This window comes from Suncus etruscus, chromosome 19 (assembly GCF_024139225.1).
Source record: "Suncus etruscus isolate mSunEtr1 chromosome 19, mSunEtr1.pri.cur, whole genome shotgun sequence".
Lineage (NCBI taxonomy): Eukaryota > Metazoa > Chordata > Mammalia > Eulipotyphla > Soricidae > Suncus > Suncus etruscus.
This window is the reverse complement of record NC_064866.1, coordinates 6,609,172-6,897,529: the sequence shown is the minus strand read 5'-3', so window position 1 is coordinate 6,897,529 and position 288,358 is coordinate 6,609,172. Positions and strand designations below refer to the sequence as shown.

Below are 288,358 nucleotides of genomic sequence, written 5' to 3'. Positions count from 1 at the left end.
CTTTTAGATTCTAAGCAGGAGAGCGTGTAAGGGGCTTGGGGGCCATAGGAGGTTACGGCTTGAAATGGCTCTTTGAGGCTTTTCCAATTAAAGGCTTTGTATTGATGCAATTGCTGGCTAAGGAGGGGGGGGTGGTGAAACAGGGACGGAGCTGAAGCTAGGGAAGTGAAGGGCTGTTTAGGATTTTGCACAGAGGGTGCAGTGGCAGAAGTAAAGATGAAGGGTCAGAAGAGGAAGGAAACTGAGAGACAGAGTAAGAGCGAGAGGGAGGCCAGGAACACTAGATTTTTGGCAAACATCATGAACAAACATTAAAAAATTACAAATATCTTTTTTGGTAACCTCTATATGTCTGGCTTTCAACTCAGACTGTATATATTTAATGAATTCAAGTTCAATACTCAACGAAACACCCATGGAAGTGAAGCCAACGGGCGAAGCCCCAAGAGCCAATCAGGGGCGGTGATCAGAACGACTGAAAAAACTGCAGTTTAAATTTTTGATTAAGGCTAACTCGTTTCAACGCCTACCCGGATGGGGTATATCCTGCGATTTACGAAACAGCTCCGGACTCGCCGACCCGTAGTCGTTCGGAGTGTGGCGGTGGTCTTCGAGCCCAGCGTTGGGCACCAAAATGCGGGGTCCTGAAGCCCCCCAGGGGGGCCCGGCCAGCAGGAATTAGCTGGGAAGACTTCTCAGACAACCGCACTCCTATTTTGCTAGGTAGAAGAACAACCACACCTGTAAAAATCTGAGAGAGGTTAATAATAAAGACCCAAGGCAATGTCTCACTGCTCAAGGGCCACTTTATTTGGCTACAGCTCCTTCTTATATAGAGAAGGAGAAGGGGGCAGTACAAGGGTGATGTCAATCACACTTTTGGCATGAAAATTACTTCATTATTCCAAATAAGGCAAGTGGGCAATACTTCTTGCAGTATCCATGGAAACATCTTGTGACCTTCTAGCTGCATTCCTAATTGCTTGACTATCAGGAGGTGGTGCAAGATGTGCTTGCCTCAATGATCTTGAACAGACAATGTAGCATATACACAATAATGAATGTCTTGTAAACTCAGGGATATGGTTAAGGGAGTAAGGCCTCTTTTCTGGGAATGGTACTGGGCTGTGTTGCTCTCCTCCGGGCTAAAAGATTAATTATACTTTGCAGCTGCATTTTCCTTTCTCTTTGGCCCAAGAACTTACAGCAAGACTGCATGTAGCCTTTAGGTGAAAGGCTGGATTATGGCAGAAAGAATAGCAAAATGGCCTCAAACAAGTCAGTCCCCAACAACTAAGACCAATGTTTGCTTTTCTGCAGCAAGAGTGTCTCTATATTCAAGAACAGACAGACATATTGAAGTACCACTACCTTATTCTAGGGAGGATAGCTCAAGAGAGTTCTTACTTTTGATCACATAAGTAGCTGGGTTGGACCCATTATTCTCTCAATGGGAAACTCAACCTGAAGTACTTATTCAATGGCATAATATAAATGCAGGAGAAGTGGGTTTTTGTCTCAGGAGAAAGTGGAGGGAAGTTGTTGCGTTGTTTTTTTTTTTCTTTTCTCTCTTTTTCTTCCTTTCTAAGAAAGCCTTTCCCTGTTCTTCCATGAGCAGATCTAAAAGTGGAGATTTATTTGCTGATTCATCAGGATTAAAGTTCAAATCTTTAGAAGTCCAATGCACTGTCCATTGTGCCACAGAGCCTTAAAGTTCAAGTCTTTAATCTCTAAGGTTCATGACCATTTCTATCACTTGACAGTGTGACACAGTGAGAAAGCAATAAAGTTTCCAGGAGGCTAGAAAGTGACAGGTATTTCTCATCCATATTAGCAAGTATTTCCTAAACAAGTATACTAAACAAGTAGATGGTTACATTGGGTGGCAAAGCCTAGCATCAGTGCTAAACCATGTTGTTATGTTATGTTATGTTATGTTATGTTATGTTATGTTATGTTATGTTATGTTATGTTATGTTATGTTATGTTATGTTATGTTGTTATGTTATGTTATGTTATGTTGTGTTGTGATATAATGTGATATAATGTGATGTGATGATATGATGTTATGTTATGTTATGTTATGTTATGTTATGTTATGTTATGCAAGTCTGTCTTCAGGGTGTGTGTAATGTTATGTTATGCTATGCTATGTTATGTTATGTTATGTTATGTTGTGTTGTGTTGTGTTGTGTTGTGTTGTGTTGCGTTGTGATGTGATGTGATGTTATGCTGTTATGTTATGTTTGTTATTTTAGGCAAGTTTGTCTCCAGGGTATGTGTATTTATGTGTACTTGTGTGTGTACTAAGAACCAAATCAACTCGTAAGAGTTGTAAGCACCAGTTTTTCTCTAAAATTAACCTATACTGGCATCCAAAAACTGATGGCTAACTTTATAAAAATTTTGCAAATCATTTATTAAATATAGCTATTATTAAATATCATATAAACTTTCTACTGAATAATAACATTAAAAACAAAGACACCCCAAACTTATTACTTAAGAATTTTTGCTCTACACAACGGACTACTTACACAGTGATTAGGAAAAATGAAGTTATGAAATCTGCTTATACATGAATGGATATGGAGAGTGTTATGCTGAGTGAAATGAATCAGAGGGAGAGAAATAGACATAGAATGATCTCACTCATTTATGAATATAAGAACAAAAAATGATATCATGGCAATAATATTCAGAGACAACTGAGATCAGGGAAAAGGGACCAGTCCATGGCTGGAAGCTTGCCACAAATAGTGGAGGAGTGCAATTAGGGTAGAAAAGAGGCCAGATATCAATAATATTTGAAACTCATCACTCTTGACAAGAACTGGGTGCTGAAAGGAGATAAAGTAATATTCTTGGTTCCCCTTCATTAACAATAGTAAAAACCACAGTATCTAAAGGGGGAAAAAGGAAGAGAGAGAGAGAGAGAGAGAGAGAGAGAGAGAGAGAAAGAGAGAGAGAGAGAGAGAGATAAAATATCTTCCCCAGAGGCAGGCAGAAGGGAGGATAGAAGGAAAACTGGGGACATTGGTGGTAGGAAATGTACACTGGTGAAAGATAGTATACATTGTTTGACCAAAATTCAATCATGAACAATTTTGTAGCCAGGGTGTTTAAATAAAGTAATTAAATTTTCTAAAATACTATTTGCCACATTCTATTACTGCCACCTATGCACCTATTATAGCTCTAATGGTTGATATTTTATAGTTAATATAAAGTTACTATATAGTCCCTACTCTGCATTCAATGGTATGATCATAGCTTAAGTTAGTCATGATGGAAAAATTTACACTACATGAACTGGTGAATTCTATTGATCAAAACTTTCCTTCTCCCCCTTTGTTTTATAGGGGAGCTGACTATGAATTAACAGGTCACTCCTGACTAGGAACCTTGAATTTTAATCTTTTAGACCTTACTGAATGTCCTTAGTGCAGTCCTACTAGGAGAATGCACTATGAAAATCTAGAGTAGACAGCTCAACTATTATTTCTAATCTCCAGACAGAGATGACTCTGGAATTGCTTAAGCTTCCTGAAATGCTTGCTTTCAATAGGAAAAGGTCAATTTTTGTGAATTTTATTAGCTATCTTTCTACCAAGTATCTAAGTTGCTTGGTGATAATGTTGCTCTTCAGTCCAATTTAAAGCTATTATGTGTTCATGAAATGCCCTGATGTCCCCTGAGGGAATAACAGAAAGAGGCCCCTATTCTTCTTAGAAGTCTTGGCTATTTGGCTAAGAGGACCCATCCCTGCGTATTGATCTGGTGAGGAAGTAAAACAAGATGCTATTCAAACCAGCACGTGCTATCCTGGAGCTAATGATGGGTGTCACACAACTTTCATACTTTGAATATGACTAATATTGGGCAACCTCTCTGTCCAGCAACCAGTCTCTCTCTCTCTCTCTCTCTCTCTCTCTCTCTCTCTCTCTCTCTCTCTCTCTCTCACACACACACACACACACACACACACTTCCTTTTTTCCCTTTCAGACACATACACACATACCCTCTCTCTCTCTTTCTCTCTGCCTGGAGAGCATATTGAGAGGATCAAGCAGGACTGGATACTTCTTTGTATACTGGGATTCTCCAAACATGAAATAATGCCTATAGATTTGAAGAAGAAAGGCTGGCTTTTTTTTTTCCCGAACTTTCTGATATGGACCATTATGTGAGATTCTAAGATCCAGATGACCAGCTGTGACTGGAGATTTGCAACTTTGATGGGGGGGGGGGGGGAAGGAGGGAAGGAGGAAGGAGGAAGGGTGAAAAAAAGAGAAAGAAAGACATTCCACTCAACAGGAAAGAACAATAAAGAAGGAAGGATAAGCTAAGAAATTGGAAAGAAGTATCAGATCTCTCCTGACCATTTCTATAGTGTTCTCCATTTAAATTACTACTGCATCTTCCATTTCTATTAGCTCAGACTTGCTCTCATCTTTGATGTTTCTCTTCTTCCTCCAACCCGATTCAGTCTATCACAACCTACGCTTCCAAAAAAAAATAAATAAATAAACTGCATCATTCACCACTTTACCACCCAATGCAAGGTACCATCACCTCTCGAAGCAGGTCCACCAAATCACCAGTTTCTGCCTTCCCGTGTTTAGCTCAGCAACCAGAATGGTTTTGGTCAATCATAGGCCAAACATCACTCCTTAGCTCAAAGCCTTGTTTGTAGTCACTCCTATCGCATCCAGAATAAAGACTGAAGTCCTTCCTCTGACCTGCCTGGCCCTCCTGACTTGCACACCCATCTTCTTAAGTCTCATTGTCTCGCTCATTCACTCTGCTCCAGCCTTTATTCTTCTTGACTCTCCCATATAAGACTGCACATCAGGGCTTTGTTGATATTGTTGGCTCCCTTGACCTGCCTGGCCCTCCTGACTTGCACACCCATCTTCTTAAGTCTCATTGTCTCGCTCATTCACTCTGCTCCAGCCTTTATTCTTCTTGACTCTCCCATATAAGACTGCACATCAGGGCTTTGTTGATATTGTTGGCTCCCTTGGCACACATTCTCCCCAGATACCTACATGTCCAATTCTCTGCTGCTCTTACTTTGGGGCTCCAAAATGATAGCGGCGGGACCTTCCTAGCCAAGTTAAATAGAACTTCTGTATTCCTCCCTATACTACAAACATCCTTTATCTACTTTATGTTCTCTCCTTGGCTTTTATTACTCTTCCTATGTGTTTTTGTTTTTTTATTGACTATCTTTCCCACCAGTATATATTAAGAAGGTGCAGATTTTGAGGGGGTTTACAGTTTTAGATTCTAGAAAAGATTCCTGGATCATATGTTTCTACGTATTCATTTCAGCTATCAGTGAATGTCATGAACCAGTCTAATATGTAGTGAATTAAAACAAGAATTCATATAATCTCACCACAATCCTATGGATTGACTAGGTTTGACTGGGCGGTTCTTTTTATTATTATTATTATTTTATTGAGACCAATATGAATTACAAATCTATCACAGTTATATTTAAGGTACATAGTGACATTGAATTAGGGCAATTCCCTCCACCAGTGTTGACCTCTCTCCGTCCCTGGTCCCAGCATGCTTCCCTCTACCATTAGACCCCTAGACTGCCAACAGAACAGTTTCCTTTTGTATATAACTTTTAGTTTGTGGGTCTCTAGATTCTATTATTGTTGACTTTGGATTGGGTATTTAGATCTGATCATTTTCATTTCCACTCAATGTTTATGGGGCTTTTTGCTCCTGGTACCTACCACCCACTTTTTTCTCTCTTAATTTATGAGGCAGAACAAGATGATTCATGTTCTATGGTTCTGTTGAAGAACAAAGAAAAAAAAGGCTGGGAGGAGCCCCTGTCCAGAGGCCATGAATATAAATTTAATGAAAGAGAAAGACAGATGAAAGAAAGAAAAAGAAAGAAAAAGAAAGAAAGAAAGAAAGAAAGAAAGAAAGAAAGGAAGGAAGGAAGGAAGGAAGGAAGGAAGGAAGGAAGGAAGGAAGGAAGGAAGGAAGGAAGGAAGGAAGGAAGGAAGGAAGGAAGGAAGGAAGGAAGGAAGAAAAGGAAGGAAGGAAAGAACGAAGGAACAAAGGAACGAAGGAACAAAGGAAAAAAGAAAAAAAAGTAAGGGGGACTAGTGTGGCAAACATTTTTTTTGCATAGGTACAGTAAGTATTGGGAAAACTGGAAAGGAAATTCCAGAAAAGTACAGAGTTTTTCTACCCTTGAAGCATACTGTCATGTTGTAAACCCCAAGGTCTATTTATGTTGCCGGAGAACGTTCTGCTCAGTTGTGGTTGGGTGGTTCTTTATTGGGAAATATTTTATGTGTTTGTAGTTGAATGTCAACTTGGCCTGGAGTCATGAAAGAAAGTGACAAAAATACCATGATGGGGGAGAGATAATACATAGGATAGGGTACATGCTTGCATGCAGCTGACTCAGGTTTGATCCCAGGTTCCACATATAGTCCCAGAGCACTTCCAGGAGTGATTCCTGTGTACAGAGACAGGAGTAAGACCTTGAATCTTGACACATATGCTCCCCCACCAAATAACAAGAAAAATAAAGAAATGGCTGCTAGCCAGGCATTCAACTGTGTCCTGATCAGCAGTGCTAGCACTTGTTCTCTAGACAAGCTATCACAGGATTTAGTATTCATGGTTGGTGGGAAATCAGGAAGGTACAGTAGGGAGGTGATGAGGAGAAAAGATTTAGAAAATTCAGAAAGGAAAAAATAATGAGGGCAAGTCAGGAGGAAGAACAAAAAGGGAGAGAAAAAGGGAGGAGGTGTATGAAAACCCTGGAATAAAACCCATTCTTTCTCTGCCTGATTTTCTTTTGTCATCTTTCTTAGATTGCACAAATGAAAGTTCAGATTCATCTAACGCCATATATCAGAACTAGAGGTTTTGGCAGAATCTTTTACAATTTATGCCCCAAGTTCAAATTTAAGCCAAGGCTTACTTCCAAGGGAAGAACAACACATTTTATCTTGATGTAGTTCTTTTCCCTGGCCAATTTCAGAGCACTTCTATAAACAAGTCCTATCATTGTAAAAGAGAGGAAAACAGAAGGGCACTACCAGTAATATTTAGGTAACCAATAGCAAAATTGTTGAATCCATGTTACGCTGAAGTGATCTAGTACGCAGTGGAGTTGAAAGTGGATTTCTACAGCGTACCAAATTTAAAAAACATAATTTGGAAGAAAGATAATATGACAATCCCCACAGAAAAACTTAAGCCATTGGAGGATACAATGAGTTAAAAAAGTAAAAATAGACTTACAGCAAACCAGATGGAACAAAATTTAAACAGTTGTTGGTATATTAGGAATGGATTTACTTTAAAAACAGTTTGGAATAGTTTAGTCATTTTCCAAAGCCACAGATCGCCTGTGCCAATTGGGCAAGTCTTCCTAAACCAACCTGGCAGACAGTTATCTAATAAGGGGGTTTATACACAAGCTCCCTGGCTAAAACCCAGAAAAGTAAATGAATTTGAGTTTCTGGAGCACCAGTGTCTTAATACGGAAGAAAAAGAAGATACTGGGACTCATTAAATTATAGTGTGACAGAGAGTGTAGTCGCTGAACCTGGAGTTCTCTGACTTGTCAGTGGACAAGGTAGCATCGAGTTGGCTTCAATTCGTGACCCTGCTGAAAGACTTGTGGTCATTAGCCCCTAAAATATGCTTATGTTAGGGAAATTTTTGTAACTAAAAATAAGCAATTTATTCTATATTAAGATCAGGTTTGGCAGCAGGAGGATTTCTACATACACACACATGCACATGCACCCACTCTAATGGTTTAAACAACATATATAAGGGACTGGAGCAAAATAGCACAGTGGTAGGGTGTTTGCCTTGCATACGACCAAACATGGATGGACCCTGGTTCAATTCTCGGCATTCCATATGGTCCCCCGATCCTGCCAGGGGTGATTTCTGAGCGCAGAGCCAGGAGAAACCCCCTGAGCAAGACCAGGTGTGACCCCCCCCAATAAATAAATAAATAAACAATATATATAATGCTGCTTCATTGATTATAAAGTGCTCTACAGTACCCGGGACTGATTCCTTTCCTTACTGTTTGGCCCTGCTTATTTTCTAGACCCCAAATTATCTTATGGCCTCAAATAATGGCCTTAACTACAGCTCTTATAGTCCCATTCTAGCCATGTGAAGTCAAAGACAGAAAAAAAGGGAAAACCACTTAAAAACACACGATCACCACATCTGATTGATTGACCTGGCTAGCTGGAAATGACTAGAAAGCGAAGTCTCTTCAGTGCTATCTATATATGCCTCATTAAGTGTTAAAGTTTCTAAAGGAAAGCAAACTGCCACAATTTATTCCTTTTGTTCTTGATCCTTCCCCTCCAAGATCAGACATCATTCCTCCCCCAAAGGAGGGAGACTTTAAAATTGTATCAAGCGATGCCTCCAACTCAAAAATCAAAATCTGGGTCATACATGGTGCCCTGGTTTGACTCCAGATGTGATGCTATATAATCTCACAAACCACAGATGTAATGTCTAGTTATCTGCCCCCTTTCACACAACAGACTTAGTCATGGGATAGCAACAGGAAAACCACAATTAAATCTACCATCTAAGAAAGGGGAAAGCCCCCAGAAGCCATTCTATAGCTATGATGCAATCTCAGGGAGCTAAAACAGAGAAGACTGATCAAAGAACCCCTTCAACTTTCTCTGGAGGTCCTTAGGGTGCACCACCCCCCTTGGACATATCAAAGTGAAGAAGGGACACAATAAGTGCCTCCTATGGGGATTATACAGCTTTCAGAGCCTGTTTACTGTGGGTGCAATTGGGAGACACAAATGTTGCCTTACATAGTAAACAGTCATAGGGTTGGGTTTTTTTTGCAGGCTGGATTTATGGTTTCTTTGATAAAAAAAATAAACGCAATTCTCAATTCTCTTAAAAACTCAGTGGGTACATTTCCATTCTCTCCATTCTATTTACAAGTAAAAAAAAAATTAAAGACCCTGTCTAAAAGTGGGGTTCTTTTTTTAATTTTATCTATCTAAACACTATAATTTCAAAGTTGTTCATAATACAGTTATTTCAAATATTTCATGTTCCAGTGCTGATTTCACCATGGCTGTGATCTTTCCTTTCAATATTCCCAGTTTCCCCTCTCCCCTCAAGCCTGCCCCCTTAGCAGGCACACAATAATTTGCTTTTTATTGCTGGTTAAAATACTTACTTCACAGTGCTTATTACTAAAGTCATTGTTGGAAGATTTGTCGATAGGGGAGCCTTCTTATTATTTTTTTTTTTTGCTCACTGAGTTGAGTGGGTTTCGTGCAAGTTTCCCATCTGATTTGCTGTGCTCCTCCAAAGACTGTCAGTACTGTAAAATTTGGAGTAGGTGGTATGCAGCCACATACCTGTATATGTGGAAAACTGTAACTATGACAATTCAGAAGCTTAGCATCTCTTTGAGATGAGGAGTGGAGCTATGAGGCTGAGTATTTTATGTGCTGGAGAATGTAGGTGTGGGTGGAGTGCTGGTGGGAGTGCTCAGTAGAGTGCTTTCAGTGGGGTCCCAACCTGCACACCCTCCTGAGAATGTTTCGGAGTATTCAAACCAGAACTGATCTATACTGGTGAGGACTCATTGGCGATAACATTTGATCACAGATGGGTATGGCCCACAATAACAACAACAACAACAAGTAGTTTTGTTGACATAAAGAATCTCCCTCTTAGAGATCTTTGTCCTCTGGCCACTTTTTCTTCCCAGCCCCCAATTTAATGGCTATTAGTTCTGGCTCTCTGAATTTAAGAAGAGAAGACATCTTTAATTTCATATTAACAGTTATACAGTCACCTTCTGTCTTGCAGACAGCTTTCAATAGCACCTGTTATTACTTGCTGGAAGTGCCTTTGAATTTATCTTCGGAAGATTTGGAACATTGTCTTTTTCACTTTTAAATTCTCCAAATACTTCACTGCTAAGCCACTTTATTATTTATTTTTTATGTATTTATTATTTATTTATTTATTTATTTATTTATTTATTTTGGTTTTGGGGCCACACTCAGCGACTCTCAGGGGTTACTCCTGGCTCTGTGCTCAGAAATCACTCCTGACAGGCATGGGGGACCTTATGGGATGCCGGGATTCGAACCACCATTGGTCCTGGGGTGGGGGGCTGTTTGCAAGGCAAACACCCTACCGCTGTGCTATCTCTTTGGCCCTTATTTATTTAGTTTTGATTTTGGGGGTTACACCTGGCAGAACTCAGGGGATACTCCTGGCTCTGCACTCAGAAATTGCTCCTGGCAGGCTCTGTGCACCATATGGGATGCTGGGAATCGAACCCAGGTCCATCCTGGGTCAGCTGCATGCAAGGCAAACGCCCTAACACTATGCTATCTCTCTGGCCCTACTAAGCCACTTAAGAAGCCAGGTCAGAAGCATGTTTCTTGCCACTTTCTAGACATCTTAAAATCTGGGTAGATCTAATTTTCATTTCCTACTCTTCTTGCTGCTCAGAGACTTTAGAAGTTTGTAATGATAATAACACCCTTTTCCCCTTCCCAAAAAATAGTATCAGTTTATATTTTAGCTAAGTTAGGCAAAGCTAAGATAGGCAAAATTGCTACCCAAACTAGATCAGAGAATGTATCATGCTATACAAATGAAATATTTTTTCTTTCATATAAAGGACAGGCAATCCAGGAATCAGCTCCATTTTAATTACCAGAGGAGGGAGGGCCTTGGACCTCAGTCTGAGAAAAGATGCTGACAGAGCTTTCTTGTAATCTCTTTAGGAAAATGATAATTCAAAGTATTCAGATTTCTATATGTCTTTAATTTGCAGTTTCATAGGGTGTCTGTCTTAAAAAATGCCCGTTTTATTATTTTTTTGGGGGGGTGGGGAGTGTCACACCTGGCAGCACTCAGGGCCTACTCCTTGCTCTGCACTCAGAAATCACTCCTGGCAGGCTCGGGGAACCATATGGGATGCCGGGATTTGAACCACCATCAGTCCTGGGGCAACTACTTGCAAGGCAAACACCCTACCGCTGTGCTATTGCTCTGGTTCAAAATGTTTGTTTTCTATTGACCCCAGAGTCTGAATTTTGCACAAACCTGGATTCCAGTATCCTTACTCCTCTTATTTACCATCTTTAATGACTTAAGGAAATTTTTGGACCAGTTTTTGAGCAGGGGCATATCCTGGTGTGTTCAGAAGCTACTCACAGTGTGTGGTGCTTAGGGGGTCCATAGGGAGGTGATTTCAAAGCAAGCTTACTACATGCAGAGCAAATGCACTAGCCTTTTGAGTTATCATCAATCTGACCCTGAGTCAGTTTATTTTTCCTTTATGTGTGGCAGATGGGCCACACTGGTGGTGCTTGGGACTCATCCCATCTTCTTGGAGTCATTCCTAGTGGTGCTCAGAAGACCTTATAGTTCAAGGGATCAAACCAATTGCCTGCATGTAAAGAAAGTGCCTCGATCTCTGTTCTACTTCTCTGACCTGGAAGCGGTTTCCTTATTTGCAAAACAAAAATTAAACAACACATCTACGCACAGCGGTAGGACGTTTACCTTGCATGTGGCCAACCCAGGACAGACCTGGGTTTGATCCCTGGCTTTCCATATGGTCCCTTGAGCCTATCAAGAGTGATTTATGAGCACAGAGCCAGGAGTAGCCCCTGAGCACCTCTGGGCATGGCCCAAAAACCAAAAAAAAGAACTACACGTTGTGTAGATATGACATTTCAAGTAACGTATCTCATAGTGTCTGTTCTTTGGTAGATCTTTAACAAAAGGTGGCTATGCTTAATTTAGGAATAGGACTAGGATATTAAAACTTATATATTATCCTGTTGGTTTTTTTAGTATGCTTTGTTTTGTTTTCAAGTCCTATCTGGTGCTTGTTAGGGATTATTTCTGGCTCTTCTTTCAGGAATTATTACTGGCTGTTGTCTGGCAGACAGGATGCCAGGAATTAAACCCGGTTGATTGCATGTAAGGCCAGTGCCTAACCCACCATACTGTCGCTCAGATCCTTTATGTCTTGTTTTAAACAGACCTTTATTGGGGTCCTTATTCTGTACCTTGCTGGTTGTGTCACCATAGGTAATCCTCTTCCTGCTATGGCTAAGTGGAGACCATGATACCTCCTTCAATATGTTTGTGAAAACTATACACAAAAAGTGCAAGTAACAGGCCTGGAGAGATAGCACAGCAGTGTTTGCCTTGCAAGCAGCCGATCCAGAACCAAAGGTGGTTGGTTTGAATCCTGGTGTCCCATATGGTCCCCCGTGCCTGCCAGGAGCTATTTCTGAGCAGACAGCCAGGAGTAACCCCTGAGCACCGTCGGGTGTGGCCCAAAAACCAAAAAAAAAAAAAAAAGTGCAAGTAACACATCATTTATTGTTCAATCTGAGACTGCTTTAATTTTTAAAAGAAGGTTTATTACTTTCTTTTATTATTATTATTATTATTATTATTATTATTATTATTATTATTATTATTATTATTATTTTGGGCCACACCCGGCAGTGCTCAGGGGTTTCTCCTGACTGTCTGCTCAGAAATAGCTCCTGGCAGGCACGGGGGACCATATGGGACACCGGGATTCGAACCAACCACCTTTGGTCCTGGATCGACTGCTTGCAAGGCAAATGCCGCTGTGCTATCTCTCCGGGCCCGGTTTATTACTTTCTAATTAGGAAGACAATGCTCAAATGCTTAGCTCGGTTTGGAAAATAGGTTGGTAAAAAAGGAAATAATGGAGCTGAATTCCAGTTAGCCAGAGCCATGATGTCAGTATTATATCTCAATAATTTCAGTCCAGTTTTCCTTGTTCTATTAGGCTTTTATTTGGGGGCTGGAGGGGTGTGTGGGAGGGTTTCCATGTGATGCTCAGGAGGCCCAGACACCTTTCCAGATCATTCTCAGCCAATCTATCATCGGGTCAGTGTGAAGACTAGAAAATGAGGTACTCTACTTTCACCAGTACCCAGGATAACCCAGGACTCCCCCAGCTGTTTCCTTAGTGGTCTCCAGGGACCTTACTTAGGTACTCTCCAGTTGTTTCAAAGAAAGGATGGCAACTCTAGCACTATACTTGTAAAGCTCTGGAAACCAACTAGGGTTAATTAATTATACCAAAGCATTGAACTTAACCACATTGTGTTCTCTCTCTCTCTGTGTCTCCCTATCTCTGTCTCTGTTTGTCTGTCTCACTCTCGGTTCTTATTTTGAAGGCTGTGTCCAGTGGGATATGCTTGATTTCATTTTGTGTTAGGAATAGAAAGGCAGAACTATGTCAGTGAGCAAAGAGCTCCCACAAAACAGAAACCAAAAGCACTCACTCTAAACATGGTTTCAAGGAAGAAGGAAGCTTCTATATGGAAAGTATCCCTGGGGGAAAAAAACAGTCCTGAGAGAGCAGGAGACAGGAGGACAGTCCAGGGCATGGGTGAGTCTGGGGCTACTGAACTTCCTAAATTAATCAATCCACAGTCCTGGCACCTGCTGTTTGGGCATAAAGACATGCAGAAATCTTTCTGGTCAATAGGAGGGACTGACTGTTCTCTGGTCAAACCAGAAGTCAAACCAGAGGGACTGACTAAGCAAGCAATAATAACAGAAAACTTTCACCATTACAACAAAGAAAATTGGGTTTGATTTTTTTAAAGTTTAGTAAGCTCTTTTTTTTTTAAAGGATGAGAGCTAAAAAAAAATATACAGTAAAATGGTATGGGTGGCAATTGTTGTTTGTATAGGCCCAGCAAAATATGGGGGAAATGGAAGGGAAAAGCCTTGGCCTAAAGAAATTGGAGATTTTTAACTGGATTTATATATACCAATAAAACTGGAACAAAAGCTCCAAAATTTCAATGGGAGGTTAGCATTCAGGGCTAATTTCTTCCTCAGTGGGCTGTGTAGCATTGGCACTATGTTTTATTTTTATAATAATCAATGGTAATCCAATAACAGAATATAACAGACCCTTTTATCATGGTTAATTTCTAAACTCCTTTTACTTGTAGCACCACCGCCTAGATATTCTGGCATTAGTGTTTCGATTGCAAATTTACCTTCAGTTATTCCTTCTGCCCCATCTAATGCCTGTGGAACAGGGATGAAAGAAAACCGTACTAAGGCGAGTCTGAGATCTTCTTCGTCTCCATCAGTAAAAAAAAAAAAAAATCTTTCGTGCAACCTCGAGCTCCTCAAGCTAGACAGAGCTGAGCCCCTGATACAGTTAGAAAATGTGACCTACTTTAAAACCCAGCAGTGTGTGTGTGTGTGATGAAATGAAAGTGAATTGTTTTGCTGAAATCTGACACTAAAAATAGGGGCACTGGATCCTTCCCCCTGCTGGAGAAGGGGGGGAGAGAAGCATTAAAATGAGCTTGTCTGTATGTCTGGGAATATGTCTCCATGGCAACCGTTGTCCCACCTCCCCAATCACCAACATTTTCCCCCCCTCTCTTTAGAAAGAGGTCATCTGAACGCCTTTCCCAGCTCCCCTCCCAATCCTCTGACTCCATGAAATCTAATTACAGAGTGAAATGAATGTTAGTGATGCTTCCAGGGGCTGGGGGAAGTCCAAGTTTGGGGGTGGGGATGCTGAAAAGGGATGGTTAGCGGAGAAGTGGGGTGGACAGATGAGAGATCTGTCCTTCCACAGTGGAGCAGCAGCTGGAAATTCTGTTCTCATTTTTTCCCCAGAGAGCTGGAGCTCCTTCACGGAGGCACTGCAAGGGAGCCATAAACCTGCCATGCACCGATGTTATTGCTTTAATGGATATAGGGCTGCTGGAGCCCTTTATTTCCACCAGGGCTTTTTTTACATGGGATTTTCCTCCTTTACACGCCATCCAATTGCTCTTAAAGACCGCCCCTCCTCCTTTTTTAAGGAGTTTTTATTTTTCTCCTATTGTTCATCCCATATGGGTGAGAGTTGGGGAACATAGCTTGAAAGGCCAGATCCATCTCTAGAAGAAAGGGGAAAGACTATTATTATACATGTGACCTGTCTCCCCAAATACCTATTTGGGGGAAAGATCATGAAGGAGAGGGAGGGGCTGAGGTTGATGAAGATTCTAGGGAAGTTTGAAGCTAATCTGGCCAAGAAACTTTGGGGTTTGTTCTTTTGACCATCTGCTGGGATTGCCCTGGTTTCTCTCTAACTTGCAAGTCAGCAGGGCCGCAGGCCTGCCCCCACCTCGGGTCATATCCCCACCTTGGGTCACCCATGCCCTTGACTATGGTCTATTCTCCATTCCTGCTTCCAAAGGTTTGTTTCTTCCAGATCCATGTCTCTCTGCTTGGTACCTCTATGGGGTCCCAGCCGGAGCCAGATCATCCCCATAAGACAGCAAAGTCAGATCTGTCCTATGAGCTTGGAAAGATAAGCAGCAGAAAAGCTTGTGAAAACTCCTAGAAAAAGAGTCAGTTACATATCATTTCCAATCAGAGCACCAACTCAGCAGAGGAAAGTGGGAAATGGGAAGAGCAGCATACTGACTGTCACTGAGGATTTTCACTGAGTGTCACTGGATTGACTACATGCAAGAAAAAAAGGATGAAAGGAATATAAGGCACCGTGGGAAAGCTTTAATGGCTGACACTTTTTGCTCTACAAGTAAAGGTCATGAGTTTGGTCCCACTTATTGTCCACATGCGTTCATAACTTTGAATGACTTAAAATGGCAATTTTTAAACTTTATTTATATTGATTGATTGATTGGTTGGTTGGTTTCTGGGGCACATCCAGCAATGTGCAGGGTCACTGCTGGCTCTGCACTCAGAAATTGGACCTGGCAGGCTGGGGGGACCATATGGGATTCTGGGAATCGAACGGGATCCCTCCCAGATCGCCACATGCAAGGCAAATGCCCTACCACTGGACTATCTCTATGGCCCCAGGATGGCACTAGTGTGTCAGACCCTTGAAGTATGCATCTCGGGCACTCAGCCCGGTGTATGTGAGAATCAAAACAAAGATCAAAATGGAAGTGTGTGATCTGGTGACTTCTGGCGAGCCCCAAAAGTCAAGAGGCCCCAACAATGGTCAGGAGTGCAGCTCCCATGGGGAAGCGCATGCAACATAGGGGAGGGGTGTCTGAAGAACATTGCAGCCAGAGCATGCCCAGGCACCACCAATAAAGTGGGCACCCCTGTTAGTGCCCCAACCCAGTTTGTGGAAAGCACTACAGTCTCAACCAGGGACCCCCTAGTCCTTACAACCACATAGCAACAAAAGGGAAGGAAAGAAGGAATAATGCAGAACTGGACTTTTCTCCAGAATAGGGAGGCAGGACACAGAGGAGATGGACATAAGGCCTTGGGACTGTGGCACTGGGCAGTCACCCCAGAATGTGCCAGCTGTGGCATCTGCTATGGTTGCCACCTTGGCTGTCAGACTGGCAGCTTCCACAACAACCTCCTGCCTTGGCAAGATCAGCAGTTGCACTTCCCTGGACAGCAAGGGCCACCCTTCTTGCCAGCCAGCTGGGGCAGTGAGGACCTGGGTCTGGCAGTGACAACCTAAGCATGCAGGAGGCGACTCAAAAGGCCAACTGTGTTTATTTGGGATCAGATAATGGCAGCTCAGGGCCACAGATCCAGGGAGAAATGTAAATATTGTTCTGAGAAAGGACAGAATCAGGACTAAATTCTTTTTTACTAGGCAAAAAAAAAAAAAATAGGTAAGTGGTAAAAGAGTTCAGGGGTATTAATAAACTTAAACTTCAAGTATTTGTGGCTATGCCTAGTTGGTAACTAATTCTATCCTCTGCAATAGAAAAATAAATAAATAAGGTCTACTGGTGATCTGCAGGACTGCCCCAAAATTATATGCTAGATGATTAATTTTGTTTTATATTATTTAATTTTGGGTTCCCACAAAACTATACTCTGGAGGGGGCATCTCAGAGATTTCCTGAGTCAGCACATTCAATACAAGTTCCTATACCCTTGTTGTTAATCCCTGTATATTTTTCTTCTCTCTCTCTCTCTCTCTCTCTCTCTCTCTCTCTCTCTCTCTCTCTCTCTCTCTCTCTCTCACACACACACACACACACACACACACACACACACCATAGGTAATTATTTTATTTTAAACAATCAATTCTAGCCCAGTTCAAAGGTGTCTGGCCCAGTTCAAATAAGACAGAGAATGCATTTTCACTGTAACATCTGTCCAACTCCATGTGAAAAATGATTCCACTTGGAACACATTTAATTTTTCCTTTTTTTTTTTCCTTTTGGTATCTAGGCCACACTCGACAGCACACAGGGGTTACTCCTGACTCTGAGCTCAACTATCACTTTTTGTTGTTGTTGTTGTTGTTGTTGTTTTGGTTTTTGGGTCACACCCGGCAGTACTCAGGGGATCCTCCTGGCTCTACGCTCAGAAATCGCTCCTGGCAGGCATAGGGGGAACTTATGGGATGTGGGATTTGAGCCACCGTCCTTCTGCATGCAAGGCAAACACCTTACCTCCATGCTATCTCTCCAGTGCCAACATGTTATTTCTTGTTTTTTATTATTTTTTATTTTTTTATTTTGGATTTTGGGTCACACCCGACAGCACTCAGCGGTTACTCCTGGCTCTACGTTCAGAAATCGCTCCTAGCAGGCACGGGGGACTATATGGGATGCCGGGATTTGAACCACCATTTTTCTGCATGCAAGGCAAACACCCTACCTCCATGCTATCTCTCTGGCCCCATAGATATCACTCTTGGCAAGCTGGAGGAACATATGGGATGATGGGGATCAAACCTTATCTGCTGTGCTATTGCTCTGGCCCCTGGGCCACATTTTATAGCAGTTGTGTGTGTGTGAAAGAGAGAGAGAGAGGCAGAGCCTTGCTTTTTGCTCCCACAGCAATGAAGCTCGGAAGGATCACACTAAGAGAAATAAGTCAAGAGAAGGAATTAGTACTGAATAACTCCACTCCTCCATGGTATGGTAAAGAATCAAAAATAAAGGAACAGACAAAGCCAGATGAAAAAGCAGCCCTTGAATTCTAAATGAGAAAGGGATTACCAAAGAGAAGGAACAAGTTAGCAGTCAGAGCCTCTGAAGACGATGGGGGACACCACACATAGGGTGAGATCTCTTATTTCACTCCTATAACAATTCCATCATAGGGACCAGTGAGATAGCACAGCAGTGGGGTGTATGCCTTGCATGCAACCAATCCAGGACCAATGGGTGGTTCGAATCTCAGCATCCCCTATGATTCTCTGTGCCTGCCAGGAGTGATTTCTGAGCACAGAGCCAGGAGTAACCCCTGAGCACCGCTGGGTATGACCCAACCCCACCCCACCCCCCAAAAAACAATCCCATCATAAACCAACATTCTCTCAGGGTAAGATAAATTTGAGAAAATATGCTGTAAGTTATGAAACTGGAAAAGTGATGGCATTGGGGCTGTTTGCCACCAAAGAGTGCCCGCAACATCTGGGAATAACATTCACACATTCATTGCCAACATGATTTTCTCTCTTCATCACATTGTCCTGGTGGATTTGAGGACTTAGGAAATAGTTCGCCATTGGAGAAGTTCCATCATTGGAAATATGTTGGTTGGGGGCCGAAGTGGTGACGCAAGTGGTAGGGCATTTGCCTTGCATGTGCTAACCTAGGACAGACCATGGTTCAATCCCCCAGCATCCCAATATGGTCCCCTAAGCCAGGAGCCATTTCTGAGTACATAGCCAGGAGTAACCCTTGAGCATCACTGGATGTGGCCCCCAAAACCAAAAAATAAAAGAAAGAAATATGTTGGTTGAAGGATGAAAAGAAGTCAATGCTGAACCTATCCCTCATGGGTCCCACTCATAGACTGGTGCCTCTTCTGTCTGTACCTCTCTATCATGCTAGGAGCAGGAGATTCTGCACCCAGGTAGTTTTCAGGGTCACATTCCCTCACCAGGAGCCTCACAAACTTGGTCTTTGTGCGGCTTACATTGTTCTCTTGTCTCCAGGTTGATGCACTAGGATTGACCTAGCCAGCACCCTATTTTGAACTTTGAGATCATTTCCACATTTTCATCATTTCTTTCAGAAACTGACCAACAAAAAGGCTTTTGCTTTCCTTCTTCCTCCCCCAACCCCTCTTGAAGAGCAGGCTTAAATGTCCCAGACAGAAGAGACTGATTTGTCTTCTGCAATGAGAGCTGTTTTGATAACCTTTGTCCTCCATTTCAGGTTGCTTCAAAGTGCAGTGTGGAATCAGGAAGGATTGTATTATTCACTCTGGCTCTGGATTCAGCACTAGGAAGAAATGACAGACAAGATGGTATTGGATTCGAGATATTGCCTGGATGGCAGTAGCCATGTCTGTGACAGACTCAGCGAAGAGACTTGGAAAGTAGAAGGCTTATAGTGATGACATTTCCAACTTGATAACGGATGGCCCCTGGTCAGAGTTCAGCAGGAGTTCAGAGTTCAGAGTTCAACCAGAAAAGGATGAAAGCATTTCATGCAAATGCTCTCAGCAACCCAAGAACAGCCACTGTCCTCTTGTTAAGCCACTGTCCTCTGGTCTGTTTTCTCAAACTCAAGAGAGCTCTACACACTGAGTCATCTGCCTTCCCAGCTCAATCCCTGAGGATTAATGGGAAAATCACAGAATCTATTGTGTACTTGGGCCAGAAGAGATTCCAAACCCTGCTGAAAATAAATGATCCATCTCCTGGATCCTGCCCTGTTTTCTCTGGCTGATGGCATAACACTCCCAGTGCAAAAAGAAAAAGAGAGAAAGAAAGAATGATGGAAGGAAGGAAGGAAGGAAGGAAGGAAGGAAGGAAGGAAGGAAGGAAGGAAGGAAGGAAGGAAGGAAGGAAGGAAGGAAAGGAAGGAAAAAGGAAGGAAGGAAGGAAGAGAAAAGAAAGAGAAAGAAAGAAAGAAAGAAAGAAAGAAAGAAAGAAAGAAAGAAAGAAAGAAAGAAAGAAAGAAAGAAAGAAAGAAAGAAAGAAAGAAAGAAGGAAGGAAGGAAGGAAGGAAGGAAGGAAAGAAAGAAAGAAAGAAAGAAAGAAAGAAAGAAAGAAAGAAAGAAAGAAAGAAAGAAAGAAAGGAAGGAAGGAAGGAAGGAAGGAAGGAAGGAAGGAAGGAGGAAGGAAGGAAGGAAGAAAAAAGAAAGGAAGGAAGGAAGGAAGAAAGAAAGAAAGAAAGAAAGAAAGAAAGAAAGAAAGAAAGAAAGAAAGAAAGAAAGAAAGAAAGAAAGAAAGAAAGAAAGAAAGAAAGAAAGAAGGAAAGAAAGAAGGAAGGAAGAAGGAAGGAAGGAAGAAGGAAGGAAGGAAGAAAGAAAGAAAGAAAGAAAGAAAGAAAGAAAGAAAGAAAGAAAGAAAGAAAGAAAGAAAGAAAGAAAGAAAGAAAGAAAGAAAGAAAGAAAGAAAGAAAGAAAGAAAGAAAGAAAGAAAGAAAAAGTTGTATATGAAAATATTTCCATACGATTATTCTGTGCCTGTTGTCCCACCTTGACCTTCCAGGTGGGGGCGCTGTGGAGAGCCGAATAAATAGTTTGGGAGCGAGGTGTTCAGGGTCTTTTGCCAGAGTTGGCTGGCTGGCTTTAGGTGTGTTTTGGAGCTAGCAGCAGGCTGACAAAGGACTCACTTTGCCCAACCTTTTACCCCTTAACCCTCCTGTCTGTGTAGATTATTTGCTGCGGATAAATATTACCAAGATCTCCCCCCAAAAGGGGACAAGGGGATGGGAATCAATTTCTCATTCTGGGAGCTCTTTGCGGATACACAAACAACCAACAAAGGAGTAAACGGGACCCCACAAATGGGGCAACAAGAAAAAAGAAGGAAGGAAGGAGGGAGGGAGGGAGGGAGGGAGGGAGGGAGGGAGGGAGGGAGGGAAGGAAGGAAGGAAGGAAGGAAGGAAGGAAGGAAGGAAGGAAGGAAGGAAGGAAGGAAGGAAGGAAGGAAGGAAGGAAGGAAGGAAGGAAGAAAGGAAGGAAGGAAGAAGGGAGGGAGGGAGGGAGAGAGGGAGAGAGAAAGAGAGAAAGGGAGAGAGAAAGAAAGAAAGAAAGAAAGAAAGAAAGAAAGAAAGAAAGAAAGAAAGAAAGGAAGGAAGGAAGGAAGGAAGGAAGGAAGGAAGAAAGAAAGAAAGAAAGAAAGAAAGAAAGAAAGAAAGAAAGAACGAAAGAATCAAGTAAGGAAGGAAGGAAGGAAGGAAGTAAGGTAGGAAGGAAGGAAGGAAGGAAGGAAGGAAGGAAGAAAGAAAGAAAGAAAGAAAGAAAGAAAGAAAGAGAAAGAAAGAAAGGAAGGAAGGAAGGAAGGAAGGAAGGAAGGAAGGAAGGAAGAAAAAAAGGAAAGGAAGGAAGGAAGGAAGAAAGAAAGAAAGAAAGAAGAAAGAAAGAAAGAAAAAATAAAGAAAGAAAGAAAGAAAGAAAGAAAGAGTAAGAAAGAAGAAGGAAGGAAAGGAAGGAGGAAGAAAGAAAGGAAGGAAGGAGTAAGAAAGAAAGAAGAAAGAAAGAAAGAAGAAAGAAAGAAAGAAAGAAAGAAAGAAAGAAAGAAAGAAAGAAAGAAAGAAAGAAAGAAAAAGTTGTATATGAAAATATTTCCATACGATTATTCTGTGCCTGTTGTCCCACCTTGACCTTCCAGGTGGGGGCGCTGTGGAGAGCCGAATAAATAGTTTGGGAGCGAGGTGTTCAGGGTCTTTTGCCAGAGTTGGCTGGCTGGCTTTAGGTGTGTTTTGGAGCTAGCAGCAGGCTGACAAAGGACTCACTTTGCCCAACCTTTTACCCCTTAACCCTCCTGTCTGTGTAGATTATTTGCTGCGGATAAATATTACCAAGATCTCCCCCCAAAAGGGGACAAGGGGATGGGAATCAATTTCTCATTCTGGGAGCTCTTTGCGGATACACAAACAACCAACAAAGGAGTAAACGGGACCCCACAAATGGGGCAACAAGAAAAAAGAAGGAAGGAAGGAGGGAGGGAGGGAGGGGAGGGAGGGAGGGGAGGGAGGGAAGGAAGGAAGGAAGGAAGGAAGGAAGGAAGGAAGGAAGGAAGGAAGGAAGGAAGGAAGGAAGGAAGGAAGGAAGGAAGGAAGGAAGGAAGGAAGGAAGAAAGGAAGGAAGGAAGAAGGGAGGGAGGGAGGGAGAGAGGGAGAGAGAAAGAGAGAAAGGGAGAGAGAAAGAAAGAAAGAAAGAAAGAAAGAAAGAAAGAAAGAAAGAAAGAAAGAAAGAAAGAAAGGAAGGAAGGAAGGAAGGAAGGAAGGAAGGAAGGAAGGAAGGAAGGAAGAAGGAAGGAAGGACGGAAAGAAAGAAAGAAAGAAAGAAAGAAAGAAAGAAAGAAAGAAAGAAAGAAAGGAAGGAAGGAAGGAAGAAAGGAAGGAAGGAAGAAAGAAAGAAAGAAAGAAAGAAAGAAAGAAAGAAAGGAAGAAGGAAAGGGAAGGAAGGAAGGAAGGAAGGAAGGGAAGGAAGGAAGGAAGAAAAAAGAAAGGAAGGAAGGAAGGAAGAAAGAAAGAAAGAAAGAAAGAAAGAAAGAAAGAAGGAAAGAAAGAAGAAGGAAAGAAAGAAAGAAGAAGGAAAGGAAGGAAGGAAGGAGAAAGAAAGAAAGGAAGGAAGAAAGAAAGGAAGGAAGAAAGAAAGAAAAGAAAGAAAGAAAGAAAGAAAGGAGAAAGAAAGAAAGAAAGAAAGAAAGAAAGAAAAGAATAGAAAGAAAGAAAGAAAGAAAGAAAGAAAGAAAGAAAGAAAGAAAAAGTTGTATATGAAAATATTTCCATACGATTATTCTGTGCCTGTTGTCCCACCTTGACCTTCCAGGTGGGGGCGCTGTGGAGAGCCGAATAAATAGTTTGGGAGCGAGGTGTTCAGGGTCTTTTGCCAGAGTTGGCTGGCTGGCTTTTGGTGTGTTTTGGAGCTAGCAGCAGGCTGACAAAGGACTCACTTTGCCCAACCTTTTACCCCTTAACCCTCCTGTCTGTGTAGATTATTTGCTGCGGATAAATATTACCAAGATCTCCCCCCAAAAGGGGACAAGGGGATGGGAATCAATTTCTCATTCTGGGAGCTCTTTGCGGATACACAAACAACCAACAAAGGAGTAAACGGGACCCCACAAATGGGGCAACAAGAAAAAAGAAGGAAGGAAGGAGGGAGGGAGGGAGGGAGGGGAGGGAGGAGGGAGGGAGGGAGGGAAGGAAGGAAGGAAGAAGGAAGGAAGGAAGGAAGGAAGGAAGGAAGGAGGAAGGAAGGAAGGAAGGAAGGAAGGAAGGAAGGAAGGAAGGAAGGAAGGGAAGAAGAAAGGAAGGAAGGAAGAAGGGAGGGAGGGAGGGAGAGAGGGAGAGAGAAAGAGAGAAAGGGAGAGAGAAAGAAAGAAAGAAAGAAAGAAAGAAAGAAAGAAAGAAAGAAAGAAAGAAAGAAAGAAAGAAAGAAAGAAAGAAAGAAAGAAAGAAAGGAAGAAAGGAAGGAAGGAAGGAAAGTAAAAGAAAGAAGAAAGGAAGGAAGGAAGAAGAAGAAAAGAAAGAAAGAAAGAAAGAAAGAAAGAAAGAAAGAAGAAAAGAAAGGAAGGAAGGAAGGAAGGAAGGAAGGAAGGAAGGAAGAAAAAGAAAGAAAGAAAGAAAGAAAGAAAGAAAGAGAGGGAAGGAAGGAAGGAAGGAAGGAAGGAAGAAGGAAGGAAGGAAGGAAGAAAAAGAAAGGAAGGAAGGAAGAAAAAGAAAGAAGAAAGAAAGAAAATGAAAGAAAGAAAGAAGAAAGAGAAGATTGAAAGATAGGAAAGAAAGAAAGAATGAAAGAAAGTAAGAAAGAAAGAAAGAAAGAAAGAAAAGAAGAAGAAAGAAAGAAGGAAAGAAAGAAGGAAGGAAGGAAGGAAGGAAGGAAGAAAGAAAGAAAGAAAGAAAAAAGAAAGAAAGAAAGAAAGAAAGAAAGGAAAGAAAGAAAGAAAGAAAGAAAGAAAGAAAAGAAAGAAAGAAAGAAAGAGAAGAAAAAGAAAAGAAAAAAGAAGAAAGAAAGAAAGAAAAAGTTGTATATGAAAATATTTCCATACGATTATTCTGTGCCTGTTGTCCCACCTTGACCTTCCAGGTGGGGGCGCTGTGGAGAGCCGAATAAATAGTTTGGGAGCGAGGTGTTCAGGGTCTTTTGCCAGAGTTGGCTGGCTGGCTTTAGGTGTGTTTTGGAGCTAGCAGCAGGCTGACAAAGGACTCACTTTGCCCAACCTTTTACCCCTTAACCCTCCTGTCTGTGTAGATTATTTGCTGCGGATAAATATTACCAAGATCTCCCCCCAAAAGGGGACAAGGGGATGGGAATCAATTTCTCATTCTGGGAGCTCTTTGCGGATACACAAACAACCAACAAAGGAGTAAACGGGACCCCACAAATGGGGCAACAAGAAAAAAGAAGGAAGGAAGGAGGGAGGGAGGGAGGGGAGGGAGGGGAAGGAAGGAAGGAAGGAAGGAAGAAGGAAGGAAGGAAGGAAGGAAGGAAGGAAGGAAGGAAGGAAGGAAGGAAGGAAGGGAAGGGAAGGGAGGGGAGGGAGAGGGAGAGAGTGGAGAGAGAAAGAGAGAAAGGGGAGAGAGAAAGAAAGAAAGAAAGAAAGAAAGAAAGAAAGAGGAAAGAAAGAAAGAAAGAAAGAGAAGAAAGAAAGGAAAGAAAGAAAGAAAGGAAAGGAAGGAAGGAAGGAAGGAAGGAAGGAAGGAAGGAAGGAAGGAAAGGAAGGAAGAAGGAAGGAAGAAGAAAGAAGAAAGAAAGAAAAGAAAGAAAGAAAGAAAGAAAGAAAGAAAGAAAGAAAGAAAGAAAGAAAGAAAGAAAGAAAGAAAGAAAGAAAGAAAGAAAGAAAGAAAGAAAGAAAGAAAGAAAGAAAAAGACAGAAAAGTACCCCTGGTGGGGGACCCACACTTGCAGTATCCTGAGACAAAAGCCCTCTTAACATTTATGCCCTGGGCACCATCTTTCTACACCTTCATTCCTGTGCCATCCTGAAGTCATAAACAAACTCTAACTTATTCATCAATGTGCTTGTCAAGCCAACCTCACTGTAAACTCCAAAGACCTCTTTAACCCTTGACTCCCAATACTGACCAATCAACAAACAAAAAAATCCCTAGCCACAAAAAAAAAAAAAAAAAAAAGTAACAGTGATGGCTGGAATGAAACTCAGAACATTTCCTGGATCACTTAGAAAGCCTAAGCCATAGGTAGCAGTCCACTAACCCCCAAATTTATTGCCAAACAAAGTCAAGCAGAGGTTTGAAAACTTTCCTTCTTAACTGACTTACCTAGTGAGTAATTTTTCTGCTTTTCTGTTTAAAGAGCAAAAGTACATGGATTTAGGCCCTTGCCTTGCATGTGGCCAACCTAGGTTCAATTCCCAATACCACTTGGTTCTTTGAGCACCAACTGGAAATGACTTTGGAACTCAGAGCCAGTAGTAGTCCCTGAGTAGCCCCTGTGATCAGTGCTCAGGGCTTACTCCTAATTGCACTGTTATTACTCCTAGGGGGCTCAGGGGACCATATGGGGTGCCAGGGATCAAACAGGGTCAACCAGATGCAAGGCAAGCACCCAACTCACTGAACTATCTCTCCAACCCCAATTTTTTCAATTTCTAATATTCCTAATAACATAGTCTACAATCATCATAATTACATCAGAAAAATATGAGTGTGAGACTCAGCAGTGTTTTTGTTTATTTGTCTTAGGACTACACTGACTGGACTGGAGCAGATACCCCCAGGACCACTACTGGGCGTCACCTCTAAAGTGTGTGGAGAACCTCATGAATCAAAGTCAAGACTTCTATTTACAAAGCATGCATCTTAGCCTTCTGAGCCATCCTCTGAGGCCTTCTGAGCATGACCTTGGGCTCTATATTCTGACATCTATATCGGTTATTCCAAAGAGCTACCAACTTTGAGAATCATTGACCAAGCCATGATTTGAGCAGGCCCTTGTTTTTCTGAAGCCTGAAAGAGATTAGCAGTCGACAGCTGTGTGTCTTCACATGGCTGAATGTGAATCACACAATATTATCAGACTGTCTCCTACACAGAGCAATGGTATTGGCCCATGGATGGAATACATGAAAAGTTCCAACACAGGCGCCAGATAAAAAGGGGGCTTTCCAGATCTGGCTGTTGATAAATTATATCACATGTAAACGGAGGAAGACAGGCTGGATGTCTTTTTCGGCTGGATCAAGAAAAATCTGTGACAGAGTTCTCTTTTATTTGAAGCTTTGCAAGCCCATAGAGCTTGGCACAATTTGGTGGAGAGAACAAAGTCAACAGAGCTGACAACACTAAAAGGGTGAGTTCACTGTGGAGTTATAGATTCTCTTGGTAACAGAACTGGAAAAAGATCTGGTTCCGCTGAGTCTGGATATAACAAATATCTTCTGAAAGTATCCAGCCACTTAGATTTGCTTGCATTTCATGTTACCCTGCCTTTCCCAATTTGAAAGATTTTGTCAAATTGTCTGGGTATCTGAGGCAATGGCTTCATTTTTGGAGGCCACACCAGGCAATGTTCAGGTGTTGTTTCTGGCTCTACATTCAGAAACCTAGTGGTGCTCAGAAACCATGTGGGATGCCTGGGATTGAACTTGGATCAGCCACATGCAAGACTAATGCCCAGCCCATTTTACTATCCCTTCAGCCCTGCTATATCACTTTGATGCATATCAGTAGCTGGCTTTCAATTTCTGTTCTGAAATAGGTTCGATGATGTACATCATATATTAGGACGGCAGTTCTGAATGTCCATTTCAATAAGAAAAAGTCAAAAATATGTTCTTGTGAGCTGCATGATCAGAAACATTTAGAAGAGACTGGAGAGATAATATAACAGGTATGGTGCTTGCTTTTTATGCAGCAGGCCTGGGACAACGTAAGTTCCTCAAGCCTGCCAGAAGTGATCCGTTAGCTCAGAGTCAGGTGTTAATCCTGACCACCAGTGAATATGGTCCCCTTCCCCCCCTCCCCCAATAAAAAAACCAACTCGTCAGGTTAAGAAAATGAAGATTCTGGGACCAGAAATAACATGGATAATATGGAGGTAGTGTGTTTGCCTTGCATGGAGAAGGATGGTGGTTCAAATCCCGGCATCCCATATGGTCCCCTGAGCCTGCCAGGAGTGATTTCTGAGTGTAGAGCCAGGAGTTATCCCTGAACGCTGCCTGGTGACCCCCTGCCCCCCCCCCAAAAAAAAAAGAAGAAGAAAATGAAGATTCTAAGGCTGGCATTCGAAGTCCTCTGCAATTCACTTGTCTGACATCCTCTTCATGCCTCACACCACCTATCATGATGAAAAACCAATCATTGCAGCTTCTAGGCTTGCTTTCTGTTTATTTTTCAATGTTCTTGTGTCTGTGCTTAGTGGTGGGAATACCAGCAAATAGATGTTTTTGGTTCAGATTGAGTGAGCTTCCTACCATATCCCTAGCAGAAATTCCAATCCTTCCAGGATACCATTTCCTACATAAGCTCTTCAGAGCACCATATTTGGTTCTCAATGAAACACAGCCTACGGTTGCCTGCTGAAGAGAGGAGGTAATCTGATATTTTCTACTCTCATGCCCAAATACACTAAGTACTGCCCCACCACCACCAACAACAACAGTGGCTGCTAGCTTGGTAAGGTTCAAGACCAGAGACAGCACTGGGATTATTCCTATGTATGTTGTACATACATATGTACATGTATGTATGTCTGTACATACACCCAACCACGGTAGTGGACAGCAGTAGGACAGGTAAGTTACCTGATTCCAAGAGCTAGAGGAAAGACTGCCTCTTTCATGAACCCAGGAGTCTCTCAAAGGCAAACTTCTGGAATCCAGAGTGCTGCTGCATTTTGTAATTTGTGTGTATGGCATAGCTGGGCATGGATCAAGCCTTTCATTACTTTCTCTTAAGTTCTGCCCCACACTCCAAGAGCAGATTTTATTTTCCAAACATGGCGGCCAGAACATCTGCCACAGTATCCCTTCAGGCAATGTGGCATTAATATTCCTCTCACCCAAGACTGATATCAAAGTCTTTTTCCACAGAAGATGGTAGAGATGAAGAGGAGAGACTTCTAAGGCTAGGTCAGGGGGAAAAAATGCTATGCTGGGTCCCAAGAGAGAACATGTATGAGACTCAGTGATCTGATTATATGCTTTGCATATTGGAGGATGGGGTTCCCTGTGCACTGCTGAAAGGAAGTCATGAGCACAGCTGGGAGTAGCCTTCTAGCATTGCAAGGTGTGGTCCCCAAACAAGGAAAAGTGAAGAGAAAATCATAAAAGCTCTCCCAAGACTCAGCATCCTCTGTGGCACCTACCATAGTAAGGACCAGATAGACCATGTGACAATTCTAGGATTTTTTATTTTCTCAGCCATAATACAAGGCTTATACATTAGGATGTACGATGTATTGTATGTATATATCTATATATATATATGTATTATATGTTAGAATGAGACAGCAATACACATAGGTGCTTAGTCAGTGTCTCGCATGTAGTAAGAAATCCTGGTTAGAAGTTTTTTATCTGATATTTGGTAAGACAAATAAACACTTGTCTATTGATAACCTGAAGTAGGCAAGATATGGAAATAAAGATAAATATATGGGGCCGGAGCGGTGGCACAAGTGGTAGGGTGTTTGCCTTGCATGTGCTGACCTAGGGTGGACCGCGATTTGATCCCCCAGCATCCCATATGGTCCCCCAAGCTAGGAACAATTTCTGAGCGCAGAGCCAGGAGTAACACCTGAGCATCACCCGGTGTGGCCCAAAACCAAATAAATAAATAAATAAAGATTCAACTCAAATCCAAAACCATAATAAGCTCTTCAAGTCCTGGCTCTGAAATTTTTTGTCTCCAGTCTTAAGACTTTGCTGTACCAGCAGCCCTTGTATACCTCATGTGCCATCTCTGCTTCCTGCCCCAATTTCTCTGCCCTTTTCCTCAAATTCCATATAGCCTCTTGGCATTTGCCTTTTCCGTGTCCTTTTCTGATAGATTTTGTTTAACTCTTTGTTCTTCTTTCAACTCGTTTTCTCTGTTATTTCCCCTGGTCTCAAGGCTACCATTCTAGAAACATCTTCTGACCTCTAAACCAGAGCAAGTGCCCTTCTCTGCTTTTTCTGCCTCAGCAGTCTCTCACTGGATGCCAACTGCATGCTAATTGCTTTGTTTTTTCCACCATCACCTGGAAGAGGTAAAGATTGCTCATCTTCTTACTCCCAGCGGTATGAAATGTCCAACCAATAAAAATTCTTTCATAAACATTTGCTAAACAAAAGGATGCAAGAAACTAGAAACCCAAAGAGCATGAAAGAAAGGCTACATCATGGGTAACAGCATCACTGAAAACAAAAATCAAACAAAACAAAACATACTCTTGTGTAATGCACTTAGAATAGATTTTTCACTCAGATTCAAGTTAACTCTTGGCACAGAACAGAGTCGGTTTCAGTTATCTGGAAAAATAGTTTTCTTGCAATGCCTTAACAGAAGTTGTTAAATAAATGAGCATATTTTTCTCTCTCTCCCCCCCCCCCCACTCTAGTTTCTCATGTAGGCTCTTGGGAGGATGGGGATAAAGAGATTTCACATCATTCACAGTGCCAGGAAGAGATTCTTGAGTTCTTTGTTGTAGGATGAATATGCAATGACTTACTCATGAGATTAAATCTGAAAGGGCTTTGACTGAAGATTGATTAAAAAAGCCATGGGAAGGGGCCGAAGTGGTGGCACAAGCGGTAGAGCATTTGCCTTGCATGTGTTAATAACCTAGGACAGATCCCCCAGTGTCCCATATGGTACCCCAAGCCAAGAGCCATTTCTGAGCGCATAACCAGGAATGTGGCTCCAAAAAAGGCCATGTGAAATATGAGGAGTGGCCTGCAAAGCCAATACCAATATCCTAGAATAGAGAAGTTGAAGGTGAAGAAGAAGAAAGAAGAAAAGAAGGAGGAGGAGGAGGAGATAGAGGAAGAGGAGGAGGAGAAGAAGAGGGGAGGAGGTGGAAGAGGAGGAGGAGGAGGAGGAGAAGAAGAAGAAGAAGAAGAAGAAGAAGAAGAAGAAGAAGATGAAGAAGAAGAAGAAGAAGATGAAGAAGAAGAAGAAGAAGAAGAAGAAGAAGAAGAAGAAGAAGAAGAAGAAGAAGAAGAAGAAGAAGAAGAAGAAGAAGAAGAAGAAGAAGAAGAAGAAATAATAATAATGTTGGACTGTGCAGAGACCTGGTTCCTGGGCTGCTGATTTTCCAGGAATTTTGTAGCACTGCCAAGCTCACATTTTTCTGGTGTGACTGTTAAATCTTTCTCTACAAATGAAGGAAATAAATGCAATACATTTCGGGCAAGTGTGACGAACGTTCTGTAGTGTTCCTTTCCCAAGGCAAAGACATCCTAGTTGAGTTGAGGAAACACCCACATTTTCCACTGTGAGGATCGACTGGATTGAAATTGCAAATAGCAATTTCAAACACAAATTGAGGTCAACAATTTCCCAGAGAAGACTTGTTACCGCCCAATCCTCTACCTCAGGCTGTGTGGCCAGAACTTGTTAGAGTACACTGCAAGTCATAACCTGTGTTATTCTCCATTGGTGCATTTTTGTAAAAGACCAAAGACTCTGACACATTGGTAATCACCTTAGAGTATTGCATGCTTCTTCTCTCAGCTTGGGAAAGTCCTCTTCCAGACAGGATGAGACCTGCAGTTCTGGAAGATCTTGGGTTAAATATTTTTGCAAAAAAAAAAAAAAAAAAAGAAATGTTTTTGCCCTTGCAGCCCAAGCAACTATATCTCTCACAGATTATGTTCATTGTTCCTAAAACATTGTTCTAAAATCTCCTCAACTGTCACCCATTCTTGGTAAGCCAGTCAACTCTAGCGCTGGTGATTCAAACATGTGTCTGAAAATTTTAGTGGTACAATAAGACAAAATATGATTTCCTTCCTTCCCTCCTTCCTTCCCTCTTTCCTTCCTCCCCCTTCCTTTCTTCCTTGCTTCAACCTTCCTTCCTCCCTCCCTCCCTTCCTTTCTTCCTTCCTTCCTTCCTTCCTTCCTTCCTTCCTTCCTTCTTTCTTTCCTTCCTTCCTCTCTCCCTTTCTTCCTTCCTCCTTTCTCCCTTACTTCCTATCTTCCTTCCCTCCATCCTTCCTCCCTCCCTCCTTCCTCTCCTGGTTTCCTTCCTGCCTTCCATCCTTCTTTCTTCCTCCATGCCTTCCTCTCTGCCTTAGTTTCTTCCTTCCTTCTTTCTTCCCTTCCTCTGTCCCTTCCTTTTCCCTTTTATCCTTCCCTCTCTCCCACACCTCCTCCCTCATTTACTTCTCTCTTTTTTTATATGGTGCCATGATCAATCTGGGGGCTTCATAAATACAAGACATGTGTTCTATTACTGGGTAAGATTACCCACTTCCTCAAATTCACATAAATTGTAGTTCCCTTGGTATGGAGGTAAATATTTTACATTGGGTTCCTAAATACCTCTCTCATTTCTCCTAGATCTTGACCTTGGAGATTTCTTGTGATTTGTAATAGAACTTTCATCTCCTTTTTAGTTAAAAAAACACTTTGAAAGAAAATCTCCTTTCTAATCTCCCCTATGTTTACTGTGCCTATACAAAAAAAAAAAAAAAACTTGCCACACCTGCCCCCCCTTTTTTTCTTTCTTTTAATTTTATTTATATCTTCTAGATAGAGGCTCCCTTCTTTTTCATAGAACCTTAGAACTTGAATCATTTTAGTTCTGCCTCATATTTCTTTATCTTTCTACAAATTGAGAAAAGAAAAAAAAAAGTAGATGGGATCCAGGGGCCAAACGGTCTCGGGAGCATTGAGTAAAAAAAATAAAAAAAGGTTAGATATAAATACCCAAGCCAAAGACAATGACAAGAGAATCAAGAGATCCAAGCTACAACAAGCTAAACACAAAATAGACCTGTTACACTGGTAGACCAGGGGGCTAAGAGTGGAGGCCTGGGATGCATGCTGGGAACTGGTGGAGGGAGGTCAACACTGGTTTTGGGAATGGCCCTAATTCACTGTCACTAAATGCTTGAAATACAACTGTCAAAGTCTTATAATTCTCAATAAACACACACACACACACACACACACACACACACTTTAAAAATCCTAAACAGTACCCTGAACTCAGCCCTCCTATCTTACCCATGGTACTCAGTCATTGTGCCATTTTCCCAGCAAGGAAAAGACCAAGTTCTTTTTCATTCCATCAGAATAAGTGAGTTGTAGGTCAACGACAGAATTACCCTAAAAGTGTTGTTTCTGGTTCAGTGTCTCAGTATCTCTCCTACTTTTAGGAGGACCCCAAGGAGACCCCTACATGCTCACAAGGCTGCCCTGTGGTCCTCACTCTTCCCTTCTCCTTCTCATCAGTCCCCTGATGCTCAGTAGCCATGACTACTTTGAAGACACTTGGGTTGAGCCAAGCTTGAGTGTCAACTTAATCTTCCCAGTGATCCAAGGGGACAAAGTGGGAAACCAGGAACATTCCAGTAACACTTTTTTTGTGTGTGTTTTAATTCAGGGAGGCACTCCTAGAGGTGTGGGGGGACACTATGACAACTTTCTGGGCCTGAAACTTCAGGATAACTTTTTTATTTGTTTGTTTGTTTGGGGGGGTCCACACCCAGCAGCACTCAGGGGTTACTCCTGTCTCTATGCTCAGAAATTGCTCCTGGCAGGCTCGGGGGACCATATAGGATGTCGGGATTCGAACCACCGACCTTCCGCATGCAAGGCAAACACCTTACCTCCATGTTATCTCTGCGGCCCCCAGAATAACTTTTATCTAAAAGCCTCATAAGTCTCAGAAGCTTTAGTCCCTTTATTTCTCCAGATAAGTTTAGATGCTGCTGTGATGTTATTGTTCCAGATAATCCAACTTATCCATGTGGTTCTTTTCATATTTGTGCATCCAAGAGGTAGGTAGACAAATTGGGGTCCGAGTAATAACACAGCAGTAGGGCATTTGCCTTGCATACGACTGATCTGGGACAGATCCAGGTTTGATTCCCAGCATTCCATAGGTCCCCCAATCCTGCTAGAGGTGAGTTTTGATTTGAGCACTGAGCCAGGAGTAACCCTTGAGCACTGCCAGATGTGGCCCTAAAACAAAACAAAACAAAAAGGCCTAACAAGGGGCATTGGCCCAGCAACTTCCCTTTGGCCCCACACATGTGCTCTGAAGGGGTCAGAGGTTCTCTTAGATCTTTCAGATGACAAAAACACTGTCAGTCTTGTCAATGACACATGGCTAGAGAATAAACAAAAAGCAAAGGATAAAGAATTAGTGAGATAAGGCCTGGGAATATATGTTCCAGGGTTATATTTACAGACTTCAGACCTGGAATCTATACACAGGATGAAGGAGAACAAACAGGATGACTAGCAAGGACAATGAAGGGGTGGGTCTAGTGACATCATACATGGTTAACAGAGAGAGTATGGACATCACTGAGGGCCCTTGATCTATCTATTTGAACTTCGTAATGAGCTATGACTTCTTTAGAAACCTCTAGAGTTTTGTCTACTAATTTCTCAAGGACCCACATAATCAGGAACTAAACTAGTTCTGTTGAATGTCAGATGGAATGTCTGTTGAATGTCCATCAGTGATGAATGAGAATGATGCAGCCAAGATGACCTGGCACCAATATTAGAAGTTGGAACAAGGGCCACTGTACACAGATTTCTCCTCTAAGTTATTTGGACTTCTCTTTCGGAAATATGCAGCAGTTGAGTAGTAAATTTAAAGATGCTTTGCCAGATTGACTTCTCAGTGGTTTAAGCACATGATTGCCGTCTACCTAGACTTGATACAGCCATACCTGAAACCAATTGAGTTGCTGTGGGCTGAATTCTGAGCCTGAAGAGAATAGCCCAGTGCTGCTTCCTGAGATCAATAATCTAATTCTTTTTAGTCACATGGTAAACTCTTTTATATTCCTATCACGACGTTGCTTGTTTAGAAAATTATAGAGGAAAACTGAAGTGAGAACAAGAACATCAGAAAAGAGGAAAATATTTTGCCAAGTCTTTCGTGTCCCCAGACTTTGTTGTAGCCAGTGAGTGTAAATTAACCAAGAGATTCTTCCTGTATGCGAGTTTTATTAATAGACTATCAGCTTATTACTGGAGTTGCTAAATAAATGTTGCACAAATTTATTAAATAAATGGCGAGCCCATCTTTGAATTGATCCATTTGAAAGGGATCCATCCGTCTGCTGTGTGCTCATTGTTGATTGGTTTGGCCTGGATCTAGGAGTCAAGTCAGTCCACATCTCCCTCTCCAACCTCACTCAATCTTTGATTTGATCTTCTGTGAAATGAAGAAATAAAAGAGGAAGTTTAACACATTTATTGCAATTATCTAGATCCTGGAAGTTCTTCTTTGAAAGAAACAGTCAGCTGGAACTCCGGGATCTTTACTCTGAGTTTTGCCAGGCCAGTTTCGCTCTGGTAATGAAATTTCAGATGAGGAAGCAGCAGTGGCTCCACTATAGACTGCAATCCTCTCTGTTATAGCTTGTTTTACTCTATTTATATAAAGCCTGTTCTGGGGCCAAAGCAGTAGCACAGAGGTAAGGTGTCTGCCTTGCATGCGGCTGACCCAGGAGGGATGTGGGTTCAATCCCCAACATCCCATATGGTCCCCCAACCAGGAGCAATTTCTGAGTGCAGAGCCAGGAGTAATTCCTGAGCATCACTGGGGTGTGCCTCCCCCCCCAAAAAAAAGCCTGCTTTGTCACAATTTGGGAGTCATAGAAAAAACTAGAACTAAATTGAGTGATCAGAGGGGGTACTTTATTTGGGGGATGGATGGGGTCTCCTTACAATAATTGTGAAACTGTATCCTCAAAGCCTTCCACCTGGATAAGTGTCTCATCTTGGAAAGTGTATGCAGTTCTCCGGCGTCCTATAAAAGACAGAGAGTGATGAAATGGATCTGGAGTCCATTTTCAATTTTTGCTTGATGGTTACTAAGTTTTTGGGTTACCCTGGTGCTGTGAGTCTTGATATTCCAACTTGAGGGGCCCTTAACCTCCATTATATCCATCTGACATACAATTATAGCCTCCATAGCCTGAGAGGCTAGGGGTAGGATGAGTTAGTGAGACCAGATTCTAGGGGAGAGAGAGAGAGAGAGAGAGAGAGAGAGAGAGAGAGAATGAGAATCAGTTAGCATATCTGTGATAAATCTGCTAATAAAGATATTTATGAATGAATAGAAGCACAGGGAGAAAGGGGAAGCATGGGGAACCAACTTAAAAAAAAAAGGCCCACCAGTTAGATAAGCCTATAATATTTATGAATTGATTAATTGAGGGGGACCAGAGTGATAGCACAGCAGTAAGGTGTTTGCCTCGCATGCTGCCAAACCGGGTTCGATCCCCAGCATCCCATATGATCCCCGAGCCTGCTAAAAGCGATTTCTGAGTGCAGAGCCAGGAGTAACTTCTGAGCACTGCCAAGTGAGGCCCAAAAATAAAAAAATAAGAAAATAAATTGAGGGGTTGGGTCATTCTCAGCAGTGCTCAGGGGGTGTTTCTGGCTTGTGCATGGACTGGACTTTGCAGTGTTCAGAGTCTATGTGTGGCGTTGGGTATGAAACAAGGGTCATGCTGCATGTAAGACAAGTGCCCTACCCAATGTACAGTCTCTCCATCCCTGGCAAGACTATTCTGAACACCTTACTTAGGGACCTTCTTGGAGGCATTCTGCCCTTTTGTATTATTCCGCCAAGTACAGCCATGCTTCAAATAAATGTTCTATAAATGTGTGTGTGTTGAGGGAGCGAATGACTCAATGACTTACTAGAGCTCATTTAATTCATTTATGGTAGCAAAATATATACAAAATCAATTTACCATTTTAGCCATGTACAAATACATGACTCCGTGGTATTAAGTGCATTCAGATGGTGGCCTTGATGCCAGAACTTTCTCGCCCTCAGGGCCCACTCACTCCTACACCCGCCATCTTTCTGTTCTGTCTGAGTTTTATGACAATGAAAGCTCATTGCAGGGGAAGCATATTTCTGTCCTACTCTCTGACTTCTTTCATTCAGACCGACATTTTTAAGTTGTAGTATGTGTCAGAATGTCCTTGTAAAAAGCAATTTTATTTATGTATTTATTTATTTATTTTGCTTTTGGGCTTTTAGGGATCATAACTAGCAGTATTGGGGGTTAGGGATAGCAGAAAGCTATATGCGGTGCTACAGATCGAACCTGGGTTTTCCACTTGCTAGGCAAAGCCCTTTCTCCTTCTCCACTATACTTACTCTCTGGCATCTGTTCCATTTATTTATTTATTTATTTATTTATTTATTTATTTATTTATTTATTTAGGGTTTGGAGCCACACCTGCTGGCGCTCAGGGGTTACTCCTGGCTCTGCACTGAGAAATCACTCCTGGCAGGCTCCGGAGACATCGAACCTGGGTCCATCCTGGGTCAGCAGTATGCAAGGCAAAACCCCCCCCACACACACACACACTGTTCCTTTTAAAGACTGAGTAATAACAGCCCCTGGTATGTGAGAAAAACCTAGTGTTTTGCTTATTCATCCAAGGGGTGGCAGACATTTTGGCCACTTTCACCTTTTGAATATTATGACCCATGCTGCTGGCAATGTGTGTGACCCACTGCCTGGAGGAGATGCCATTTTTAAGCCCTTATAGGTGCCTTCTCGAATGCAGGCTCACTCGATTCTATCTATGGCAATTCTATTTCATATTCTGAGAAACTGCCATACAATTTCACTTCATCTTTAACTTAAAAAAACTGATCTTATGCCAGGAAACTTCAGGGGTAGGGTCTCTTTGTATTTAGGCCAAGGTTATTCCTTTCCATGCCTCTCATATTTTGGTGGGCCTATGCAAACAACAATTGCCACTCTAACACCGTTTTTACTATGCTCCTTTGACTCTAATCCTTAAAAAAAAAAACACTTAAAATTTGAGGTTAACTTAAGCTAATATGCATGTACATGGAAATGTAAAAAATACTATGCCTCTAATGTTTAAGGAGTTATGTAAGTTTTATGGCTTTAGATTGTCTTGTGTGCTGCTAAGAATTATTATAATGTGTTACAATCTGGGGACTTGAGGGACAAAGTAATTGTACATGGATTCTGTTTTATTTATCTTAATGTTCTTTGGCTGAAAGTTCAAAGTTAAGATATCAGCAAGGGGACTTCTTCTGAGAATTATGTTATGGGTGATTGTCCTTCCACTGTAACTTTACCTTGTCCTCTTTCTTTGCATCTTTGTTCTCATAATTAAAAATAAAAAATAAAAATTAAAAAAAACTGAATTGGGGGGGTCAGAGCAGTGGCACAAGCGATTGGACATTTGCCTTGCACATGCGGACCTAGGACGAACCACGGTTTGATTCCCTGGTGTCCCATATGGTCCCCCAAGCCAGGAGCAATTTCTGAGCACAGAGCCAGGAGTAACTCTGGAACATCACCGGGTGTGGCCCCCAAAAAAATAAAAGAAAGAAAAACTGAATTAGATGAGATGGGCCATGAGCAGTTGAGGCATCTAATACCTAGCTGGGAGGGAAAGAGTGACCTTTGAACCTGGCCATGTAGGAATTGGGTTTTTCTGAAGAACCATCACTACCAGATCCTAGCAGGAGAAACAGCAACGTGGATTGTGAGTCCATTGTTTTCTCCTGCTGGCTTCATAGCAGACAAAAGGGGGGTGCCTTTTCTACAAACTGGCCCAGGAGGGCTTTCTGTGCACCCCAGGGGCAAGGAAGTGGCACCTTGTCCCTGCTCTGGGCTTTCTCCCACAGGAGAAGCTGCAGAAGCAATGATGCCAGCAAGGTGGGGTGGTTTCTGCAAAAGGGGATCCTAGCAGTCACATTTTCCAGGGCACAGACTGAAGTCAGATACAGCCAAGCCTGCCCTGAGTGCGGTGCCCAGAGCAGGGCTGAGGCAGTGGAGTGCCTGGGAGGAGCCACTCCAGCATCTGGAGCCCATTAAAATGTAGCCAAGGCATCCTTCTTTGTTCTGGGGATCTTTCTCTACAGCCTCCCCTAGCCTTTGGGCAGGGAGTAGAATTTTAGGAAAAGAAGATTTAGGACTCTCCCGACTGAATCCTGATTCGCAAACACAGGATGTCTTTTTGAAAATACTATTTATTGAACTAACAGACCTTTAAAAAAAAAATCCACCATTCCACCCTTCTGCCCACAGCCAGTTAACTGTTTTCATTTCTCCATGTTCTGATCCATAGCGAATGCAATTTTTTATTGCTCTTTTGGATTCCAATCAGTCATGCCTGAGCCTCCTCTTGTCTCCTCCCCTCTTCTGAAGTCAATTCTGCCTTTATTATTGTCATTTGCAGAGCTTTCCAGCGTTGTCAGGGAGTTTTTCAGTGAGTGTTCGTGTTCTTCCTTCTCTTTCTCTTAGATGACACAGACTAACACACACACACACACACACACACACACACACACACAACACACACACACACACACACATACACACATACACACACACACATTCCTCTCCAGGAATTCCTTCCACTGCTATGGACTCTCTCTAGTTTATAGTTCAACCCCAATTACAAAGTTTGTGGGTTAAAAACAAAGATCAACAATGTATTTCACAGGACATTGGGCCTGGTGGTGGCAGAAATGTGAATTTGTTCAATGACTGGTCCATATTCTTGTCCCTCAAAGGCACCAGCTTGTATTTTTGCCCCTTTTCTGGTTCCTCCTTGCCCCATCCCTACTCATCACAGCTCTCAGAAATTTCACCTAAGCGACCAACAGAGGAATTCCCTGTAGAATTTATAGTGTCTGTATGCTGTCACCACATCCCCCATTTTTCATGTTCCTGGAGCTCTGGAAACAATGACTCTGGCATTCCTAGCAGAGACACGGGAAGATTTAGGGATGTGGCTTCTCTGAATTACCATCATTCAGGTCTAGGGTGGGGGGATTTCTGTTCCCCAGCAACTTTTGTGGCCCACTTGGAAGTTAGTCTGTTTGAGGAGATCTGTCCATGCTCTGTCTGCTGGTTTATTTTTGTTTTGGGGCCACACCTGGTGATGCTCAGAGGTTATTCCTGGCCATGCACTCAGAAATCACTCCTGACTTTGGGGACCATATGGGACGCCGGGGGTCAAACCTAGATCTGTCCTGGGGTCAGTCACATGCAAGGCAAACGCTCTGCCGCTGTGCTATCACTCCAGCCTCTGTCTGCTGCTTTCTACCTGTTTTCACATGTGGTTTCTTGTTTCTGAGGATCTGACACTCCTTCCCAAGAGCTCATTTGGCTCAGGTTTTCCATGAGGGTGCTATATTTGCTTAGCTTATAGTCCAGACAGAGCAGAAAGCTTGGAAGGTTCCTTCCTCAGACATAGGTTGGCAGAAGTTCGAATGCTAACAATAATGAGAGCTTTCTGTCCCCCATGAGATGGGGGTGAACATTACATGGTGTGTCACACTTTCATCTTGAAAGGTAATTTAAAAAAAAACAAAAAAAACAACAAAAAAAAACTTCATCCCTCAAGTTGAAGAACTCAAAAAAAAAAAAAAAAAGCTCCAAATATTTAAAATTAGACAACACTGTAATTTTGAAGTCAGAGATGATCAGGACTGGATCTAGGCAAGGGCATGGTTAAAATATTTTTGCTTGAGGCAGAAGAATACAAGGATTAAGGTATTTGCTCCATGCACACAGCCAGGCCTGGCTTCATCCCTGGCACTTCATCTAGTCCTCTGAGAACCATGAAGAGTGACTTCTGAGCACAGAGCCTGGAGTAAGCCCTGAGCACTAACATGTAACACCATCCAATTAATAAGTTTGGAAAAAAGTGTGCTATTCTCTGAGTCTCAAATTCTGTCTCTTTAAGGAGATTAATATCAACAGCCTAAGTTTGCTCTGACATTGAGATCATGTATAGACTCTCCCTATACAAATTAGACAGGACACAATGGTCTAAAAATTATATTTAAAAACTTACTGATGGGCCAGACATATAGCACAGGGGATAAATTAGTTGCCTTCCTGTGGCTGCTCTGACCTAGACCTTGGTTCCAATCCTTAGCACTACAAATGGTTCCTGAATACCCCCAGACAATCACTCCCGAGCAGAGCAAGGAATACCACAGGAGTACCACCAGTGGAACCCCCCAAAACCCCAAAAAATCAACTCAATAAATAAAATCAGTAACATCTTACAGTGGCTGAGAGTTCCAGTTTTATTCATATGCTAATTTGTTTTCATTAGGATACTTATAACAAATGAGAAAAATCTTGTACCAAAATGGAGCCCTAAGGTTGATAAATTTGGTGGATCAGCAATGTCACCAGCTTCTGAATAGATACTGGCAGCTGGGTGGAGTCTTCAAATGAAGATGGGGTCACTAAGGAGATGTTTCAGAGAGTTGTGTTTTATAGTAGGTATAAACTAGTCCTAGAGAAAAGGCTATGGGTTTAGCAAAGGGAAATAAAATCCTCACACACAAAAATCAAGTTATTTCATAATGTATCATGCAATATTTAAAGTACATAAGCAGGGGCTGGAGAGATAGCACAGTGGTAGGGCATTTGCCTTGCAAGCAGCCAATCCAGGATGGATGGTGGTTCGAATCCCAGCATCCCATATAGTTCCCTATGCCTGCCAGGAGCAGTTTCTGAGCGCAGAGCCAGGAGTAACTCTGAGTGCCACTGACTGTGACCCAAACCCCCCCCAATGCAAAATAAAAAGATAAATAAAATAAGATACACAAGCAGTAAAATGAAAAAAAAAAAAAACCATGGTTGTCTGAGGTTCAAGATTAACTGGGTGTTCTATGCCTGGCGTTTATATTTATCAAGTCTGTGATAATGTATTGCAGTCTCAGCAGTTGTTACTGTCAAAAGAAGCTAGGTGAAGAATACACAGACACTCTGCCTTGACAATGCTTTGGTAAATCTAAACATAGAAATTAACAAATTAAGTTTAATAGTACATGTGTTGTGTTGTGCTGAATTCAGGACCACATGTATGCAAAGAAGATCTAGCAGTAGCCCCAGTTCTAATCTTGTGTATGCATACTATGAAAACAGGGCCCACACATGTAAGGTGTGTGTTTTACCATTCAGCCACATCCCCAATCCGCTCAACACTTAAAATAATTCAGTGTTATATGGGGAAAAGAGAGAAATGGCTCTATAGTTACTGTTTATTAGTTTTCAGGTTAAAACAATTATCCTTAAGTAGTTAAACACAATGAAAGGAAATGTTAACAGTGTTTTTTTTGTGGGTTGGAGTGATAGCATAGCGCTAGGGCATTTGCCTTGCAAATGAACTTTGAATGAACTTTGGTTTGATTCCCAGCATCTCATATGGTCCCCTGAGCCTACCAGGAACAACTTCTGAGCACAGAGCTAGGAGTAACCTCTGAGCACGGTGTGACCCCAAAACCAAAAACCAAACCAAACAAACCAAAAAAAACAAAACAAAACAAAACTGTGTTTTGTGGGGTAGTTGTATTCTAGATTCTTTCATTCTTTACAATTTCAGATATCCAACTCATTAATAAACATAAATTACTACTAATAAAAATGATGGGGCCAGAGAGATAGCATGGAGGTAGGGCATTTGCCTTACATCCAGAAGGACGGTGGTTCAAATCCAGGCATCCCAGATGGTCCCCAGAGCCTGCCAGGGGTGATTTCTGAGCACAGAGCCAGGAGTAACCCCTGAGCGCTGCCGGGTGTGACCCAAAAATCAAAAAAAAAAAAATGAAAAGAGGTTTTAATCAAAAGAATCAAGCTAATCTTCAAATCTGCCTGCCCATACAAAGCTGCTCACTCCTGAAAGGAAGACAACAAAATCCAGATATTCGACAGTATAAGATTCACAAAGCTTCCTACCCAAAGATGCCTAGAAGCAGTGAAGAGTGCCTCTCAACCACAAGGAAAATCAGCCAGTAGAAATGAACTTAAATGTTGATCAGTTTATTAGTTTAATTAGGCTATGATAGACTTTTCAGAAAGGGATTTAAAAACCAATGATAAACATGTTTTAGGGCTGGAGCAAAAGCACAGTGTGTAGGCCACTTGCCTTGCACACAGCTAATCTAGGTTTGATCCCCAGCTTCTCACCTGGTCCCCTGAGCAATGTCAAGAGTAATTCCTGAGTGCAAACCCTGGAGTATTTGAGCATCTCTGGGTGTTGCCCAGAAACAAAAACAAACAAACAAATAAAAAAGAGAATCCTGAGCAACACAAAATAGAATCAGGAGCAAGTATTCCTTGAGCACTGCAGGATGTGACTCCCCCCTCACCCCCAAAAAGAAAAAGAATTTAAGGTAAAATGTGAAGATAAAAAGATCTAATTGATATCACCTGGAAGCAATCCTCTACCAGGGAAGACCCTACTGCTGCTCTGCCATCGATTTACTCAAAAGAGTCTTCCCTTAACACTGAGAAGATTTAAACAACAACAACGACTTGCGTACTGGACAGGGCTTTCTGCATTGCCCGTTAATTGTGAGATGAAATTAGACGCCGCTCCGCATCATCCTGACTTCAATGTGGGATGAACAGATTCCAGGATCTTCAATATAGAAACGTGAGATCAACAACAGAGACTGTGAAAAATATAACTGTATGGGCACTACAGACAATGACCGGGATTGGACAAACTAGTTTGCATGGAGCCTAGAAATGGTCTTCTGTCAGGAAAATTTCAGGGGTAGGGTCTCCTTGTACTTAGGCCAAAGTTTTCCCTTTCCATGACCCCCATACTTTGGTGGGCCAATGCAAACGATAATTGCCTCACTAACATTGTTTTTACAGTGCTCCGCTGACTCCAAACCTTAAAAAAAGTTGATGGTCACTATCACTAACAGGTATAAATAGTAGTGTCTTATAAATAATGCACTGTATGCAGTACTGAGTAGTTGCATCATGCTGATATATTTAATTTTGTGTGTATGCTGTAATTATGTCATAATGTTTTCAGAGAATGTACTGTAAAGAACAAGATATACCTTTGATGTACTATACTAAGCATTGAATATGTTTGAGTTTAGAAGGGTAATACTTCCTTATTAAAAAATAAATATATATATATATATAAGATCTAATTGAAAACTAAAAATAATGAATTAGAACTTCTAGAGCTGAAATTCCACATATGAACTAAACATTAGATTGGATAGCTCATCAGTATAATCAGCACTGCAGAAGGACACAGATCAATGCCTTTGAAGACAGGAATAAAAGCTGTTCTCAAAAAATAAACAGAACCTAAGTGATTAAATGACTAAAGAAGATATAACTGGAAGACTGGAGAGATAGCACAGAGGTCGAGGGTTTTTGCCTTGCATGTGGCCCACCCAGGACAGACCCGAGTTCTATTTCCGGCATCCCATGTGGTTCCCTGAGCCTGCCAAAAGTGATTTCTGAGCACAGAGCAAGGAATTACCCCTGTGTGCCGCTGGGTGTGTCCCCCCAACAATACATACATATATATATGTATATATATGTATATGTATATGTATAACTGGAAAGCTGGAGAAATATCTCAGAGAGATGGAGCATGTGCTTTCTGTGCTGTATGTATTTCTGGGATCAGTCCCTGGCAACGAAAGTTTCCTTGAACACTATGCCAGAAGTAGTCTCAAGAACTCCCCCAAAACAAAAAATAATTTAAAAATTAAAAAAAATAATTAAAAAAATGTACTCTGTGTACAATTGGAGTTCTGGAAACAAAAAGATTAATAGGGGCAAAAAAACACAATAGTGGCCAACCTATTTTGAAAATTGTGATGACTATAGGTCACAGATTTTAAGAAATTTCAGACCAAAAAAAAATAAATAAAGTAAAATACGTCAAATAAAACTTTTAAAAATCAATAACAAAGAGGAAAATTTTGCTTTTGTTCTGGGGCTATAGCTAGTGGTACTTGAAGACTACACCTAGCTTGATACTAGATAGTAATGCTGAGGAGACCATGAGGTGCCAGGGATCCAACCAGCACTTCTATCTGACTGGCATGGGCTCCCTCCCTTTCAACTGTCTCCCTCATATGACAGAAAATGATTTTATCCTAGTAGCTAGAGAAGGAAATGCATGTGGACAGGAGAATGAAGAGATAGCTGACTTCTAGTCAAGCATACTGCAAGTTAAAAGACAATGAAGTGACATCTTCAAACTACTCAAGGAAAAGAAACGTTACAGCCCAAACCTCTATATTCCAGAGAAACACTAACCTTCAAACATAAAAAACCTTTTCAAGAAAATAAAAGCTAGGAGAATTTATCAGCAGCAGCTGTACATTACAGGCATTATTAATGAAGGTTTTCAAGTGGAAGGAAAACAACGCCAGATGAAAAATGGGAAGCACACAAAGAAATAAAGAGCTCCTTAAATGTAAGCCATGTGGACTAATATAAAACATTTTTTCTTATTTTAAAATTTCTTTAAGATGCAATTAATTCTCTGAAGCAAAAATAACAACAATTGTAGCCTGATATTTAGAACACATGGACGAGAAAATAATGAAAAGAATAGTACAATAGAAAGGAGACAGAAATGGGACTAGGGATTTGTAAGGCTATCATATGTGAGCTACGTTGTGACGATTAAAGACAAAGATGATAAAAGCACACATTTAAAAAAGAAAATAAGAAAGATAGAACTACAAATTAAAGGAAGGAATACAATTGAAAAGTTAAGGAAATGATTGGGGCCAGAGCAGTGGTGCAAGCGGTAGGGCATTTGCTTTGCACACAGCTAACCTAGGATGGAACTCGGTTCAATTCCATATGGTCTCCCAAGCCAGGAGCGATTTCTGAGCACATAGCCAGGAATAATCTCCCTGAGCATCACTGGGTGTGGCCAAAATAGCAAAAGGAAAAAAAAAGGAAGAAAAGAAAAGAAAAGATATCCAATATAAAAAGATAGCAAAAGAGCCTGGAGAGATAGCACAGCGGTGTTTGCCTTGCAAGCAGCCGATCCAGGACCAAAGGTGGTTGGTTCGAATCCCGGTGTCCCATATGGTCCCCCGTGCCTGCCAGGAGCTATTTCTGAGCAGACAGCCAGGAGTAACCCTTGAGTACTGTCGGGTGTGCCCCCGCCCAAAAAAAAGATAGAAAAAGAATTTAACAGGTTAGACAAACAGAAGACAAATATCAAAGTCAAACTCACCAAACAGCATTAGACGTAAGTATTTCAAGCATTCAATGGATTGTGAAAGTGAGTATAAAAATCCCAAATGTTATATTATTAAGTGTCCCATAAATGAGGTAAAAAAGATGAGGACATATTAATCCACACAAACAAATCTAGGAAAAATATCTACAAAACATCTATCTTATAAAAGTCTTGTTATGTAAAGATCAAACTAGAATATAATGAACTCTTCAAACTCATACTAAGAAGAGAAACAATCCAGTTTGAAGTTGGCAAAACATTTGAATAGACTTTACCAAATAAGATAGACAAATCACAAATAAACCTATGAAAAGATATTTCACATATTAATCTCTAGATAATACAAATTAAAACCACATTAGCTTCTGCTCAAAGACACTAAAATAGAAAAAAATCATGTTATTTTGTATTCTATTTGCTTTTGGAGGATGATAGCTGGAGGTACCTAGTTTTTACTTCTGGGTAAAATAGAATAACTTGGGGGTCACAGGGAGACACTCAGGGATCACCTCTGTTGGCACTTGGGACCATATTGGATTCTAGGGATTGAACCCAAGTTATACATGCAAGGCCAGTGCTTAGCCCTTTGTACTACCTCTTCAGCCCCTGGATATATTTTTAAAAATCTGACAACACCAAGTATTAATAAGGGTGTGAATGAAATAAAATTCATATTTTTAATAGAAGTGCTATATAACATTACTTTGGTGCGGGTATGGTGGCCAGGTATCAAACCCAGGTCCTCGATGATACAAGCAAAGCCTATGTTCCCTTACTCCTCATACTTTGGGAAACAGTTTTATATAAAATATGAATCACTGAAATCACTTCCAGGTATTTCCCCAATAGGGACTAAAATGTCTACTTCTCACAAACATTTGCCCATATCAATAGGACCTTTAGTTCACAATCAGCAAACACTGAAAAGAACCCAACTGTGAACCAACTGGTCAGTGCATAAACAATGTCTGTGCTATTCTGTTATTCAGAAACATAAAGGAATAGGACTCAGGTGCATAAAACATGGAATAATCACATAGGCATTAGACTATAGGGCTGGAGATAGTACTATGGGGGTACTTGCTTTGCATGCTGCTAACTGCATTTGATCTCTACCACTATAGGGTCCTTTGAACACCACCAAAAACAACCCCTAGCACAGAGCCAGGAGTAACCCTCAGAACTGGCCCTCTTGTCCAGCGTCATGTTGACCTATGCCTGTGCAAATAAGGGAAGTTCAGTTTGAGCCTGTCTGTTCAGAGACATATGAGAGCCTGGTCTCATTTGTTAGGAATGATTGTTTCCATGATGCACATGATATCTTCCCCCAAATCAAGTGCCTCGTTTATTGTTGTTGTTATTTTATACTGTCATGAAGTGAGAAGTTGTGGGGGAAACTTTTGTTTTGCTGGGATGTCTTCATAGTTCTTTACCATCGGTGGCTGTGTGCCTCCTGTGACATCTGTACCCTACATGGCAGCAGGAGGGTCTGGAGAGGGAAGGGATCACAGAAGTAGGGGAGTATAATAGTAACATATTTGCCACCTCATTTCCTGCTGAAGTCAGAAATGTCATTCTTCCTATGGCTGGCACTGTGAAAGGTGGAAGAAAGAGAATGTTAAATGAGTTCATTCTGGGGGCCGGAGAGATAGCATGGAGGTAAGGTGTTTGCCTTGCGTATAGAAGGATGGTAGTTCGAATCCCAGCACCCCATATGGTCCCCCGAGCCTGCCAGGCGCGATTTCTGAGTGTAGAGTCAGGAGGAACCCCTGAGCGCTGCCAGGTGTAACCCCCCCCCCCAAAAAAAAATAAATGAGTTCATTCTGACTCGAAATTAACTGTTATTAACTTGGTACATTACCTAAAACTGTTTACAGAGGGCACATTTCTTCTCCTGGTAGATAGCTTCTCATGCAAGCCTTATTCTTTTCTCTAAGCAGAACTTAGGAATTTTCCAGTTTAATTGACTTGAAGTGATTTCTGCTGGAAAACCAGCATAGGAGTGGCCATTGCTGCCACTTGAAGTGCTAATCATGCACCTGGTAATGATTCAGTTTTCTTGTCTGCATTTGGCACACTTGGCAGAAGCATTTTCATGTCGAATCATCACTCTAATAATCACTGTGGAAGCTTGGAAAAGTTGGGCTTTCTGTGATCCGATTGCTTCAGTCAGAAAACTAAGAGTTAAACTTGGTGAGTGATCTTTGTTTTTTGTTTGTTTGGTTGGTTGGTTGGTTGGGGTTTTTTGTTTGTTTTCTGGAGGGGCCACACCGGTGATGCTCAGGGGTTACTCTGCTCTCTGTCATCCTATCCACTGGTCTGCTTTCAAGTGGTCATGACCTGATCATATTTCCAGGCCTCATCCTCTTCCCCATCCCGCCATTGGTCCCCACCCAGAAGCAGAGTTCATTTTTATGACTATCTCATTGAATTTAACCTGTAAATGAGGAGAAGTTGGAAATGAAAATGGCTTTTAAAAAGCAAAAGAGGGGCCAGAGCAGTGGCACAAGTGGTAAGGCATTTGCCTTGCCAGCACTAGTCTAGGACGAACCGTGGTTCGATTCCCTGGCGTCCCATTTGGTCCCCCAAGCCAGGAGTGACTTCTGAGTGCATAGCCAGGAGTAACCCCTGAGTGTCACCGGGTGTGCCCCAAAACAAACAAACCACAATAAAAAGCAGAAGAAGTGCAACCTAATTTGATAGCAGACACATGGTTTATTTCTTTTTGTGACCTCCTGACTAGAATTAAAAGAATGAGAATTTAGGGTCTGAGAAATAGCACAGTGGTACGGCACTTGCCTTGCATGTGGCCAACCCAGGACAGACCTGGGTTTGATTCCCAGCATCCCATGTGGTCTCCTGAACCTGCCAGGAGTAATTTCTGAGCACAGAGCCAAGGAGTAACCTCTAAGTAGCCAGGTGTGGCCCCAAAACAAAACAAAACAAAAAGAATGAGAATTCCAAAAGGATCAAGAGGGAAAGAAAGGAACTAGCAAGATAAAGAAGAAAGCACATCAAGTGAGGTTATTTGTAATTTGTGGTTTAAATCTCATGAATTTGTGGAAGACAGGGGCCACAGATTTGATCATAAGCTTCCTAGCATGGAAAGGAAGATGCTGCCAGTGACATTCTGGAGTCTAGGAGGCAAAACCAAACACACCAAATCATAACAGTTGCTAAGGAAAAGCACAGCACAGTGTGGGCTGAACCATAGTCCAAACTCTCTGTGGGCCCAAGGAGAGATGCCACATTGCTGACTGTAATGAATAGCAGCTGGAAAGTGTCCCTCCAGCCTGCAGTGGTGTGTGTGTGTGTGTGTGTGTGTGTGTGTGTGTGTGTGTGTGTGTGTGTGTGTGTGTGTGTGTGTGTGTGTATTTGTATGCAAGCTCCTTAGTGGCATAAGTGGCAAAATGCAGTTGGGAAAAACCCACTGCATTGACATGGCCTATATCATATAATTAGAGCCTTTGGATCATATAGATCTATGATACAAGGGGCTTGTAATGAGTCTGCTTAATGTAGAATTTAAATATGAATCATAAGGTATCCTGTAAGCTCTGAATGCACTTGCTAAAGGCAATTAATATTCTATAAATATTATGTTTCTCAGCCAAGATTTTAAGAATCTTCAATGGGTTGGAGAGATTGCACAGCAGGTAGAGCATTTGCCTTACACATGGTGGACTTGAGTTCAATCCCTTACATCCCACCTAGTCTCCTGAGCCTGTCAGGAGTGATTTCTGAAATCAGAGCCAGGAGTAACCCCAGAGCATCATTGGGTATGTTCCCCTGACTGCCTTCTATGCCACATAAAAGCCTTGAGTAAAAACAATAAGATGTCTGTAAACATTCAGGTAGGGTAAGAGGAGAATGATGGGGTAGGAGGACAGAAAAAGGAAGGCACAGTCTGTACTCAACTCTGTTTCCCTCTTCCATCAACCACCTGGACCATGTCAGTGTAGCTTTGGAGCTCAGAGATGAGTCCCTTGATTTCCCTGAGCAAGAAACCCAAGATTCTCCTCAGAATGTAACTTTTATTAATTTGATTTGGTCTGGACTTGGAGGTGCTCAGGACTTACTCCTGACTCTGCACTCAGGAATTACTCCTGGTGGGGCTCAGGAGACCATAGAGGGTGCCAGGAAAAGAACTCCAGTTAGGCTATGTAAGGCAAATATCCTACCCTTTGTAATATCTCTCCAGAACCCATGCAGTGGTCCTCAAACTATGGCCCGCGGGCCACATATTGTATTTGTATTTGTTTTGTTTCTTCATTGCAAAATAAGATATATGCAGTGTGCATAAAAATTCGTTCATAAGTTTTGTTTTTACTATAGTCAGACCCTCCAATGGTCTGAGGGACAGTGAACTGGCCCCCTGTTTAAAAAGTTTGAGGACCCCTGCTAGAGGGTTAACATTTCAACTAGACTTTGACATATGAGTCACCCTAAGCCCAGAATTGTGAGGTCTTAGTCACATGGGAAGTCTCTCTCTCTCTCTCTCTCTCTCTCTCTCTCTCTCTCTCTCTCTCTCTCTCTCTCTCTGTGTGTGTGTGTGTGTGTGTGTGTGTGTGTACCACTCCCAACTGTGCTCAGGTCTTACTCCTGGCTCTATTCTCAGGGATCATTTTTAGCAGATATGGGAAACCCTACCAGATGCCAGGTACCTAAGTACCAGCAAACCTAAGTTTGCTTAGGTCCACCGTGTGCAAGGCAAGTGCTCTATCCACTGGACTATTGCTTTAGAATGTAACTTTGCATTCTCACCTACTCAGAGACCAAGGGCAGATATTATAAACCATCTTCTGCTCCATGCCATTCAGGAAAGTTCTGTGAAGGGGCTGAATGACCACTCACACCTCCCACAACAAAAGGCAAACTTCCCTTCCATTGAGTGATTGTCTGAGAACTAAAAATATATACTAGGTCACAGGGGTCCTCAAACCATGGCCCATGGGCCACTATTTTTTTTTGCCACTATTGTTTTTTAATTTTTTTTAAACTATAGTTCGACCTGCTAACAGTCTGAGGGACAGTGAATCAGCCCCTGTTTAAAAAGTCTGAAGACCCCTACTAGGATATGTCTACCTCAAGTGAAAGTTTGTTTTGGTAAAAGTCAAGACAAGTCCTTCCTGGCCAAGAATGGGTAGGTGGTAGAGGTGAAATAGCTTAGATTTAAAATTTTGGATTTGTTTTTAGGCCACACCTGGTTTACTCTTGTCTCTGTACACAAGGATTACATAAGAGTGCTCAAGAAACCGGTTATGATCCTAGGGCTTGAATCCAGGTTGGCCACAGGCAAGGTAAGGAAGGGCCTTCCCTGCTGTACTATTTCTTCCAGCTCAAGAATTCTAGTTGTTTTCCATACAACTGAGGGAACTGTGGGACTGCTCTCTTCTCTAATCCCACACAGTAGTAGCACAGTAGCAAAAGGGCGGGGGGGATGGACACAAGCATGGACAACTGTTAACTTAAGGAGATCAGCCGGAAAGAGTTGGCTGGATTCAGAAATATCACAACCATGGGACCAGAGTGATAGCACGGCGATAGGGTGTTTGTCTTGCATGTGGCTGACCCGAGACTGACCCGGGTTCGATACCCGGAATCCCATATTGTCTCCCTAGCCTGCCAGGAGTGAATTCTGAGCACAGAGCCAGAAGTAACCCCTGAGCACTGCTGGATGTGCCTCTCCCCCCCCAAAAAAAAGTAAGAAAGAAATATCACAATCCTAAGATTAGAAAGTTCTTTCAAAGTTTACTCTGCCTAATGCAATTATTTCTCTATGGCTGCCCTTTCACATAGCCTTTGGATGAATAATTTTTACCACTAAAATAAATATTGGTGGTGGGAATGTTGCACTGGTGAAGGGGGGTTCTTTTTGTACTAAAACTCTATTACAGTCATGTTTGTAATCACGGTGTTTAAATAAAGATATAAAAAAGAGAAATACAGCCAATGAAACATCATAAAAATAAATAAAATAAAATATAATCATCTATAAGGTTAAATCCAGTGGGCTCAGGGGACCATGTGGGTTTGGGAATTGAACCTGGAACTCCTGCATGCAATGGACATGCTTCCATTTTTTTAAACTGTATCCTCAGCCCCTGATTGCTCCTCAGAGAGAAAAGAATATCCACTTACCATGTCGTTTTTTTTCTTCATTGAGCTAACTAGCTCATAGTTTTGGTTACAACAAAACTAGGCCAATTCTGTCTCTTGGACATTTTTATAGAGTGACTTAACATAATACCCTGAAGCAAGTCTATTCCTCCTTTGAAATGCGAAACTTCAAACAAAATCTGAAGATAACTACTCTGAGATTCTGTTGTCTTCTTCTAGTCTCTCCCAAGGAGCTTATTTCCATATTAAGTAACTTCCTCTCCATGAAGAAGCTTCAGTTTTATCAAATTACAATATAATAGGATACCCCCGTTAAATTTGACTTTTCAGCCGAACAACCCAAACTCGGCTTATACTCGGGTCTTAAAGGTTATTTGATTTAGTGCGTGTGCACCGAATTGAATGCACATAGTCTCCAGTTGTTTTCTGCTGTCTGCTAGAGGGGGCCCCCAGTGCTCAGTCCCCAAGTCATGGCTGAGCTGAAGAGGTAGGCGGCTGAACTGAACTGGATGCCACTGAACCATTGAACCCACAATATTCTGCACTTTGTATGAGATTGACAGCAGTGATGATATCTGCAAACTCAGTGATGAGGACAGTGTCATGTTGATACCCTCAGATCAGATACAGCCAAAGCTCTGTTTGGACATACAGATGAGGAGGAGGAGGAATCCAGTTTGGAAGGATTTGAACCTTTGTGATTTAGCTGGATTACCTGTTAAGCTACAGTTTTCTGCACTTTATTTAAAGTTATTGATGATCGTTTACAGTTTTTCTTTAGCAATAAAGATTGAAAAACATTTAACCTACAGATTCCTCAATCATTGTAATGGTTTTGGCTATATATTTTTATTTTTGAAATTTACCAGCGGCTGCTACATTTTCCACCTAGGCTTATACTCAAATCACTAAGTTTTCCCACTTTTTAGGATAAAATTAGGGGGGAGGTTGACTTATACTCAGGTTAGCTTATACTTGAGTATAAATGGTAAATGTACTCTTGGTGATATTTGGAGTATACTTGTGCCAGCCCTGTCAGCCAACAAGGGTCAACTTCTTCCTCTAGTGTATTGGGGGAACCGAGGACAATCCCCCCAGTTCATGACTAGGAAAGAACAGTTCACAGGCTGATGACCAACCAGAGACAATTTATTCCCTTCCAAAATTGCTTATATAGGACCAAAAGAGGAAGTAGAATAATTGAAGGGTATTAGGACAGTCAGGTATAGATGAGGCAGTGGAAAGAAGCTAAGCAAGAACAACAGGTCTTAGAAGTACCCGTGGAGCAAGAGTATTGATAGGTATTATATTCTTTAACCAGAGCTCTCTGTGAAGGAGGGACAGTCCAAGGTCAAACCTGATTAGGAATCCCTAATCTCGGGTGGGTTGGGGATGACGCCCCCTCTTTGTGCTATCCTTCCCCAACGCTGGTGCAGATGGTGTCTCCAAAGGGAGAAGCCCCCAGAACAACTGCTCTATGGGAGAGAGCCCCCTGAAACAAAAAATTCTACAGAGGTTCTGTCTGCCAGGTTGTTGTTTGGGAATAGCATCATAGAGGGCATCCAACAATACTTACACCGGAAAAATCATTCCTGGTTTGTGTTTCAACTGTAACTGGCCATCGGAGGGTTTAACTCAGCACTTCTCAACTGAGGGCCATATGGTGCATTGGTCCCCAAGGATATTCTAAGGGAGCCATAGGTGAAAATGGAGGGCCATGCACAAGATATGGAGACAACCTGTAAGATAAGACACCATAGAAAGGAACCATGTTGGAAGGAGTCATGGAGTAAAAAAGGTAGAGAAACACCGCTTTAGCTAACCTGACTCTAGATCTACGTATTTCTTTGCAAATTTTTTAATTAATTAAATCAATTTATTCTAAGTTCGGGGCAACACCAGCAGTGCTCAGGGCTTACTCCTGGCTCTGCACTCAGGTATCATTCCTGGCATGCTCAGGGAACCATAGAAGGTGCCAGGGGATTGAACACAGGTAAGCCTGGGATGCCGGGATTTGAACAACTGTCCTTCTGCATGCAAGACAAACGTCCTACCTCCATGCTATCTCTCTGGCCCCACTGCTACTAGTTTTTAAAAGTAGTGACTAAAAGCTAAGAGAGTCTTCCTGGTGAGTCCAGAAACAGCCCAGGGTATGGTTGGTGGGGCTAAGGAAAGGGCCGCTACCACCCCGGTTAATGTGAAGGACGCATATTAAGTGTACCCCACTGAAGCCCAGGAGAGGGACTGTCTGTGTCAAACTCCCACCATAGTACTTCCAGGTTGTGATGATGCTTTTCTCTTTTATTTTGAATTAGAATTTTAAAACAGTTTTCAGTGATAGTTTAAGTAATAGGATTACAATAGTGTTCATCTTTCTAAGATTGTTGTACAAAGTTATTGCATACCTACACCCTTGAAATGTTCTTGACCCTCCCCGACTCCCTATGCCACCTCCATTTTGACTGTCCTTCCTTCTTTCCTTTATCCCCATTCTTTGTTACTTGTTTGTTATGGTTTGGTTGCACACTGTTACTTCCTATGAGCTCCCTATCCTCCTACTATGTTCCTATGTTTTTTCCTGTTAATGGGGTTTGTTCCCCTCTTCCTTCCCCCTGGACCTGACTTACTTTCAGGTCTGTATCTAGCACCTGAGGTATATTATAGATTGGTCTATCCCATATCCTTGTTCTGTCTTTCTGTATACATACTGCAGATGTGAGAGTATTCTGTATGTCTCTATGTTTTGTTTTGTTTTTTTGGTTTTGTTTTTTTTTGTTTTTTTTTTTTTTTTGGTTTTTGAGCCATACCCGGTGATGCTCAGGAGTTAGTTACTCCTGGCTCTGCGCTCAGAAATTGCTCCTGGCTTGGGGGACCATATGGGACATCAGGGAATTGAACCACAGTCAGTCCTAGGTCAGCCACGTGCAAGGCAAATGCCCTACCCCTGTGCCATTGCTTCGGCCCCTGTCTCTGTCTTTTTTAACTAGACACAGTGCCCTTTCATTTCATCCAGATTTCTGGAAGCTGCATTTCTTTTTCTTTTTGGTTTTTGGGCCATACCCGGTGATGCTGAGGGGTTAGTTACTCCTGGCTCTGTGCTCAGAAATCGCTCCTGGCAGGCTTAAGGGACCATATGGAATACTGGGGATTGAATCTGGCTCCATCTGGGGTAGGCTGCATGCAAGGTAAACTCCCAACTACTATGCTATCTCTCTGGCCCATTATTTCATTTTTTATAGTGACTGCGTGGTATTCCATTTTGTATATATACTACATCTTTATCCATTCATCTACTGTTGGAAATTTGCATTGCTTCTCTCTGGCCTATTGTACTAAGGGCTGCAATGAAAATAGGTACGCATATATCGTTTTTGAACTACATATTTATATTTTGGAGTTAAAGACTTAGCGATGAAATTGCTGGGCCAAATGGTGAGTGCCATTTTTTTTATTTTATTTTTTCTCTTTGGTTTTTGGCTCACAATTGGCAGAGCTCAGGCGTTACTTCTGACTCGGAGGTCAGAAATTACTCCCAGCAGGCTTGGAAGATCATAAGGAATGTCAGGGATAGAACTCAAATCTGCCACATGCAAGGCAAATGCCCTACTTGCTGTGATTTGGCCCTGGCCCTCTATTCCTACTATTTTTTTGGGAGGGGAAGCTCCATATGACCAGATGACCTTCCCACCAGCAGTAAATAAGATTTCTTTTTTCTACCCTCCCACCAACACTGGGGCCATCAATGTGCCATCTCCTTTCCTTTCCCTTTTCTTTGTTCTTCTGGCATATATTGGTTTCCTCTGCCTTTGCAGGCCAAGTTCTTTGGATGCCTTTGATTATAATAAACTCATCCACAGCCAGGGTTATGCATATATATGCTGAGTAATAAATAGTGCCTCCATTTTTGTCAAGGCCCTCAGTGCAGAAGTCTGGTCTCACTCCGTTTTTTAATTTTTAGGTCAGCTTTTTTCCCCCAGTCAGGGTCTCTGGAGGATTAAACACTAAGGATGGCTGCCTGGTACATACTTATGGAGTAGAATCAGGCTACTTTACTTATCTAAGAATTCTTTGGAGTCTTCCATTTTAGTTTTGAAAGCCAGAGAGCAAAGCCCAAGATAGAACCCGGTGTTTAACCCAAGATTAACTCTTTGCAAACTGATAAAATCTCTGACTGGTTTGAACTCGTCAGAGGAGAATCCTACCATCACTTCCCCTGAGGCCACATTTGTGGGAAGTGACTTTCACTTATCAGAAATAAAAGCATTTCTCCTACCCCTCCCTTTTAACATTTTTTGTTGGTTTGTTTTTTTGGTTTACACCCAGTGGTACTCAGGGGTTACTCCTGACTCTGAGCTCAGAAGTGGCTGCTGGCAGGCTCGAGGAACCATATGGGATGCCAGGATTTGAACCAGGGCCTGTCCTGAATTTGATGGGTATAAAGCAAATGCCTTACTGCTGTGCTATGGTTCCGGCCCTCCCTTTTAACTCTTCATGCTATCCCCTGCTACTCAGATTAAAATCCAATTTCTTTTTGAGCGCTATTCCTTGTTGAACTTCAATAGGGAGGAACATATACTCCTATAAATCGATTTAAGACCATTTTAATGAAAATGATTAGTGGAAAAAAATATTATTAGGGTTCTCAATCCTTCCCCCCACCACTGCTGATTTAAGGCTAGGAGAGACATTAACACACAGGCAGACATAAAGAGAGGGTACAGAGAGAGTGTGCCGATAGCTAAACATCCAAGAGTGGGTGGCTCTTGAAACAATAAGTAAATTTCTTCATTAACATCTAATTTTTTTAAACTTTTTATTTAATTTTTTATTGATTGATTGGTTTCTTTCTGGGCCACACCCAGTGGCACTCAGGGGTTACTCCTGGCTCTGCACTCAGAAATCTCCCCTGGCAGGCTGGAGGACCATATGGGATGCCAGGAATTGAACCTCCGGGGTTGGCTGCAGGCAAGGCAAATAAATGCCCTACCACTGTGCTATCTCTCTGGCCCCTCATTAACATCTTTGATCTTGCACTGGCGAAGGACGTTGTACATTGTATGACTGACTTTCAATTATGAACAACTTTGCAATTGCGGAAAAAAATGTATCATGAACTATTTTGTAACCATGGTATTTGGATAAAGTAATTACCTAAAAAAATCTTTTGATTGATTCCATTCTCCACTTTTAAATCATAAAGTCATTTTATAGAGCTCAGGAGCAAAACCTGTTTGGGGTGGGAGCGTGGGAACTTTCTGGAAGCATGTGGACATACAAGTGGAATCAAGACACAATCCAGGCGGGCTAATGTGGCCAGGTCACTTGTCACAGGGAGAGGCAGAGCCAGACATTCTGGGCGTGGGTCTTCCTGTTCCAGGCAGGTCCACATAGCAACCAAGTTAAGAAAGAAACATCAGGGGCCTGAGCGATAGCGCAGCGGTAGGGCGTTGGCCTCGTACATGGCCGACCCAGGATGGACCTGGGTTCCATCCCCGGCATCCCATATGGTCCCCTGAGCCAGGAGCGATTTCTGAGCACATAGCCAGGAGTAACCCCTGAGCATCACCGGGTGTGGCCCAAAAAAACAAAAACAAAAAATAAAATAATATAAAAGGAAAAAAAAAAAAAGAAAAAAATATATATATCAACTGGGGTCAAAGATAAACAGCTTCAAGAATCAAAGCAGGTCAGTCACTCTGGCAAAGAAACCACTTCCAGAATAAAACCACTATGGGTTCAAGAATTGGGGGTAACTGGTCTACATAAGTGTATGGCTCTTTAGTTAAAATTGCATTCACCTTGTGGGAATAGGGTGCTGAGGGAGTGGCACATGTGAGCTAACCAAGTTATTAATTTGACTTGGTTTTATTTTTGTTCTTTTGGGGGGGAGGTTGGGGGCCACATCCAGTATCACTCAGGGGTTACTCCTGGCTCTGTACTCAGAAATCACTCCTGGCAGGCTCAGGGGACCATATGGGATGCTGGGAATCGAACCCAGGTCAGCCAAGTGCAAGGCAAACGTCCTACTTGTGCTATCTCTCCGGCCCAAATTTGATTTGTTTTCTGCCTAGAAGTTACTGAATGATTTTCCTTTCTTCTTCTCTCTTTATTTTGGTTTTTGAGTCATATCCAACAGCTCTCAGGGGTTACTCTATGCTCAGAAATCGCTCCTGGCAGGCTTGGGGGACCATATAGGATGCCGGGATTTGAACCACCATCCTTCTGCATGCAAGGCGAGTGTCCTACCTTTATGCTATCTCTCCTGCCCCTGAAATGACTGACTGCTTTTCATGACACAGCTGATTGCCCAGCACCAAGAGGCAATACACTGCATTCTATTAGCCCAGCCCTGAGTCTCATTTACTTTCCATTTTAACTACTATCCACCCTTAGTTCTGGAATGGTCAGAGGTACAGTTTGAATCCCACCTCAAGTGGAGAGCAGAATTTCTTTTTTTTCTCTCATTTTTGCCTTTCATTTTTGATCCACACCCTACAATATTCAAGGCTTACTTTTGGTATTATGCCTAGGAGGCTGTCAGGGCTCGAGGAACCATATATAACGCCAAGGATCAAACTTGGGCTAGCCACCCGCAATGCAAACACCCAGGGTGCTATCTCTCCTGCTCCACTGTTAGAGATCAAAGTACAGCAGCTGTCATAAGCTTATTCCTGGGAGCTGGAAAAATAGCACAGTGGTAGGGCATTTACCTTGCATGCAGCAGATCCAGGACAGATGGTGGTTCGAGTCCCATCATCCCATATGGTCTCCCGAGCCTGCCTGGAGCAATTTCTGAGCATAGAACCAGGAATAACCCCTGAGCGACACTAGGTGTGACCATCCCCCAAAAAAGTTCATTCCTGCACCTCCCAGCTGAAGACACACTATTCAGTCAAGATTGACTTCATAATGTCCCTGCTACGAAGCTTTTTGGGGGGGCTGAAGGGATAGCACAGTGGTAGGGTATGTGGCTGACCCAGGGTGGACCTGGTTCGATCCCTGGTATCCTATATGGCCCCTGAGTCTGACAGGAGAGATTTCTGAACACAGAGCCAGGAATAACCCCTGAGTGTTGCCAGGTGTGGACCAAAAACAAAAACCAAAAAAAGAAGCCTTTTTGGATGAGCTTTCTCATACCAAGCACACTTTCATGTGTATCCTACCTACTGCATGTGGCTTTGCTTTTGTCATGTTCTGATGCATAGACCGTGGGTACTGCTTTATTTATCATGTATGCATAAGCTCTGGCTCACTGTCTGGCATAAATTCACTCTGTCCATAAATCTTTATTGAAGACGTACCATGTGCTAGGAAAGCTCTTAGACTTGAACTTGTTAATAAAGATTCTTTGGTCTTGTGTTCGGGGGTGCATTGGGCAGTGCTCAGAACTTACTTCTTTTTTTTGTTTTTTTTTGTTTGTTTGTTTTTGTGGGGGGTTTTTTTGGGGGGGGTCACACCCAGCAGTGCTCAGGGGTTATTCCTGGCTCCAGGCTCAGAAATTGCTCCTGGAAGGCACGGGGGACCATATGGGACGCCGGGATTCGAACCGATGACCTCCTGCATGAAAGGCCTTACCTCCATGCTATCTCTCCGGCCCCCAGAACTTACTTCTGACTCTTTGTTCATAGACCACTCCTGGCAGGATTCAGGGGGAACATATGCAAAGCCAGGGGTTGAAACGGAATTATTACCTTCATATTATCTCTCTAGCCATTGATTTAATTATTTTTGTTTGTTTTTGTTTGGGGGCCACACCGTTTGATGCTCGGGATTACTCCTGGCTATGAGCTCAGAAATCACTCCTGGCTTGGGGGGACCATCTGGGACACCGGGGGATCAAACTAAGGTCCGTCCTAGGCTAGCACTTGCAAGAAAGACTCCTTACTGCTTGCGCCAACGCTCTAACCCCTGGTTTAATTATGTTTTAAAAGCAAACATTGAATTTGTAACAATATGGAGGGTGCAAATTGAGAATAAGACAGGCCAGAGTGCAATGGATTGAGTAGATACTTTACACAAGGGGGTTTTCTGGATTCAAACTCTATCACCTCGTGTTCCTTGAGCACTGTTGAGAGGATCCATGAACTTGAAGCTGGGAACCCCAAAGCACTGCAGGGTGTACCTCTAAAAGAAAAAGCAAAATGAGGAGCCAGAGTTATAGCACAGTGGGTAGGGCATTTGTCTTGCATGTGGCCTACTCGAGTTGGATCCCCGGCATCCCTTATAGTCCCCTGAACCTGCCAGGAGTGATTTCTGAGCACAGAGCCAGAACTAACCCCTGAGTGTGTCACCGAGTGTGGGCTAAAACCAAAACCAAACAAACAAAAATAAGCAAAAACGGTTATGAGACCCTCATATAGGTCCTGAAATGACAGACGTTTGTGCAGGACTGCATTTGTGGGTACATTGGAAAATAAATGTGTCATAGCGTATACATGTGTGCGCATTGTCATCTTTGCTTGACTGTCAGAGCACCAAAACAAACAGGCTCAAACAGTAGTTGGATTTCCGGAAGCAGGAAGTCCAGGCTCCAGGTGCTATCCCATTCCATTGCTGGTGAGGGACCACTTGCTGGTCTGCACTGGCCATCTGTCACTGTCACTCTGCCCTCCCTCACCTGGCAGAGAGATCATCTATCTGACACCCTTCCCCTTTCTCTCTCACCCATCCCCCCCTCTTGGTTTTTGGGTCACACCCCGTAGTGCTCAGGGGTTCCTCCTGGCTCTATGCTCAGAAATCACTCCTGGCAGGCTTGGGGGAACATATGGGATTCGAACCACCGTCCTTCTGCATGTAAGGCAAATGCCTTACCTCCATGCTATCTCTCTGGCCCCTTTTTAATTTTTTTTGTCCCCTTTCTCATGACTGTTGCAATGACTGGAAGATGAACATATTTGGTTTTGGTGCTTGCCAGGGGTCATATTCACTCCCCAGCAGAGGTACTCTCACAATCCAATACAGTGCTCACCAGAGATAACTGTGGTGCTCAGATACATGTTTAAGAAAGGCTGTACTCTGTCCACTTTGTCACATATGTTCACACTTGGGGTGCTCACTAGGGGTTGTGTGCTCTTTTGTATATGTGCAGCTGGGGGACAGAACAATGGCCATTGTGTGTGTGTGTGTGTGTGTGTGTGTGTGTGTGTGTGTGTGTGTGTGTGTAAGAGCTCAACGGGCTGGAGCATGAGCAATGCAAATTAGAATTCCAAGTTCTTCCCAGGTCATCCACATGGTCTCCTCACCAACAGCAATCTCTGGCACCAAACTGGGAGTAACCTCCAAACAAAAATAAAACAGCAATAGCAAAAAGAACTCATAGCTTTATGTTTGCAAGGACACACTTGATTCTAATCACTGAACCTATCCCCTCTTACAAGGGTGCTGATCCTTCCAATTTATTTATTAACATTTTCTTTGAGATACCAGATTTAGGAACCTGAGTGGTGGCACAGCGATAGGGCGTTTGCCTTGCATGCAGATGATCCAGGATGGACCTGGGCTCAATTCCGATCATCCTATATGGTCCCCCAAGCCAGGAGCAATTTCTGAGCGCATAGCCAGGAGTAACCCCTGAGCATCACTGGGTATGACCCCAAAACAAAACAAAACAAAACAAAACAAACAAAAAAAGATAAAGATGGGGCCGGGCGGTGGCGCTAAAGGTAAGGTGCCTACCTTGCCTGCGCTAGCCTTGGACGGACCTCGGTTCGATCCCCCGGTGTCCCATATGGTCCCCCAAGCCAGGAGCAACTTCTGAGCACATAGCCAGGAGTAACCCCTGAGCATTACCGGGTGTGGCCCAAAAATCAAAAAAAAAAAAAAAAAAAGATAAAGATGAGGGGCTGGAGATTTAGCACAGCACTAAGGCATTTATTTGCCTTGCAAGCAAGCAGCTGATCCAGGAAGGACAGTGGTTTGAATCCCAGCATCCCACATAGTTCCCCGAGCCTTCTGAGCGCAGAGTCAGGAATAACCTCTGAGTGCTGCTGGCTGTGACTCAACCTTCCTTCCCCCTACCCCCCAAAAATGATGAGTGGGAATGGGCTGAAATCTAATCTAGAGGTGGTACCAACTCTTCCTCATAACTGACTTCATCATCTCCCAATACCAAATTTAGGAGGCCTGGATTCCTCCCAGGTGACCCATCTGGTCTCAAGGTCAAGATGGACTGAAAACCTTCCCAGTGGAACACAGGGAAGGGAAACAGAAGGAATTCCAAGGGGAGGGAACTGCACACACACATACACACACACACACACACACACACACACACACACACACACACACACGCACACAACACACACACACACACGGAAAGGCTCGAGGGGAGAATGAATCAAAAAATATCTTAACACATATATGACATCCTTAACCACACTCACAAAACTCTTTTGACTGAATCATCGAGAGGCACAAAGTTACTCATGATTGAGTTTCAGATGGATGTGTTCCAACAACAATCCCTTTCACAGTGTCCACTCCCCTGTTAAACCACTTTTAAGGATGGAATTCATCAGCAGAAAGTACATTGTTGTGCCAACAGGGATTTAAGTCTTTCCCAGTTGTTAGTGAAAGTTAATAACACACCCCAGGAAAAGCAGTGTTTCTCTCCCAGCTTTGTAGAAATTTTCCTGTTAACTATTTTTAAAATTATTTTTATTTTTCCCTATTAATGTTTAATGTAAATAGAGACCTTTGACTCGGTCCTCATATATATCTCAATTGGTTTCCTTTGGTTTTGTTTCCCCATAGCCTTTTCATGGAGGGAGGGAGGGAGAGAAGGAGGGAGGGAAGGAAGGAAGGAAGGAAGGAAGGAAGGAAGGAGAAGAAAAGAAAGAAAGAAAGGAAAGAAGGAAGGAAGAGGGAAGGAAGAAAAAAGAATGAAAGAAAGGGAAGGAAGGAAGAAAAAGAAAGAATGAAATAAAGAAAGAAGAAGAGGAAGAAGGAAGAAAAAAGAAAGGAAGGAAGGAAGGAAGGAAGAGGGAAGGAAGGAAGAAAGAAAAAGGGAAGAAAAAAGAAAGAATGAAAGAAAGAGGGAAGGAAGGAAGAAAATTAAAGAATGAAAGAAAGGGAAGGAAGGAAGAAGAGAAGAAGGAAGAAAAAGAGAAAGAGGAAAGAAAGAAAAAAGAAAGAAAGAAAGAGAGAGAAAGAAAGAAAGAAAGAGAAAGAAAGAAAGAAAGAAAAAGAAAGAAAGAAAGAAAGAAAGAAGAGAGAGAAAGAGAGAAAGAAAGAAAGAGAGAGAGAAAGAAAGAACGAAAGAAAGAAGAGAGAAAGAGAAAGAAAGAGAGAGAAAGAAAGAAAGAAAAAGAAAGAAAGAAAGAAAGAAAGAAGAGAGAGAAAGAGAGAAAGAAAGAAAGAGAGAAAGAAAGAAAGAAAGAAAGAAAGAAAGAAAGAAAGAAAGAAAGAAAGAAAGAAAGAAAGAAAGAAAGAAAGAAAGAAAGAAAGAAAGAAATTATATCAAAGATCCAATTTTGTACAAAAGTTATGTGGCCGGAGTGACAGCATAGCAGGAAGGGTTTGCCTTGCATGGAGATCACCTGGCATCCCATATGGTCCCCCAGCCCTGCCAGAAGTAATTTCTGAGTGCAGAGCCAGGAGTAACCCCTGAGAACTGCCAGGTATGGTCCTGACACCCCCCCCCAAAAAAAAACTCACCTTTATATCAAAGTTTAAATGTAGGAGCTGGAGAGATTGCATAGCGGTAGGGCATTTGCCTTGCATGCAGCTGACCTGGGTGGGACCCGGTTTGATTCCAGGCATCCCTTATGCTCCCCCAGCTTGCCAGGGGCTATTTCTGAGTCCAGAGCCAGGAGTAACCCTTGAACTCCACTGGATGTGGGCCCCCCAAATCCAATCAATTAATCAAGTTTAAAATAAAAAAATAATAAACACACCTAACAGAGATCCTGTTATAGATCCAGAGGGCTCAGGGAGTGAGCAAAGTGGGGTGTGCCAGTGTACTTACATAGAAAATGATCCTGGAGCGTTGGGACTTTGGAGTGTGTTGTGAAATGGGAGGTCCCCCCAAATGGATAGGAAGAGACGATGGCATTTCCAAGCAAAAAAACTTTCCAAAGCTGGGATCAAGTCAGCCCTGAGGCTGACTGATGGAGGGGTCTCCCTGTTTTCTCCTTCCCCTTCTAGCTTGGGGGGATTCTCAAGTTCTACCTACCTGGAGTGGGGCGGGGCCTGGGGCTATAGAAAAGTTGGGGCTCAGGGGTTGGCAGGGAGGTGCTGGGGTGTCTCCCTTTGACTTTGAGACTTGGGTGGGGATGAAATGGCGGGTCCCCCAAAATGCATGGAAAGAAATGACATTTCCAAGCAGAAGAAAACACTTTCCAAAGCTGGGGGTCAAGTCAGCCCTGAGGCTGACTGGTTTTGGGGGGTCCCCCTGTTGTCTCTTTTCCTTCTAGTGGGGGATCCCCAATTCTACCTACCTGGAGTGGGCAGGACCTGGAGCTGTTCAAAAATTGGGGCTCAGACCCTGGTAGGGAGGCTCTGGAGTGCCTCCCTTTGGCTTTGGAACTTGGGTGGAGATGAAATGGGGGGGGTCCCCAAAATGCATGGGAAGAGATGATGCCATTTCCAAGCAAATAAAAACTTTCAAAAGCTAGGAGTCAAGTCAGCTCTTAGACTGACTGGTTTTGGGGGGTCCCTCTGTTGTCTCCTTCCCCTTCTAGTGAGGGATCCCTAATTCTACCTACCTGGAGTGGGGCGGGGCCTAGGCTGAAGCTGTGCAAAAGTTGGGGCTGGGGGGCTGTGGGAGAGGTGCTAGGGTGCCTCCCTTTGGCTTTGGAACTTGAGTGGGGATGAAATGGGGGTCCCCCAAAATGCATGGGAAGAGATGATGCCATTTCCAAGCAAATAAAAACTTTCAAAAGCTAGGAGTCAAGTCAGCTCTTAGGCTGACTGGTTTTGGGGGGGTCCCCCTGTGGTCTCCTTCCCCTTCTAGTGAGGGATCCCTAATTCTACCTACCGGAGTGGGGCGGGGCCTAGGCTGAAGCTGTGCAAGAGTTGGGGCTGGGGGGCTGTGGGAGAGGTGCTAGGGTGCCTCCCTTTGGCTTTGGAACTTGGGTGGAGATGAAATGGCGGGGGGGGGGGGTCCCCCAAAATGCATGGAAAGAGATGATGGCATTTCCAAGCACAAAAAAAACTTTCCAAAGCTGGGAGTCAAGTCAGCCCTGAGGCTGACTGGTTTTGGGGGGTGGGTGGGTCCCCCCTGTGGTCTCCTTTCCTTCTAGAGGGGGATCCCCAAATCTACCTACGTGGAGTGGGGCGGGTCCCGGGGCTGCAGCTGTGCCAAAGTTGGGGCTCAGGGGCTGGCAGGGAGGCGCTGCGGTGCCTCCCCTTGGCTTTGGGGGAGCCTGGGGGGCGGAGGAGCCGGAGCAGGAGGAGGAGCCGGAGCCGGAGCAGGAGCCCGAGCAGGCGGCGGCCGGGCCGGGCAGCGTCTCCGGGGCCGCGGAGCCATGGGGCTCCATGGGCCCAGGCCTTTGCTGCTGCTGGCACTCTTGGGGTTCGGTGAGTGCTCTTGGGGCGCGATCGGGGGGCCGGGGGAGCCATCAGAGGGGTGCAAAGCCAGCTACTGGACACCCTGGGGGCCACCGGGCCCGGCCCGGCTGCACATGGGGCGCGTTTGGCTGGCCGGGTAGGATTCGAATCCACGCCCTTGGGAGGGGCCCGGGTCTCGAACCTGCGACCTCGACCTCTCGGCGGTGGTCCGGCTGCCCTGGGACTCCCGGCCCGGTTCGGATGGGGCCGAGTCGTGGGGTGCCCTGGCTGGCCCGGGCTTGATTGGCTTAGCCACCCGTCCTAGGGGCATAGGGGTTCGGTTCGGTTCGGTTCGGTTCGGTGCTGGCCGCCCACCTCCTCCTCCTCCTGGAAGCCGGCTCGGCGCCGTCTCGCACACAAAGAGCCCCGAGCGTGGCTGTTCGGCAACTTTGCGGACCTGTTGGGACTCCGGCACCCCTCGCCGGGGCTCCCCAGGACCGGACCTGGCCCAGGAGGAGAGAAGGGAGGGAAGGAGGAAGGAAGGAAGAAAGGAACGGGGGACACTGGGCTCCGAACCCCCGCCAGCCCCGGGAGATTGCCTGCCTTCCTGTCTGCCCTCCTGCCTTTCGCTTTCTCCTTCCTTCTGTCTTTCCCTCTTTCCTTCCTTTCTCCCCTCCTTCCTCTCTCCTTCCCTCCTTCCTTCCTTTACTCCTTCCTTCTTCCTTTCTTCCTTCCCTCCTTCCTCCCCTCATTCTTCCTTCCTTCCTTCCCTCCTTCCCTTCTTCCCTCCTTCTTCCTTCCTTCCTTCCCTCATTCTTTCTTTCTTCCTTCCCTCTTTCCTTCCTTTCTTCCCTCCTTCCTCTCTCCTTCCCTCCTTCCTTCCTTTACTCCTTCCTTCTTCTTTCCATCTCTCCTTCCTTCCCTCTTTCCTTCCTTCCCTCCCTCCTTCTTTTCTTCCCTCCTTCCCTCCCTCCTTCTTTTCTTCCCTCCTTCCCTCCTTTCCTCTGTCCTTCCCTCTTACCTTCCTTTCTTCCCTTTTTCCTCTCACCTTCCCTTCTTCCTTCCTCCCTCCCCCCTCTCTTCCTTCTTTCCTTTCTTCCTCCCTCTTCTCCTCCCTCTCTTTCTTTCTTTCTTTCTTTCTTTCTTTCTTTCTTTCTTTCTTTCTTTCTTTCTTTCTTTCTTTCTTTCTTTCTTTCTTTCTTTCTTTCTTTCTTTCTTTCTTCTTCCTTCCTTCCATCCTCCCTCCCTCCCTCCCTCCCTCCCTCCCTCCCTCCCTCCCTCCCTCCCTCCCTTCCTCCTTCCCTTCCCTTCCTTCCTTCCTTCCTTCCTTCCTTCCTTCCTTCCTTTTTTTCATGCTCAGACACCATCTGCAAGTCGTCACATAGTGCTCTCTTAACGTGCTTCCCAGCCACAGTCAGACTTCTGCTTCTGAGGGCCCCACCCCCACCCAGAACTGACCCTTACCCCTTTGAAGTTCTTGGAGCACTTTGGTCAGGGGTCATTGGGACAGAAAAGGAATCCTGCAACCCCAGCATGACACCCTGAATTCCCAGGCCTCCTTCCCTTCCCACCCAAGAGAGGACAGCTTTGAATTTGCACTCAGCACATGGTGTGTGTCTCTGGCCCAACCCACTCCCAGCTGCAGGGCGCTGAAAAGGCTGTGTACTTTTTTTTTTTTTTTTTTTGCCTAGCAGGTCCCAGGGGAGATCTCCATGGCCTTCCTGTCCTGCCTGGAGTAGGTCCCCTCCTGTCCTGGCCCACGACTTCTGCCGATGGGTCAGCTGTCATTCATTTTCCTCCTCTACCTCCCAGGAGTTTCTGGGACTCAGTCCCTCACAGCTCACCCAGTGCCATTACTGTAGTGGCGGGCTTGTGCGAAAAGCTTCCAGGATTTTGACTGGTTGGTTCTGCAGTTTCTGTTTTTCTCCTTTGGGCCCCACCTGGGGTTGTTCAAAACTTACTTCTGGCTCTGTACTCAGGGGGCAAGGTGGGGTGCCAGAAATGGAACCAAAGTCAACAAGTGTTCTACCCATTGTGCTATCTCTTGACTCCCTCTTTTGTAGTTTCAGATCCCAGTTTTTTCAGGCCTCTACTTCCTCTGGGCCCCTTGGAATAGCTCCTATATTTTATGCCCTGAATTGGTGGCCAGGCTCAGCCTAGCTTCGTGTCTGTATCTATTAATGTTCCCCCCTCCCCAGATTTGAGGGAAGGTTACAGGCAATGGAGGGGTAGAAGGGTGAGGAAAAAGTTTGAAAAGAGTTCCTTGAGTCACTATTGCAAGAAAAAGGCAAAGGACAAAGAAAAACTGGAAAAGGTGTGGGAAAGCTTTACCCACCAGGGTATACTCTCCACATTCAAAGCACGCAGAGAATTGTGGTGACACTTTCACTGCCTTACCACCCAAGAGTTCCCTGAACTTGATCCTCCACCTGCTAACTCTGTCCCCCCAGGATCATACTTTGATGTGACCTCTGGGAAGCCCTGCGTCCACCATACTGAATCTTGAAATACAATCACTCCATAAGCAAGGCGATCTTTCCTCTTGTATTGCAACCTGGGGATAGATTTGCTGTCACTGGCCTCTGTGACCTCCATGGTCACTCAGGTCCGTATGGCCTAGCCTCTTGCATCCTTCTTCTTTTTCCATCAACTCTTGAAGCTTTGGTTCTGTGTGCAAATCACTTCTCATGTTCTGGTTGACTTTCCCAGACGCATCCTTTCTTAGTTTATTATTTTCCTATAGGATCCTTTTTCTGGTCCCAACTTAGTTGTTTCTTTATGTTTTTCTTTTCTTTTTTTTGGTAAAAAAACTTTATTTATTGATTGATTCATTGATTGATTGACTTCTAGGACACACCCAGCAGAGCTTATGGGGTCATTCCTGGCTCTGAACTCAGAAATCTCTCCTGGGCGGGTAGGGAACCATATGGGATGCCATGGATCGAACTGGGACCCTCCCGGGTCAACCGCATGCAAGGCAAACACCCTACCGCTGTGCTATCTCTTCGGCCCCTTTTTATGCTTTTTTATTCCTGGATATTCTGCCCTCCCTCTAGCCTTTCTAACTCAGACACTTCATTCCTGGTAACCTGTTCACTGTCCTTTACTCCTGTCAAATAAACTCTCTGTGAACCTTCTGGGTTTTCCCCCCTCCTTCTCCTCTACTCTTTGTATCACCTTTTCTCCCCAGAGCTCACTGTCTCCCTGAGACTTTCCTATCTAAAATACCAATCACAGTCATAGCAGGATGCATTCAGCTTCTGAGAGCAGCGTTTCACTTGTCACCCGTGTCTCATTCACGTCTCACCCAGGTCTCATCCATTCAACAGTGTTTCTTGAGTGTCTAGAAATAAAACTATCAAAGAATATGGACCTCAGCGAGGAGTGGGTGAGAGTGGGTGGACAGATAATAAAATAGCAAACTACAGGACCGAAGGAAATACCTGGCGTAGAAACTAAAAGGCTGGTAGGCTGCGAGGAAGTGGATGATTCATTTACATTTGGGATGAGCTTGGTGGAAGTGGTGACATTTGAGCTGAGCCTTGAGAATCATTAGAATTTTGAAAGAAAGGAGGGAAGAGCTTTCTTCACTCTGGGGAAAAGCGCAAGAGTGGATGAAGTGCTTGGCTCATTCAGAAATGGCAGCTGAGTTGCTTGTCACTGCAAATGGGAAGAGGAGGAGAAACTAGTGAAAGAGAAGGGTGGAAAGGTGGATTTGGTGTGGACCCTGCGGACTATAGTGCTGTGCTGAGAAGTTGACCTTTGGATGTTCCCAGTTATAACTCTGACTTATTACTCTGATAATATTTTTTTTTTGTTTTTTGTTTTTGGTCACATCTGGTGATACTCAGGTGTTATTCCTGGCTTTGGCTCTGCGCTCAGAAATCACTCCTGGCAGGCTCTGAGAACCATATGGGATGCTGGGGATCGAACTCAGGTTGGCTGTGTGCAAAGCAAATGCCCTTCCTACTGTGCTATCACTCTGACCCCTCTGAGAATTATTGTTCCTGATCCAAACCCCTCTCCCCCAATGCAATTCTTTCCCTGGAAGCTGGAGACATGCAGGGGTCCTCAAACTTTTTAAACAGGGGGCCAGTTCACTGTCCCTCAGACCATTGGAAGATCTGACTATAGTAAAAACTTACGAACGAATTCTTATGCACACTGCATATATCTTATTTTGCAATGAAGAAACAAAACAGATACAAATACAATATGTGGCCTGCGGTCCATAGTTTGAGGACCTTTGGTAGACTTTCTCTGGGAGGCCTGGCATGAGTAGGTGGTTGCTAAATATTGGCAATCTCTGTTAATGTGTGCATCAACTCCTTTTATCAGGAGGCAGTAGGTGCCCATAGAAAGTGCTCTGAGAGTCAGATTGGAGCTGAGGAACTGGCTGAAAAGACTAGAACTCAAACTTTGCATGTGGGATTCCTGGGATTAATATCTGGGTTGATATCATGGTCAGGACTGGGAATAACCTCCTACTACCTTTGCTTGTTGCCTCTCCCATGATCCCCAAAGAAAAAAAACCTCAAGTAACTTTAACATGGTTGATGTTTAAAGGTCAGTTCTCACTACTGTGGGGCCTGATTCACAAGAGAGATATGAAAACCCTGGGAAGGGTCACATCAAATGTCTGTTCTAGAACTTTCTTTTTTTCCTCTCTCTTTTTTTGGGGAGGGGGATTTTGGCCACACCCGGCGGCACTCAGGTTACTCCCTGGCTCTGTGTTCAAAAATCGCTCCTGGCAGGCTCAGGGGACCATATGGGATACCAGGGATCAAACCTGGGTCCATTTCAGTTCTGCCGCATGCAAAGCAAATGCCCTACCTGCTGTGCTATCACTGCCCCTAGAACTTTCTTTTCTAGAGTATTTTTGTTTGTTTTTGAGGGGCTACACCGGATATACACCAAGGCATACAGGATCCTGGCTTTTAGATCAAGAATCGTTATTGGTAGGGCTCAGTTCTCAGTGATGCTGAGAACCCACCCCAGGTTGGGTATATGCAAGGCAAATGTTCTGTTTTCTGAATTATTGCTCCAGCTCAAAATGGGATTTTTTTTTGTAATTTGCATTTTTAAGAAATATTTGTGTTTCTGGAACCATAGTCCAGGGGCTAAGCTGATTGCCTGGCATTGACTCCCATTCAGTTCAATCACCACCACATATATTGTTCTGGCACAAGCATATTTTTCCTGAGCATTTTTAGGAGTGACTCTATGGGAAAGAACAGAGCTTGGAGTTCAGCTCCGGTGTAGCTAGGTATGTCACCCAAAGAAAGAGAGTTGATGGTTCACTGGAATAATTTGGAAATGACAACAGTCTCTATTTGTATTTTAAAATGTAGGCCTCCCCTAATGAACTATATAATGGACTTTTGAAGATTCTTACCTTCCTTTCATTGACTTAAAATGCTCTAACAAGTAGACTCTAAGCACAAAGCTTCCAAGAAGAGAAAAATCCGGGACCAGAGTGATAGTAAAGTGACAAGGGCATTTGCCTTGCTTCTACTCAACGTGAGTTCAATCTCCAGCATCCTGTATGGTTCTCCAAGTACTGTCAAGAGTGATTCCTCTGTGGCGTAACCACTGAGCATCCTCAGGTTATGGCAAAACCAAAATCTAAAGGATACAAAAAATTGAGATATTTGGAGAATAGGAAGGAGCAAGGGCTCCCCTAGTGTCCCCATTCTGGCTCCCAATTTCTCAAAGTCTCAATGGCATTTCTGTTCTTCACAGCCATGGCTTCTAAATCACCTCAGTTGTCATCTTGACCTTTTCATACAAGGACTTCGTGAGCTAGCTTGGAAGTTGCACACCTCCATTTTGCACGGGTTCCCCAAAAACCATTTTACTGTGTGAAGACTGAGAAGGTCTCCCGGAGGAGGAAAGAGAGGATATGGGGGGTGGGGGGGTACAGTTAGCCGGCTCTGTGTCAGTTCCAGAAAATCTAAAGTCAAAGGGAGTGTGTGTCCAGCCTCTCCTATAGCCTGGACGCAGCCACTCATCCATAATGCATGTGTAACTGTATACTGAATATATTGTTGGTTCTTTTCTTAGATTCCATACAGACCTCTGCACCTAACAGGCTCCCGGAGTAATAATAGCTTCTATTTAGAGTACACGCTGAGCACAAGTTCTTGTGTATGCTCTCTTGCTTACTCACAGCCATGGTCTGAGAAAGACACTGGTGTTTCTTCCATATTGGTGAAGAGGAAACTGATGGGTACCCAAGGATCTACACTTGCTGCTGCTCCCTGATAAAGTCAGTGGTCCTGTCCCAGGATGCCATTCTCATGACTTGAGGATCCTCAGAGACTTGGTCTCTACCCAGAGAAGTCAGCTGATGGACACTGCCATCTTGCGCTTGAGATAAAGTGGGAAAGGATGATGACAATTTGCAAGCCAAAGCCCACTTGAAAGTGTGTTGAGAAGGACTGGAGAAATACTACAGCCTGGTACGGTGCTTGCCTTGCATATGGCAGTCCCAGGTTCAGTCCCACCCAGCATCTCATATGGTCCCTGAGTACAGAGCCAAGAGTAACCTCTGAACACCCCAGGTGTAGCCCCAAAATAAAGCCAAAGAAAAAGTATATCAAGAGAGGTAGGGTGTAAACCCAAAACAAACGAATAAACAACAACAAAAACAACCAAAAAAGGTGAGCAAGCGATAGCCCAGTGGGTAGGGTAGGGTAGGGTAGGGTGCTAGCCTAACATGCGGCCTACCCAGGTTCAATCCCCGGCACCCTATACGGTCCCCTGAGGCAGCCAGGAGTGATTCCTGAGTGCAGAGCCAGAAGTAACCCCTGAGCACTGCTAGGTGTTGCCCAAAATCCCAAAGGAAAAAAGAAAAGAAAGGTGGGTTGGAGTTAGGGACTGGCAGTGATGTGGCAATTTGAGGGCATTGATGGAGGGAGGATTTGGGGTGCTATAAATGACAAAATAATAAGTTTGCTGAAGTGGCAGGTAGAGGGGGTTTGGAACTTTGGTGGATGGACACTGACACACTGTTATTAATAGCCTTGAAATCATGGTACCTCAGTTTAGAAAGGGGTTAGTGGGGGACCAGAGAGATAGCACAACACTTGCCTTGCACGTGACTGACCTTGTTTTAATCTCTGGCACTCCATATGGGTTGCCTGAACCCTCCTAGAGTGATCCCTGAGTGCAGAACAAGAGTAAGCCCCGAGGACTGCCTGGGGTGGCCCCCAAACAATAAAGGGGGTGCAAGATCTGATTTAAGACACAGATGCCCCTCCCAGATGTAGCAACTCTGAGGACCTGAGAGGGTTTCTATCCAGCCCCTCTCCCTGAAGCCAGGGAACAGAAATGTAGTTTTTTCTAGAAAGCCCCAAAGGAGGAGCAGGAGGGGCGCTCGCACGCACGAGGAGCCTGGTGAATCTACCCAGCTTCCCGGCCTTTGAAGTGCGTTGGCCTTGGGAGATTCCTGGGCCCTCATTTTTGCCTTGTTAACAGAATTCTTGTATCTGCCAAGCTGATTAATGCCTGCCCTGGCTATAATTATTCTTATTAGCCTCCTGCATAGGAACTGGGGCTGTCACTGATCTTGCCTTACAAGGCAGTAGGTCTGATGGGCATTTTCATGGGCCCTTTTGTGACTAGTGGCTGAGCTTTATTTTCCTCCATAGATCAAATGTCTGCTTCCTCGTAGGACTGTGTCTGTCTGTCTGCTCCACTCGGGGTGTGCTGGTCTGTCAGTATGAGCCTACCTCTCACTCTATCAAAAGAAAGTCAGGAGAGCTTGCCAGGGCAATTCCTAGCGATTCATTTAATTGCATGGGTTTGTAAGAGGCAGGGGAGCCCCGCTATTTGACTCGCTGCTTTGGGAAAATAACTTGGACTGGCAAAAAAATAAATTCTTCCCAATTTATCTTCTGGAACAGGCGAAGCACTGCAGTTGGCACCGTCAGTGGTTTTCTCAGTCCTGAGCCATTTTTTACCCCCTTGCCAGCCGGAGACTTTGCAAAGCAATGGAATTAGACCCAGTCGTTAAGGCTGTCTCGGACCGCAGCGCCCTGGGTTTCCCTCAAATGAGAGCGAAGAGCCCCGCAAACACATTTCTGTTCTTCGAAGGCTGATTTCTTTCCACAATGCCCCGAAGTGTTTGTGCTGTATGATGGAGCCGCCAGGCAGCGTGATTCAAGTGTCAGAATGATGTTCAGGGACCTTAATTGCGTCCTGTTTCCCACCTTTCTAAGCAGCTGGAATGTGCAAAGTATTTGCATCACTCCAGAATGGGAGGGGGGGCGGGAGGAGAGAGGGGGGGAGGAAGAGAGAGAGAGGGAGGAAGAGAGGGAGGAAGAGAGAGAGGGAGGAAGAGAGGGAGGAAGAGAGAGAGGGAGGAAGAGGGAGAGAGAGAAGAGGGAGAGAAAGAGTAGAGAGGGAGGAAGAGAGGGAAAGGGAGAGAAGAGAGAGGGAGAGAAAGAAGAGGGAGGGAGGGGGAGAGAGAGGAGAGAGAGGAGAGAGGAGAGAGAAAGGAGAGAGAGGAGAGAGAAGAGAGAGAGGAAAGAGAGAGGAGAGAGAGACGAGAGAGAGGAGGGAGAGAGGAGAGGGAAGAGAGGGAAAGAGAGAGAGAAGAGAGAGGAAGAGAGGGAGAGAGAAGAGGGAGAGAAAGAGGAGAGAGGGAGGAAGAGAGGGAAAGGGAGAGAAGAGAGAGGGAGAGGGAGAGAAAGAAGAGGGAGGGAGGGGGAGAGAGAGGAGAGAGGAGAGAGGAGAGAGAAAGGAGAGAGAGGAGAGAGAGAAGAGAGAGGAGAGAGGAAAGAGAGGAGAGAGGAGAGAGAAGAGAGAGAGGTGAGAGAGACAGAAAGAGAGGAGAGAGAGGAGAGAGAAGAGAGAGAGGAGAGAAGAGAGAGAGGTGAGAGAGACAGAGAGAGAGGAGAGAGAGAGGAGAGGGAAGAGAGGGAAAAGAGAGAAGAGAGGGAGGAAGAGAGGGAGAGAGAAGAGGGAGAGAAAGGAGAGAGGGAGGAAGAGAGGGAAAGGGAGAGAGGGAGAGAAAGAAGAGGGAGGGAGGGGAGAGAGAGGAGAGAGAGAAGAGAGAGAGGAAAGAGAGGAGAGAGGAGAGAGAAGAGAGAGAGGTGAGAGAGACAGGAGAGAGAGAGGAGGGAGAGAGGAGAGGGAAGAGAGGGAGGAAGAGAGGGAGAGAGAAGAGGGAAAGAGGAGAGAGGGAGGAAGAGAGGGAAAGGGAGAGAAGAGAGAGGGAGAGAAAGAAGATGAGGGAGGGAGAGAGAGTGAGAGAAGAGAGGAGAGAGTGAGAGAGAGGGATTGATCTACGGGAAGGAATTTCTTTGAGAAACAGGAAGACTATGAAGACTCAGATTGGGGTGTAGGATTCTGAACACATGACAGGGTGACAGCTTCCTTTGAATCCTGATGCAATAAGGACCTTATGTCCGCAGAGGGGCTTTCTTCTCAGACCCTAAACATGACAACTGAGCTAAGGATGCACTAATCCAGGTGTGTTTGGAGAGAATGGCTGTCTTGTGGGCCTGGCACCTGAGTTATGTAAATTATAGGCGTGCTGTGATTTGGGCCTTTTGTCATAGCCCACAGAGCAATGCTCCTGTTTTGGGGTGCTCCCTGTGTGCAGCTAAGGGACCTAAGGGTATCCAGCTGCTGTTTCTCTTTAGCCCAGCTTGGTGTTGGAAGATGAGTGGTTTAAAAGTGGAAGGCAGAGGGGCTGGAGCTATAGCACAGTGGTAGGGCATTTGCCTTGCATGTAACCAATCCAGAACAGACCTGGTTCGATTCCCAGCATCCCATATGGTCCCCCAAGACAGGAGCAATTTCTGAACACATAGCCAGGAGTTACCCCTGAGTGTCACCCGCTGTGCCTCCCCCCCCCCCAAAAAAAATAAAACAGTGGAAGACAGATGAGCAGCTTCTGTATGCACCTGAATCCAGGAAGGATGGAAACTGGCCGGAGAGGGGCTCCAGCCCAGATGTGGCACTGAGGGACGGGGAGGGGATGCCAGGTGACCAAGTTCACTTGAGTCTGCTTCTGCAAGGGCATCTTTAGAGACTGGAGTGATGGCACTGTAGACAAGGCCTTTGCCTTGCATGCATCTGACCCATGTTCAATCCTGGGCACAGCCCGGAGTAATTCCTGAGTACAGAGCCAAGAGTAAGCTCTGCGCATTGACAGGTATGGCCTAAAAACAAACAAACAAATGAAAACAAAAGCGAGTACACGCACCACCTGGTTAAAGAAAGGGAGGGTAAAGGATACATTTATTTATTTGTTTGTTTATTTATTTAATGGTTTTTGGGTCACACGTGGTGATGCTCAGGGGTTATTCCTGGCAATGCGCTCAGAAATCGCTCCTGACTTGGGGGGGGACCATATGGGACCCTTGGGCATCAAACCTTGATCTGTTCTAGGTTAGCACTTACAAGGCAAACGCCCTACCGCTTGTGCCACCGCTTCAGCCCCTCAAGGATACATTCTTTTTTTATTTTGGTTTTTGGGTCACACCCGGCGGTGCTCAGGGGTTACTCTTGGCTGTCTGCTCAGAAATAGCTCCTGGCAGGCACGGGGGACCCTATTGGACACCGGGATTCGAACCAACCACCTTTGATCCTGGATCGGCTGCTTGCAAGGCAAACGCCGCTGTGCTATCTCTATGCGCCCTCAAGGATACATTTTAGTAGAACCTGGCATGAGGCCCCAGGGGGACAGTGGGATAATAGGGTGCTTGCTGATACGGGTTTGATCCCAGCATCCCATGGGGTCCCCTGAGCACCTGCAGGAGAAATCCTTGAGTGCAGAGCCAGGAATAATCCCTGAGCACAGCCAGGTATGGCTTCCCTCCTCCCCAAAATGGGAGACTTGACCAGATAGATGCTGAGTAGATGGAGAGGGAAAGAGAAACGTTCAGTTTGGAGACTGAAGCAGAGTGTTGCCCCCCCTTTTATTTGGTCCAAGTGGAAACCTACCCTGCTCTGATGGTTTGATTTGTTTTTTTGTTTGTTTATTTTTCATCTTGGGGTCACACTTGTCATCGCTCAGGGCTTCCTCTTGGCTCTGCGCTCAGAAATCCATCCTGGCAGGCTTGTATGGCCATATGGGATGACAGGATCTGAACCACCATTTGTCCTGGATCTGCTGCGTGCAAGGCAAACGCCCTACCACTGTGATATCTCTCCAGCCCCTGGGCCACTTGAATGGGGACATGGGAGTGACTTCAGACCTACTAGGAGCTGTGTCCTTGCTCTAGAGAAGGTTGGTGCCACAAATGGCACCCTGCCTGCTTTGTCTCTGCCAGAAGCAGTGGAGGGAAGAAGAAAAGTGCTGTGAAAGATTCTAGTGTGTGTGACTGGGTGGGTCTTTTTTCTCTGCCACCTCATTGAATTTTGGGGTCTCACCTGTGGTACGTGGGGGCTTCTTTTGGCTCTATTTTTGGGATGGGAGGGGAAGGGGTGGTCATTCCAGGTACTCAGAGGCCCATGTGTTATGGAGATTGAACCTAGGCCTCCTGTGTGAAAAACCCGGTACTCAACCTCACTGAACCTCTTTGGCCCCATCTCACTTTACATTTCAAACTCCTTCTCTTCCTCCCCAAATTACTCTTGAAGGTCTCCCATTTATGAGACAGAGAAAGCCCTTTACATCCATCTGAGTATTAATTTTAATTTAATTGTTTATTTATTTTGGTTTTCGGGCCACACCTGGTGACTCTCAGGCATTACTCCTGGCTATGCGCTCAGAAATCACTCCCGGCGTGGGGAACCATAGGGGATGTCGGGGATCGAACCGAGGCCTGTCCTGGGTCAGCTGCATGCAAGGCAAATGCCCTACCGATGCGCCACCACTCTGGCTCCATGAAAACTGTTTTATGTGAATGCTTCAGGCACAGCTAACTTGGTGGCTGATTTTGTAACCTGTCTCTCTCCTATCTTCATTGGTTGATATTCCGGTGGTAGACATTAAAGCAAAAGAAAAAAAATCTGGTGTGGACCTATAGGGGTGAGCAGGGCTTGCTATCAGCATCCCTTGGTAGGTACCCCAAAACCTACCAGGGCTGAAATCTGCATGAAGATTCAGGAATAAACCTTGAGCATAGTTGGGTGTGACTGTGAGAAAAAAAAAAGATTCTATGCTTATTTGAATTATTTCTCTATTTCTACCCTCCTGAGAGTCACTGAGGTCGATTGATGTAGAAATTCGTCTGAATTAGGCCTTGGAGCTGGGGACCAGGGACAAATGTCCTCCGGTCTGAGTGTCTGCATCTGTAAGCGGGAAGCATTCCTCTCTTGCAGGCATGTCATGAAGGTTAAATAGAAATCATCTAGAAGAAGGCGAACATGAACGCTAAGGTAGACACATCCCCCAGCCTGGCTGCTGCAGTGGCCCCTGGGACTAGCAATCAGGGCAGCACTTGAGAGAGTCTCACTCTAAAGAGACAAAACCCTTCCCCAAAAATGTGTCTTGTTCCCAGGTGTCCCATGTTGCCTTGGTGGACTTGAGCAGAGTTGGAAATGGGAGATGCACAGGCTGTTGGAGAGAGGAGGGGGAAATGGGGAGAGAAGGTGGAAAGGAAGGAGAGAGGCAGAGAGGGAGAGAGAGAGAGTGAAAAGATAGAGAAGGAAATAAGACCTTGAGGGGAGCCCATTTGCTCACATTTTGGGGTCACACGTCTATCCATTTTTTTTTTGTTTTTGGGCCACACCCGGTGACTCATAGGTGTTACTACTGGCTATGTGCTAAGAAATTGCTCCTGGCTTGGGGGACCATATGGGATGCCAGGGATTGAACCGCTGTCCATACTGGGCCAGCCTTGTGCAAGGCACATGCCTTACCCCTGTACCATCGCTCCAGCCCCAACATGTCCAGAATGGGACTCTGTGTAATGAACTGTTCATGGCGGGCTGGGACCCCTGGTAGAAGCTGAGACCACATCAGAGAGGGGTCAGACCAAACCCAAGTGAGCCCGTGGGTGAGTGAGGCCAGATGACCTGAATGACAGTTGGGTTGATGAGTTTGTGGGCAGGATGTGGGTGAAGAAGGAGAGACAGCAAGTAGGAAGACCCAAAAGTGGGAGTTGCGGATCCCAAGAGGTGACTTCTGAGTCAAGAGCTTGGGGGGTCACACAAGCTGAGATCAGAGCTTTCCTCTTTGTTCTCATTGTGGCCACTTTTTCTCTAGTACCTGACTGGGCAGGGCCAGATGGATTAGGAGGAAGTGGTGTGACTTTGTGACCATTTATCCAGTCTCACATGGACAGATGGTGCATACGGAGGACAGATGGGTTCAGGCGACCATTTGGGGTGTTGGGGATCAAATCTTGATCAGTCATATGCAAGATTTAACCACTATGCTATCTCTCTAGTCCCTCTTAAAATTATTTCAGGGGTTATACCTGGGTATTAAGGGGAAAAGGTAATAACTTGTGATTGGGTTTGGGGGAACAAGTGAACACTGACCAGGAGAAACCAGTCTTTCCTTCTTGTCTTTTCTTTCTTTCTTTTCTTTTTCCTTTCCTTTCCTCCTTCCTCCCTCCCTCTCTTCCTCCCTCCCTCCCTCCCCTCTTCCCCTCCTCCTTCCCTTTCTCCTTCCCTCCCTCCCTCCCTTCCTCCCTCCCTCCCTCCCCTCTTCCCCTCCTCCCTCCCTTCCTCCCCTCCTCCCTCCCTTTCTCCTTCCCTCCCTCCCCCCCTTGCTCCCTCCCCTCTTCCGCTACGACCTCCCTTCCTCCCCTTCTCCCTCCCTTTCTCCTTCCCTCCCTCCCTTCCTCCCTCCTTCTTCCTTTCCTTCCTTCCTCCCCTCCCTCCCTTCCTCCCTCCCTTCTCCTTTCCTTCCTTCCTTCCTTCCTCCCTCCCTTCCTCCCCTCCCTTCCATCCTTCCTCCCTCCCTTCCTCCCTTCCTCCTTCATTCCTTCCTTCCTTCCTTCCTTCCTTCCTTCCTTCCTTCCTTCCTTCCTTCCTTCCTTCCTTCCTTCCTTCCTTCCTTCCTTCCTTCCTTCCTTCCTTCCTTCCTTTCATTTTGTCCCCATATCACAGTGCTCAGGGTTTATTTCTTTCTCTGTGTCCTGGATCACTTCTAGCAGTGCTTAGAGGACCCTATGGGATGCTGGGGATTGAACATTGGTCAACTCTCTCTGATTCCCCTCCCAGTCTTTTAAGTTATTGCAATAGTCCTGATTTGTGCCAGATAGTTCATAAACTTAGCCCATGATGTAACAATCACCACCATTAGACTGAGGAGGCAACTGAGTCACAGAGAGGCAAAATAACATACTCCAGGTCACAGAGAGGCAAAGTACCTTACTTTCTCAATGTCACATGACTAGCTCCTAGAGTCTAGGATTGAGCTGTAGCATCAGGCACAGTACTGCCTATCTGTAGTAGTCACTGGTCAAATATATACTTGAAAATATTTTAAAAATTTTTGTATCATTGGCCAAAATTTAATGGTACTTTTTCCCTTCTTGCTGAAAACAGGAGGCTTCCATTCTAGCTCCTGATCTAACACTCCCCTTGTTTTTGTGACCTTGGACAAGTTGCTGACTAGCTCATAGCCTCTGTAAATTGGGGACTGCACTGCTGAGCCCAGAGGCTCCTTGCTGCCTCCTGGACGTCGGTGCTGACCCCTGCTGTTGACCATATGGCTGCTTGGTCAGACCTTGGCCTCTCGCCCGTCTTCTCCTCTCCTGCTGTCTGTAGCCTGGGCCTTGGAGCTCTCCCCTGCCTGGCCCTTGCCTACAGCTTGCAGTGGTGGTCTGGAGGGCACAGGGGACTGTTGGCTGTTATGACTCCGCATCAGCAATAACTTCCTTCTTCCTGTCCATTTTCTGTGTTGCTAAACTGGACACCTGTCCCTCAGTCCTCTTTTATTTATTTATTTATTTTTGGGTTTGGGGTCACACCCGGTGGCACTCAGGGGTTATTCCTGGCTCTGTGCTCAGAAATCACTCCTGGCGGGCTTGGGGAACCATACGGGATTCTGGGAATCGAACCACGGTTTGTCCTGGGTTGGCCATGTGCAAGGCAAGCACCCTACCGCTGTGCTATTGCTCCAGCCCCATAGTCCTTTTGATTTCAGAGGTATCCCTACTAAGCTAACTGCCATTACTGGACTGTTGCAAGTCAGCCTCTGAAGAGGTTGACTGATGGAGAGATGGAGGATGAGGTCTTTCCCCTCCAGCTCGAAGCACGCATCTGCCACCCTGTTCAGCCGGTGTTTCTGAGGTGAAGCGGTGGGTAAACAGCTCGCAGACAGTCAGGCTTGTGGAAATATTAGCTTTATTCGGTGGACAAGACTGAAGTCCAATGCCTCAGCATCAGTTCCAGCCAAAAGCTCCCCCACCCCCCGCCTTCCACAGACCCTTGTTTTTATCCCCCAGAATCAGGTACCACCCAATGGTGGGATCAGATACCAACCAATGGTGGAAGCAGAATCAGGTACCACCCTAGGGTGGGGGCAGAATGCCAGGTCACACCCTAGGGAAGGGCACAATCACGGATCAGGGTAGGGTCAGTAACATAATAATCCCATAAAATGTTTACATACACAACACTGGACATTTGGGATAAGTCAAAAAATAGTAAAAGAAATAAGACAGTTGTATTCCAGACTTGCTTATTGATGTATGTGTGTGCAAGCTCTGTTGAGATCCATACCCCTTTAGGGATATCCAGTTGTTTGTGCCCCATTGGCTTTTCCACCTTCCTACACCTTCCTCCATGTTTCTACTGGACAAACTTAATTGGCTCAGAAATGTGTTTCTAGTTGTGGGTTTCCTATTTATTTTTCCTATTTATTCACTGGTGGATGCAGTACTTGCTAAAAGCATGCGGCCTGAGAAACTTCCAGATTGTGGTGCGATGTTATGCTGTGCCCTGCCACTCCTGCCACTCATTGGCCACTGCATACTGGCTGCTACCTGGCTCTTCTAGCCACAGAGCTATGCAGCTCTTGTTCCCATGATGTGTGTGCTGTCTGTCTTGGAGGCACAGATGTGATGCTAGTTGGGAAGTGTCATACAGTTCATTCTCTTTTGGGAAGACTAAGAAACGAGGGCAACACAATCTGTGATGCTCATAGCATACTCTTCATCTGGGCTCAGGGATCACTTCTGGCAGAATTTGGGGCACCTTATGGGGTGCTGGGGATTGAACCCTGGTGGTTGGCTGCATGCAAGACATTTAAATGCCTTGTATGTTGGACTATCTTGCCAGCCCTGTCATATATTTTCAGCTGTTTTAGGGGTAGCTTGCTATTTTGATTAAGTCTTTGACTCTCTAGGATGTCCTTCTTAAGAGCAGATGTGTATTCATTAATTTGTTGCCTACCCATCATACTCCTTTGCTTATGTTGTTGCAAAAAGCTGAAAATCCAAACAAACCAAGCCATATTTGGCACAGCCATTTCGTTTTCCATTTTCTGCAGGTTGGCACATTGGAAAGTTTTCTTATTTATTAGAAGGCATTATATTATAGTCCATCTTGTTTGACCAAGAAATCTAAACAGGGAGTTTCAAGGAAAAACCACAGGGCCAACCTAGCATACGTTGGGATCCACTCATATTCAATAAAGCAAATCCTGGTGTGAGTAAATAATTGTGCCGAACTATCTTCATCATGATCCAAGATATTCCTGCATTTTCCTATTTCGTTTTGATTCCTTTGGCAGCATTTAGGGAAGAGCTGCCATGTTTCCGCCATTGTAAAGGCGACGGTGATGAAGGCACAAAGAAATGGAGATATAATAAGCCAGTTAGACTCATGCCTCAGAACATATTAGGAGCTTATGCAATGGCCATGTGGGTGAACTATTAGCTTGCCTTGCAGGTGGGGTGTTAGAAAAGTTAGGTTATAAAGAGGTTGTTGGAGGTAAGACTGACCTAGGAGCTGTCATTATGAAAAGGCTCCATGGAGCAGCAAGCTTTGGCAGCCACTTTGAGGCAGGAGGAAGCAAAGCATTTCAGGTTGGAAAGGCCCCATTGAGTGCAGTTTCTTCAAGGTGGAATGGAATCATATGTGCAAATTGGCATCCTGTTTGGGCATCAACAGACTTAAACCAGAATAGCAAGAGAGACCACAAGGGAAGTGGATATTAAATGCTGGGAAGTGGGGGAAGGCTGGCAGAAAGGAAGAAAGTGAGCAAAGTCACCCTGAAAGGTGTTGACAGCCATTCTGGTGCCATGAGCAACTCAGGCTTGTGCGAGAGGCTGGTACAGACTTGGGGGTGCCTCCAGCTAGCGTGCCTGCTAAATGAAGGTGATAAGTCAGGCCATAATCCTATTTGGGATGGTTTCTTACAAGGAAAATGGCTGGCAAAACAATTACTGATATTCCCCTCAGGTAGTTTCAGAGCCTTTCTTCAAAGGACTGAGTGAAGCGTTTGTGGAAGGATGGGGAATTCGAAATGATTTTCTAGGAAAACGAGGTTTGTGTGATCATGTGGCCAATTCATCAGAGTCCCACTTTAATAACCATTTATCCCCCGCACAGTTGCGTTCTTCACATCCACAGGAAGAGACCTGAGAAATTGAGTGTTGAGCAGGTATGGAAGACGTTTTGGAAGGTCCCCGAGTTCCGGTCCTGCTTGAGGGGATGGGAATGTCTGGCCCCTTGTGTGTTCCGGAACTCATAGGCCTAACGTAGAGTGTGAGTTGGATTTTAGGGTAAGGGCAAGCTTTAGGTAGAATCCTTGTATTCAGGTCATTAAATAAAGACCAGATGAAGACTGAGCCCAAGGCAGAGTTCTATGATACCAAGGTCCCAAGACTTCAACATGATAGAGGCATCCATTGTTGCTGATTTACTGAATCTTCTTGGCGTTGTTTCTTTTGTCTGTTTGTTTGTTTTTTTAATTTATTTTTGGTTGTTTTGGGCCACACCCGGTGATACTCAGGGGTTCCTCCTGGCTATGCACTCAGAAATTGCTCCTGGCTTGGGGGACCACATGGGGACACTGGGGGACTGAACCTCGGTCCATCCTAAGTTAGTGCATGCAAGACAAATGCCCTACAGGTTGAGCCACTGCTCCAGCCCTCTTGTTTGTTATTTTTGTTTGTTTTGCCACTTCTGGTGGCAATCAGGACTTACTTCTGGCTCTGCACTCAGGGATTTAACTCCCAGAGGGTTCAGAAGACCATATGGGGTCCTGGGGACTGAAGCTTTCTCTTCCACATGCAAGGCAAGTGCTCTCTCTACCTGCTGTATTAGCTCTCTGGCCCCACATGGCCACATGACATCCGGGTGATGTTGCCTGTCACATGGCTGGCTGCCTCCGTCCTATGCCCTGTGTCTTGGTTTCTCAGAGTGCAGCCATTGATCCGTAATGATCTGTGTATTCAGAGAAGTGGCTGGCTCGCCCCACACTGGAAGCAAAGCTGGGGCTGTCTGTTTGGTTAATTCCAGTGTCTTAGAAAGTCAGAATACTTCCCTTGTGTCTCGAGCTATGGAACTGAAGGTGCCTTAGAGGTCACAGAAAGTGGAGCGGATACAGCTGGCAGTGGTGGAAAGATGGGTTCCTGGCGACAACTTTCTTTTTTAAAAGCACTGATGCACAAAACTGGGTTTGGGGGAGGGACATTGGTCCTATTGAGGAAGGAAGGTACCTACTGGTGATGGGAGTGGGGTTGAAATTATGTGAGGGAGAGCATCATGGACACTATTGTAAGTCACAGAACCTCAATAATTAAACACAAATATATAAAAATAAGAAACACTGGGGCTGGAACAATAGTACCCTGGGGAGGGAGTTTGCTTTGCTTGTGGCTGACCCAGGTCTGATTTGGCATTCCTGAGCACTACCAGAAGTAATTTTTTGTTTGTTTGTTTGTTTGTTTTTGGGTCACACCTGGCAGCGCTCAGGGGTTCCTCCTGGCTCTATGCTCAGAAATCGCTCCTGGCAGGCTCGAGGAACCATATGGGATGCTGGGATTCGAACCACTGTCCTTCTGCATGCAAGGCAAATGCCTTACCTCCATGCTATCTCTTCAGCCCCCAGAAGTAATTTTTTTTTAAACTTTATTGATTGATTGGTGTTTGGGCCACACCTGGCAGTGCTCAGGGGTTACTCCTGGTTCTGCACTTAGAAATCACCCCTGGTAGGCTGGGGGATCATATGGGATGCTGGGAATCGAACCAGGCCCCTCCCGAATCCGCCACATGCAAGGCAAATGCCCTACTGCTGTGCTATCTCTTCAGCTCCAGAAGTGATTTCTGAGTGTAGAGCCAGGGGTAACCCCTAAACATCCTGGGTGTGCTCCCCCAACATTTATATAGAAGGTCTGTCACCTGTGCCTCAGGTCATAAAAGGGACAGAGGTTATTTTGTATTATTATTATCTTTTGATGTATGCTTGCCCACTTTGTTGTTGTTACATGCTGTATTTGCAGAAGAACATGTCCTTGGACCCTGTGGGGTATATGGAAAGAGAACATGGAAGTCAAACATGTTGAAAAATGAAGGGCTGGGCCAGGAGAGATAGCACAGTGGCATTTGCCTTGCAAGCAGCCGATTTAGGACCAAAGGTGGTTGGTTCGAATCCCGGTGCCCCATAAGGTCCCCCGTGCCTGCCAGGAGCTATTTCTGAGCAGACAGCCAGGAATAACCCCTGAGCACCGCCGGGTGTGGCCCAAAAAAAACCCAAAAAACAAAAAAAAAAACAAAACAAGAAAAATGAAGGGCTAAGGAACAAAGCAATAGCACAGTGGGGACATCATTTGCCTTGCATGCGGCCTACCTGGGTTCGATCCCTGTTATCCCATATGGTACTTTGAGCCTGCCAGGAGTGATTTCTGAGTGCAGAGCCAGGAGTAACCCATGAATGCTGTTGGATGTGCCCCCCCCCAAACAAAACAAAACAACAACAAAATGAAGAAAGGCTGTGAAAGTCCATCTTTTTCTTCTTTAAAAATTTCTTTATGGTTTTTGGGCCACATTCAACTAGGCACTGGTGTTACTTCTGGTTATCTAAGTCAGGAATTACTATGGGTTGTGCTCAAGGAACATATGGGATGTTGAGGATCAAACTCAGGTCTGCTGTGTGTAAAATGAGTGCTTTATCCACTGTACTATCACTCTAAGCCCCCTGAAGTCCATTTTTTTTCTCCTTTTCTTGGGTTTTTGGGCCACACTGAGCGATGCTCATGTGCTACTCCTGGCTCTGCATTCAGGAATCACTCCTGGCAGGCTTAGGGACCAGATGGGGTGCTGGAGATTAAACCAGGTTGGCTGTATGCAAGGCAAATGCCTTACCCACTGTGCTATTGCTCTGACCCCTGTAAGTCCATTTTTTTTCTCATGGATTTTCTCAATTTCTTCCTTGGCAGCTGGCGTGGAAGAGTGAGAACCCCTTAGCCAGTTCTCATCCTTGTTGTCACCTCCATCCTTTCCTCCCCTTTGTGTACTTGATACTCCTCTCTTGTCCCTCACAGACACCTGCCCACTTTCCAGGCTTCATCTTTGTGTCTCTTGGGGTGAAGAAGCAGCAATCACAGTGTCTTCTTGTCCCCATTGTCCTGGAGGGCAGCCAGCTCCAGCCATGTCTGCAGGAGGGACAGTGGCACTGTCACAGCATGAACCTGTCTCTGGTTCTGCAGCTCTGGAACTGCCTTTTTTTTTAATTCTATGTCAGGTATTTTGCTGGAGCTCTGTGCCCATAAGAATGCAGATATGGTCCCTTGACTCTCTTGGGTGTCAGTCTAAATCGGGAGGCATGACATAGCCACAGAAAGTATATGCAAGAGAGCATCACAGAAGTGTCCCAAGGAATGTCTGAGACACCCTAAATAAATGAATAAATAAATGCTGGAAGTAAAGTGAAAAAGGAAGGTGCTCTGGGGTGGTGTAGAGAGAAGTGCTCTTAGAGAAAGACTTGCAGCTCCTTTCTACCTCTGTATCACCTGTGTGTCTGCCCTACACCAAACTTTATTTCGATTTACCTTTGTTTTGTCTTGGAGGTATACCGAGTAATGCTCAAAAAGATGACCAGCTCAGTGCTCAGGGGTGGTTCCTCTTGGTGTTCAAAGGATCAAACCCAAGACTCCTGAATGCAAAGTATGTCTCAGTTCTTTGAGCTACTTCTTTGGCTTCCTATCATTTTGTTTGTTTGTTTGTTTTTGGACCACACCCGGCAGTGCTCAGGGGTGACTCCTGACTCTGCACTCAGAAATGGTCCTTAGCAGACTCGGGGATTCTATGGGATGCTGGGAATCGGATTCGGGTCTGCCCCTGGTCAGCGTGTGCAAGGCAAATGCTGTGCTATCTCTCCAGCCATGGCTCTCTATAATTGTACTTTTAAGACTTTTTTAGTAGCGCCTACAGTATCCAAGTAGCTAGTTTTTTTAGCCCCAAAGAAGGATGGTGATGAAACTAATGTGGGAAAATGTGAGGTTCAGAATGCTGAAGTTGTGTTTCTCTCAAGGGTGTGGAGAACTGGTCTCTTGATTGAAGCTTTGAGTAGCAATTGCTTCAAACATTTGATCTTTATTTTCTGCAAAGAGCTTTTTGTTTTTTGTTGTTTTTTTTTTTTTGAAAATTCAGCCATGAGGGGCCATATCTGATGGAATGAGATGAAATTACTTTTGTTAACTCAGCGAGAGGCAGCTACAAAGTTCAGTTTTGCCTCTAAAATCCCATCTTGCAGAAAGTAACCGAGATGGTTGTGATTACAGTCATGACATCATGAGGATGTTGTTGAACAAGGATACAGAGATGGTAAGGAGATCCCCATCCATCCAGGGTTTCATGGTCCAGCACCTTAGGGCAGCACCCTAGGGTGATGGTGGGGGCTGCACTCTGAACTCTGCTTTGAAGCATCTGAGGGAAGTCCCAGAGAAAGCTTTTGCAAGATGCTCTCTGCAAAACTTTTGCAGCAAGTACATTTACCGCTGCTGACTGGTAGTTTTTCTGCTGGCAGAGAAGGGTTGGTTATTTAAAGAAAGGGGAAGCGTGTGAATAGTAGAAATATACTTGTTTATAGGAGCACGCTGGTCAGGGAAGCAGAGTTTATGTATTTATTTTTAGTCTTTTGGTAACTGGAGGAAAGGGCGAAGTTGTAGGTTCTTCTAAAATATGGGGTTGAGACCAGAGAAAATTGAAAGAGGGTGAAGAGCCTTGGTTTAAATGAAGACTGACAGCCTGGCATTATGTATGAACTTTTCTGTCTTCTGGTACTGCCTTCATTTTCTTTATTAACTAGAAGCTGTGGGGTTGGAGCTGTTGTGCAGCGGTAAGGTATTTGCCTTGCATGTGGCTGACTTAGGACGGACCGCAGTTCGATCCCCCAGTGTCCCATATGGTCCCCCAAGCCAGGAGCGATTTCTGAGTGCATAGCCAGGAGTAACCCTTGAGTGTCATCGAGTGTGACCCCCCCGCAAAACACACACACACACATACACAAAAGAAAGAAGCCATAAGGGTTTCATTGTTGAGGGGACTCGGGGTACCACAGGGATCCATCCTTCTCAACTCTGAAACATGGCAAGGTGCAGCTGGTCAGACTCACCTGTAGGAGTTATTCACACAGTAGGTGTAAAGCTAAGAGCTGCTTGATGGAGAAATGAAACTTCAAATCAGTGGGACCCAAGTTTTATTTGGACAAGTCATGTGCACCCAGTGTCTTTAGTTCAATCCATTGTAAACCTATCTTACTTGACCTCTACAGGATGCTCAACATGTGTCTGTCCATGTCAGAAGCAGGTGTAAGGCCTTACAGGATTAGAAGGATGAACATGTCAAGAGAAAAGCAATAAATGGGGACTGAAAACAATCAAAAGGAAAGGCAAAGCTGCTGAGGTAAGGAGTGGAGAATACTGTGCCACTCCATGCCCACAGCGAGTTTAAATCCAGTATGAATGCTCTATCCTCTTTAAACTAGAAGCTAACAGGAGGACCAGGTGTTCGCATAGAACTTGGCAGGCTCTGTTGGCTGACTCGAACATGGAGAGGATTGAAAATGGCTGAATAACGAAGGGGTGCTGGGCAGTGCTTGGGTCTGGGCAGCTGTTAATTTCATAGAATGCTCTAAAATAATCCTTGTGGATAGATCTTACTTCGTCTTGTTCTGTCCCTGGCTTTTGGTCAAAGAATTGTTGAAATTTTTTTCATGTTTATTGAGTTATTTCGGTTACACTCCATTATGGATGGTCTCAAAGTGGGTTTTGCTGTTGATGTTGTTATCACTCCCTTCACCTAACATCTCAGAATCTCATTTTCCATATTAATCCTCTCTGAGTGGATTATTAAATCACATGAATAGGGCTGGAGTGACAGCACAGTGGTAGGGCGTTTGTTTGCCTTGCACACTGCTGACCTGGGACATACCCAGGTTCGATCCCTGGCATCCCCATGGTCTCCGCCCGCCAGGAGTGATTTCTGAGCTCAGAACGAGGAGTAACCCTTGACTGTCCCCAGGTGTGACCCCCCCCAAAAAAAAATCACATGAATAACCTACATACCATAAAGCAGGTCTCTAAATGCATGGTGGAATGTGTCAACTCCTGAGTCCTTGGAGGGCAGACTGGGCTCCCACCTTGACTCTCTGAAACAATTAGGGTTCAGTTGTGAAACACTCGCTAGAGTAATATGAAGGAAAGCATTTGCTAGATTTTATACCATTGTGAGATATTGGGGGAAAGGCAGCTTGAGAAGAGGTTCAAGATTCCAGAAGAATACAGGCCAGGACAGGCTACTGAGGTACCAGTTAGGGTGGAGAATGGACCAGGCAGAGTGGGTCTACTCAGGAACAGGCATAGGATTTGGGGGGTGAAGATTTGCTTTGTCCCAGGTATCCAGTCTCCTCTGAATGACAGGCAAGTTTCTGGTGGCTTGGGTCCATGTTGGTTTCTAATTGTCACAGTTGTGAAGGAACCCCCAGAGCAGAATGAGACAAATGGGAGACCCTCTGTCTCCACAACACCTGTGTGTTTCTCACCTCCTTGATAACCTATGACTGTCACCAGATCAGACTAGTCTATGTGCTTCCTTCCCTTCTACCTCTCATCTGTCATGGTTGAGATGAACCCGGAAGTGCTTTTGGAAGAGAGGATTTTGGGAAATGTAGTTCTGTCTTCACTAAAATGATCATCCAAGCTCCACCCTTGAATACAGTAGAATTACAGGTCTGGCCTCCCAGGAACTAGCTGTCAAAGGCCATCCATCCAGATGCCATGTCTTGACTCTGTGCTCCATTGCTTAGCTGAGTTATGACCTAGCTTGATGAAGTGACTCTGGCTGACCATTCCTTATCAATAGTGCCACATGAATGGTTATCTTGGCAGCAAAAACTCAGTAAAATAGTGCTGTCTTCCAAGAGGCTGTCAATTCTAGTAGGGTGCAGTTTTCCTCTTCTCTAATATGCTCCTGTTTGAACCTGGGGACACAGAGATCTCCTCCTCCTCCTCCTCACCCAGCTAAGATTAACTGTGAGAGTGAGGCATAGATCGCTGGACCACCTTACTTCACCTGTGATTCTCTTAGGATCACTAGCCCTTCTCCTGTGTTTGCAGCCATCCTGAGCCAGCCAGGACACTGGGAATACTTGCTATGGTGTCTGGGGGCAATGATACTCTCTGAACACCCCTTAACTTTTCAATCACTCCTTCCTAATTGTTGACTTGATTGATCCTTTCCTCTTTGGCCACAGCCTGTATTCTTTTCCAGTACTCTCGTGGGTGTTAAGCTAAAATCTTCATTCCGACTCCGATTTCCCAAATCACGAATGTTTCTGCTTCAATGTTCAAGCCATTCACACTGTCTGGGCTCGGTTCCAGGGTCGACCCTGGTGTCAGCTTTCCAGCTGAACTTCACATTCTGTGTCCACCCCCCTCTTTCTCTCTTTGCGTGTCCTCAGACTGCATTTGAGTGACGCACACTGATGTCCCCCTGTGTCCACTCAGTCTGTTCCTATGATACAGGTGGACTTAACTTCCATATGTCCCCTAGGTCTTTGCAATGCTCTTAAGTCACAATTCTTTCCAGTGTTCTAGCTTCAGCCCCTTCCTCTGAGCAAACTGGACCCTGCATATGCCTTTCCCCTAATCCTCTGGGAGGACACAGCTGCCTCTTTGAATCCTCAGCATTTGATAGCTCTCCTCTGATACTAAAGAATACTAATATTCTTTCCTTATATTGCAGCTTTTTTGTTTTATTTTGTTTGGGTTTGGGGGCCACACTCAGCAGTGCTAACTTATGGCTTACTCCTGGCTCTATGCTCAGGGATCACTCTTGGAGGAACTCAGGGGAACTTATGGGGTCGCAAATTGAATACCGGTCTGCTGCATGCAAAATCAGTGTCTTACCTGTTGTCCTAGTTCTCCAGACCTATATTGCAGTTTTTAGGTGCAGCTTATGATTCTTTGAATGCCAAGAAACTCCCCAAAGAATGACTTAATTAGCTAGGATTGTGACTCAACTATTTAGCCCCTTGCCTAGCATATCTCTGAGCTTGTCTCAGAGCTTAGTTCCTGCACTGAATGTCCTTTCTCCTCTGGGGATGCCCCTTCTGGTCTTTTAGCATGTCTGGGAATGCTCTCCCCTCAAAAAAAAGTCAGATTTAGAGACTGATTTACCTCTCTTCTATCATCTGATATAGGGACTACTTGATCAATTTGTTGATCAGTTAGTTGTTGGGTGAATAATAATTTGTCTACTGGGTGTAATTGTCTATAAGACCTAGGAAGGTCTTAGCTGAACTTTTCTTTAAAAAAAAATGATGTTTAGAGATTATTAGCCCTGCTTTAGAGTACCTACCCATCCTCCTTTGAGCTTTGATGGGATTTTGAAGTCCTGCCATATGTGACTTCATTACCCATTCTCTGCTGGCTGTAACTTGTTTAATGTGTACATTGCTGCATTTTCATCACTTAGGGACTGCCTAGATGAAAGCTGGCACCAACCCATCCTGCCAGAGAGAGTGCTCAGTGGCAGACACTAGGAAACAAAGATCCTTCATTTGCTTTGATACTGTGGTCAAGGTTCTGAGAAGTTACAAGCTTGACCTTCTCTGTACATTGGATTTTAGCTCATATGGACTGGGAAGTTCATTGGGGGGAGCTATTGGCCCCCAATCTCTAATGGCTGTGTAAGGACTTGGTCAGGGGGCTTAGGTGCCTTGTTACAAGGCCAGCCCCACGCCTTTCATTTCAGTATTTTAGCTCTTCCCATGCCACCGAAATCAATAACTGCCAATACTTATCTTGCAAATGACTCCACTTAGAGAGCCAGATAGTTTGCTTCTGGGGAGCTCAGTGAGATAAGATTTGAGCAATAACAGAAACAATGGCAAATATTTTTTTGGGAGGTGGGGGGTGGGGGGACATTTCTGCTGCACTCTGCAGGTCTCGATTTAGAAGAATGTTGCTGATAACCCAAGAAGTAAAATAAATTGATTTCTCATGGATAGAAGAAGGGTCTAAGAGGGGAGATAAATACAGTTTAATCTTCATTAGCTTGTCTTTCTCAGTGATTCTAATAGCACTTATTGGGGTTGCCAATAGGGTATTGAGGTGCCAATGAGCACTTACTGAAATAAACATTGCAGGAACAGTTGGCTTTGAAAACATGCCCAGCTTTTTCTGCCTGCCTCATCCTTGTCCGGTCTGCATGCTAGAGGGCTTCAAGTTGAGGCCATAAAGGTAGGAAAAGGGTAATTTGGAAACAGTGGTCTTTTTCTTGTGCTGCTGGAAAGTGAGAAATGGGTTTCCCAGAGTCCTCTCCATGGGAATTTATAGTCAAGTTCTCTGTCCCTTTTTGGAATATGAAAGTATCAATTATTAGAATTAGTCTCAATTGATGAAGGGAACATACCAAAACAATTTTTAGAAGAAGCTGATGGTTATTTTTATTTATTTTTTAACTTTTATTGATTGACTGGTTATTTGGGGGCCAAACCCAGGAGCGCTCAGGGGTTAGTTACTCCTGGCTTTGCACTCAGAAATCACCCCTGGCAGGCTGGGGGACCGACTATATGGGATGCTGGAAATTGAATTGGGTCCCTCTTGGGTCAGCTACATGCAAGGCAAACTCCCTATCACTGTGCTTTCTCTGCAGCACCATGGTGATTATTTTTTTAGCAATGCCCTTTCTCTGTTTTTCTCATTTCTGTATTTATACTGAGAATGTAGTGTGTTTCTTCTCTTAGTTGTCTATTTGTGTTATTTTGCTGCTTATCTGTAGATATTTCAAAATGTTTTGTAGACTATTTGAGAGGTTTTCTTCTTGTGAGTCAGAGCAAGGATAGAATCAACCAAAGGCAGTAATATGAACAGCATAGTTAAAGGAGAAAATCTTCCAGCCCATCTGTGACTGGACAGTATTGTGTAATGGCCTGATAAAGTTGGGGTGGAATCTCTCACTTCGTAACTACACTTTCAGCACAGTTACTTAACTTTTCTGCCTTTGATATCCTCAGTATCCTGGTAGCTATGATGGGATAGAGCAACCACCTTCTGTTCTGCAGATGAACTAAAGTGAGTTGTGAAAAGCTACTTCCTAGGTTCAGATGTTTAGGAAACGCGGTATTATTTCATTCCTTTCCTTATCCAGTACCAATTTGTTGAAGAAGTGTTGAGTCAACATGACAAAATAAATGATTAAGGAAAGCTTACACGATTTCAGCTGCAATTACAGATTGTTTATTTAATCAAGATTTTTCACAACAGGAACTTGCATGCAACTGACTTGGGGTTGATCCCCAATACCCAGAGAGAGTATGAGAGATGGTCCCCTGAGCTCTGCTAGGAGTGATCTCTGAGTACAGAGTTGGAATAAACCCTAGTAAATCTATCTACTGTACTATTTTTCTGGCTCTTGAACATACATTTTTGACCAGAGTGCCCTCAGGATACTGATACTATAAGACTTTAGAACATTTAAACCCTATTTATTTTTATGCCTCCCTTCCCTTTCCCTTTTTCGACTTTTATTTGGTTTGTTTTTGTTTTTTTCTGGACTTGATATATTTGATGTTATCATCCCTAAAGGAACACCCCCATTTAACAGATTAGATAAATAATAACAAGAGCTTACAAAACTTTCTGCCATTATGTTAATGACTTTGTTGGTTATTCAATAAATTTCACAAATGAGCTTACTACTGTACTTTTTGTATTTTTCTCATTCATTCATGCATTTATGCATTCATTTATTCTTTTCTCTTTTCTTCCATTTTATTTTTCTTTCCATTTTTCCATAACTTTGCTCTCATTATCTGGAAACAAATGTACTACGATTAACTCTGTCAACTCTATGATGCATTTTCTTTAAGTAAATAAAACAAATTAAAAAAGATAATTGAGGCTGGAGCGATAGCACAGCATAGGGCATTTGCCTTACAAGCCGCTGACTCAGGATGGACCTGGGTTCGATCCCTGGTGTCCCATATGGTCCCCCAAGCCAGGAGTGATTTCTGAGCGCATAAACAGGAGTAACCTCTGAGTGTCACCAGGTGTGGCCCCAAAGAACCAAAAAACAACAGTGAAAAACAAATTAAAAACAGAACTGTTATGATGGCAAGCTGGGGTAGGGGGTATCCCGGTGGCATTGGCATAAACTCTGGGAACATTAGTGGAGAGAGGTTGACACTGGTGGTGGGATTAATCCTGAAACATTCTACGTGTGAAACCCAATTATGAAGAATTTTGCAAATCATAATGATTTAAATAAAGAATTAAAATAAAAACACTCCATGATTTTTGTCTTTTTGATTTAAATTGTGGGTGAGGCTTTCCTACCACTACTGGGATCCTGAGGTCACTCCTGGTAATTTCTGAAGACCTCAAGAGTTGAGGTACAGGCATTGAACCACAATTTTACATGTGCACAGAGCAGGCTCCATTACTAAGCCAAGTGCTGTCTTTATCTTCTTTGTTAAGAATCTTTTTCTGACATTGGTTTTCAGTTTGGTTGTTTCCTTTCATTGCTTTGAAGACAACATTTTATTTATTATCTTTTGAGTGCTTTTATGAGGAAAGTCAGCCTCTGTTATATGGCCAGCTCTTTGCCTTACAGTAGTTTATTTACTGTGATAAATACATTCTTGGCCATGGATGTCCTCATGGGCCTCTGTGTATTTATCCTATTGTGTTACATATTCTTGGAGTTGTGCCATGTTTTTGTTTAGATTAACCAATTACTTTTGGGTCAGAAAAGGATTCTGCCTAATTCTACCATAATCTTTCCATTCTTGGAACTTTCGCCCATTTAGTTAATTCTTGGAATTGTTTTCAGGTGTCTCACTGACTTGCCCTTTTTCTTTCTACTTCTGGTCTTTTGAGGCTTCATTTTGGGTCATTTATACTGACTTGTGACATTTCATTTGCCATCGAACTGTTCATTGAGTTCCCAGTTTCACGTTTCTTTTCTAGTTCTAGATTTCAGTTTGATTATTTGAATAGATTTCAGTGAAATTTGGAGATCAGGACTAAGGTAGAATCATTGCTTGTGGCCAGCTCAAATTTTTGCTTTGATCCTTGGTCCTGCTTATCCCTTCTAGCATCTCTAGAGTCCCAAAGTTCCAATGAAAGATCTGGGTAGTCTGTGGCACAGAGAACCCTTGCTTTGAACTGCTGGTTTGGTTAGCCAAGAACAAATTGGTTCTCAAGGACCCAGAGCATTGTTTGGGAGCGTACCTCTCCCTCTCCAGCAAATAAGGGTGAAATTCTTTGGTTTATTCTCTCTCTCTCTCTCTCTCTCTCTCTCTCTCTCTCTCTCTCTCTCTCTCTCTCTCTCTCTCTCTCTCTCTCTCTCTGTCTCTCTCTCTCTCTGGTTCTGGCTCTCTCTCACTCTCTCTCTCTCTCTCAGTGATGGTGATCCAACTTTAGGCTCTTGAAAATACAAGACATTTTGTTTTGGGGTCACACCTGACAATGCTCAGGGGTTACTCCTGGCTCTGCACTCAGAAATCGCCCCCGGCAGGCATGGGGGACCATATAGGATGCTGGAATTGGAACCAAGGTCTGTCCTGTGTTGGCCACCTGCAAGGCAAAAACCCTACCACTATGCTATCATCTGGCCCTAGCCATGGACTTTAGTATATTGATTTTATAACCTGCTACATTACTATACAAATCTATTATTTCTAGAAGCTTTTTTGTAGAGTCTTCAGGATTTTTTAAGTACAACATATCACCCCCAAATAGTTCTTGAGTTCTTCCTTTCTTATCTGGATGTCCTTGATTTTTTTTTCTTGCCTAATTGCTGGCCCAAGTACTTTCAGTACTATATTGAATAGAAATTGCAAGAGTGGGCCACCTTGTTTTGTGACAGATGTTAGGAGAAAGGCTTTCTGCTTCTCATCATAATGTTGGCTATGGGCTTATGGTAAGTGTCTTTGACTATACTGAGGCAAGTTACTTTTAATTCCCATCATGTAAAGAGTTTTAATCATGAATGGGCACTAGTAGATACTTTCTTTGCATCTATTGATATTATCATATGATCTTTATTGATATGGTGTATATTGATTGATTTACATGTGTTAAATAATTCTTGCATCCCTGGAAAAAAATCCTACTTGTCTGAAAGATAGCACAGCGGTGTTTGCCTTGCAAGCAGCCGATCCAGGACCTAAGGTGGTTGGTTCAAATTCCGGTGTCCCATATGGTCCCCCGTGCCTGCCAGTAGCTATTTCTGAGCAGACAGCCAGGAGTAACCCCTGAGCACTGCCGGCTGTGACCCAAAAACCAAAAAAAAAAAAAAAATCCTACTTGTTTATGTTGGTCATGGTGTATGACTTTTTTGATAAACTGTTGGATTATATTTGCTAGTGTTTTGTTGAGTATATTTGCTTGTATCTCCACAAGGGATATTGGCCTGTAATTTCCTTCCTTTTCTTCCTTCCTTCCTTCTTTCCTTCCTTCCTTCCTTCCTTTCTTCCTTCCTCCCTTCCTTCCTACCCTCCCTCCTCCTTTCCTTCCTTCCTTCCTTCCTACCCTCCCTCCTCCTTTCCTTCCTTCCTTCCTTCCTTCCTTCCTTCCTTCCTTCCTTCCTTCCTTCCTTCCTTCCTTCCTTCCTTCCTTCCTTCCTTCCTTCCTTCCTTCCTTCCTTCCTTCCTTCCTTCCTTCCTTCCTTCCTTCCTTCCTTCCTTCCTTCCCTCTCTCCCTCCTTCCCAAGGTGATGTTAGTTTCATAGAAACTGGGAATGTTTCTGTTTCTTCAATTTCCTGCATGAGGTTGAAAAGGATTGTCAATATGTTCTCTTTAAAAGTCTGAAAGAATTCACTCATGAATCCATCTGGGGCCTGGGCTTTTTTCTTTTTGGAAGCTTTTAAATTATTATTTTGATTTCCTTGATAGTGATAAGTCTGATTCCAAATCATCTTGGTTCAACCTTGGGAGGTTATGAATCCAAGAATTTGACCATTGTTTTCTAGGTTCTTTTGTTTTATGGTATAAAGATTCTCGAAGTAATCTCTTACTATCCTATGAATTTCTATAGTGTCTCTTGTGACATCCCTGAACTTTTTTTTCTGATCCAGTTTATTAGAGTTCTCTATTTCTTTGGGAGTCTTGCTAAAGGTTTATCCCACTTGTTTCTTTTTTCAAAGAACCAACTGTTGCTTTCATTGATCTTTGGATTGTTTTTTGGGTTTCCAGTTCATTAATTTCTGCCTTATTCTTTCCTTCCTCCTGCATGCTTTCAGCTTATTTTATTGGTAATTTTCTGATTTCTTAAGCTGGGCCATTAAGTTATTTATGTAGGCCTTTTCTTCTTTCCTGATGAATGCTTATAGAGCTATAAACTTTCCTCTTTATTCTGCTTTCACTGTGTCCCAAGAATTCTGATAGACCATGTCCTCATTCTCATTTGTTTCCAGATATCTTTTGATTTCTTCTTTGACTTCCTCTCTGACACATTGGTTGTTCAGTACAGAGCTATTAAGTTCTTGTTTTAAATATTTTGCTGGCCTTAAATTGAGTGCATAAGTGTTTAGAGGTGTGATTTCTTCCTGATATGTATATATCCCTTGACTATTAAGAAATGACTCTCTCTGAGCCTGAAGTTTATGTTGTCTGATATTAATAAGGCCATCCCAGCCTTTTTAAGAGAGTTCTTTGCTTAAAGGATTGTCTTCCTACTTTTGACTTTAAGTATGTCTTGCTCTATTTAAATGTGTTTCTTGCAGGCAGAAGAATGTTAGATTCAATTTTATGATATGGTTTGCCACTGTTAATTCATTGATATTCAGAGAATATTGTCATGAAATTCTGTGCCATCTTTTTGAGAAGCTTGTGTTTGTCATGCCACAAAGTACCGTACCTTCTTCAGTTCTTTTAAAGTTGGTTGTGAGTCTGCAAAGTTCCTGAACTGTTCTTTATTTGTTTATATTTCTTCAAACTTGAATGAGATTCTGGCTGGGTGAAGTAATCTTGCTGAGACATTGATTCTGTTGAGGTTTTTTTTTTTTTTTTTCTACTATATCTTACCACTGCTTTCAGGGCTGGAAGGTTGCTTAAGGCAAATCTGCTGTAAATTTTAAGGATGCTTCTTTGTATGTAATTCTCTTTTGGTTCTTGTTGCTTTAAGTATTCTATCTCTGTGGTTTTCATTATTGTAATTAGGGTATTCCTTGGGGTGCTTTTACTTGGGTTTCTTTTAGCTCATATACTTCCTGTGTCTAGGATATGACACCTGCAGTTTTCGACTCTGGGAACTTTTCAGCAATGATGACTTTCACTGAGCTTCTTCAGAGGAGTTTTCTTCCTGGCTCTCTAGGGCCCATGTGTTTCTTATGTTGTTTTTATACCAGATTTCTATTGTTTTCTGCTCTTTTATTTTGATGTTTTTTTCCCCCATCTTCTTTTTATATTTCCATCTTCTGTTGTTGTCTGGAGACTTTCTGCACTTCTCAAGCACACTGATTCTGTCCTCAGTGCCTGCAACTTTGCTGGTGCAACCTACCAGTGAGTTTTTCATTTTGCTAACCAAGTTCTCAGTCCTGACATTTCTCTTTGTATTTTTCTCATTTCTGCTCCATATCCTCCATGTTTTATCAGCAGTCCATTCCATTGTTTCTCTAAGTTTGTTGAACATCCTAAACATTTCTACTTGGAACTCTATTTCAGAGAAGTTATATAGGAAACTAGTTAGTACTGATCGAATCTACAGGATTGCAGTCTATACCCACCAGGTGTTGGGACTTTTCATTGCTTTACCATATTTCCTTGTGGTCTCACGGTGCTTCTCTCCTATGTCACTGCCAGTCTTCCCTGACAGGGAGATCTCAGGGGGAGATTATGTGGCTGAGGGATTACTTTGCAGTTGCATAAACCTTGGCCTGTTAGACCTCTGACCTGTATGGATGGGTAGGCTTCAATTCCCTTTGTTTAGGGGACTGCTCTCGCAGGTTACTGTGTAGCCCACACTGACCATGGATCTGTACCCACTGCAAGTTCCTTTGTTGTTGTTAGGCCTACTCTTGTCTGCTATGTGGCCTTTTATCATCATGGTTCTGTGTCCACTATAGACCATTTTGTTGTTGTTGGGGACAATTGAGCTGTTCCTACACAGCCCACACTCAACAGTGGGATCTATGCCCAATGCAAGTCCCTTTATTGTCCCAAGTTCATCTTAATCAGATTAAAAATGGAGTTGTTAGAGGCTGGATTTCATTAGGGATGCAAACTGGCTGATTTTCAGATTTGCTTCTTCCAGTGTTTTAGTGGTGAGTCTGCAGTGTTTATTGTAGTCCACCTTCTGTGAGCTCAGAATTCTAGTTTTGTTTCTTGGACACAGTGCAGCCATGAAGAACTTTGCTCATCCTTTCACTCAGGGTGTTTGCTTTGAATGTCCCTGCACAGCATTTCCTTCCTTCCCCTACCAGCAGTGTTTGCTCTTGTTCTCTTGAAGGGAAATGCCTGTGCAGAATCTTGTATAGCTTCTTTCTCAGTTCATCACTTCGTCCCCCTCCATCTTGAGTCTTCACACTAGGACTACTTGACAGTTTGAAACTTTAGTTCTGGTCTTCTCTGTCTTGAGACACTGAAAGCACTGACTGAGCTATTAGCTTCTACTTCATCTCTGATCTCAATCTCCCAATTATTGGTAAATGTCTCAAGAGAAAAAGCAGTGGTTACTGCCAGGACTCAAATAGCTCTTTATTGTTTAATTATCTTTTATGGTTTCTGGTGGGGGGTGGGAGTTGAGCTCATACACATTCTTTCCTGTGCAGATGGTGATAAAGTGGAAATCTTTTCTTAAAATTTTTCTTATAGGGGCCGGTGAGGTGGCGCTAGAGGTAAGCTGTCTGCCTTGCAAGCGCTAGCCCAGGAAGGATCGTGGTTCGATTCCCTGGCGTCCCATATGGTTCCCCCAAGCCAGGGGCAATTTCTGAGTGCTTAGCCAGGAGTAACCCCTGAGCATCAAATGGGTGTGGCCCCAAAAGCCCAAAAATTTTTTTCTTATAATGCCTTTATTTATGCATCATGATTACAAACATGATTGTAGTTGGGTTTTGGTCATAAAAAGAATACCCCCCTTCACCAGTGAGACATTCCCACCACCAATGCCCCCATCTCCATCTTCCCCCATGCCCTGCCTGTAATCGAGACAGGCATTTTATGAAGTGGAAATCTCAATTATTGGCATTTTGTAATCTATACCTAACTTATTTCCTACTTCTCCCTAAATGTATTTGGAGCATCTTACAATCTGATATACATACAAACAATAATAACCTCAAAACAGGATGAAACATCAAAAATGCAGATACACTTTGATATTAGAAAGGATAGATAAAAAAAAAAGGTCATTTGGGAATGAAGCAATAGTACATCTAGTAAGGTGCTTGCTTTGCATGTAACCAACCCAGGTTTCATCCCTGGCAATACTTATGACTCTGCACTTATACTTATGACTCTGCACTTCTGATGATCAGGAATGATCCATGAATGTAAAGCTAGAGTAAACCCTAAACAAGGCTGTGTGTGTCCCCCTCAAATAAAGCAAAACAAAAAGAAGGTAATTAGTAGGGACCCAGGAGCTGTGGCACAGTGGCTGAAGTCTGAAGCTTCTAGTAAAAACTCTAAGTGCCATGACCAGAGTTATGCACCCAGGAGTAGTACAAGTAATGGGGGGGCAGTCCTGAAGAGTATTTTGGCTGAGGCTGCAGAGAGCACAGTTGAGTGTCTGGGCCCCACAGCCCACAGTGTGACCCTGCTGAGTGCTGCCTGGGCATGTGTGTGATTTTTAGTTCTTAGCAACAACATCAGTGGAGAGCACATGCTAATTATTAGGAATTCCAGCTGTGAATGGTTTCCATATGATTCTCCTATTTTGTCCTAAATTTCCTTCCTTCAAGCAGACACATGAATTTTATATATGTTGGGGGAAAACGGAAGTTGGGAATAAAGAAAAGAGATGAGGTTAGCAGAAACTATTGTCTTAATTATTTTGTTTTTATCCTGGGGCAAAAAATATTTTTTTTTTTTTGCCAGGACGCAGTGGAAGATTTTGAAACTTATTTAGATTGGATTGATCTAATCCAATCAGGGTATTAGGTGTGACTGTAGGTCTCTTTGTAATTAGGGTTGCTGATGATTGGAATAGAAAGCCCTAAGACCATTGCACAGATATAATATGATACAAATAATAATCTTACTATGACCTTACTTTATCTTGAGTATCAGACCCCTTGGGCTGTCTGTGGTAATTGGCTTGAGTGATATAACATTATATGATAGAGTTCTTGTGTATGGGAGAAAAGAATAATATGAAACATCACCAGGTATAAAGAACACCCAAAAAAGTTATTTTGGGGGCCAGAGCGATGGCGCAGCAGTAGGGCATTTACCTTGCACGTGGCTGACCCAGGACAGACCGCAGTTTGATCCCCTGGAGTCCCATATGGTCCCCCAAGCCAAGAGTGATTTCTGAGCACATAGCCAGGAGTAACCCCTGGGCTTCACCGGATGTGCCCCCCCCCAAAAAGTTATTTTTAAGGGCCAGAGTGATAGTATAGAAGGTAAAACACTTGCCTTACATGTGGCCACCTGTGTTCAATTCCTGGCACCCCATATGGTCTCTCAAGGATTACCAGAGTAATCCCCAAGTACAGAGCTAGGAGTTCTAAACACTGTCCACACGGTGTTTACCTAAAAAAAATAATCCCCCATAAATAAATAAATAAATAAATAAATAAATAAATAAATAAATAAATAAATAAATAAATAAAGCAGTTCCCCCTCATGACAAAAAATTATTATGTCAGATATCAAATTATTTGGGACTCATCACTTGAAAGATAAATATAGAAAACAAGAAAATTCTTTTCTTTTCCTTTCAGTTCTCAACCATTACAAGAGGTTTGGACAAAAAAAAAAAAAAACAACATTGCGGCATGTGGCTGTGTAAATTCTTTTTGCCTTGAAAAGAGCCATATGCTCCGATTTTGACAAAGTATTTATTTTTTAATAATATTGTGATTTAACAATATTAAAGGAAATCTGTGCTAAATACCAGATTGCCGGTAGCGAGAGGAGATCCTGTTATCAAGCTCTTAAATCTTGATCTGCCAGCATAAGGGACAGCGAAATTCTGCATGCAAGACGGTGTGCAAGTTTATATCTTTCTGGATGAGAGTTTGATCTTTCCAGCATCTGTTCCTATCTGCTTTACTTTTCCCCGAGGCACTATCACATAGGCAGTAAGGAAGGTACTTTTGTAGGTTGAGTTGGAGCACAGAGGCAAAATGCCTTAAGTAATCCAAGGGAGGTGGGGAAGAATTCAGAGTGGAGGTGTTGGGGTTCCTTGGAGGAAGGTGATTCTGGGAGTCACAGGGGGTGGAAAGCACTGAGCAGAGACTCTGGGGCACAGGATGGTCTGACATCTAGAACACCAAAGACCTTTAGCTAAGCTGGAAGAAAAAGACAAATGTGGGAGGGAGGTGAACATGAGGTAACAGTCACTGTCCTGCATCCTTAGGAAGAAGATGGCAGCCTGTCTCCAGCTAGTTCCTGACAGTGTCTGGGGTTGCTTCTGGGGTTCTCTGCAAGAAGGGTCACTCACCCCGAGTTCTTCTGGGTTACCAGTGCCCAAACTTTATTTGTAAGGAGGTAATTTAGTGTGCAAAGTTTTTTCTTGGAACTAGAGCTCAGTTTGGTTTTTATCTGTTCTGGGCTGTTCTTGCCCCTCCACATCATATACTCTTTCTGTTACTGTGTCTTACATAATAGATTTTGTTTTTCCTCTCAGAGCAGATGATCATGGGAGGAAATGATAAGAGGCAGGTGGGGCCAGTGTGATAGAACAGCTGTAGGATCTGGGTTCCATCCCTGGCATCCCATATGGTCCTCCAAGCCAGGAGGGAATTCTGAGCACATAGCCAGGAGTAACATCTGAGTGTTGCTGAGTGTGACCCCAAAATAAAAAAACCAAAAAAAAAAAATAGCAGCTCTGTTGTTTGACCACTTCAGACACATCTGGCATACTTCTTGGCCCATTTTATAGCTGAGGAAGCCAAAGATGCGTCCCTTAGGATTAAGTGTGGTCTGTGACCAGTTAGTTCAAGGGTTAAGTTGTTGACCTTGCAGGTAGTGGATTAGGGTTTGATCCCTGGCATTGAATTTCATGAGGAGTGAGTGATCTTTTAGCCTGGGTGTGAACTCCCCAAAGCGGACAAATCATGATCTTAATTACAGTCAACATTTCATTCAAAGTCTCAGGAGAAGGTTGGATAAATTCATTAGGTCTTATGGTCTATGAAATTGGGGAACTCATTGCAACAAAGATGGCACACGGGCATGACCCTCAGGGGATAGACTAGCCCGCGGCCCTGCCAGTGGCACAAGAGACTGTGATCTCAGAGCAGAAAAAGTCAAGTGGCTGCATTCCTGGCAGTGCCCAGCAACCAGACTCAGTCCTGCTTTTTCCTTTGTGCTTCCCTCGCCTCCTTCTGAATTGAGAGCCGAGTGTCGAGAGAAGGAAATGAGCCAGAAAATAGAAAATTAATACTGAGTAGCGTCGTCATGTTTTAAAATTAATTGATAGGCCATGTCAGATAACTGGAGTTAAATCATTTTATCAACGGACTGCTCAAGGATTTCAAAATCGTCATCCATCATCGGGAGTTGGGTGCTGGGAGCCCCCCTGCCCCCCGGGAATGGTCTCCAGGGTTTAGAGAGGGTGGGTAGAAATGTAAATACTTGATTAGCTGTGTCTTTTGCTTTTGCACAAAACCTCAAATATTTCTTTGTCACTTTGAGACACTTTGGGTATGCTAAATTGTGATAGAGGAGAGAAAGTTAACTTTTCTGTAGTGGAGCAGGGGGAATTCCCAAACCCTTGCTGAGGGCCCAGAGGTCATTTACAGCTGCTTTTGGCCAGAAGATTCTTTTTTGTTTCTAAATTTATTTTTAAACTTGATTGATTGATTGATTGATTGATTGGTTGGTTGATTGGTTTTGGGGCCATACCCTATGTTGCTTAGGGGTTACTCCTAGCTCTGCACTCAGAAATCACCCCTGGCAGGCTGGGGCCATATGGGATGCCTGGAATTGAACTGGGTCTCTCCCAGGTTGGTCGAATGCAAGGCAACTGCCCTACCACTGTGCTATCTCTCTGGTCTCAGAAAATTCTTGACCTGGTCACTGCCCAGATCGAGAGGCAAGGGGCTCTCACATGCGACTTGCCCTTTTATCTATCTTCCATCCTCTTGGCAATACTTTTGTAACTTTACTTTTTGATTCTTCATTATTTTATTACTTTGGGCATTTGGATCCAGAGCTAGCTGTGCTTGGGAACGTCTTGATGCTGGTGATAAAACCTGGGCCACTTGCATGTACAATCTATACTCATTCTATGAAGGCTTCTCCTGTTTTTGTTTGTTTGTTTATTTTTGGGGTTTTTTTTTTTTTTTTGGTTTTTCGGAACACACCCGTTTGATGCTCAGGGGTTACTCCTGGCTCAGAGCTCAGAAATTGCCCTTGGCTTGGGGGGACCATATGGGGCACTGGGGGATCGAACCACAGTCCTTCCTTGGCTAGCGCTTGCAAGGCAGACACCTTAGCTCTAGCGCCACTTCGCCGGCCCCGAAGGCTTCTCCTGTAATGTGTGATTTAGAATAATATTTGTCCATGCCACCAGACTTCTTGATTTCAGGAAATCCCTACTTCTCTCTATAATAACTCTCTCCAACTTTCCTTGATGTAAAAGGTCCTTATTCTGTGACGTCATGATTGTAACTCCTTATATTCCCTGTCCTTGCTGTTCTGTAACCCCCAAATCATTACTGTATTTGATGCCATATTGTACTGCCTGTTGTCCCATGCTAGATCAGAAGTCAGATGTCCTCCAAATGCTCTAGAAAAGTGCTCTCAGAACCTCTGATCCCAGTCTCATAGCTTCAGGTCTTTTGCCTAGCTGTTGTGCCCAAACCAGCCAGTTAATGTAAATAAACCTTGTTTCTCCTGCCAAATCTCTGTCTTGTGTTTGATTAAGCAAACTTCTGAATCAACACTCTTGTTTCCCAGAGAAACAAGAGGAAGTTCCTGGGTGTGTGAGGGGAGTTCTCAGTTCCAGGGTTTACCCCCAGCTTGGGGTTTGCTGCCAGCTGTCAATAGCACAGTTTTTGTTTTTGCTTTTACACAAGAAAACCCTCTATGATGAATAATCTCCCTTCTACCTCTTGTCCTTGCAGCTCTTTGTCAGGGGCGTGTGGTGAGAGTGCCCAGGGGCAGCCTTGTACGGGTCGTGGGCACGGAGCTGGTCATCCCCTGTAACGTCAGTGACTATGATGGCCCCAGCGAGCAGAACTTCGACTGGAGCTTCTCCCCTTCGGACAGCAGCTACGTGGAGCTGGCCAGCACTTGGGAGGTGGGCTTCCCGGCCCTGCAGTACCAGGAGCGGCTGCAGCGGGGGGAGATCGTGCTGAGGAGAACGGCCAACGATGCTGTGGAGCTGCACATCCAGAATGTCCAGCCCACGGACCAGGGCTTCTACAAGTGCTCCACGCCTAGCACTGATGCCACGGTACAGGGCAATTATGAAGACACCGTGCAGGTGCAAGGTCAGTCGCATCTCGCTGTCTCTCTTCCCCTCTCCCCTTCAGGTAGCTTCCTCGTTCTTCCCCTTTTTCTTCTATTTCTTCTCCTCCTCATCCTCTCCTCTTCTCCTCCTTCTTCTCCTTCTCCTCTCCTTCTTTTTCCTCTTCTTCCTCTTCCTCCTCCTTCTTTCTTTCTTCTTCTCCTCCTCCTCCTCCTTTTCTTCTTACTCTTTTTCTTGTTGTTCTCCTCTTTCTCCTCTTCTCGTCCTCCCCTCCTCCTCTTCTTCCTCTCCTTCTTTTTGTTCTTTTCTCCTCCTCTTCTCCTACTCCTCGTCCTCGTCCTCGTCCTCCTCCTCTTCTTCTTCTTCTTCTTCTTCTTCTTCTTCTTCTTCTTCTTCTTCTTCTTCTTCTTCTTCTTCTTCTTTCTTCTCATTCTTTTCATCTTCTTTTTTTTTTTTTTTGCTTTTTTATTTTTTATTTTTTGGGGTCACACCTGGCAGCGCTCAGGGGTTACTCCTGGCATCCTGGCAAGCTCGGGGAACCATATGGAATGCTGGGATTTGAACCACCATCCTTCTGCATGCAAGGCAACTACCCTACCTCCATGCTACCTCTCCAGTTGCCTCCTCCTCCTCCTCGTCCTCCTTCTCCTCCTCCTCCTCCTCCTCCTCCTCCTCCTCCTTCTTCTTCTTCTTCTTCTTCTTCTTCTTCTTCTTCTTCTTCTTCTTCTTCTTCTTCTTCTTTCTTCTCATTCTTTTCATCTTCTTATTTTTTTTGCTTTTTTATTTTTTATTTTTTGGGGTCACACCTGGCAGCGCTCAGGGGTTACTCCTGGCAAGCTCGGGGAACCATATGGAATGCTGGGATTTGAACCACCATCCTTCTGCATGCAAGGCAACTACCCTACCTCCATGCTACCTCTCCAGTTGCCGCCTCCTCCTCCTCCTCCTTCTTCTTTTTCTTCTTCTTTTTCTTCTTCTTCTTCTTCTTCTTCTTCTTCTTCTTCTTCTTCTTCTTCTTCTTCATTTTTTTGGGGGGCACACCCGACAAAGTTCTGCATTGACAGATCACTCCTGGCAGTGTTCAGGGATAGGATGCAGGGATTAAACCCAAGTCAGCTATGTGCAAGGCAATCACCCTACATACTGTACTATTTTTCTGTCCTTTTTGTTTTCCTTTGGGGAAGGGTTGGGCTAAACTGCGAGATGCTCAGGGCTTACTTCTGGCTCTGTGCTTAGGTCTAATTCCTAACTCTATGCTTAGTGATTACTCCTGGCTCTGTGCTCAGGAATCACTTCTAGAGGGATTGTGGGGGATCAGATGGAGTGCCAGGAATTGAACCATGATGGGCTGCATGCTAAGACAGTTCATGACTCTCTGGTCCTCTGTTGAGAACCTGGCTGCTCTGGACCTCTGCTCCTTCCTCCATCTGTTGGAGCAACAGTGTCTCACTTGATTCCAAATAAGAGGATCAAAGATTTCGGGGCTGCATGCTTCTCACTCAGCATCTCTGGCTGGGTCAGTTGGAGCTGGAAGAGGCACAAAAGGATGATATAGAGCTGAGGTCTGCTGCCACCACTAGTCCAGCTGTTGGCTCTGCCACCTGGTGGTGGACATCTGTGTGCTTCAGTTTCTTCCCCTGTAACACAGTGCCTACCCTTGAGGTTGTGCGAACGGGGTGCATTGGTATATGTTACCGCTCAAGGCAGTGCTGTGGTAAGCCTGGAAGGAGGCTCATGATGGTGCTATTCTATCACCTGTTGCTCTTCAAGTCTCTCATCTCTGTGATCCCCACTTGTTCTGTAAGTTGAGTGAGCTGAAGAGAAGCCATAAGCTCTCATGCTAATTTATGGTTATGGCACTGGCCATGCAAAAAGCAAATACGTATGAGCTTGAATACCTGGAATGCACTGGGTTTTATCTTATTATTTTTTGGGGGGGGGGCACACCTGGCAGTGCTCAGGGGTCACTCCTGGCTGTCTGCTCAGAAATAGCTCCTGGCAGGCACAGGGGACCATATGGGACACCGGGATTTGAACCAACCACCTTAGGTCCTGGGCCGTCTGCTTGCAAGGCAAACGCCGCTGTGCTATCTCTCCGGGCCCTTATCTTATTTTTCTAACCTGGGTGGATTCATTCACTCACTCACACATTCAGTTCTCTGAACCAGATGAAGAACATAGGATTTTTGCCTAATTTACACACGAGAAAATTGAAGAGCTAGGTTAATCGCCCACCTAAAATCACCCAGCTAGTGAGAACAAACCATTTTAATTTGGGGCCAGCAAAAAAAAAAAATTGTTGGGGCCACAGAGATAGCATGGAGGTAGGATGTTTGCCTTGCATGCAGAAGGATGGTGGTTCAAATCCCGGCATCCCATATGCCCCCCCCCCCCCCCCCCGAGCCTGCCAGGAGCGATTTCTGAGTGTAGAGCCAGGAGTGACCCAAGTGCTGCCGGGTGTGACCCAATGACCAAAAAAAAAAAAATAATTGTTATTATTATGGCTTACTTGTGCATTTTGTGTGTATGTTGTTTTGTTCCACACTGCTCCCCAAAGCCATTCTGTCAGCATAGAAATTTTTCATGAGCAAGAAAGTTGACTTGTGCATGAGCGAGAAAGAGAGATGGAATCATCATTTGCCCCCCCCCCCCTTCTGGACTTGTAGCCTTCTGGCCCTTCCGGAGCTGCTCTTCTCCACTGATGAAGGAATCCATGAGCCATGTGCCTTTTGAGGGCATTAAAGCATCATATCTACCTGTTGGATGACCTCCTGTCTCCCACAAAGATCCAAAGCCCTGTAGCATATTTGTGCATTAAGCTTAAAGGATCTTCTGCTTAGTCTCTCTCTCTCTCTCTCTCTCTCTCTCTCTCTCTCTCTCTCTCTCTCTCTCTCTCTCTCTCTCACTTTCTCTCTCTGTCACACACACACCATATTTCTCTTGGGTTGGATGCTTTCTTGTCTCCCTTGTATTATCTTCTTGAGAACTTGGGATAACAGAAGAGTCCCTGACCTCACTGTACTCCTGGCTCCCTGAACACCTCTGTCCTCCTTTTTTTCTGTGTCTCCCCAAGTCTGGCTCGGGCAGGACAAAGAAGAAGCTGTGGCTTTGGGCAGAGTACTGAATGAATGACCTTGAAAGACAGACTGGCCTGGCTATCTGCCCAGAGTGTTCTGGTGTCGCCATGAGGTGGTCCAGTATTATTCTGGCCTTCAGCTTCATGGCTCATGGATCTGTGTCTTGACAGCAGGCTTTGAAAGCCGAGTCATGTTAACATGACTTGCAAACTCTCCTGTATCGGAGCAGTATATCAACCTTTCCAGCTGTGGCCCTCTTTGACCTTATTTCCATTTTGTAGACCCCACCCATCCCTAATTATGACCTCCCCATGATATTTCAGCTTGTGGCTTCACATTTATCTTTTTATTTATTTATTTATTTATTTATTTTTGGTTTTGGGGTCACACCTGGCAGTGCTCAGGGATTACTCCTGGCTCTATCTTCAGAAATCGCTCCTGGCAGGCTCAGGGGACCATATGGGATGCTGGGATTCGAACTACCATCCTACTGCATGCAATGCAAACACTCTACCTCCATTCTATCTCTCCGGCCCCAACACATTTATCATTTTTTTTTAATCTGTGGCCCCTTTGAAACATCCTAGGGACTCACAAGAGCCATTTAGATCATTGTGCTAGATCTTTCTATTCATTTTGAAGTAGAGGTGGCTCGGAGCTACATGTCCTTGTAGAGCGTAGCAGCTTCTTCAGTAATGCAGAACCCAGCCACTTTCAGTTTTCCACTTGAAACCCCTGGTTGCTCAAGAAATGCAGCAATGTGCACATTTTGGTTTTGAACATGTTTTGTTGGTTATGCATTGGGAAAACCTTTCACTGTTGCCAGTCTTTTCATAACTCCTGCTACCCACAGAGACTCTTTCCATCTTTCTATTCCTCTCTCTCCCTCCCCTTCTGCACAATTTCAGAAGCTAAGATCTAGAGTCGTCCCTTCTCAGAGACACTGGATTCATCTGAGTAAGAAATGGCACAGAAATGTGATAATAGTGGGTGTGGACGAGTTGCTAACTGGCTTGCAGACTAGCCTGGTTGCAAGCGGGTTTCTTTCCAGCCACTGTTATTTATTGTTACTCCTAAGTAGTTCACACTAACTTGTCTTTGATCTCTGGCCCATTTATTTTCTAGCCTTTATGGGAGAATCCTGGCTTTTTCTCAGTGGTTCTAACAATAAGGAACTGAGGCTTCAGATATCCATGTCTAGTTGTTCAGTAGTTTCTCTACTCATCATGGTTGTAATTACTTGCATCGCTTTTTGTCTTCCGGGTACCCACAACTCTTGCCCTGTGTTTGTTCTCTAAGCTTCATGCTGTTCTGACTCCTAGAAAGTTCCCCAGCCTCCTTACTCTAGTCCTGTATTGCTGTCATGATTTCCAAGGGTCAACCACCTCTCCTGTACTTTCCCTCATGAACTTATTGAGTTCTTCAGTTCTGCTATGAGATGGATCCAGATGAAGAATATACTTTCAGGGATCATTTCTATAGTAAGAGATGATCCGGATGTCATTTTCTTTTTCTTTTGGTTTTTGGACCACACCCGTTTGATGCTCAGAGGTTACTCCTGGCTAAGTGCTCAGAAATCGCCCCTGGCTTGGGGGGACCATATGGGACACTGGGGGATCGAACCGTGGTCCTTCCTTGGCTAGCATTTGCAAGGCAGACACTTTACCTCTAGCGCCATCTTGCCGGCCCCAATGTCATTTTTCTTTAGAGAGGGGCACTAACATACCAGGACAAAATGATTTATTTCAAAGTGACAGGAGTCAGAGAGATAGCAGATAGGTTCATACTATATTGTGGATGACCCAAGTTTGATTCCCAATGATCCAATCCTTTCTAGAAGTAATCCCTGAGTGCAGACCCAGGAATGAGACCTGATCATGACTGGGATGGCCCAAAAACCAAAAATAAAGTTCTATAAAATGTCAATGAAGCAAGCTATGGCACCATGCCTTGCATGTATGAGGCTCTAGGTTTGATTCTTAATGATAAAAATAAATAATTGGAGCCAGAGCAATAGCACAGCGGTGGGACATTTGCTTTGCATGTGGCCAACATTGGACGGACCCTGGTTCAAATCCCAGCATCCCATATGGTCCCCAGAGTCTGCCAGGAGCGACTTCTGATAGCAGAGTCAGAAGTAACCCCTGAATGTCACCGGGTGTGACCCAAAAACCAAATAATAAATAAATAAATAAATAAATAAATAAATAAATAAAATAATCATAAATTCAGTTTTTTTGTGTCATCGACTGATTATGGTGAGAGAAAGTACTTTCTGAATTGAGCACAGTGAATCTGCCAGAACACACTTAACAACAAAGGGACTTCCTGTCTGCCATTCACAAAGGTCAGAGGTCACACCCAAGCTGTGACCTCCCAAGTGGGCCATTGCTTATACAGCTGCAAGATGATCTCTAGCCCACATATTCTCCCTCAAGACTTCCTGACACTGGTTAGGAATGACAGTGACACAGGAAAGAAGCACCTTCAGGTCACAAGGAACCATGAAATGCAGAGCAAACCCCCATCATACCTGGTGAGTGAAGATTACAATCCTGCTGACCCAGTCAGTTCCAATCACCTAGATAACCTGTCTGATATGGAGCACAAAGTGGAAATGCTTAAGATGTTCAACAAATTTAAAGAAACAATGGAATGGACTGCCAAGAAAACACAGGAAGATATGGAGGATATGAAACCAGCAATGAGAAAAAATACAAACAAATGTCAGAATTGATCAACTTGGGAAGCGAAATGAAAAATTCACTGGGAGGTTTCACCAACAGAGTAACAGCTGCTGAGGACAAAAATCAGTGAGCTCATAGATGAAGATGAAGGGCAGAAAATCTCCAGACAGCAGAAGATGGGGGGACAAAGCCTCAAAATAAATAAATAAACAAACAATAAAACTTTGAAGTTATTTCAATAGAAATAACATAAGAATCATTGGAGTCCCATAGTGCCAGGAAGAAAACCCCTATGAAGAAGCAATAGTCAAAGACATAATTGCTAAGATGTTCTCAGAGCTGAAGAATACATGTATGTATATCCTGGATGCCCCCAAAATAGCAGATGTAATACCCCAGGGCACATCCTAGTCATAATGCTGCAATCTATAGAGATCAAATCCTGAAAGCAGCAAGATCAAGAAAAAAATTCATACAAAGAGAATGTACTTTGTATTCATTTTTTTAATGTTTAATTTTTTATTTTAATGATTTTTGTTTTGACCAAAGTGGATTACATATCTTTCACAGTGATATTTTAGGTACTTTTGTATTAATTTTTTAAAAGAAATTCTTAGAGAATTGGGAAGGAGAGAGAGCTCAAAGGGATGGACTCCATGCTTTATCCAAGATGTAAGGGAATTGTATAGACTCTGAGCGCCTATGATTAGAAATAACTCCTAATCACATCGGTCTGTGGCCAACGAACAAACAAATCACAAAACAAGCAGAAATCTAACAGTAAATTGAATAAGGAGACATTACACAAAGTTGAAGCAGATACTTTGTTTTTTTGGTTTTGGTTTTGGATTTTGGGTCTAACACCTGGCAGAGCTCAGGGGTTACTCCTGGCTCTGTGCTCAGAAATTGCTCCTGGCAGGCTCAGGAAACCATATGGGATGCTGGGAATCGAACCCAGGTCTGTCCTGGATCAACCACGTGCAAGGCAAAAGTTCTACCATTGTGCTATCTTTCTGGCCCTTCCTTTCCTTTTTTTGTTTGTTTTTGGTTTGGGGTCACACACCCGTTGGTGCTCAGGGTTTACTTCTGTCTCTGCACTCAGAAATCGCCCCTGGCAGGCTCGAAAGGACCAAATGGAATGTTGGAATTTGAACCACAATCTGCCCTAAATAGACTGCATGCAAGGCAGATGCCCTACCGCTGTGCAATTTCTCTGGCCCAAAGTACATGCTTTGAATACTAAACCAACCCCTTGCACCCCGTGATCCAAGGTTTCTCTCCCCAGAGGCTATGTTTACCGCTCAGTATTAGAAGTTACAGGTGCCTTTTCTAGAAGCTTCTCGGGAGAAATTCATTTGGGATCATAGACAACTCAACATGGAAAAATGTACCTCTGTAGACCGGCTTACACAGACTTGACTAAGGGAGGGCAAGGTTCAAGGTGATAGCCTTCCTTGTTGGCATATGTGGAGGGTGGGATATTTGGAGGTGAAGGTGTTGACAGAGGGAGTATATTTGCAGATTTGGGATATGGTGTGAGGGGTGTTTGTAGTAGGAGGATGTTTGGGTGGGGGGAATATGAGGATATGAGAAAACTGTTTACATTCTGGCAGGCTGGGGGCCTAGGCAAACACTTTAATCTAACTGTGTTTTCTCCCTGCAGTGCTGGCCGACGCTCTACATCTGGGTGCAGTCCCCCAGCCTCCCCCAAACCTGAGCCTTCGAGAGGGTGAACCCTTCGAACTTCACTGTATCGCCTCCACCAGCTCTCCCTTGCACACACATGTGGCATTGCTATGGGAGGTACAGCGTGGCCCAGCCCGCCGTAGCGTGTTGACACTCACACATGAAGGCCGGTTCCGCCCAGGCCCAGGCTATGAGCAGCGATATCGCACCGGGGACATACGCCTGGACACGGAGGGCCACGACGGGTACCGCCTCTCTGTGGCACGGGCATTGTCCGCTGACCAGGGCACCTACCGTTGTGTGGTTAGCGAGTGGATCAGTGAGCAGGGTGCCTGGCAAGAAATTCAAGAAAAAGCTGTGGAAGTGGCTACCGTGGCCATCCAGCCTACAGGTGAGTAGATGGACATTGGACCTTTTATTTTTTTAAACTTTATTGATTGATTGGTTGGTTGTTGGGCCATCTCCAGCGGTGCTCAGGAGTTACTCCTGGCTCTGCAGTCAGAAATCGCCCCTGGCAGGCTGGGGGACCACATGGGTGCCGGGAGTCGAACTGGGTCGGCCGCATGCAAGGCAAAATGCCCTACTGCTGTGCTATCTCCCTAGCCGCATATTGAACTTTTTTGATGGTTCAGGGGATAAGTTGTTGGCCTTGCATATGGCGGAACCTGTTTCAATCCTTCAGAGGTGATCGCTAAGCACCAAACATAGGAGTAGCCCCAAATACCAGAGTGTACCTTCTTTCCCCAACCCCATTCTTTTTTCCACCACAAAGACATTTGGGGTACAGCTTTCATCTCTTGATAAGAGTTCTGTTCCTTCTGTGAGCGCTTGCATGGAGCCAAGCAAGTGGAAATTGCATAGTGCTTGGGCTACCTGTCTAATTTGTTTGGTTTTGAGTACCACCCAGCAATGCTCAGGGTTTACTAAGGGATCAAACCTGCTCAACTGCATGCAAGACAAACTCCCTACCTGTTGTACTATCTCTTTAGCCCCTGGGCTATCCATGCAGATGGTTTTGGCCCCTGAATTTGTGCCTGTTGAAGCTTCAGGGTTCCTTCACTCCTCTCTCTTCTTAATGTTGTTCTGTTTGTCTGCACCTGCCTTCCACAGTGGTTGAGATTGCATGCCTGAGTCACCTCCAAATTCTTTGCCTTCCTATGTGTTTAGGCATGCCTCCAGGTTCCCTCTGATGTCCCATGGTGAGCCCATGCTTGGGCATCTGGTTCAGAATGGCATGCCCCCACCCAGGCTCAGCCAGCCTCAGAGGTTGGGTTTAAGAAGTTACTTTCCAGGAGCCAGAGAGATAGCATGAAGGTAGGGCATTTGCCTTGCATGCAGAAGGTCGGTGGTTCAAATCCCAGCATCCCATATGATCCCCCGAGCCTGCCAGGAGCGACTTCTGAATGTAGAGCCAGGAGGAACCCCTAAGCACTGCCGGGTGTGACCCAAAAACCAAACAAACAAACAAACAAAAAAGTTCCAACCCGGAAAGGCAGGCATCACCAACCACTATGGTCTGTCCCAAGAAACCTTTGGTTATTATTATTATTACTCCGGGCTCGGGAGAGCAGATGGGAAGTCGGAGATCGAACCCAGGTTCATCCTGGGAAGCTGCATGCAAGACAAAGGCCCTACCACTGTGCTATCTCTCCAGCCCACCTTTGGCTATTATAAACAGAGCACCAAACAATTGATTACAGCAGGTGGAAGAAATAAGAGTTTTAGACATGCAGCAAGCTAAAGACTTTCCCTTCCTGCAAGCTTTAAATCAATCACCGAGACAACTTTGTTTTGAAACAAGCTACAAAGCCCTAATTCTTCTTGTAAAACTCAAATACTTTGAACCTTTTAGGCTATATTAGCATCTGGCTCTCGCCCCAGCCTGCCGGTTTCATAATCTCTCTGTGCCCTGGTCTGCTTTTGACAGCCCACAGACCCTTCCTCACAATTAATGCATTTTAACTTATACAATATAAAAATTTTACAATTTAAATTTACGTGAGGAATGATAGAGGAAAGCAATTGTATTGAAATAGTCATCTAAATATTTTTAAAACATTTTTTATCGAGCAAGTATTGTGCTTTATTAAGGCATTAAATAATAAGATAAATCAGCAGGCCTAGCAAGGACTGTAATTTCTGAGTAGTGATAAATGTAAATAATATGTCAAGCAATCTGCAGCTATTGTAATGTAAAAGTATTTGATCTCTATTGGGGTCATAGTTCCAGGAATAGATATTGCTGTTTAGTTTTATTGCATCTTTTCACAATGACAGGAGATACTGTAATTTATGGGGAAGTTGATAAAAGGCAATTTTTCCCCATCCAAGCCACTGACTATAGCTTTTCTTTGTGAACTCTTGTTAAGAACCTCCAAACTGGAGCCAGAGAGATAGCATGGCGGTAAGGCATTTGCCTTGAAAGCAGCCGATCCAGGACGGGCGGTGGTTCGAATCCCGGCATCCCATAAGGTCCCCTGTGCCTGCCAGGGCTGATTTCTGAGTGTAGAGTCAGGAGTAACTCCTGAGTACCACCGGGTGTGACCCAAAAAAACAAACAAACAAAAAAAAAACAAAAACAAACACCAAACCAGGAGATAAAGCTAGATAATACAACAGATGTAGTGCTTACCTTGCCTGGTTTACTCCTGGGTACCACATTTGGACCCCCCAAGCTCTTCTAGGTGTAATCCCTGAGTGCATAAACAGAAATAAGCCCTGAATATCACTGGGTGTGGCCCAAAAAAAAAAAAAAGAGTCACGATGCAGTACTGTAATTAAGCACATTTCTTTTTTTTTTTTTTTTTTTTTTTTTGGTTTTTGGGCCACACCCAGTAACGCTCAGGGGTTACTCCTGGCTATGTGCTCAGAAGTTGCTCCTGGCTTGGGGGACCATATGGGACACCGGGGGATCGAACCACGGTCCGTCCAAGGTTAGCGCAGGCAAGGCAGGCACCTTACCTTTAGCGCCACCGCCCGGCCCCGAAGCACATTTCTTAACTTGGCTCAATACCTGGCACCGCCTGGTCCCTAGTCTATCATGAGGCATAACCCTTGAGTTCCCTGAACTCTATATAGCACTACTGACCTGATTGGTAGAAAATAACCTAGAGCCCTAGCCTCTGGGCATTTTTAAGAAACAAAAAAGCAGGGCCGGCGAGGTGGCGCTAGAGGTAAGGTGTCTGCCTTGCAAGCGCTAGCTAAGGAAGGACCAAGGTTCGAACCCCCGACGTCCCATATGGTCCCCCCAAGCCAGGGGCAATTTCTGAGCACTTAGCTAGGAGTAACCCCTGAGCATCAAATGGGTGTGGCCCAAAAACAAAAAAACAAAAACAAAAAACAAAAAACAAACAAACAAACAAACAAAAAAGCAAGACAAAACAAAACAAAAACCAGACTACTGCAATGCATAACCATATAAAAGAAAGAAACAAGAAAACCAGCAGACTCTAGTGATGGATTTACTCTTGCTGTCAGAATCTCTTTGCCCTGGCTGGTTTAAATCTTTTAGTTCAGGGCCAGAGTGAGAGCACAGTGGTAGGGCATTTGCCTTGCATGCTGCCAACCTAGGACCGATCCAGGTTTGATCCCCAGCATCCAATATGGTTCCCCGAGCCTGCCAGGAGCAATTTTTGAGTGCACAGCCAGCTGTAACCCCTGAGCCTGGTGTGGCTCAAACATAAACAAAAAATATCTTCCTTTTAGTTCATTTTGGGCATGTGGATTCTGAGATATTTGAAGTCTTCTTGCATCAACCTGCCCTTAAAACTTTTTTTTCCTTCAGTCCCCCACCCACAGCCCACTTCATCCTGTCTCCCAATTCAGAATGGGTAAGAATTGTGCTTAGTGACGGGACATCTTCCACTGGTTGCAGAAGGAAAACTTTCCCATCAAGGGACTTACAGAGTTGGAGAGACAATTTCCCCATTGTTTCTAAACCCCAAACCTCATCTATACACATCCATGACCTGTGCTGCCTGCATTCACCTCTGCACGCCCCCTATGACTCTCTGAGAGTTGTTTTCTGCCAGCAGGCACCACAGAGGGACCCCAAAATACACCCATGTCTCTTCACAAGGGACACCGGTGGGGTGGTATGAGAACCACCAGTATCATGGGGTCCAGCAATACTACCAAACTCAGGGTGATGGTAGCCATACCGAATCTTCTAGAAAGATTTCAGAGAGGAATGAAGGAGCAGGAGTAAATGGAGAAGGCCTGGTGATGAGGCAATATTTAGGATTCTTTTGAAATGTCGCCAGACTTTGGAAATAATCACATTGATTTCCATTGTGCAGGGCTTTGAGGTGGCTCTTTATTGAATGGGCCACGCGTGTTTTGGGGTGGCATCATACGTGTTGTGGAATGGTGGGAGTTTGTGTGTGTGTTGTGGAATGCAGGCAAACCTCAGTATTGCAGGGGGGGGAGAGAGATTTTGTCATAGGGGGAATCCGTGTATTGGAGTATTTCTGTTGTTGCAGGAGTGCAGGGAACTTTTGTGTAGGAGGGTGGGTGGGGGTGCATGTTGTGGCGGACACCCTCTGGGGAGTGGTTCCCCTCTGGATGCTCTGACTGGATTCCTGTGTGACTCTCCCCAGAGGCTAGCATCCTGGAGCATCGCCATGAGCTGACTTTTTCTCCACTGGTCACAGATGTGTAATTATTTTTTTTTTTTTTTTTTTTTTTTTTTTGGTTTTTGGGCCACACCCTGTGACGCTCAGGGGTTACTCCTGGCTATGCGCTCAGAAGTTGCTCCTGGCTTGGGGGACCATATGGGACGCCGGGGGATCGAACCGCGGTCCGTCCTAGGCTAGCACAGGCAAGGCAGGCACCTTACCTCCAGCGCCACCGCCCGGCCCCTCAGATGTGTAATTATTTTTAAAAATCCTCAGAATATGGGAAATTCTGCCATAGAAAAGACTTTGACAAGGGAACGCTGAAAGCAGATCAGTCTGGAGACTGTGACCCCAAATTCTTCATCTAAATATAGTCTCTGTCTCATTACGTGGGATGAGAGGGGGCAGTGGCGTGGATAATCCAGAAATCATCATGCTTGCTTTTAGAATCCAGGCTTGAGACTGTTTAGAAGGACACAGAAATCACATATCAAGGCCAAACCCTATGGTCATGGCTTGGTTTTTCTTTCTCTTTCTTTTACTGTGGGTGGGGTCACACCCTTCATTGCCCAGGGGACCATCTATGGTGTTGGGAATCCCAACTCCAGCCCATCTCAGCTTTTCCCAAAAACCTGGTCTCATCTTCCCCTCCACCTCCCTTCCAACCCTTGTCCTTCTTGTGTTTCAAAAACTCCCCAAAAATGCATCATGTAGAAAAGGCATACTTTTGTATTTGCATGCTCCATACACTTTTTGGGTTTTGTTTTGTTTTGTTTATTTTGTTTTGGGGTAACACCCGGTGACACTCAGGGGTTACTCCTGGCTATGTGCTCAGAAATCGTTCCTGGCGTGGGGGACCATATGGGATGCCGGGGAATAGAACTGTGGTTCATCCTAGGCTAGTGTGTGCAAGGCAGACACCTTACCAGTTGCGCCACTGCTCCGGCCCCTAAATGTATGTTTTAGTCAGGCATTCTCTGAGTTCATCAGCCCTCTGTACACAGCTTTATGTACTAATATGCTGTGAAGGAGGTGATAAAAGGAGGTGATCGAGCGGGACAGGAGGGGCCAAGAGGAAAGAACAGACACTCCCAAGCTGACCTGTGTGTGTGTTTTATCTTGAAGCTCTTCGAGTGACCGTGGCCAGGAATGTGTCTGCGGCTGAAGGCAAGGAACTGGACCTCACCTGTAACATCACCACGGATCGAAAGGATGATGTGCGCCCCGAAGTGACGTGGTACTTCAGTAGGACTCCTGACACCTCTTTGCCAGGACCCCATGTGCTTGCAAGGCTAGACCGGGAGTCTCTGGTTCACAGTTCATCTCATGTTGCCGTGAGCCATGTGGACACACGCTCCTACCACTTACTGGTTCGAGACGTTAGCAGAGAGAACTCTGGCTACTATTTCTGCCACGTGGCACTCTGGGCCCCTGGGCACAACAAGAGCTGGCACAAGGTGGCAGAGTCCATGTCCCTGCCGACCAGGGTGGAGGTGACCTGGAGAGGTGAGTGGAACAGGGATGGCTTTCATTGGGCGTAATCTGTCCTCTGGGACATCGTTGTTTAGGGGCTTTGTGTTTTCCATTATTTTACCTTTTCTTATCATCAGGACAAATACACTTGAGCCTGGAACTAGCCCAAGCCCTGAGTGAAAAGCAAAACTGGCTTGAAATGGAATTTGGCAGGTTCGGAGCATTGTTTAGATAATATGGTTTCTGTTGTCTAAGTGCCCAGATAGCATAGGATAGAGTTTCCTTTTTTTTTTTTTAATATTTATTTATTTATTTTGGTTTTGGGGCCACACCTGGTGACATTCAGGGTGTAACTCCTGGCTCTGCATTCAGAAATCGCTCCTGGCTTGGGGGACCACATGGGACGCTGGGATTTGAACTACCAGCAAGGCAAACACCTCACCGCTGTGCTATCGCTCCAGCCCCTTTTTCTCTATTTTTTTTTTTGGGGGGGGGGGCATACCTGATATTGTTCTGCTCTCAGGAATTACTCTTGGCGGTGCTCAAGAACCATATGGGATGCTGGGATCAAAGCAACATGCAAGTCAAGCACTCTACCTATGGCTCCAGCCCCTCATGTCCTTCCTTTTTTTTTTTCCATCCTTCTCATTTTCAGTGTCTCTTATTTTCCCAAATGCTTACCCTTTAAGGCTGCCTTCTCCTGATTTTATAACTGGACCCTGCCAACAAACCCTCTTTCCTGGGCTAAGTTAGATCTTGCTGTAATTGTCTGGAGCTGAGAATTATTCTGATGATGAGTGGGTAGAAAAGAACTTTATTTAAATTTTATTTCTTTCCTTATTTAATTTAAGGACCATTCAAGCAATACTCAGAGGGCTACTCTTAGTTGGAGGCTTGGGGATTGCTCTGAGAATGCTCAGGGAACCATGTAGTGCCAGGGATCAAGCCAAAGGCCCCTTCATGCTCTCATTCCCTTGAGCCTTGCCTCCAGACCCAAAGGTCTCTGTGGTTTAGTACTGTGACCCTCTTTCTCTTGTCCCTATGGCCCCCCCTACTCAGAATCACCCTCCCCTATTCTCTCCATCAACAGGGTTCTTCTGGGATGTGCGCTGCTGTCTCTTTTTAGAAAAGGAGTTGTTGTTTTTCTTTTAACTTTATTTATTTATTGGCTTTTGGACCATACCCGGCAGTGCTCTCTGATTTCTGCACTCAGAAATCGCTCCTGTTAGGCTCGAGGGACCATATGGGATGTCGGGAATCGAACTGGGTTCATCCCGGATAAAGTGACATGCAAGGCAAATGCCCTACTATTTGCTGTGCTATCTCTCCGACCCCAGAAAATGAGGTTTTATGTTGCCAAGATGGAGAGTTGGCCCATGGAGAAGAGGAGGGTGACAGGAATTACAAGAGCAGAAGTGGAAAATCATCCCAGGCATAGTGAGACAAAACAACACATTATGGTCCCTGGTAGGTAGCAAAGTGACTCTTTAGATCTCAGAATCGAAGGCAGCAGAATTGATGCTAGGAGCTTTGATTCCTGTCGCTGAGCCCCATGCTAGGGATTCACTTGGAAGCACCGAGCTGGAACCATGTGGGCTCAGCTAGACTCTCCTTAGCAACCTTCAAAATAAAACAGATGCTGTCAACAGCAAAAAGAGATTTTTATTTTTATTCTTTTAAACAGAAAACTGACTCTCCCTGCTCTGATCCTGGGTGCCTCGCTTGGTGCCACCAGGCCCGCCCCTTGCCTGCAGCTCTAAGGGACTCTCTCTCTTTTCTGAACTCCAATGCGAGGCCCCCTTTGAAGTCCTCGTGTACTGATTGCAACATAACCAGGGGTAGACGCAGGCAGTGGCAGAAAACAGGAGGGAGCCAGAGATGGGCTCAGAGAACTGGAAGGGATTTGTTGGTAGCTCTGCTCTCCAGGGAGAGAAGGAAGAAAGAACTGGCCGTGGGAAAAGCTTCTGTTCTGATACTGACGATGGGAGTAGGGGCTGGAGCTTTTCATTTAACTGCATGTGCCAGACTGGTAACTGGGCAAGTTTTGCCCTCCTTACTAACACTCCGTGTGCTTTTCCCACACACATGTGACCTGAGGATAGAACGCCCAGCCACGAATCCTGTCAAAATACAGTTCTGGGAAAATAAGACTTGCAGAGAAAGCAATTGTGTTTGATGGGTGGAGTTTTCAGAGAAATTTCACATTCGGACACCTGGGCAAGGGCCAGTGAGATCCAAAAAAAATTGTTTCTCTTAAATCAATATGTCTTTTCCTGTGCTGATAACTCTCCACAGTATAGCTCTTGGGCACTTGTCAGAGGTTAGCTAGGTAGGAGCAGAGTACCTGCTCCTCCCAATGATGTTCCTGCCCCATAGTGATGGGCTCCATATACATCCTGGATGTGGACATGTTGAATCAAATAATTAATGATGGACCTGGATGGGGAAGGATGCCATTCCAGGCCACGTGGCTCCGCAACCCCCATCCAGCCGGCGGGTCCCAGGCCCAGGTGAACGGCGGAATCAGACTCATCCAGAGACAGGCATCAGGAAGCATCAACTTTATTCATGCCCTATTCACCACATGTGTGTGGCCTCTCTCATAACCTTTCAAGCATTCAACCATTCCTAGCTACCCTGCATCTTAATTCCTTTCAGCCATCTTTCTTTGACCTCCATGCTGGTCAAAGACCAAAAGAGACCAAGACCCAAACGCCAGAGAGCCCAGCAGGGTAGAAGCCCCTAATCCCCTGGCTCAAAGGCTTATCTACCTTTTCCAAGACCCCTCCCAGAAATGGGTGGGTCTCAGGTAGCTACACCTAAATCCAGGGTGGAGTTACATGGACACACATGAGATCTCAGAACATGTGCTGCATAGGCCTGTGTGAGGTAACTGAGAGAGCCAAAAAGAGCAGGGACACAAGGTGACCTTTCATAGTTGCTCAGACTCTCTGGTGTATGACTATTGTATATTGTCACAAGAACTCAGAAGAGGGGCCAGAGAGATAGCATGGAGGTAGGGCATTTGTCTTCCATGCAGAAGGATGGTGGTTCGAATCCCGGCATCCCACACGGTCCCCTGAGCCTGCCAGGAGTGATTTCTGAAGCGTAGAGCCAGGAGGAACCCCTGAGCGTCACTGGGTGTGACCCAAAACAAAAAAAAAAAAAAGAAAGGAAAAGGAAAAGAAAAATCTGAACAATGGATCACTAAGATTTAAAACATTGCTTTTTAAATATTTGTGATAATGGTTTTATTGTTATAAATTATTTATTTTGGTGAAGCAAATATTGTATTGAGGGAAAAACACTAACAGAGCTGGAGAGACAGCATAGAGGTAGGGCATTTGCCTTGCATGCAGAAGGATGGTGGTTTGAATCCCAGCATCCCATATGGTCCCCCAAGCCTGCCAGAGGAACCTCTGAGCACTGCCAGATGTGATCCCCCTCCCCCTAAAAAGAATTAAAATTCATGAGAAAGCTGGTTCCTTTTACAGTTGCTCCAAAATACTCATCTTTGCTCCTCAAAATAATCATAATTTATCAAGCACAGGTGCTGTACTGAGTACTGGGTGAAAGGCTTGTTATGCTTTTTATTTTTTTGTTTGTTCGTTTTTGGTCACACTCGGCAGCGCTCAGGGCCTACTCCTGGCTCTATGCTCAGAAATCGCCCCTGGCAGGCTTGGGGGACCATATGGGATGCTGGGATTCGAACCACCATCCTTCTGCATGCAAGGCAAATGAACTGTGCTATCTCTCATGCCCCCACTTGTTAAGCTTTCAGTGTTTCATCTACACAACTCAGAACTGTGTCTACCTCTCTCTGCCTTTGGACACAAGTTTTGTGTTGCTTCTAATTTGGTTTTTGGGCCACACCGGATGACGCTCAGGGGTTACTCCTGGCTATGAGTTCAGAAATCGTTCCTGGCTTGGGGGACCATATGGGATGCTGGGGATCAAACCGAGGTCCATCCCAGATCAGCCGCATGCAAGGCAAACGCCCTACCGCTTCACTATTGCTTCAGTTCAGTGTTGCTTCTAATTTGGAAAGTTGGTAATTAGAGGAGGACTTGGCAGAGTTTATCTGTGAGTTTCGTGCAGCAGCCAACATAGCCAGGGCAGGAATCCCCTTCCATATGTTTTTGTCCTCCCAGCTCTCTTGTCTTTCTCCTGACTTTCTGTTTGGCTTTGGTTTCTCTCTTGGGCACTATCCTGGCAGGACACTCATGGCATGTATGACTCCTTGCTTTTAAGAGGCAGGAAGCAGAGGTTCCCAGAAGACAGAGCACTTTTGGGACCAGCACAGTGTCACAAAGAATATTTGTTGTTGGTCACAGCCATTTCAGTCAGTCTGCCCAAGTTCAAGAGGGTGGAGGGAAGAGGGTGGAGGAAAGACCCTCATCTCTTAATGGAGGAGAAATAAGATCACCTTGCAAAATAGCATGTGAGTAGGAAATGTTATTGGAATCATCTTTAGAAAAACAGATTTTGGGGGGGCTGGAGTTGTGGCGCAATGGTAGGGCATTTGCCTTGCACGCACTGACCTAGGATGGATCTTGGTTCTGTCCTCCAGCATCCCACATGGCCTCCCAAGCCAGGAGTGATGATGTCTGAACGCATAGCCAGGAGTAACCCCTGAGCGTCACCAGGTGTGGTCCCCAAAAGACCAAAAAAGTAAATAGTTAAATAACAGATTTTTTTCAAAGTGGTTACCATAATGGTTATCTTTGCCGCTTTTATTGAAAATAAATAAAAGGTTGAGAATGACTTTAAGAGAAAGGTGGTACAGGATCAAATCTGTCCAAGTAACGTCATCATGTGATGCTTGGTTTGGGGCATCAGCTTTTCCCCAGGGCAGAGACCTAAAGACTGGCACACCCTACCATGTCTTAAATGACTATTGTCACACCAAGTAGGTGAGGATTTGAAGCAGGTTAGAGTTCCATGCTGTTCATCAGACACAAGGGCCATGATGTGAATACCAAGAGCACATGTGGTACCTGGGAGGACTGTGCTGATAGTGTTAAAAATTACTTTCCTTGGGACCAGAGTAGTGCCACTAGCCTGGGATGGACCATGGTTCGATTTCCCGGGGTCCCATATCGTCCCCCAAGCCAGGAGTGATTTCTGAGCGCATAGCCAGGAGTAACCCCTGAGCATCACTGGGTTTGCCCCCCCCAAAACAAACAAACAAACAAAAAATATACTTTTTTAAAATACTGTGGTTACAAGGTTGTTTATGGCATAGTTGCTGATTTTTTCTTCACAGTTACAAAATTGTTCATGATTGCATGATTGAATCTTTTTTTGGGGGGGGGGGGTTTGGGCCACACCCGGCGACGCTCAGGGGTTCCTCCTGGCTATCTGCTCAGAAACAGCTCCTGGCAGGCATGGGGGACCATATGGGACACCGGGATTCGAACCAACCACCTTTGGTCCTGGATCGGCTGCTTGCAAGGCAAACGCCGCTGTGCTATCTCTCCAGGCCCTCATGATTGAATCTTAATCACGGTATACACCAAAACACATCTACTGCTATCAATGGTGATTTCTTTTTTATTTTTAATTATTTTAAACTTTATTGATTGATTGTTTGTTTGGTTGGTTGGTTGTTGGGCCATACCCAGTGGTGCTTAGGGGTTACTCCTGGCCCTGCACTCAGAAATTGCCCCTGGGAAGGTTGGGGGACCACATGGGATGCCAGGAATCGAACAGGGTCCTTTCCTGGGTCGGCCACATGCAAGGCAAACACCCTACACTGATGTGCTATCTCTCCAGCCCCACAATGGTGATTTCTTAAGAACGTAGAAAATAGGGGACCAGAGTGATAGTAATGCTGGTAGGGCACTTGCCTTGTGTGTGACTGACCCAGATTTGATCCTCGGTGTCCCATATGGTCTCACCCATATGGTACCACCAGGAGTAATTAGCAAGCACAGAGCCAGGAGTAACTCCTGAGCACTGTTGGATGTGGCATTCAACAACAACAACAACAACAACAAAAAGCACAGGGTAGAAAATACTTTGACTTAGAATTTATGTTCTACCTTTTTGTTTGTCTGTTTATTGCTCCAGCTGTTATGGCATACCTATGAGGGGGGAAAATAACCTAAAGTGTCTCACTAAATGAAGCATAATTCAAGACAGGAAACATAACATAACAAAAATAATTAAGGGATTGGAAGGATAATTTGGCAGATCAAACTCATGCTTTGCATGCTGAAGGCCTAGATTCAATATCCCTCAGGGTCCCCTGAGCCCTGCTGGGTGTGGCCAAATATAAAATTAAATCAAGATTCAAAGGAATAAAAAAAATTTGAAGAACAGATACTGCTAAGTAGTTGGATGAATTCGTTACTACAATTGAGCACTAAATATGACTCCCAACGTTGTAAAGAATTGAGGCCCCCAAAATTGTGATTTCACAGTTCTTCTCTAAGGAAGGAAAATAAACTCCAACTAAAAGACAAAACTTATTCTTGGCACTAAACTGATCTTATTTTTTTTTTTTTAATTTAGAGAATACTGAATAACATAATGGACAGTGCTTTGGACTGTTTTCCTACAAAAGGCCCTATGTGATTATATAAATGGCTTTTTTTTTTTTTTGGTTTTTGGGCCACACCCGTTTGATGCTCAGGGGTTACTCCTGGCTATGTGCTCAGAAATCGCCCCTGGCTTGGGGGGACCATATGGGACGCCAGGGGATCGAACCACTGTCCATCCTACGCTAGCACTTGCAAGGCAGACACCTTACCTCTAGCGCCACCTTCCCGGCCCAACTCTGTAAGTGTGTATCTCCGTTACACAATTAATTTTTTTCTAAAAAGTATTTAAAAAGAAAAAAAATTTTGGTGGTGGGCAGGCCTCCAACACACTTGTTCTTCTGCCTTCAGAGGCAAGTTCGGAGTGACAAAAATGGTTGCTGGTAAAATCTTACAGGCCTACATCTAATCTCCTAGAGATGGCACAGAACTCTGAAGTCTCTACCAAGTACTTAGCAGATTAACTGTGATTTAAGTTGTTCGTAATACTGTTGTTTCGTGCATTAGGTGTTCCAACGCCAGTCCTACCACCAGTATGACCTTCTCTGCACCAATGTCTCCTGTTTCCCATCTACCACCCCATCAACCCCTTTAGATACAAACAAATTTACTTCTTATTGTTTATTACAACACAAAGACAAATGGAATTATCAAAACTTAGATCAATAAGAGTCCATTTTTTAGAGGGCTGGGACAATCACACAGAAGATAGGGCATTTATTTGCCTTTCATGAGGAATAACCCCTGAACACAACTGGCGGTGGCCCAAAAATAAACCTCAAAAAGTGTCAATTTGTGATAATTTGTTAAATCTCTCAAATCTTACGAAAGTCACTGTCTGAGGATTTACTGAGCTTTTTGGTGCTAGCTGTGTTACTGTTTAGGCTCATTGAGCTTGGTGGCCTTCTATCTTTTTCTAACACTTTTCACATCAGATTTGCTATGATCCTATTGGGCTGAGAATACTGTAAAATTTGGTGGTACCATGCATTTGCATATTTACCCTACCAAGTTCTTAACCAAATAAGATGTCAGTATCAGGGGTCAGAGAGATAGCACAGCGGTAGGGCATTTGCCTTGCATGCAGTTGACCCGGGAGGGACCTGATTTGATTCCCGGCATCCCATGTGGTCCCCCAGCCTGCCAGGGGTGATTTCTGAGTACAAAGCCAAGAGCCTAAGTGCTGCTGGGATGTGGCCCAAAAACCAATCAATAAATCAATAAAGTTTAAAAATAAAGATGTTGGGCCAGAGAGATAGCATGGAGGTAAGGTGTTTGCCTTGCATGCAGAAGGACTGTGGTTCGAATTTCAGCATTCCATATGGTCCCCTGAGCCTGCCAGGAGTGATTTCTGAGCGTAGAGTCAGGAGTAACACCTGAGCGCTGCCGGGTGTGACCCAAAAACCAAAATAAATAAATAATAATTATAATAGTATGTCAATATCTTAGGACATAGAGGAACTAGGATTAGTTTATCCTTAAAGAATAGCTCCTTTTCTAGGGAGTTGATCTAAGCACACCCAGCCCCTTCACTGCTGCCTTTGGCCCCGAAATCTAGTCGCTCATTCCCTCTTCTTTCTCTGGGACTGATGAGTGAGGAGGAAGGAAGAAAGAAAAGCTACATGAGTTTGACTTGAGAGTTGGGCAGTTGTATCCCATTGCTCTAAAATGGCTCATGCTAAGCATCTCATTATGGTCCACCCAGGCTCCCCACAAATGGTAGCTCCTTTCTTGCTTTCTCTCTTTATTTTTAATCTGTATTTTTTGCCATGATAATATATTTATTTTAATGTTTCGATTGAGTTTTCTGTGATTTACAGTGTTAACGATGGTTTGTTTTCCTGTGTGCCTAATTCCAACACCGTACCTTCCCCAAAGTACTATATTTCTAGCCCAAAGCATATAGAAGTTCTTTTTATACATTTCCTAAATTAAAAAAAAAACAAAGCAGTGGGCCAAAGAGATAGCAGCACAGAGGTAGGGCATTTGCCTTGCATGTAGAAGGACGGTGGTTCGAATCCTGGCATCCTATATGGTCCCCCGAGCCTGCCAGGAGCAATTTCTGAGCGTAGAGCCAGGAGGAACCCCTGAGCACTGCAGGGTATGACCCCCTCAAAAGTAAAAATTTTTGAAAAATAAAGCAAAGAAACAAACAAAAGCCATCCTATCACTCCAGCTCTCAAGACATGTTTTAATTTGCATTTCCCAAATCATAAGTGAAAATGAACCCTTGCCGTCTCTCAAAATTAAAAAAAAAAAATAAGGACTGGAGCGATAGTACAGCAGGTAGGGTGCTTGCCTTGCATGCAGCTGACACAAAGTCGATCTCTGACAATATCCCATATGTTCCTCCCCACCCCCGGCCCCAGAACCCAACAGGAGTGATTTCTGAGCAACAGAGTGAGAGATAATGCTTGGGTATGGCCCCAAACAAATCAAGTAAGTATTAGAGATTGAAATGTCATGCAAGCCAAGGGTAGTGACTTTCTGGCACTTAGCTTCCTCACTCAGTAGCCTTCCTAGTGCCTGTCCAGTTTATGAAATTAGAAGCTTTCTTAGCTAAACGGGCACTCCTTCCCCCGTGGCCTCTAACTTGTGTATGCAGCCTGTTCACTTCATTAGCTCTGCTAAGTTACCTAAGCTTCAAAGAGGTCCTAGCCCAGTTGTGCACAGTTCAGGATTAGTTTCTGGGCGGTTGCCATCACTCTTGGTCTTTGGGGGTGAACCTGGCTCAAGAAGGCATTACAGCCGTGAGAGGAGGTGCTGCTGGATGGTCCCCCGGGAGACAGGTCGTGCAGACAAAGCCTCGCCTGTAATTCTGCTCTCACACACTGTGCCAGGCTGTGATCTTTGAAGACAACTCCTCTGGGATCTGTTTCTTTTATTATTTTTTTTTTAAGGAACATGCGTGAAAAGAATTTCTATATTATTTGGGTTTGCAAAGATGGTACAGTGCAGAAGGGCCTTGACTTGCATGCAGACATCCCAAAATTGAGCCTTTTAGCACCACAAATAGTCGGTTGAGCTCTTCCAAGACTAATTCTCAGAATTAGGAGTGAATCTTGAGCACGCCAGAAACACAGTCAAACAATCAAACAAAATATCTGTCGTGGTTATGAAGGTTAAGAAAATAAATGCAGGTGCCAGAGCTATGGCGCAAGTGGTAGGGCGTTGGCCCTACATGTAGCTAACCTAGGATGGACCACAATTCGATCCCCAACATCCTATATGGTCCCCCCCAAGCCAGGAGCGATTTCTGAGCACATAGCCAAGAGTAACCCCTGAGTGTCACCAGGTGTGGCCCTCAACCCAAAAATAATAAAAAAATAAATGCATTGACGGGGAGATAGCACAGTGGCAGGATGTTTTGCTTTACACGAAGCTGATCTAAGACAGACTGGTGGTTTGAGTCCTGGCATCTCATGTGGTCCTCTGAGTATGCCAGGAGCAATTTCTGAGCACAGAGCCGGGAGTAACCCTTGAACGCCACCAGGTTTGAGCCAAAAACCGAACAAACAAACAAACTAAAAAAGAAAAAGAAAACTGGGAAGTATAATATATGGCATGGAACCTCACATCTTGATTTATGGCTGTTGTTGTTTTCATCATATAATGCCATAATAATCTCTTCCTTCAGAACTATTGGGAATGCAGGAGATAATAATTTATGTGTAAACCTCTGGCCCATGTCTTTGTACTCAGAATTCATGGAATAGCTGCTTTTGCAAATAAGCCAGTGGTTCTCCTTTGTTTTGAAATTTTTAACAAAGGAGTTTAATAACCAATAATCAGGAAACAACGCTTTTCTTTGGGGGAAGGTTGTGGGAAGGCGATTGCGACTTCAGGAAATGGTGTGTCTAGAAACACACGTGCCCCCAAGAGCCAGATTAAGGCGCAGATTCATGCCTTGAAGAACCTTAGCAACGCGGAGCCAGCTTCACTGCACTGGCTTTAGTGTTGTGTGAAACGAATTCCATTATGAGTGGGCGGTTGGGTTGTTACTGTTGGAACAGATCTGTAACAGAAGTCAGAATACTGCCAGCTTCAACAACTGTCAATATTTTACTTCTCTTATTTCATCTCTCTCCCCTCCCCTAGATGTTCTCTCTTTCTCTTTCTGCCTCTCTCTTCCTCCCTTTCTTTCTGTCTCTTTCCTATATCTCTCCTCTGCTTCTGGAAGAATTTCAAGCATGTCCTATAACTCCGTGTCATTTTTACCATTAAATACTTTCAGATGCATCTAACGGATAAGCATTTCTAAACAACCACCGTGGAGCTGTTAGCTGATTCTTGATGAGATCAAGCAGAATATAGCAGTAATCAGTAGTGAAATGCTTAGGCCCTCAAATAAGCATTTTTATGCAAAATATTAAATTTAGACCAATTCAGCAAACACGTACGTGTCTTTTATACAGAAGGTGCTGCGTGCTTTGTACATACCAGTGAGCCGTAGCTGAAGCCCCTGACCCCAAGCGATTTCTACAGAAATTTTCTGGGGGATACTCAAATAATTGCACTTCAAGGCAATCAGCACTCAACTTAGTCCCTAGAGAACAGAGAACATGGTCTGGAAGGGATTCTGTGAACATGCCTTTCCTGGTTTAGAAATTGAGGTGAATCCAACTATAATTATGTTTGCAATCACAGTGTCTAAATAAAGTAATTATTTAAAAAAAAAAGAAGAATTGAGGTGAGGGCTGGAGAGATAGCACAGCAATAGGGCGTTTACCTCGCATGCAGCCCATCCATCCAAGAGGGACCCAGTTCAATTCCCGGCATCCTCTATGGTCCCCCAGTCTGCAGGGGCTATTTCTGAGTGCAGAGCCAGGAGTGACCCCTGAGCACCGCTGGGTGTAGCCCAACAACCAACCAATCAATTTATCAATAAATAAAGTTTTAAAATATTTTTTAAAATAAAATAAAATAAAAAGAAGTTGAGGTGAGTGTAACTGGCTAGATGAGTTCAAAGGGAGCTTTTTCTGATACACTGAAGGGGCTGTGCAAGTGGAGAAGACACTTGCCTTGCTCACAGCTGACCCCCCTTTAGTCCCTGGACCTGAGTAAGTCCCACCAAGGGTGATTCCTGAGCACAGAGTCATGGGTATCCCATAAGCACTGCCATGTCCTGGCCTCAAAGCCCAAAGAAAGGCAAAGTGCTGTGGGCTTACTGGGCCCCGAGGACAACACAGTCTCTGCAAACCACGTTTATAAGCATGAAACTGTGGTAAATGAAATTTTCTTGATGTGCACCAAAACAAGAAAAGGAATTAAGCCCACCCATAGCCCTCTCATTTCAGGAATTCCATACTTTAGGCCTCATGAGTAGCCATCTGACCTCTCTCTGGGTGTTCTTGAAATCTCTATATCCTTCACCTTTCAGAGACCAAGGTATTTTTCTTTGCCTACGGTCTTTCTTTGTGGGCTTCAGTTTTAGTTTTTATGTGTTTGTTTTGCTTTTGGGGCCACACCTAGTGATGCTCAGGGGTTACTCCTGGCTCTGCGCTCAGAATTCGCTCCTGGCTTAGGGGACCATATAGGATGCTGGGGGATCGAACCGAGGTTCGTCCTAGGTTAGCGAGTGCAAGGCAAATGCCCTACTGCTTGCGCCACTGCTCCAGCCCCTTCAGTTTTTGTTTTAAGAGAGTACTGGCTCCAGCTGTTTTGCGAAGATGAAATCTCTTTTGCTAAGTAGGAGTTCCTATGATTGAATAAACAAGCTGAAACTCCTACACCATCTGTTTTGTGCATTTGATTCTCTGGTACTGAGACAAATGCATGCCATGGCCTGGGACAAGCCATGGGGCCATTGACTCCACTTCTTACCAAGCAGGACCCCAGTGAGGTAGATGGAACTAGGGAAAAGGAGGCAGAAAACCAGCACAAAAAGGGCCTTAGGGAATGTGCAAACTGTGCCTGATGTGCAAACAAGTAGAGAATATCCACATAAAGGCAATGGGTTACTGGGGCTGGACAACTCCATGCGTTTAACTCAAATTGTGAGGCCCAGAGGAGATTGTGTCTCTAACACAGTTGGGAAGAGGGAAATTGAGGATTGGGGGAAGTTCAGTGATTACTGACTCAGTTGGCCTGTCAGCCTTGGGCACATTGGGAATTTATAAATACCTTGACTGGAAGTTGAAAAGTCCTGGAGAACGGTGGTCATAGATTGTCCCTCATATTCACAGATATTTTTGAGCACCTGTTGTGTCTGGAATGAGAGCAAAGTCTCTGAGAATCTTCCATTTGAGGGTTGAGACAATGCGTACTTCTAGAAAAAGGCACTCGAAAAAGAATGGTAGGAGCAGGAAGGGGAAAATTTAGAAGGAAAACCTAGTCGTGTTACTTTAGAAAGGGGTGGGGTTTATGTGTGTTTCTTTTCATCTTGTTATGAATGTCATTTATGGATGTGTGTGTGTTCATTTGGTTATGAATGTCGGTACGTGTGTTGGGGTGTGTGTGTGTGTTTGTGTGTATGTGTGTGTTTGTGTGTGTTGTGTGTGTGTCTACATATGCATTGCAAAGCCCAGTCTTTGCCACCTCCCAGACGGACACCCACGCTTTTCTGGTCATGAGCCCCAGGGTCTTCTAGAATATGTTTGGAACAGAGTTCAAGGTGAATGCCACTGTCTGCTGAGGTCACTCTTTTCTCATTGTATGGGGGTCACACTCACTGGTTTTGGGAGACCTTTTAAACCTGATGGACTTTACTGACTCCATGTGGGACCAGGGACTGAAGCCAAGATGAGGCCTCTCCTGCTTTCTGTTCTCCCCCATATTCACTGAGCTCACCATGCTGTGCACCCCCAGGGTGCTGGATCAAATTCCAATGGGAGTAAAAGAAAAGTGAGACCTCAAATGTGGGGTCACTGGGAATAGCTTGTCTTACACAGTGATAAAAAATTCATTTCAGGGGGCCAGAGATAGAACAACACATACTTTGTATGCAGCCAACCCAGGTTCAATCCCCAGCAGACTATGTGATCCCCAGCCCTCACCCAGGAGTGATCCCTGAGTTCAGAGCCAGGAATAAGCCCTGAGCATCCCTGGGTGTGGCCCCAAAGCCAAACAAGATTCATTTTTGTTCCACCTGCTCAGGAGGAAACAGCCTCTGAGGTCCTTTCGGGAGTGATGGGGCCAGTTCCACCATAGGCTGATGTCTTGGGGACTCCAGTTATCATTCCCACAGTTGCTTGGGAAGAGGGAATGCGCATGTGGAGTTTTCTCCATTTCCTAGCCCGCTGAATCACCGTTGGAGAAATCACGATGTTACACATTTCATTAGAAGTGTAAATCACAAAAGAGCAGTTTCTTGACCTCAGCAGTTTATAATCTGTGAGTCATAAATAAAAGCAACATTAAGTAATACGGAGCTATTTGATCAAGGCAGTGGGGGTGCAAATAGCGTTGGCAGAGGGAATGCTTTGTGGTGAGAAGACTCTTTCTCTTGCAAGATAAAGAGCTGGCAGGAAAAGAGCACAGGGCCTCAGGAGCTGCTGAGGGAGCAGAGAAGGAAACTTCCAGGAAGGGGTCAGAGCAAAGCGCTCTCTTTCTGGGGAGGCAACACAAAGCAGGCTGCAGTGAAGAACTATCCTACTGGGACCAGAGAGATAGCACAACAGCAGGGCGATTGCCTTGCATGTAGTCGACCAGGGAAAGACCCAGGTTTGATTCCTAGCATCCCATATGGACCCCAGTGCCTGCCAGGAGCAACTTCTGAACGCCACTGAATGTGGCCCAAAGACTTAAAAGAAAATCAACAACTATCCTACTGGTCACTACACAGTGTGAGATGGCTTACTAGATTTCAAGGGACACTTTTTTTTTTTTTTTTTGGTTTTTGGGTCACACCCAGCAGTGCTCAGGGGTTACTCCTGGCTCCACACTCAGAAATCGCTCCTGGCAGGCTCAGAGGACCATATGGGATGCCAGGATTCGAACCAATGACCTTTTGCATGAAAGGCAAACGCCTTACCTCCATGCTCTCTCTCCGGCCCCTAAAGGACGCTTTTTTCAAGGGGCAATTGGGTGTGACAATGAGATTTTTGTCCCAGTGGCTATCCTGTTTGGAGGAGGAGACTTAGGGGCAAAGCAGGTTTGGCATAGTTGGGATATTTGTTTGTTTGGGGGGGTCTCACCCAGCTGTGTTCAGGGGTTACTCCTGGCTCATTGCACTCAGAAATTACTCCTGGCAAGCTCCGGGAACCATATGGGATGCTGGGACTTGAACCGTGGCAGTCCTGTGTTGGCCCCATGCAAGGCAAATGCTCTAGCATTGTGCTATTGCTCTGGCCCCAGGTGGGTCATTTTATGTGTGAGAGAAGACAAAGTTATGGTCAGGTTGGAGATTTCAGGTTGGAGGCTCTGGATTCTCTGGCTTTTTTCCTACTACTATGAGATGGTGCTGGGTCTGGGAGTAGGGTGGATGACCAGTAAGCTGGCTTTAGGGGATCCAGATTCACAGTCTGGCTTCAGTGGATGGACTGAACTGTGGCTGGCAAAAGGATATCACCTGGGTGTCAGGGGTTGAAGGAGATCTTAATGTCCATCAAACACAGACCCAGTAGGATAAGTCAGAGGGCCAGTCCAGAAGTGAAACTCAGAGTACATGAGGTGGGCATGGGGCTCAGCTGTAGGACATTTGCTTTGTCTGTATGAGACCCTAATCTCACTTTGGTTCCACCCCTGGTGGTTCAGGAAACAACGTAGAAATGCACAGTGGAGGGGCTGGAACAATAGCACAGTGGTTAGGCGTTTGCCTTGCACGCAGCTGACCCAGGATGGATCTGGGTTCAATTCCCGGCATCCCATATGGTCCCCCGAGCCAGGAGCAATTTCTGAGCGCAGAGCCAGAAGTAACCCTTGAGCATCACCGGGTGTGGCCCAAAAATCAAAATCCAATTTAAAAAAATGCACAGTGGGAAATAAAACCTGAAGACCTGCCTTGGGGGGCCTGGCCTAGAGCGTCAAAAGCCAAGACACAGTAAAAATGAAGGGGGGGCTGTGTACTGATTGCCTGAGTGCTTGTTTGTGCCCTGGAGTTGACTTCTTGGGAAGACCTAGGGAGGTACTGCTCTGCATTCCCAAGAAAGCTATTGGCAGTGCCTGGCCCTCAAACTTCTTAGGAATTCCTTCTCAGAGGACACAAGCCTTCGAGGTGGTGACAGCCACCAACCTCCACAAGAAAGATTGAATATGAATGGGGAGACCTTGGACTGCAAGCTTGAAACACTCCTAAGGGCCTAAGGGATGTGGGGTGGGCCATGCTCAAGAATTCTGTAACATAAGGCTGGAGAGAAAGCACAGGGGAAGGGCATTTGCCTTGCATGCAGCTGACCCACAACTGAAGATAGTTCGATTCCTGGCATCCCATATGGTTCCCTGAGTCTGCCAGGAGCGATTTCTGAGTGCAGACCCAGGAGGAACCCCTGAGTGCTGCTGGGTGTGGCCCCAAAACAAACAAACAAACAAACAAAACACAAAAAAGTATTCTGTAACAGACTTTTCCAGCAAAGTCAGGTGTCCCCTTCTCTTTTGCTGGAGGATACTCTCTGCTAGACCGGGGTACCACTTTGTCTGATTTTTCTTATTTTTTTTTTTGGTTTTTGGTTTTTGGGCCACACCCGGCAGTGCTCAGGGGTCACTCCTGGCTGTCTGCTCAGAAATAGCTCCTGGCAGGCACGGGGGACTATATGGGACACCGGGATTCGAACCAACCACCTTTGGTCCTGGATCGGCTGTTGCAAGGCAAACGCCGCTGTGCTATCTCTCCGGGCCCCTGTCTGATTTTTTTAACCCCCACTTCTCTCATCCATCCAGAGCCAGACTACCAGGTTTACCTGAACGCAACCAAAGTGGCTGAGTTTTCTGATGACCTTACCGAGCTGGATTGCCGGGTGGACAGCAGGGCCACTGAGACAGATGTGCGCTTCACCGTGGCCTGGTACTACCGACTAACCCGGCGCAGTGACGATGTAGTGGCCAGCGAGCTGCTGGCTGTCATGAACGGGGACTGGACCCTCAAGTACGGCGAACGGAGCCGACAGCGGGCCCGTGATGGCGACTTCATCTTCTCCAGGGAGCAGAGTGACACGTTCACCTTCAGGATTCAAAGCACTACAGAGGAAGACCGAGGCACCTACTACTGTGTCGTGTCGGCCTGGACTAGACAACGCAACAACAGTTGGGTCAAGAGCAAAGATGTCTTCTCTCGGCCTGTCAGTGTTTTCTGGGCCTCACAGGGTAGGTAGGAGTCTTTGTTTGGTTTGGGTGCCAGTTCTCTGTGTCCTGAGGGTTTCCCTGTGTGTCATCTGATGCTCAAGTGTGTATCATCAGATGAGCAGCAGGCTGGGCACCCCTAGAGCTCTCAGCCTGCAGCCTGAATCCCTTTCAGGGGATGGTGACTTTGGAGGGAAATTGGGGAGACTAGAAGTCAAGGTCTGAGCTGAGCTGTGAGTACTGGGTGATGCCTCATGCATGCCTCTGGGCCGAGTCTGCATCCATGAGGCTGCTGGGGATGACATGGACATGGGGGAGGTGTCACAGGCTGAAGTTATCATCACAGGCCACTGTGGAGCCAGTCATCTAAGCAATCATCCAAGATGGCGCTTCGAAGTGACAAGAACTTCATATCATAAGTTGGTCCTTCCAGCCCTCATCTCTGTTGTCTCTGGGCATTATGACAAAAATGTCTTTTTTGTTTCTTAAAACTCATAGATGAGTGAGACTAATCTGTGTCATCTCTCTCTCCCCCTCTGACTTATTTCACTCAGTATACTAATGTTCACCCCAAAGAGTGGTAAGTGCAGTCAGAGAAATAACTACACTGACAACTACCATGACAATGGTAGTGAGTGAGAGAAGTAGAATGCCTGTCTCGAATGCAGGCAGGGGTTGAGAAGGAGGGAAATGGGGGACATTGTGGTGGGAAGGCTGCACTGGTGAAGGAAGGTGTTCAGTTTATGACTGGAACCTAACTACAATCATGTTTGTAATCATGGTGCTTAAGTAAAGATATTATTTTTAAAAAAGCAAAAATAAAAAAGAAATGACAAGAGCTTTTGGGAACCATTTTTTTTTTCCTTGAGATACAATAACTATTTTAGCTCTATCATGAAATACAGTGGTTTTATTGTTCAGGGAACATGCTTGAAATAGCTATAATATGCATGTTTCTTTTTATTTATTTATTTATTTTGGTTTTGGCTTTTGGGTCACACCCAGCTGTGCTCAGGGGTTACTCCTGGCCCTACGCTCAGAAATTGCTCCTGGCAGGCTCGGGGGACCGTATGGGATGCTGGGATTCGAACCACTGTCCTTCTGCATGCAAGGCAAAATGCCCTGCCTCCATACTATCTCTCCAGCCTCAATATGCATGGTTCTGAAATAGAAAGTCTCTGCACCTTTACCCCAATGTGCCTCAGACACCACCACCACCACCATTTTTTTTTTCTGGGAAGACACCAAACTATCCCTCTATCGTTTTCCCAGGGTCCTTTCCCACCAACTCTCTGCCCCTCAAAAACCACGTCTGTTGACCCCCTTCTCAGGGTTGTCCCAGTTGGTGACTGTCTAATTCCTTGCTTTGCTTCTTTCCCCTTCGCATATGAGTGAGCTCAGCTGTGTTTGCCTTTTATGTTCTCACGCATTACCAAGCATGACATGGCGCAGTTCCATCCAGATTGTAGCCAACTGCAAGATCTGCCTTGTGTCTGAGCTGAGTGGGGCTCCCGGTATACGTCAACCACAGTTCCTTCTTCTGGTGACGAGCTTCACAGGTGGGCCCCCAGTGATTTGCTATCTCAGCACACATCCTGCCTGGGAAGATCCCAGTCACCACTTTGCGTTCTCTTGTTTGGGGGTGATATACCAGGCATTTCCTTGCTTTGTTTTTCCTTTCTTTTTTAAACTTGATTGATTGATTGGTTTTTGGGTCACACCTAGTACTGCTCAGGGGTTACTCCTGGCTCTGCACTCAGAAATCACTGCTGGCAGGCTGGAGAACCAGATGGGATGCTCTGAATCAAACCGGGTCCATCCCAGGTCAGCTGCATGCAAGGCAAAAGCCCTACCGCTGTGCTATCTCTCCAGCCCTCAAGTTCTATCACTTTTTTTTTTTTCTTAATCCTAACCACCAAAAGCAATGAGAAGATTGTCACTATGCACTGGTCTCAGTAGCAGAATCTTCATCCTTGCATCCTTGCCATCTCCTCACACATGGCTTTCCTCTTTGTTTCTTCAGTGCTTTCATGTTTATGCTCCTTCAGGGGTCTTTTTCTTGGTCTCAACTGTTTAACCACTGATTTTGTGCTCACATGTCTGTTGAAATAATCTCACTTTCCATGAGCCCTCTCACAACCCAGTATTCTCTAATGCCTTGGATAGACAAAAGGACTTGCTTGACCTGCATACTTGATCCTTGACCAGAGTGGTTTGAACATCACTGTGTCCTAAGGCCTGAGCCTTGAACTGTTCAACCCATCTTATGACTTTAAAGAGAAACTGTAACATCCATGTTCAGCTGAAAAATTGGCAGGCCGACTATTTTCCCAAAGACTAACCTGAAAATTTCTCTTTAGACAGCAGAGCAATAGGACAGAATGTTGGACTCTTGGCTTGCACAGTTGACATGAGTTTGATCCCAGTCATTCAGTATGATCCCATGAGCACTGCCAGGAGTAATTTCTCAGTGTAGAGCCAGAGTAACCCCTGATCATAGATGGATATGGTCCCCAAACAAAAACAACCACGCATTTTATTTTTATGATGGATAGGTGATAGATATCACTATCTTATTAAAGTATTGAAAAAAAGTGTTTATCTATTCTACAAATGTCTCCTTAGCCTCCCAGAGTTTAACAGTGACTACTGAACTGTAAATGAGGTCTCATAAATATACTTTTCTCCTTTTTTTTATACTTGCACTTACCTATGGTTAGCCCCATATATACCACACACAATCAGTGTTCAGAGAATGAGACTAAAATCGTATTCATGTACTCATTTTTTTCTTTTTTTAGTTTTTGGGTCACACCCGGCAGCACTCAGGAGTTACTCTTGGCTCTATGCTCAGAAATCATGATTGTTATATGCTATAGTTGTTTGCATTTTTTTAATTGTGTTTTTTTTATTTTTAATATCTGCATTTAAACACCACGATTACAAACATGAGTATAGTTGAATTTTAGTCATAACAACAACACCTCCCTTCACCAGTGCAACATTCTCACCACCAATGCCCCCATTTTCCTTCTCCCCCATCCCCTGCCTATATTCAAGGCAGGCATTATACTTCTCTCACTCATTAACATGGTCATGGTAGTTGTTAGTGTAGTTATTTCTCTAGTGTAGTTATTTCTGCACTCACCACTCTTTGTGGTGAGCTTCATATAATGAGCCGGTCCTTCCATCCCTCATCTCTGGGCATTATTGCAAGAATGTCTTTTATTTTTCTTAAATCCCATAGATGAATGAGACCATTCTGCATCTATCTCTCTCCCTCTGACTTATTTCACTCAGCATGGCAGATTCCATGTACATCCATGTATAGGAAAATTTCATGACTTCATTTCTCCTGATGGCTGCATAATATTCCATTATGTACATGTACCACAGTTTCTTTAGCCATTCATCTGTTGAAGGACATCTTGGTTGTTTCCAGAGTCTGGCTATTGTAAATAGCACTGCAATGAATATAGGTGTGAGGAAGAGATTTTTGTATTGCTATATACTGTAGTTGTTAATCTCTTCCTGTGCCCCCATTTATAAACAAAACTATTTGGTTGTTTGGGGTGTTTTGCTCTTGTTTAGTGGCCACAGCCAGCAATGTGCAGGATTTACTCCTAGCTTTGAATTTAGAAATTCCTCTTGGTGGGACTCAGGGAACCATATTTGATGTGGAGAATTGAACTGCATGTTGGCTGCATGCAAGATAAGTGCCTTATATTCTGACAATCTCTCCAGCCTCTATAAACTAAATTTTATAATAGGTATGGAAGTATGGAGGGAGATCCATTAGTATGCCCGTGAATAGGTGTATATGTTTGGTATGATCTTGTACCTCATTTCTCACATTATGAGAAATGACTTTGAGGTGATTTCATTGTGCAGATGAATGTCACACAGTGTGACTACACAAACATTAGAATGGATGCACTGTAGACTGCACATAGCTAGGGCATGGGGTATGGCTGAGTGGGATCTCTGTCATGTATATGGCCTGTTACTGTCTCATGTTAAGTAACAAACAGGTGGGCTATGGCTCTGCCCGAAGTTTCACATCTCCAGTGAGGGTCTTGGAACAGAAAAGTAGACACAGGGCAGGACTCAGGGATTGTTTGGAGTTTATGATTTTGTTTGTACATTGCAACTAGAAGAAGTTCTCTTTAACTTAAAATTTATGGACTCTTGCTCAAATACCTATATCTATCAGTGGTTTACACTGGTACCTTTAGTAGTAATCTATGCCACCTTATGTCTACCATGGTCAAACACACCGCATAACCTTTAACCCATCAGATTAGTGTACTTTCCCTGCACCAAGGTCTCTGAGGATGCAAAAGGCAAAGGTCTCATCTGGACTTTGACCTGGAGACTGTGTTTAACTACCTTCCCCATGAGGTATGCACTCACTCTTACGCCTTCTAATCACATCTCAAATTCTCATTCTGGATCAGTCTTATCAGGAACTTTTTTTCCCCTCTTTTTGGGAGGGAGGGGCCACACCTGGTGGTATTCAGGGTTCTGTTCTCAGGCATCATTCCTGGCAGTGCTCAGAGGACCATATGGAATGCTGGGGATCCAACCTGGGTTGGTCGCATATAAGACAAATGCCCTTCCTACTGTGCTATTACTGCAGACTTTCAAGGATTTCTTTGGGGGGGGGGGCACACCTGGTGATGCTCAGGGGTTACTCCAGGCTATGCACTCAGAAATCGCTCCTGGCTTGGGGGACCATATGGGACACCGGAGGATCTAACCATGGTCCGTCCTAGGTTAGCACATGCAAGGCTAACACCCTACAACTTGCACCACCGCTCTGTCCCCAAACATTTATTAAGCCAAATGGTTATCATCCGGTTCTTTCTTCCCTCATATTCATCATGTGGGCTCGCTCGCATACTTCTTACAGCCTATAGGTTTTATGCCTGTATGAGACCAGGATTTTTCTGGAGCATTGTTGTGGAGCAATGACAAATAAGTCCCTATTTTTCAACAATCTGCCTCAACGTTTTGAACCAGCCCCTTTTTTCTGGTGTTTTCATTGCAGATTCGATGTTGGTGGTGAAGGCCAGGCAGCTCAAGCCTTTCTTCGCAGTGGGCAATACCTTTGAGATGACTTGTAAAGTGTCTTCCAAGAATATTAAGTCTCCGCGCTACTCTGTCCTCATCACCGCCGAGAAGCCTGTGGGAGACTTTGCCAGTCCCAATGAAACCAAGTACATCATCTCCTTGGACCTGGATTCAGTGGTGAAGCTGGAGAACTGGACCGATGAATCTCGTGTGGATGGCGTGGTATTAGAGAAAGTTCAGGAAGACGAGTTCCGTTATCGAATGTACCAGACTCAGGTCTCGGATGCAGGGCTGTATCGATGCCTGGTGACTGCCTGGTCTCCCATCAAGGGTAGCCTGTGGCGAGAAGCAGCCACCAGTCTCTCCAATCCTATAGAGATCGACTTCCCAACCTCAGGTAAGCACAGACGCAGTACTTAAAAGTAGCTGTGTTGAGTTGCGATTCATATGCCATATGTGTTTGCCTCTATGGCCTACAGACCTGTGAACATCACTATATTTAGAGCTGGGCGACCATCAGCACAACTGTAGACCTTTATTATGCACAAAGGAAATATGTCCGTCTTAAATGACACTCTTTAGGCAGCTCCCGTTCCTTCCTAACATCCTAATATCCTCTTATTAGATGATATGTCTCCATCTGTTTGCCTGTTCTCCATATCCTAAAGAAGTAGGCCATTATCTGTAGTCCTTGCTGTCCTTCTTTGCATTAACATAATAATTTCCACAGTGGTTCAGATGTTGGCCATTAACAGTACTTTTCAGGACCGAGTAATGCTCTACTGAAAGGATATACCACATTTTGTTTACTTGTTCTCTAGCTAATAGACAGTTGGATATTTCCCATGCTGGAGTATAATGAATAACTTTATGTGAGCATTTCTGTATACATTTTTTGAAGGAACATGCTATCCACTTTTTAACCAAGAAAAATGCAGAAACAGGCAAACTAAAGCCGAATGTTCACAGACCTTCTAGGCTAGAAGAATTAAATGACTTGCCAAGGGGGGAGCTCCTCATTGAGGCCTTTGCCCCATTCAGCTCATGTCTTCACTCTTAGAAGTCCCCTAGACTGAAGGGAATGAGGTCAGTTATGACTCAAGTTATTTGAGCTGTATTTCCAAACATGATGCGTATTTCTCAGTCATGTTTTGCCTTGTTTTTGATTGGAAAAGATTCCCCCATCCATTGGTTTTGTTACTACAGATTACAGTGGTATGAATGAGTGTATCTGCTGACTTGATATGTTAACAGTAATTAGTAGTTTCCATCTGTAGGAAGCTTTAAACAAGGGAGTTTTGTGTTTATTCTGAATTGATTTTCTGCTCCAAAGTGGAAAGCTTTGCTTTTTTCCATGGCAGATAGAAATACTTCTTACTTAATTGTGTAATTAAGCTCCTTTGACAATAAATCTCTTTATGTGCGTTTCAGTAGGTAGATGATTGAAATGGTTTTGGTCCCTGATCTATATTTAGATCAATATGAAGGACCATCATTTGTGAGTTCAGAACAGAATGTCTGGGCTAGGAAGATGATTTGATTACATATGTGACGTGCAGAGGCCCTAGATTCAGTTTTCAGGACTCCGTAGTTCCTTGAGCATTGCCAGGGTGATCTTGGTTGTCTCCATCTCTGCTTCAGAGACAGCACCAGACTGTGCATCACTAGAAGTGATCCATTGACCCACTGAGCAGTGCTCAGGAAACATGAACAACAACAAAAAAGAAAAACAAAATTTTTTCACTAGATTTTCCCTCTAATCAAGCAGAAATTTCTGAACGTTTGATGTATCCTCACCTATAAAAATGCAGGTATTCATCAAGTCATTGTAAAGACTGAATGATATTTGTTGGATTAAATTACAAGCACTAAGGCCTGGAGGAATAGCACAGTAGCTTTGAGTGTCTGCCTTGTCTTACAGCCTTACAAGCACATGGTTGAGAGTTCCAATATCCAGTGTCTTATATGTACTAAGTATGATCCTGGCAGTCTGCTGTCTGTGATCCCTGGCACCTCCAAAAATAAAGTTTGTAGCATTTAATTAAAAGGCAAACTAGGCTCTAATTAGGCTTGTTTTCAATGAATATTATTATCTCTCTTTAATATTTATAGTGAAATCATCTCTGACATCTTAATATCTTTGCCTCTAGATGTTAATGAGTAAGTAGTGATTTAAGTCCTTAGATTTGGAAAGATCAAAGAAAGTACAGAGCCCTTTTACTGTATATTGCTTACTAGTTTTTTCACTATTAATTAATTTACTTATTTAGGTTTGGGGGCAACATCCAGTGGCACTCAGAGGTTACTCCTGGCTCTGTGCTCAGAAATTGCTCCTGGCAGGCTCGGGAGACCATGTGGGATGCCGGGAATTGAACCCAGTTTATCCTGAATCAGCCACCTGCAAAACAAATGGCCCGACTTCTGTGCTATCGCTCCAGCCCCTGCTTATTAATTTCATAATAACATCTGTATTGAGTCAGTTGGCATGGCACAGAATTCAAGTGTTTCAAGAATACAATCCAATAATTTTTACTTTAGCCACCAAATTGCATTACCATCACTGCTGTCTGATTCTAGGACTTTTTTTTTTTTTGGTAAGGTAAATCTTTATTTCTTCATTTTTTTAAAAAAATATATATTTATTTAAACACCGTGATTACAAACATAATTATAGTTGGGTTCAGTCATAAAAAGAACACCCCCCTTCACCAGTGCAACATTCCCATCACCAATGACCCCCCCCCACCTGTATTTGAGACAAGTTTTCTACTTCCCTCACTCATTGACAGTGTTATGATAGTTCTCAGTGTAGTTATTTCTCTAATTGCACTCACCATTCTTTGTGGTGAGCTTCATTTCTTGAGCCAGTTCTTCCAGCTCTCTTCTCTGGGAATTGTTTCAATGTCTTTAATTTTTCTTAAAACCCATAGATGAGTGAGACTCTTCTGTGTTTCTCTCCCTTTGACTTATTTCACTCAGCATAATGGATTTTATGTACATTCATGTATAGGAAAATTTCATGACTCCATCTCTCCTGATGGCTGCATAATATTTCATTGTGTATATGTACCACAGTTTCTTTAGCCATTTGTCTGTTGAAGGGTATCTTGGTTGTTTCCAGTGTCTGGTTATTGTAAATAATGCTGCGATGAATATAGGTCTGAAGAAAGCATTTTGTATTATGGTTTTGTGTTCTTAGGGTATATCCCTAGGAGTAGTATTGCTGAATCATATGGGAGTTCAATTTTCAGTTTTTTTGAGGAATCTTCTTATTGTTTTCCATAAGGGCTGGACTTGATTCTAGAACTTTCTCTAAATCACTAGAGAAACTGCCCATAGCAGTCACTTTCCCCACTCTCTGGCAGCCCCGATAATCATTAATCTACTTTCTCTTGTTGACTGGTCTCAACTAGAAAACTCACATGAACTGAGTCCTCAACCAAGAGAACTTAGGTGACTGGCTTCTTTCACTTAGCTCCATGATATCAAGGCCCATCCATGTTAGAACAGACATGAGCACTAAACTTCAGAAACTCGTACTGAGAAATGTACCTGGCACTTTTATTATTAGGTTAATGTCAGACAATGTTCTTATACAGACCTAAGTCTAGGCTGCTACACACTAGCTGCATATGCACCATCAGATATGGTGCCCATATATATATATATATATATATATATATATATATGTATATATATATTTATATATATATACATATATGTGTTGTCTGTCTGTCTCAACCAAAAGGCTCACATGTGACTTAATACTGTATTTCTTTCTATGACTGAATTCCCTGTTTTGTTTTTACATTTATTATATTTTTATTGTAAGAATTTATTCAAGAGAAAAAATTAACATATTGAGGTGAACTAGCATAACACAATATAGTAACATAATATAACATATAATATAATTAATATAATATAATAATACATGTAAGTCAAAGAACATTTCTGATTAAAACACAATTTTTTTTTATCTTAATGGCTTACATATCTTTCACAGTAGTATTTTAGGTACATATTAACATTGAATCAGGGGAATACCCATCACCAAATATGTCCTCCCCCCATCCCAGTTCCCTTTCTGCAACCCATATACCCCACCATCACCCCCCGGGCTGCTAGAGTAGGTGGTCCCCTCTTTGTCTAGCTTACTATTAGTGATCATATATCTGTTTGGTCCTGTTACCCTCCCTTATTTCCCCCTCTATTTAAGAGGCAGAGCTAGATAAATAAAGTTTTGTGGTTTTGTTTGAAGGAAAGAAAAGCAATAGATTAGGGTACAAAATCAGAAGAAAAAAAAAGAAGTCAAATACGCTGAAAATGGGTGGAGTCCTTCTAGAGGCTTTCAACCTCAGTTTGAGAGAGGATGTGAAAAGGGTGATTGAAACACCACAACAATACAGAAAGAAATATCAAATTAAATATCCAGTGAGCACTACAGCAATAAAGACAACTACCACTCAATAGTCTCGGTTCTGAAATCAAATCACGCTGGGGTGCAAAAAGAAAGAGAAAGAGAAGATAAAATAGAATAATATTGGAGACTTAAACTTCAATCTCTATACCAAAATAAAGACGTCAAAAAAATCGATCAATCGATAAATAAATATGTGGAAAAATAATTGTTTTGTGCTTTTCTTTTCCCCCTTGTCTTTTTTCTCCTGCATAGGCACAGTAACTATTGGGGATATTGTAGAGGGAATTCCCTTGGCCTAGGAGAAACAGGGTTTCTCCACCGCTGAAGTATACTGTCATGGGATTAACTATAGACTCCTTGCATGATCATTTACTCTCCCCTCAATGCTTTTGTGGTGTATGGAAGACTTCTGCTTCGTCATGGATGGTAAAATCAGGCCTCTGTATCTAGAGATCTTGGTAACTGTGCAGCTCAAGGAATGGAACTTATGATGGAGTCTTTCTTTGTGGTACTAGCAGTTCTGTTTCTTCAGTGTCATTTTAATCCATGTTCTGTAGTTGGTGGTCTTGGTCATTATGTTGCTCCTAGGATGGAGCCTGGGTTAAAGCCTTTCGTTATGTTTCCAGAAGACCCATTCAGTTGCGGTTGTCTCAGTCAGACCTCTAGAGTTGGAGATCTTGTTTGTTGAACAAATCGTAGACCAAAAGCTATGCTAGAGCTTTTTGTTGCTGTTGTTGTTGTTGGTCCCTGGATGCATACTATCCAGTCCTGGTTGTAACAACCAGTCGTCTGTATATAGCGATCTCGGCTTTTGCACAGATCAGAGGGTGACATGTTTTCTGATTTTGTCTTATCATTAGCTGATGAGGAAGGACAACTTGCTCTTAGATCAATTTGTTCCCATTTCCTCATTGTCAGGTTATCAATTTAAAACTGGCGTGTGGTGGCATCAGAGCAGCGTTGTGAATGCCCTGGAGGGGGTTTGGCTCCTGGAGCTGTTGTGGAGAAATCTGTCATTTCTATGTCTGGGATCCAGGAGTCAAAGCTGGACAGTTGGTGTCTAGTTCCCTGGAGCCTAAGTTGTTTCCACATGACATACATTCAGGGTGGGAGATGTCCCTGTGTTGTAAATAAGTATGAGTTCTTATCCCTAGTAGATAAGAGCTTATTTTACACATACAAATTCCCCTTTGTTTAATATGTCTTTGCAGGAGGAAGTTGTGTTTATGCATTTATTATTATAGACATTTAATATTAAAAACTTTATTGATTGATTAATTGATTGATTGGTTGTTGGGCCACACCCAGTGGTGCTGAGGGGTTACTCCTGGCTCTATGCTTAGAAATCACCCCTGGCAGGGGCTGGAGAGATAGCATGGAGGTAATGCATTTGCCTTTCATGCAGAAGGATGGTGGTTTGAATCCTGGCATCCCATATGGTCCCATGTGCCTGCCAGGGGCGATTTCTGAACCTAGAACCAGGAGTAACTCCTGAGCACTACCGGGTGTGACCCAAAAACAAAAACAAAACAAAACAAAACAAAACAAAACAAAACAAAAAAAAGAAAATCACCCCCGGCAGGCTGGGAGACCATATGGGTACTGGGAATCGAACCAGGTCCCTCCCGGGTTGACCACATGTAAGGCAAAAGCCCTACCGTTGTGCTATCTCTCCAGCTTCTGTTGATAGCTATTTAGTTGTGTTTACTTTTGACTGTTATTAATAATGTTGGAATATTGGACAAGTTTTTGTCTGGATATCAGTTTTTATTTCTAACCTAGGGTCATAGCTGGGTTCTATAGTAACTCTTTGAAGAACTTCTGAACTATAATCCAAAATAGCAGCATGATTTTATATTTCTTCTAGCAATGTATGAAGATTATAATTTCTTCCCTGTTCTCACCATTTATTGTTCAATTTTTAAATTGTAGTATAAACTAATATTTCATTGAGTTTTCATTTGCATTTTCTTAATCATGAATGATTTGGACATCCTTTCATGTAATCATTGGTCATATTGCATATCTTCCCTGGAGAAATTTCTGTTCAAATCATTTGCCTATTGTAATGAGTTATTTGTCTTTCTTTGGTTAACTGGTACAGTTTTTCATAAACTCTGCAAGGCTCCTAACTTATACTGGATTTAAAAATATCTTCTGTGGGTTGTCTTTTGACTTTCTTAATGGTAAATCAAGATGCACCCAAATGTTGTATTTCTAATGTTGTGTGGTCTAATTCATCTCATTTTGTGCTGTTTTTGTTTTTGGTATCATATTTAAGAAACCATTGCCTAATCCAAGGTCATGAAGGTTTTCATCTGTTTCCTTTAAGAGTCTTTCAGTTTTGTCTATCACACATGGCTATTATCCATTTTGAGTTAATTTGTGTGTTACATGAAAGAGATTTAGATTGCTTTTTCTTTCTTTTTTTCTTTCTTTTTTTCTTTTTGCTTGCAAATCCCCAGCTCTCTTAACACCATTTGTTGAACAATCTATTATTTTCCCCCACTGAGTTGTCTTGGCATACTTGTAAAACACTGTTTAGTTTTAATGTAAGCGTTTATTTCTGTACTCTCAATTCTATTGACCTATATGTCTGTTCTTTCTGTTACTACATTGCTGATTACAACTCTGTATTTGTTTTGAAATCTAGAAATATTTTCGGGGGGGGGGTTGTTGTTGTTTTCTAGAAGTATTTTTTTTTCTTTTCTTTTCTTTTATTCTTGGGGTAGGAGTGGAAGGTCATAACCAATTATGTTCTGGAGTTATTCCCAGTTTGGTATTCAGGGACCTTCAGGTGTTCATAGAACCAGACAATGCTGCAGATCCAAATTGGATGCATACAAAAACAGGTACCTCAACCTCTGTGCTATCTCTCTGGAAACATCTCCCCCTTTTTTCCTTTTCAGAATAATATTGGCTATTCATATTTCCTTGATTTTAGAAAAGATCATTCATTTTTGTTTATTCAAAAATAAAAGGTAGCTTTTGTTTTCTTTTATTTTTAGGGGCAGGAAACACATATGTTGAGTCTATAGCCCCATTTCAGGGGTATGACTATTTTACAGTGTTGCCTTTCAGCCTATGAGCATGGAATATCTTTGCATATCTTTGGAATTAGAAATTTGGGGAATGATGTTTTGTAGTTTGCAGTTAGACTTGAACCTCTTGCATTAAATCTAGTTGAATATCTTGCTCCTTTTCATGCCACCATGAATACCGTTATTTTTCTTTCTCACCCTTCTCTTCCTTTTCCTGACCATTGTTGATGTTGGATGAGTGCAGCGGCCCTTTGGCTGTGGTGTCACAGGGGCCAACACTTGAGGCTGTTGTACTCGCTTGGCTGTGCTTCTCTTGAAGCTCACATTAATGTTGTGGTACTTGCAAGAGTGGCCATGGTCTACACACACATGCTCACTAGTGGTAACACTTCCTGATCACAGCTTTTTTTGTTTGTTTTTGTTTTGTTTTTGGGTCACACCCAGTGGCTCTTAGGGGTTACTCCTGGCTATGCTCTCCTGGTAGGGTGTTTGCCTTGCATGCAAAAGGATAGTGGTTCAAATCCCGGCATCCCATGTGGTCCCCCGAGCGTGCCAGGGGCAATTTCTGAGTGTAGAGCCAGGAGTTAACCCCTGAGCACTGCCGGGTGTGACCCAAAAACCAAAAATAAATAAATAAATAAATAAATAAATAAATAAATAAATAAATAAATCACTCCTGGCTTGGGGGACCATATGGGAGCTGGGATTTGAACCACCATCTGTCCTGGGTGGGCTGCATGCAAGGCAAATACCCTACCACTGTGCTATCTCTCCAGCTCTGGATCTCAGTTATTGATCAATGTTTTTGTTGGGGTGCTTCCTGGAGAGTGGCACTCCTTTCTAGCTGTGCTTGTCCCCACACCTGGTAGTGGTGCAGCTCAAACTCTGTAGCACCAGGGATTACAGACAGCAGAGCTACCAGGATTATGCCCAGAAATTGAGGGGCACCAAGGGTTTTTATTTATGTGATTACATTCTCACAGGGTTGTACAAAATTTGTGCACATTGTATATGTTTTTCAAGCCCTAGAATTGTTTTCTCAGCTTCCTCTTTTGCTTATTTATCTCATGTGTATAGAAACAACGTATGGCTATATATTGATTTATATTTTGTAAACTTCTCGTGCTTAATTTAAGAGATTTTTTTTGCTGAGTCTTTTGAGATATATATATATATATATATATATATGATCATGTCGCAGAATTGTTTTACTTTTTTCTTTCCAAACTGCATATTCTATGTCCTTTTCTTTCCTAAATCCTCTTGTAAGCGCCTCCAGGATAGTGTTGATAGTAGAAGTACAAATAGACATCTCTGTATTCCTCCAGTTCTTTTTGTCTGTTGTTGTTTTTTTTTGTGTGTGTGTGTGTGTCACACCCAGCAGCACTCAAGGGTTATTCCTGGCTCTACACTCAGAAATCACTCCTGGCAGGCTCGGGGGACCATATGGGATGCCGGGATTCGAACCACCATCCTTCTGCATGCAAGGCAAAGGCCTTACCTCCATGCTATCTCTCTGGCCCCTATCCCCCCAGTTCTTAAGAGGAAATGTTGCATCAGTATCAAAGTAGCTGTGGGTTTTTCTTTTATCAAATTGGGGAAAATTTTCTTTACTTCCAGGTTTGTTCAGTAATTTTGTCCTGACAAGGTTTTTAGTATTGTCAAAAGCTTTTTCTATATCCGTTGAGATCAGATGATTATGCAGCTTTGTCTTTGCCTGTTTTGCAGTCTGTTGGAGTTTATTCCATCCTATTCACATATTTTATTTGATATTTCTTTAAAATGTACAAAGATTGGGAGATGCACTTGTTGGTATTTCCCTGTGAGGACTAGATCTCGAATCTATTCCCAAATTCTTTAAACCTCAGCATGCCAGATAAAGTCACTGTAGCTTCCAGACTGAGCAAACTGCTTAATGGATTTATTTTATTTAGTGCAAGGAGTTGTCATGGCAGGTTCCTGGGTTAATTAAGAGAAGCTGCCATCAGGGCCAGCACATGTAGCCCAGGGCTGTCATGGTGAAGAGCTCCCAGACAGCACTGACTGACACTGAAGAGTCTAATCCATTTCACACCATAAGATAGACACAACAAGGGACCAGGGAGATAGTACTTTGCACATGACTGACCCAGATTCAATCTCCAGTACTCTCTATGGCTCCCCAGACCGAGCCAGGAGTGATCCCTGAGTGCAGAATTAGGAGTAAAGCCCTGAGCACAGCTGGGCCAGCCCAGAAAACAGAAACAAAAACAAAACAAAGCAAAACAAAACAAAACAAAACAAAACAAAAACAAAAAGATGTATAGGACAAATAGTTCCTTTCTGGCAGCCTTCTTGCTGGTTTTCAACACAAGTCTCCAGAATGAGACCCCCCCCTTTCTTTTTTATTTTTCAGGAGTCCCCAAGGAACTCCTGATTTTCACTGATTGAATGAAAGCTTTAAGATCCAAATCAGGGGCCAGAGAGATAGCATGGAGGTAAGGCGTTTGCCTTGCTTGCAGAAGGATGGTGGTTCGAATCCCGGCATCTCATATGGTCCCCCGAGCCTGCCAGGAGCTATTACTGAGTGTAGAGCCAGGAGTAGCCCCTGAGCACTGATGGGTGTGACCCTAAAACAAACAAACAAACAAACAGATCCAAATCAGATTTAAGTATGATGATGTTAAAGCCATTGACCTTTAAACAGAACTATTATTTCATATTATGGAATATTTGGAAATAGGATAAAATAGAAAAAAAAAATAAAGGAGGTTAGAAAGAAGCATCGTCCCTAATTCTACCAGAGACTTCACTTTTGTCACTGTAATTTTTCCCTTGCATGTATTTCTTGTGTGTTCTGAGATCAGGGGGATGGGCTGGGTTTTTTTTGTTTTGTTTTGTTTTGGTTTTTTTTTTTTTTTTTTTTTTTGGTAACATTCTTTGTGTTACAGGAAGGATTTTCCATGTTGAACAGGGCCAAAGTAGATACCATCTTCCATGACTCATATTCTAGAAATTGGTTAACAACTGCAGAAGGTCTACCACTTTGGTTTTTGCACAATTACTGCTCCCGACAGCTCTTGTTAGGGATTGAAGATGGACCCTGTGGTGTCCATGTTTGCATTTAGAAACAAAGCAGTCTGTGTCCTCTGTAGACTCAGGAGGTAGGACATCTGTCTAGTGAGGCAGGTTGTTCTCTTGAATTCTCTGTGCCCTAGTTCGTCTGTGAAGTTAACCAGACTGATCCCCTGATGGTAACAGCACTGCCACAGAAATGAGCCATAATAAAAGCATTTTGAAGCCAGGGACAGTGGCCCATGTGGAGAGGGAGTTGTTAACTTCATCTGATGGGAAATGGAAATGCATTGCCACGGTCACACCCCTGGAAATGCTTCTGTCCTGGGCACTCTCTGCATGGGAAACCAGAATACAGACTTTTCCTTGTTTCCACGGCCCCAGCCAGTGCAGGAAATGAGAACTGTAATGTAATGTGGAGTCTAGAAGACAACCAGGGTTTTCTTTGAGGGCGAGTAAGAGAAAGTGACATTTGTCCAAATTAGGGAAGTTTGATTTTGCTATTTTTCAAGTGAAGGGAATAGATACCTAATAAGCCCATTGTGAGGATTTTTTTATGTTTTATCTTTCTGAGTACTTAGAGGAAGTCTAGACACTCTAAGGAAAACTGTGTGTGTGTGGTGTGAAATAATATAGTGGGGAAACAGAGCAGGAGTAAAAGATGGCTGCGACTCTGGTTTGAAGCCCAGCATGATATATGGTCCCCAGAGCACTGAGCCAGGACTAACTCCTGAGCACCACTGGGTGTATGCTCGAAATTAAAAAGACTAAGGGCCAGAGAGATAGCACAGCAGTAGGGTATTTGCCTTCAGGCTGCAGTCCCAGGACAGACCTGGGTTCAATTCCTAGCATCCTATATGGTCCCCTGAGCCTGCCAAGAGCGATTTCTGAGCACAGAGCCAGGAGCGACCCTTGAGCGCCGCAGGGTGTGCCCCCCCAAACCAACAATAAATAAAGAAAATAAAAAATACTAACTAAAGCAAATAACTAAAATCAAAGAAGGAACATAAGTACAAAAGTGAAGGGTCTTGGGCACTTTGGTGGTAGTGAAGTGTGCTAACTATTCATAAAAATGATAAATGTTGGGCCAAAACATACATAACACAGCAGGAATGGTGCTTGCCTTGCATGTGGCTGACCTGAATTTGATTCTGGCACCACATGTGGTCTCCTGAGTCCCACCAAGAGCGATTCCTGAGTACAGAGACAGGAACAAGTCCTGAACACTGCTGGTTATGACCAGAGTCATAAATAAATAAAATAAATAAATAAATAAATAATAAAAATAAAGAAAGCCATAAGTGTTGTTGACATGTGACATAAACTATAGTGTTGCAGAAAAGCCCAGGCTCTATCAGTGTTGCCTTCTGACCTCTGCCAGGTGTGGTCCTGTTGCCCACAAAAACAGGGGTCTGGGGCCAGACAGATAGCATGAAGGTAGGGCATTTGCCTTTCATGCAGAAGGACGGTGCTTCGAATCCCGGCATCCCATATGGTCCCCCGAGCCTGTCAGGAGCGTTTTCTGAGCGTAGAACCAGGAGGAACCCCTTAGCGCTGCCGGGTGTGACCCAAAAACCAAAACAAACAAACAAGCAGGGTCTGACACCTGTAAGAAGAGAAAAGAAGACAAGAAAAGCTATACAAAGAGAGGACCAGTTAAACTATCAGTTCTTGGGGGGAATTTAGGGGAATATGGGATGCATGTTGGGAACAAGGGTGGAGGGAGGACAACAGTGGTGGTGGGAATGGCCCAGATTCAACGTCACCATGTACTTAAAATATTACTCTGAGGGGCCGGAGAGATAGCATGGAGGTAAAGCGTTTGCCTTTCATGCAGGAGGTCATCAGTTCGAATCCCGGCGTCCCATATGGTCCCCCGTGCCTGCCAGGAGCAATTTCTGAGCCTGGAGCCAGGAATAACCCCTGAGCACTGCCTGGTGTGACCCAAAAACCAAAAAAAAAAAGAAAAAAAATATTACTCTGAAAGATTCATAATTCATGGGGCTGGAGAGGTAGGGTGTTTGCCTTGCAAGCAGAAGGACAGTGGTTCAAATGCCAGCATCCCATATGAATGAACCCTTGAGTCTGCTGGGTGTGACCCAGAAAACAAAAAACAAACAAAAAAAAAAGATTCGTAATTTACTTTGGTCACAATAAAAATTATTAAAAAAAAAAAAAAAGAGTAATCAGGGCCCGGAGAGATAGCACAGCGGTGTTTGTCCTGCAAGCAGCCGATCCAGGACCAAAGGTGATTGGTTCGAATCCGGTGTCCCATATGGTCCCCCGTGCCTGCCAGGAGCTATTTCTGAGCAGACAGCCAGGAGGAACCCCTGAGCAATGCCGGGTGTGGCCCAAAAAAAACAAACAAACAAAAAAAATTAAAAAAAAAAAGAGTAATCAAAAGCACCAAGGGGAGAGTAAATGAATATGCAAGAGGTCTATAGTTAATCCCACGACAGTATACTTCAAGGGTGGAGAAACCCTGTATCTCTTAGGCCAAGGGAATTCCCTCTCTAATGTCCCCATTATTTACTGTGCCTATGGGGGGTGGGAAGCACAAAAGAATCTTTTTTATTTATTTATCTATTTATTTATTTACTTCTTTTTTACTTCTTTGTTTTGATGTGGATATTGAAGTTGGTGAATTGGTGTCTTTATTTTTTTTTCTTTTTCCTTTTTGCCTTCTGTCATATTTATATTTCAGGATTGTGGCTATTATGTGGCGCTTTTATTGCTGTAGTGCTCACTGGATATCTTATTTGATACTTCTTTTTGTATTGTTGTGGTGTTTCAATTTCTTTTTCCCTTTCCTCTCTCAAACTGAGGTTGAGAGCCTCTACAAGGACTCTGCCCATTTTCGGCTTTTTTGATTTTTACCCCATTTTATTGCTTTGCTTTTCTTCAAACAAAGCCACATAACTTGAACTATCTAGTTCCGCCTCTCAAACAGAGGGGGAAATAAGGGAGAGTGCCAGGACCAAACAGATGTATGATCACTAAGTAGTAAGCTAGACACAGAGGGGACCACTTATTCTAGCAGCCCGGGGGGGTGAGATTGGGGGATATGGGATGCAGGATGGGAGCGGGGGGGGGGGGGGTGTGGAGGGAGGGCAAATTTGGTGATGGGAAATTCCCTGATTCAATGTTAAGATATACCTAAAAATATTACGGGAAAGATATGTAAGCCAATTTGGTCAAAATAAAAATTTATAATTAGAAAAAAAAGGAAAAAAAAAGTGTAAAACAAAGCTCCATTTATTTTTCCCAAGAAAATGAAAATGTCAGAGAGAAGAAGAGAGCACAGCCCAGTTGCTCACCTGGTCACATCTGGTCCCCACAGTATGTGCTTAGGGGTAAAATAAAGCCCTTCCAGGCATCACCCACCAGTGAATCAGGCAGGAGCCATACCTAGAACTGGCTGAATTGCTGAAGCAAAGTGCTCAGAAATAGATGCTTCTTGTGTCTTGTTTTCTTTCATTCCATTCCTCAATGTCTGCTTCCTATTGCTTTTCACTGTATTCACTGTGATTTAGCATTAAATATACCTTTGATACTCTAGTTCAGTGGTCCTCAAACTATGGCCCAATGGCCACATATTATCTGTTTTCTTTCTTCATTGCAAAATAAGATATATGCAGTGTGCATAAGAATTCGTTCATAAGTTTTGTTTACTATAGTCAGACCCTCCAATGGTCTGAGGGACAGTGAACTGGCCCCCTGTTAGCTAATTGGAACCAACCCAGCCCCCTTCCCCTCCCATCAAACACAGGTTTCCAGGTGCTTCGGGTATCCTTCACCTGTTTGGAACTCAACTGCAGGTTGCTCACTCGCACAGCATGAGGAAAACAATCTGATTGCTTCATCTCATGACATACGTGGAAATGGAAGCGTGGCCTTTGCAATTCTCTGCTCCGTTGGTTTGCACGGCCTTTTATTAAATGCTTTGTCCTTGACAGTTCTTTCAGGTGTTTAAATAAAGAAGTTTTTTCCTCTTTGATAATCTTGTTTAAAAGATAAAAGGCACCTGTATTGGGGCCAGAGTGGTGACGCAGGCGGTAGGGTGTTTGCCTTGCATATGGCTAACCTAGGATGAATGGTGATTCAATCCCCAGCATCCCATATGGTCCCCCAAGCCAGGAGCGATTTCTGAGCACATAGCCAGGAGTAGCCCCTGAGTGTCACCGGGTGTGGCTCAAAAAGAAAAAAGAAAATAAAAGCACTTGTATTGATTGTCAGCTACTTATGAGTCTCAGAATTCGGTCCAGGATCCCTCCTATTTGCTTTCCAAGAATTCATCACAAAGAAAGTCCAGCTTGTTAGTCTTCTGGAACTTTCTTTAGTTTGCCTTTTCCTAGTAACTCAGCACTGGGAATTGGGTTCTCAGATTCAGCTTAACTTGAAACTCCATGATGCTCTTACCTAATAGGAAGGCATACAGAGACTTGATTTTATTTTTCCTCATTTATTTTTTTGGGTTTGGGGGCTATACCTGCTCTGTGCTGTAGGATGACTTCTGGCAGTTCTTGGGAGACAATATGGTGCCAGGTATGAGGTCGGGGTTGGCATGTGCCAGGCAAACTGGTTAGCCACCTACTTAGTATCTCTTCAGCACCATAAAAGGATTTAAAAAAACTAAAAAAAAAAAAAAGAAAAAAGAATGCAAGGTCAGAGAGATAGCATAGTGGTAGGGGCGTTTGCCTTGCACACAGCCAATCCAGGACAGACAGTGTTTCAAATCCTGGCATTCCCATATGGTCCCTCGTGCCTGCCATATGGTAACCCTGAGTGCCACTGGATGTGACATCCCTCCAAAAGAAAAACAGCAGCAGCACACACACACAAAAAAAATACCCTTCTCTTACCTAAAGAAGCAAAGGTCCCTTCATGTAATACAGGCTTGAAAATGAGCAAGTCCCTTGTTTCTGCACTATAGTAAAATACATTCACCTGCCTGACTCTGGTAAATATTAGCAAATTACCAAATGTGTTCAATCTTTACACGCCATATTTTGCTGCTCATTTGAATGCTTGTGGTTCTTATATCTCAGACACTTAACAGGAGCACTTAACAAGACAAGTTGCATTGCTGGGAGCTGAGACATGAAACGTGGGTATGGTTTGTGTAGAAACACCTTCTGGCCTTTGGAAGAAGAAAAAGAAGTCTTTATTTGGTTTTATTTTGTTGTTGTTGTTTTTGTTGTTGTTTGGTGTGGTTTTTTTGTTTGGTTGATTTAGGGGCACATCCAGCAATGCTCAAGACCATCCTCTGCTCTCACTCCTGTGAGGGAATCTTGTGTGTTTTGGAATCAAACTGGAGTTGGCTGTGGGCCAGGGGAAGCAGGCACTTATTCCTCCCCAGACTGTAACTCCTGCCCTATAAAAGGGTCTGTTATAATAATAAACTGGTTATTAGGTCTTGTTCTCAGAAAGTGTGCTAAGCCCAGTCCTGCATGGGGAGGTTCTTTTTGTAGGGGAGAAGGTTGTTCCCCATGGTTCTGGGAAAGTATGAGGTGCTAAGGGAGGAACTTCAAAACACACATTATCAAATGCTCCACACCATCTTAGCAACTCTCCCCAGCCAGCACCCTGCATAGTCTTTTGAGGAATGTTTGTACTACCTCCCTTTCCCAGAAGGTTGAAACCGGGTCTCCCCTGCTCTGTGCAGCTGTGGAATGCATGTCCTCTGGTCTCCAACACACACCCCCGAACCCCCAACTAAACAGAGTACATGCAGAAGCAGAAACAACCCAAACTGAGTGGGTCAACACAGGATTCTGCTTCAAATGAGTTCATGGTTGGCATGGAGGAGAGAATTAAGGATAACCTAGAAGAAAAAAGTCTTGCTTTCAATAGGGTTTGTATTTTGAAGTTGTATTTGGATTGTATTTGAAAGTGATGATGTTACCTCCCAATCCCCAAAGCCAAATGCTAATCTTACCTGGATGGTGAGACCCTCTCACAGTTGGGAAGGGTCTGTGGTTGATCATTAAGAGTGGTGTGGTGGGTGAGAGGGGCACAGGAAGGAGAGATGAGAGACAGGATGGATGCAGGAGCAGGAAAGAGGCAGCTTTGCTTAGAGGTCATGTGAGGAATATGCACATGGCGCTTAGGGCCTTGTAATAAAGCTGGATGTCTCCTGAACTTCAGCTGACTGCTGGGGATCATTTCTTCACCATCACCCTGCACCCTGTCTTAGGGGCTGCAGACGCCAGGCTTGGCCGAGAAAGGCCTCCCGACCCTCCTCCACCACCTCTAGGATTTTATTAATTAATAATAAATTCAACAATCTTGTTGGCAATAATGTTGCTATGGTGAACAAGCTACTATGATACCCTCATCACAAACAGGGCTAGCACCCTACTTCATCACCCTTGGTCCCTTCTCATCCCCTACCACCACCACCCACACACACTTGGTAACTTCAGTTCTTTTCTGTGGAGTTCATTCCCATTGAACACAGTACATTGGCCCTGGCTTTCTTCTAAAATAACATTGCATCATCCTGTGTTTGCCTTTCTCCTGTTGACTTACTTCACCTACCATGATGTCCCCTCTTTACCCGTTCCATCCATGTTGCAGCAAAGGCAAGATCCCATCTCTCTCTTTTTTTTTTAATAATATCTTTATTTAGCCTGTATTGTGAATTGGGGGACAAAAAAATAAAAATAAATAATATCTTTAATTAAGTACCATGGTTTAAACATGTTTGTAGTTGGATTTCAGTCATAAAAAAGCCACCAATTTAGGATTCTTAGCCAACACGGGCGGGCAGCTGGCAGGCCTCCGTATGTGCCAGCGGCCCCTTAGCCCGGCCTAGGGTAGGGGGGCTCGGACATGGGTCACCCGACCCCCCTCTCCCCCTTTCCTCCGGATCTCCAGGAGGGTTTCTGGAAGGAGCTGATGGGCACCCTGGGTTTTCCCCACTCCCTGGCCGGGTCCGGACCCTGGCCTAGGGTGGGGCTTAAATCCCTGTCCTTCGGGCTTGGGAGGGTCTCTCTCCCTTCCTGGAGCAGGATTCTTAGCCAACACGGGCGGGCAGCTGGCAGGCCTCCGTATGTGCCAGCGGCCCCTTAGCCCGGCCTAGTGTAGGGGGGCTCGGACATGGGTCACCCGACCCCCCTCTCCCCCTTTCCTCCGGATCTCCAGGTGGGTTTCTGGAAGGAGCTGATGGGGCACCCTGGGTTTTCCCCACTCCCTGGCCGGGTCCGGACCCTGGCCTAGGGTGGGGCTTAAATCCCTGTCCTTCGGGCTTGGGAGGGTCTCTCTCCCTTCCTGGAGCAGGATTCTTAGCCAACACGGGCGGGCAGCTGGCAGGCCTCCGTATGTGCCAGCGGCCCCTTAGCCCGGCCTAGGGTAGGGGGGCTCGGACATGGGTCACCCGACCCCCCTCTCCCCCTTTCCTCCGGATCTCCAGGTGGGTTTCTGGAAGGAGCTGATGGGGCACCCTGGGTTTTCCCCACTCCCTGGCCGGGTCCGGACCCTGGCCTAGGGTGGGGCTTAAATCCCTGTCCTTCGGGCTTGGGAGGGTCTCTCTCCCTTCCTGGAGCAGGATTCTTAGCCAACACGGGCGGGCAGCTGGCAGGCCTCCGTATGTGCCAGCGGCCCCTTAGCCCGGCCTAGGGTAGGGGGGCTCGGACATGGGTCACCCGACCCCCCTCTCCCCCTTTCCTCCGGATCTCCAGGTGGGTTTCTGGAAGGAGCTGATGGGGCACCCTGGGTTTTCCCCACTCCCTGGCCGGGTCCGGACCCTGGCCTAGGGTGGGGCTTAAATCCCTGTCCTTCGGGCTTGGGAGGGTCTCTCTCCCTTCCTGGAGCAGGATTCTTAGCCAACACGGGCGGGCAGCTGGCAGGCCTCCGCATGTGCCAGCGGCCCCTTAGCCCGGCCTAGGGTAGGGGGGCTCGGACATGGGTCACCCGACCCCCCTCTCCCCCTTTCCTCCGATCTCCAGGTGGGTTTCTGGAAGGAGCTGATGGGGCACCCTGGGTTTTCCCCATTCCTAGGCTGGCTACAGAGGTTGGCTAAGGGGGTGGAGATTGATCTGGGGGGTGGCAGATAGCTGCTCAGCTATACTTAGGCTGTCACTGGCAATTTCATACCAGTCTACATTTTGCAAACCACGCGGGGGCTAGCGCCCCCGCGTGAACATATGCTCCTCCCAACCATTAGTACCCCAGATTTACTCTTCTTAAGTTCAGTAACACCACAGTTCTATTCTCTGACCAAAGACCATAGTAGATCTAACAAATCCCAGAACTACTTAGAAGGACAGAAATTGAACACATATTTAACACATATATCTTTTGAATATTTTATGGGTATTTTGTTTTACTGATGTAACTCTCTATATATTCTTCTACTATGATGTTTCTATCCACTTTTCATCTTGTCTTTTCTTTGTAAGCTGTTCAGTAAGGATTGTTGGTGGAACTGTCTCTCAGTTTGATTCCTATGATTGAACTATGTCATGGAAACTGCTGGTTTTGTTCCCATTGCCTCCAGATGCACCAATAACGCTTCATGGCATTGATCCTTGTTTGCATAGACACATTAAAATGGGAACAAGACCATACATACAGATAAGTTCTTATCTAATAAATCTCAGTACAATGAACCTTACACCCTGAACATTGATATAATGACCTGGCACAGGCCTCAGAAGAATGGGCATCCTCCATTCACGCCGGAACCAGGCAAGCTATCTACGAAACATCCAAGGTCTTCTATAGCAACAGCTGGAAGCAGTCCTCTACCAGGAAAGACCCTACCAAGGGTCTGACATCGACCTCCTAAAAAGAGACTTCCGTTTACACTGAGAAGACTTGACAACAACAATGACCTGCTCTACAGGACATGGTTCTCTCTATTGTCCCATAAGTGTGAGGTGAAATGAGAGGATGCTCTGCACCATCCTGACTACAATATGGGATATGAAGACTCCAGGATCTTTAATACAGAAGCATGATACCAACAACAACAGAGACTAAGTGAGGAATGGAGGTGTATTGCCACTACAGAGGATGACTTGAATTGGACAAACTAGTGTGCCTGGAGCCTAGAGTCAATCCTGTGCCAGGAACTTCAGGGGTGGGTCTCCTTGTATTTAGACCATAATTTTGCCTTTCCAGATCCCTTATGTTTTGGTGGGCCTATGCAAACAAATGCCACTTTAATACCGTTTTTTACTATGTTCCCTTGACTCCATCCTTAAGAAGAACAACCCACTAAAACTTTTGAGGCTAACTTAAACTAGTAAGCATGTGCATGGAACTAGAGAAATGTACTTTGCCCTCAATGTTTAAGGAGTTACATAAGTCTAATGTCTTTAGATTATATTGTGTGCTGCTAAGAAATAGTATGTACTACAACTGGGGATTTGAGGGACAAAGTAAGTGTATTGTACATGAGTTCAGTTTTGTTTTTCTTAATGTACTTTGGCTGAAAGTTCAAGGCTGGGATATCATCGATGGGACTACCGAGAATTCTGTTTATGGGTGATTGGCTTCCACTGTAACTTTACCCTGTCCTCTTTCTTTGCATCTTTGTTGTCATAATTAAAATAATAATAAAAAATTAAAAAAAAAAAGCCACCAATTTCCCCCATCTCTCTCCTCCCCCACCCCTGCCTATATTCGAGACAGGCATTGTACTTCTCTCACTCATTAACGTTGTTAGGGTAGTTATTTCTCTAAACTGTACTACCACTCTTTGTGGTGAGCTCATTCCATCTTTCCTTATATCTGATTGGAAGTTCCTGGTGTGCAAAAAGAAAAATGTCTGCTTATCTCCAAATAAAGAGAATGCAACCAACCCAAGGATTTACAATTTACAATTGCTCAGGGCTTACTCCTGGCTCTGCATTCAGGAATCACTCCTGGTGGGGTTTAGGGGACTATATGTGGTTCCAGGGATCAAATCTAGATCATCTACTTGCTTGCAAGACAAGTGCCTAACCTCTGCGCTTCTTCTCTAGCCCCCAAACTCCCTGCCTTATTCCAAACAAAGAGGGCCCCAGCTCCATACTTTGGAGTGCACTAGCTTGGAGCTTAAAGGAAAGCAGAACAGAATGATCAGGCTGTGTTTTTTTTTTTTCTTTTCTCCAGGTCCTACTTTCAATGCCTCTGTGCATTCTGACACGCCATCGGTCGTCCGGGGAGAGTTGATCAAATTATTTTGCATCATAACCATGGAGGGAGCAGCTGTAGATCCAGGTACTTCTGCATTCCTTCTCCATTCCTCCTTGTTTTGTGTCTCATCTCATCTCATTTCCACTGGCGCTGATATCCACCCAGACTCCCTGGCGTCTTTCTTTGATTACACTCACTGTTTTAGTAAATACTTGTTGAATAGATGCAACTCTCGGATGGATGATTTGGAAGCACAACCAGCCAATTGCGTTGGCATCATCAAGGTGACTGGTGGGTCGTTTTCTGGAGCTGACTGCAAGCTGGTTTGAAACCCGTTGGCAGAGTGCGACCCCTGCCCTGTTGTTATCGTGCACTCATTCATCTTCCCAGCTCTCTTTGAAGCTCCATTTAGGGGTGGGTGCTGTTATAGAAGCTAGACGGGGTGGGAATTTAAAGCGAACAAACAAAAAAGCAAAACCAAAAATCCTTGAAGAGCTTGCAACCCAGAAGGAAATCATCGAACAAAACTGAGTGGAATCATTGAAAAGCTAGTGAGTCCCACCCAGATGCTGTTGTGGCTGAAATTCTGAGCTAATCTTTGTAAATGTTTTCTCTGCAGAAAGAACTAAGCATGGGGCCGGAGAGATAGCGTGTTTGTCTTGCATATAGCCTGCCTGGGACGGGCCCAGGTTTGATCCCCAGGCATTCCATATGGTTTCCCGAACCTTCGAGGGATGATTTCTGAGTGCAGAGTCAGGAGTAACCCCTGAACGCAGCTGGGTATGACCCCCCCCCCAAAAAAAATGTTAGCAATAAAAAAAATTTGAGCCAGAGAGATAGCACAGTGGTAGTGTGTTTGCCTTGCACACAGCTGACCCAGGACTGATGGTGGTTCGAATCCCAGCATCCCCATATGGTCCCTGAGCCTGCCAGGAGTGATTTCTAAGTGCAGAGCCAGGAGTAAACCCTGAGCACTGCCAGGTGTGGCCCAAAAACCAAAAAAAGAAAGAAAGAACTAGCCTGACTTTCTGGGATGCTTTTGAAGTAGTAGACCATGAGCCTTAGGAGAATCCTTTATAAGACCTTCACTGTAGCCCCTCTGTGTTTAAAAGGACATGAAAGACAATTGAGTGTTGCTGAGTAGAACCATACCCTCCTCTGTCTGCTCTGAAGGACTTCTAAGAACCTGACTGATTGTTGGCGTGGGTAGTGAGAGTGGAATGGAGGCTGCCTTCTTCCTCTGTCTTCTCTGACCTAAGGTTCACATTTTGACCAACTTAAGCACAGCTGTGGCCTCTTCAGCTCCCACCCCTTGGAAAAAGGCCAAACCATCTAAGTTTCTCAATCACCTCTAGCCTAGGACTGGGCGAAGCCCTTGGCAAGATACAGAGTTTGGACTGCTATTCTGGTGAGCTACCAGATCAAAGGATTAGGGCCTATATTTCAGGCCAGTAACTGGGAAGAACCCAAGTAGGAAGTGTTTGGGGCTTCCTGGGCCATGTGGTCTCTGACAGCTTATTCCAGACTTTGGTCATTGATGGAAACAAATAATTAGTGCTGGATCTTAGTGAAACTTGATTTCCAAAACAGGTGATAGGTGGGAGCAGACCAGACTAGATGGTTGTTTAGAGCCCGAGTGTGGCCATCTTTGGCTCAAGAGAAGATGAGTTTACTGGGAAATATAAGAGAGAAAACTACCCACCCACTAGTGTAGTTAGTCTGTTTCTGCATGAAGGGAACATCAACCAGAGTTTATGGGTGTCTGGGGCAAGGAAGGTCGGGGACACCCAGGGTAGTAATTCGGACCTGAAAATAGGGGCCTGAGTGATAATACAGGGGTTAAGGAACCAAACTTGCTACGAGGCAACTGGCACAAGCCCATTGATCCTGACTTGATCCCTGGCACCTCTTCTAGTCCCCTGAGCCTTAGCGGAGCAGAACCTGAACACCACCTTGTCTGACCCCAAACCCCAAAATAAAGAAGTGAAAATAAAAGTAAAAGCAGACAAGGCTGCAGGGGGGGTAAGGAGGAAGGAAATTCCTCATCCAAAGTCCAAGATAACGAAGAGGCCGGTTTTCCTCTTCAGGCTCATTTATGATACATTCCCAAATAAATTTTTAAATGCCTTCTCTCAGCAAATTAATGGATGACTGATTGTGCCCTTAATATTCCAGTCTTTTTTCTCAAGGGTAATTGCAAAAGCTCTAGGTAGCTGTTGTCTTGCAGATCACAGTTTTGGAGAACTTTGCTCTCTGGACTGTGTGGGTGGAAGAGTCTGAATAATTTAATACAAGTCATCAGAGCAGTTTTTCTCACACGTTTCAGGGGCAAGGAAGGACAGTGCTTCTGGGGGCTGAGGGTGGCACCTGTGATTGTACCAATGTGCCAGGAGGACAGACTAGGTCTTGACCTGTCAGAGGTACTGTTGTAGGGCCATTGCTCTAGAAGCCCAGCCTGAGGCAGTGCCAGTGACTGAGAGTGTTGGAGAGAGAACAAGAAGAAGGATGAGGGGCTCAAATAGAGTAGAGGGAAGCCAAATGGGGTGGTGGACTTGAGTAAAACAAGTCAGAACTCTAGGACCTGGATTGTCAATACCAAGTGTGAGTCCAGACCCTGATGGCACATCTATCAGTCACTCTCCACATATGAAGAAAGTGTCTGCAGAGGGCTGGAGAGATAGCATGGAGGTAGGGCGTTTGCCTTGCTTGCAGAAGGACAGTGGTTTCGAATCCTGGCATCCCATATGGTCCCCCGAGCCTTGCTGGGAGTGATTTCTGAGTATAGAGCCAGGAGTAACCCCTGAGCACTGCTAGGTGTGAACCCCCCTCCAAAACAAAACAAAACAAAACAAACAAACTAGGTTTAGTTTTGTAGTATTAGGGGTAAACCCAAAGCTTTCATGAACTCAGAGCTTTGTGCCACTGAGCTTCATCCGTGGCCCTGGTTGTGGATCTTGTAAAATGGGATTTTCAGTGGTATGGGGTTCAATGCCCTCCCTCACTTGATTACAAGTCAATTGTATTTCCCAAGGTTTCAGATATGTCAGACTGCGGCAATATGGAGGTTTGTTGCAATCGCTTTCTTTGGTACATACTATGTTTTGGGTGCTATTCTCGGCGCTTAGAAAAGAACAAATCTGACTACACACGCTGTTGTTATTTCATTTGACAGAAGAGGAGGCCTAAATCCGGAGGAACTGAAGCAATCATAGAGGGGTCCCACAACTATCTAGGGACTGGCATTGTGACCCCAGAAGCCTGGTCATCACCCAAGAGGATACAAATGGACTGCAGTCTGTGCTTGCCTTTAGGGATCCCCTGAACCCACAGGGGCCAGCAATACGAGGCAGCCTTCTCCACTAAGGGCTCTGAACATGTTCCCAGGAACTGATCCTCTTGGCATGAATTAATAGACATGTAGCAGATAGTCCCATTTTATTCCTACATTCCCCCCATGGGTGGTGGCTCAAGAGAAAAGTGGATCTTCTGTCTGTGGTCCTTGACATTTTTGTTGTTTTTGATTCTTGTTTGAGTATTTGTTTAGGACCTTACTTAGCAATGTTCAGGGCTTATCTCCTGGTTCTGTGTTCAAGGATGGATCTGTTGGACCTTAAGAAACCATATGGGGCTGGGCCGGAGAAATAGCCACAGCTTTAGGCATTTGCCTTGCACACAGACAACCCAGGATGGATGGTGGTTCGAACCCTGGCATCCCATATGGTCCCCCCAACCCTACCAGGAACTATTTCTGAGCACAGAGTCAGGAGTAACCCCTGAGTGTCCCTGAGCGTGGAACCCCCCCCCCAAAAAAAACAAGAGAGAGAGAGAGACCATGTGGGGTGCTGGGGATTGAATTCAGGTTGGCTGCCAGCAATACAAGTGCCCTCATTCCAGCTTCCTTGGACATTTTGAGTGTGTTGAAAATAAATCCTCTTTTGCCTAACTTGGTGGAATTCTTTTACTTTTTCACACATTGTTTTTTTAAAGGGGGAGAGTGCCCTGAATGTCATTGAATTGCCGTAGCAGGTGCTGTTCTAAGGTTAACAATATCTTTTTATGCAGAGAATATTCTTTTTTTTCATAGACAAATTCCTTAATTGTGTCACTGTGAGATACACAGGTAAAAAACTTGTTCACAATTGAGTTTCAGTCAAGACAATGTAAAACACCCTTCACCAGTGCCACCAAACAATGTCTCAGTTTCCCCTCCGGACCTTCCCCCATATTCCTCTGTGCAAGCTTTCCCCTTCTTTCTTTTATTTGTCCTATAGACCAGGGGTCTCAAACTCGCGGCCCTCCGTACAACATTTGATGGCCCTGCCCTAAAGGAATCTTTTTTTGTTTTGTTTTGTTTTTTTAGTTGTTTGGGTCACACCCCCCAATGTTCAAGGCTTACTACTGACTTTGCATCTCAAGGATCACCCCGACTTTGCCTCCTGCGGCCCCAGGTAAATTGAGTTTGAGACCCCTGTTTTAGACCACTGGTCATTTGCTGTATTGTTACTGAAAAGGCATCATACCTATCACTTTATCTCTTTTCAGCACTCAGCTCTTCAGCAGAATAATCATTTACAAACCGTCGTTGTCATAGTGGTCCCTTTTACAGAGAATATTCTATTTTTTATTTATTTTATTCTGTTTTGAATGTATTATTTTTTAATTTTATTTATTTTTATATTTTTATTCTTTTTTATTTTATATTTTATTTTATTTACTTATTCTTTTTTTTTTATTTGGGCCACACCCAGTAATGCTCTAAGCTTTACTCCTGGCTATGTGCTCAGAAATCACCCCTGGCTTGGGGGACCATATGGGACACTGGGGGTCAACCCAGGTTTGTCCCAGGCTAGCATAGGCAAAGCAAAAACGCCCTATTGCTGTGTCATTGCTCTGGCCCCGGGAATATTCTTTATAACAAAAATTGCGTTTTTTTATTTTTGTGGAAGAGGGAGTTTGTGCCACAGTCAGCAATGCCTACCCTCTGCCTATATTAGTTCCATTGTTCTGTCACTCTTAGGCAGAATATTTGGTGCTGGGATCAAATCAGATTCTCTCTGAGCCTGTTTGACATGTATATGGAGAGCCTTGTCAGGTGAATTTGAGATAAAAGAATATTAGTGGGCTAGGGAGAGAGCTTAAAAGGGATAAGAGTACATTCCTTACACGTGTGAAGTCTGTGAATTATAGTTTGGATAGCACATTGGCTCCCCTAGGCCACCAAGCCTGACATCCCCCAGCTTTCCCTTATCCCCAGGACCAACCCACCACTCACCATCAGGCTATACCTCTGGCCAGATACTGCCTGAGTGACCTTACATCCCCCAACACCGAGGGGGATTCCCCATGTACACGCTATACACAAGCAGTATTTGTGGGCCCACATATCTTTTGAAGTCCTTTCTGGTCTCTTGCGGCATCTCAGCTCCCACATCCTGTGTCAGAAGTGCCAGCAGAGAAATGAGGGTCCAGGTACCCCCACTCATTTCTCTTCTTTCCTGGACCCCTATGACTTCACTGGAGGCCAGGAAGGCTTTAGTTTTGTAGAGTTCTTTATGATGCAGCTGCAGCCACAGTGCTTGCTCCCTAGGACCATTGAACTCTCTTCAGTTTTGCTTGACTGTTTTCCCCTCTTGTGTGTGTGTTTTTTTTAATTATCTTTATTTTAATTACTTTACTTAAGCACTGTGGATACAGAAGTGTTTGTGATTAAGTTTCAATTATAGAATGCACACCACCTTTCACCAGTGCACGTTTCCTGCCACCAATGTCCCAGCCTTCTCCTCCCTGCCTCTGGAGCAGGCATTTTTCTTCTCTCTCTCTCTCTCTCTCTCTCTCTCTCTCTATCTCTCTCTCTCTCTCTCTCTCTCTCTCTCTCTCTCTCTCTCTCTCTCTCTCTCCCCCTCCCTCTCTCTCTCTGCATTTCTCTTTCCCCCCTTCCTCTTCCTCTTCCTCTCTCTCTCCTTTCCTCTCCCTCTTCCCCTCTCCCTCTTCTTCTCCCTTCCTCTCTCCCTCTCCCGCTCTTCTTCCTCTCCCCCTCTCCCTTTCTCTCTCCCTCTCTCTTCTCTCCCACTCTCCCACCCTCTCCCTCTTCCTCCCCCTCTTCTTCCATCCCCTCCCCCTTCCTCTTCCCCTCTCCCTCTCTGACACTCTGGTTTGCACTGTTGTTAATGAAGAAGTACCATACATATTCCTTTATCCCCTTTTCAGCACCCATTTTCCTCTTGTTTTGATCTTGAGCGTTTCTGCAGGAAGATTAAAAGCCAAGGCACACTTTGCCAACCATGCCATTCACACTTCCTCCCCTTCCATTCTGTTCCTGTGACTTCCATTGCCCTTCCCCAGTTGGGAGCTACTGACTGAGAGAGAAGCTTTCTTGGAGGAGGGCACCGAAGTCACAGGGAATAGAATGGAGGGGGAGAGAGTATGAGTGGCATGGCTGGCAATATGTGCAAAGACTGAGTTCTTGAGATAATACAATTTGGGGCTCTGGTGCTTCTTTCTTTCTTTCCTTTCTTTCTTTTTATTTATTTATTTTTTGTTTTGTTTTGGGGCCCCACCCAGTGGTGTTTCAGGGTTTACTCCTGACTCTGCACTCATGGATTACTCTTGGCTGTACTCGGGAACCATATGGGGTATCAGGGATTGAACCAGACTGGCAATTGCCCCATCCACTATACTGCTGCTCCAGGGTTTGGATGCTTCTTTTCTTTTAATAATATTTTTATTTATGCACCATGATTACAAGCATGTTTGTAGTTGGGTTTTAGTCATAAAAAGAACACCCCCCCCCTTCCCCTTCACCAGTGCAACATTTCCACCACCAATGCCCTCCATTTCTCTCCTCCCCCACCCCGTGCCTGTATTCGAGACAGGCATTCTATTTCTCTCACTCACTACCATTGTATTGATAGTTGTTAATGTAGTTATTTCTCTAACTGCACTCACCACTCTGTGGTAAGCTTCATATTGTGAGTCGGTCCTTCGGCCCTCATCTCTACCATCTCTGGGCATTATTACAATAATGTCTTTCATTTTTCTTAAAACCCATAGATGAATGAGACTATTCTGCATCTATCTCTCTCCTCTGTCTTATTTCACTCAGCATGGTAAGTTCCATGTCCATCCAGGTATAAGAAAATTTCATGACTTCATCTCTCCTGACGGCTGCATAATATTTCATTGTGTAGATGTACCACAGTTTCTTTATCCATTCATCTGTTGAAGGAGATCTGATGCTCCTTTGGGGTACCTCCTTCCTGGGCTGAGTGGAGGGAGAAGTGGTGTGTTGAAGAAGGTAGATACTGGGGCTGGACTCCCGGAGTTAAGGTTCACACTGCCACCTCCTAGCAAGGTGATGGCCACCAAGGTGTTCTTTGGAGTGGGGTGTGGGGTGCACCCCACTGTAAGACAGCAGTGAGACCATTCTCTGCAGGATGGGGGGTTTGTCTGTGCATCTCACCGTTTCCTTTTTCCCATGGCACTGATGCCAGGCACTCTGGCTTACTTTCTTCCTTGCAGATGACATGGCCTTCGACGTGTCCTGGTTTGCCATCCACTCCTTCGGCTTGGACAAGGCTCCCGTGCTCTTGTCTTCTCTGGATCAGAGGGGCATCGTGACCATGGCCAGGAGGGACTGGAAGAGCGACCTCAGCCTTGAGCGTCTGAGCATGTTGGAGTTTTTGCTGCGAGTCCACGGCTCCGAGGACCAGGACTTCGGCAACTATTACTGCACAGTGACGCCGTGGGTGAAGTCAGCCACCGGCTCCTGGCAGAAGAAGGCAGAGATCCAGTCCAAACCTGTGTTCATCACGGTGAAGATGGATGGTGAGCAGGTTCATCTCATGTTTGGGTTATTCTCGGCCCCGTTGCTGCCTTGTGCAAATGCTTCTTAAGACTTCAGGAAAGAGAGGCCAGAGCTGTGGTGCAGCGGTAGGGCATTTGCCTTGCACGTGGCAGACCCAGGACGGACCGTAGTTCGATCCCCAGGCGTCCCATATGGTCCCCCAAGCCAGAAGCAATTTCTGAGCACATAGCTAGGTGTAACCTCTGTGTATCACTGGGTGTGTTCCCCCCCCCAAAAAAAAAAGAAATAAAAAAGACTTAAGGAGAGAATCTGGGTTCTTCCCTCTTCTAGAAATGCTGTGCTGGGTTATTTTGTTATGTCTTAGGAGTAGTATAGATTGTGCCAGGCACAGAAATAGGCTCTAGAGAGCAGACTCAGTCTGTGTCAGGGCATGGGGTGGGAGTTGAGACATTTTCAGGCCCCCTTAATCCCTTTTCACTGCCAGAATTAGTCTAGCTATGGGGCCGGGAGATATAGCACAGGCAGTAGGATGTTTGCCTTGCATGCAGCATATCCAGGACGGAAGGTGGTTCGAATCCCGGCATCCCATATGGGATCCCCTTGTGTCTGCTAGGAGCTATTTCTGAGTGCAGAGCCAGGAGTAACCCCTGAGGAAGCTGGGTGAGACCCCAAAACAACAACAACAACAACAACAACAAGAATTAGGCTAGCTAGGTAGCCTGAGGATCTTCTTCCAGTCAACCTGTGCCCTGAGCACCCCAGTAGAAAAGGACAGGGAGTTGCTCCCTGGTTAACAAAAAATATGGCTTCTCTACCAAAGACTGAGGCATAAGCATGAATTAAAAACCAAATAAAAACAAAAACAAAAACAAAAATAATCAAAAAGAAATAGGGGCCAACCACAATCATGTTTCTAATCAAGGTGTTTAAATAAAATATATTTAAAAAATTAGGGGCCGGAGAGATAGCATGGAAGTAAGGTGTTTGCCTTGCATGCAGAAGGTCGGTGGTTTGAATCTCGGCATCCCATATGCCCTGAGCCTGCCAGGAGCGATTTCTGAGTGTAGAGCCAGGAGGAACCCCTGAGCGCCACCGGGCGTGACCAAAAAACTAAACCAAAAAATAAATAAATAAATAAAACAAAAACAAAAATAATTAAAAACCAAAACCAGAACTCCATGAAGAGCCTTCAAGTTTCGGGGTCTTTCAGGATTGGCTAGAGCGTTTGACCAGTTTCCCTAGTAATATGGCACTTTGGGAGAAACTGAAATGGAAACCCCAACTCTGCCACAGATGCCTTTGCCTTTTTGATCCTTTGTTTCCTGCTTGTAAAATGGGTTAATCACCATCCTGGTAGGAAGGGGTGTAGAAATCAAAGTGCATGAAACCTTGTTCCTTCAATGACTAGCCTACCCCCAGGCCCATCTCTGCTTGGAAATGATCTTGGGATTTGGGGACCTGAGAGTGCAACATGTTTGTGCATGCTGTGTCTCTGTCGTCATTTCTACCCCCCGCTTGCCTCTGACAAATGCTCGTCTTGAAGAAATTCCATTTGCAAAGCCAGTCCTTCTCACCCCCCACCTACACCCCCCCCCTCCAAGTTAGGGAGTGATTATTCACTTTGCGAGATAATTTACTATAGTGCTCCTTAAAATAGCTCTCCGGCACACTCCAGTTATTTGATGCATGGGATTGATTTATGCAGGTTTTTTTTTTTCCCTAAAGGATGCATCTGCTGTCGAATGTGGGTGCCCTTATACTGTCTTTTTAAAAATCAATCTCCTGCCAAAACTGTAAGAAGCAAGTTGACATTCAAAGACATCAGCTAGTGAAGTCTTTTCTTTTTTTTCCTCCCTCTCTCTTTCTTAGTCCGTCCTCCCCAGCAGATACTGTTCATTTGAGGGGCAGATGTGGCTAAACTGTTCCTGTCTTAAGTGGCTTCCATGCAAAAAAGGGCAATTCCATGGGCCGGAGCAATCGCACATCAGTAGGGTGTTTGCCTTGCATGCGGCTGACCCAGGACAGACCTGGGTTTGATCCCCAGCGTCCCATATGGTCCCCCAAGTCAGGAGCGATTTCTGAGCGCATAGCCAGGAGTAACCTCCAAGCGTCACCTGGTGTGGCCCAAAAAAAAACAAAAACAAAACTAACAAAAAAAAAAAACAAAACCTTGAAAATCACATTTAGGAGCTCTTTCGGAGTAGTTTAGTAAGTCGATTTAGCACTGGATTGCTCACAGGGCTGGAGCCCATGTTTTGCATATGAAGCCCAGGTTTGGTCCCTGATGCTGCATGGTCCTTTGTTCTATCTATTTTATCTCTGTGACCCTAATAGGACATTACTTTATTAAACATGCTACTGCTTGAAGAAAAGTCGACTTAAGGGGCTAGAGAGATAGCACAGCTGTAGTAGGGCATTTGCCTTGCACGTGGCTGAGCCAGGACGAACCTTGGCTCGATTCCCGGCATCCCATATGGTCCCCCAAGGATAGATTTCTGAACACAGAGCCAGGAGTAACCCCTGTGTGTAACTGGGTGTGGCCCCAAAACCAACCAACCAACCAACAAACAAACAAAAGAAAGGACAATGTCAAGTGTGGGGTGAGAGGAATTCACAATGGGTTAGTGGGGTTGGCTAGAATGGGGGGACAGAAAGGGACAGTGACTTTTTCCTAATGCCTAACCTCCTCCACCACTGACCCTTCTTCCCTCCCATCCTACAGTGCTCAACGCCTTCAAGTACCCACTGCTGATCGGTGTGGGCCTCTCCACTCTCATCGGACTCCTGTCTTGTCTCATCGGTTATTGCAGCTCCCACTGGTGTTGCAAAAAGGAAGTTCAGGACACCCGACGTGAGCGTCGTCGCCTCATGTCCATGGAGATGGATTAGGACGGTGCTGGGGGGGGGGGGGGGCGAGAAGGGGACCATGATGTCCAAACGAGCCAGCCCTCTCTAATCTCAGGTGGGAAGGGACGCTCCTTCTGCACACCAGGCTCGGGGCTCGAACCCAGCACCCAACCTTCCTCCCAGGACACTGCACTTTCTGCTCCAGCCAGCCAGTATGTGTGTTGTCCCCGAAGACAACGGTGACTTTCTACATGCTTAACCCTTTGTCTAATTTTTTTTTCCTACTGGTTTGGGAGCTCCTCTGACTTGTCTGTGTGTCTCCCTTGGGTTGGGAGGGGTGGCAGTGAGGAAGTGGGGATGCCCTTCAGAGTTCTGGGTCTTGGGGGGAGCAAATGGGGACCCTCAGAGGAGACATGGAGCTGGTGGGCTAGAGGACCAGCTATTATGCAGGTGAGGTCGACCCCCCCCAAATGGGAACCAGCACAGACTTTTGTGTTGGATGTTCCAGTATTCTTCGCTTTGACTCTTCTGGCTCCCCCCTTTTTGCAGGGGGTCTCAAGACCTTGGAAACCTAAATTTGGAGCATGGCTTTACTCTGTGAGCCAAGTGTGTTTTTTTTTCTTTTATTTCTTGCCTTTCCTACCCCCTTCCCACTTCTTTTATATTTGCTTTCTGCAAGAGTGTGCGGAAGTCACCCACGGGCCCTGGAATCTGGAGTTTGGCTCTCCACCGAGCACCTTATCTCTCCACCTTCGCCTTAAGAGTGAATCTGAAGATAAATATCCCCCCCCCCATACATACACCCCTTCTGTCCAGTCCAGGCTCAGAAGCCCACCTGGAGGAGGAGGAGGAGGAGGAGGAGGTGACTGGGCATTTGGAAAAGAGCAGATACTCCCTGGCTCGCACTGGGTCCCAAATTGGGGGGCACAAGAGATGGATCCGGGGAGCTGCATTGCAGGAGAGTAGGGACCCCCCCCATCCTAGTCAGGGGCTTGCCCTAGTCCCTGAGACTGGTGGGGTTCCCTCATGCGAAGGCCAAATTTCTACTTGCAAGATGGAGGGACTTCATGGACTGGGAAATGGCTTGAGAACCATGCATTTTCCAGGACCTTTGGCGTCCTTCATGTCTGTGACAAGCCCCTGCAGGGGTGAGTGAAGAAAGGTGTACTTTGCTGTGTTTACCTTCCCAGTAGGAGCTTGGAAAGCAGCTCTGCAATTTATGGCCCTGTGAAGGGCCCACTAAGGAGAAGAGGGAACCATGTGATCACCCCCACTCTTGTCTGCCTAGGAGGAGGGCAGCTGCCCCACAAGCTCCCAGTCCCCGTAGGCTCCCTTCACTGTCCATTCTGACCTTCTGGAAGCTGCCCGAAGGGTGGAAGTGGAGAGAGGGGGCTCGGAGCTTCCTGGCTGACTCCTGCCCTTTATGGCAATGCTCCCTGCTTTGATCCTGGTCTTGAAGGATCTAACACAGCTCTGTCTTCCTAAGAGGAAAAAAAAGATGCGTTTGTTTTGAGCAATAAAGTCCTACAAAACGATGGCCATTTATGTGCGGCTCTTTGTCCCAGTGGGCCGACCAGCCGCACCCCTCCCGGATCCCTGGCCTCCCCCCCTCCACTTTCCTGCCCCTTCTGCTCTGAGCACCACGTCTTTGCTCCCTCCTACCCCATCTCCACCAGGCAGATTGCTCCCAAGTCTTCCTTTCTTTTTTATTTTTATTTATTTCACCCCTAGAGGAGACCACTTCGGTCTTAGAAACCAGCCTTTATGCTCTTGGTTGTGGTTCAAGTGGATCCCAGGCACAGCTGGCCCGGGCTGCAGGTTATAACCCCCCCCCCAGAGCGTGAAGAGTTAGAGGAAGAAGGGGAGTCTTTGAGCACCCCGGATCTGGGTGTGGGTCACCCAGAAGGGACTCAAAGACACCTGTCAGAAGGCGAATGAAAGCAAGCAGGTGCTGCCTTAGTGATAGCGGCACTCTTTGAGCCCTGACTGTTGTCGAGTTTACAAAACGATTCAGGATTATTGTTATCACAGCCCTTTCTTAACTGAAGGGAAGGGGGACTGTGCTTTGCTCAAGACCAGGTGGATCCAGATGTGTATAAAAACACAGATGGTTCGCACCAGACACCCCGAGTGGCCGAGGGGACACCCACCTCCACACTCACAAGTGTGGGTGTTAACCCTCAACTTTCTTTCCTCACATCTACTGGGCTGGCCAACTGCAGGTCCCTGAGACTGAGGGAGGGCACCCCAAGGAACCAAGGACTTCATTTCTCCCAGGGACTTGGCTGTGCCTGGGATTGGAATGCGAGAACCCCTCTTTTGCTGTACCAAATAGGACTCCCCATAAGTGCTCTTTGGGAAGTTTCTGGTTCAGAGCAGGGGTGTGACTGGGGGAAGGACACAAGCCACCATGCACTCGGACAGACAAAATTGCACTTCTGAACAGAAAGGAACTTGATGCAAAGTGTGGGTTCCTCCATAGCCATGGGGGGCTAGAGTGGGGAATAAAAATTCCCTGAGTAAGAAAGAGCCTGAGCTAGGTTCGGCTTAGAAACCTCGAAATTGTTTTCAAGTGTTTACTTTCTAATGTTTACATACACTATTCACTTTTGAGAAGAAAAAGAAAAACTTGCCGACTCTGACCTTTTTTTAACAACTTTTTCGATTTTTTCCACGGACGGTGGAACGTCGAGTTACTTCCACCAACTGGATTTCAATCCTAATTTTTACGTTTCTTTGGGTGCCCCTCACCCCCACCTCTCTATCCCTGAAGATCCTGGCAGAGAGAGAAATTCCCTCCTGCTCAGATCTCTCTTCTCTGGCGGCTCTTGCTTTGCAGATTGCCTGCAGCCATGATTTTTTTGTCACTGACATCTGTGCGCCAAAGACTGAGCCTTTTTGGCAGGAACAATAATAAGCAATACTATACACGACTCGCGACTTTCAAAATTCTTATTTTCTCCCCTAGCATCACCGATGACAACAGAGGAGGAAGGGAACTGGGATTTTGGGTAAGTTCTTCTCCACTGTTTGAACCAATTCTCAGTGATAACGATTATGGGCAGATCACTAGGAGAAAAAAGTTGACTTTCTTTTTTTAGCGTGGCACATAAGGATCTGCCGGATTTTATGTAGACAGAGAAAAATAGGGTCTTGTGTATTTTTGTCCATATCCGATGTTCTATGAACTAATTGTATTGTTTTATACTGTGACCACAGATATTATGCAATGCACCATTTGTTTTTTATTTCATTAAACGAAGATTAATTTAAATCACAGTCGTGTGGAGAATTTGATATGGGCCTGTGTTTTCCCTTCAGCTCTTCTGCAGGAGGGTTGGAGGCTGAAAAGCAGTTGTGACTTTTGCACCTTCTGATATCCTTTAATCTTAGGCTAATGTTGCCACTTTTCACCAAAGACCAAGGAAGAAATAGATTGATGATTGGGAGCAATATTGAGTTTCCTAGCAAGTCTGAAGGGGAGGATGGGAATCCTTTCGGTCAAGGAAGGTCTTCCAGTGAATGATCATGACTTGCTTGGTCTTGTCAGGAAAGAGAGAAGTCAGTATTGTTCCTCTCTGCAAACCCCAAAGTTGTGTGGCCTGACCATACCATGACTAGACCTGAAGGTGTTTCTGACTCATGACCCGGAAGTGGTTTGGAACCAACTCAGTCCAGAAGATGTCTGCCTGAGAAAAACCACTGTTCTTTCCCAGGTTTCTGGTTTCAGGGATCTTGACAGGAGGGAATTTGGGGGGGAAACTCAGCTTCTTTCCAGCACCCCAACAGCCTGGGCTCTTCTTCCCCCATTATCCTTTTATGAGAGTGGTTCATTGGCATCCTCCAGTTGGGTTTAGGGCTAGGTCCTAATTACCAACTTTCTTGGCACAGGCTGGGGCTGGTACTATGTGTGTGGGAATTCACAATCGACACTCTGTTGTGGCACCAAGCCCATCACACCCAGGGGACTCTGCTCACATCAGAATACTAATGCAGACTGGAGCTGGACTTGGCCACCCTCTTCCTCTAACTGATCCCTGCTGTGCCTCCATTTACATGAAAATAAAACAGAAATGAGCTGGTTTGCTCGGTGGGTGCCTTGTCCTGGAACACAGAGAACCTGCCACAGTCTGCACTGCCCCCTGGCCATGAAACAGAAGTCTTTTGTGCTTGAATATGTCCTTCAGATTCTCTGTGCTCAGTGAGGACTTTCCCATAGGTTGTGACCAGATGATAGAAGCACATGGACAGGGGCCATTCATGGGCCTCAGTGTAACAGCAGCAAACACTGGAACTCTCTTTTATAATTAACCTTTCTTATTAGGCATTATAGTTTAAAAAAATGTAATCATGGTTGTGTTTCAGGCAGTTTTCTACACCCATCCAGTCACCAATGTCAATTTATCTACCAATCACCCCCTTTTCCCCTCCCACCTACCCACTTGCTTAAAGTTTGGTATGACAGTTTGGATCTCACATTTCTGTCTCATTAGTTCTATGGTTCAGATACATGGTTATAAAGGGGGGGGAGCAGGGGTTAGTCACATCTGGCAGTGCCTAGGTGTTACTTTGCACTGTATTGACAGGTGCCAGGAATTAAACCCACTTGCTAGGCTTACACCCTACCTGCTGTACTATTGTTCCAGCCCTCAGATATATGCTTAGACAACATCTTCACCACCAATGTGTCCAAAGACCTTACCTCTTCCCCTTTGACCTTCATTCCACCTCTTCTTCCTTTCCTCCCTCAATTTATTTCCTTCCCTACCCTCAGTTCCATAGGCCAGGTTCCAAGATAATCTAGGTATTTTCTTTTGAGGTCTTGCTTTCCCTGTCATCCTATATACCACAAATAAGTAAGCTCATCTGATATTTATCTTTCTTCTGACTTAACTTCATTTAACAATTTCCTTTAGTTCCACCCAAGTTGCAGTTAATTGCATGATTTCACCTTTCCTTACCTCTTGGAGTATTTCATTAGAACACTGGGATTCTTTTTTGGGGGGATCACACCTAGCAGCACTCAGTGGTTACTCCTGGCTCTGAGCTCAGAAATCACACCTGATGGGGCCAGAGCAGTGGCGCAAGTGGTAGGGCATTTGCCTTGCATGCGACTGACCTAAGACAGATTGCGGTTCCATCCCCCAGTGTCCCATATGGTCCCCCAAGCCAGGAGCAACTTCTGAGTGCCTAGCCAGGAGCAACCCCTAAGCGTCCCCAGTTGTGGCTCAAAAATAACAACATATGAAAACCTTCTGTAGTCTGTTCTTCAACTTCAAATCAAACCTAGATTAAAGATTGTAGAGAAGACATTTTATTACCGGCTCAGTTGCAGAAAAGTGATAAGACTCTAGGCAACAAGATTCAAAGGACAGTCCATTAGCGAGATCAAGGAATGTGCAATTGATGTGAGAATAAAGTGTACACGATACATGATACACGAGTATTTTTGATTCTCTGTCTTGGTATTTTCTCTTCTTTGATCAATTCATAAGCCGTTCTAATTGTGTCAGAAAATACAATCCCTACTCATATTGTCCCCATCCTTAATGATATAGAAATTGAGGCTTAAATGAAATAACTGGCTCAAGATTTAAACTCAGATCTAATTCCAAATCAGTTCTAAATCAGTACATCAGCTATAGTACCCAATATTTTAGGCATTTTATGTTTATTGGATAGAGAAGAACTGAATCTGGCTCTGATAAAGTCTGTGCCCCTAGAGGAAACGTGGCATCTATATAATTTTATTTTTCTGACTTTTAACAGAGGTGGCCTCCATATAAGGTGTAAGAGGTTTCACATGGAAGAGACAAACTTGGATCTTGCATTTTTTAAACTAACAAGCATTTACCAGATAGGAATAATGTTAGAATTGGGCCTCAGATTCCCACGCCAGGACACTGGAGAGATGCAGGTCTTGAAGCAAACATAGATGCAGAAAATAATCCACACACACTAAAGAGGGAGAAATGGGTTCAGGAATTCCAACAGGTAAGACTTCAGCTCTGAAGAAACAGGAAGCTCAGTGGGAAGTTCAAAAACGCAAGAGATTGGTTTCCTACAACCTAAAGTATTTATCAGGAAGGAACAGACCATGTCTGGAAGTGGGAGAATGAATACTAAGTAAAGAGGGACCCAGTAATCCAATCACCAGATCACTTCCTAGGGTGGAGAACAAATACCAAGTAGGGTAGGACCCAGTAATCCAACTGGGTTAAGGGAATAAGGCAGAATTTTAGGTAGTGAGAAGAGAGGTGATTTGCAAAGATAAAAGGTGAAATAGTAAGATATATTCACTTAGAGAAACAGTGATGATTGCTGGGTCTGAAGTTGAAGTAGTAGACTAGGAGGAGGAGGTGGTGGAGGGCAGCTTGCAAAGGTCATGTCAAGCTATTTGAGCTTGATTCTAGAAATAGTGGGGAGCCATTGAAAAACCTTCAACAGGAGATTACATAGCTATGATTGTATTTTAGCAAGATTGGTGGGGTGGAGGCCAGGTTAGAAATGTGTGGATTGCATCATGCTTTAGCCCGGAGAAACATGGAGGCTCTCGCCTATGGCCAAACAGGAAGTTGAGTTCATCAAAGATTTTAGGAAGAACTGATAGAATTTATAATGAATATGGGGTGCGGGGGCCAACCATGGTTCTGAAGCATCGTGGTGTGTTTAACCAAGATGGACAATACCAATGAAAAAGAAAATGATTTTAGCATGAAACTCAAGTTTGAGTCTCTGGTTCAACACCAGCAATGAGATGGTGGGTCCAGAGTCAAAGGGAGGAGGATAAGTATTTATGATGGCAACAAATGTTGATGGTACAGGTGAGACAAAAGTGAGAAGACTGACAAGTCCCCCCACAGAACCTGGAGAAGGCTACCATGAGCAAGCTGGACTGGAGGAAGGTTTACTCTGAGAAGGAACTTCTGAAGGGGTGAGAGACAATCCTGAGGATAGGCAACCATGGAAGAAGGAAGAATTTCCAGCAACTTTGCCAATGGCTGTCAGATCTGGTACCACCACAAAACCAACTCTGAGGGGAGGACTGAGCCACATCCACAGTTTGAAACCTGGATGTGTGGAAGTAACCATATACAGTGGCTGTGTATCAGCATTGCAAGCAGAACAGGGAGGAGGTAAGGCAGATGCTTGAAGAGGTGGGGGTAGGGTGAGTAGGAGAGAGAGAAGAGGGCTTGCAATGGAGACATAAGCATTAAGCGGTTTCCTCCTTCCCTGCCCATATCAGTTGTTGAGAAGACTAGAAGCCGAGCCATGTCCTCTCATGCATGGTTGTATGGCCGGACATGCTCTGGGGCCACACCTACAAGGTGAAAGGAGCTCGTGGGCTGAGTGTGAAGGAGAAGGTGGGAGTGAGAGACCAGGGGAAGTTTCCAGCACCCTCCCCACCCCTCTGTGGGCCTACTGTGAGTCATCTTCCTTTTTTCACTATTTTTTTTATTAAAGAGCCTTCATTTATAAAAAGTATTCATAGTTGAGTTTTAGACATACAGTGTTCCAGCATTAACCCCATACCAATGTCAACTTCTCTCCACCAATGTTCATGGGTTCTCTCTCATACCCTCCACCCAGCCTACCATCTTGACAGGCATCTTTTTAAGTTTGTTATTAGAGTTTGTGTCTCATGATCTCAGTGTTGTTGATTCTGTTGGCTTGGATATTTATCTCTATTAATTTTATTACCATCGATGTACCTGTGTCCCTTTGATCTCTGTCCCTCACCCCATTACTTCTCATCTGTCTTTGTTCCCCTCCCCATCACTCACTCTATTTCCTTCATCTCCCTATACTCTAGGGCCAAGATGATCTAGGCATCTGCCCTTTAAACCATCATCCAGTTATTCTAAATACAAATGCACTGGAAAGATAATACAGCTGGTAAGAAACTTGTCTTGCTTATGAATGGCTGTTTGATCTCCAGCCCTATATATGGTCCCACGCACCAAAGAGTGACCCCTAAGTACAGAGTCAGAAGTGATCCTGAGGGCCACCAGGTATGGCCTCAAAACAAAACAGAACTAAGACAAATTTTGTGTTAATCCCCAAAAGGAAGATTAAGATGAAACCCTTTCTTTGGAAACTGTAAGTGGCTTTCCCTCAGGACACTACCCTCCCTCCCCATCACCAACTGTCTCCATTCCATGCCCAAACTCGGCCCTCTGTCCCTATCCACATTGGTCCAGGGTTTCCCCACAGAAAGGAGTTGCCACTCAGCAAAAAAAGCATCAACTCGGGCCGCTATCAGCTTTGGAAATAGCCTGGGAAGGAGGAACAAATGAGGACCTGGATCCTAGACCTCGGCCCAGTCTAAATGGCTCTGGTGTCCCCTGGAGGCTTCACTTGCTGCCTCTGTCCTCTGAGATAGTCTCAAGTGGTCTCCCCAGGTGGTCACTGCTTGGTCCCTCGGAGTGAATAGGAGACACAGCCCCTGGGACTTTTACATCCTGAAGTCATCATCAATACACTCGTATCAGGAAAGGCCAGACAGCAAGCAGCTTCCTGCTGTCTTTCAGATCTCATGTTGCTGACATTCCTGCTTTCTGCCTTTTGAAGATCACTAATAGGCACATCCTAAAACCAGGATACAGGGTTAGCCCTGACTATTCCTTCTCTGCTGGATTCATGGGTTTATCTGCACCCCATCTTTTTGATCTTGAAAATGGAACTATCAAGTAGTGATATCAGGGTCTGCCTGATTTCATACATCAGGCTATAAGAAAATCCTGATATGTGAAAAGTGTCACTTAAACATTTCTTGGGCCTGAATGCTTAGAAGACCACTATCTCTGTCATTTCTAGAATTTCATGGATTTAACATTTGAGCATGTCAAAGCAGAAGGAAAACATTTCTTTTCCCTAATCTTCCAGGAACTGAAACAAAATCTTTCCTTTAGTGTATTTCTGTGTCGCTTTGTTCGGTCTGGGTCCTCATCATATGAACAAGAACTCTGGGTTTTTTGGTTCTTTCTTTTTTTTCTTTCTTTCTTCTTTTCTTTTCTTTTCTTTCTTTTTTTTTTTACACTCCTTTCAACTCATACAATTGCCATGCAGTGATTCCCAAGGTAAAAGAATAACAGAATCTCCTCAACTCTATTTTTTTCTTTCTCATTTTTTTCCCCTTGACAACAGAAAGCTGCCTTTTTTTTTTTTAATCCCCTTCTAGAAAAAAGAAGCGACATCAACCTGTCAGTGTTAAACTCTGGCAGAAATGGAGTCACTAAAATAGAAAGGATTGACGGGGGGGAGGAGAATTGGAGGAACTGGCAACAGTTAGGAATTCGAACGTGCATAGCAACTGCTCAGTTGTATGTGTTTCATGATTTCAGGATGCTATGTATGTATTATTGGCCATGACTGTCTCTGTGGTCAGCGCTATTTCTAAAATAATTCTCTTTTCAGTTCACATGACATATTGTATCTACACATTTTTTTTTTTGGTCAAGTGGGTCCATTTCCGCTGGTTCTCAACCCCACAGTGAACTCAGTGCTCAGGCCTATGGAACGTATGTTGTTTTGTTTTGTTTTGTTTTGTACACTGGACATCCCTAGCAATGCCACTGGGGAAATGAGGTACCAGGAGAGAGTTCAGCGTCTCACATCTGGTGAGGCATGTGCAATATCACTTGAACTCTTCCTCTCTCCCCAGATCAATGCTCTTCCTTCTTTACTGATCTCTTTGCCCCCCTGACCTTTCTTGTTTTTGTTAGTTTGGAATCCCAAACAATTTTCCTTTGATTTTCCTTTGGCTTTTTTAGCTCACACTGAGAAGTGATTAAGGCTCTGTGTTTAGGAGACTCTATATGTGCCAGAGATTGAATCCAGCTCAGCTGCATGAAAACAAGAAGTCTACCTGCTGTACTATCTTCCACCCTTTGCTCTGACTTGGCCTCTGGTACATATTTTGCAGTCTCCTTACTAAAAAGACAGAGTTATCAGATGCATCTAGGTGTGACATGTAAGGTATTGGCAGTTATGTATGATACAAACAAAAGCATGGGGCCAGAGCAAAAATAAAGGGGTTAAGACATTTAGCTTGCATGCTGCTGACTCCATATTAAGCCTAAATATGCATGGTCACCCAAGCACCATCAGGAGTAGACCCTAAGTACCACCAAGTATGACCTAAATCGCACTCCACCCACCCCCAAATATGAAGTTTTAAAAAGTCCTGGTGTGGGGCTGGTGCATTTGCCTTGCATGTTGCTGAGCTGGGTTTGATCCCCAGCATCCCATATGAGATGTACCCCTAACCACTGCCCGGAGTAATTTGGGCGGGGGTTAGGACACACACACACACAACCACACACACACACACACACACACACACACACACGGTGGTGGTGGTGCTCCAAGGTTACTCCTGACCCTGTGCTCAGAAATCATTCTGACAGGCTTCAGGGTCCATATGCAATGCTGGAGATCAAATCAATCCATTAAAGCAAACACCCTACCTACTCTGCTAACACACCCAGGAGTAATTCTTGAACACAGAGCCAGGAGTAGTAACTCCTGAGCACCACTGGATGTGGGCCCAAAACAAAACAAAACAAACAAAAAATAAAACAGTGCTGGAATAAGAGGCGAAGAAATAACTCAAAGGGTTAAGCATACACTTGTCATGGTAGAAGCCCACGTTTGATCCCTGGCACTGCATGGACCCCAGAGAACCACTAGGTGTGACCCCAAAGTAAAACAAAATATAAAGCTCTGGTGTAGTCACTTCCTCAAAGAAGTACAAATGGCCAAAAGGCACATGAAAAAATGCTCCACATCACTACTCAAAAGGGAGATGCAAATCAAAACCATGATGTGGTACCATCTCATGCAGCAGAGAATGGCACACATCACAAAGAACAAGATCGATGCTGGTGGGGATGTGGGGTGAAAGGAGCTCTCATTCGCTGCTGGTGGGAATGCTTTCTAGTCCAGCCTTTATGGAAAACCATATGGATATTCCTAAAAAAATGGAAATTGAGCTCCTATATGACTCAGCTATACCACTCCTAGGGATATATCCTAGGAACACAGAAAAAGATACAAAAATGCCTTCTGCACGCCTATATTCATTGCAGCATTATTATAATAGGCAGAATCTGGAAGCAACCCAGATGCCCGACAACAGATGAGTGGCTAAAGAAAATGTAGTGCATCTACACAATGGAATATTGTGCAGCCATCAGGAAAAATGAAGTCATGAAATTTTCCTACACATGGATGGACATGGAAACTATGATGCTGAATGAAATAAGTCAGAGGAAGAGAGACACAGCATAGTCTCACTCATCTATGGGTTTTAAGAAAAATAAAAGACATTATTATAATAATACCCAGAGATTATAGAGATGAGGGCTGGAATCACCTGCCCCGATATGAAGCTTACCACAAAGAGTGTTGAGTGCAGTTAGAGAAATAACTACACTGAAAACTATCATGACAATGTTAATGAGTGAGAGAAGTAGAATGGTTATCTCAAATACAGGCAGGGGAAGAGGGGAGGAAGGAAAAGGGGGGCATGGAAGATGGGAAGTTTGCACTGGTGAAGGGCATGTTCTTTTTTTTTTATAACTGAAACCCAACTAAAAACATGTTTTTAATCATGGTGCTTAAATAAAGATATTATTCTTTAAAAAAAGTAAAAGAGAAAATGAGCTTTCCTGGTGGTGGGAGAATGACACAGGGAGGTACAGCAGCCAGAAAGCCATCAAAGGAATGTACAAACTCACTCACATGAACAGGAAACCACCCAATGGACCAAAGTCTTATAAACAGAAATAAATATGTTTGAGTTTAGGTCTTTTTTTCTTTTTGTGATGATCCTAGGCTCAGACCCAAGGCCTCACTTGTGCATGGCAAGTACTTTTCTCAGTCCAGCCCCCACAAAGATAAGTGTTTACCTCCATAAGCCACCAGAGTTTGGGGGCTGCTTGTTACTCGGCCATAACTAATTGATTTGATGTGTTTGCCTAAACTGTTAATACCTGAGGATGACCGAAATGGTAAACGCTTGCTTGTGTTATAAGAGACAGCCCCAGAAAAGTGATCTGAAATGTTCTCTCTTGGAAGAATTAAACTGCCTTGAATTGTTTTTTAAATACCACCCTCATGGCCTTTCCTCCTACATAAAATGTTTCTGTGGACATACTTCCTAGGGGAGTCCCAGGTTTGTTTGTTTGTTTGTTTCTTTGTTTCTTTCTTTCTTTCTTTCTTTCTTTTTTCTTTCTTTCTTGCTTTCTTTCTTCTTTCTTTTCTTTCTTTCTTGCTTTCTTTCTTTCCTTCCTTCTTTCTTTCTTTTTCTTTCTTTCTTTCTTTCTTTCTTTCTTTCTTTCTTTCTTTCTTTCTTCTTTCTTTCTTTTTCTTTCTTTCTTTCTCTCTTTCTTCCTTCCTTCCTTCCTTTCTTTCTTCCTTCCTTCCTTTCTTTTTCTTCCTTCCTTTCTTTTTCTTTCTTTCTTTCTTTCTCTTTCTTTCTTTCTTTCTTTCTTTCTTTCTTTCTTTCTTTCTTTCTTTCTTTCTTTCTTTCTTTCTTTCTTTCTTTCTTTATTTTTATTTTTATTTTCTTCTTCTTTTCTTCTTTTCTTATTCTCCTCTCTCTTTCTCTTCTCTCTCTCTTTCTCTCTCTCCCTCCCTGCCCCCTCTCTATTTGAATCACATGAAATCCACGAGGACTGGTATTTAGACCAGTCCTTTCTGAATGACTTGTGGCTGCCTCCTGACTGCAGACTATTAACAATTAGGGTGTTTCTTGCTTCAATCATAATTGGATATGTAACACAAGCTCTCTCATATGGCTCTTGGCTCATAGCTGTACTTTTGATTATTATTATTATTATTATTGTTGTTATTATTATTAGACTAGTTCCATGAATCAGAAGCCACTTTTTCACTTTTTGAGAAACACTTCTTCGAGCCTCGCAGGATACCTTGAAAAGGGGAATGACAGATATTCATACTTAAAAAATGAACTTTGGGGTTAATACTCATAAATAGTCCTGGTGGTTCATGAATAAAAACAAAGGTTAAGTATAGAAGTTTCAGAGTCCCAGACCAGAGTTGGTAAAATATGACCATATTCTATGCTCATTGGTAACAAAAAATAAAGTCCTATCTTAAAAAAATGCTCATTTTTTTTTCTAAAAGAGCCCCTGTTTCTCTTTTTCCTCAAATATATATGTTCTTTCCCTCCTTCAAATAAATGTCCACTGGGTAGGAGAAATAATTTAGGAAAAAGGCACTTACTTGTCTTGAAAACACCCCTGTTCAAATCCCTAACACCCCAAATGGTCCCCAGAGCCCTGCCAGGAATGATTCCTGAGCACTGTCTGGTGGACTCCCCAAAACAGTAGACAATTGATGTCTACTTCTCTGGTAATTCTCCTAGAGAACCTTTCCTAATTTACCTTATGTGACAACCAGTCATGTCTTCATTTCTTCTCACCTCTCTCCAGTGAGGAAGTGGAAGTTCTTGAGAGCAGAAGCAACACTCCAATATCCTGATGCATCTATATAGCACCTAGAAAGTGTTTTCCACTAGCAGGTGCTCTGTGAGTATTTAATGGCTTCCTCTATTCTTTCTCGAGTAGTGTCCAAGGCTCAAATTCAGGCCTTCATCATTGCTCCCAAATGAAAATCACGAAAGCTCTTGGATCTAACTCTATGTTTCTCTCTTTTTTTTAAATTTTTTTTCTTTATTAATGTCTTTTTTTGGGGGGGGGCACACCCGGTAATGCTCAGGGGTTACTCCTGGCTATGCGCTCAGAAGTTGCTCCTGGCTTGGGGGACCATATGGGATGCCGGGGGATCAAACTGCGGTCCATCCAAGGCTAGCGCAGGCAAGGCAGGCACCTTACTTCTAGCGCCACTGCCCAGCCCCTTTATTAATCTCTTTATACAATTTTATTACAAACATAATTTTAGTTGGGTTTCAGTCAAATAAAGAACACCCCCCTTCACCAGTGTGACATGAATGGGAAAAATTATTCACCCAATACCCACAGATCAGGGACTAATATCCAAAATATACAAGATACTGACAGAACTTTCCAAGAAAAAAAAAATCATCTAATTCTATCAAAAAATGAGGAGAAGAAATAAACAGACATTTTGATAAAGAAGAAATACAAATGGCCAAAATGCTCCACATCACTAATCATCAGGGAAATGCAAATCAAAACAACAATGAGATATCATCTCACACCACAGAGACTGGCACATATCACAAAGAACAAGAACAATCAGTGCTGGAGGGGATGTGGAGAGATAGGAAATCTCATTCACTGTTGATGGGAATGCTGTCTAGTGCAGCCTTTATGGAAAACAATATGGAGATACCTAAAAAAAAAAAAACCCTGGAAATTGAACTCCCATATGTTTCTCTTTCTTTCTCATCCTTCAGTAAGTAAATATAAATATAAATAAGAAATACACAACATGGAACTCAATATTTTTTTGTTTTTGTTTTTGGGCCACACCCAGCTATGCTCAGGGGTTACTCCTGGCTATCTACTCAGAAATAGCTCTTGGCAGTTATGGGGGACCATATGGGACACCTGAATTTGAACCAACCACTTTAGGTACTGGATCAGCTGCTTGCAAGGCAAACACCACTGTGCTATCTCTCCGGCCAGGAACTCAATTTTAAAAGAGAAATTCAACCAGACTATTCTCTGCTTTAAAAACAAAACAAACAAACAAAACAACAAAGTCCACCTCTTCATAGTTCCCCTTTTCTCAGAAGTAATTGTGTAGGGTCCAGTAGACCCAGACTATTTCTATTGACCCTTCTCCTTTTGCACAATCACAAACATGCCCAGGCGTCATTTCCTCTAAATGGAGAAATGTCTGGGGGCATCATAGATTATGTTAAAACAGTCAATCTGACGGTATCTAAATATACTCTATATGTAGGTAGACGGTTTCCTATCTATATGTTTCATCTAGCCTTGCCTGACCCAGCCTGGTTTTCCCTCCCACCCACAAACCTACCCCAAGTCCTTCAGGGGCCACATTATTCAGTGTTTTTATAATAGTATATTGTGATTATATGATTCACTAGAATTTTCCTGGAAACAAGGACTCCACCATGACAGTTTCTTGTGTGCAGACCCCATCACTGTATTCAGAGTATAGAAGTACTCAGGTAAAAAATAGAAGGAGCCAAATATGCCTTTAATTGTAACCTTGAGTATTTCCACTGTACTGACCTATCTCTGCTTGCTCCAAGGAACTGAAGTCCAAAAGGAACTCACCCCTGGTTTTATCTTGTAAAAGTAGAGGAGGAAGATGCTATGTCAACATACATGAAGGAACTCCCACCATCTCCTGCACCCAGGATATTTCTGGGTCTCTCATGAAGATTCACTAGATTAGTTCATGTGGAAGGCCAGAGGGCCTGGTTTCACTGAACACGTATTTTGTACCAGATACTGTTCTCCTTCTTTAAGGGAACTTGACTGTTCAACTCTCCCCCTACTCTTTGGAGGTGCACATTCTTACTATCTCATTTTTATAGATGAGGGTTAGAAAAGGTTAATTAACTTTGCAGAGATCATGTAGATCTATTCAATTGGTAAAAATAGAATCTGCTTGGAGTTTTCTCCCAGATTCCAATTTTCCAGGAGTCCTTTTTCATGCTTAAATTTTCCTCTCTCGAGATGAGAGGAAAGGAAGGGCTTAAAAGAAAACAATTCCAAGTTTGGATCTTTTATAAAATATCTTTAGAATTGTTTAAATCTTCCCCCTGCCTCCCTAATGGGTATTTGACCTGGATAAAACTCACTGTTTACCTGTAACTGTGTATATTTACTTGTACCCTTGAAGACAACTGTTTTGCACACAGTTTTTGAGTGATTAGCAAAGAACAGTCTAATGCAACCAGTTTTGCTTTTCTCAGCTAGCTGGAAACCACACAATTGCTTCCTCTTTATCTTTGTAGTGAGAACACAGCATTTGTCACTTTGCACCTGAGGAACCTTGGGGATAACACACTGGGGAGTTTGTACTGGTCCAGATGGCACGCATCCCATGTGCGATAGCTTTCTTTCTCTTTCTGAGTAAGTGGCATCATTCTATCTGTTTCTCTTGTCAGGAGAGCTCGTGGACTACAGCCTACTGGGAGACGAAGTAGGTTAAGTGTGTGTCTCTGCTGGTACATCCTGTACCAGTTGCACTGGTGTTGGCAGTCATTTTTGACTTATTGATGATGTGTCTTGGTTTCTATCCTTGGGATCGCCTTGAGTTTCAGGGAGAGACAGGGCTTGGTTGAGTCCTTCAGGAGACTCAAACTGAACCAACTCACTGATTTTTATTATTGCTGTGTTTGCCCTTTTTTTTGCTGCCCTTGCTTTTCCCCTTCTCTCCCCAGGAGAAGTTTTTGGAGGCTGATTTAGCTCCCCAGACTGAAAGGTGGTGATCTTAGCATGAGCCTGATGTTAGAACATGGTATGGTGACATATCTAGATGGAAAAAAAAAAAAAAAAAAAAAGGTATGGGAGAACTTAGCAGGTTTTTTTTTTTTTAAACTAAGCTGAAAAAATTTTCTGGAGTTTACCTGAGAGCTGAAATGGGAGTTGAATAGCAGGAGACAGAAGATGCCGTCAAAAGAGTCACTTGCCCAGGAGCATTAAAAAATGTAGAACAGTGGAAGAGAGGAAAACTGGAGGTGGATAGAAGAGATAGAGTAGGTAGAAATAAGATGCCCTAATGAGCTCCAGGCATATAGTAGATGTTTTATACTGTAGGTGCCTTTTGTATCTGGTGAGGTTTGTTGGTCCCCCAAACAAGAATGATTTTAAGTACATAAAAATAATAGATACAAGATTATAAGTAAGGCAGTAATAGCTACCAGAAAAATTCTCAAATAGGTTGCCGTATCATGATTTCATATGCTTCTTGACTGTTGCATGGCATAAACAATAGTTAGAGCTGTCCGTTAGCCATAAAACTCGAAAATAGTGGCAAAGATGAATATTTCAAGTTACCTGTTTATCTGTAATGTGCTTAAAAATGCCTATAGTTTATTATCTACAAACATAAGTAAAGGAAAAACTAAATAACCCTTAAAATTTAAAAAATTAAGATGTATGGGGCTGGAGAGATAGCATGGAGGTAAGGCACTTGCCTTTCATGCAAGAGGTCATCGGTTCGAATCCCAGCGTCCCATATGGTCCCCCGTGCCTGCCAGGAGCAATTTCTGAGCATGGAGCCAGGAGTAACCCCTGAGCACTGCCGGGTGTGACCCAAAAAGCACAAAAAAAAAAAAAATTAAGATGTGGTATTTTTTTTTCCTTCACTCAAGTAATGGGCCCTATAAATCCCCGTAGACCCAGGTTAAAAAGGTCTTAGAGAAGCCAGATTTAGTTAGTCCAGAAACTTAAAGGGGAAATAAAGAATTCGTATCAGGGTGATCAGAGATGTGACTAACATGGAAAGAAATCAGCGTTGAGCATAAACTGTGCTTCATAATCATGAACTTGAATTGTACAGATCTTGTATCTCACTAGACACTGAAGGGTGGGAGATAAGAAGCCTGCTAGGGTAAGAGGAAGTCTGCAGAAAAAAGTGAAAGAGACCCACTTTGGGGTGGTCAGAGTGTCCCAGACTTGCTGGCAGGCACTATTGATTGACTAAACTGGCTATTTGAGAGATTATTGATTAGTGTGTTGCCGTTGGTTCTGTTCAAAGTTCATAATAAGATTCTCAAATGAATGTGCATTGTGTTTTTGAACTGTGCTTGGCTCATAAAGGGGGGAAGGCTGGACTTACATTGTACAGTATGTCAGGAAGTGGAAAATTCTTAACAGTCTGTGTCTACCTATTTGCTTGTCGGTCTTATGGTTTGTCTGCCTCTCGTACAGGCTGGGAGACTTGGGGAAGGAAAAGATTAACCAAGCCCTAACTCAAAAAGGGGAAACTGGATGCCTTTTTCTTAACCCACTTAAAAAATGTTCTAAAGTAGGTTACATACTTATTTCTTCAGTTCCTTCTACACACTGATTTTGCCTAGAAATACAATTTTCACCTGAAGGATACATAAATTGGGAACAACTTAAAAAAAAAAAAACAACAACTATGCAATCCAGCTCTTGGTTATTGCAAGCATAGTGGTGGGAATGAAGGAAATGAAATGATCAATCTATTACATTGTTTAACAAATGTTCTAATTAATTTTTTATTGCTTGGGATCCACACCCTGGCTGTGCTTGGAGGCTATTCCTATCTCAGAGCTCAGGAGAGAAGATGTGGTCTAGGAATTCCAGTGAGAGGCTGGGATGTGAGGAAATCTCTGTTAGATCTCTCTGGTCTGCACTAAAATTTTTTTACATAAATGTAAAGGCTGATGATTCTGTTAGAATGGACTAGATGATGCTAATTCTGTGAATAACTTAACTCTTGGGTTCAGCAGTTGCCTTTACAAGCTCTATCCACCCCTCCTTGTCCTGATGATCTTCCCTACCAACATATTTTGAGTTGGCATGAAGTTGCAATTCCAAAATCTACATAATTTCATGGCCTAAAGTAATCACAATTGGAAAACACATAATAAATTTGAAAAATTAGTACAGCACTTAAGACATTTGACTTGCATGTGGCTGACAAGGATACCTGAGCCCTTCCAGCAATCCTTCCAGTAGTAATCCTTGAGTGCAGAGGCAGGAGTAAGCCCTGGTTACTGCCAGGTAAACAATAATGATAATAATAACAAATATAAGAGCCTATTAATATGAGAAAATTTTGGAGAGAGACTGCTGTCTTCCTGGACTAGTCATAAAAAAAAAAAAAAAGAAAAAATTTCACTGAACTCTTAAGCTTTTTTTTTTTTTTATGTTTGGGCCACACCCAGCAGCGCTCAGGGATTACTCCTGGCTCTGTGCTCAGAAATCACTCCTGGCAGGCTCAGGGATCTGGGATGCCGGGACTCGAACCACCAACTTTCTGCATGCAAGGCAAACGCTTTACCTCCATGCTATCTCTCTGACCCCAACTCTAAGCTTTTAAGCATACTAGTATATGGTTTCTATAGGGGTAAAGAAAGAAAATTTTTCATTTGGTGGTATCCCAGAAAGGTTGTGTGCCAAGCAGAATCATTTGAAATTTCTGCTATCATTATATCAAAATAATTAAATAGTGGGGGACAGAGCAATAGCACAGTTGTAGGGTGTTTGCCTTGCACATGGCTGACCCAGGATGGACCTCAGCTTCCCTGGCATCCCATAGGGTCCCCCAAGGCAGTAGCAATTTCTGAGCACATAGCCAGGAGTAACCCCTGAGCATCACCATGTGTGGCCCAAAAAAACAAAAACAGACAAACAAAAAAAATCAAATAGGGCCAGAGAGATAATGCAGCAGGCAGGCCACTTGCTTTGCACACAGCTGAGCCAAGTACAACCTTCAACAACCCAGATGATCCCTAAGCACAACTGAGTGTGGCCTAATAGAAAACAAAATGTCAAATGCTGAATTGACAACTTTAGAAATCCTGTCAATAATTTTTTTCTTTTTTTTGCTTTTGGGTCACATCTGGCAGCACTCAGGGGTTACTCCTGGCTCTACTCTCAGAAATCACTCCTAGCATGCTCAGGGGACCATATGGGATGCCAGGATTCGAACCACTGTCCTTCTGCATGCAAGGCAAATGCCTTACCTCCATGCTATCTCTCGGGCCCGCTGGCAGTAATTTTTAAGTGCTAATGTCATCAGTACTAAGCATTTCAAAAGTGTGACCGTTTGGAATTATGTCAGCATTAAATCTTGTACCCATCTGTTAAGAAATAGAAAAGGAAGGAAGGAAGGAAGGAAGGAAGGAAGGAAGGAAGGAAGGAAGGAAGGAAGGAAGGAAGGAAGGAAGGAAGGAAGGAAGGAAGGAAGGAAGGAAGGAAGGAAGGTAGGGAGGGAGGGTGAGAAAAATAAGTAGAGCAACAAATTCGTGGAAATTATTGCATCTTCAATGAGGTTATTAAGTCATTGCCAGAAGGCTTAGTAAGCTCTTGTTGCTAGCTCACCATTCTGTTACTTTCATTTGTTTCTGAACATTAAGTAGCTTCAGAGATATATCGGTGTCTAAATTGGTGTGTTCCTATGGGGATAACAGTATTAAACAAAAATGGAGTTGCTGTGGCAGTGTGGTCCAGGAATTCGAAGCCCAATTATAAAAAATAGACATGGCAATATTAGTCCCAAATATCTGGAGTTTGGGTCAGATTGGTTTCTCTGCAGAGAGCAGTAGAGTAGTGGTGAAGTAGGACCACCCGAAAAACAGCTATTGTGGGTGATGGGTGCAGCAGGCATGGCTTCAGTAGGGCAGAGACTTGAGCTTACCTCTCCCCCCACAATTAACAGCTTTAGTTTACAGCTGTGTGGCCGGTGTCCTGATAATTTTTCATGGCTTAGCTTGCATCTCTTTCAAGAACAGAGTGAGTCTATTGAGCTGGCTGGGTACAGACATGGCAACTGCATTTGTGAGTGTGGTGGTTTCAGCTGCCAGAGCTTCCAGAAGTATGAGAAGGTAGGGGAGGGGAGGTTGGGGCTGGGGGAGGCCTTCACTCACTCCAAAAATGTCTTGGTACAATTAGCTCAAATACTAGCATTTGATCAGATTGGTGTCTCTGCAGAGAGCTGTAGATCTCTGAGTTCTTTTATTTTATCAAAAAAGAGATAAAAAAAAACACATCCTGTAGAGAATGAATTGTTAACTAGAAGCTTCAGTGTATGAACTAATAGGTAACTATGGGGATAAGTCTTTCACCTCAATGATGAGACCATCACACTGTATCTTTTACTATCCTGAGAAGTAATGTCTTCCCTGTCAGGTTCTTGACCTTTGCTCTGCCAGCACCTCTCTTCCCTGGCTCCTCTCTCTCTCCCCTCTCTTTCCATCTCACCCTTACTCTCCCACCCCCCCACTTTATCTGCCTTATCCCCCGTGCAGTTCCTGTATCATCAACCTATGTCTATCCATACCTCATGTACCTACATGTACTTTACTTGGTGTCTAGCCACCATCCAAATCTTCTCTGGCATCTTTGTAAACTTTATTGAGATGATATTTCTGTTGTAATTTCTCTCCCTCAGTATCTTCAGCTTCTGGTCTCCTGAAGTTTCTGACAAAGATCTTAGCTGACAGGTACCAAGCATATAACTCTTCTAAAGTGTGTGCGCCTGTCATGTGTAAGTTCTGGATTCTATTTCCCTGGTACATGTTCAAACACATGTGCACACAAACCCCAAAACAAAGATCTCCATGAACAAAATCATTATCATGCCAAAAGGGCTTTCCTTTCATGTCCACAGCCTCTCTGCAGTGATCATTAATCTTGCAGGGGTCTCAAACTCAATTTACCTGCGGGCCACAGGAGGCAAAGTCGGGGTGATCCTTGAGTGCAAAGTCAGTAGTAAGCCTTTAATATTGGGGTGTATGACCCAAACAACTAAAACAAGATAAAACAAAAAAAGATTCCTCTAGGGCAGGGCCACAAAATGTTGTTCGGAGGGCCATTTGCCATGATCTACAGTGATCATTCATTCTTTCTTCTTGGAATTAAATATTTCCTTTGGTCTCCAAGTCTTTGTGTCCTGGCTGTTCTTCCTTCTCCTCCTCTCTCTTCCTTCTGTGTGTTTTGTTCCTTATTTTCTTCCTCAATAAAGAGATTCTCTAGTGAGCTCTCTCTGTCCTCTTCTTTATAGTCTTACTGAGCTCATCTTGCTTGATAGCCAAGAAGTAAGCTCCCCACTCACAAACATGCAGTCACAGAAGCAGTGAGAATCACTGAAGACCATCTAGGATTTGACACCCCAAATCTTTGTTCCAATAGAGCCCAACTATTTGTTAAATTATATATGCAGTTTTCAAGTATGCAACCTTTCTGGGGATCTTAGCTTGCAATATTACACAAGAAATCAGACAGAGTCATAGGGAAAAGTGCATTTTGGCCAGGGAATGTTACATAGGTTTTTGGATCTTATTGAGACAGCCAAGCTTCTTTTCTTTCTCTGTTGCTCTACCAGTCAATTTTTTTTTTGGGTCACACCCAGCAGCACTCAGGGGTTATTACTGGGTCTACACTCAGAAATCGCTCCTGGCAGGCTCGGGGACCATATGGGATGCCAGGATTCATACAACCTGCCTTCTGCATGCAAGGCAAACGCCTTACCTCTATGCTATCTCTCGGCCCCTCCCCAGTCATTTTTATTAGCCAAAGTTTAACATAAATCACCTGAGGGTCAGGTGATTAAGGTAATTAAGGGTACTTGTGCTAATTAACTCAAGAAAGGTAAAAGGAGAAAGCAAAGGGATTTTACAGATGTATGACAATAGGCATATCATAAAACTATCACAGAGTTCTTTATTCTTTTCCCCCCCAGAATGCTTAAAAAGATTTGACTGAAAATATGCTCAGTGTTCAGTAGAATTTAAAGTACATCACTCTTGGTGGTGCTTGGGAGACCAACCATATGGGATGTCACTCCTGGAATTATTCTTGGCATTGCTTGGGAGAACCATATGAGATGTCAGAGATTAAACCTGGGTCTGTTCTGTGCAAAGTAAATGCCCTACCCACTATACTGTGGTTCCGACCCAAAGTACTTTTTTTTGTGGGGCGACATTTGGTGGTGTATATTTGGGGATCAAAATCTAGTAGGCCACATGACAAGGCAAACTCACTACCTACTATACTATATATAGCTTCAACCCCTTCCAAATATTTTCTATATGTGCTTAGTTTTCCATGAAACTCAAATGTGGTATTAGTATTTCCAAATGATAGCTACATTCTTCTCTCTCATCTTTAAGCATGCATACCCTTCCTGATAGTCTTGATTCTGCTAACCATTATTCTCCCTGTCACCAGTGCAAAAGTTGGTGTGTTCAACTGTCCAAAAACAGATGACTGGATAAAGAAACCATAATCTGGATATACACAATGTTATATGACTCAACTATTACAAAAGATAAAATCATGCAATTTGCTACCACATGCTTGGATCTGAATTAGGCTGAATGAAGTTAATTAGAAGGAAAGGAACAGATCTCATATGTGGAATATAAAGAGACAGAATAAGGAAATAATGGAGGCCCAAAGGCATCAAAATCTGAGAATTAGACTACAGAACTAAGCTTACCATAGGGGTGAGATAGCAGTGGGTAGGGGCAGAATGGAACTGGTGGATTAGAACTAATAGCGGTGAAGGGAAATGGACACTAATAGAGGAAGAGTGTTGGAATGTTACATGCATGAAATCCTAGCCAGTAGCAGTATTAAAAATCATAGTGCTGGGGGGCCAGAGTGGTAGCACAAGCGATAGGGCGTTTGCCTTGCACGCGGCTAACCTAAAATGGACCATGGTTCGATCCCCAGCATCCCATATGATCCCCCAAGCCAGGAGCGATTTCTGAGTGCATAGCCAGGAGTAACCCCTGAGCATCACCAGATGTGGCCCAAAAACAAAACAAAATAAATAAATAAAATAGTGCTTTAAAAAATAGTAAGATCTAGTAAACCTGAGAAAACCTTTGACAAATGCCTTTGAAGTGACAACAAAGTCGTGAACTTCCTATCAGCTATGTCTAAATTCTTTCTTCATTGAAAGTATTCAGAAGTAATGAAACCATTTGGTTATGGGCTCTGGGAATGAATTTTACTCTAATACTATTAAAGGAAAATGCAACCCTTGGAGGGAAAATAAGTTGGACGTCAGCCATCTTTGATTTTTGATCTTTGATTTCTGACAGCCCTGCATTCTTCCAGATATTCCCTACTACGTACACAACACTAAAAAAATCTATATATAATAATATATAATAAAAACTATATCTAATATAATTTTTCTCCATAGTGAACCTTTTTGAGGTCTAGGGGACACTTTTGAACCATATCCTGTGGTATTCTGGGGCTTTTCCTGGCTTTCTGCTCAGAAGCACTTTTCACGGTGCATGGAGGACCATATGAGATATTGAAGATTTAAACTGAGGTTGGTGGGGATGTGAGGGCAAATGCCGGAGCCCTTGTATTGTTTCTTCATTCCACCAGAATGGAGCTTACATTAAATCTTATTCCTTCCATTTTTGTCATATCTCTCATATTATCTTTGTCCTCTCTCTCGTGGGCAACTTGAATGATATGATGCCAGTTTCTAACTTCCATCATTCTAGTACACAACTGATGGGTTTGTTTTTCTAAGACCCTTTAAACATTTTCAGTGGATTCCTCGTGGAAATAAAATCAAATCCAAACTTTTTAAGCATAAAAGTCAAGTCTTTCTTCCTCTAAGTCCAACATTCCTATGCCCCTTCTGTTAATCTTCGGGCAACCATTTCCTAATTCAAACTACTCCCTATTTCCCCAAACAAGTCTTCTGATTCTGACTTACAAAATCTTCTTAGAGTTTCCTTTCCCTAAAAATCCCTTGCTTAAATTGTCATAATCTTAGCAATTCTCCAAAGTACCATTTCTAATACTATCTTTTTCACTGATCTTATCTAGTTTTCTCCCTCTCAAAAGGCAATCTCTCCTCTACAATTTTCGCAAACACTTTCATTATATCTCTCGCAGAGAGGCAGCTGCCTTATTTTATTGAATTATGACATTTAGAAAGCAGACATTATCCAGCCTCGTCTCTGTTTCCTAGTCCCTGGAGCATCAGAAATACTACAAATGGTTGGATAAAATATTTATTGTATTGGTGAATAAAGCAGTGGAAAAATTAAGTGCCATTTTTCACAATAAAATATTTCAAATGTGGTATTATCGTTCTGAAAAGGCAGAATAAAACGATGAAATATTGCTTAGGCTACCAGAAATAATCTTGTGGAAGCTTGCACTGATATAATCAAGTAATACCTCAGATACAATATTTTTCAAAATGTTTTGGGGGGAGGGTAAATAGGCACATAAGAAAGTGAGGAAAAAAATCTTGCCAGCAGAGTAAAGGCGCATTTCCACAAGTAATATCCAAAAGAACATAATGCTACCAAATCCCAGAAGACTGGCCCAGTCAGAAAACTTTTTGGAATAGGGGCAGGCATATTCATTCCCCTTTCTGCCTGAAGGCACAGCAACTGGAAGCCACACATCCCAATATCTAACATAAAAAGTATACCCAGGCTCATGGTCCAACTCTACAACTTAACCATATCATTCTGCCAGGCCACCAAATTGTTTGAGGTCTAGAGCTCCTGAACCGATGAAGCCAGTGTTTGTGTTATCATATCTGGCCACAAAAACACCTCCAAATTTTATAGTACTGTAAGCTCTATAGGACCACAGAAAATATTATAGGAAAGATTGACAAACCACTAAGCTGAATGATTCTAAACAACAGATAAGATTCGACTAGCACCAACCATCACAGTAGATCTTCAGACAATGACTTTAGTAACACTAGTTGAGAGATAAAATAATGATCACAAATGGACTCTTACTGAGCTAAGTTTTGATCATTCCATTTGCCTCTGTGTTGTACCAAATAATATGAAGGAAAGTTTTGAGTGGAAAGGAGCAGTCTCGAATGGTGGATGAGAAACTTGATGGAGGAGAGGTCCCACTGGTGATAGGAAGTGGTATTTGAATATTTAATACCTAAAACAACTGTATTATGAACAACTTGGTAATAATACATTTTTTTATTATTCCCCATGAAGCAGCATAATGTGCCATTTAACAAATATGTAAAAGGGTTTTTAAAAGTCACATAATATTGACTTGGATATTATGTCAAATATGATAGTATCAGAAGCCTAGAAACGCCCACCTTGGCCTTGTATCTCAGATCACAGCCTCTCCCACAGTTACTCATCTGACTTGCTGATAACTACTTCCTAGATTTCTTTTTGTTTTTATTGTTTGTTTTTTTTTTTGGGGGGGTCACACTGGCGGCGCTCAGGGTTACTTCTGGCTATGCACTCAGAAGTCACTCCTGGTAGGCTCAGAGACCATATGGGATGCTGGGATTTGAACTGGGGTCCATCCTGTGTGGCTGTGTGCCAGGCAAAGGCCTTACCGCATTGCTATCACTCCAGCCCCTGCGTCCTAGTTTCTTGAATGGTTTGGTCTCTGAACGTTTGTGTTACTAAACTTTGTTAACTGTGGTTTTGCTGACTGTCATACAGAAACTTTATGTAATTAAAAAAAAATAAAACTCTAAAGTAATTTTTAATATTATATGTTTATATTCAAACATTAAAATATACAACAAATGCATATTTATTACAAGTGTTAGATAGAGCATCCAAAGTATATGACATATGGTACCATCCAACATTTTTACTGATAGAGAGGTGCGACATTAGGCTATATAATTAAAGTAATTTATAAAGTGTAACCCAGTTACCCTTCATAACTGTTGTTTGCAAACTGATACATGCTATTATATGATCATTATTTGGTGATTGTTTTCCATTGTTGATTGGCATTTTCTGTTTTTTAAACAATTTCAACATGATCAAAAATTAAATCCAACCAATTCTATGAAAACTGACCAGAAAAGCTCTCTGGAAAGAACCTGTGGATTTAACTTACAAGTTGCAAGTTGGTTCTCCATGTGATATCTTTTTTTTTTTATGTTTTTTTATTTAAACAACTTTATTACATACATGATTGTGTTTGGGTTTCAGTTCACGTAAAAACAACACCCGATCACCAGTGCAACATTCCCATCACCAATGTCCCAAATCTCCCTCCTCCACACCCAACCCCGCCTGTATTCTAGACAGGCTTTCTATTTCCATCGTACATTCTCATTATTAGGATAGTTCAAACCGTATTTATTTCTCTAACTAAACTCATCCCTGTTTGTGGTGAACTTCATGAGGTGAGCTGTAACTTCCAGCTCTTTTCACTTGGGTGCCTGAAAGTTATTATTGCAAGAATGGTCCTTTCATTTTTCTTAAAACCCATAGATGAGTGAGGACCATTTTGCATATCTCTCTCTCTCTCTCTCTCTCTGAGTTATTTTACTCAGCATAATAGATTCCATGTACATCCATGTATAGGAAAATTTCATGACCTCATCTCTCCTGACAGCTGCATAATATTCCATTGTGTATATGTACCACAGTTTCTTTAGCCATTCATCTGTTGAAGGGTATCTTGGCTGTTTCCAGAGTCTTGCTATGGTAAATAGTGCTGCAATGAATATAGGAGTAAGGAAGGGATTTTTGTATTGTATTTTTGTGTTCCTAGGGTATATTCCTAAGAGTGGTATAGCTGGGTCGTATGGGAGCTTGATTTCCAGGTTGCTTTCGATCTCCATATTGCTTTCCATAAAGGTTGAACTAGACGGCATTTCCACCAGCAGTGGATAAGAGTTCCTTTCTCTCCACATCCCTGCCAACACTGCTTGTTCTCATTCTTTGTGATGTGTGCCAATCTCTGGGTGTGAGGTGGTACCTCATAGTTGTTTTGATTTGCATCTCCCTGATGATTAGTGATGTGGAGCATTTTTTTCATGTGTCTTTTGGCCATTTGTATTTCTTCTTTGTCAAAGTGTCTGTCCATTTCTTCTCCCCATTTTTTGATGGGATTAGATTTTTTTTTTCTTGTAAATTTCTGTCAGTGCCTTGAATATTTTGGAGATTAGCCCCTTATCTGATGGTTGTTGGGTGAACAGTTTCTCCCACTCAGTGGGGGGCTCTTGTACCTTGGGCGCTATTTCTTTTGAGGAGCAGAAGCTTCTCAGTTTAATATATTCCCATCTGTTAATTTCTGCTTTCACTTGCTTGGAGAGTACAGTTTCCTCTTTGAAGATGACTTTAGTCTCAATGTCCTAGAGTGTTTTACCTACGTGTTGTTCTATATATCTTATGGTTTTGGGTCTGATATCAAGGTCTTTCATCCATTTGGATTTAACCTTCATACATGATGTTAGCTAGGGGTCTAAGTTCAATTTTTTTGCAAGTGGCTAGCCAGTTGTGCAAACACCACTTGTTGAAGAGTCTTTCTTTACTACATTTAGGATTTCTTGCTCCTTTATCAAAAATTAGGTGATTGTATGTCTGGGGAACATTCTCTGACTATACAAGCCTATTCCACTGATCTGAGGTCCTGTCTTTATTCCAGTACCATGCTGTTTTGATAACTATTGCTTTGTAGTAAAGTTTAAAGATGGGGAAAGTAATGCCTCCCATATTCTTTATCCCAATGATTGCTTTAGCTATTCTAGGGTGTTTATTGTTCCAAACAAATTTCAAAAGTGCCTGATTCACTTCTTTGAAGAATGTCATGGGTATCTTTAGAGGGATCGCATTAAATCTGTACAATGCTTTGGTGAGTATTGCCATTTTAATGATGTTAATCCTGCCAATCCATGAGCAGGGTATGTGCTTCCATTTCTGCGTGTCCTCTCTTATTTCTTGGAGCAGAGTTTTATAGTTTTCTTTGTATAGGTCCTTCACATTTTTAGTCAAGTTGATTTGAGTTTGTGTGGTACTATTGTGAATGGGGTTGTTTTCTTAATGTCCATTTCTTCCTTATTACTATTGGTGTATAGAAAGGCCATTGATTTTTTGTGTGTTAATTTTGTAGCCTGCCAACTTGCTATATGAGTCTATTGTTTCTAGAAGTTTTTTCATAGAGACTTTAGAGTTTTCTAGGTAGAGTATCATGTCATCTGCAAACAGTGAGAGCTTGACTTCTTTCTTTCCTATCTGGATTCCCTTGATATCTTTTTCTTGCTTAATCGTTATAGCAAGTACTTCCAGTGCTATGTTGAATAGGAGTGGTGAGAGAGGACAGCCTTGTCTTGTGCCAGAATTTAGAGGAAAGGCTTTCAGTTTTTCTCCATTGAGGACAATATTTGCCTCTGGCTTGTGGTAGATGGCCTTAACTATATTGAGAAAGGTTCCTTCCATTCCCATCTTGCTGAGAGTTTTGATCAAGAATGGGAGTTGGGCCTTAACAAATGCTTTCTCTGCATCTATTGATATGATCATGTGGTTTTTATTTTTCTTGTTGTTGATGTTGTGTATTATGTTGATAGATTTACGGGTGTTACACCATCCTTGCATTCCTGGGATGAAACCTACTTGATCTTAGTGGATAATCTTCTTAATGAGGTACTGAATCCTATTTGCCAGGATTTTGTTGAGGATCTTTGCATCTGTATTCATCAGCGATATTGGTCTGTAATTTTCTTTTTTTGTAGCATCTCTGTCTGGTTTAGGTATCAAGGTGATGTGGCTTCATAAAAGCTATTTGGAAGTGTTACTGTTTTTTCAATTTCATGATTGAAATTGGTACCAATTTCAGGATTGGTAGAAGTTCCTCTTGAAAGGTTTGAAAGAATTCATTAGTAAATCCATCTGGGCCTGGGCTTTTGTTTTTGGGCAGACATTTGATTACTGTTTTAATTTCCTCAATAGTGATGGGTGTGTTTAGATATGCTACATCTTTATTCAACCACGGAATATTATAAGAGTCCAAAAATTTATCCATTTCTTCCAGGTTTTCATTTTTAGTGGCATAGTTTCTCAAAGTAGTTTCTGATTACCCTTTGTATCTCTACCATATTAGTAGTGATCTCTCCTTTTTCATTCCTAATACGAGTTATCAAGTTTCTCTCTCTTTCTTTGTTAGTTTTGCCAGTGGTCTATCAATCTTGTTTATTTTTTCAAAGAACCAACTTCTGCTTTCATTGATCTTTTGGATTGTTTTTCGAATTTCCACTTCATTGATTTCTGCTCTCATCTTTGTTATTTCCACTGTCTCCCTATTTTTGGGTCCTTTTGTTGAGTACTTTCTAATTCTATGAGCTGTGTCATTAAGCTATTCAGGTATGCCCCTTCTTCTTTCCTGATGTGTGCTTGCAAAGCTATAATTTTCTCTCGGTACTGCTTTTGCTGTGTCCCATAGGTTCTGATAGTTTGTGTCTCCATTGTCATTTGTTTTCAGGAAGGTTTTGATTTCCTCTTTGATTTCATTTCAGACCCACTGGTTATAGGCTGTTTAACTTTCAGGTATTAAAGTTTTACTTCTGTGTCCCTTTGTCGTTCACATATAATTTCAGGGCCTTGTGGTCAGCGAAGGTAGCCTGCAAAATTTCTATCCTCTTGATATTATGGAGTTATGTTTTATATGCTAGCATGTAGTCTATCCTGGAGAATGTCCCATGTACATTAGAGAAGAATGTGTATCCAGGCTTCTGTGGAGTGTCCTGTATATATCTACTAGGCCTCTTTCTTCCATCTCTCTTTTCAGGTCTAGTATATTCTTGTTGGGTTTCAGTCTGGTTGACCTGTCAAGTGTTGACAATGCCGTGTTGAGGTCTTCCACAATTATCGTGTTGTTATTGATATGATTTTTTAGATTTGTCAACAATTTTATTAAATATTTTTCATTTGGCGCATATATGTTTAGGAGAGTGATTTCTTCCTGCTGTATGTATCCCTTGATTAATACAAAATGTCCATTTTTGTCCCTTACAACTTTCCTAAATATAAAGTTTGCATCATCTGATATTAATATGGCCACTCCAGCATTTTTATGGGTGTTGTTTGCTTGGATGATTTTCCTCCAGCCTTTTATTTTGAGTCTATGTTTGTTCTGACAATTCAGGTGCATTTCTTGTAGGCAGCAGAAGGTTGGATTGAGTTTTTTGATCCATTTAGCCACTCTGTGTCTCTTAACTGGTGCATTTAGTCCATTGATATTGAGAGAAAAAATTGTCCTTGGAGTTAGTGCCATCTTTTTATCGAAGTTTGGTGTGTCTGTTGGTCAGTCTTGTCTTAAAGTAGGCCGTTCAGTTTTTCTTTTAAGAATGGTTTTGAGTCTGTAAAGTTTCTGAGCTGTTGTTTGTCTGTGAAATCATGTACTGTTCCTTAAAACCTGAAAGTGAGTTTTGCTGGGTGCAGTATTCTAGGCGAAGTATTTATTTCATTGAGTTTTGTCACTATGTCCCACCACTGCCTTCTGGCCTTGAGTGTTTCCGGTGACAGGTCTGCAGTAAATCTTAAGGATGTTCCCTTGAATGTAATTTCTCTTTTTGATCTTGCTGCTTTCAGAATTCTGTCTCTATCTGTGGCATTCATAATTGTGACTAGGATGTGTCTTAGGGTGTTTTTTCTGGGGTCTCTTTTAGTTGGTACTCTTTGGGCATGCAGGATTTGATCACATGTATTCATTAGCTCTGGTAGTTTCTCTTTAATGATGTTCTTGACTGTTGATTTTTCCTGGAGATTTTCTTCCTGAGTCTCTGGGACTCCAATGATTCTTAAGTTGTTTCTGTTGAGCTTATCATAGACTTCTATTTTCATCTGTTCCCATTTTTTGAATACTTTTTCCACTGTTTGATCATTTGCTTTAAGGCTTTTTTCCAATTTCTTCTGCTGTATGGAGTTGTTATTCATCTCATCTTCCAGTGTACTAATTCTATCCTCAGCTGCTGTTAACCCGTGGGAAAGCTCAACCATGTTTTTCTTCAATTCATCTACTGAGTTTTTCAGACCTGTTATTTGACCTGAAATTTTAGTTTGGAGTTTTCTGATTTCTATCTTCATATTGTCTTGATTCTTATTAGTGTTCTCGTCTATACTTTCTTTTAGTTCTTTGAACATCTTCCATATTGCAACTCTAAAATCCTTATCTGAGAGACTGACTAGTTGGTTGGTCATGTTCAAGTCATCAGAGTTGCCATCGTCATTCTCTATGTCTGGTGCTGGCCTGCGTTGTTTCCCCATTGTCACACTTGGATTGTGGGTTTTTCTACGTGTTGTATTTGTATTCATTGGCTAAATGATGTGCACAGCTGGGAAGCGAAGCAGAGCGACCATGCTCCTCTGGCTCCACCCTTTCTGGGCTTGTAAACTCACCGCCAGGGAAGGCTCCAGGGAAGGCGAGCCATCGCAGATGAGCCACACACAGGATGAAATCAGGCCGAAATGGAGCACAGCACAGAAGACAGGCAGATAGGGGTGCTGGCATCTGAGTTCCAGCAGAGTTCAGCGGCTTCTAAAGTAATTTTTGTCCATGCTATGGCAACCATCAGTGTATTTACTTTCGTTTCTGCAAGATATTCCATTTCATGAATGGACCACAGTTGATGAATTTGTGGGTACTCTCTGGTTTGGGATGTCAGAGCAATATGCTGTGGAGGATGTTCTATCACCCGTAGTCTGGTGCCTGTGCCCATATATCTAACATGCATCGCTGAAGGTGCTTAGAAAACAATATGTGATACCAGAGAATTAACCTTGGATCCATCATATGAAAATGTTTTAAATGTCCCCAATCGTGTCACATTTTATTAATTAGCTATTGGGATATTAATAATCTCAAGGGGCAGGAGGTAACTCAAGGGATTAGGTGTATGCTTTATCTATGGGAGATCCAGGTTCCACTGAGTCCACATGGGCCCAGGCATCCCATGATGGTCACCCTAAACACCACCAGGAACAACCTCTAAACACAGTGCTGAGAGTAGCTCCCAGATATTACTGGGTGTACCTCTTTCTCCAAAATAAATGAATAAGTGAAATGTTCTCAGATAACCCAGCTTCTCCTCCTAGGTTAAGATAAAGATAGCATAAGGCGAATGTCACATAAACTGAGATTTAGGAATAAATTAAGATAGTCCAAATTATTACTGGGAATGCGTCAAGTTTTTTGATGAGTTCAATGTTTGTTTTCCAATTTTGCATACACATTTTCACACGACTATATTTACTCTGCCTGGCCTTTTTTTGTTTTGTTTTGTTTTTTCTTACAGTTCTTCTTCCCCCACACCAGGAAAAATCTTTTTATTGCAAAATTTTCTATTTTCAGCTTGATCCTGGTCACTAGAATGCCATTTGTTCTTCCTCTCACTTATTTTTCCTGTGCTCTGATCTCCTTTATTCTTTGTCCAGTGAATCCCAAAAATTCAACAGCTATTCTGCTTCTTCCCTACTTTTTATTTATTTATTTTTATGAACTATATTCTGTTAGTTTCCAAGTGCATCGTGGTCAACCGCTATAAGTTTGTTCTGTTCTGTCCTTGTATTGTGCCCTGGGCTCAAAGCTCTGGCTCAAAGCCATTCTGGGAAATGGCACAAAGGGACTGAGCATGTGTCTAGAAAAAGTGAAATCCTGGGTTCCATACCTACTTTAAATGTTCCTGACCCAGGAAGAACTAATGGCTTTAGACCACTGCTGGGAAAATTTTTCTACTCACCCCCCCCCACCCCTGTGCCCCAAAGAAGAGAAATATCTCACTCTCCTTTTTGGCATATTTATTGCTTGCTTTTTGTTCTTTTTACACATCACAATAAAATAGCCTTTGTTCAGATAAGATACGGGGCCAGTGAGAGTATAGCTGGTAGGGAGTTTGCCTTTTAAACAGCCTGCCAGGGTTTGATTTCTCCAGCATCCTATATGGTCCCCAGAGCAAACTAAGAGTGATTCCAGAGTACAGAATCAGGAGGAACTGCAAAGCATTGCTGGGTGTGCTCCCCCAAAACAAATAATAAACAGACATTTTCATCTCTGAAAATAGTTTTGCCAATATGTGATCACCAGAGGAAATGCTGTTAAGTCAAGACTTAATAACATTTTCCTTTTTAAATCCAAGATTTCAGATGTGACCTAAGAGACAATATTCCATAGAAGTTTCAACTGGTAAGTTTTGGTAAGAGAGGTGTAAAATCAATTCTCCTTCCAGATCCATTTTTAGAAAGATCCTTCATAAAGATCCACCTTGATGATTTTTTTTTTTTTAAGAAATCACTAGTGGTTCTTTAAATTATTACAAAACAGAAAACCCTTCACAGGATAGAGAGGAAATGCTGGTTGCCTCTTCAGATGCTAATTTTAGCTCATCTTGGATCAGACCAGGCCAGGAGCTACAAATAGTATTTACCAACTAGAAATATTAGGGTGTGAGAGGGGAGGCACACCATTGACTTTGCCTCTTTAGCAATTACTGTGTGGTAACTCTTACAAAGGAATTGAAGACTTGACAAAGTATGCATTATTCCCCTAAAATAACAAAAAGGTAATTTCTCATAGATCATCTTTATTTCCACGAGGGCTCTTAGATATGCAGATTTGTTTAGCTGTATTCCGTGGCTGAAGCCTCACTTGTGTTGGGCCAGAGACAAGAGACGGCTGTGGAAGTGGAAGTTATAAAAGAACACTGAACTCATCTAATCATTTCACTACTCAGTCTGAAGGTGTTGAACGTTTGAGAAGCTTCTAGCTAATAACCTACGATCTCATTTACCTGAATGGTAACACAGGGAGCAACATAATGGGGTACATTGGGCACTGGAGCACTAATCTATTTTTATTCCCTTTTCTCTCTTGTCCTTGCAAGCTGATCTCAGCATCAGCCAAAGACAAGTAACAATTCAAAAAGGGCCACTGTTCCGGATTAAAGGTTACCATATCAGCATTGGCTGCAAAGTGGCTGGCTACCAGGGACCCTCTGAGCAGCATTTTCAGTGGTCTGTTTACCTGCCATCAGCCCCATCTCGGGAAATCCAGGTCATCAGTACCAAGGATACTGACTTCACTTATGCAGTTTATATGAAGCGAGTTCAAAGCAAAGATATCTACATAGAGAGACTCCAAGGTGACTCAGTGTTGCTACATATCTCAAAGCTCCAGATGAATGATTCTGCCATATATGAGTGTCACACACCCAACACTGATGGAAAATACTTTGGGAATTACAGTGCAAAAACTGAACTCATTGGTAAGTTTTTTGCCCACCCATGAGATACTGGAGTTTCCACCATTATAGTATTTTGTAATGGGAACTATTGGCTTTGACAATAGAGCCTACATGCCTTTCTGGCTATTTGGAGGATAGCAAAGAGGTATTGCCCAGTTTCTAAAATTCTCCATTCATTTTGACAGTCAAATTTGCCATGAAAATTTAAAAAGGATATAGTCTTCACAAGACCTATTTAATGTTGTCTCCAGGTTGATACCAGCAAAAACATTAAGATACAAAGCTTGGAAAGCTCTCTGTATCTCATTTCTTTCTTATATCTCATCTTGGAGACAGACCAATAACTTGATAAGAGAGTTTTCATTATATAATTGGTGGTAACTTGTTAGCTTGGAAAGTTTTATGCTTAAATTATTATTCTTTTTTATTTTGTTTTGCTTTTTGGGCCACACTTAGCAGTGCGCAGGGGTTATGCCTGGCTCTGCACTAGGAATTACTCCTGTTAATGCTTGGGGGACCATATGGGATGCAGGGGATCAAATCAAGGTTGGCCACATGCAATGTAAATGCCCTAACGTTTTACTATCACTCCAGCCTCCAAACTATCATTTTTTTTTAAAAAGTTTTATTATTTTTAACATTTTTTTATCATTTTTAACATATTTATCTATGGGTAAAGGATCATAGTCACTAAAATTATGATCTTGTCTGTTGGCCTAGAGTATCTATTAAGCCCTTTTTAGACTAACTAACTCTTATTTTTTGTGGGGGTAGAATTTGGCTATAACTGGTCATGTTCAGGGGTTATGCCTGGCTCTGTACTCAACTCCTGGCAGGCTCAAGAACTATATGGGATGCCTGAGATCGAACCAGGGTCTGTCCTGGGTTGGCCGTGTGCAAGGCAAATGCTCTACCACTGTGCTATGGCTCAGACCTATAGCTAACTCATAATCTAATTGTCACCCAGTCTAGATATTACCATGCTTGTGTTGACCAACTAGGGCAATATTTCCATCATTTTGCCTCTTGATAATGCTATATTTACACACTGTGATTAGGAATCACTAGTTTATATGGAAATGGGCTGCTTATCTGGTATTTTTCTGATCCAGAGTTCCATTAAAAAAATAACCTTTATCTCGGCCCCTAGGCTTAGTGGTAAAAACTAAAGATACTTAATAAATCTTAATTATGTGAGTCGATGTAAAGGAAGTAGAATGACATTAAAATCTTGGTAAAGGCATGTTTTGGCTCTGAATGAAAATTTACCACCGATTACTTCAGTACTTTATCTTCTTAAAGAAATAGGGGAAGGTCCCGGAAAAATCAGGTAATTGGTCCAATTCATGGAGTCAAATGAGAACAGATCTGAAGACCAAAATTAGGTCTTCTCACTCTCAGGGCTGTTCCCTTGTACAGACTGTTTGAGTAGCTAAATTGGTACAGCTTATGCTACAAAAAGTGAGGGTCAATATATCAATGAATGAGCCATTAGCTTTGGCAAATTCCACAGACTTTATGCATGCAGTTGATGCCAATGTTCTTGCAGGCAAGGGAGAAAGCATATGGATTGGAAAGCAGCCAGCAGAAAATCAGCTCCAATTCTGGACTTTACAGATGGTTAGGTCAGGGTAGCAGCCCCACCTACAGAGACTTTTCTTGTAGGCACTGGGGCAGTGAGTTATCATCTTTTGTTTTTCAGTTATTCCAGATACACTCTCTGCAGCCATGAGACCCCAGACACTCAATAAGGATGAAGGTGAGCCATTAGAGCTTACCTGTTTGGCATCAACAGACACAGCTCAGCACACTCATCTCTCGGTCACCTGGTACCTGAAGCAGACTGGAAAAGACAGTCAAGCCACCAAGATTATTTCCCTCTCCAGAGATTTCATGTTGGTCCCTGGGCCCTTATATACAGAAAGATTTGAAGCCCATGATGTAAGTCTTGGCAAGTTTGGGGCCTCAACCTTCAGACTCTCTTTAGAGAAACTCCAGCCTACTGATCAAGGCCAACTCTCATGTGAGGCCACTGAATGGATTCAGGACCCTGATGAGACCTGGACACCCATCGCAACAAAAAAACAGATGAAACAACTCTGAAGATACGCTTAGCAGGTACTTATCTTCTCCAGAAATTAGTGACTATGCTGGGAGTGAATATGTACAGATTTTGCTTTTTGGTAATTCGTCACTTTTTTGTTTTGTTTTTTGGGCCACACTGATACTCAGGGGTTACTCTTGGCTATGTGCTCAGAAATCGCTCCTGGTTTGGGGGACCATATGGGACACTGGGGATGGAACTTTTGTCAATCACATGCAAGACAAGAGCCTTACTACTGTGCTACGACTCTAGCCCCAATTTGTAATATTTTGTTGATCCTGAAAATAATTCAACATTTGAGTAGATTTTGTTTTGCTCACTTGAAAAAGTTGACTAAATATAACAATCATGACATCTGAGCTCTGTCCATGAGTATTTTCTTAGGAAATAACAGCCTGGACTAGCTTGAATCTACAAGCTATGCTTGGAATAGTCTTACCATTTTGGCCATGCTCTAGATAAGCATTTTATCCATGTTGTCTAATTTTAGTTCCAACTCTCTGAGGAAAGAAGTCAGCTCCTCATTTTTAAAACAGGAAATCTTGGCTTCAAATGTCCTACATGCTCTACTTAAGCTCATCCAACTGATGTAGGGTAGAGACGGAGGGACACTTAAAGACACTGTTTGTCTCCTAAGCCCATGCCCACAAACAATGAGGTACAGAGGATTCCAGATTTCCATGTAAGATGTTGTCTTCTTTGATGCTGGCATTTCCACCTGCCTGACCCCTTTTCTCACTCGATCTGATTTCCTACTTCATTCCCCCTCACATGTTGATCAAAGCAGGCAGAAAGCCTCAGCTGTGATTCCTGCTCTCCTTCCACAGGCACTGGTCCAAAAGAAGGGGGTTGCTAAACTCATAGCTAGCCACTGTTAAAAGCAGTGAACCCAAGGGTGGATCATGGAAGGATTTTTTTCTATTTTTAGGCAGCATGCTCATCTGTTCCACTGAACATTATTATTAAGAATACAAGACAAGAGAGTTCTATAGGATAGTCTCCTGTGCTTTATTGATTTCTCTTCAGACTATATTTTTTGGCATGGAAAACAGTCTGTGCTTATTTTTGACACAGAATTGATCTATGTCTAAGGTCTACGATATGAGGTGTTTTGATTCATGTATACATTGGGAAGAGATGACTACAATCAAGCTATGTAACATCTGTCATCTCACATATGTATTGCATGTGGTATAGTAGGAACATGGGAGCTATTCTCTTGGCAAATATTGAGTGTACAATACCACATTATTAATTTTAGTCAGCATACTAGAATTCTATTTCTGGAACATTCATTCTGCATAACCAAATCTTAGTAGCTTGTATCCATCATCTTCACTTTTCTACTTCTTTCTAAGCCCTGGAAACCATTACATTTTCTGATAATATAAATTTGGGAATTTTGTTTGTTTGTTTGTTTTTGTTATTTTGCTTTGTTTTGCCTTTTTTTTTTGTTTTTGGGCCACATTCATTGGTGCTCAGGGATTACTCCTAGTATATGCTCAGAAATCGCTCCTGACTTGGGGGACCATATGGGACACTGGGAGATAGAACCACGGTTCGTCCTAGGCTAGTTCTTGCAAGGCAAACTCCTTACTTCTAGCGCCATCACTCCAGTCTGCTTTGCTTTGTTTTATTGATTTGATTTAGGGTCCACATTAGCTTTACTCAGGGCTTACTCCTGGCTCTGTACTTGAGATCACTCCTGGAATTTCTCGGGGGATCATATGTGGTGCCATGGATTAAATCTAGGTTGACATATGCAAGAAAAGCACCTTAATTCTTCTATTGTCTCTGTGGCCCAATTCAGTATTTTAAAATTTTACCCATAAGTGAGATTCTGCAGAATTTGTCTACCATATCTGGCATTTCAGTCACCGTAATGTCCTCCCGGTTCACTATGTTGTTGAATATAACAGATTATTTTCCTTAAAAAATATTTGTTTTGCTGTTGTGGGAGCCACTTAGGGCTCCCGGGTGCAATATTGATCCCAGAACCTCACATGCAAAATATGTACCTGTATTATTTGAGCCAGATTTCCCTGGCCTAGAGTTTCTTCTTTTCATGACTGAATTCTCTCAACATATTCTTCATTGGTTTGTCATTGGACCTAGGTTTTTTCCATCTTTCATATTTTGACAATCTTGGATGGGTTAGGGTTAGTCCTGGCTCTTCACTTAGAAATTGCTTCTGGCAGGCTCAGGGGACCATATGGGATGCTGCAAGTCGAACCCAGGTCTGTCCCAGGTCAGCCTCCTGTGCTATCACTCTGGCCCCATATTTTGACAATTATAAGAAAGCTACAATGAACAGAGAGTACAGGTATCTCTTCAAGAATTTATTTATTTCCTTTGGATCTATACCCAGAGGTAGAATAGCTAAGATCAGATGATAATTCTAATTTTTTCATTTATAATTGACATGACATTGTGTAGCAGGTCAGCCCCTGAAGAGGTTGACTGATGGAGGGATGGAGAATGAGGCCCTTTTCTTCCAGCTCGGAGCACGCGTCTGCCACCCTGTCTAGCCCACGGTTCTGAGGTGAAATGGCTGGTAAACAGCTCGCAGACAATCAGGCTCGTGGAAATATTTGCTTTATTCGGATGGACAAAACTGAAGTCCAAAGACTCAGATTCAGTTCCAGCCAGCAAAAGGCTCCCGGCCTTCCACAGACTCCTGTTTTTATACTCCAGAGTCAGGTCCCATCCAATGCTGGGATCAGATACCAACCAATGGTGAAAGCAGAATCAGGTCCTACCCTAGGGTGGGGGCAGAATGCCAGGTCACACCCTAGGGTAGGGCACAATCACCAGTTTAGGGTGAGTAACATAGTAATCCCCCAAAATATTTACATACACAACAACATTGGTTTACAAGCATTTTAGGGGCACAATTCCACACATTTTAAAAATACAGTATATAACCTCTACTACCAAAAGATCAATATTCTTCTCTAATTAATTTTATTTCCTAATAATAGGAATTGTTCATGTGTTTCCCTTTGTGTCTGCACCGCCTTCTATTCCCTTCAACAGACCACAAGGATTTCCTTTTCTCCACATTCCCATCAATACTTTGATCAGAACCATTTTAAAAATGTGAGATGATATCTTATTGTGGGTTTCAGTTCCATTTCTCTAATTATTGGCATTGTTAGCATCGTTAATAATAACTTATTCTGGGGCCGGGCGGTGGTGCTGGAGGTAAGGTGCCTGCCTTGCCTGCGCTAACCTAGGACGGACCGCGGTTCGATCCCCCGGCGTCCCATATGGTCCCCCAAGAAGCCAGGAGCAACTTCTGAGCGCATAGCCAGGAGTAACCCCTGAGCGTCACAGGGTGTGGCCCAAAAACCAAAAAAAAAAAAAATAATAATAACTTATTCTATATTTGCGGGCTATTTTATGCCTTTTAAGAAATGTTTATGTCCCATTATGAAATCAAGATTTCATTATGGTTTTTTGCTATTAAGTTATATGAATTACCTATAAATTTTGGATATTGGTCTCTTATGGTTGAAAAATATTTCCTCCTGTTCTATGGATTCTTTTTATTGCTTATTTCCTTTGTGTAAAAGTTTTCAATTCCATTTGTCTATTTGTGTGTGCTGTTATTTTTTTAGATAGTTATAATAGTGTTAAACTTTATGATCCATTTGTCTATTTTTGCTTTGTTTATTTTTATGATTTCAGAATTACCTTTACCCCCCAAAAATCATAAATAAACCAATGTCCATTATATTTCTTGTTGTTTTCTTCTAATAGTTGTGTCATTTGAGTTCCTACAATTAAACCTTTAAGCCAGTTTGATTTGCTATTTTTAATACAGTATGAGATAGGGGTCCATATTTATTCTCCTCATATTGATATTCAGTTTGTGGAAACTGGATATTTCAGTTTACAACTTATTTATTTAAAAATTCAGGGACTACACCAGAGATCGAAAGCAAATCATGCTGTGAACAAGGCAAGCACCTTGCCTGTTGTACTGTTTCCCAGTCTGCTAGGAGTAATTCCTGAGTGCAGAGCCAAGAGTAACCCTTGAGCACTGCCAGGTGTGACCCAACAATGAGAGAGAGAGAGAGAGAGAGAGAGAGAGAGAAGAGAGAGAAGAGAGAGAGAGAGAGAGAGAGAACAGACTTCTCTAGCATGGGATAAAAGAAGAGGAGGGTGGGGATATAGTCAAGGGAGAACAGGACCCTGAAATAACAAGCCTGGGGTTGTTTTATTAATTTCTTTTTCTGAGCATTTGTTGTAGTATATAGAAATGCAATCCATTTTTTATTATGCTCTTGCAACTTTATAGTAATGGTTTATTAGTCCTCCCAGGTTTGAGATAGTCTTTTATAGTATATATAATTCTTATATTTTTAGAAAATTATTTTTTTTCTTGGGGGGTGTGCACACTAGCTATGCTTAAGGATCATTTCTGGCTTTGTATTCAGGGAACACACTATTTTTTATTTGTTTGTTTTTGAACCACACCCCATGACGCTCACGGGTTACTCCTAGTTATACGCTCAGAAATTGCTCCTGGCTTGGGGGACCATATGGGACACTGGGGTTCGAACCCAGGCCCATCCTGGGTCAACCTCGTGCAAGGCAAATGCCCTACTGCTGTGCTATTGCTCTGGCCCCTTAGCATCACACTTAATGAGGTTCAAGGACCCTTATAAGGTGTCAGGGATTGAACCTGAGTCATCCACTGCTAGGCAAGTGCCTTAAGTCCTGTAAAATCTGTCTGGCCCAAGGGCAGACAATCTTATTCTCTCTCTCTCTCCTCTCTATCTCACTCACTCCTCTCCCCCCTCCTCTCTCTCCTCTCCCTCTCTCTCCTCTCTCTCTCCTCTCTCTCTCTCTCTCTCTCTGTGTGTGTGTGTCTCTTCTGTCTCTCTCTGTGTGTCTCTCCCTGTCTCTCCCTGTCTCTCTGTCTCTCTGTCTCTGTCTCTCTCTCTGTCTGTCTCTGTCTCTGTCTGTCTCTCCAAATGCTAATTTTCTAGATGGCCTTTTGTTTCTTTTTCTTAATGCTGTAGCTAGAACTTTCAGTACTGCATTGAATAGAAATAGTAAGAGTGAGTAACCTGGTCTCATTCCTGATCACAGAGAATAATTTTAGCTGTTTACCACTACATAGGATGATATTTATGGCATTGTTTGATATAAAATCATATTTTTCTCTCAGTTTTCTCCTTTTCCTTTGTTTTGTTTCTGTAATGACCAGGGGTTGCACACACTTGACTGGTGCTTCTTACCAATGCTCAGGTGCTTGGCAAATCTGAGATCTCAAGAGCAACTGGAATTGGACATAGGGTGACATGGTGACAGAGATTGAATGTGCGGCCCCTTTAGCATCATACTTATAAGCATCACACTTACAGACATTTGGATATTTTTATTTTTTATTATTAATTTTTTTGTTGGTTTTGGGGCCATACCTGGCAGCATTCAGGGGTTACTCCTGGCTCTGCACTCAGAAATCGCTCCTGGCAGGCTTGGGGAACCAGATGGGATGCCAGGATTCGAACCACCATCTGTCTTGGGTTGGCTGCATGCAAGGCAAACGCCTTACCACTGTGGTATCACTCGGGCTCCCATTTTGATACTTTTAATTTAAAAAATTAAAATTACTCTCTACACATCATTCTATGCATTTTACATACTGTGCAGGCATTTTTGATGAATAGAATTGCATTGCTTAAAGGTGGAGGCAGAGCCATAATACAGCAGACAGGGCACTCCCCTTAAACACTAAGTGAACTAATTTTGCTTGTGATGTCCTTTCTAAATGATATAAAGAATAATCAAGGGTCTTAGGGGGGACTCACTCAGCAGTGCTCAGGAGCGACTCCCATCCCAGCATGTTCAAGGAACTATGTGATTCTGGGGGATTGATCTCTGTTGACCTACCTGTGCTCAGTATATTAAGCACATTGGGTGAATTTTTGTTTTGCTTTGTTTTGGGTCACACCCAGAAGTGCTCAGGGGTTACTCCTGGCTCTGTGCTCAGAACTTGCTCCTGGCAGGCTCAGGGGACCATATGGGATGCTGGGATTCAAACTACCGTCCTTCTTCATGCAAGGCAAACATCCCACCTCCATGCTATCTCTCCAGCCCCTTGTGAGAATTTTTAAATTCCAGATATTATGTAGCCTTGCCTTCTCCTAGAGAGCTGGACTCCCATATGAATATTATTCCTTGTGCTATTCTTTTACTGTGTCATTTGATATTGAAAAGAGACTGAAAGGGGCCGGGCGGTGGCGCTGGAGGTAAGGTGCCTGCCTTGCCTGCGCTAGCCTAGGACGGACCGCGGTTCGATCCCCTGGCGTCCCATATGGTCCCCCAAGAAGCCAGGAGCAACTTCTGAGCGCATAGCCAGGAGTAACCCCTGAGCGTCACAGGGTGTGGCCCAAAAACCAAAAAAAAAAAAAAAAAAGAAAAGAAAAGAGACTGAAAAACTTTAAAGTGGCTCCTCTAAACACACTTATCTTGCTTCTATTTCCTAGGGAGAGACATTCACATCAATCTGACAGCTCAGAGCACATTTACAGAAGGAGAGCCCCTGGAACTGATTTGCCTGGTTGCAGGCAGAGGCCGGAATCCCCAGTTTCAAATAATTTGGTTCTTCAATGAGGTGGAGGTGGCCCGCCTTGGTGCTGATGGCGTTCTGGGGGTGCAGCAAGGCTACGCAGAGCGAGCTCGCAGAGGGTTGTTCCAGGTCTCAAAGTTAGACCCCAAGACTTTTTCTCTCAAGATTCTCACCTTGGGCCCGGAGGATGAAGGCAGGTACCGATGTGACGTGGAAGAAGTGACAAGAACACAGACGGGATCCTGGCATGTGTTGCAGAAAACACAGTCACCAGACAGGCATGTGCACCTAAGGAAGCAGGCAGGTGTGTGTACATTCTGTGGGCATTCTTTTTCATTCTTTCTGGTTACATGCAGTTTGTGGTGGCAGAATGGGGCCCCTAAAGACTCAGGAGTCAGGGCTCCAAGGGTCAAAGGGGTATACACATTTTGTTTGTATGTTGGTTGGTTGGTTGGTTGGTTTTTGGGTCATACCCAGTGGTGCTCAGAGGTTACTCCTGGCTCTGTGCTCAGAAGTTGCTCCTGGCAGGCTCTGGGGATTATATGAGATGCTAGGACTCAAATTGGGTTCCATCTTGTATTGGCCATGTGCAAGACAAACGCCTTACTACGGTGCTATCACTCCGGCCCCAGGGTGTACACAATTTTAACTTGCAGCCTTATCCAATTTCTGCGTCCTAAAATAGGCTGTGACCAGAGATGAGCCACTTCTTTTGGGTTTGGTTTTTTTTTTTTTTTTTTTTTGGTTTTTGGGTCACACCCGGCAATGCTCAGGGTTACTCCTGGCTCTATGCTCAGAAATCACTCCTGGCAGGCTTGGGGGACCATATAGGATGCTGGGATTTGAACCACCATCCTTCTGAATGCAAGGCAAACGCCTTACTTCCATGCTATCTCTCCGACCCCCACTTCAGCCTCTTAAGTTTCTGCTTCCTTGCCATATAGCAATACAACTGCATTGTCCTGAGCTCTTTTCTTTGACTTCTTTGATTCTACTTCTGTCAATCCTGATTTTTATTCCTTAGATTTCTGTCTTCTTTTGTGGTGTGTATAACATGAAGAGCTTATGAGAAAAGAACTATACAAACATGTTTGTAATCATGGTGCTTAAAAAAAGATATTACCAAAAAAAAGGAGAAAAGAGCTGCATTGCAGTTCAGCCCCCTTTCTGAAGAATGGAGCCCCTCTTTGTGCCCCCAACTTCTTTCAGTAGCTTGTGATATCACTCTGTGACCCTAACCTGAAGTAGAAAGGTGATACAAAACATTATGTCTCCACTTGGCATGAGCATGAGTGAGATGTGAAGAGGGCTATAGGAGTGGGCAGACAGGGGCCTGAGAGATAGCAGAGCAGTAGGGCATCTGCCTTGCATGCAGCTGATCCAAGATGGATGGTGGTCAAATTCTGGCATCCCATATGGTCTCCGAGCCTGCCAGGAGCAATTTCTGAGCTCAGAGCCAGGAGTAACCCCTGAGCACCACTGGCTGTGATCCAAAAACAAACAAAAGAAAGGAGAAGGCAGACTGCTTCCTGCATCCTGATGTGATATGGAGAGACACTTGCCTTGAGAGGCCTCCAAGATGTGGGGCCAACATAGAGAAGACCTCTTAGCTCTTGTTTACCTTATTTTTTATTTTTTATTTTTGTGATTTTTTTTTTTTTTGGTTTTTGGGCCACACCCGGCAGTGCTCAGGGGTTACTCCTGGCTGTCTGCTCAGAAATAGCTCCTGGCAGGCACGGGGGACCATATGGGACACCGGGATTCGAACCAACCACCTTTGGTCTTGGATCGGCTGCTTGCAAGGCAAACACCTCTGTGCTATCTCTCCGGGCCCAGTTTTGTGATTTTTATTTTATTTTTTTAAACCATACACCTTGATTCTAAGGTCTTACCCCTGGCCTGTGTTTCTGTGCTTAGGGAATCATTCCTAGCAGGGTTTGAGGAGTTGAGCCCAGGTGACTTGCATGCAAAGCAAATGCCCTACCCCCCTACTAGTTTTCTGGATTCCTTGCTTAATTTATGAAGATTGGGGCACAAGAAGCATGTTTAAAGAATGTGTGCTTTATGTGTGGTGAGGAAACAAGCAAATCTACTAATATGAGAGAATTAGATGCGAGAATTAGATGAATTGTTCAAAAGCAAAAGCAAAAATGAAGTAAGTAAAAACTAAAGCTATCCTTATCATTCTGGCACTTTGTGGGTACCACTAAAGATGGGTTAACCTCCTTTCCTATTCTCTGCCTTCACCCCATTAACTGGTAGTGAAAATGCATAAGCTTTAGCTGAGAGTGGCAAACCAGGAACTACTCTGTTTGTTTTCCTACTGAACATTTGGTTTCATTTTCTAGAATTCAGGAAAAATTTCATAGGTTTGGTTGACATAGAACCAGATCTCTGCTGCTGGATGTGTCTGTCTCCCCTGAAATTTATCTACAACCTTTCTTTGTTACTTAAATGTCTTTATTTAAACACCGTGTTCACAAACATGATTGTAGTTGGGTTTCAGTCTTAAAAAGAACACCCCTCTTCACTGGTGCAACCTTCCATCACCAATGTCCCCATCTGCTCCTTACCTCACCCCACACCTGTATTCGAGACAGGCTTTCTACTTCCTTCATGCATTGACATTGTTATGATAGTCCTCAGTGTAGTTATTTCTCTAACTGCACTCACCACTCTTTGTGGTGAGCTTCATATCATGAATCTGTCCTTCCAACCCTCATCTCTGGGAATTATTTCAATAATGTCTTTTATTTTTCTTAAAACCCATAGATGAGTGAGACTTTCTGTGTGTGTCCCTCTCACTCTGACCATTTTTCATTCAGCATAAGAGATTCCATGTCCATTTATGTATAGGAAAATTTTAGGACTTCATCTCTCCTGCCGACTGCATAATATTCCATTGTGTATATGTACCACAGTTTCTTTAGCCATTCATTTGTTGAAGGACATCTTGGTTGTCTTCAGAGTGGCCATTGTAAATAGCACTACTATTTATATTGAATGTAGGTGCGATGAAAGGATTTTTTAACTGTGTTTTTGTGTTCCTAGGGTATATCCTGAAGAGTAGTATAGCTGGATCAAATGGAAGCTCAATGCCCAGATTTTTAAATTTTGTTTGTTTGTTTTTGGGTCACACCCTGCAGCACTCAGGGGTTACTCCTGGCTCTAGGCTCAGAAATCGCTCCTGGCAGGCTCGGGGAAACATTTGGGATGTTGGGATTCAAACCACTGTCCTTATGCATGCAAGGCAAATGCCTTACCTCCATTCTATCTCTCTGGCCCCAATGTCCAGTTTTTTTTTAGGAATCTCCATATTGTTTTCCATAAGGGCTGAACTAGGCAGCATTCCTACCAGCAGTGAATGAGAGTTCCTTTCTCTCCACATCCCCATACAACCTTTCTTAACCCAGGTAGGGAAATGTGTGTCCTTAAAATCCAAAGACAATATATATACTGCACAGACCAATGTCTCCTAGTGGACAGGTCTCCCAGGAGAGTTCTTGGTATAGGCTGAATTTGAGACCTGGCTTTAGAGAAAGAAAAAAAGAAAAAGATTGGGGTAAATTTATTAAGGATCCTATAGGGCATTCAATTTGAAAATTAAAGCATTGACCTGTGAGCAGAGTTTTATGGTTCTATGACAATTTTTAAACAGAAAGAAGGTCCTCTTTGCCTTCAGAAAAATGGAATTTATATCCAAAAGTTTCTTAGCTTCTTAGTTCTTAATTCTAACAAGATGCAGTAATGACAGTGGGCTAAGAAAACCTTCTTTTATTTTTCAAATAATGTTAGTGAGAAGAACTCAATGGCTGTATTGGAGTAATGAGATTATGAATACAATTTACTTTCTACTAATGGTTTATTTTACTTTTACTCACTCAGGAGTCCCTCACTGCTAGTAGACCCTGAGTTCTGAGGGATCCTGATTCCTAGGGAGTTCTGGCCACTCCAGGCCATGCTTGGGGTCTCCACGACCACACTCAGCAGTTCTTAGGGGTCGCATAGTGCTGGGGATCAAAAATGCTTGGCATGCATTCTTATACTTGTCTCCCCAGCCTCAGGAGTCCATTTTAAACTCTATATGTGGGAGGGGGGCAGGCCTTGGGACCACATGTGAGTGTGCTCAAGGCTTACTGACTCTGTGCTTTGAGATCACTTCTGATGGGCTCTAGGGAGTCATACTTGATGCCACGTATTGAGTCTGGGTCAGCTGTGTGCCAAGCCTTACCCACTGTACTATATATCTAGTAATCTCTTTAGGGAGGAGGTGAGAGAATACCTGGTGGGGCTTAGGGATTATTCCTGGCTCTGTGCTCAGGAATAATGCCTGGTGGACTTCTAGACACTATATGAAGTGCTGTAAATTAAACTTAGGTCGACCACATGCAAGACAAGTGGCCAACACACTGAACTATCTCTCTGGATCCCTCAAGCTCCTTTTTAAAAATAATTAATTCATGATGAGATAAACTGTCACAAGTTGCTGATGGTTGAATTTTAGTAGGACAATGCTCCAACAACTATTCCTTCAGCAACTCCTATTTTAAACTTAAAAAATTAAGTATAATTATCTCCTTCATATCTCAAAATTGAAAGCAGGTTTGTGTGTAACCTACTTGTGAAAATTAACCTTTCTGCCTTTGTGTTTATATATATATACATAATATACATATATATATGTATGTATGTATAAACTAAGTTTATATGTAAACTATATATATATAAAGTTGAAGATTACACTTCCTCATCAGGTAAAAATGATCTGAAAATTTACTCAGACAGATCTTAGATTTCCATTGCCAGATCTATTCTGTTCTGTTGTTTCCTTTAGCTCTTGGCTTTGCCTTTCCTCTGCTTTCACCAAGGGCCTTTCAATACTTAACCTTTGCTGGGTGCTTTCCTGTGCCAGACAGGCTAAGCTCTTGGCATGGGCTGTCTGTTTGGTGATTTCAGCAGTGCAATAAGGCAGATACTATTATTATCCTCATGTTTTGCAAAGAAAATTGAGGTTCAAGAGGTCAACCATGTTGCCCAAGATAATTCTGACTGCAGGGTTATTGGCTCTAAGCACTATGCTGGGCCCCTAGGATGCTGATACTCCTGAGTTCTCTGCATTGCCCACTAAAAGTATCCAGGTGAGATCTTGCACAGGAGAGTTTGTGCTTGTTCAATGAATGCCTACATTTCTTTTTATTTTATTTTATTTTTTGGTTTTTTGGTTTTTGGGTCACACCCTATAGGGCTCAGGGATTACTCCTGTCTCTATACTCAGAATTGCTCCTGGCAGGCTCGGGGGACCATATGGGATGCTGGGATTTGAACCATCAACCTTCTGCATGCAAGGCAAATGCCTTACCTCCATGCTATCTCTCCGGCCCCATGAATCTCTACATTCTACACATGTTAAATTTTCTGTCTGTGAACCAGATTTACATTGAGTTTTAATTGTAGTTCAGGCATAAGATGGATCCCTCTTGAATCAAATATAAATATATATACTCCAGGTATGTGATTATATTATTCAAATATTTGATATATATGTACATGTCTACCCAATCACACACTGATATACATATGTATTTGTGCTTAGATAGCTATATATGTATCTACATGCCTTTTTGTCTCAAGTAATTGTAAAGTGAGATTTACTTAGCTCTCCTATTCAAAACACATATTTATTTGGGAGAAGTGTATAAGGTGAGAAATTCCATTTTGAACTGTGAAAGTCTCCATTTCTAAAGCCCCCAAAGTTGATAATAACCATGGCTTCATTGCTGTCAGACTCACATGCCCTTTCTGTTTGATCAAGCACGATATTATCTACTGTTTTTCTAAGTAGATATTTTTAAGAAAGGGCCAATTTCACAGATTGCTAAAATTAAGGGAAAATTATACAACATTTAAGGGTAAACAGATTCTCTTGCTATTCTTTCTTCTATCTTGATTATGCTCTTTTAAGTCTTTGGCATAATTTTTCCCCCTGAGGGTGGAGTAGGAGTAAACAGCCAGCTCAGACTTATCACAAACAAGTCAAGTCCTAAATAATGAGATTTCACTGTAGTTTAAAAAAATTTTCATTGACTTGAAACACAGTTTTCTCCCTAAATATCTATCATTGCAGCTAGACAACTGGTGGTGTCTACCAAGAACAAACAGCAATCGTTTGTGGGAAGGAGAGCCCTCCTGAGCCTCGTCTGCCAGGCAAGGTGGGCCAGAAGGTCTCCTATCTGTGAGTTGGTGGCATATCCCACAGGGCCAACACAAACCAGTGTTTGTGGCTGGCATGGACTATAGTGGCACTGTACAACGAGGACCCCTCCTCCTGGAAAATCCACCCTCTCCAGCAGCACAAGTCTGGAGAAAGTAAACTGGGCCACCTTTCAGTTAGAGATCACCCTCTACAACCCTCACTGATGGTGGAACCTATGAGTGTCCAAATTTCTGAGAGTCCCGGATGCAGGCCTAGAGACCGGAAGTGGTCTCAAAAGATGCCCCATCACTGTGCTTCCTCTGGGTGAGTATTCATTGACATGAATAACTTGTAGTATCCATGATATTAAGTGTGTAATTATCTTGAATCCCTCAAGAACGCTCAGCCTTATCTCTGGCTAGCTCATCCGGTCGACATTACTCTCTAGACTCATGTTCCAGATGGGCTATCTAGAGTGTAATTGGATGGTGTTAGGGTGGGCCAGAAGCCAGAAACATTAAACATGAGTTAAAATCAGTGTCTAGTAAACAAAAGCAAATGTGACCAACACTTGGCCATTTGGTTTCTGACTACAGAAGTCTAAGGATTAAGAAATCACATCTAGTTTATGCTAGATACTGAAGCCAAAGTGTGTGGGTGGATGAGTAGAAAGGAGCCAGCTGAAGGAGCTGGGAAACCTCCCCTCACCTGTTTTATAGCAGCTGTTTACAGAGAGACCGTTGCTCATTTGCTGGTTACTATGAAGAACAGTCTCCGACAAGGGCCCAACTTTGGAGTACTAAGATCAGAATTGAGAGAGATTTATATAGTGAAATCAACTCCCCCATTTCCACTCAATGTAGGAAAGAATGTGAAGAGAGATCAATAGGACAAATGAGACATAAACACTAGAGCAGGTAAGCATCCTGTGACTTTGTGTATCTGCTTTCTGCACCACAGAGTCGAGTTTAAGATTATTCTGAATAGCCGCCCAACCACAAGTGAAGCCTAAGTGGTACCTTTGGCCTGTCCTGCTTGGTGAAAGCGGGACTACTCGGCCCTCCAACTCCCTATCACTGTGACATGGCTTTTCCAGCCAACCGCCATCTCAAGACTTCCATCAACTTCTTCGCATCACTCACGATGGCATTATTGAATGGGGGGATTCCCACTGCAGTTTCAAAAGAAAGACAAAGTTTCACAGTCTCCTTTTCTGTCCTCAACTTCTGATTCATGATGCCACCGAGAAGAGGTGGGGTGTTTCAGTGTAAAAGTTGACGTTTATGACAAAAATTCCCTTCAAGCAGGCAGTCCTGCAAGGCTTCTGCCTTCTCCTCACCCTCTCAGGATTAGCTGTTCACTTTACCAGGTAAGCACCCACTGGAAATCACACTTGATTTTTTATTTTAAACATGTTTTCTGTTTTATTTAAAATATTCTTCTTCTGTGGAGGTTTTTTTTTTTTTTTTTTTTATTTAATTGAGGAGCAAGCCACTCCTGGCAGTGCTCAGGGCTTACTCCTGGGTTCTGAGCTTAGGGATGACTTTTCAACTAGAGTTGAAGAGCCAGGAATTCTAGATGCCAGGTCAGCCACATACAAGGCAAGTACCCTACTCTATGTACTATCGTTCTAGCCCCAATATAAGGTAAGTTTTAAATAAAAAAATGCCTTTACACCTTGTTTGTCTTATATAAGTAACACCCAGGCTAAAATGTAGTAGGTATGGGATGATCATATAGTTGATAAAATATGAAAACATTTTTACATTAACCAATATCAACAACTGCCAAAGCTTGGCCATGTCCTTATTCTTCTTTCATAACTCCATACTTTTAAAACAGGGAGTTTTAGAGCTTTTGAAGTGATTTGAGATGACAATGGACAACAGCATTACTATGGACATGTCACCTAATTTGCCCAAGTCTCGTAACTTAGTGTCAGGGTCATGGCTCCCTTTATGTAAATTGATGGAGTATAATCTCAAGAGGGGTGTCCACTGTGGACCCAATACAGTATCTGCCACACCCAATAAATGCTCTAATATGGAAGGCCTCGTTATCATCTTTGCTGCTTAGCAAAAATGACTGGCAATAGTAATGACACCTTTGTTGATGAACTTTTGCTTTAATTTGCTCTCTCATTATTCTTATGATGTTTTAAAAATTGTTGACCTAGTTCTTTCTTTCTTGAAACCTTATTTTCCCTTGGCCTCATTATACAAGAGTTTTTTTTGGTTTCCCTCCTAATACTCTGTTTGTCCTCATTCTCCTTTGCAGAATTCTCCTTCATATGATTCATTCCTTTAGGTTTCATACTCAGCTTGCCTTTTGTCTTATGCCACACACTTTCCTTTAGTAGGCTCCGTCCTACTCCTAGGTTACAACCTATATGCTGACAACTAGCAAATGCATTATCCTGAATGATTTCTTCTCTGATTTCCACTCTCATTTATATAACACTCTCTGAAACACATTTTACCAGCCATATGTCAAACATGATGATTCCAATATTGTCCCCCCCCAAAGCTTATTCCTACATTGTTCCTGTAACCCAGACTGCTGTTTACCAATAACCCAAATTGGAAGAAGTCTGCAACATCTGTAACTTCATGTCCCATTTCATGCTTATGGCAAAGTCCAAGTCTTTTATACATTATATATTATTATTATATATATATTATATATATATTATATATATTATTATATATAGCCATATTATTCATTCTCCATCTTTGATTTGAGATCCACATGAAAGTATGCAGGACTTCAAATACTTAATGTTATTTCTCCCTTCTAAAGATCTTGTTCAAATGGCTTCTTCTATGTGCAATTCCTTAAATTTCACTTCATGAGACTAATGCCTATTAATATTTAAGACTTAGTAAAGGAGGGTGCCTAGATCACTCTTGACCTCCAGTTTAAGATAGAGAAGAAAGAAATAAAGAGGGAAGGAAGATAAGAAAGGGACGTAATTGGGAACGGGGGTCAGAGCTTTGCTTATTCTGGTGATGTGGAAAAGCACAGACCCCTCAATAATACTGAAAACATGAAATCTAAGATGCAACTACCAAACTTTCTAATATGCCTGCTGATGGTGGTAGGTGTGGGGTGCAGTGGGGGCTGGTGGAAGGTATGGAGTATGGGAACTCCGGAGAGAGGGAAGTTGGCAGTGTGGTAGGCTTGGAGTTGAAGTATTATATGCCTAAAATCCAACTGTCAATAACTTTGTAAATTGCATTCTTTAAATATAATTAAAACAAAAACTTATCCTTTGAAAACAAGGAGAATAAACAATACCAAATGATGACAAATCCTCCCTCTTTGATGAAAGAATAGTTTATCTGAACAGTGAGGAAAAGTAGAAGGACAAAAGAGCCAACTGGCAATGATCTGGGGCAGTGGTGAAAGGGACTTGGGTACTTTGGTGGTGAAGGCGCATGACTTGGTACATCCAAACCCATAAACACCAGTGCTTTATTAACCATGTTGCTTTAAACTACCATTTAAAAAGAGACTTTAAAATGGTCCTCTGTGACCGTGATGGTCTGGGAACTGATCACTCTGGACAAGAACTGAAAAGGCGATAAAGTTATATGCATGGTACCCCATAGTGAAAACTACAGTGTCAAAAATAAGAGAGAGGCAAGAGAAGTTAAACTGCCTGCCTCTAGAGGCAGGCAAGGAAATGCAGGTAGGAGGGAAACTGGGAACATTGGTGGCAGGAAATGTGCACTGTACTGCAAACCAAAGTGTCTAAAAGAGAAAAAAAGGAAGAGAAAATGACGAGAGAGAGAGAGATGGAGAGAGAGAGTGAGAGAAGAAGAGAGAGAGGAGAGAGAGAGAGAAGAAAAATGTATGCCCCAGTGACAGGAAGGGGAGAGGGCATAAGGAGGGTGAAAGGGAAGCTTAGGAACATTGATGGCTAGAAAATTTGCACTTGCGAAAGTTTGACTGTAACTCAATCATGAACAACTTTATCTGTGGAAAGAAAATTTAAGTGTATTAGGAACAACTTTGGAATCATTGTAAATAAAAATTTAATAAAAGAGACTTTATTGTGGAGATAATTACAGTTAGAGCAGGCACTTGTCTTGATTCTGACTAACCCCAGGTTTGATCCCTGGTATCCTACATGGTTACTCCAAGCACCTCCTTTAATGAGCCCTGAGTATGGAACAAGATTAAGAATTGAGTGAGCACTGATGGGGTTAAACCCCAGAAACGAAACAAAAACAAACAAAAATTAAAATGGAAGAAAAATGCATCTTTGGACCAGAGCCATTGTAAATTAGAAGGACATAGCTGACCCAAGTTTGATCTCCAGTACCACAAAGGATCCCCTGAGCCCTGCCGGAAGTGATCCCTGAACACAGAACCAGGAGTAAGCCATGAGCACAAGCTTGGTCCCAAATAAAAACAAATCAAAGAAAAGAAATTCTATCTCAGAGCCTTTTCTTTCCAGGAAAAATCTGATTACCCTCCTTCCTTTTGAACTAGGGACCCAACTCTGTGTTCTGGGAGCCACAGCACCCCTTCTGTTGCTGTATGTCCTCTCTCCTAGACTGTGAATCCTCTGAGAGAAGGTAGTCGCAGAGCTTGGAAGAATCAAGTAGAAACCACTAGATGTTTAATAAATATCTGTGGGTGGAAGAATAAAGAGTTATCAATGAACAAAAGTACGTCAGCCCAGGGAGTTAGAATAAATATGAAACAAAGTACTTCTAGGGGCTGCTCTAGTTAAAAGAGCAGACAGAATATCAGTATGCACATTTATCTCCTTGGGTTTATGAAATGCTGCAGAGAAGGTAACAGGATGAAGATGCTTATCACTGTAGAAGAGTTGGGCATTTTTTTTTTTTTGGTTTTTGGGTCACACTTAGCAGTGCTCAGAGGTTACTCCTGGCTCTCTGCTCAGAAATCGCTCCTGGCAGGCTCGGGGGGACCCTATGGGATGCCGGGGATTCCAACCACTGACCTTCTGCACGCAAGGCAAACGCTTTACCTCCATGCCTATCTTTCCTGGGCCCCAAGGTTGGGCATTTCTATGTGACCCTTCTTTTCCACCCTATGCCATGCCCCACCCCCAGGCAAAGAGTCAGAGTAGGACCCAGTGGATGGAAAAAATGAAGAGAAATCCAATTTTATAGGACCAGAGAAATAGATACACTAGGTAGGCACTTGCCTTGCATGCAAACTAATTCTGGGTTCCATCCATAGCACTACAAATGATTCCTCAGGCACTGCCAGAGAATCTATATGTGCAGACATAGTAGAAAGCCTGAATACTGCTTGAGTTGTGGCCCCCCTAGCCCTTGGCCCTCAAATTAACATTATATCAGAAATAATTCTCTAGACTCCGTGATAGAGTTTGTGCCTATTGTGGTGTGAGAGAGAACCTGGCTTGACTCACCAGAATCACATGTCTGGTAATGCCGTTAGTCCAACGGCAAAAAGATTGCCTTGTCAGCCTGAGTGATTCAACTGTTAAAGGAAGAGATAATGGGGATGCTATGAGTACAAATTGAGACATTTAATGGATGTAGGAGACTGTGCCGGCATTCACCTTTTGTCCCTTCTACCTTTAAATCTCCATCGCCAAGCAAAGCAAATCCGAGTAACTGTTTTCTATTCTTTCCCATTTAGAGAGCAAGCTAAATGTGAATACCAGCAGTCAAGTACAAGAAATCTCTATTAACTCCAATACAGAGATAGAGTGTAGCATCCTGTCCCAGTCTGCTGGCAATCTTTCAACTAGCCATTATCTGGTACTTTGCTCCCATTTTCACTAATGCACATGGCTGAGGATCCTGGAAATGAACCAAGCCCAGGTTGTAAAATATGGGGACCAATTTTCTCACCGATGGAGCAAACACAAATCCACAGTCAGAAAATTGCCCCAGACTTGTTTTCAGCTGCACATCCTGAACGTTGGACAATAATGACCCAGGGAGGAAAATACATTGCGTCGTGGAGAATGGCTGTTGTCTGCCGATGGCACTTGGTACAAGCTGGAAGGAAAGATGTCTGGTCTAACAGAACTGAAATCAGAGCTACAGGTAAACCTTATAGGTGTTTTTCTCTTTCTGTAGGGTTGCCATCTTTTCTTGAACAGTAATTCTCAAAGACTGATTATATAAAGGTCAAAGCATGACCTTGAGTCACAAGAATGGTGCCCCCCAGAATATGTGGTCTCACTTAATAGATATCAGTCTGGGACTCTGCAGAACTCAAATGGGAACAAAAATCCCTTTGATTGGTTTGCCTCTCTGCCTGACAGCTTGGTCTCTGTGGGTACCCGGGGTATTGTATCTCCAGATCTCGATAATAACAAGCTGTGTCATTCCGGTGGGGCTGTACTGTAATTTGGCAGAGAAAGAGTAATACGAAGCATATTTCTCCCAATGTGAACAGAAACTGTACAACTCTATAGGGAGGCATGGAGAAATTGCTTTCCAACATCGACTGCCTAAACAGAAGGCAAATAAGTGTAGTTAACTGTTGGAATGACTTACTGAGTGAATCGCCTCTTCCTCATGAGATCTTTAAAATGGCAATAGAAGTTCCATCCATTTATGTGGGTCTCAGAGTGCTGTGGTCCAAATATGAACAGGGCATGATTGGATCTCTCGGTATCGGTTAGGTCACCTCCAGCTTTGCTTAAACTCTAAATTAATGAATGTCACAGTTAAGGTTTGGGAAACCTTGGCCCTGACCCCAACAACAGGATGCAAGCAATTTTGATCTAGTGGATGCTTAAATTTCTAGTTTCAATGTAACCACAAAAAGAAGATGATACTGAACCTAACTTTGTTAGGCAAAATGGTAATATAAAGATAAATAAGGCAACAGCTCTTGCCCTTAAGGAATTCGTGGTATGTTGGAGGCAGCAGAAGGATTGAATATAAAAAATCTCTTTTCTCTGGCTCTGATTTCCCTTCTGTGTGTTCTTCAGGACCCTCTCTTCCTCTCTTTCTAATGTGGATGTCCTCCATGGGAAGATCTTGAACCCCTTTCTTTTCTGACACCCCTGTCTTCTATTGGGCTTTTAAAATATTGCCTTGGTTTCAATTTTCCTTTATCAAGGTAATTACTCCTAAACCCCAAACCATTTCCTATTGTTGTTTTTGTTTGTTTGTTTGTTTGTCTTGTGGGAACACCCTGGTGGGCTCGGAGCTTTACTTCCCTGGCTCTATGATTGGGGATCACTTTAGGTCCAAAGGACCATATGTGGTGTCAAAGATCTATCCTAGGTAAGCCATGTGCAACCACCCCTACCAGCTCTTACTGTTTCTCCAAACCCAACTTCTAAGCCTTTCTTTAAAAAAATTCTTTTATTAAAGACACTGTGATTTATAAAGGTATTGATAGTTGAGGGCTGAAGTGATTAGCACAGCAGGTAGGGCATTTGTCTTGCATGTGGCAGATCTGGGTTCGATCCCCATCATCCCATATGCCCCCCAAGCCTGCCAAGAGTGATTTCTGAACTCAGAGCCAGGCATCTGACCGCTGCCTGGTGTGGCCCAGAAACAAAAACAGAAACAACAATTAAAAGGTAAGGATTGTGGACTTTAAGCATAATATATTTCAATACCAATCCATGACCAGTGGATTGGACCAGTTCAACCAGTGTTGAACAGTGAGAGTGTTCTAATTCTTGGAACTCTAAGAATTTTCTACTCAAGTGTCTATTATAGATTTCCCACTTGCCTACCCTGAGAACTCTCAGACTCAGTTCCATCCCAAATTGAATCTTATCTTCCCAAACACCCTAGCAGAGTCTTCCATACCTTTCTTTAAAAATATAATTGCTTTATTTAAGCACTGTGGTTACAGAAATGTTCATAATTGGTTTTAGTCACAGAATGTACATTGCCCATTTAGTGCACTTCATTGCCACCCACTTTCCCCCATTTTCCTTCCACTCCCCACCCCCTGCCTGTCTCTGGGGAAGACATATTTGTTCTCTCTTTCTCTCTCTTCTTTTTTTTTTTTATGACACTGTGGTTGTACTTTGTTAATGAGGGGTGCATATATGTCACTTTATTTCCTCTCAGCACCCAGTTTTTGTCCAAAGTGATCAGATCCAATTATCATTGTCATAGTAGACCCTTCACCTACTCTTTTATATATATGTAAATACTATATGTCATATATTATATATAATCTTTATTTAAACAGCATGGTTACAAGCATGTTTGTAGTTGGGTTTCAGTCATAAACAATACCCCCTTTTCATCAGTGCAACATTCCCAACACCAATGGTCCTCCTCCCCCACCCTTGCCTGTATTTGCAACAGGTGTTCTACTTTCTCTATTCTTTAACACTCATCATGCTAGTTGTTACTGTAGTTATTTCCCTAACAGTACTTCCACACTCTTTGTGGTGTGCTTCAAATTGTGAGTTCTGTCTTTCCTAACCCTTACAGACCTTAACTCTATTGTCTATGGGCCTTATTATATTAATGCCTTTAATTTTTCTTAAAACCCATAGATGAGTGAGATTATTCTGCATCTATCCTCTCTCCCCTCTAACTTATTTCACTCAGCATAATAGATTCTATGCACATCCATGTATATGAAAAAATCTTCATGACTTCATCTCTCCTGACGGCTTGCCATAATATTCTGTTGTGTATATGTACCACAGTTTCTTTAGTTATTCGTCTGTTGAAGGGCATCTTGGTTGTTTTCAAAGTCTGGCTATTGTAAATAGTGCTGCAATGAATATAGGTGTAAGGAAGGGATTTTTGTATTGTATTTTTGTGTTCCTAGGGTATATTCCTAGGAGTGGAATAGCTGAATCATATGGGAGCTCAATTTCCAGTTTTTGAAGGAATCTCCATATTGTTTTCCATGAAGGCTGAACTAGATGGCACTCCCACCAGCAGGACCCTTCACTACTCTTAACTGTACTCACCACTCTTGTGGCAGCCTTCCTGGTCCTCATCTATATTCTCTCTGGATATTATTACCATACTGTCTTTTATTTTTTTTATATCCTGCAGGTAAGTGAGATTATTCTCTGTCTACCCCTCTCCCTCTGTCTCATTTCACTCTTTTCTGCATTCTTCACCTGTCTAACTTCACAGTCTCACTCAAGCCAAATCTTCATTGTATGCATATGCCTTGGAAGGAAGGAAGCTGTCACTTTTCAGGTATCAGGTCAGTTATTCCTGTTTAAAATGTGGTCTCAGGGCTCTCTGATCTTTTAGTCATCAAGTGTCAACAAAAGACACATTGTCTTTTTCCGTGTCAGCTCTCAATTTGAGAATGTCCACAGCTCACTTAAATTCTTTTGAAATTCTGAAGCTAACAAATCCAATATCATGGTCTGGTCAATGACCCGATGTGGTCTGTTGAACATTCACCATTAAAGGAGTGAGTTGAGAAAATAGCCCAAGAGGAAAAAACTGAGAAGAATCCATCAGAGTAAGAGAGACTAGAGATGGGGCTAAGTGGAAAAGCTGCATGTGTTACATGTTGAGGGCTTGGGTTGAATTCCAGGTAAGTCCGACTTCTAATGAAATGAATAGAGAAGAGAAATTTCTTTTTGTTTTATCAGGGGGGACACACCTGGGGATATCAGGGGGTTCCTCCTGTTCTGCACTCAGGAATTATTCCTGGCAGAAACTGAGGGACAATGTGGTGGTTACAGGGACCTAAACCCTGGTTTACCACATGCAAGACAAAGACCCTACCCCCCCTCCCTAGAGAGAGATTTCTCTGAAATTGAAAAAGGAACAGGATTTCTAGAAGAAAAAGGGGCTTTTATAAGAAAAATCACAGAAAAGTCATAAAAGAGAACCTCGTAAATTGGTAAATGGAGATCGGCACCAGAGTATAGTCATGGTATTTGAACGCCTGATTTTTTTAAATATAATTTTATTTTAATTATAGTGGCTTCCATATCGTTCACAGTAATATTTCCAGGTACATATTTACATTGAATCAGGGGGACTTCCCACCACGAATTGTCCCACCCACAACCGCTCCCATTCTGCCTCCCATATCCTCCACTCTCCCCCAGGGGCTGCTAGAATGCGTGGTCCTTCTGTGTCTAGTTAATTACTTAGTGGGCTTATAACTGTTTGGTCTTGGTGCCTCATTATTGCCTCCCTCTAGTTGGGAGGCTGGACTAGTAAAGATCAAGTTATGTGGATTTGTTTGAGGAAGAGAAAGGTAATATAAAGGGGTAAAAATCGACTACGCCCGACTATGAGCAGAGTCATTCTAGAGGCTCTAATCCTTGGTTTGAGGGACGAGGGGGAAAAGCAGAAGTTGAAACACCCACAGCAGTTCAAAAAGAGGAATCAAATAAGATATCCAGTGAGCACTGCAGCCAATAAAAATATGCACCACATAGTTGCCAAGGTCTTGAGATGGGAAATATGACCAAGGCTCGCAAGGAGGAAGAAGAGAAAAGAAGAAAGAAAAAGTAAATATATATTAAAAAATGGACTGGAAGCCTGATTTTAATAAAAAATAGGAAATCACCTGAGATTAGAAAGTAGAGATAATGTTGGTGGCCGGAGAAATGGCATGGGAGGTAAGACATTTGCCTTTCATGCAGAAGGTTAGGTGGTTCAAAATCCCGGCTTCCCATATGGTCCCCCGAGTCTGCAGGGGTGATTTCTGAGCATTGAGCCAGGAGAACCCCCTGAGCGCTGGGTGCTGTGTGACCCAAAACCAAAAAGAAAGAAAGAAAGTAGAGATAATGTCGTTATAAACTATTTTGTGTGTCTCTCTGTGAAGGGAAAGAGCATAAAGATGGGAAGTGCAGCGCTGAAAAAAAAATCCAGGATCAGGCCTACTTTGTTCTTTTAAGGGTAGATTAATAAATAACATTTTTAGTAGAGTTAAAATGCAGTGCACATTACGTGATGATGTCTTGACTTTTGTTTACAACTGCCTATGGCCTTCATTTCAAGTTCTCTCCTGTGCTTATCAGCTTTTGTTAGTAAATGTCAAACAGTTTAACACTGTCTAATGCCACAATATAAAACATACCTCTGTGGTATCCTAACACTCTGGATAAGAATTTTGAGGTGGGGGCCGAAGATATAGCATGGAGGTAAGGCGTTTGCCTCTCATGCAGAAGGTCAGTGGTTCGAATCCCTGCATCCCATATGGTCCCCTGAGCCTGCCAGGAGCGATTTCTGAGCGTAGAGCCCAGCAGTAAACCCCTGAGCACTGCTGGGTGTGATCCAAAAACCAAAATAAATAACTAAATAAATAAATAAATAAATAAATAAATAAATAAATAAATAAATAAATAAATAAATAAATAAAAAGAACGAAAGAAAGAAAGAATTTAGAGGTTGGCACATAACTGCCTCTTTTCCCAGCAACTCTACCTCGACATGGCACTGGGCTATCTGGAAAGGAGAGGTAGATGTGCCAAAAAAATGACCAACCATTGTGGGGCTACATAACTTGAGGGAGAAACGTGTGGAAGAGTTGACACAGTCAAATCTGTAGTGGCATTGACAAGAATGAAGTAAGACCCCATAGCAAGAAAGCCCACAAAAATTGGGTGGCTTCCGTGGTGGCCAACCCTAGTAGGCCAGGGAATGGGGGTAGAAGAGGGGAAGTGGCCGGCCTGATTCTGAGCAGAGACTATTCTGCCAAGATGGAAGAAGCTGAGATCAAAACCAAGGCAGGAAGAAGATGCAACATCTAAGATGGCCTACTCACTGAAGAATAGCATGTTTGTCAGAGGATATATCCCATGAGCTGCCTTTTCTAACTCAGTGCTCCTTTTGATTTCCCAGGAAGAGGGGTACGTGTCTCCAAAGTGCACCCTTGACAGAAAACGCTACAGAGCATGGTGAGGTGGCCATCACTTGCCACCTGGAGTAACTGCAGCTCCCAAATCCTTGTTGTCTGTGAAGTGGTTCGGAATCGAGGCCCATCCCCAACTGGGAGTGAGATGTTGGTGCATCTGCATCGGGACGGCTTGTTGGAATATGGTGAGAAGAGGCTTCATCCACATCTGCACTCCTCTTTCCGCAACTCCTCCACTGAGTTTGTCCTGCAGCTGTGGCGAGTGGAGTTGGAGGATGCTGGCGAGTACTGGTTGTGAGGTGACTGATTGGCAGCCTGGACGGACGCAACTGGAATCAATCACGCATGGGATCAGTCCCAGCGCCTAACACTCACAGTTCTGCCTGCAGGTAACCTGGGGTACATATGCCTGAGAGGGCTGAAAGGTCTTTGGTCCCCTCCTCTGCCTTCCCTCCCAGCCTCTGTTATGCCCCCTTCCTCCTCCTGACACCATTTACAGATTCTAGAAGCCAACCACTTCTCCTACTAGTGACAACTGTATTTTCCTCCTTGGAACAGATGTGATAAATATGTGTTTATATTTTATAGCTATTTGATCTGATAGATATTTTGAATGTCAGGAGCATCTTATTTGCTATAGTTTTTCCCTCTCCCAAAACTAATAGGAGATTCCATCAACATCAAATCTCTTTAAATAAGCAAATGATGATTGAAGATCAGAGTGATAGTAATAGGTAGGCAAATGATTGCCTTACACATGATTGACTACATTTGATTCCTGCTCCAGTCAGAGAGTGACCCCCTGAACACAGAGCCAGGAATAAGCACTCAATAGTGCTGAGTGTGGGTCCTAAACAAACAAACAAAAACTCAAATTGATCTCTGAAACAGACATCCTTACCTCTTGGCTGACCCTCCTGTCTCAGAAAGTTCATCTGGGAATGACAGAGAGGAATGTGACAATTTGAACGTTTTGCTCTCATTCAGTCTGAACCAGCTGCATCTAAAATGCCCCCCCTGAGTCAAAAATGGAGATTCAAAGGTTCAAAAGAGGTGCTCTCCATCATGAGCCATGCCCCCACATTGAGCATCAAGCTTCTTGTCTGTTCTGCAAGCTTCTAGATCTAGGAAAATGATGGGTATTTGATGTGTCTCTCCCAATGGCGCGAAATAGCATGGAAGGAAGGAACTGTCCCTATGGTACATTGACATGCTCCAGCAAGAAGAACAGATTTATGGAAAAGTTATTTTACTAATCTACCAATCAGTTAGAAGGGATTGTAGAGTTAAGGACTCTTAAGAAGTCAGGGCAATTATTCTAGCCTAATCATAGTTTCTCAAACATTTATGGTAGGTATTTATTATCACTTTGTCATTTGTCAAGCAAACATTTCTCCCAGCCAGACCAGTAAATTTTTCCCAGTGACAGTGAGTTGGTAGAGGCAAAGCTACTTCTCTTTGATAAAGTTTACAAAGACAATGGTGGAATTATAAATTAAAAGTACAGTGGTCAGAGATTATTAGAGAGGCAGAGTAAGGCGGGTTAAGGATGAATGGAAAGGATCTCTACACATCACATCTCTGAAATAGCATCAGCCCTTGGCAACACCTAGGTGGAGGAAGGTACTACTGAGGGAACTAACTTCTGCAGGAAGAGATAGTTTATTCACCTCCAGTAGGGCCTCCAGAATTCAAACCAAAGTTGTCATATTCTCAGGAAGTTCATCATCTTTTCCTGTCAAATTATCCAGCAGAAATTTCCACCCAAGAACCCAAGAAGAATGTTCGTTCCTTCTTAGCTCTCAGCTTTTCTTTCGAGTCTAACAACTATAGATAGTCCAACATCCTAAGGGTATCCCCATACCATTTTTCCTACAGAGTCCTGAAGTTCTGTAGCGGCTTTGACAGTAGAATAAATAGATCACTGTAAAAGGATGTATTCTGGGACTGAAAAGCACCTCTCAGAAACAGATGGAGCCTTCAACTCACCTTACTTACTGTTAATCTTTGTGAAATCCTTGAAAACAGGTGTATGACTTATCAAGATGAATGAACCTTGGAAAGAAAAAACTAAACATTGAGTAGTCTTTGTCATTTGTACAAAGAAGCTTAAAAACCTGTGCCGTGACAATCTCAGGTTTTTGTTGTAAGTACAGTGAAGGGTTCCGACATAAAGCATTGCCATGTGGTAGCTGGCTTCCTCTACTAGATTGTCCCTTTTTAATATTGGAAGATGACAGAAAAACAAACAAACAAAATAATTGGAGATGACATTGGGTCATAAAGGATCCCAGTGTTTAGAATCAACAAGCTGAGGTTCAAATGACAGGTTTACCTCCCAACTTTTAGTAATCCTAGTTATTTATTTAAACTTATGAATCTCAGTTTTCTCCCAGTGAGAATAATAATTCATATGCATATAGAGGACCCTCTCAACACCCATGATATCATGTAAGTGGTCTACAGATCTTTGCATCATTTCCCCCTCTAGCTTCAAAACATGCTATATACAAGTAATATACAAATCATGTATATGCCGGTATATCCACATGTGTTATCTCCTTCCCACATGACAAAATCTTGAAATGCATCTTGTAAGAAACTGTATGAGGGTCTGAGGACATGAAACAATGCATGGCAGTGTCTGTTCCCCCAGAGCTGTGTCAAGTAGGGGAAAGGAAGTCCATCATGGTTGGTGCCATAAAAAGCATAGCCCCTGGTATAATACCAAGGATACAGAAGCATGCCTGGGTTAAGGGGTTGAGTGGGAAATATGAGAAGGATTTCCAGGATGTAGGGCTTAGAAAAGAAAAATTATGCTTTCATAAAAGAAAAGGATTACAAGGGTGTCCATTAACTTGCACTGACTTGGCGAGGGTTTAGTGACTAAAACACTTGCCCTTGCAAGCTGAAGGAGGGGTGACACATTGGATGCTTGGCACTGCCCACATACACCAAGCAGTCTTGTTTCTATAATTTGGAGAACTCCCCATCTTGGCCCCACAACAGAATTCTTGATCTCTGGAGCACCACAGCCAGTTGTGTCCAAACATTACAAATCACAATGCATAAACATCATGGCCCAGGAGTATGAATCAGGTGAGCAAGTGTGTGAGCACACAATGATGCCCGATAAACTGTATAGTCAGGATGTATACAATCACTACCACTAACAATGGGCTTGTAACCTCCCAAATATTACAGTATCATCACAACAAAAGGGAAAGGGAAAAAATCAACGATTTTCCCTAGGTCTTATGTAAGTACACTGAAGATCTATGGATTACAGAGTTAGAGAATAGGATCTTGAAAGAGAATGGCTAATTGTGCCAGCCTTGTTACACTCGTGTGTAGAGTTGACTGTATCTCAGAAAGCCTGCGTTTGTATCCTGGTGTACCATAAGGAACTTTCCGGAAGTCTAAACACCTTTGCTAAGTGAGAAAGGGATTAACATGGGCTAGATTCCATTTGAGAAAAGCAGTTCTGGATCCGGAGAGATAGCACAGAGGTAGGATATTTGCCTTCCATGCAATCGACCTGACAGGGACCCAGTTCAATCCCAGCACCCAATATGGTCCTCCAGCCTGCCAGGGGCGATTCTGAGTGTAGAGCCAGGAGTAATCCTTGAGCACTGCTGGGTGTAGCCCAACAAACAATCAATCAATTAATCAGTAAATAAATAATGTTTTGTTTTTTTTTTTAAAAAGGCAGTTCTCTAAGGAAGACATCAGGAAACAGGTTGGATCTAGATTCCTCATTTAGGGGCCATGCTTCTTCTATGAGCCATGTTTCTTTGAAATCTCTGGTCTCTTTGTTCCCTAGGACTCAGTCCTTGACCAAGTGTCTTTAATTTGTGGGGGAATGCTGATTTACTGAGAATTGGGAGATAAGAGTCCCAGATACTTCTGTTTTGTAGTGTCTAGGCCTGTGCTGTGAGGCTGTGAATTAAGAAAAAGAAAGAGGAAGGAAGCAAAACTAATATTGGCTTACCTGCTCAGGATGCTTAGCATCAGGAGGAAGAGATGCCAGAGGGATCAGTGGGGAGGAGGCTGGCCTGCTCAGAGTAAGCTACCATCAAAGGGTGGCATGTACTCTTCATGGGGCCAATTGGCCAGCACTGAACTGTCAGCTCCCACTGCTTCTAAATTATATCTCCTGGGAGGGCAGTGTCTGCTCCAGATACCACTAGCTCTATCTCTTACCATATGTCTCTCATCCAGATATGAATTAGAATTAGTGGCATTCTAAACCATTAAGGTTTGGCATTTGGAATCAAACTGAGGAAGAGTCAAAGTACAAAGCTGGCAAGACAGAAGCATGCATGGCATGAACACACTTCAGTATCAGATTTTTGCTTAGGAATTTAGGAAGCTTCCACATGCAACCAGCCCCATCCAAGGGCCCCTCTGTGCTATATGTATCAGAAAGGATAACTTCTGGGGCCAGAGAGATAGCACAGTGGTAAGGCATTTATTTGCCTTGCATGCGGCCAACTTAGGATGAATCCAGTTCGATTCCTGGCATCCCATATGGTCCCCCAAGCTTGCCAGGAGCGATTTCTGAGCACAGAGCCAGGAGTAAACCCTGAGCATTGCTGGGTGTGGCCCAAAAACCAATCAATCGCTCAACCAATCAATAAGTAAATAAACTGCTAAAATAAAAGAAAGAATAAATTTTCAAGAAGAAATACAGTTATAATGGTAGTTAAGACAAATAACAAGATATAAGTGAACCCCCAAACAAATGAACCCCAGAATACACCCTGCAGTGTGTGTTTAGTAAGGTTAGGGTTTGTTTCCTAGACTAGTTTTTAGGGATCTCTCCTGGCAGAATGCTGGAGATAGAGCCAAAGTCAGCTGCATGCAAGGCAAGTGCCTTAACCTCTGTACTACTTCTCTCACTTGAAACATTTTATTAAAAAATATTTTTTTGTGCATTCTTTCACCAAACAGTCATTGTAGCTGTTACTTTCTCCGGCCAGGATCACTGGCAATTAGGCTCTCAGGTTATCTCAATCTATGCAGTCTGGCACTGGGATTTGAACTCAGTGCCTCACCTGGAAGTCCTACTCAACCTTAATGAAGCATGATGTAGGAATCACTGGGGAAGCACAGAGGATGACACGCATGTGTGGGGATGAAAGGGTAGCAGATCTTCTCTGAAGCTCCATTTTCTTTTTTTTTTTTTTTTTTTTTTTTTAATATAATTTTTTATTTTGATCATAGTGGCTTACATATTGTTGACAATAATATTTTAGGTACATATTTACATAAAATCAGGGGGGATTCCCATCCCCAAATTGTCCTCCCTACTCCCCCGTTTCTGTCTTACCTCCCATTTCCTCTTCCCTCACCCCCAGGGCGGCTAGAATATGTGGTCCCCTCTGTCTCTAACCAACTACTTAGTAGTCTTGCATCAGTTTGGTCTTGATGCCTCCCTTATTTCCCCCTCTAAGTAGGGGCAGGGGTAGCTAGTTCAAGTTGCGTGGTTTTGCCTGAAAAAAGAGAAAATAAATAAACCGGGGGTAAGAGTTTAATACCCCGAAAATGGGCAGAATCCTTCTAGAGGTTCTCATCATCGATTTGGGAAATGAAGGAGAAAAAGAAGTTGAAACACTCCACCAGTACCAAAAGAAGTGTCAAATATCCAGTGAGGACTCCAGCTATAACGATAAGCACCACAAAAAAAACAGATAAAAAATAAACCAAAACAAACTAAAAACAAACACAAACAAACAAAAAACACGCCGTGGTCTTGAAATAAGAAACATGGCGTAGCACATAACGAAAGAAAAGAAAGGAAGAGAAAGAAAAGAAAGAAAAAAAAAAAAGAATAATTGGGGCCAACAATTTCAATAATCACATCCAAACTGAGGAATCGACCAAAATAGCTAGGTAAATAAAAATAATAATAACAATAATAAATGAAGGTAAGATATATATATATATATATATATACATAACCAAGGTTTTGTGTTTTTTGTATTTTTTTTTTCCCTCCTGCCCTGGCACAGTAAATATTGGGGTCATTCGAAAAGGAATTCACTTGCCCTATAAGATATGGGGTTTCTCCGTCCTTGGAGTATACTGTCATGGAATCAGCTCTAGTCTTTGCTCAGGATCATTACTCTCCAGGTTGTGGTTTTTTTTTTTTTTTTTTTTTTTTGGTGTGTGGAAAGCTTCTGCTCTGTCCAGTGTGATACCGTCAGAGCTCTGTGTTTAGCAGTCCCAGTATCTGTACATATCCTGAGGTGGGACTTATGGTGAAGTCAGTCTTTGTGAATCTGGAAGTTCTGTTACCTCAGTGCCATTTTAATCCATCTTCTGTGGTTGGTGATCTTGGTCTTTGCGCTGAACCTAGGAAGGCATCTAGGATAGCGTCTTTCTTTGTTCTTCCAGAAGCCCCTTTCCGTTACAATTGTCTCTGCCGGACCTTTGGGACTGGGGATCATGCTTATTGTGCAGGTCTTAGTTCAAACCCTAGACTAGGGCTTTTTTTATTGGTCCCAAGATGTATACAGTCTGGTCGTGGTTCTAGTATCCAGTCATCTGTAAATCACGATCTTGGCTTTTGGACCTACCAAAGGGTGCCACGTCTTCTGGTTTTGTCTTGTCGTTAGCTGGTGAGGTAGGCTAAACTGCTCTAAGGTCAAGTTGTTCACATTTTCCTCATTGTCGAGATATCATGTTAGAGCTGGCCCTTGTTGTTGACCCTGCAGTAATAAGGCTGTCCCAGATGGAGATTGTTTCTTACAGCTGTTGTGAGGAACTGTGCCGTTTCTATGTCTGGGATCCAGGGTTCAAGGCTGGTTGAATGGTATCTAATCACCTGAGGTCTAAGTTGATTCCACATGACATATTTTCAAGGTAGGAGATAACCCTGTATTGTAAACAACTATGAGTTCCTATCTCTAGTAGATAAGAGCTCTTTTTTTTTTTTTTTTTACTATGTAAGATTTCCCCTTTATTTAGTGTGCCTTTGCAGGGGGAAGTGGTGCTCCATTTTATGTCGGAGTATTTGGGGTGGACAGAGTGAGTAACAGAGATAGGTCACATACCCAAAGACGATTAAAAAAAAAAAAAAAAAAAAGGAAATAAAAGTGTATGTGCCCACAAATGTATATGTAAGGCAAACATTTAAATAAATAAGTTAATTAAAAAAATATAAAAAAAATAAAATGAGTTAGCGAAGTTTTTAAAGGACCAATGTGGTGCAAAAGACTACTTTGCATTTGGGAGAGAACAGGTAAAGAGTTGGTGTATTACAGGTCTTATGCCTATGTTGGAAGTACAGTTTTCCCATTGTCTTTTGGATTTTTCTTGTGGTGTGTGGGTTCCCAGGCATCTTCCAATCACACCCCCTGCCCCCCTTCAGATTGGTAAAAATTTGCAGATGGGAGGTCTTGGAAGAGTTCTTGCATTGGGGATACTATTGGACCTAAGTCCCGGTTTCAAGAAACAGTCCATGTTAGGGGGAGTTGGTAGGGAGGGTCTCGCAGCATGTGTCCACAGGGGAGTTGGCTGTCTTTTCTTGCAGGAGACGATGTGTGGGTTCGGTTGGGTGTCCCCCTCGCCTGGGTGCTGGGTACTGGTTCATTGGGTAGGGAGGTCGATCTTGATGCCTAAAAGATTAAGGACTGAGGGTGGAGAGTTTTAATATGGTGGGAGATCTGGATGGGATTGAGGGGTGAAGGGATAGTTGGATTTCCGGGGGGGAGAAAGGGGAAGATATATAGGAGGGGTTTGAAGGAAGAGAAAAGAGAAAATACCGTAGAAAGGGAGAAGAGAAAGGGAAAAAAGTAAAGAGAAGAGTAGAAGAGAAAAAGAAAAGAGAAAAAAAATAGAGAGAAGAAAGGAGAGAATAGCAAGGGAATGCTGGTTTGGTTGAATGTGTTCGATGACTAGAGCCTGTAGTTTAGGTCTGTACATCGCAGGTACTGCTTTGGTGGTCTGACTGGTCACGTGCTTCGATTCCTAAAAGAAGGTTTAACCTAGAGATAAAGTGAATGTTAAAGAGTTTTCTCGTGGCCGTCTCATAGTGCAAGCAAGGTATGGTATCTCGTGTGGTATCCCGAGTTGCCATCTTAGTTTGTCCGCCCTTTGTATCTAAGGGCGCCTGTGGAAAGAAAAGCTGAGAGGTTATTTTTAAAATATAGTAAGGTAAAGGGATTAAAACGTAGTGTTATGGTATGTTGCCATTGCATTACGTGATTTCCCGCGGTGTTCTATACTTGTGTTCCTGTTTACGATCTCTAAGGGATTATTGTGGGCCTTTGTTGTAGGAGTCTGGTTACATACCTGTTCTCTCCATGTTGCTGTTTCTGTTGTTGCTGTTTTCTTTGTGGTATAATGTGCAGTCAAGAGTTTGCATTGTTCCTTTTTTCATGTATTTTGGACACTGCTCCCACGTATATGTTGACTATTACAGTGATCGGAGTTTCTACCCTGTTAAACCCTGTTATATGATTGTTAGGTATTAGTTGTGTATAAAATATATGTTCTAGGTGTTTCAGAATAGTGCTACCATTCTGAGTTTATCTTTTGTCTTCTGGCTTACTTCGTTTAACATAACATGATCTAGGTCCATCCACGTTGCTGCAAAGTCTGTGATTGTATCATTTCTAACTGCCATGTAATATTCCATTGTGTATATGTACCACATCTTAATGATCCATTCATCCGTTGTTGGACACCTAGGTTGGTTCCAAGATTTGGCTATTATACTGAGTGCTGCGATAAATAGTGGGGTGCATATGTATTTTGGAATGAATGTCCTTCCATCTTGTGGGTATATGCCTAGGAGGGCAATTGCTGGGTCAAATGGCAGCTCAATTCTGAGTTCTTTGAGCACTCTCCAGACTTTCCTCCATAGGTGTTGGACTAGGGGACATTCCCACCAGCAGTGGATGAGAGTTCCTTTCATACCGCATCCCCGCCAACAAAGGTTGTTCCATTATTTTTGATGTGGCCATCCTCACTGGTGTAAGGTGGTATCTCATTGTTGTCTTGATTTGGATCTCCCTGATGATGAGTGAAGGTGAGCATATTTTCATGTGTTTGTTGGCCATCCTTCTGTCTTCCTCAGAGAAGTGTCTATTCATTTCATCTCCCCATTTTTTTATAGCTTTGTTTGCTTTTGGGGGGCTCAGCTTTCTGAGTGCTTTGTATGTTCTAGATATCAGCCCTTTATCTGATATGTCGAGTGAAAAGATTTTTTCCCATTCTGTTAGCTGTCTTCTTGCGTTAAGCAGGGTTTCTTTTGCCATGCAGAAGCTTTTTAGTTTGATGTAGTCCCATTTGTTTATATTTGATGCTAACGTTCTTGCCATTGGTGCTCCATTCTCAAAGACCTTTTTGATATATAGGTCTTTGAGTGTTCTGCCTATTTTATTCTCAATAAACTTTATGGATTCGGGTCTGATTTCAAGGTCTTTGATCCACTTTGAGTTGATTTTTGTATAAGGAGTAAGGTATGGGTTGATTTTCACTTTCGTACATGTGGTTTTCCAGTTGTACCAACACCATTTGTTGAATAGGCTTTCTTTGTTCCATTTCAGATTCTTGCCTCTTTTATCAAATATTAGTTGGCTATATACCTGGGGGTTTATGTCTGGGAATTCTGTTCTGACCCACTGGTCTGATGTCCTGTCTCTGTTCCAGTACCATGCTGTTTTGATTACTATGGCTTTATAGTATAGTTTCAAGTTAGGTAAGGAGATGCCTCCCAGCTTCTTGTTTTTCAGTATTTGTTTGGCTATCCTGGGTCTTTTGTGGTTCCAGATGAATTTTGTGAATGCTTGTTCTAATTCTTTAAAGAATTGTGTCTGGATTTGGATAGGGATTGCATTAAATCTATATAGGAGTTTGGGTAGGATAGTCATTTTGATTATGTTAATTCTACCTATCCATGAGCATGGGATGTTCTTCCATTTCTTTAGATCATCTTCAATTTCTTTCTGGAGTGTTTTGAAGTTTCCCTGGTATAGGTCTTTCACTTCTCTTGTAAGGTTGATTCCTAGATACTTGATATTTTTTGATACTATCTTAAATGGAATTGTATTTTTAATCTCTCTCTCCTCAACTTCATTGTTTGTATATAGAAACGCTACTGTCTTTTGTGTATTGACTTTGTAACCAGCCACTTTGCTGTATTGGTTAATTGTTTCTAGGAGTTTTACTGTGGACTCTTTAGGTTTTTCGATGTATATCATCATATCGTCGGCAAAGAGAGATAGCTTGTGTTCCTCTTTCCCAATTTGAATTCCTTTGATTTCCTTCTCTTGTCGGATTGCTATTGCTAGGACTTCTAAGGTTATATTGAATAAGAGTGGAGAGAGTGGACAGCCTTGGAAGCTCCATTTTCTAAGTCAATTCTTACCCAAATAAATGCTGATAAGCAAGAAAGTACAGTGTATCTTACATATAGCTGAATCTGGTTATATCCCCTGCACCATATATATGCCTCTTAGCAATACATGCATCACAACTACTTCCTGAGCCCTAAGCACTGCTTAGTGTGGCCCCCCAAAATATTTAAAATAATATAAAACAATAAAAATAATAATAAATGAATAATGGGAAGTAATAACAAATGTCACAGAATAATCCAGTCCCAGGAAAGCCTCAGAGCCTTAAATTCATAATGAATTTCACAGAAGCTGTGACTACTGCCTTGGCTAGATCAGAAGCAAGGAGGGCAGAGTGAAGAAGGAAGTGCACATCTATGGGGTATCCCTTCCTCCAATGGGCTCCCTGTTGATGTTAATTATCACCTGGAGAATCAAACTGGCCCACACCTGGGGTAAGATAGATTATTTTGAAGAAAGGAAAGAAAGAATCTGGCTGGGGGAAAGGAAGGTAGAAAGAGCCAGAGAGGTAGAGGACTGGGGAACAGACAAGAAGCTGCTTAGAAGAAAGCTTAGCATGGAATCCGTATGAGGAAAAAAGCATATGGCGGGTAGGGCCTTGGAATAAAGCAAGCTGACTCCAAAGAAACTCTGATTGACTGCTTATGAATTAATTCTCCACCATTACCCTGCAATCTTCAGACCCATCCATTGAAGGAGCTAAAGACCTCACCCAAATATTTGGACATTAGACTTATATTTTATTTTAAATCAACACACATCTAAAAATTATAAAAGCCTCTCAACTTCTCTGCTTTCACTGGACTCACTCGCTCCATAGGTCTCTTATAGAATCCCTTACTAGCCGAACCTAGAAAGTTGGGAAGAGTAGCCAAGGAGAGTAGGGCAAACCATTTAGAGAAACCATTTGGGATTTTTTGTTTGTTTGTTTGTTTGTTATGTTTTTGCCACTCCTGGCAGTGCTCATGGGTTATTCTTGCTTCTGCACTCAGGAATTGCACCTGATGGGCTCATGGGACCATTTGTGATGTTGAAAATTGAACCTAGCTTGGCTACATGCCAAGCAAGTGCCTTACCAACTGCATTAGCACTCTATTTCTGGAGAAACCATTTGAAAGGAGGAATTGGTCGCTTTGCTTGTCTGGTTCATCTATGGGGCGAGTCTAAACAGAAATGTGGGTCTACAGTGAATCAGCAACTCTGGGTTTCTTTATGTCCCTGGCACTGTGTGGGAGCAGAGGTAGGTTCAGGTTCTCTGCTCACTCCCTGTTCAGACTAGCCACAGCAGTGAGTGTCAGAGAGAAAGACATGGGGAAAGTGGCAGAGATAGAACAAGGCAAGATGGAAGGAGGTATATTACATCACAAACAACAGGTGTGAGTTCATGGAAACTGTTGAGCTGTCAGTCTTAGTTCTTTTTACTTTTCAGCTTCCTTAGCTTTCTCTTTTTGGTATAAATGTGCTCCGTTTCCCTCTCATCTTCAAACCAAAACAGAAGAAATATCAGAAGTAAACTGTCATAGGCATCTATCCTAGGTCTTATCTTTCCTTTTACTTCAATGCTCCAGTCTAGAACATACACTCTAGATGGAGTTTGCCCATTTTCTCTTGCTGTGGGATCTCTCACATTGGTTTTTGGTTACTGTCCTATCATTGGCAGACCCACTAGATTCTTTCTTATTCACCCTTCTTAACTTAACAGAGACTACTATGGCTCACAAGAGTGAAAATGATGATATGTTGAGGTACACATCACTCCCACCAAAAAAAAACCCAGTATTCTTCCACCTCTTTCCATAGGTTCTCCCTACCTTGGGGTCCTAAGTAGAAAACAAAAAATGAGAATGGAATATCAGAAACATCCTAAACAACCAAGGGGGACAGGAATCTACTTTGCAACCTCAGTGACCTCAGTTCTCTGTCATTGAGCTCGTTTTCATAGCTCATTGTCTATTCTCTCATTTTGTGTCTTTCTATACCATATGTGAGCAATATCCATCCAGTATTTGCCTTTGTGCTAGTATATTTCACTTAACACACATCCTTGAGTTTCATCCGAATAGCAAAATGCAAATATATTTTCTTTTCTTTTTATTACCATAACTTATTTTTGTTTTTGCTTGGTTTTGGTATTTGGCTGCACTCAGAGGTTACTTCTGGCTCTGTGCTCAGAAGCTACTCCTGGCAGGCATGGGGTACCAAATGGGATGTTTGGTATCGAACCCAGGTCAGCTGCGTGCAAGGTAAATACTCGAACCACTGTGCTATTGCTCCGGTCCCTTATCATAATTTCTTTATCCAAACATTAGTTGTCCAGCATTGGGTTGATTTCAGATGTTGGTTAATATAAATAATGCTGCAATGAACATCATTGTATACATTTTTCCTCATAATTTTTGTGTGCCTTGGGGATAGATACCAAGGGTAGAGTTGCTAGATAATATTTTTAATTTAGAAGGAGTCTCTACTTTCCTCTGTCCACCAGTTTTTCAGAGACCAAATTGATGACACTAAACAAGAATTTCTTTTTCATTTCTGCCTGAGTTAATGTTCAAGTTTTTTTTATAATATCCATTCTCACTGGCATTAATCTCTCATGTCCTTTTGATTTGCATTTCCCTGATAATCAGTGATGCTACACATGTTTTCATGTGCCTATTGGACATTTATTTGTCGTTCGCAGAGCAGTGTCCAGCTTTCTCAGTTTTCAATGGGGCCATTTGTTTTTCTACTTAGCCCGTTTTTCTAGTTATAAAGTTTGTTTCCTAGTTAGAATTTTGTGTGTGCCTATGGTTTCTTGCAATCAGCTAGTTTTTCAGGTGTATGATGTCTCTATTTTCTCCTACTCAATAGGATGCCTTTTTTAAAAATTTAGTAATTGTTTCTTTCACAGTGCAATGACCTTTAAGATTAATAGAATCCTATTTGAATATTTTGCTTTTGTTTTCCTTTATTTTTTTTTAACTTTTTTTTTTTTTTTTTTTTTTTTTTTTGGTTTTTGGGCCACACCCGGCAGTGCTCAGGGGTTACTCCTGGCTGTCTGCTCAGAAATAGCTCCTGGCAGGCACGGGGGACCATATGGGACACCGGGATTCGAATCAACCACCTTTGGTCCTGGATCAGCTGCTTGCAAGGCAAACGCCGCTGTGCTATCTCTCCAGGCCTTGTTTTCCTTTATAATGGAGCCAAATCATTGGCCATTGCTGAAGTCTCCAGTAGAATAATGGAATGCCTGTTTTGCTTATATTTTCTAGGATTTAATATCCAGGTCTTTGATACATTTTGAGTTAACTTTTGTGTGTAGGGCAGTGACCCATTTCATGCTTATACATGGGACTACACAGTTTTCCCATCAGTATTTGTTGAGGATTTCCTTTTCCTACGTTGTGGCCTTGAGTCCTTTGTGGTGAGTTAACTATCCATTTCTGATGACTTGTTTCTGGGTTTTCAGCCCTATTCAACTGGTCTGAGTATCTGCTTTCATTCTGTTTTGATTATTATTGCTTTTTTTGACCAGGGAACACAATACCTCCTATGATCTTTGTCCCAAGATTGAGCTGATTATTTTGAGAACTGCCTTGGCAACACTTTTGGCTGCTCAGAGGACTTTGTTATTCCATTAAAAAAAAAAACTTAGTAGTATTTATCTATGACCTTGAAAAATGTCACTGGAAATTTGAGAGGGATTGCATTGAATCTATATAATGCTTTGGGTAGGATGGTTATTTTAACAAAGTGAATTTTTCTAATCTACTAGCATGAAATATATTTTTACTTCCATGTCTTGTCTTCTATTTCAAAGTGACTTAAAATTATATATTTTATAGTATATAAAATTTATACACTTATTACATTATATATTTCATATAAATACTGTAATATAACTATATATTTTTATACATTTATAATTATTTTTGGTTTGGGGGTCACACCTGGCAGTGCTCAGGGGTTACTTCTGGCTCTATGCTCAGAAATCACTCCTGGCAGGCTCGGGGGACCACATGAGATGCTGGGATTCGAACCACCATCCTTCTGTTGATTTGTAGATACCTAATTTTGTTGTTTTAATTTGGGGGATTTTTGAGCCACACCCTGTGATGTCCAGGGTTTACTCCTGACTCTGCGCACTTAGGGATCATTCTTGAAAAGGAATCATATGAGGTGGGAGGGATGAAACTTAGCTTGGAGTTATTGTCATGTGCAAGTCATGTACATTACACACTATACTATATCTTTACCACCCGAATATTTTATACAGTTGTAAATGGGATTAAAAATTTTAGTACAATATTTTCATATGGAAAATAACAAATACAGTTTTATATTGATTTTTGCAGCCTACCCCTTTATTAACTTAATGTTTCCAATAATATGTGTGATCTTTAGGCTTTCCTAGATATATTATCTTGTCATCCACAAATAGTGGTAGATTAGTTTTCTTTGTTTTGCTTTACTTGGGGGCTATAACTTGGGGTGCTCAGGGCTTACTCCTGGATCTGCACTCAGGGAACCATATGTTGTACTGGGAATTGAACCTGGTTGGCAACCGCTGTACTAGTGTTTCTTTTTTTTTTTTTTTTTTTTTTTTGGTTTTTGGGCCACACCCGGCGGTGCTCAGGGGTTACTCCTGGCTGTCTGCTCAGAAATAGCTCCTGGCAGGCACGGGGGACCATATGGGACACCGGGATTCGAACCAACCACCTTTGATCCTGGATCGGCTGCTTAGAAGGCAAACGCCGCTGTGCTATCTCTTTGGGCCCTGTACTAGTGTTTCAACACAATTTCTTTTTCCTAATTTGAAAATTTCTTAATTTCTTTTTCTTACCAAATTGTTCATTTCTTCTTCTTACCAAATTGTTAGGATTTTTTAAATACTATGTTCAATAATATTAGTGAGAGAATACATCTTTGTCTTATGTCTGATCTTAGGAAAAAAGCTTTCAGTTTTTTACTATCGAGTAGGATAACTGTGCATTTGTTATAAGTGACATGTATTTCATTGGAAGAAGTTCCCTCTCTTCCATTTTGTTGAGAATTTTTTTGCTGAAAATTTTTATTGGCTGCTCCAAGTGCAGTGGTGTTTACAATTAATTGATCACAGCCAGTTACAGATTTCTTTGTTCCTTCTGCACTCCCACTGCTGCATTTGACAGCCTAAAAAAAAGAAAGAAAAGGAAAGAAAATTTTTATCACAGCCAGATATTGGATCTATGATCATAAGGTTTTAACCTTTCCTTTTACTGATGTGGTGTATCCCATACATTGATTTTTATATAGAGAGCCATCCTTGTACCTCTGAATGAACATTTTTTCATCTTAATAATTTTTCATATCTTAATAAGCCTCCTTTCGATAGTTGAATTTGTTAGATCTATTTTCCTTTTGATACCTTTTCCACCTTTGATTACAACAGAAACTAAGATTTGATTCTCTTCTCCATTCAGCTACTCCTTTCATTCTTCTTAGCAGCTGCCTATTTTGTGGCATTTTGTCAAATAAAGGGTAGTGGTTCTCAAAGATTCACCCCTGAGCATCATTAATGAGCATAAACTGATGAATTTGAATCTATCACAAAATATTCCAAATATTTTATTTGGAAGTTCCGATGTCTACTGAATAACCATGAATAAAAGTATCCAAACTCGGGCCCAGAGAAATAGCACAGCGGTGTTTGCCTTGTAAGCAGACGATCCAGGACCAAAGGTGGTTGGTTCGAATCCCGGTGTCCCATATGGTCCCCTGTGCCTGCCAGGAGCTATTTCTGAGCAGACAGCCAGGAGTAACCCCTGAGCACCGCCGGGTGTGGCCCAAAAACCAAAAAAAAAAAAAAATATCCAAACTCAACTTCAGCCTGACTTATTAAAAATGGAACTAATTGGGGACCGGAGAAATAGCATGGAGGCTGGGTGTTTGCCTAATGCAGAAAGACAGTGGTTCGAATCCTGGCATCCCATATGGTCCCCTGAGCCTGCCAGGAGTGATTTCTAAGCCTAGAGCCAGGAGTAACCCCTGAGTGCTGCCGGGTGTGACCCCCCCCAAAAAAAAATGGCACTAATCTCCCCCTCCAGATCTTTCTCCTTTATCACCCCACTTGATGAATATTCCTATTACTCTATCTCAGAAATCTGAAATTGACTTTGTCCTTTTATTCATTCATCTTCCGTGTACATCTTATCTGTCCTTAAGTCCTTATGATTCTACCAGTAGAGGAAAAAGACCCAGCCTTACCTCAGTCCTGATGGAAATTGCTTCATTTAAATCCTTATTTTGTCTCATCTGGCTTCCTGCAATCAGTTTTGAATAGTTAACCCTGCTTTATGTTTCTCCAGCCCCTTTCCATTAATTTTGAGCACTTCTCCCAGGAAGAGCAATTTTCGATGTAAATCTAGTGATGTCACTTCCCTGCTTGAACTTGTTTAATGATGCTCCATAACTCTCAAGATCGCATTCATCTCTTGGGCTTTCTTGGCGCATGATACACAATACATGAGCTATAGTCTCCCCCCCCCTGCAGTGGCCTCAGCTCTTGTCATTTGTAGCATACTTTGTTTTGGAGGCAAGGCCACATTTCTTGGTGCTCATGATCTGCTCCTTGTATGGTGCTTGGGGACCAGGTGTATTGGGAATCCAACCCAGCCTGCCACACGCAAGCATAATCTGCAGCTTTTTGCATGAATTTCTTGGAGAGAAAGAAGGAGATCTAAGTACGTGGGTAAGATGAGAAAAAATTAAAATCTAGTTTTGTTACAGTCCACTTTGGGGAGGGGAGGCACATCCTGTGACACTCAGGGCTTACTCCTGGCTATGCATCCAGAAATTGCTCCTGGCTCATAGGATCATATGGGGCACTGGGAATCAAACTGCAGTCCATCCTAGGTTAGCTCTTAGAAGGCAAACACCCTACTGCTGCTCCACCGCTCTGTCCCCAACAGTTCACTCTTTCAGAAATGAAAAGCAAATATATGTTGGTTGTGTGAATGGAAAATATGATGGTGACCAGGGACAATCCAGGTGAGACCACTCTTGAGTTCTCAGCAGGGCTTTGCTAGCTCCATTTCAAGTGGTCAGTCCATAGCACTTAGGTATGGGTTTATGGAATTTACACAAATAACTGGTTCAGTGCTCAGTAGATCAAGGACTCACAACTCCAGAAATGAACACCAAAGATAAGGTACTTCCTGTCTTTCAGGAGCTAAGTTTATGGTACAACAGGCAAACCTATATTCATATTCTTTCTTGATTCCCACCAAAGGGATGTTCTTCAAGGTGCCAAATGCATTAGCAATGCTGAAAATGGCATTATTCCAACATGGGGCATTTGAAAATGACCTCCAAACCTGTGTACATTTCTAAAAGTATATAATCCCATGAAACCTATAGCTTAACCTTAAAAGAGAAAATTGCTGATGACATTACAGTAAGAGCACAGCCACTGGTAGCTATGTTCAGCATCAGATTTCTTCACAACATCCCAGTACCAATATCTTGGCATTAAAAATAAAAACGTGGTTAGCTGAAAAAACATTAAATAGTCAGTGTCTCTAAGTTTGTATTCTTGGCACATCAAGAACTGATACCCAGGTCTTTTGCTCCATAGCTCAAGATGTTACCTTTGGGGTATGAAATCTCTTGCCTTTGCTTCCCTGGCAGTGAGGCCAGAAATATTTTGGGCTATTCTGTGTGTGTGTGTGTGTGTGTGTGTGTGTGTGTGTGTGTGTGTGTGTGTGTGTGTGTACTGATGTAGTTTCCTGTAGACTGTGGCTGCTGGCTGCTTGGATAGTTTTGCCTGCTTCCCTGGCAGTGAGGCCAGTAATATTTTGGGCTATTCCGTGTGTGTGTGTGTGTGTGTGTGTGTGTGTGTGTGTGTGTGTGTGTGTGTGTGTGTACTGATGTAGTTTCCTGTAGACTGTGGCTGCTGGCTGCTTGGATAGTTTTGCCTGCCTTTATGTGTCTTTGAACCCATGTGGCTATAGTTAAGCCGATTTGGGGAGATGTTGGTGGGTGGATGGGACCACATCAGTGGTACTAAGATGCTATTCCTGGCTCTGTGCTCAGGAGTGATCCTTGGTGGTGCTTGGGGGGACCATCTGTGGGAGCATACTGTATGGGACCATACTGTGACGATCAAACTGGCATCAGCCATATGCAAGGCTTAATGCCTTTTTCTTGTCTTATCTCCCTGGTTCCAAGTCAGTCCAGTTTCATTCAGATAAAAAAAAAAAAAAAAAAACAGTGAGCAAAAGCTCTGCTGGGCTCTGTGGGTTGGATCTAGAAATAAATATCACCATGAGACCAACTGACAGGTGTGTACTGAAGCAAAGAAGATGGTGGGCAGTGAATGTGGCATGGATGAGAAGAGGCTAGCAGGGAACTATTCCTGCAGCCAGATGGGAAGATTTGGGAGAAAGTCACGATCCAGGCAAGGCCAGAATGAGCCAGAGGAGTGGGTTGCAGAGGAAGGCCAGGGGAAGCCATTGAGCAGAGGTACCTGCTGGCAGGACTGGGCTGTGCAAGAGAAATCTGGAATCAGGAAAGAAAGGTGCTTCTCACTGTATGTGCTGCTGTAATGAAGATAGCACAGTGTGTGTTTACTTTCAGGGGTGTGCGTGTGGGTGAACATTATTTCATGTGTGTGCAGACATTCATGCATGTGCACCCCACCTGTATGCATTCCACAGAAGTAGCAGAGGGAATGGTTGATTTAAAACTTCAGGACCAGCCACAGAGCTGAGACGAGGGTTGAATTATAGATGTCGGGGCCGGGTAGGTGGCGCTGGAGGTAAGGTGTCTGCCTTGCAAGCGCTAGCCAAGGAAGGACCGCGGTTCGATCCCCCGGCGTCCCATATGGTCCCCCCAAGCCAGGGGCGATTTCTGAGTGCATAGCCAGGAGTAACCCCTGAGCGTCAAACGGGTGTGGCCCAAAAACCAAAAAAAAAAAAAAAAAAAAGAATTATAGATGTCTATTCTGAGGAAAGAAGATTAAAGGAGGGTTCTTTTTTTTGTTTTGTTTCGTTTTTCTCTGGTAGTTTTAACTAGGTCACTGGAACCTCTGGTGAGTGGAAATGGTAGGGCTGCCGGAGTTAGGGCGGGAGAGTAGCATTCTGGAATTTTCTCTCTACTCCCCCCTCCTCTGCTCCCCCACTGAGCATTTCAGGAGCTAACTGCTGTTTTATTCCCCATTGTTTTATATATATATTTATCTGCTGTAATTATAACGTGGGCTTTAGAAATGATTAGTATACAGCGGATGTTGATGGATGGATAATTGATTTGTGCAAATACGCTGGAGATTAATGAATCTGTTTTTCTTTTTGGCATTGCAGAGTCCACATTCCCTGCCAGGATCTGCTCATCCACCTTGTTACTCTATTTATTATTCATCAGTCCCTTCATTGTGTTCTTTCTGCTGCTTGTGTCCCTCTGCTGCTTATATGGGAAAGCCAAGGAATTGTCAACCCTGAAGCTAAATGAAAAGAAGAAGGATGCTCTCTGGATGGACATGAAAGACACTGGAGATGGGGACAGGTAGAAGAAGAAAGACTAGGAGGAAGAGGACGAAGACCACTGCATCCAGAGAACCCCACAGCCTATAACAGCACCCCAGAAAGAGTATAGCCATTGGTTCTGTATTGACTGATGGCCATCTGCATCCATAATTATGAAAAAGTTATCTTAGAATCAGAGAGAAAAAGAAAATTCATACTGAGAATTACATTTTTTAGTATTTGTTCTTTGCTAAGCATTCCCTCTCCCCCAAGAGCTAGGTAGCACCCCATTATCCCATTTTCCACACTTCATAAAGTTAGTTGGCTTGGTTGGTTGGAATTTTGTTTTTGTTTTTTAGTACCCTATGTCTCAGTGCTGGGGTGTTCTTTCTAGAAGTGCCAGGGATCATATCTCTTGCCTACAAAGCAGGCCTTCAGTTCTTTGAACCTTTGCAAGTTTTGAGTGTCCCCCCCTCCTTTTTTTTTTTTTTTTTTTTTTTGGTGTTTGGGCCACACCCGGTGACGCTCAGAAGCCACACCTGACTATGTGTTCAGAAATCGCTCCTGGCTTGGGGGAACATATGGGATGCCGGGTATTAAACTGTGGTGTGTCCTAGGTTAGCGCATGCATGGCAAATGCCCTACCATTTGCGCCACCACTCCAGCCCTTAGAGACCCCTTTTGAAAAAAGAATTGCAGCTCTTTCACAATTTCCTGGAGATTAGCCAAATCAAGGTAAAATAGCTTTGCTTCCCTCTTTCTTGGTAGCTGACTCCCTGGCAACACTCTGACCTATCCAGGCATTCTGCTACTCCATGATCCCTTTCCTCCAGTTGGGATGCACAGGAAAGGCTTCATGTTAGCAAGAAATCATGATATCAAGTCTATCTTCCTTACAAGACCAGGATGTCCGGCCAGAGAGATAGTACAGTAGGTAAGGTGCTTGTCTTGCACATGGATGACCTGGATTTGATTCCAGCAACCTATATGATCCCCTGAGACCCACCAAGAGTAATCTCTGAGAATCCAGGGATGACCCATATGGTGTGGTGTTGGGTCATAGCCTATATTTATCCAAAACAAAGGTATTCCCCCAATATTGTCTTTCTTTTCATCAAGCCCTCTGGCTTGTAAAAGACCACCTGGATAGGTACTTTTGTCTCTCACTTACTCTACTCCTGCCTGGTGAATTTGTACTGGTTTAATAAAGAAAGGTCAGTTTGGCTTGGTGTGAGAGAAATCATAAGGTGAGAAGCAAACTGACTCCATGTGTGTTACCTGGTTGTTTTGATTTATTAATTCTTCATGGGTGCCCTTCTTCAAACCCATTCGCTGGAGGCTGTAAATACAGAGCTTGGGATTATTTTACAGTGTGTTCCCCAAACCAAATGTAGATGTAGATATAAATATAGAGGTGTAGATACAGATGATACAAATATAGATATAGATAGATATGGGGGTTGCACTTTGGGGAAGAAAGCTCACTTTCCTTCTCCATCTCATTTCTTTTTTTTAATAATATCTATTTTTAAAATATCTTTTCTCCATCTTATTTCTAAGTGCCACTCAAAAGCTAACTAGATCTTGAAACAATCAATGTTAGTTCTTTGATAAAAGAGAAAACACTTTGTAACCTGAGTCTCCTTTCTTTCTTTCTTTTTCTTTCTTTCTTTCTTTCTTTCTTTCTTTCTTTCTTTCTTTCTTTCTTTCTTTCTTTCTTTCTTTCTTTCTCTTTCTTTCTTTCTTTCTTTCTTTCTCTTCCTTCCTTTCTTTCTATTTCTTTCTTTCAATTATTTTAAGTCTCATTAAATTGCTGTTAAGGAAAAGAAAAAAATGATTTTGTTTTGTTTTGTCTTATTTTTGAAGATTCCAAGAATACTATTAACTGGTCAAAAGGCCCGTGTCTCTCCTCCACACTCCTGAAACACCCTCAAAGGAGCATCAGATTCCTGTCAGTGCCTTGCTTTCCTTTGAGTTGGCAACACTGCAGGCAAGAAGGTAGTTGATGGCAGTGGCAGTGAAGAGAAGGGGTTAACTTTGTCTCCTTGCCTAGTAGGGCCTAGAGATACAGTGGGTATAGTTGTTCTAGTCTGCTTTCTTAGGATCCCCTCTTTTTTGTTGTTTGTTTCTGGGCCACACCTGGAGGCAGTGCTCAGGAGTTACTACTGTTTTTGCATTCAGAAATCACTTCTGGCAGGCTCTGGGGACCATATAGGATGCCAGGAAATCACCTGGGTCTGTCCCGGGTTGACCTCATGCAAGGCAAATGCCCTACCACTGTGCTATCTCTCCGACCCCCAGGATCCTCCATTTTAAGCCATGAAAGCCCCAAAGTTTTGGGGGTGGTGAATACTGTGACTCACAGCTTCTACCACTGTCCTGGAGGAGAAACCAGCCATTCCCTCTGTGTGGGGCCTCTCACCTCTGCTCCTTTAGTTGCTTGGGTTGTTTTAGAGCCCAATTTGGAAATCAATCATTGCCACCTAACAGACTTGGAAAAGCACATTTATTTATTGTCTGTATGACCAGTCGTGCTGCTTTAATACTCGGTAATTTACATTTCCAAGGAGAGCAATTTATTTTTAATTATTTTATCAGGCACACATGTCTTCTCCAAACATAATTAGTTTCTTTGCAAGGGGATTATTGGTGGCTATGAGAATTCCCACTATAGACCTATTGGTTCTTTAAATTTATCTCCCTTTATAGCCTTGTTTGAAATACTCCAAATGTTTCCTAACACATGTCAACACATTTGTTTCTTCTCTCTCAGCCAAGGGAGTATCATGTTTAGAAATAAAGCTAAAAATTAGACTTCTTAGAAAGTTGAATGCCCTCCGCCATTACTATAGAAACCTGGGTTTTATTTTATGTTTTAGAGCATGTTCATCTACTTTTATTTGAGGAAATATTAGAAGCCAATAAGTACCTACATAATTCGGATGTGCCTTTTCAGCCATTTCCAAGTAGATAAGAGATCTTATTTTTCATTCAATATTAATGTTGAGGTTTATGAGGTTTACCTAAAGCATAATCATTGCTGGTAATTAGGATACAGAGATTAGAAACCTGAGTGGTAATTGAGATCGTGGAGGGAGAAATAGCAGAATTGGGACCTGTCAGAGAATCAGCAGCGTCCGGGAGCAGTCCATGCCTTTGTACTGCTCTGTTGAACTTTACTCCTCGCTCTTCACCTAGATATATCCACTCAGCTCTGAGCTCAAACACCTCTTTGTATTTAAGTTTAGAACAAAGGCTTCCCCCATTCAAACAGTCTACTGGTCACCCACAGAGCAGAGCCTGGTATTATTCTTTCCTACGAGACTCTCCCATCAGCTCAGAACCAAGATCAGGGGAGGAATCCCACAGTGACCCAAGCACAGGCAAACACAGGGAGGGAAGAAGGGAAGGAGGGAGGAAAGATGGGAAGAAGGAAGGGTGGGAGGGAGACCAAAAGAAGGGAGGGGAGAGAGGAAAAGGGAAGGGAAGGGAATGGAAGGGAAGGGAAGGGAAGGGAAGGGAGAAGGGAAGAGAAAAGGGAAGAGAAGGGAAGGGAAGAAGGAAGGGAAAAAGGAAGGGAAGGGAAGAGAAGGGAAGGGAAGAGAGCAGGGAAGGGAAGGGAAAAGGGAAGGGGAGGGGAGGGAAAGGGAAGGGGTAAGGGAAGGGAAGGAAAAGGGAAGGGGAAAGGGAAGGGAAAAAGGAAGGGAAGAGAAGAGAATGGAAGGAAAGAGAAAAGGGAAAAGGGAAGAGAAGGGAAAAGGGAAGGGAAGGGAAGGGAAAAGGGAAAAGGGAAGGGAAGGGAAAAGGGAAGGGAAGAAAGGGAAAGAAAAGGAAAGGAAAGGAAAGGAAAGGAAAGGAAAGGAAAGGAAAGGAAAGGAAAGGAAAGGAAAGGAAAGGAAAGGAAAGGAAAGGAAAGGAAAGGAAAGGAAAGGAAAGGAAAGGAAAGGAAAGGAAAGGAAAGGAAAGGAAAGGAAAGGAAAGGAAAGGAAAGGAGGTAACGTGATGAGAAAGAAGTAGGAAAAAGAATGTGAGGAAGAAAACTTTTTAGTTTAGATAGATTGGTGTTATTCAGGATCATACAGCCATATCAGAAGAATAAGAATTCAAAAACAGGTCTGCTGATAAGAAGCTTTGGCCACTTTCCACAAAGTAAATAGAATGCTCAGCTCCATCATTATGGAGAAAATCTAAAGTCATAATAAAATCAACTTCACATGGTTGTTATGACAAGTCAGATACACACATGGGCTTGGCCATTATAAAGGGTTCTTCAAGTATGACCCAGGATTCTGGGAATTCACAGGAGATTACAAACAAGTCCTCTCCTAAGGGGTTTCCTGTGTTCCCTTCAGCTCTCTAGGCTTCCACTGCAGCAGAATTGCTGGACCACAGGGGATGCCAAACAGAATAATATTCAGACATGAACAAGGAAAAGCAACCATTCTTGTTATGTCTTTGCAGAACATTTTAGACAGCAAAAAATCCGAAAGTGTTCTCCTGTCTGTGTTTCCATGTCTCTGAAGAGTTCTTTGTGAAAACAGTTCCCTTAGATATACCCTAGGAACACAAAAATACAATACAAAAATCCCTTCCTCACACTAATATTCATTGCAGCGCTATTTACCATAGCAAGACTCTGGAAACAACCAAGATGTCCTTCAACAGATGAATGGCTAAAGAAACTATGGTACATATACACAATGGAATATTATACAGTCGTCAGGAGATGAAGTCATGAAATTTTCCTATACATGGATGTACATGGAATCTTTTATGCTGAGTGAAATAAATCAGAGGGAGAGATATAGACACAGAATCGTGTCACTCATCTATGGGTTTTAAGAAAAATAAAATACATTTTTACAATAATTCTCAGAAGCGAAATAAAGGAGGGCTGGAAGGTCCAGCTCACAACATGAATCTCACCACAAAGAGTGATGAGTGCAGTTAGAGAAATAACTACACTGAGAACTATCCTAACAATGTGAATGAATGAGGGAAGTAGAAAGCCTGTCTTGAGTACAGGCAGGGGTGGGGTGGGGAGGAGGGAGATTTGGGACATTGGTGATGGGAATGTTGCACTGGTGAAGGGGGGTGTTTTTTACATGGCTGAAACCCAACTACAATCATATTTGTAATCAAATATGTAAATAAAGATATTAATTTTAAAAAGTTCCCTTAGCTTTTGCCCAGTATGTCCTTCTTTCCTGCAGTTCAGACACCAACTATCCTGGGAGCAGTCCAAGAGCCAGACTCCATGCTGTGCCCTTCTTTCCTGTTCTCAGCTCCCAGAATCCTCTGTGCTCATCTTTTTATCAACCCCCTTTACATCCTTCAAGTGGAACATGTAAATTATGCTTCCGGGGTATTCCCACTTATCAAAAGTTTCCATAGGTGTTTGCTTTTCTCCTAGGAAAACTTCACTGGGCTTCACTTATGTTGATTATTCATTTTCGTTATAACATAGCAAAGTGTTATGGAAATGGGAAATCATAGACAATCTCACAAGGGAAATACTTTAAGCTTCAAAATTCAGGGAATAGTGAATGCAAAATTTGGTATGAACAAGAGTCTGGGTCAAAAGTTGCTCTATGGATAAAAGTACAGAGATAGTTTTGATTTGTTTTCAACATTGATGTTCAATTCAATTCAATGTTCAACATCTCATTTATGAAGGAGAACAATGAGATGTAAGTATGGAAATGTAGAGCAGAATTTTGGAGAGAGGGAAGGAATGGGAGAACAGATTTTGAATTTGCATAAGACCTTGCAATATATTTGGTGGACAGTGGTGAGTCATTGCATGTTATGTTGAATAGAAGGAGTAACTTTTTCTTAGAATAATTTCAAAAGCAGCAACACAAGTGACAACTAAGGTTTGGATGAGAAGTGTGGTAGCACAGAAAGAAAGGAGCACAACGGATCTCAGAATACTCGATTAGCCTTATTTGCTTAATAAAAACAATACCTATGTTGTGAGGGGCTGAAAAATTACATAACATTATCATCAAGTTTTTTTAATATAAATTACTTTATTTAAAGACCATGTATCACACAGTAGACATAGTTGCTCATAATATATGTGTTTCCAGGTAATTGGAAGTGAAGTTTTTTTAATCTAATACCTTTATGTAAACACCATGATTACAAACATGTTTGTAGTTGGGTTTAAGTTATAAAAATGAACACCCCCCCATTCAAACAGTGCAACATTTTCACAACCAATGCCTCCATCTTTCTCCTCTCCTGCCTGTATTCCAGACAGGCATTCTATTTCTCTCACTCACTACCATTGTCATGATAGTTGTTCGTGTAGTTATTTCTCTAACTGCACTCACCACTCTTTGTGGGGAGCTTCATATTGTGAGCCAGTCCTTCCAGTCCTCATCTCTATTGTCTCTGGGTATTATTATTACAGTAATATCTTTTATTTTTCTTAAAACTCATAGATGAGTTATACTATTCTCTGTCTCTCTCTCTTTCCCTCTGACTTGTTTCATGCAGCATAATAGTTTCCATGTTCATTCATGTATAAGAAAATTTCCTGACTTCATTTTTCTGATAGCTGCATAGTATTCCATTGTGTATATGTACCACCTTTTTTTTTAGCCACTCATCTGTTGTCAGGCATCTGGAAAGCCAAGTGTTTGGAGGTGAGCTAGTACCTCCCAAGAAGGGTAGAGTCTGATTGCAGCCAACTGCTTTCCAAGCTGCTGCTGCCTGAACCTGCCCAGAACTATCTGTGGAAGCCAAATGATGAAAAGTGTGTTGGAACTGCCTAAGAAGGAGGGAGCCAGAGGAACTTGGCTGCTCCACTTTGCTCTGTGGCCACATACATTTCCTGGTCAATGATCCCTAGCACAACACACAGAAAACATCACACTACAGGTGCAACAATGGGGAAGCAACACAGGCCAACACCATGCATAGGGAATGAGGATGGCAGCTCTGATGATCCAAAAAGTGCCAACCATCTATTTAGCCTCTCAGATAAGTAGTTTAGAGAGGAAAAATATTGAGGATGTTCATAGAACTCAAAGAAAGCATAGATCGAGCTGAACATACTACTGAGATAGAAAACTCCAAACAGAAATAACAGGACTTAAAAACGTGGTAGGCAAAATGAAAACCTCACTGGAAAGCCTCTGCAACAGAGTAGGATGAGAGTAGCTGAGGATCAAATCAGTGAGCTAAAAGATGAACTGCATACCAACATACATACAACAAAAGAGAATGAAAAAGAGCTTTAAAACAAATTATTGCACAATGGAAAATATCCTCAAAGAATGTGAACGGATGAAAATAGAAGTCTTTGATAAACTCAAAGAAACAACATAAGAATCATTGGAGTCCCAGAAACCCAGGAAGAAAATCCCCAGGAAGAATCAATACTCAAGAAAATCATTTCAGAGAAACTCCCAGAGCCAAAGACCACATGCAACCAAATCTTGCATGCCTGAAATCTAGTTGGGTTTTAGTTATATAAAAGAGCACCCCTTTAACCAGTGAAACATTCCCACCACCAATGCTCTCCATCTCCCTCCTTCCCCACTCCCTGCCTGTGTTTTAGACAGACATTCTATTTCTCACACTCACTACCATTGTCATGATAGTTGTTAGTGTAGTTATTTCTCTAACTGAACTCACCACTCTTTGTGGTAAGCTTCAGACTGTGGGCCAGTCCTTCCAGCCCTATTTCTATCATTTCTTGGTACTACTACAATATTGTCTTTTTTTTTTCTTTAAGTCTATGGATGAATGAGACTATTCTGTATCTCTCTCCCTCTGACTTATTTCGCTCAGCATAATAGTTTTCATGTCTATCCATGTATAAGAAAATTTCATGATTTCATTTTTTCTGATGGCTGCATTAAGTACCATATCAAGCTCATGAAGTAGTGTGTGTGTGTTAACAACAACACAGCTCTCTTTCTGTTGAGTTAAATAGTTGTTAACCTGATAGGTACAAAGGTAAGAGTTATATGTGTTCATTTCCTTAACTGACTTTCTTTGCCTTATCTTTTGAGTGCATGCTTTTGTATTCAGTTTTGTTGTAGAAACTTTGTGCTTCTACCAGATAATGTCGGAATTAAAGTTTCCTTCTGTACCAACTCTGACTGCTAAATAAGGATGTTTTGACTAGAAGGATAATTATCACATTAAAACCATTCACTGAGATGGAAGACAACTTTAGATAAGGGTAGCTATTAACAAGTGACTATGTTGTAAATAATCAGTAAATGATACCCCAAATTCTTAGGCCTTTACGGTCATAATGATAGTGGGTACAGAAAAATATTGGCTTCAGCTTCAAATGGCCTCATCCAATAATGCAATCGTTAGGGGGGTTTATCTCACTAGCATCTATTCTGGCACCTACTTCTCACATCAAACCCAATTATGGACTGCGTCCAAGTTGCGTTCCTGATTGTGGGCCCCTCCATTTCAGAAATGATTTTTTTCTTTTTGTGATCCAAAGCTTTTGTATTGAATGTCTCTGATATGTTTAACTTGCCCAGAGTGTTCATATAAGTTACTTCTAAAAAAGAAAGATCTCTTCTAAGGACAAAAGAAATAGCTCTTCTATCTGTATTAGTTTGAGTACACATGGAACATTGTCATATGAACAAAAATCTGGGGGTACTCTTTCCCATTCATGCTCTTTGATGAATTTGATTGTCTTCCCCTGGGTCCTGTCCTCCAGACCAGTCTGCTGAGAAGTGTTTCTCTGTGGCCCAATGTGTACACATGGAATCCACATAAAGAGCATAGAAATATGGAAACTACCAATATCCATTGTAAAACTCCAAGGCCTATCGCTTGATCTTTTATTATGAACAAAATAAGTCATTAAATGTTTTCAACTATTCATTTATAAATAGCAATCACTGAAAGTTCCAGAATCATAGAGCAAAGAGGGGCCAGAGTGGTGGTGCTAGAAGTAAGGTGTTTGTCTTGCAAGTGTTAGCCAAAGACGAACCTTGGTTTGGTCCCCTGGCATCCCCCCAAGCCAGGAGCAATTTCTGAGCACATAGCCAGGAATAACCCCTGAGAGTCCCCAGTTGTGGCCCCAAAAAACCAAAAATAAACAAGACAACCCCCCCAAAAATAAAGCAAAGATACAGATATGTATGTATATATAAAGCTAATCTTTAATTAGAACATATAAGAAACAGTTTTGGGGACATATTAATTCTTCAAGGATCATAGTTTAGGTGTTTAAGGACCAGACAGGTAAATTAATAGAAAATCAGACATACAGGGCCAGCAAGGTGGCGCTAGAGGTAAGGTGTCTGCCTTGCAAGTGCTAGCCAAGAAAGGACTTTGGTTCGATCCCCCGGCATCCCATATGGTCCCCCCAAGCCAGGGGTGATTTCTGAGCACTTAGCCAGGAGTAACCCCGGAGCATCAAACGGGTGTGGCCCAAAAAAAAAGAAAAAAGAAAAAAAGAAAATCAGACATTCTGAAAAAATTCCTTATAGTATGAATGAAGACTAGAGCAATTGAAACATGATTATGTCCTTAAACTTGTTGAAACTTATCCTATAAGTTATTGAACATGCTTACTAAAACCTGTTTGAGCTTGAAGAATTCTGTCATTTATAATCCCTGAGTCACAACCTGAAGCCACTAAAATATTACAATCAAAATAGCTTCTGAAGGGTATGATTGCATCTTAAGGTCATGAAGCAATTTTCCAATCTTCTCTCCTGAAAAGTGTTTCTTTAATAAACTTCTATAATATACAAACTATAGACTATATATTATATAATTATAATATAAGTTATAGTATAATATAATAAAAATATATAATATGCCTCAAATTAATGTTTATCAAATGTGAGATAAAAGTCAAGACTGACCTTCATATATTAATTCAAATTTTTCCAGCAGCACAGATTTAAAAAGGACATCATTTCTTGTTTGTTTGTTTGTTTGTTTTGTTTTGGGGTCACACCCAGTGATGCTCAAGGGTTACTCCTGTCTATGAGCTCAGAAATCGCTCCTGGCTTGGGGGACCATATGGGACACCGGGGGATCGAACTGTGGTCCGTCCTAGGTTAGCTCATGCAAGGCAGATGCCTTATGGCTTGCACCACTGCTCTGGCTCCAGGACATTATTTCTATACTGTAGTAATATCTGAAACAAATAAACTGAAGGTCTGTGTTTTGTGCATTAATTAAGAAAACTACACAGATGTTCAATAGAGTTGAGTGCTATAGTGAATTACAACCAATCATGCTTTAATTACAGTTTATTATTGTCTATCATTGATTACAGGAATGCAGGGTTAGTTTAACATTTGAAATTCAATCTATGCAATTCACTACAAGCCTAAAAATAGGATATGATCATCATAAAAGATAACAAAAGCATTTTATGATCATCAACATTTATTCATAATAATAGTTCTTAGTAAAATAGGAGAAATGTCTAATTTGTATAAAGAATATTATACCTGACCAAGAAAATACAAAAGCATTGAAGTGCAGGCTTTGCAAGAGGGAGCCTTGGATTTAATATTTAGTACTGTTCAGTCTCTAGAGTAGTTTTGGGTGTTACTATCTAGTACTGAGCCAGAAGTAACCCCTTCTGGGCATGACCAATAAAACAAACCAAAAAAGATGATCAAAGTCAATAGTGAAATAAGGAATGCTTCCACCTGCTGAAGTTAGGAGTAAGAAGAGTGTCCACTATCACTATCTATACTATTACTGTGTTCACTTTGAGTAATACATGAATATTGCTATGTACACCATCTATATTAGGCATTCTAGCCCATATAGTTGAACAGGGGCAGGTCTGATATCAATGAAAGAACACAGGAAAGAATTATGTAGAAAGGAAGAGCCTCAGGTTATAGTATAGTTTGAGATAATCTGGGTCAAGTTGATGAAAACCTATGAACAGAAGTTGCGTATTAGAGTTAACCTACAAGGTGGGAGTGATTTATCTTCTAGTGTCTCTGCCATGCATAGTCTTCAGCTGAGAGCAGGTCAGGAAAATGGCAGCAAGAACATGACAGTAGATCTGAAGAAACTCCATGCTACGTATTTTTTTGTTTGTTTGTTTGTTTTTGGGTCACACCCGGCAGCACTTAGGGTTACTCCTGGCTCTAGGCTCAGAAATTGCCCCTGGCAGGCACAGGGGACCATATGGGATGCCAGGATTTGAACCACTGTCCTTCCACATGAAAGGCAAACGCCTAACCTCCATGCTATCTCTCCGGCCCCCATGCGACATATTCTTAGGAAACCAGCTCAAGTGGTTATAGCCTGTAGCCACTACATGTGAAAGGGTGTTGAGCATCTCAGAACATCAATGCAAGTATAAATACAAGGTAAGTATATATATATATATAAATATATATATATGTTATAAATATACAGATGCATAATATATGAATGCAATGCAAGTAGATTGAGACACCGTTTTACATGGCTAAAACTTTAAAAGTTGACAACATCAAATGCTGGTAAGAACCTGGAGCAATTTTGATATGAGAATAGCTTCATTAAAAACTTAATATGTAATAGAAATAGAACATGTTACAAAAGGACAAAGCATATAAAGTAAAATTTCCCCTTTCCTTTGTTGCTGGTTGCGGGTGGTCCCACACAGTAATACTCAGGGGCTATTTCTGGCTTCGTGCATAGTGTTGGTCCCTGGTGATGCTTAGGGGACTATATACAGTGCTTGTGATTTGAGCCAGGGGCAGGACTGAAGCGACTAAGACAAGTGCCTTAACCCCTGTGTTACCTTTCTAGCCCTGACTGCTGATTTGGTTGTAGCTATCACTATGGATCACACAAGCTTGCTTGGTATATTGCACACTCATTCAGGCTCAGTGCTTGCTGGGACTCATATTCATTTAGTCTTGCAGTATTTGCTGTGGTCTGCAGTGATGCTCAGACACATGATCTTAGAGGTTGCACTCTTGGCCTAGCTGCTGGCATTCTTTAGTGGCAGAGATTGCACAAATCTAGTTGGGGAGTGGACATTGCAAATGCCAGCATGGTGCCAGGAATACTGAATACCGTAGCTGCATTTTAGAACAGGGCTTGGTACATGAGATCTGGTTTTTTGGCCTCAAGTTTGAAAGCTAAATGCTTTTTCATAAATTGAGGGAAAAAAAAAGTGGATGGATGGTATCAGGGGCAAGCAGTCTCAAGAACATTAAGTGGAAATAAAAAAAAAACGATCAGACCTAATCCTCAAACCAAAGTCAATGACAATAGAATTAAGAGATCCAAACTACAACAAGCTATACACAAAAGGAACTTGTTATACTAGCAGTCCAGGGAGCTAAGGGTGGAGAGAGGAGAAGCATGCTGGAAATAGGAGCAGAGGGAGGTCAACACTGGTGGTGGAAATTGCCCTAATTCACTGTTACTATGTACCTTAAATATAACTGTGAAAGACTTGTAAAAAAAAACTGTACATAGGGAAAAAATTAGACAATACAGCAGCAATAAACAATCCAAAAAGTTAAAAAAAAAAAGACAAAAAGAAAGATAAATACTTTTAGACTCTAAACCATCCCCTAGACACCTAAATGTAAGTGTTTTCTTTTTAACGTATTTTCCTTCCAAAGATGTATTATGGAATCAACCAGTAAGGAGGTGATTTTATAAGAAGCACACCAAGAAAACCACAAACATGTTCTATTATTTAGCAAATGTCAAGATACCAGCCATCCCCCCCCCTTAGAGCGAAAGAGAAAGGAGTTAATGTTTATTTTATTGATCAGTCATCATGTGTTATGAGGAGTGAATCTTTACGACAATTTTGTGAAGAAGCTAAGATGAAACCATAAACCGAAAAAAGAAGTTAAGTAGCATGCCTTACATCACTTATCATCAGGTGACGGAGTTTCCATTTAAGTCCAGATGCATTGAATCCAAAATCAACACTCTCTCAGAGCAATTCCTTTAGTTGTAATGATTCGCCCTTATCATTAGGAGCAATGATATGTACACACAAGTAATGAGAGACTCACAAGAAAACAAAAACAAAAACAAAAAATCATTGTGGATGCTTATCTTGACATTGGGCTCAAACTAGTTTATTTTAAGAAGAAGGGATGGACCTTCTTTTTGCACTCCTTGCCCTGGCATGTATAGAACTCCATGCAGCCCAGAACATACTAATTAAATGGCCACTCATGCTTTATGTTCAAATAGACACCTGAGCATGTTTTGTTACAGTTCCCATGACTAAAGACAGATGCTACAAGTCCTTCAGTCTGTCTGGGGAAATTTTTGTGTCATGGATTGTTCTGTCCAACGGCAGCTATGTGTCTTACCCTGTCGGCAGCAAGAAATTGAGCATTCCTCTGTTCTTGATATCCAGGCTAGGACCAGCCAGATATATGGGTGGTGACTTTCATCATGGCTTTAATTTTTAAATATGGGCCAAATACGTTCTAGCCATACCTCTGACATGTAGAGGAGAAGGGCTCTATTGCAAAATGTATCACTCAAGGGCAGAATCTGGAGAAGTGTTGCAGGAGTCTAAAGTACCTGGGCTAGTTTCAATTTTGATTAAAGATGCCTGGTTCTCTTTCATCCCAATATATGATAAGTACCACCACCCTTAAGGCTTGTTTGTTGATAGAGAAGGTGGTACTCCGTGTCATATTAAATATGGATCTTTCTGCAAGATTACAGAGACTACACACATACCTGGCAGTAGAAGATAAATGATAACAGTAATATTTTATATTCCTGCCACACAAAAGAGGAGATATTAATATCTGATCACACATAAGAAGTAATCTGCAGAAAAAGAAATTGATATTGCCTTAGATTACATCATAGGATCTTCCATTTGAACCTTTTTGTCTTGGATGGTGGCCTCAATGTGTAATCTGATCATTTAATAGGAGGATAAGCTCTGCATTTAGTATAGTTCTATTCGTGATGACATCACTCAATAGCTCTAGCAATTCTCTTTGTCCCACTTTTTCCACCCACAAAATGGAGATTGTTTTCATCAGAACTCATCATACGTGTTAGAGTTGTTTAACAAGTTAAGTTAGATACACGTGTAAAAGAGTTAGAGCTCATAAATGTTAGGTCCCATCAGTGTCAACATTGACAAGCCATCTAAAAATGAACCTGGTTACCTTAATTTGACCTCTTGATATAAGAGCAGACAATAAGATATGGTATTGAACTGCAAACATGGACTTTGCCACAGAAATGAGATTATTGCTTAGATCATCAATTTAAGAAATTTTAAGGAAAAATAAGAGTCAGTTTCAGAGAGGTAATCTGGATACAAGAGTGTTTTAATAAAGTCATCTTAATGTTTTGGATCCAGAGGGATAGTAGAGCAGGTAGGCCATTTGCCTTGCACCCCAGTTCAATCCCTAGCATCCCATCTGACACCCAGAACCCATCAGGAATGACCCCTGAGTACAGAGCCAGTAGTAATCTCTCAGTATCTCCAAGCATGGCCCCAAAACAACATAAAAGAACAAAAATTATTCTAGTTTTCTATAGATAAATAAGAAGTCTGAAGATTTAATCCAAGAGTTCCAAGTAGTGAAAACACACAAATATATGGGAATTGATGGGCAATGCAGCCATCAGAGAATTTAGTATGGAGGTTCCTTATACCTGTATTAATAAAATAATCTATTTTACCAGTATATGTGAGCACAAATGGCATATTTGGAAAACAACTGTGAGGGCAGACAACAAAGATTTAGCTTGGGAATTGGTATGAATTGGCTCTTAGTGGTTTGCTATGTTTGGGTTGCCATAACAAAATACTTTAGGCTGGGTGGTTTGAAAAATCCTCACAGTCTTGGATGCTGGCAAGTTTCAAATGCTGCCAAATAAATAGTGACAGTTTTCCTTCTGTAGCTTATTTATGCTCTAGTCTCCCATGACAAAACCAGGGAGTCAAAACCAAGGCAAGTGGAAGAGAGAACCTCTTCTTATAAGTAAACCTCCTGGCCTCCTTTAAACTTACTTATCTCTCCATGGGCCCATCTCTGAATGACACCACATTTGTGGGCTACAAAACTTCAATCTCTGAATCTGAATCAAGAATCTGAATCTTGGGGAGTCCAATTTAGACCACAACAGAACTGACATGCAGTTAATTAATTTCTCTGTGGTTGGCCTTTACCTGTTCTCTTCATGTCATTAAGCAGGTTGAGAGGGAGTAAATTATTTGAGTGCAACCTATTTCATCTTTTTTGTTTGGTGACTGCTCATCCTGGGGCCACATGAAGAACTTAAAAGTGAAACCATTCAAGTGAACAAAGAAAAATTTCTTCTCCCTACTATTTGGCCTTGCTCAAGCTCTTCTGCCAGAAATAGGGCACTACCGGGGCCAGAGAGATAGTACAGAGAGATAGTGAGTAAGGTACTTGCACACAGCTAACCCAGACCAACATCCAAGTTGGTCCCCCAAGCACTACCTGAAGTGACCCTGAGCACAGAGCCTGGAGTAAGCCCTGAGCACAGCTAGGAGGGAAGGAAGGAAGGAAGGAAGGAAGGAAGGAAGGAAGGAAGGAAGGAAGGAAGGAAGGAAGGAAGGAAGGAAGGAAGGAAGGAAGGAAGGAAGGAAGGAAGGAAGGAAGGAAGGAAGGAAGGAAGGAAGGAAGGAAGGAAGGAAAGGAGGGAGGGAAGGAAAGAAGGAAAGAAAGAAGGAAAGGAAGAAGGGAGGGCAGGAAGAAGGGAGGGCAGGAAGGAAGAAAGGAGGGAGGGAGAAAAGGAGAAAGGAAGAAAGGAAAGGAGGAAGGGAAGGAAGGAGAAAGGAAGAAAGGAAAGAAGGAAAGGAGGAAGGGAGAGAAAAAGAAGGGAAGAAAGGATGAAAAAAGGAAGAAAGGAAGGAAAGAAGGATGGAGGAAGAAAGGGAAGGAAGGATGGAAGGAGGAAGAAAAGAAGGAAGGATGGAGGGAGGGAGAAAGGAAGGAAGAAAGGGTGGAGGGAGGGAGGAAGGGAGGAAGGAAGGAAGGAAGGAAGGAAAGGAGGAAGAAAAGAAGGAAGGAAAGAAGGGAGGAAGGGAGGGAGGAAAATGGAGGGAGGGGGAAGGGAGGAAGGAATTGAGGAAAGATGGAGGGAGGGAAGAAGGGAGGAAGAAAGGGGAAAGAAAGGAAGAATAGAGGGAGGGAGGGAGGGAGGAAGAAAGGATATAAGTAAGAAGGAAGGATATAAGGAAGGAAGGAAGGAAGGAAGGAAGGAAGGAAGGTGTTGGGGGAGGTCAAACCCCTTGTTGATGGTCTCCAAGTCAAAGAATGATTCCCAAAAAGATAAATTGAATCCCATTCTTCTGTCCCCCCTTTTGGGGGAGACTTTGATAATAATATCCGACGTGAATAATCAACGAATGCAAAAGATTAGGGGGCCAAAGGTTCAGCAAGGAAAGTCTTTTGTCAGTTGCAGCCAGCTCCAAAAAGCAAACCGAACCAGCAGTCAGTTCTGGCAAAAGAGCTCCCTATGCCTCCCCAACAAGCTTTTTATTTCATTCCTTAATCACCCCCACCTGGAAAATCCAGGTGGGATGACAGGCAAAAACAATATTACAACAATTATTCAACAATTCCCCCTTTTTTGTAAGCAAACAATAATAGTATACAATACAATACAATAATAATATACAATACAATACAACACTACATAATTACAAATACAAAACTTTAATGAAATATTAAATACTATAAAATTAAAAACATTAATTTCAATTAATTAAAAACATTTAGTTACACTAATCATAAATTAAATATACTTTAAAAGATTTTAGTCATAAAAAAATACAAATATATAAGTTAAATTTTTTTTACTAGGTTCAAAGTTACTCTCAAAAAATAAGGAGTATAGAACTCCTAAAAGTCCAATCAAAGACATTTGATGAATCAGGAAAGACGAGTTGTAACTTGATATAGAACACAGCACTGGAACAGTTAATGATGTATTCCTCAGTTCGATATCAGGAGGCTTGCAATTGTGATGAGATTCCTACAAATAAAACGTTAAGAACTAGGAAGAAAAGGGGAATTATGAGAAATAATAAATTAAGGCATAAAGTGTCAGGAAAAGAAAACTATAAACAAAAATTAGAAAACTGATAAATATGCAAATACATACTATACAAAATTATGGGAATAACACTCATTTATAATCACCAAAAATATCTATTAGACAGGAATCAAAATAAAGCCAAAGAAAAATTTGAATTAAATCAAAAAAAGAAAAAAAGAAAAAACACTTTGAAAATATAATAATGAAAAAACTGTTTAAATGAATATTTCAAAATAACAAAAAATTATAGTAACAAAAAAAATTTTAAATCAAAGTCAAGTGAATCTAGATGATCAAGAATTTCATATACACCATAACCATAACATTCTATAATGCAAATATGAAACAATAAATATATTATAATCAGTCATCAATAATGAGCACTGTGAACAGAGTCTACTCAAAATTATGATTATATCAAAACTATAATTATACCTTCCTCTCAAAATCTATGTTGAGAGCAATAAAACACTGATGTTACAATGAAAAGTCAAAAGTTGCCAAATGAACATATATCAATACACAATCATAAAGCAACATTAAAATGATTAAGAATCTTTCTTTCATATAGGTCTTAAGTAACATCAATATATTGCAAAATCTTCTAATTAATAGTGACCTAAAACAATACTGAAATTAAGGCATAAATACATCATACAAACAACCACAATGGGGATTCATCGTATTCATTCCTATTAAGCAATCATACCTAAAAAATGACCAGTAAAACATCAATGATAATCAACAAATAAAGGAAATGATCATTAAGTATTCATAGTAGATCTCTGAGAAATATAAAACAAAATATATGCTGCTGTAGATTTTACCGATGCAATAGGGATTTTCTTGATCTTCTTATCATCAAAATTGATCCAATACTGTTCTGTGGCAATTTTACAATATGAAGTACAATGTCCATAATGAACTTGACCAAAATGATTTGATACTGATGATAAATTATATTTTTCAATCTTGTTATTATCTTCTTGAGTGAATTCTGCTAAATTGAGGTCTTCCAAAGGAAAATCCACATAAGTGTATAATTTTTTAATCTGTTTTCCATCAAAAGCAAAACGTTTCAAATGAATTATCAATACGGGAGGTATTTTCCATAAATAGGTTTTCTTTGAAAAATCTCTTTTAGTATTGCAATTATTACAGTGAATTCTATTGTTATCTCTCAAATCTTCTTCTTTAAAAAATTCAACAAGGCATTCCTGTAAAGTACATTTATCTGCAGATTTGACAGCCAGGGACAACTGAACAAATGTTTCATAAACCTCAGACTTTTGGTAACATGTAAGACACTGTAGTATAGATTTAAACTGTCCTTGAAAGGTATCATAGATAATAGATTTGCAAACTCTAAATTGTTCATATTTATCATTGTCTATAAAGTGTACAGTTTTATCTGTTATTGAATTTTTAAGCAAATCTTGATGTAGTCCTTCTATAAGAAACATTAATAATTCGTGAGGATCCTGTTGGTTGTGTCCAGCAAATTGGTCATTGAGTAAACTTACTGTTGCTTTGAAACTTTCAGGATTGAAATACTTATGGCATCCATTTCCCATGATTTTGATAAGATGACCAAATTCATCTGCTAATTTACCTTTATGTCCCTTTGGATTTTCTCTGTTAATATCTTTTTTATAATAATCTTGATAAAAATACTGAGTCAAGTCTGTAATATTATACAAGCATTGCAATATTGAATTCATGTAACATGAGTTACCCAAATTTTGTAATCCAGTGAAAACAGGTTTCCGTTTTTCTGTTTGTAGTCCAGACTGTAAGGATTTTTCACTTTTGTCAGATTCACTGAGAATATGAGGTATGAAAGTTGATCCTTCACTTACTTTCCCAGTCACCTCAGCAGCACCACAACTGTCAATATCTTGAGCACTCTGTACTTGATGTGGGGAGGAGTCTATAGTCCCAGCAACCTGACCTTGATCATCAGTGCCAGTCCGATTTCTAACGAGACGCAAGGGGACCCAAAATTTCTTAGGAGGGTTGTCATTTGTAGAAACATAAGCATAACCCCTCCCTCTCAAGAGGAGATAACCAGCAATCCATTTTTTATCCTCTTTTATCCAAATTGGAATATTTGTTGTTTCTTGTCTCTGATTATCTTCTTTAAAATGCTTTTCCCCTGCTGTATAGCTCTCTCCCTGAGGTAAATTTAAATAATTTAGTGTAATGAGAGTCAAAGATAACAGCTCCATTGGCATCAAACCTCTTTTTCTATTCTTTTGCAATTGAGTTTTCAGAGTTCTATGGGCTCTTTCCACAATTGCCTGTCCTTGACAATTGTGGGGAATTCCTTTAAGATGTTTTATCTGCCATTCATTACAAAAAAATTCAAAAGTTTTACTTATATAAGAAGGTCCATTATCAGTCTTAATAGAATACGGAATACCCATAACAGAAAAACATTGTAAAAGAAAACTGCAAACTGCCTTAGATTTTTGAGAAGACATAGGAATTGCCCAAATAAATCGAGAATATGTATCCACTACCACATGAAGGTATGGTTTTTTGGGAAATAAGTCTGTTTGAGTTACATCCATTTGCCACAATTCGTTAGACTGCAAGCCTCTTGGATTTGCTCCTGCTATATGAGTCTTTTGTGCTAGCGGGGCACATATGTTACATCTTTTTATAATTTCTCTCGCTTGCCTCCATGGAATTTGATAATTTACATGTAAACGACGAGCATTTGTGTGTAAGGCTGAATGTTCCTCTACAGGTGATTTAAATATAGGCATTGCCAACAAATCAGCAGTTTTATTTCCTTGAGCCATTGGCCCTGGAAGGCCTGAATGAGCTCTAATATGTGTGATGAAAATAGGTTCAGTTCTTTTTTGAATAATGTGTTGTAACTTTTTTAATAAATTCTGTATAATAGGACTATGAGAATTGAGGGAGGCAGTGGCTATCACCGGGCATAAATTTACAACATATAAAGAATCAGAAACGACATTCATGGCTTCAGATACATTTTCTAATAGATAAATTAACGTTGCTAATTCAACTTTCTGTGCAGACTTATATTTGGTTTCTATTGTTATGTTTATATTTTCTCCGGTTATTCCACCCCGTCCCCCACTTGATCCATCTACATAAAAAACTTTTGCATTGGGAATAGGAGAATCCCTCACAATTGAAGAGATAACAAACTGAGTCTTTTTCAAAAAGTCCCAGGTCTTTCCTTTTGGATAATGAGAAGAAATCTCTCCTGTAAAATCTGAGAGAGCCCTTTGTAGAGATTCATTAAGAGGCAATATTGACTCAATTTCCTTTTTTGGTATTGGCAATACTATTATATCTGGATCAAAACCTAACAAAGATATTGATCTGAGTCTTGCTTTGATAATCAATTCTGAGATTAGTTGCAGGTAAGATATCACAGACTGAGGCTGTTTGTTATGTAAATACACCCATTCCAAAGGACCAGCCTGTTGCATTAAAGCCGCAGTAGGTGTTTCTTTTGTAGGGAAAATTAATAAAAATACCTTCTCTCCAGGGATAAATCTTAAGAGAAATGATTTTTGCAGTCTGTTCAAAAAAATGTCCAATTCATTTTTAGCAGCTTGTGTTAAATTTCTGGGACTATCTAATGCAGGATTACCTTCCAAAGTTTTAAACAGATTAAACAGCTCTGCATTTGAGATTCCTAGTGCTGGGCGGAGCCAATTTACATCACCCAAAAGTTTCTGAAAGTCATTAAGCGTTTTAAGGTTCTCTTTTTTTATGGAAATTTTTTGTGGACGTATTGATGTTCTGTCCAAAATAAAGCCCAAGTATTGATATGGTGGCATGGTCTGTATTTTTTCTAAAGCTATTTTCAGTCCTGCCATTTGCAAACAATTGATCACATAAGCATATAATTTCTGTAAATCTGTTTCATTATTCATTGTAATTAAAATATCATCGGTGTAATGATAAATTATAGCTTGGGGAAATCTTTCACGAGCAGGGCTCAAAATTTTGTCCACAAAATATTGACACATAGTTGGTGAATTTAGCATGCCCTGAGGGAGAACAGTCCACTGAAAACGCCTGCAAGGGTGAGTATTATTAATAGAAGGAACTGAGAATGCAAAACGGTGTTTATCATCTGGGTGAATAGGAATATGATAGAAACAGTCTTTTAGGTCAATTATAATTAGTGGCCATTCCTTAGGGATTACTACAGGTGATGGTAAACCTGTCTGTAATTTTCCCATAGGTACCATAGATAAATTCACAGCTCTCAGATCCATTAACAATCTCCATTTACCAGATTTCTTTTTTATGGTAAATACAGGTGAATTCCATTGAGAAAACGAAGGCTCAATATGTCCTAATTTTAGCTGTTCTTCCACTAATTCTGTCAGCACCTTTAATTTATCAGTTTTAAGGGGCCACTGGCCTATCCAAATTGGTTCATCAGATTTCCATTTTATTTTTATTGGTGCTGGGGTTTTACTAGCAGTGGCCCCTACCAAAAATTTTGGGTTTTTAATTCAGAAGAAGGTTCAGGCTCACCTTGAGCTAATGGAATATGGAATTCTGCCTTCCATTGTTTATGCAAATCACGGCCCCACAGGGATGGTGAGAATGGGCCCACATGAGGTCTGATTATAGCCTTTTGATTTTCTGGGCCATAAAATACCATGGTTCTTGTGCTTAACAAGCAAGAACTCAGGCCTCCTATTCCTTTTAACGAATATGGAATTTCTTGCAGAGACCAATTTTTTGGCCATTCTTTATCAGAAATTACAGTGACCTGAGCACCTGTGTCTATCATGCCATTAAAGACTTGCCCTTCTATATTAAGTTTAATCATTGGATTTTCATCTTTACATTTAGTAATCAAAGCCACTAATGGGTTTTTGGCAGCCCCTGGATCTGTGCTTCCAAAACCTCCAGTTCTTATCTTATCTGAAGTCCCAAATTTAACATAAGGTATTATTACTATTTGGGCAATTGTCTCCCCTTTTTTGAAAGTCCAAGTAACAGGCACATTGATAACTACAATAATTTCTCCCTTTGAGTCTGAATCAATAACACCTGTGATTACTGATATACCTTTTACATTAAGGGAACTTCTGCCCAGAATCAAACCCATTGTATCTGGGGGTGGTGGTCCCACTATGCCTGTGTGTAGCATGTAAGGGCATTCTCCTGGATAAATTGTAATGTCCACTGGGCAAGTTATATCAAGCCCAGCACTGCCCACAGTGGCATGTGTTAATTCACTGATTGAAATTAATCTTCTTGGGCTGGGCTGGGGAGAATTATGGTTTGATGACTTTGCCCCTGATTTGTAAGGGCCTGGGGATGGGCCCTGTAGGAGTTTCCCTGTTTTTTAATTGTAGATCCTGGAGGAACTGAATTTAACAAAAGATGGCAATTCCTTTTAATATGTCCTTGTTTTCCACAATGGTAACAGGCAAATTGTCTCCTAGGGTTTGTATTAAAAGTTCTTCCTATGTTATTACTATGGGGATTTCCAGATCTACAGTCTTTTGCCCAGTGGTAACCCTTATTACATTTTGGGCAGAGACCTGGTTTTCGGGCAAGTTTTTGTCCCCTTTGGTAAAGAGGTATATTTCCTTTAGTAATTGCAAAGGTTTGCACCTGATCTGAATTTGCTAATGAATGGGGTATATCATAAACATTCCTACAGGCATATAAAAATTCATTTAAATCAGCTTTTTCCTGCAACGGAGCCAATACCAATTTGCAAGCTGAATTAGCATTATGATAAGCCAAACATTTTTCTAGAAATTTCCTCACCTCATCATTTTTAACTTGTATTTTTAAAGCATCTTTGAGTTTAGCCACAAATTCTACATAAGGCTCTTGGGGACCTTGGATGATTCTTAAAAAGGTTCCCTCACCAGTACTGTTAGTATCAATTCTTTCCCATGCAGATAATGCAATGTCTTTAATTATTTTTGAGATTTCCTTTGGTAAAGCTGCTTGTGTCTGTATATCTGAATATTGATTTTCTCCCATTAATAATTCATATGAGAGATTAACCCCTGCCACTCGTTTTTTGGTTCCATCTGGACTATATAGTTTGGATTTCACACCCTCTGCATATAACATTTCCCATTCAGTTCGCTGTTTAGATGGCAGGCATATTTCAGCAAGTTTTTTAAAGTCATGCAGAGTCCAAATTGATTTTCGACACCACATGCTTAGCACCTCCTGACAATATGGAGAGGTAGCCCCATATTCTTTACATGCTTTCTTAAACCGTTCTACATCCTCCATTTCAAGAGGTTCATAATTTGAAACATATACTGTTTGAAATGGAGTTGAGGCTGGATTAGCAGAAGTACCTTGCACAGGACTCTGATGTCTGAGGTGTGGAATACTAGAATGTGGTTCATTGTCTGAGTTGGCATTAACATGTGAGTCCATACTGTGAACAGAATCAGGACTCTCTTGTGGACTTAGCACTGGAGGCTGATCATCAGTGTCAAGATCTTGATTTGGATTATGAGTATCTAAATTACGTGTCCGAGTTGATTTTTTACCGGCAAAAATACCTATACTTTTGCTGCCAGTGTTAGATTTATCAGCCTGTATCTTAGTCTGAATTTTCGTAGGAAAAATTTTTTTATTGTCCATACTGGTCATCACTTTACAATTTCCACATTGTCTATTTCCTAACCACCAGCCAATGACTATGCATATGGTAGTCATATTAGCCAACACAGAAATTCCACAAACTATGACTAATGGAGACCACTCAAGCAATGCAAATATTGGAGTAGAAATTTTTGATTGAATTGTAAGCAGCAACCATCCAACGACAATGATATTTACTAGTATCAAACCAAATGGTTTATATCCAAGCAGAGTAATGCACTTGAGTAATGCCAAACCGATGTATTTAATAACAGATGGCATAGTGAGCGTGAGTATCCATAATAACCAGCCAAGGATCTCCAGAGGTGATTTCCAATAAAACATGTCACTTACAGTTCCAGAGGGTCCAGATTCACCTGTTCCGGGCGCCAAATGTTGGGGGAGGTCAAACCCCTTGTTGATGGTCTCCAAGTCAAAGAATGATTCCCAAAAAGATAAATTGAATCCCATTCTTCTGTCCCCCCTTTTGGGGGAGACTTTGATAATAATATCCGACGTGAATAATCAACGAATGCAAAAGATTAGGGGGCCAAAGGTTCAGCAAGGAAAGTCTTTTGTCAGTTGCAGCCAGCTCCAAAAAGCAAACCGAACCAGCAGTCAGTTCTGGCAAAAGAGCTCCCTATGCCTCCCCAACAAGCTTTTTATTTCATTCCTTAATCACCCCCACCTGGAAAATCCAGGTGGGATGACAGGCAAAAACAATATTACAACAATTATTCAACAGGAAGGAAGGAAGGAAGGAAGGAAGGAAGGAAGGAAGGAAGGAAGGAAGGAAGGAAGGAGAAGAAGGAAGGAAGGAAGGAAGGAAGGAAGGAAGGAAGGAAGGAAGGAAGGAAGGAAGGAAGGAAGGAAGGAAGGAAGGAAGGAAGGAAGGAAGGAAGGAAGGAAGGAAGGAAGGAAGGAAGGAAGGAAGGAAGGAAGGAAGGAAGGAAGGAAGGAAGGAAGGAAGGAAGGAAGGAAGGAAGGAAGGAAGGAAGGAAGGAAGGAAGGAAGGAAGGAAGGAAGGAAGGAAGGAAGGAAGGAAGGAAGGAAGGAAGGAAGGAAGGAAGGAAGGAAGGAAGGAAGGAAGGAAGGAAGGAAGGAAGGAAGGAAGGAAGGAAGGAAGGAAGGAAGGAAGGAAGGAAGGAAGGAAGGAAGGAAGGAAGGAAGGAAGGAAGGAAGGAAGGAAGGAAGGAAGGAAGGAAGGAAGGAAGGAAGGAAGGAGCCATTACTAAAGGAGCAGGAATGGTGTCATCAGCTGTGTTTGTGGATTAAACTAAAGGCATGCAGAGTTCATAGAAAATTGAAAAGCTGGATGATTCCTTCTCCATAACCCATGAAGAATGAGGTGAGAGTCTCCCCTAAATTAAAGGATAAATGTGGAGGGCTGGTGGGAGGGAGAGTGGGGACAGCAGGAGTAAAGAAATGGCTAGAAGGAATGGGCCATTAGCACATAACAGCAAGAAAGTAGAGACTGTAGACCTGGTCTAGGCCTTGCATGTGGCTGACCCTGATTTGATCCCTGGTACCTTATGGCTTGTAGCTAAACTGCTGTCTGTGTTAACCAAAAATCACCAGGTTGGGGGTGGTCCCTGAGCCTCCTGAGCAACAATGGAGAGAAATCCCAACCCCTGATCAAATTGACCAAGAAAACAGGAACAAAAGCCAACAGCCTAATTTCCCTGCATGCCTCAAGGCCTTCTTCAGCTCAAGTAAGTCTCTCTGAGCTTAAGTTGGAGAAGCTCCCCCAAGTTGCTTACTGAGGACACCTGGGGAAGCCCTTTCACCCCAGGCAGGCCACAGGCTCCTGAGCTTATGAAGGCCTTGTGGTCCTCTAATGCAACAGAAGAGCCAGATCTGTGTGTGACTGTGGAGAGAGACCAGCAGCTTTCGGTTAGTTCAGTGGAAGTTCAGTCTAGGAAAGGGAGATTATGAAAGAAGAACGAGGCACTAAGGAGGCAGGCAGAGCTCTGTCTTTTGAAGGGGAGATCCCAGCCTATCATGGAAAAATGGCCTCAGATCTTCATCAAAAGAGGCAGTCACTCTAGCTCTTCTCACAGTTGGATTGCAGTGAAGGAAGAAGCCTTCACTTCCACTCCCCCTTGGCTTTCATCCCAATGCAAATTAATTCTTGAGCGCTGCCCAAAGAAGACAGAGAGAGAGAAAGAGAGGAAGGACATTGTAGCTAAGATCAGAAGTAAGAAATAGGGTCTGGAGAGATAGCATGAAGGTAAGGTGTTTGCCTTGCATGCAAAAGGACAGTGGTTCGAATCCCAGCATCCCACACGGTTCCCCGTGCCTGCCTGGAGCGATTTCTGAGCCTAGAGCCAGGGGGTAACCCCTGAGCGCTGCCAGGTGTGACCCAAAACTATATTAAAAATAAATAAAAACTTAAAAAAGAACTAAGAAATAATAAGTTTGTGAGTAGACTTGACCCAACCTTGTGTACGGCAAGAGCCTTTGTCCTGTAGAACCACATCCTGTCCCCTGTGGCTTCTAGACTGCTTCCTGTGCCACTCACCAAGGAAAAATCACCCAGATTAACCTCATTTTCTTTTCTGCTAGACTTGACTGTAAAAAAAAAAAAAAAGAACAACATAGACAGAGCAAGCATGAAGAAGGACTGGCAGTCCTTGGAATAAAGAGCAGTGTGGCATTTATTTATATTAGATGTCTATATACCTGGTTATGCAGATATGTTTCATCCATAGGGTGTTTAAGGACATCACCTTGTTTGGGGCTTGGGGTTTTTACTAACAACTTGGGTGAAGTTAAAAAGAGCAGTTTTGCCAAGTATCCAGCTCATAAAATTAGGAGACAGCATTAGAGATTCGGGAACAAGATTATGACTTTGGAACAAGACCCCAAGGGTATCTAGAGAGATTAGAGTGAGGGGTTAAAATGAACAAGGTGAAATATAGATTCCAAGCAATTTGGTACACCAGGTAAGAGAGGCTCAAGTTCATGCATGAAAAGCGAAAGCATTGATTTTGGTTGATTACACACCCAATATAAATGACTAGCATGACATATTTGTTAGAAAAGAGAGAGGAATAAAAGTAGTGCCGCTTTATATGGCATATAGAAAGCAGTCTTATCCACAGTAAAAGAGGTAATTATCCCATAGCATTCTTCATATTGAATTCTATTTGAGATGCCTCAAATTAAGCAAACATTCATTGAAAAATGCTGCTGAGGGGGTTTGCAAGGGAGGGAAGTAATTGAAACCGTTTGAGCAGTTTCCCTGAGGAATGAGAAGATGTAAAGTATAAGGCAGATGAGATGGCCATATTCAAATGTTTGAAAGTGACATTGAAAAGAATTAAATGTATTGTGTGTAACTCCAGATGACAAGTAAGTGGAAATTTCAGACAGAAAGACAGATTTTGACTCAATAGACATTAGAATTAACTGACATTTTGAGAGATCCAAATAGAAATATACAGTGACCAGAAGTTTCTGGGTGGAATCCATTAGGAGTGATGGAGAAGGAATTGGGAATGACTTTAGAGCCCTGGTGTTTTAATTTATTTCACTTAACAGATATGAACTGAATTTTTATGTGCTGTGTATATAGCGATGAACAAAACAGAAATAAGTCTCTGCTCTCCTGGCACCTAAATGTATAATTTAGAGAAAAGATACTCTATCAACTAGTAAGCAGACAATTGACTACAAAACTAAATGTCATTGCAAAACATAATGGGGGGGGGGGGTAGGAGTGATCATAGAAGAGTAAGGCTTTTGCTTTGCATGTGGCATCCCATATGATTCCCCCAGTCTGCCAGGAGTGATTTCTGAGCCCAGAAATCACTGAGTACCTTTGGGTGTGGCCCCAAAACAAACCAAAAAAGACAACAGAGGGTACAGAGAAAGAACAAGTCACACTGAGGGAAGCCACCAGTGGAGTTAAAGGGTTAAGGGCAAGACTTCTCAGGAACCAGGGCAGACATTCTAGGCAGACATCACATCAGCAAATGCTTCAAGATAAGATAACAAAGTAGGGCCCCGGAAATGGTGGCAGGCCCAATTCATTCACACCTCAAACCCCATCACTAGAACACCCAGGAGTCCCTGCCCACACTGCCATCCTGTCAGAAAAGTGGTCCAGCTCTATTGTTAAGCTCCAATTCTTGTAGACTGAGAACTCCTTTGGGGCCTTCTCGGAATAGGGACAGGCAGATTCCCTTTCCTGCCTGAAGGCACAGAAGCCCACAGTCACACCTGCTCTACCCTCTGATATAAAAACAAATCATTTCTACAATTTATCCTTATGAAACTGCCAAACCACCAAACTGAAACAGAGCTAGAGATCCTGAACCATGTGGCCTTGGCACCTTACTTTATTTATTTTTTTTTTTTTTGGTCACACCTAGTGATGCTCAGGGGTTACTCCTGGCTATGCGCTCAGAAGTCACTCCTGGCTTGGGAGACCATCTGGGATGTCGGCGGATCAAACCACAATCCGTCCTAGGTTAGTGCATGCAAGACAAATGCCCTACCGCTGTGCCACCACTCCAGCACCGACACCTTATAATTTTATAGTAGTGCCAACCCACTAGTATCGCAAATCTTTTTGTTCGTTTGTTCTTGTTTTTAGTTCACACTCAGCGGTGGTGCTCAGCAATTATTCCTGGCTCTACACTCAGAAATCACTCCTGGAAAGCTCGGAGGACCATATGGGATGCTGGGGTTTGACCCTGGTTGGCTGTGTGCAAGGTAAATGCCCTACCCACTGTGCTATCTATCGCTCAGGCCCCAGGATCACCAACCCCATGGAAAAGTAGTTTAGAAGATCATCATGCTGAGTGAGCTTAAATGTAACACAGAAGACTTAACTGGCACCAACCAAGGCCTAGTAAATCCTCAGACAATAACTTTAGCGAGAACTAAAACAATTATTACAAAAATTGACTCTAAGTGATCTAAATTTTGATCATTCCATTTGCTGCAAATTTGTTTGCTTCTCCAAGAAGGTAGGTTAGGGTTGGTGAGTGGGGAAACTGGGACATTGGTGGAAGAAAAGTCAGATTGGTATTGGAAGGGTGTTGGAACATTAAATGCCTGAAACATATCTATTGTGGACAACTTGACAAATCACAGTGCTATAATAAAACATGGGAAAAATATAACATGGAAACATGGAAATCATATGGGGAACTGCTGGCATAGGAGACAAGGCTTAGATGTGAGAGGCAGAAGTAGACAGATTCAAGTTGTAGGGGCCCAGGGAAGCTAAGACAAGGACTAGAAACATTTTCAAAGTTCAACATAAAACCACTGAGAGCATCAAGTGAGGAGTCACAGAATTAAAGTAACCCCTGAGCATCACTGGATGTGGCCCCCAAACAAACAAAAAACAAAAAATAAATAAATGTGTGTATTTAAAGTGGAGATGAGATATTTTTGTTTTTATTATTTATTTATTTTTATGGTTTGGGTTCAGATCTAGCAGTACACAAGGCTTACTCCTGGCTTTAACAATGGCTCAGGAATCACTCCTGGCAGGCTCAGAGGAACTGTGTCCTTCATCCATCTTTGTGATTTACAAAATACTCCATTAGTATATACACCACAACTTCTTTATCCATTTATTTGTCATTGAAAATTTGGGTAGTTTCCATATCTCAGCTATATATTTAAGTGTTGGAATGAATTACTGGAGTGCATATATCTTTTCAAATTAGTGGTTTTGTGTCTTGAGAGTAAATGCCAAGTGGTAGAATTGTTGGGCCATATTGGGGCTCTATTCATAGTTATTTTGAGAAATCTCCATACTGGGGCCAGAGAGGTGTGCAAGAGGTAGGTCATTTGCTTTGCACGCACTAACCCAGGACGGATCGTAGGTCGATTCACCTGGTGTCCCATATGGTCCCCCAAGCCAGGAGCAATGTCTGAGGAAATAGCCAGGAGCAACCCCCTGAGCATCACTGGATGTGACCCAAAAAAGAACAAAAAAAAAAAAAAAAGAAAAGAAATCTCCATACTGTTTTTCATAGAGAATGAACTAAATTATAGTTTCACCAGTATTGAGTAAAAATTCTTTTATCTAAACCACATCCCCCCCAACACTGGTTGTTTCTAGTCTTTTTGAAGTATTTCAATCTCGTGGTGTTAGATGATATTTATTGTTGGTTTGTGTTTAAACACTTTTTCATATATGTATATATATATATATATTGATCAACTGTATATCCTCTACATGAATGTCTCTGTTCATTTCCTCTACCCATTAAGAAAACTCATTTATTTAGTGTTATGACTATTACATTTAGCAATCGACAGCATGAGTGCAAAAAAAAAAAACCTTTGTTGGAATGCTATGTGTTTTTCACTGAATAGAAACTAAAATAACTTGTTATAAAATTAGTCAAAATACAGTCCTCAAGTTTTTGCCTTTACACATGAATATTGTCTAAAATAGGTCTTTTTTTATAGCATCTAGACCCTGACACTACTGTCCTTGGATGTGGCCCAAAAACCAAAAAAAAAAAAAAAAAAAAAAGAAGAAAGAAGAAAGAAAAGAAAACCTTAATATGCTTATTTAGTGGTATTTGTGAGAAGAAAGAAGTAATTAATGAATATATCTCTCTTCCCAGTTTTGGGTTTCATTGTTTTTGAGTTTTGTGAGAGATTTACATGTTCTCTGGGATTAATAGCCTTTATCTGATGTATTTTATTCACTTATATTGTTCCATTCAGTAGCATATATTTTCATTTTAGTTCAAGTTTCTTTCACCTGCAAACCTTTATAATTTTATTAAATACCATTTGTTTCTATTATCTTTTTTTTAGGGTTTTTATTTTATTATTTTTTTGCCACACCCAGAGCTTATTTTTGGCTCTATGTTCACAAGTTACTTCTGGCAAGCTTGGGGGGACCATATGGGGTGACAAGAATTCAGCCCAGGTCAGCCACATGCAAGACAAGTGTCCTACTAGCTGTAGTATCACCCTGGCCCTGTTTCTTTAGCTTTGCCAATGGAATCCTATCACTGAAGATGATTGATATCTTTGAAGAGCAGATCTAGTGTTTTGCCTGTGTTTTTCTCAGTGTACTTTATGGATTCTGATATAATCTCCAGGTCTTGATCCACTTTGAGTCAACTGTTGTATATGGCATGAATACAGATCTGTTTTTTTGTTTTTTTGTTTGTTTGTTTTGTTTTGTTTTGTTTTTTTGGGTCACACCCGGCGGTGCTCAGGGGTTACTCCTGGCTGTCTGCTTAGAAATAGCTCCTGGCAGGCAGGGGGACTATATGGGACACCGGGATTCGAACCAACCACCTTTGGTCCTGGATCGGCTGCTTGCAAGGCAAATGCTGCTGTGCTATCTCTCCGGGCCCACAGATCTGTTTTTTGTTTGTTTGTTTGTTTGTTGCATTCAGGGATATTTTGGTTTTAAATGAAATGATATGTGATGAATGCAAGTTTACTTTATTTCCTTTTAGCCAGGAAAATACATCAACATTCTATGAAAGAACAATTAAAGAAACATAGTTATAGGTATGCTATGTTAAAAAAAAACAACAGCAAAAGGAAGATACTGGTCTGTTCTAGGTACTTGATTTTCCTAGAAAGTAAAGTAGGGACACCAATCAAAAAGCAACCAGCTGGGGCCAGAGAGATAGCACAGTGGTAGTGCGTTTGCCTTGCATGCAGCCAACCCAGAAGGGACCTGGTTCAATTCCCGGTACCCATATGTCCGCCAGCTTGCCAGGGGCAATTTCTGAGTGCAGAGTAACCCCTGAGTGCCACTAGTTGTGGCCTAGAAATCACTCAATCAATCCATAAAGTTAAAAAGAAAGAAAGCAACTGGCTTTCTTGGCCTAAAGTCCCCAGCATATGAGAAGATTCAAAATGGCCCAGTCAAAGTCTCAGTAGACTTGCAGTGGTATGCTCATTCTCAGTTGAATGAACCTATTCTGGTGTTTTCTATTTCTGTGTTTTTGTTTTTGCCTTCCCAAAGGAATGCAAATCAGTAACTTCAGAAAACAAGTGCCTGGCCACAACAGGCTGGAGACATATCACCTGTCATTTATTTATAAATGGGTTTTAAGGAACAAGTAAGACAGCTCCTTGCTTTCTAGTAATATTTGGAATGATTTCATCCAAATAACACATAGAATTAAGGAGAAAAGTTCCTTGTCATAAAACTCTGAAATTAGGGGCCGGGCGGTGGCGCTGGAGGTAAGGTGCCTGCCTTGCCTGCGCTAGCCTAGGACGGACCGCGGTTCGATCCCCCGGCATCCCATATGGTCCCCCAAGCCAGGAGCGACTTCTGAGCGCATAGCCAGGAGTAACCCCTGAGCGTCACCGGGTGTGGCCCAAAAACCAAAAAAAAAAAAAAAAAACAAAAAAAAAACTCTGAAATTAGATGTCAAAAAGTATAAGAAATAAGGAAACAATATTTTTTTTAAATGATTAGGTTCTGAGGGATAGTACCAGCGATAAGCTTTGCATATGGCTTACCCTGTGGGATCCCAGAGCCTTATAGAATCCCTTAGCAATGCCAGGAGTGACCCCTGAGCAAAGAGCCAGGATTAAACCCTGAATACCACTGGGTCTGGTATGGATAAAAGTGACAAACAATAAAGAATGAATTACAGCAAGATCAGAACTAACTAGCTAAATGATGAATAAAATATTTTTTGTTGTTTTTTGGGGGCACACCCTGTGACGCTCAGGGGTTACTTTTGGTTATGTGCTCAGAAATTGCTTCTGGCTTGGGAGACCATATGGGGACGCCGGGGGATCAATCCGCGATCTGTCCTAGGTTATTGTGTGCAAGGCAAACACACGCCCTATTACTTGCGCCACCGCTCCAGCCCCGTTGAATTAAATGATTTTTAAGAGATGCTAGAGGGCAGGAAAAAGCTGTGAACCCCATAACTGTTTTACTCCTTTCCAGTAGAAGAACTTGATGGGCTATACAAAAAATGCAACTGAGAAAAAAGGCACCAAAAATCCTATAACTTCAGAGAAGCATTATTATTATTATTATTATGTTGGAGTGGTCTCTTCATTATTTTTTCCTATGCATCTGATCTGAATGTTTTATTAGATTTTTTTTTTCATTTTAAGAGCAATAATGTGAGTTGTAGAAAATAAAAACTGCACCTGCTTCCTAGGCAAGTCTCTCAGAGGTGTAGAAACAGAGTCAGACAATATATAGCCTTGAACTATTGTGATTAAAAATTTTTTTCACAGGACTATAATCATAGTGTATGTGTTATTTTATTACTTAAAATTATACAATCTATTTCTACTTCTTTGATCTCCTTGGATAAATAACAATTAAAATCCTTTTTATTTAAGTTTTGGTTTTAGTTTCATCTAACCCTATAAAGGAAACAGGCTTTTCAAGATCATTTATTTATTTTAAACTTTATTTTTTGATTGGTTGATTGATTGGTTTTGGGGCCACACCCAGTGGTGCTCAGGGGTTACTCTTGGCTCTGCACTCAGAAATCGCCCCTGGCAGGCTGGGGGACCATATAGGATGCCAGGAATCAAACCGAATCCCTCCCAGGTCGGCTGCATGCAAAGCAAACACCCTACCGCTGTGCTATCTCTCTGGCCCTTCTTCAAGATCATTTAAAAAGAAGGAAACGAAAGCTAAAAGGAATTCAACATCAATAATTACTAGGAATGCAAACAAAACTAGAAATAAGATACCACTTCACTATTATGAGGACATTCAGAATTAAAAAAGAAAAAACAATAACACGTTGATGAGGAAACTTCACACATTGATGTTGGGAATAGTTTGACAATGTTTTTAAAAGTTAGAGCCAGAAAGACAGTACAATACGGAAGGCATTTGTCTTTCACCTAGCCAATGATAGTGTGATCTCTGCCCCATGTGTGGTCTCCCAAACCCATTATGAGTGACCCCTGAGCACAGAGCTATGAACAAGCCCTGAGTACAGGCAGGTGTGGCCCAAAACCGAAATAAAAAAGAATTAAATACAAATTCAACACATGACCAGCAATTCCATTCATAGGGATACACTTTAGAGAAATGAAAACAAATACCCACATTGCCACTAATTGTCTCTGACAGCATGCTTCCTAATAAATCAAAAACAAACAGCCCATAAGCCCCCTGGATGTAGAATTATGTAATAAAATACTACTTAAACATATAAGGAAATAAATACTGATGCATGTTATAGTAAGAAGGAGCCTTGGAGTATTAAGAGAAGTGGAAAAAAGACAGCATCGGCACTGAAATCCAAGAGGCCCAAAAGGTCCTTGTTGATGTATGGCAGTTGGATTTGGACATGCCCCTGGGATGACCTCACTGTAATGACAGTTGAACTTGGTCATGCCTCATGGACATGCCCCTTTGTTAAGCCATTTGTAAAAAGAAGGATTTGGACAGTTGCAAGGGGGGGGCCTAGGACAGTTACCAGAGCAGCACCTGCCAGCTTGGGGGGGGGGTCAGATATAAAGCATTGGTAAAATTCTGCCTACTTTGTGTTTATAATTGTGTGTCTATTGCTCTCTCTCTCTCTCTCTCTCTCTCTCTCTCTCTCTCTCTCTCTCTCTCTCTCTCTCTCTCTCTCTCTCTCTCTCTCTCTCTCTCTCTCTCTCTCTCTGTCCTGAGCAGGCAGTCACTACATGTCCTGATGAAAACAGTCCCAATTAGGAACACTTCAAAAAACATTATACTCAAAATAACACTATCCAAAGATAGAGGCAGAATACTGAAAGCAGAGAGATTTAAAAAGGAAAAGGAAGTTAGTTACAAAGGAAATTCCATAAGATGTATAGATCTATATAATGAGACTATGAGGCAGAAATATATGGAAGGATATAGTTACAAAAAAAAAAAACCTATATCTTCACTGAGAAATCTACCCAGTTAGATTATCATTCATATTTGGAGGAACTATACAGATAAACTGCACAGATAAACATATAGTTTATAGAATTTTATAACCTTGAAATCTATTTTTGCAAGAAGTTTAAAAGAGCTTCTCTAAAAACAGGACAAACTTCTTAACATGCGACTGAGTTCGGCACTCATTAATCTTGAATATAGTTGTCCTTTACTAGAATAATAAAGGTTTAAACAGATAGCAAGGGCCAAAGAGATAGCACAGTGAGTAAGGCATTTGCCCTGCATGCAGCTGACCCAGTTTTGATCCCTGGTGTCCCATATGGTCCCCCTCGCCTGCCAGGAATAACTATAAAGTGCAGAGCTAGAAGTAACCCCTGAACACTTCCAGGTGTGGCCCCCACTAAAAACAAAAACAAAAACAAAACATAGAAATTGATAACGGGCCCGGAGAGATAGCACAGCGGTGTTTGCCTTGCAAGCAGCCGATCCAGGACCAAAGGTGGTTGGTTCGAATCCCGAATCCCGGTGTCCCATATGGTCCCCCGTGCCTGCCAGGAGCTATTTCCGAGCAGATAGCCAGGAGTAACCCCTGAGCACTGCCGGGTGTGGCCCAAAAACCAAAAAAAAAAAAAAAAAAAAAAGAAATTGATAACACAAATTAACTTTTATTTGTGTATTTCTAATCATTCTATTCGCCATTTTTGTTCTGTTGGACAAAGTAATAAGAAATAAGTTTGTACCAAAAAACAAACAAACAAACTTGGGGCTGGTGAGGTGGCGCTAGCCAAGGAAGGACAGCGGTTAGATCCCCCGGCGTCCCCTATGGTCCCCCCAAGCCAGGGGCAATTTCTGAGTGCTTAGCCTGGAGTAACCCCTGAGAATCAAATGGGTGTGGCCCAAAAAACAAAAAAACACACAAAAAAAAAGAAAGAAAGAAATAAGTTTGTAGGGGCCGGAGAGATAGCATGGAGATAGGGCCTTTGCCTTGCATGCAGAAGGACGGTGGTTTGAATCCCGGCATTCCTTATGGTCCCCCGAGCTGCCAGGAGCAATTTCTGAACGTAGATCCAGGAATAACCTCTGAGCACTGCCGGGTGTGACCCAATAACCAAAAAGAAAAAGAAAAAGAAAAAGAAAAAATAATAAGTTTGTTAAATACATGCCAAGAGGATAGGCTGGGAGTTGTAAAGAAACTTGGGGATATTGGTGGAAATAAGGGAAATTTGGTGATGGGATTGATATTGGAACATTATATGTCTAAAAATAACCCTGTTATGA

At 42.7% G+C, this 288,358-nt stretch overlaps 2 protein-coding genes across 2 annotated transcripts; both read left to right on the top strand.

The window, feature by feature from the left end:
- The first annotated feature begins 64,739 nt into the window (after positions 1 to 64,739).
- PTGFRN (prostaglandin F2 receptor inhibitor) lies at positions 64,740 to 171,864 on the top strand. The gene is made up of 9 exons (XM_049765905.1): positions 64,740 to 64,811; positions 104,386 to 104,754; positions 112,160 to 112,573; positions 117,924 to 118,304; positions 134,630 to 135,052; positions 140,079 to 140,498; positions 160,721 to 160,828; positions 168,263 to 168,568; positions 171,271 to 171,864. Exons 1-9 carry the CDS (start codon positions 64,760 to 64,762, stop codon positions 171,435 to 171,437), a joined length of 2,640 nt encoding a protein of 879 aa, XP_049621862.1. The 5' UTR covers positions 64,740 to 64,759; the 3' UTR covers positions 171,438 to 171,864.
- CD101 (CD101 molecule) lies at positions 171,840 to 252,660 on the top strand. Its single transcript, XM_049766021.1, is given in 28 exon segments — positions 171,840 to 171,845; positions 171,945 to 171,992; positions 172,075 to 172,357; positions 174,364 to 174,406; positions 174,789 to 174,895; positions 192,477 to 192,572; positions 205,686 to 206,066; positions 207,748 to 208,116; positions 208,119 to 208,163; positions 214,650 to 215,036; positions 220,857 to 220,897; positions 220,899 to 221,061; positions 221,064 to 221,131; positions 221,133 to 221,168; positions 221,170 to 221,226; positions 221,228 to 221,249; positions 221,886 to 221,932; positions 221,934 to 221,975; positions 221,977 to 222,024; positions 222,026 to 222,167; positions 222,170 to 222,294; positions 226,571 to 226,672; positions 226,674 to 226,716; positions 226,719 to 226,996; positions 232,701 to 232,779; positions 232,782 to 232,825; positions 232,828 to 233,098; positions 252,400 to 252,660. Coding segments are annotated over 28 exon segments (3,579 nt in total). The 3' UTR covers positions 252,606 to 252,660.
- Positions 252,661 to 288,358: the final 35,698 nt, after the last annotated feature.

Bases quoted from the DNA above. Each gene is read 5' to 3' on its own strand.
- PTGFRN (XM_049765905.1), top strand. From the start codon at position 64,760: ATGGGGCTCCATGGGCCCAGGCCTTTGCTGCTGCTGGCACTCTTGGGG. The intron at 64,812-104,385 runs GTGAGTGCTCTT...TTGTCCTTGCAG, and splicing joins GCTGGCACTCTTGGGGTTCG to CTCTTTGTCAGGGGCGTGTG. The intron at 140,499-160,720 runs GTAAGCACAGAC...TCTTTTCTCCAG, and splicing joins GATCGACTTCCCAACCTCAG to GTCCTACTTTCAATGCCTCT.